Below are 251786 nucleotides of genomic sequence, written 5' to 3' on the forward strand. Positions count from 1 at the left end.
TTTCTGTTGTTAGCTCATTAGTATTCACCATACTAAATTGTCACAGTCTATAATCAACATAATAAGCTCTCTTAGACGTATTTAAGAACACCAATAGACAAAAAAAACGTTTCAGTTGATGCATAACACTTACCAGACAAGAACAAACCGATTGTTGTTTGTACTGTTTAGCTAACTCACAGCCGCAAAATTCATTCAGCCAGCTAGCTTTGGCGCCGAGTCGACCTGCGTTGTGGAAAGGAGAAGGGGGCGGGTTTCACTTGACAAGGGGCGTGTTTAACTTCGCTGAGTGGGAACTGAGTGGGCGTGCCTGACGCGACTCCTCTTCACTGCGATGCTTCAACTTTTTTGCTGCAGCCGCACTTCAAATTGGCTCCAAATTTTCCAAGATGGCGTCGCCTCGGCGGCTTCAATTCCATAGAACACTGTAGAATGCAGCCACACTGTCCAGTTCTATATATACAGTCTATGGGTTATCCTATATGGGACTCATCAGACACGCCTCTTTTTATAGCCACTGTATGCACACTGTATTTTATGTGAATATTTTGTTTAAAAAAAATATTATTTCCTATAAGGAACAGTCTCCTTTTTCAATACCTCCCAAGCCATGTGACCTAGTGACTCCAAACCAATGCAGAATAGTTATCCTATATGGGACTCATCAGACACACCTCCTCTTATAGCCACTGTATGCAAACTGTATTTTAAATGAATATTTTGTAAAGAAAATACATTATTTTCTATATGAATGGTCCTCTTTTTTCAATACCTCCCAAGTCATGTGACCTAGTGACTCCAAACCAATGCAGAATAGTTATTCTATATGGGGCTCATCCGACACACCTCCTCTTATAGCCACTGTATGCACACTGTATTTTATATATATTTTTTTTTTTTAATACATTATTTCCTATATGAGATGATGGCTAAATAACTTTCCCGGAAAAAAAAAATCCCGGAGGTCACCGGCCCACATGTTGTACACGGTTGTACAGATTACCAGTCCGAGCCTGACAAATAAATGGTAGGCCTTAACTTTTATATTATGCTACTGCGCCAGGATTGTGTAGGCTACAACACTACTGGTAGTTATACAAGCACCCCCATAAATAACAAACACACAGTATTATGCTGTAGCAACACTTCATAAACAGAACCCAAACATTTAGATTTGGACCTATAGCCTACACTGTAACAAGATTCTGTGATTTTCACAGCATCACTGCTGTTTTTGAGAAAAAATGTGTACTGTATTTGTGAATACAGTATGTTGCTGTAGTTTCGCTATGAATTATGGTCAAACTACAGTTATAAAAATTTGCTGCGAATCATAACACAGTAATAAATCTGACTCCTCCCTCACTTGTCAGCTTTTGAAAATTTTGAAAAACATGGCGGGAAAATCAGTTGGGGTTTTCTGTTTTCTTTTTTGCACATAAATACAAAGTTAAGCTCCCAGACAGCAAGGTGACATTGATATTATGTTGATTTTCCATCCAAATCATCATTTTGAAAATATATTGAAAAGTCATGGATTTATGGTTTACTGGGACATTTTGGCGTGGTGATTGAAGCGTGCACCGTAGCGACGGCGTTTGAACTGTCCGGCGGCGGAGATCATTTTTCAGCAACAGTTCAGTCAGTCAGACCAACAGTGTTCAGCACTCTGTCAAGTTCGCAGCTCCACCTTAATGGTAAGCAAGCATTTATTTATGTAACGTTAATGTTTCATTGTGAAATTGTACTACATTAAATTCGGGCATGTGTACAGTCTATATGCGTTGTACTGTCTAACTTACAAACTCATCCATGCTTGTTGGATCAACTAAGTAAGTAACGTTAGGCTAGCTATCATAGTTGCTGTTGCTGTGAAACGTTAACGTTTTGGCAGTCTCATTTATATTAGGCCTACCTTAGTTCTCAGTAAGTTACAGTTTATTATATTCATATAATTTATATAAAACATTTAAGCTAGTAGTGCTGGGTCTAGTATGTTACTGTCACAATGTTAGGCTGAAGATGATGTGCTGCTGGTTAGCGTTAACGTGGAGGTTTAGCTGCTACCAGCTAACTTATGTAGCGTTAACTCATCGTAATCAGTACATATATCTATGTGTTGCTGCAAGCAAACATCATCAATGAGCTCACCCAGCTGGCTAGCGTTAGCAGCTAAATATACCTTCTTGAAACTGAGTTATGCTAACACCATCTTCAGCCTGGCATTTTGACAGTAAACTCAAAAAACATACAGTATATATATAAATGATTGTTCTAAAGTTTCACTTGTAAGTAGCCTTCAGTTTCAGTTGAAATTGTTATCTAACACTGTTTATCTTTTTTTCTTCTATTTCTGCTAGGTGCTGCTTCACTCTGCTACTGGTGGTGGATCAGGCTGACTGCAACCGTTGGTCTAACGTTAGGATGCAGCACACGAAAATTTCTAAACGGAAAAAAGTGAATAAATGTACTTGCTTTTCAAACTGATAACAAGTTGTCAATGGTTATTTATGCAAGTTTGTGTAGCCTAAACCATACCTAGGCCTAGTCAAATTTATCCTGGCTGTAGATAAAGCAGGATATGAATTTCCCAAAATTACTGTATATAATATTACAGCACTGGTATTACTACTGTACTAAGTTACAGTATGATCCATAAGTACTGTGATTAAAAATATGGTAGACAATTCAATACTGTATACATTACTGGTAGTACTACTGTAGTTTGCATTTACAGTATCAGGCATAGGTACTGTGATTTCATATACAGTAGGTGTACTGTAGAGTGAAATACAGCAACTTGCTGGTTATTTGCTGCCAGCAAGTTGCTGTAAATTTTACGTTAAACTTTTTACAGTGTATAGGTTATTATAATCACAATAACATGGGGGTCCAAGGGTATCTCCAAGGGGGTCCAAGGGTGTCTTTTTTTTTTATTCTGGTTGCTAATTACACCATTTTAAAGTGATTTGAGAGGGACAGGATTGAACAGGATACAACACTACTGGTAGTTATACAAGCACACCCACTAAATGGCCAAAATGAGAAAAAAACAACTTCATAAATGATGTCTTTTTAAATCAATTTGTTGACCTTTACCATTTCATGGCTTCTGCTGACAAACTAGTTTGCCACACACACTGAACTTGAATCAAGCATTTTTCAGAATGCAGCTGATCAACCCGTCTACTTTCACTTTCAATGAAATTCACTAGTGAACAGACTAGGCTACTTGCGGCGTGATATTCTGAAAAATGTGAAGCACAAAACCCATCGTCATTGTCAGCGGCCTGTTATACATAGCATGGTCTGTGTTATAGGCTACAGAAATATAGCCTACCTCTGACCGACAGACCCCCCCCTTAAAAAAACCCATCAGATCAATACAAATTGTGTGGGTCTCAATTTCAGGTCGAAAAAAAACAGCATTCCGGAAAAAACGGAATTTCGAAAAAAAACGGAAAAATCAAACGGTGCTGAAGAAAATTTGAGAGGCCACTTTCAGAGAGGTCGGACACATTCTCCTCAAATGTTTCCTTCGCCATTTTGTGACATGAACTCTCTCCCTCCCTCCCTCCTTGCTTCAGTGATGATAAGGAAATGCCAGTAGAAGGCTGGCTGTCACCTCCTGGAGCTCACATTTTCCCAGACAGATCACGCTGACATTTTTGTCCCATTGAGCAGGCTGCAGCCCTCAAAGACACGTGTGTGGCATCTAACAGTAGGGGGGGCCTACTCCATTCTCTAGTCTGCGCACACACACACGCACACACACACACACACAGTCACAGTCCCCTGGTCCTCCTCTGAGCATGATGAGAATACACATATGGGTGTGGTGATTAAACTGCTCAGACCCACTGGGGCGATGGGGTCTCTTGTGCCATTTGATAATTCAGTGTTACTCATTCATGTCATGTTTATTTTAGATACTCACATCTCTATGGCCAGAGGGAAGACACAAAGGCATTGTGAAAGGATTCAGGCTACTGTCACGGGCATCAGAGACCTTTGGGTTATTCTGACTCATTAAAAACTCACTATGTAGGCCTATCCCTGTTTAGGACTCTGATATTCCCAGTGCCACAAGAAACTAGAGTTTTTGAGCTGGCCTTTGATTTTAGTTTATTTGTTATTCTGTACTCATCTATGGCAAAACAATGTGCAGATTTGAACAGACAATTTATTGAAGTGATGTTATAGTGCTTCATGCACATAGACATGCCTATACAATATTTTGATATAATTCAATGACGAGTGTTGGCAAACATGTCTTCCCTTGGCCACAGTGTAAGCAAGTGACAGATTGTCTGACTCTATAGGTGTGTCTGATATTTCCCCTTGTAATATCCCATATCACACCCAGTTTAAGTCATGTTATTGCTATTATCACAACTGCTTGCATTAAAACTGTCAATGCAAATGTACACAATGTAAATCCACTGCCTAGTCCTGCACCAGACAGAAATCCTGCTCGCCGCACTGAAACCCTGCTCACAGAGATACATAAAGGCAGATGGAAAGTGTGTGTTGAATAACAAGCTTGTATAGCACATATTCTCTCCCAGGGATTTTTTATTTTATTATCAATTTGTTACACTTGTTACAACAGGTGAATAAATCGTGCTCACTCCAATCTCCATCAGCTATGCATCTCAATCATAACATATGCAATCCTACAAACACAAAACTAAACTGCATATCTGTCATTAAACTGTGTGTGTGTGTGTGCGCATACGTGCACATGTATGAGTGCACACGGGTGCCTGTGTGTGTGTGTGTAGAACAAAGGTACTAGACCTGATAAGTTCAGTACAGTCATCCAAATCATCCCCTTGCATCGTAACACTATGCATTGTATCATTTACACTAACATCTTACAGTAGCCTAGTTATTAATGCCCATATCCGAGACATACAGAAAGCAGTCAAACATCATAATATCATTGCCTGCACGTGTAGTGCGAGTGTAAGCTACATGGCACTTATAGCACACACCACGTTGCTACCGTTGTAGCTTCAAGTAACGTTAATAGTGGGCTACTGGAATAGCATGCTTAGCTGCGAACTCACGCGAGCTTATTCACATTTTCTATACAGGACACTCATTAATCATTTATAATTGTAACAGAAATTGTTTAAATTGTAACAGAAATGGTAATACCATAAGAGAAAGAGTGAAACCTCACAATAGTAGTACATATACCTGCTTCTAGAAGATATTACATACTGGTAACAACATCTTCCTTACCGTCTAATCTCACTTAGTCATGTCAACACAGTGCATTTCCCACCCGCATTAAACTCAAAATATAGCAACAACCATGAGTATTATCTGTATCTCATCTAGTTATCTACTTACTATTGACTTCTAACATGGTTTCAAGCCCCTTACCTGTGAACATATATGAAAATGGCAACAGGTGAATAAATCGTGCTCACTCCAATCTCCATCAGCTATGCATCTGAATAGCGCAGGAGTGAAGCACAGTTGACGTTCCCACAGAGGTCATAGGTCAGAAAGTACTTTTCAAAAATAAAGATTTTCCCCTTTTTCTATTACAGGTGTAGCAGGGCAAGAATGAACCGAAGGCAGGAATGAAGTGAAAACCCGACAACGCGGGTGTGTTTAGTTTCTGTTCAACACTGTGGTAGCTTGGTGGGTGAAAGTGAAGACCCCTCGTCGTGGTCCGGTGCGTGGGGAGAAGGTTCTTGGGGAAATCAGCCAGGCAGGCAAGGTGCAGATGAGGGGCTCACCACTGTGGAGAGGAAGGGAGGCTGGAGGTCACCACTGTACGCCAGCTTCGGCCAGTCGGGGCTCCAGTCGTCCGTGGGTCGTCTTTTGTTTAGGCGCCTTCTGTGGAAAACGGATATGGGAGTGAGGGTTAGAAAATCCAGAACTCAAATCTCCTCGACGGCGCTGCTCCTTTTGTGCTTGGACAAACGAGGTCTGATGCGATGCAGGTGTGGGTGGTGATGATTGGCTGCCAGCCGTGCCTCGTTGAAGCCGTTTGCGTTGGCCATGTGCTTCTGTTGACAAACCCCGTGTTTTTAGCCGTGCATGCCCACCAGAGGGTGCTGAAGCGACTCTTGGTGGTGTGTGGCCGGCATGACACCAACTTGAGGGCCGTCTGGTCACATTCCCCCCCCCCCAGGTGTCGAGCCGGGGTGAAGAGAGGCTCTATAAGGAGAAGAGGCAGCAGGTGAGATTGAAAAGGAACACTTCCGGCAAGCAGAGGCAGCCCACCCTGACCAGCACCGAGATAATCCATCAGCATTGGCATTGGCAGTACCCGGGCGATGCTCGACAGTAAACTGAAAATCTTGAAGTGCCAAAAACCATCTGGTGACACGGGCATTGGTGTCCTTGGCACGAGCCATCCATTTAAGAGGAGCATGGTCTGTCAGCAGCATGAACTTCCGGCCCAACAGATAGTACCGGAGTTCAAGTATGGCCCACTTTACGGCCAAGGCCTCTCTTTCAACAGTAGCATACCTTCTTTCAGCTGAGTTTAGTTTGCGGGAAAGGTAAAGGACCGGATGTTCTTCTCCCTCCTGGTCTTGCGACAGGACTGCGCCCAGGCCGACATCTGAAGCATCTGTGTAAAGGCGAAAAGGTTTAGAGATGTCTGGGGCCCAGAGGACCGGCTCCCGTGTCAGGGCGTCTTTAAGTTCACCAAAAGCAGCTTCCGCAGCCGGGCTCCAGCAGATCTTCTCTGGCTGCCCCTTCTTAGTCAGGTCTGAGAGCACTGCAGCTGTAGATGAAAAAGAAGGAATGAACCGTCTGTAGTACCCTGCCAACCCTAAAAAGGCTCGTACCTGCCGTTTAGTGGTTGGGCGAGGGAAGTTCTGCACTGCTGCAATCTTTGCTTCTTGGGGTTTGATGAGTCCGCGGCCAATCTTGTAACCAAGATAGCGAGCCTCTGTGAGCCCAAGGTGGCATTTGGAAGGGTTAGCCGTCAGGCCGGCCAGGCGGAGGGCAGCTAGAACTTTCCTGAGCCGCAGGACATGATCTGGCCAGCTCTCTGCATGTATCACCACATCATCTATGTAGGCGGCGGCATACTCACGGTGTGGTGCCAGGATCTGGTCCATCATCCTCTGGAACGAGGCAGGGGCCCCATGCACCCCGAAAGGGAGGATTCTGTACTGCCAGTGCCCACTAGCTGTGCTGAAGGCTGTTTTTGGTTTGGCATCAGGGCTTAAGGGGACTTGCCAATACCCCTTAGTGAGGTCTAGGGTGGAGATGAACCTTGCTTTCCCAAGACGTTCCACTAGCTCGTCCACACGAGGAAGTGGGTAACTGTGAAACTTGGAAACTTCGTTCAGGCGGCGGAAATCATTACAGAACCTCCAGGACCCATCAGGCTTTGTTACCAACACAATGGGATTTGACCAAGGGCTGTGAGATGGCTCGATTACCCCCAGCTGCAGCATTTTCTTGACCTCTTCCTCCACCAACTGCCATCGGGCTTCAGGGATCCTGTAAGGCCGTTGTCGGACAATGACTCCAGGGGGTGTGCAGATCTCATGTTGGATGGTATTCGTCCGGCCAGGGGCGGAGGAGAAGACATCACGGTGTTGGGAAACCAGCTCCCGAAGCTCCTGAAGCTGGGCTGGGGTGAGCTCCTCACCTAGGTGGACTGGGGTTTCCTCCATACGGGCACAGGCTGACAGCAGGGGAACAGGCTCGATCCATTGCTTGAGGAGGTTGACATGGTAAGTCTTTACCGACAGTCGTCGACCTGGTTGTTGAACTTTGTAGTTGACAGGCCCCACTCGTTCAACTACTGTATATGGTCCCTGCCAGGTTGCAAGAAATTTACAGTTTGCAGAGGGTATCAGCACCAGTACTCAGTCACCAGTCTTGAACTCCCGGGGCTGGGCTGGGCGATTGTAGGTTTGCTGTTGGGCACGTTGGGCTTCCTCCATATGGGCACGCACCAGTGGCATCACCTTCTCAATACGCTCTTGCATCTGCTGGACATGTTCAATGGTGGTTCTGAACGGTGATGGTCGCTGTTCCCAGGCTTCCCGAAGCTACATCCAGGAGACCTCTAGGCTGTCTGCGTCAACAGCAACTCAAAGGGGCTGAATCCCGCCGATGCCTGGGGAACTTCACGCATGGCAAAAGAACGTATGGGATGAGAAGGTCCCAGTTGCGTCCATCTTCATCCACCACCCTTCAGAGCATTCTCTTCAACGTCTGGTTAAATCGCTCCACAAGCCCGCCTGTTTGGGGATGATAAACTGAAGTGTGGAGGTGATGAACCTTGAGTAGACCACAGAGAGCTTATGCTATCTTGGACATGAAGGGAGTACCATTGTCAGTCAGGATGTCCTTCGAATGCCCACCCTAGTGAACAACAGGAAAAAGCTCTCGTATGATGCTCTTTGCATTGGCCTTCGCAGGGGTATGGCTTCTGGGTACCGGGTGGCGTAGTCCACGATGACCAGGATGTGCTCGTGTCCTCGTCCTGACCTTGGGAGTGGGCCGACCAGATCCATGCCAATCCATTCAAAGGGCACATCAATGATGGGAAGAGGGATGAGTGGGCTTGGAGGTGGGTGGCGAGGTGAGGTGCGTTGACAGGTGGGGCAACGTTGGCAGAAATTCCTCACCCCCGCAGTCAGCCCTGGCCAGTGGAAGCGGTCCCGGATCCTGGCTTCTGTATTCTGGGCGCCAAGATGTCCAGCCATCGGATGGGTATGGGCCAGAGACAGGACGACATCGATCTTTGTCCTGGGTACGACCAGTAGATCACGGTGGACCCCTCGGTGGATGGACCTGTAGTACAGTAGGCCCTTGTGCACCTTGAAGTACTGATCTGGAATGGGACCCCTAATCCGTTTTTCCCCCTCAATCTCCAGGACCTGCTTCCAGGCATGCTTGAGTCTGTCATCCTCCTTCTGGTCCCTAGAGAACTGGTCTGTTCTTGTGATCTGATGGAACAGCTCAGAAAAAGGGTTAGCATCCCCCTGTCCCCACTCACCTTCTTCATCTGCGTCTGAAGCGGCGTCTTGTGCCAGGAGGACGTGGTGGTCAGGATGTAGGAGCCGGGCCTGTGGAGGTCGTCTTTGACATCGCCCGGCGCGCTTGTCTCGGGGTCGGTCCCAGGCACCAGGGAAACCGGGCCAGTCACGTCCGAGGAGAGCCGGCACAGGAAGCTCGGGTAGCACTCCAACGGTTAACGGCCAGGTCCCTGACGCATCTTTGACCCATACCTGAGTGGCCGACACCTCTCGCACATCCCCATGGACACAAGAGATGGGAAGCGTGGTGTTCAATTCGGGAGAGCTGGGTAGGATGTCAGGATGTACCAGAGAATTGGTCTCCTGGATCGGTGGGCATGGGCTCATCTCGAGGCCGTGGAGTTAGTGTTCCCAGGTCCCGGTTCACTGACCTTGTTGAGGTGGCTCCTCGCTCAGGGTGTCCATCTCGCATCAGGGAGTTGGTCTCAATGGCTCTCTCGGTGGCATTGGCCATCTCAGCAGGGGTTTCAGCAGTAGACTGACTCACAATGCGATGTTCGGACTTGGGGAGAGCCCTCAGGAAGCGGTCCATGGCAACTCTCTCGGTGATTTGTTGCGCAGTCAGTCGGTCAGGTTGTAGCCATCTCTGGGTGATACGGATGAGGTGGGTCATCTGCACTCGAACCGGCGTGTCTGGGGAGTAAGTCCAGGAATGGTATTGCTGGGCAGCGGCCACTGGAGAAAGACCCAGCCGAAGCAGAATCTCCTGTTTCAGGGTATCATAGTTCCTGGCATTGGGCCAGGGTAGGCTCGCTGGGCCTCCCCTGTAAGGTAGAGAGCAAGGATGTCTGCCCAGTCGGCTCGAGGCCATTGCTCACGGGTGCCGATCTGTTCAAATGTGTAGAGATATGCCTCCACGTCGTCATCAGCAGTGAGCTTGGTGAGGAGGGTCCTTGCAGCCTCACGGGCGGTCGGAGGAGCCAGGGGTCCTCCGGGGTCTCGCAAGCGCAGCAGCTGCTGGGTTAAGGTTCCAATTGCAGTTGCTATCTGCTGGGAGTCTCGTTGGCTTTGAGCAAGTGTCTGGAGCAGTGTATTCATCGGGTCTCCAGGGGAAGCAGCAGCGGTTGGTCGAGACGCCGGCCTTAGGGATTGCTGCTGTGATGGGTCCATTCTTAATTTGCCCGCATTCTCCACCAGTGTAGCAGGGCAAGAATGAACCGAAGGCAGGAATGAAGTGAAAACCCGACAACGCGGGTGTGTTTAGTTTCTGTTCAACACTGTGGTAGCTTGGTGGGTGAAAGTGAAGACCCCTCGTCGTGGTCCGGTGCGTGGGGAGAAGGTTCTTGGGGAAATCAGCCAGGCAGGCAAGGTGCAGATGAGGGGCTCACCACTGTGGAGAGGAAGGGAGGCTGGAGGTCACCACTGTACGCCAGCTTCGGCCAGTCGGGGCTCCAGTCGTCCGTGGGTCGTCTTTTGTTTAGGCGCCTTCTGTGGCAAACGGATATGGGAGTGAGGGTTAGAAAATCCAGAACTCACATCTCCTCGACGGCGCTGCTCCTTTTGTGCTTGGACAAACGAGGTCTGATGCGATGCAGGTGTGGGTGGTGATGATTGGCTGCCAGCCGCGTGCCTCGCTGAAGCCGCTTATGCTGGCTATGCGCTTCTGTTGACAAACCCCGTGTTTTTAGCCGTGCATGCCCACCAGAGGGTGCTGAAGCGACTCTTGGTGGTGTGTGGCCGGCATGACACCGACTTGAGGGCCGTCTGGTCACACAGGTTAGTAATCTTTCTTTTCCTAATCCATTCTACTATTTGTAATTTTACCATTTCTACTGTCATGAACAAACAATCAACATTTTTAACAAAAACAATATTTGCGGGTGCTACACTCGCCCCCACTAAAAGAAATGGCGCCCTCGACATTTACAATTGTGACTTAGTCATAGTCCCAAGTCAGGGCCATGGCCCAAAACCGTCTATCGTAGTCCTTTGGGCTTTCACTGCCCAGACTTTTTTTTTTTTTTTTTAAAGTCTCTAGGACTGTGGCTGCTTAACAGTCCAGCATTGTCCTTTGGGCTGCAGCTGCCCAACAGCCAAACATGGTCCCTGGGACCATGGCAGATAAACAGTCCTTGAGGGCATTGGCTGTCCGTAGATACAGTGGGTCCCCGTTAAGTTTGGACGGGTTCCTTCAGGAATCACGCACCCCATTTTCTCAGCAGAAATGGCACAAACTGCAGTTGACACAAACAACCACAAGGTGTCACTTTGGAGTTCTGCCATTACAATTTTTGATACGACTTGACTTACTGCTTCCATGATGCATTTTCCAAGTCAGTAGAACAATCAGAGAAAGCTGAGCCATTACCAAACATATATGATAATACAATAGCGTGAGTTTATATATCTTATACCCTATTTGTCACGGTTACTTATAAATAGGCCTTTATCACGGCAGCCCACGGGCAGCTGAAGCAGGGCTGTTCAATTTCCTGTTGGCAGGCAAACCACAGGTGTTCCTAAAAACATTAACGAGGCCTCTGGTTGAAGTAACTGTGGCCGAATCTGACACTTAATTAGAAACACCTGTGCTCACACAGGAACAGGGCTGTTCACTTCCTACTTCGGCTGCCGTGATAAAGGCCTATTTGATAGTGTAACGATAAGCGCATGAGACTTTCAGCGGGGGCACGGGAACTTAAATTGATCACGGTAGTTTAAGCTTACACTTGATAAAACATTCTAATATGAAAATGTAGATGCAATTGTTGTAAGATGGTGCAGCTCCTTTAAGAAAGCACCGTGTGCAGGGATGGAGAGAGAGAAAGCGAGAGGGGATATGTGTTAGAACTTAGATGCGTGTGGAAAGTGCTGTTGAGACTGGAGCGAGTCATATTCAAAATAATGCAAAAATAAACCGCAGATAAAACCAATTATCCTCATTCATTGCAACCGCAGCATGCCTGCTTGCCGACGCTCAAACGAAAAAATATATCAAAGCACCTTTTATGCTTGAATGTAGCACGAATTTAAACAGCTTGACAAATGATTTAGCTAATTGATTATAGCCTGTACAGCAATTGTTGAACATTTACCTGTACAAGTACATTGTTAGCCTACAGACCAATTTCCATAGTGCACATCTTATCAACAGTTTGAATGTCGTGTGTTTCTGCATTGACAAATACCGTTCAGCACAATGATTCATGCCCAATTAATTTCCCCTGTTAAAGTGTTCGCCTTTGTTACACTATTTGGTTTCATGATGTAGCCTATGATAAACACCATATGGCCAAATACTCAGCTAATGTTATAGGCTATACAATTTCCCCAGACAAGCTGGTGTAGCTTCTTAGACTAGGCTACTATTAAAATGCAACCGACGGTAGCCTTGGCTATGTGTAAAGTAAGCTATCGTGATGATTTCATGCACGTAAGTTCATGCATCTGTCAAGTTCAGACAGGGCCTCGTGATCCCCTTGCGACGGCCCTGCAGCCCTCCTAAGACAGCGAGGAAAAAGTTAAAATACGCCGATAAACCGGGAAAAGTTGACATGTTTGTTTCGTCCCAGTGATTATTTGTGAAATTGTGTAAACGACAGCCTTTTCAAGGCATTTCAAGGAAGGAGTCGTAGCATGCAAGCTCCCAAATTGACCCAGTAGACAGAAGGCATCAATAGCCTAAATTGTTGGGACTGGGGAGGGTCATGCGTTTTTTCTCAATCACTTTGGAGTGTCATAGAAAAATGTCTTGCTGGCGAGGGAGGGTCACGTCTTTTTTGACTAACACTCCCAAAACTCCTCCGGTAGCCCCTTAAATAAATAACGAACAGTCCCTAATTGATTATAGCCTGTAGGCCTACACCAGCAATTGTTGAACATATACCTGTACAGAACATTGACAGTAGCCCAGCCTAACAAGCAGATGTTGCAAAAAGACGAATTAATCAGAAATAAATAATGTAATCTGCATCGCTTTATTTAACAAACTGCAAGCAACAAGAGGGTTGAGTTCGCTGTGAGGCCAAACCCAAGAGCAGAGCCTATCTGCTAAGGCACTCGATAGGCTATAACGAGCTGTGTGCACCTGGAAAGACAATAAGATGCTTTCTGAATAGCACAGCGAAGACGGCTCTGGTCATCCCATACCCTCCCCCCACTTCCTGTAGCCTACCATTATGACTTTGCCGCTTTGGGACATTAAGCTTTTTCACGTTAAGCCCCCTCCCACCCCTTCTTTCACAAGCAGTGGGGGAGCTGGGCACAAAGTAACACCTTTGGTAGACAAAGGAGGGTTCTCCGCTTCTGTCGCCACAACAATCCGTGCAACCAGGCCAGGACAGATATTTTAGAGCAGGGGTGTCAAACTCATTTTCATAGAGCGCCACATCATTGAATTTATAGGTTACTGAGGGCCCCATAATCGGCGAATATGTGCATGGTGCAACCATGAAATCGGTATTGCAGTATGGCTTATTCAAAATTGGTGTGTAATGGTCCTAACCACTTTAAAACAGTGTGGCTGAAATAAAAAACAAACAGCCTACAACAGTAACATTTTCAAATGCAACTTCTAGGCCTACAGTATTAGTTAACAACTGATCAATATGCATTCATGGACTGACATTGAGGCCATCCTTAAAAATATTTTCGTTTGCCGTAACCCGACCGACCCTGTCAATTTAGAACCGACCCAAATATTTATTTTTTTCCCCTTTTAGTCCGACCGACTTGCCGGTTGTAAACTTGCGTTAATACCGACCGATTGTTTTTTTTTTCTCTAAACAACCAAAACCAATATTTCTTTTAGTAGGCCCAAGTATTGTGAATATAAATTGCCTACATGCAAACGTGGCTCACTTAAAAAAAAAAACCTGTGGCGTCATCTCTACACCATTGGTTTTACGCATGTCACACTATGGCCTACGCTTCGTTTCATTCACACAAACTGATGACGCTTTTACTTGGCACGAAGTTCTGGAAGAACTGTGGCCAGATTTTTCTCATCCCTTCTCCCCCTAGTCTAACGGTGACCGTGTCGGAGTATTGAAATTGGTTGTGGTCTATTCAGCATTTCTCAAAATATGGGTCCGCAACATGGAGACTGCTGGTCCGTCTGGAGTCGTGGAGGAAATTAGGCCCGGTGCTTCATCTGATAATTTGCTGCGCAGTTGATCAAGAAACCGCGGATCGACGAAAAAAGAAAACAAACGTTTCTGCTATCGATGTCATTAAACATGGAGCCCTACAATTAAGTGGTGGTATGAGCATTCATTCAATGCGCGTCTGCGCGAGAGAAACTGAAACTAATCGATAACGTTGGTATCAAAGCTCCGCTTAAACCTGTTGGAAGGCTATTTATTTATTTAACGAAACTTAATAGAACAACGTTGTTTTTTGGAACTTCCTTAGAAACAGAGCAGAGACTGTATAATACACTGTATAGCATTGAGTATTGTATAGTCAAATTTCAATATAACGTGGCCAAGAGCAATTGTAGCCTTCTTTCTGGGTACATGTAGATGAGCCCTATGACCCAAAAGTCTGCCATGACTGGGCCTCAGGTCAAAGAAGTTTGAGAAAGGCTGGTCTATATAACCTGCATCAGAATGAGGTTTGCAATGGTGCACCTGAAGGCACGGGTTGAAGACCCAGTCAGTTACGTCACGATATGCACATTTGTGTAAATTCATTCCTACATAATCACCATGACCAAAATTGTACTTTTTTTTTTACTTTGAATCTTGAAAAAAAAAAATATTGACCTACCTACCGACCCATTTTTAAATTTTTTTGGCTGTTACTGCAAACAAAAATATTTTTAAGGATGGCCTGATGAGAATAAACTGCAGTCAATAATGTGCATAACAATGTCCATAACACATATCACCACTAAAATTAACTGTGGCTAAGAAAGGTACTGTGTGTGTGTGTGTGTGAGTGAGTGAGTGAGTGAGTGAGAGAGAGAGAGAGAGAGAGAGAGCTATGGTACGTACACCCACCCACCCCCACCCCCGCAAAAACAAATTCACGCGTGTACAATATTTGTCCGTTTCCCGGTTTTAGGTCCGTGCATTGCAAAAAAAGTAGCCTACATAGCATAACAACATCCACATGCAATAATACAACAATGTCTACGATGACCTATTAATTTGGACAAATTGATACAGCCCTATAGCTAAAGTTACCTTTAGTTTTGTTCTAGCGTTCCGTGACGTCTGGCTTTAAACAGCTGTAATCTAACGTTCTGACAAGCATACCAATTGCCTACCTTGTTCTTGCCCAACTGGAATAACTCCTCTAGCTTTGCTGTCTCCATCCTTTCTGTTTTCGTTGTTTAAATGTGTGATATCCATAACTAGTGAATTAGCCCAACATTGTGTGCTGATAACCATATATAGATAGCCGAGTAAAAGAAAACAACAAGCAGCCTAGTTGTGCCTGTGTGCGTATTCTGTCTTTAAAGTTTAATAATGTTCTGCACCTTTTACTAAAGAATAAAGAAAATTAAGAAGACATCTGAGCTGCACCGGCGTCTCTCCTTCTCTCTAACACTTTTTGGCTTTGGCTAAATATTTCTAAAATCATTTGAGTTTCACTAGTCACATGTTTTAACAAGCAACACTTCTTATTGAACTAATAACAGACGTGTGTCGAAAATTGACTTTATTTTCCATAATGGAGAAATAACATATGCAGAGTCTACCAAGGTCAATCTTGCCAAAAAAGCCCTCAAACCTGAAAACACATGAGGCAAAAGTGCAAAAAATCACAAAACTAACTAAACTAACACGCGCATATTTTTGTATTGCAATCATTGTAGCCTACAGTTGTAATAGCGTAACAGTCGCTTTTACTCCTGTATGCGCTCATTATAAAGAACGTTTAACGTGTCCCAAAAACAGCTTATCAATTAATCACCAAACGTCTTATAAACAAGTATTGCCAGGAGCAACACCTTGCAAAAAATGATAACAATAGGCCTAGGCCTTTATATGGCTCTGCTCCTGCCTAGATTCGAACTCAGAACTGCCTGAAAGTTGCAGATCTGTTCTGGATATATGCATTAACCCACTCGACCGTCAGACAACGCTATCTGCTTCCCGAGTAGCCTATTGGGTAGGAATGTAGCCTACACTGGTTGCTGTGGCACAGTCTTGAGTGACCCGAATTCGTTTTCCTTTGTCATATGAATGCTGTCATTTTGTTAACATTACTGTTAAGGAGATGCTGTAGGCAAAGGCTATATTTCAACCTCGTTAGTGTAGTAAAAAAAAATCAGAACTATTCACAAGGTTTCTGGGCAGCATATTTATGTTCTGTTAGCAAGCGATCTTCTCATGACTACCGACAAAGTAGCCTACTGCCAGCTGACGAAGCTCTCATTTTAAAACATTACTGAGAGACAGGCACTGTACAATCAAGAAATCTTGCCACTGAATCCAAAACTATGTTAAGCATTATGTACAAAGCTTAGGCTACAGTGGACTAGCATGTTGCAGGGGCTGCTAAAAAGAGAAACGCTGAAAACTCGGCCAATCACAGCCCTTGCTGTCGAATGCGCCGTCCGGTTCGACCGTGGAACGCCACAGCAGACTATGCTGCCCCCAAGCGGCTGCAGTTGTACTTACATTTCACCCAGCTGCGTGAATCACCTTGATCGTGAATGAAGTGTCAATTTTTAACTGGGACCCACTGTAGCATATTCAATTAGTCAGTTATGCAGTTCTGTAGTCCATGGTCAACAGTCCATATTAGTCATTTAAGTTCATGACTGGTAAACAGACCAATATGGTGGCTGCTCAACAGTCCATATTAGTCTTTCAGGCAATGCCTGCTCAGCAGCTGTAAATGGTCCCTGGGACCATGACTGCTGCGTAACAGTCCATAGTGGTTCTGCGGGCCACGACTGCACAGCAGCCTCACATGGTCTCTCAAACCATGGCTGCCCCACAGTCCATGTGGTCATTGGCAGTCCAGGAACCCCGGCTTCCAGTAGCAAACAGTCTCTGGCAGACAGTTCCGGGTTGAGAACTGTTGTTGTTACTATGGGCCCGATCTCCAAAGGCCTACAGAGCCACCTCATTCCCAACTCTCCTTCCAACATCACCTGATTGATGCTGACTAGTGAAGGCTCTCCGGGATGCTCATATGTAAACCTTCTAGTTGGTCTCCTTTCTCTGCGTGGCCTCCCAATCTCATGCTCCTCTTGCTCGTCCATGCTCTGGTCTGATCCTGTGGTGTCCTCCAGACTCTCACATTCTCTTTCAGTGGACAATGCATCATCAGTCACTACATCATTTGTTGATTCAGTGTTCGGGCCTTTTGCCATTTCATCCTCTACTGGCTCTGGGTCTAGAAGCTCTGCAGTAGTCTCTTCGTGTGTTAGTGGCCACTCTTGCTCATGAGGCCTGAATCGATAGGTTACTTCGATGTCTCCCTCTACCTCCTCTGACTCACTCACAGCTGTTGTCTCTTTTTCTCTCAATCTTTTTCTGTATCGAGGCTGCCTTCTTTCTCCTACTTCCGCTCTTACAAGTGGGAGCGAGTCACATGGCAAAAGCAAGTTTCGGTGAAGTACTTTTCTTCAACCCTTCCCATCTTCCGGCCAGACCTCATATACCGGACCTTCATGTTTCCTCTCAGCCACGGCATACACTTTATCTTCCCAGTATGACCTTAATTTCCCAGGCCCCCCTCGCTCCTGGAGGTTCCTCACTAGAACTTGATCGCCTTGTTTGAGTGCTGCTCCAAACATCTTCTTGTCATAGTGTGCTTTCCCTCTTCCTGCTTCTTTAGCTGCTGTCTTTGCAGCTACTTGATAGGCTTCCTTCATCCGTTCCTTCCATTTTCGCACATATTGGTCAAGTGTCTCCTCCTCAGTGTTGGGGTTCAGTCCAAACATCAGATCAACAGGTAGTCGAGGGGAACGCCCGTACAACAGGAAAAATGGTGAGAATCCTGTGGCCTCATGCCGCATACAGTTATACGCATGAACCACTTTTGGCAGATGTCTCTTCCAATCTTGTTTTTCTTCATCAGACACCTCAGAGTTCGCAGCATTGCCAGGAGTGTCCTGTGGAACCTTTCGACCTGGCCGTTTCCCTGGGGGTGATAGGGAGTTCTGTTCTACTGTTCTACCTGACTTATTTTTTGTTGCATAGGCATGTGCAAACCTAGTAAAGTGATCCATGAACACTAGAATGTACTCGTATCCGTTTTTGCAGTGTTCAAGGTGGAGAAAGTCAATTGACACTAATTGGAAAGGGTATGTTGATGTGATTACCCCCATTGGAGCTCTGGTTGGCCGAGTCGGTTTTTTTCTTTTCAGACACACACAGGCATGCATTACGTAGTGTTCTACTTCCTGCTGCATTCCTGGCCAGAAGAACCGGTCCCTAATCAATGTCAATGTTCGTTCGATGTCCAGTTGCATTCAGTTTGGCTTTGTGGAGCACATACGTAAGCGGATTATTGTCTGTATATACAGTAAAAGATTCTGCATGAAAAAGGTAGTCTCTAAACCGCTCACAGATAGCCCATATGAGGGCTAGAAACTCTAGCTTCCCTGAGTGTAAATGGTAGTTCTTTTCGGCAGGTGTCAGCGTGCGGGAGCCATACCCAATGACCACCATCCGCCCCTCCTGCCGCTGATAGAGGACTGCACTGTCACAGTGTAGGACAAAAGGTAAGTTGAGGTCGGGGTAACCGAGGATGGGCGGGTTGGTGAGGCACTCTACTAGCTCTTCAACAGTCTGCTGGTGTACGGAGGACCATTCAATTGGTGTTCGACTTGACAACTGGCCGACCTGTTTCACTCCGGTATTGCCTCTTCTTCCCTGTGGCCTACCCTTCTGCAATGTCTCTGCTTGGTTGTCAGGAACGTTCACTACCAGGAGATCATACAGTGTCTTGGCACGTCTGGAGAAGTTGTGAATAAATGGACGATAATATGACAGGAAACCCAGCAACTGTCGTAGTTCCCCAATAGTGTTAGGTCTTTTCTTTTTTAATGCCAGTACAGGTTCTATATCTGCTGGGTCCATGGTGTAGCCTCCTTCTGACACCCACTTCCCAAGAAATCTCACACTCTTCTTGAATACCTCACATTTTTTTGCAGTTAATTTTACCCCATGCCACTGATACCTTTGAAGTACCATCTGAAGGTGGACTAGGTGGTCTTCAAATGTCCGGCTATGGACTAAATTGTCGTCAAGGTATGGTTGACAAATCTCATCCCTCAGTCCTATCAAAAATTCCTCCATGCTTCTCTGAAATTCGGCAGGTGCGGAGCTAAGCCCAAATGGAATGCGATTCCACTCATAGAGGCCCCAGGGTGTGATAAAGGCTGTGAGCGGCTTGCTGTCCTCATTCAGGAATCCTTGGTGATACGCTTTCCCTTGATCCAGCACGGAAAACCATCCACTCCCACACAAACTGTCTAAGAGGTCCTGGATTCTGGGTATTGGGTGTCTATCTGGTACAGATTTCCGGTTTAGTTCTCTGTAATCACAACATAGTCGCAGTCCCCCATCTTTCTTCCTTACCACCACCACTGGCGAAGAGTATGGTGACCTTGACTTCCTGATCCATCCTCTGTTGAGCAGGTCTTGAACATACTGTTTCACTTCCTGGTGTAGTGGCTTGGGTATTGATATATATGTTCTCTGCACTGGTGCTGGGTCTTTGAGGGTGATGCGCATTTGTAGAGAGGGTATGCAGCCAATATCATAGTCGTCTCGAGCAAACACGTTACATTCCTTTCTTAGTACCTGCTTCACTTTTTCTCTTTGCTCCTCTGTCAGGTGGTCTAGAGGTACTGGTGGGTCCCATTCCTCAACAGGCACGTGTTCCCCCACAGTAGTTTCCTGACGCTCAATTGGCAGCTTAGTGCTATGTACTTGAGGCTTGTTCCACTTTTCCTCTTCCCTGTCAGCTGGGTAGACCCCATTTAATGCTTCCAGGTATCCCAATGGAGTCCTCTTCTTCAGCACAACCTCGTGTTTGGTGTCATTCACGATAGGAATCAGTGTGCGACATGAGTTACCTTTCCTTAGGGTTATCAGCACTTCATCCACACCGATACCTTCTGGCCAGTTTAGTCTACGCTCAGGGATGAACAGCATCACTTTGTCGTTCTCTTGTGTCCCAGTGTGTATGCGGCCAGGCACCAAGGTGATCTGCCCTGGTGGAAGACGTACGCTTACCTTGCCAACCTTCACTGTCTTCGTTGACACGCTGCTACCATCATCTTCTACCACTTGTATCAATGTCTCGCCGCCTTCCCTATTCAGGGAGAAAGCCAAGCTTAACACCTGCACCAACTGGTTTGCTGAAGCTGGCTCTCCACTCTCAGCACAATGTCGGATCACTTCTGCTATGACATTGTAGCCAATGATGGGCTCCTCAGCTACTCTTGGATCAGGACAGACAAGTATGGGGACCTTTAACAGCCTTTGCGCTTTTGGTTCTCGTTCAAACTTTAACATCACTTCCGCCCACCTACTGAACGGGATTTCGGTTTGGTTTACAGCTTGCCCGCTCACCGTAGAGGACCCTAACAGCTCTGCTAATGGTCTGACGGCTGTGTTTGGTAAGAGTTTTTGTCTCCACTCCTCATTGATTATGCTCACCTGGGCACCAGTGTCCCATAGTGCCGCTGTAGGGACATTATCTAAGTAGCACTGGACCAAGCATCTCTCCCCAATGACATTCAACAGTTTCTTTTGGCTCTTTGGTCCCAGATATCCTACCTTTGATAAGGTGACATTTTGTGTTCCTGAAGGCCTGGGTTGGTGGTTGTCTGTTATTTTTGCAGTGTTTGGTCTATCCCTTGGGGGTATCTGGTAGGGGCTGCTAGTTTGAGCACTCGTCCCTGGTGCCTCTGTTCCATGTTGCTGTATCTGCCCCAGACATCCCCTGGAGAAATGACCTCCTTGGCCACATTTAAAGCAATGTTGACAGGTAACTTCCATCCCCTTTTGCTGACATATAGCATGCTCTGATTGCTGATTGTTGTGGCCGTGCAAAACCCATGTGCATGGACTCAACCATTTTTCTCAGCTCTGCCATCACTGCACGTTCTGCTCTGCGTTCCGCTCTTATCTCTTCCCTGAGTTCCAGTAGACTCTCTCGGATAGACTCCATTTTTTTCCTCTCTTTTTTTTCATTTACTTAGGTGGGGCTACTAGTGCTGTTAATGGCTGGCTCCCTTTGTTTACCTTGCCACTCTGTCTGTCCTTCAGCTTGAATTTCTGCTGCCCGTAAAGCACGTGTGTTGGATGTTTTCTTCATTTTTTGACTACATTCATCTTCTAACTGTGTAGCTTCATTTAACTTTTCAATCAGCTGCCCATCACTAGTTGACTGGTTAGCTAAAACCTCTCGTAATTGTGTTTTCAGTGATTCACTGAGTAGCCCAGTGAATACTGTGCGAAGGAACTTCTTTTTTACCAACTCAGGTTTCTTCATCCTCTGAAGCCAACAGAAGCCTGTCTTTAAGCTGAATAGCTCTGAAGAGGAAACTTTGGGCTGTTTCTCTGGTGTCCTGTGACAGATTAACAAGCTGCTGATATAAATCTGATGTGTTTTCCTCTTTATAGTGGCCCTTTAGGATCGTCTTTAGCTCAGTTAGAGTCAGATTACTCTTTGTCTCAAGCATACTCCTCAGTGGCAGCCCAGGCGTTGTGGCCCTAATTACAGCTTCAACAATGTCATTCTCTGAGTATCCCTTTCGCAATCCAGCATTAATTTGGTGCAGCAGGTTTGTGTATGACAACTTATCTTTTTGTGCACAGTCACCAATTTGTCCCCAGATCTTGTAATCTTTTTTTATCGTCACTTCAGGCATGGGACTAGGGGAGGGTTTACGCGGGTCAGTTTTATTTTTAGAAGGAGCCCGACCTGCCTCTTTGTCAATGATAGCGATCAAATCAACAATGAATTGACATGCGATTTCAGTCTCTTCGGCCTCTGATACACTTTGTTATCAAGAAGCTTCAGCAATGTAAAGTTGTTCTTGCTCTTTGCCTCATCCTCATCCACAAGGCATTTAGCATGCAAGCATACTTGAATGACGCTCTCTTTCTTCAGGGTGCGCAGCTTCATGCCCACTTCATCTTGGAGTTCAGCAAGGCCCATCTTGTCAGTTGTTTTCCCGGGTTTCGGCACCAAAATATGTTACACTTTTACCCCAAGGATGACTCACAGGAGGCGGCAACACATTTACTTCTTTTATTCTGTGAACATATATGAAAATGCCAACAGGTGAATAAATCGTGCTCACTCCAATCTCCATCAGTTATGCATCTCAATCATAACATATGCAATCCTACAAACACAAAACTAAACTGCATATCTGTCATTAAACTGTGTGTGTGTGTGTGTGTGCGTGCGTGTGTGTGTGCGCACACGTGCACATGTATGAGTGCACACGGGTGCCTGTGTGTGTGTGTGTGTGTAGAACAAAGGTACTAGACCTGATAAGTTCAGTACAGTCATCCAAATCATCCCATTGCATCGTAACGCTATGCATTGTATCATTTACACTAACATCTTACAGTAGCCTAGTTATTAATGCCCATATCCGAGACATACAGAAAGCAGTCAAACATCATAATATCATTGTGTACCGTGTCTGTGTGTGCGTGGGCCTGCACGTGTAGTGCGAGTGTAAGCTACATGGCACTTATAGCACACACCACGTTGCTACCGTTGTGGCTTCAAGTAACGTTAATAGTGGGCTACTGGAATAGCATGCTTAGCAGCGAACTCACGCGAGCTTATTCACATTTTCTATACAGGACACTGATTAATCATTTATACAAATTGTAACAGAAATGGTAATAACATAAGAGAAAGAGAGAAACCTCACAATATAGTAGTACATATACCTGCTTCTAGAAGATATTACATGCTAGCGGACACGCTGGTAACAACATCTTCCTTACCGTCTAATCTCACTTAGTCATGTCAACACAGTGCATTTCCCACCCGCATTAAACTCAAAATATAGCAACAACCAAAACAACCATGAGTATTTATCTGTGTCTCATCTAGTTATCTTCTTACTATTGACTTCTAACATGGTTTCAAGCCCCTTACCTGTGAACCTATATGAAAATGGAAACAGGTGAATAAATCGTGCTCACTCCAATTTCCATCAGCTATGCATCTGAATAGCGCAGGAGTGAAGCACAGTTGACGTTCCCACAGAGGTCATAGGTCAGAAAGTACTGTAGCGTCGGTGAATGTTCATGTCTTACGTTGAATGAGTGTCTCCCAGAATGCAGTGCGAGTGAATGCTAGAATGTGTAATGTCGGTTATAATAGTTGTAGTTACGTTTAGCATGTTGTGTATTTGTTAGCGTGTTAGTCTCTTTAGTTGTACCTCATGTGTTTATCCTCGTGTTGATGTGTGTGGTATACCCTTATAGTGTGTAACATGTGCGGCTGAGACTACCCCTGTGTTGCCCTATGTAGTTATCCGTATGTCTGATTGTGTCTGAGTCTTCCTGTTCCAATAAATGGCCGTCCTGGCCAAAGGTGATTCTTGTCTGAGGGTGAGATCGCTACATTGGTGTCAGAAGTGGGATGGGCCCCTCCCGGGGCGCGAAGATCTACGCCAGATCAAGATGGAGAAGAAGGCCGAAGACCAGACCAGCAAGATGGCGGCGAAGCTCAGCAGATGTTCCAATGGTCCTTTTAAGGACTAGCTAGCTCGCTGAGCTCGCCACTGCGGAGGATGGAGGACCTTCCGGCCCGGCGCGGGACCTGTGCAGGCGACCAGCGGGACCAGCCCTGCACAGCCGACAAGAGCTGCCAGCGCTGGAGGAAGTGGCCCCGGCTGATGTCGCGGAAGTGTCCGCGGCTGGCAAGGAGTTCCCGGCTCGATGCCGATGTCGATGTCGATGCTGTCGTCATCCGAGGATCTCATCCATAGAGAGCACGAACTCTCTGACGACCTTGGAACACGACCACAGCGGCCGGGTTTACACCGCCAGCTACTGAAGAACTTCCAGAGCGTCAGCTGCCGGTCAAGAGTGTGATGGAGTCATAGCTGCTAGTTCGGAAGCATGCGGTGCTCCAGCTATTGACCAAGAGGGTAACGTCGACCTGTAGAGCCTTGGGAGCTATCGTTTTGTGGACTGTTTGAAGTTTGAAGTGCGCACGTTCGACACAAGTCTGCACAATTTTTTTCACGTTTTGTGTGTGAGTTCCTGTGTGTCCCGAGCCTGCTGGGAGGGTCGGGGTCTCCATTTCCCGCCACAGTGGAGCATCGTTGTGGTCGAGAGACAGCCGACAAACGTTCTACAAGAGGGCAGCGCGAGGAGGGACCTCGACGTGGACTGCTGACCGCCTGGAGATCGGCACACTGTGGACAGGTGGCAACGGCCACGAGCTGTCACAGTAGCCAGAGGGGGCTACCGAACCGTCCAGGGGTTCCAGCGTATCCGGGGGTGCGGCTTGCAGTGGGACTGTTTGCTGTTGTTTGAGGTAGCGCAGCTGCACGGCGGGAAACCGAGGGCCCAAGCGACACCACGACCCACGTCTGGCCGGTTCTGGTGCTTGTTCGGGGGAGAACTGACGTGACAGAGGCAGCCGAGAGCCCTTCCAGTCGGGAGGGGTTATCGTGCAAGCCGGAGGCTTTTCGGTCACTTGGACTAAGCACTGGGACTGACACCGACGCAGCCGCGAGCGGTGAGCTGAGCTGTCATTGCCGGGGACGACAATGGCTCGGGAGGGGGTTATGTAGCGTCGGTGGATGTACATGTTTAACGTTGAATGAGTGTCTCCCAGAATGCAGTGCAAGTGAATGCTAGAATGTGTAATGTCGGTTATAATAGTTGTAGTTACGTTTAGCATGTTGTGTATTTGTTAGCGTGTTAGTCTCTTTAGTTGTACCTCATGTGTTTATCCTCGTGTTGATGTGTGTGGTAAACCCTTATTGTGTGTAACATGTGCGGCTGAGACTACCCCTGTGTTGCCCTATGTAGTTATCCGTATGTCTGTGTCTGAGTCTTCCTGTTCCAATAAATGGCCGTCCTGGCCAAAGGTGATTCTTGTCTGAGGGTGAGATCGCTACAGTACTTTTCAAAAAAGAAATATTTTCCCCTTGTTCTATTACAGGTTAGTAATCTTTCTTTTCCTAATCCATTCTACTATTTGTAATTTTACCATTTCTACTGTCATGAACAACAATCAACATTTTTACAACAGCAATATTTGCGGTTGCTACAAATTACACCCAGGAAAGGAAGTCTGCCTGTATGCCAGGCGAATCAATTCAGTCAAAACTCAATCATCATTGAATCATTGAATCAAAACTCAGGCGATTCAAAACGTGTCAGAAAAGTCAAGACAGGACCCATCATCAAAGTTTCGGTGTCCACCACTCTAGTTCATCCAAAACAAACCAGAAGAGGGACTCAAAGTGCTAAATACCAGAATTATCCTTTAACTATTATGTTTTATATTAGTGTTGCGCGGGTTAAGCTTTTTTAACATCCGCACCCACCCGACCCGTCAGGAGAGTTGATGCGCACCCACCCGACCCTCAAAAATATGCGCTGATTAACGACCTGAACCCGACCCGACAAAAAAAAAAAAAAACATTGTGCCTATAGCCTAGGCTATCCTTTGTAGTTCATATTGAGGTAGAGACCATGCTTTCTTATTAACTAAACACTGAAACAAGAAGAATTTGTACTGTAGGCTATATGCTTCAACAAAGACTTGAAGGCTCACTAGCATGTTGGATTAATTGAATCTGAATCTAGCTTCATGGATATAGGCTAGGCCTACTAAATAAATAAACAAACGGAAAGATCCTTAATTACAGTGCATGAAAATGCACTGTTCTGTTATCCGAAGTCTTCTTCTTATTATTATTATTATTATTACAGTGCATGCAAATGCACTGTATTGTTATTCCACGGGCTTCTTCTGACTTATTTTTTTTAGAGTGCATGAAAATGCACTCTACTGTTATCCGATTTATTCTTATTATTACAGTGCATGAAAATGCACTGTACTGTTATTCCAAGGCTTTTTCTTCTTCTTCTTCTTCTTATTCTTCTTCTTCTAACGCAGTTAATGCAGCTTAAACCGTTTAACGTAGAAACTTCATTCAAACTATGTTGCGTAGGTCTTACTTAGGACATGTGGGCTTTGTATTTTTCATCTTTGTAACTTTTATACTTTTTAAACTATTAATTAAAAACTAATCAAAATTTCCCCATTGACTTAACATTATGATTATGACATCACAATACGGCCGTTAAGCAATTAGAATCCTATGGCAGGTGTTCGGGCCACCTGGATCAACTGCCAGTCTCAAGCTTTAAGCATACAAACTGGCCCTATTAAGACTACACATCCTGTTCAACTGCTTCCTCTGCCAAAAACTGTTTCAAAATAAAAGTCCTCACTACAATATTTCACTGTTAAACAATTTAACCCTTTAAACTACTGAACTTTTTAACTGTTCAGCCATTGTAACTGTTACTTGTCATCAACTATGACTCCTACCCACTGTAGCTAGTTAGCTAAGTAACATGGTTAACATAGTTAAGATGCTAAAGATGCTAGTTAGCATTTTTAGCAAAACTGCTAAAAATTATTAGCTAAGTAACATGGTTAGCATAGTTAGCATGCTAGTTAGCATTTTAGCAAAACTGCTTAAAATGATTAGCTAAGTTAGCTAAGTCACATGCTTAGCATAGTTAGCATGCTAACATGTTAGTTAAGATTTTTAGCAAAACTGCTTAAAATGATTAGCTAAGTCAGCTAAGTAACATGGTTAAAGATAGTTAAGCATGTTAGTTAGCATAGTTAGCATAACTGCTAACAATAATTAGCTAAGTAACATGGTTAACATACTTTAGCATTTTAACATTGTTAAGATGCTAGTTAGCATAGTAACTTGGTTAACATTATTATCTTTGTTAACATAGTTAGCATAACTGCTAGCAAACATTAGAGCCATTCCAAGTGTCAGTTATCTACCTAAATAATTTAACCATTTAAACTATCCACTTATTTAACCGTTCAATCATTCCAACTATATTAAACCTTATCTACCAAGTAAATCATTTACCTATATAAACTATCCACCTATTTAACTGTTCAGTCATTCCAACTGGCGAGACACTACAGGTGAATAGGGTAAAATTTTTAACAAGCAGATATCACTATGAAACTTCCCCAGTTGATTACTTACATTAATATGAGAAAAAAATGTATTACAAGTTTGCTGTAATTTAATGTTTACATATGCAAATTAGGCATTATCTAATTAAATATGCTTAATTTGCATACATTTTAAGTCACTAAACCTGAGCATTGATACAGCCAAGTTCAAAATTATGTTTTCATTGTGTTCAGATATTAGATGGGAAAAACATTTACAGAGGGATTTATGAATATCTACTTTTGTTATCCTGTAGATCAGAAAAATGATGTCACTAGCCCAAAAAAAAAATCGCTTTTTTCCATGTTTTTAGGCATAAAATGTCATGTAAGTCAGGCTAGGAATAATATATCAACAAACCCCTCTGTAGAAATCTTCGACATATAGTTAGGCATAAGTCTAGAAAGTTTGGTGTATGTAATGCTTCTGAAGTGGAGTTTTGAGCTCAGAGTGTGAGCGAAACTCATTTTGAGAAAACAGCCTTGAAAGACAGCCAATGAGATTCCGCTTCAGCCTAGACTCGCCTTTGAACTTTCAAGCATTGGTTACTGATACAAAGGAAGTGTCCATATATGGATCACATAGCTGATACAGGAAAAAACAGAGCTTGCCAACGGTAGTACACATGTTATGTTTTGGACCACGGTCGCGGGAGTGCATGCAAGGTTAGAATGCTAACTTTTGCTGAATTTAGGAGAAATATACAGGCGCGAGTAGACACAATATAATGAAATAAACACCTAAATGTGTAAATCGGACATTTTTGTTGTAGTAGTGTGATAGAATACATGCTAAGGTAACATACTAGCTCAAAATCTCGAAATTGACCAGTGCATGAAAAACAATGTTTTCACCTGCCGCGGTCTCGCCTTTAAACCTCATCTACATAGCAACCAATATAGTTTGTTTTTTACTCTGTATGATATTTGACATCATATTTTTTGCATTTTCATGCACTGTATTTCCTTCAGGAAATGCTTTTCTAGTATGTTATTATTATTCCGCTGACGCTTTTTGTGCTTTTAATGCGGCTTCAACCGTTTAACATAGAAACTTCATTCAAACTGCGTTGCGTAGGTCTTACTTAGGTGACTTCAGCTATGTATTTTTCAACTTTGTAACTTTTATACTTTTTAAACTATTAATTAAAAACTACAAAAAATTCCCCATAGACTTAACATTGGCGATTATGACATCACAGTATGCCAAGTGTTCCGATCACCTCCAGCAACTGTCTGTCTCAGGCTTTAAGTATACAATATGGCTCTATTAGCATACCAATAGCAATATCTATTAGCATACCATAGCAACCAATATGATTATACTAGCAAACCACTGTAGTAACTCTACATTCTTTCTGATTATTTCTGATAGTAGCCACCATGGACACCCTAGCAACGACTTCAAGTACCCTAGCAACAGCCTAGCAACCACATTCACAGTTAAAACCTAGCAACCAGCATAGCAACCATCATACTACTCTACTACTCTAGCAACAGTCAGTTGTCATCAACTTTGACTCACAACTGTTTCCTCTGCCCACAACTGTCAAAAATAAAACTCCTCACTACAATAATTCCAACCATATTCACAGTTAAAACCTAGCAACCAACATAATTAACCTAGCAACCAGCATAGCAACCACCATAACTACTCTAGCAACAGTCAGTTGTCAACTCTGACTTCTTTCAACTGTTTCCTCTGCCCACAACTGTTTCAAAATAAAAGTCATCACTACAATATTTCTATATTAAAAAATGTAACCATTTTAACTATCCAACTATTTAACTGTTCAGCCATTCCAACTGTCAGTCGTCATCAACTACAACTCCCGCCAACTGTTTCCTCTGTCCTCAACTTCAACTTCAAAATAAGTCCTCAATACAATAATTCGCTATAAAATAATTTAACTATTTAAACTACTCAACAGCTTTTTTCTCTATCTGACCTCCATCTTTTTACTTAGATTATATTTTAGACAATATTCAACAATATTTCATTCAGCAGCCATTTTCATGCACTCGTAATTCCCTGGAATTACATTCTCTAGTTCTCTATTATTATTATTCTTCCAGGCCCTAATTTGACTCGAACCGCTTATCAAACTTTGACACGTAGCTCTTGAACCAAATTTTCGTTCTATGACTTTTCATATTTCTACGACTTTTACTTTTTGAGATATTAAATAAAAACTAAACTTAAAATTCCCATAGACTTAACATTGGCTTTATGACATCATAATAGGCTATTAAGGAATTAGAATGCAATCAACTGCACCTGTGCTCTCTCACTGACTGCCTGCAGCAACTTCAATGGAAACTCTTCTCTGTGTCCCTCTCCATTCAACTGAATAGCTCACTTCTCATCCCAACTTTCTTTCACTTCCTTTTCTTCACTTTCCCTCATTTTCTCTATCCCTCTCTCTATTTCTCCCAATTTCAATAACTTTGAACTATTCTTACTTTTTTTTACTATTTACACATTATAAAGCATAGTAACCACTATAATGACCCTAGCAACAACCTAGCAACCACTTTTATAGCATAGCAACCACTAAAATTACCCTAGCAACAGCCTGGCAACCACCTTAAGTACCCTAGCATCAACCTAGCAACCACTTTTATAGCATAGCAACCACTATAATTACCATAGCAACAGCCTAGCAACCGCCTTAAGTACCCTAGCAACAACCTAGCAACCAATTTTATAGCATAGCAAAAACTATAATTACCTTAGCAACAGCCTAGCAACCACCTTAAGTACCCTAGCAACCACCTAGCAACCACGTTTATAGCATAGCAACCACTATAATTACCCAAGCAACAATCTAGCAACCACTTTATAGCATAGCAACCACTATAATTACCCTAGCAACCAACCCAGCAACAACTTTGCATGCACTGTATTTCCTTCAGGAAATGCTTTTCTAGTTATTATTATTATTACAGTGCAGGAAAATGCACTGTTCTGTTATCCGAAGTCTTCTTCTTCTTCTTCCCACCAAATTTCTGCATCTAATTCAGCTTTAACCGTTTAACGTAGAAACTTCGTTCAAACTTTGTAACGTAGGTCTTGAAAAGGACACGGGGAATGTATTTTCACTTTTTGTAAACTTTATACTTTTTGAGATATTAATAAAAAACAAGCTTATTTTTCCCCATAGACTTAACATGGGCTGATGACATCTGAATGGGCTAATTAACTTGATTTGCACCTGTATCAACTTCCAGCTGCTCACTACTAGGACCCATCAAAGGGCCAGTTAAACTGATTGCACCTGCATCAACTGCTTTCTGCTTAACTAGGCCAACTCTCTCTGTGTCTCTCCATTCTACAAGGATATAAGGCACATTCCATCCAACTTTCTATCCATTCATCCTCTTCAAACCATTCACTCATCCACCCATTAAACTATCCACCAACATCCATTAAACAATCTGCCTATCAACATCCATTCAACTTTCTGTCTATCAACATCCATTACACTATCTAAATTCAACTTTTAAACTATATACTCTGTCTCAGGCTTTAAGCATACAATCTGGCTCTCTTAAGACTACTATTTCCTCTGCCCACAACTGTTTCAAAATAAATCTCCTCACTACAATAATTCACTATTAAATAATTTAACTATTTAAACTACTCAACTATTTAACTGTTCAGCCATTTCAACTGTCAGTTGTTATCAACTATGACTCCTGCCAACTGTTTCCAAATAAAAGTTTGTTTGGCATTTTATGTTAATATATAGTATGTTTATATTTTCATGCACTGGTAATTTCCTCGAAATTACATTTTGTAGTTCTTTGTTGATGTATTTAAATGTAAAACAAAAGTAATAGGCTACATCATGTAGCCTAACATGAACTCTCTCTCTCTCTCTCTCTCCGCGCGCACGCGTGCAAACACACACATTGACACAGATGTGTTCAATCGGTTTAAACCCTTGATATCTGTCTGTTGCCTAAACTTTACATTTTTATGAACTGAACCAGAAATCTGTCTAATGAAAGAAAGTTGAAAATTATTATTATAGCATGCATCCACGAACTTAACAAAACTGCATTTGTCTAATGAAAGAAAGTTGAAATTATCATTAGGCCTATAACATGCATCCACAAACTTAACAAAAATGCATCTGTATAGACGATCCTGTTTGATTTAGGTTAGCTTTTTGGCTGCACTGTGTAAAAAGAGAATGGGTTCCAGGATTTAATCTATTTTGAGGCGCTACCCAGTCTCCTCCAACTCTGTCCTTGTTTATCATCCCCTTCAAAGCTGGCCATTATAATCTCTGAATTCGGTAAATGTCACTGGAAATCCATGAAATATTTAAACTGCTTAAAAAAACATCCAGGTGATGTTTTGAGAGACTGATGCCTCTGTCATGAAAGGCCATACAGCAGGAGGTCAAAAAGGCAAAAGAGGATAAAGGACCATTTTTTGTACAGAGGCGATTTACTGCAGAGTGGACTGTATTTTACCAGTGTGAAAACTGTCATCGATCAGCACTGAAATCACAGTCCTGTGTGTTCAGATTTTGAGGAGAGTTCAGAATACAAGAGAATTCTGCAACTTATTGACATCCATAACATATCTACTTATCAGCTTAGAAACAGTTTGGAGGTGTATTAGTGAAAATGAGCACTACCAACCATGAGTAATCCTATTTAGGATTGATGTGTTTTGTCTGATCTCAGGGGCTAGGCTAAATGGATGTTTATTTTTCTCTAAATATTACCTACAAAATCCTCTTTGTGTGTGTCAGTGTGTGTGTGTGTGTGTGTGTGTGTGTGTGTGTGTGTGGAGAGGGGGGCTTTACATCAGTATAGAAATAAGTCCTCAATGATCTGTGCTTGGACTGTAATATCCTCGTACCAGGGCTCAGTGTTGATCTTGTTGAAATATTTCATATTTGCTCAGTAATAGAAGGTGTTGTCAGGCGCAACGTTTTTTGCACAATGATAGCCCAGTGCATATTGTGTTGTGGTCAATGTCAAATATTGTAATTCTATAAACCTGATTTCCCCATTTCTCCAGTTGTGTTCTATACATAGCACATGTATACAGCGCCCTACCTCTTTTTCCTGCAGTTCCAAATAGTTGTGTTTTTGTGGTGATAAGGAGAAATCCCTGCCAGGCAGCCTTGCAGCAGCTCTCTGATTGTGCTTTAAGCTCTGAAACCGGCTCTGAAAGATAAATGGAAATGTAGTTTTAAATCAGCACAAGAAAGAGCTGATGCAAGGCACCCTTGGATGTTCCCGACCACCCTGCGTGATGTTCTTTGTGGTCTCCCGCTGTCTACCATGGGTGACAAGTACTTCCGGGGATGGCAATGATGGTGACGGTGTGTCTATGTGTGTGTGTGTTGAGGTTGTTTGTGGGGTACAAATGCTGACTCCCCCAACACACACACACACGGACACACACACACACACCAATATCAGCAAATAAACATATCCTGCAACACTGTGAGAATACACAGAGCCACAGTGTTCACTCTGGCTCAGCACAAGTGGCCTTGTTACCGCTGACTCCAGGCACAAACTGCTGTGAAGAGTTTTAACAAGTCCCACAACACCACACTTCCTTATTCACCTACTAGCCCTCTAGTTATAACAGCAATGGCAGCATATTACTCACAGGGCAGCCAAGATTCACAACCTGCAACTCATTTGTTTTGCCAATAAAACTAGCTTGCTCATTAGCATGTGAGAGTTGTATGTTACTGTAGCTCATTGTGGTGCTGTGCCATGCCATCAGGATTTCATGCTCGACTTTGCTATACCGAAAAAAAAGAAGAAGAAAAAACCCAAATGTGTTAATACATAATGCCATTTAAAGATTCAGTCAACACCCTGACTTCAGAAGATTGTTTGTGCTCATAAGAGGTACAGCACTGAACATTGTTAGTAGGGCACCTTCAATCCCATCCTTTTTGAAATTGTCATGATATCCATGACAACCTTACCAAATTAATTGATTCACATACATTTTAATACACACTGTATGGACAAAAGTATTAGGACACCTGGCTATTACACCTACAGGAAATAGGAAGACATTACACTCTAAATCTATAGGCATAGGATAACATCTTACACTCATCTTACACAGTGTGTCTGTTGGATTTTATGCCCATCCAAAAGAGCATTTGTGAGGTCAGGCACTGATGATGGACAAGAAGGCCTGGCTTGCCATCTCCGTTCGATTGGGTTGAGGTCAGGTCTTTATGTGGGCCAGTCAAACTTTTCCACACCACACTTAGTGTCCTCAGATCAATACCATTCACAGCAATCACATAAATACCTTGAAAAAAAGGGGGGGGGGAGCATCAGCAAAATGAACAATTTCCTATGTGGCCATGACTAGTACCAAACATAGGCCTACAATCTACATTAAACAGCCTTTTCACAATTTGGTAATTTCAAAATAAAACTATAATGTGTGAGGGAGACGGAGTGACATTCTCGCTGTCACTTCAAGCCTAGTGCTTATGAATGAGCAGTGTGAGCACTACATTAAAAGAACGGACTGTCTACTTGACATTTGTTAATGGACAATGACAATGGGGGCAGGGGAGTTACTGGCTACTGTTACTGTTATCAACTGCATCCAGTTAATAGGGATTCGATCTTTTCTGGGCTTCTGAGGTGAGAGCTTACCTGAATTGCGTTGAACTACAGCCTTGACGCTTGTAATGTTTTTCTTGGTTTTAGCCAATTTGATTTAATGTTAATGAGTGTACACTGCTTTAATGAGTGTACACTGCTTTGTCTTGTCTGTCTGTCAACAACAACTTATTCTGTTGACTTCACCACTCAACGTCCCACTTCACAATATGCTCGAAAAGGATTTCCTGAAAGATTCTTCACAGTAATTTATAAGAATCTGACAACAGCGTAATGCATGCCTTTTAACAAAAGGCTGAATTATTCCTCTCAGAGTATCAGGTCATGTACAATGGAATGGACACATTTTTCCCCCCACAAACTTCATTTAGTTTATGTTTTCAAGCAGAACTGCAGGACATAAAATATCCATTAGGTCATACAGTGTCCCAGTGTTTAAATGCAGCACTGATGTCTTCTGAGAGCTCATACATAACGTATGAGGTGTTGGGCATGTAAGACACAGAATTGTGAATAAGTTTATAACCGTCATTCTGATTGACCATCATTGTAAGCATGTTGGCAAAAGTATTCACATTTATAAACATACCATGGAGCTAGGGTGGCCATCCGTCCGGATTTCGTCCGGACAGTCTGGTTTTTGAGCTCTCTGTCCGGACAGAGAGAGTGTGTCCTCCTTTTTGGACATTTGTCCGGATTTTTCTCATGAGTGGCCATCTGCCCGCATTTCATGAGCACATAGGTTACGCCTCATTTCAAGGCCTCTGTAAACTACTCATCTCTGTTACGTGTCATAATTTCTGACCCTCCGCCACCACTGTAGCACAGGACATCACAAAACTCCACTGATTTCCTTTTCGTGAAGCAGTCAATGCGACAACTCCCCTCGTGATTGAATGAATGAACACCCCCGTTGCTGAGCCTTAAAGGAGAATTCCGGTGTGATATTGACCTAAAGTGTGTTGAAACATGATACCGAGAGTGAACGTATGTCTCATAGCTCATCTTGGCTTGTCCCCTGCACTCAGAAAGCACAGGAATTCTCCTTTAAGTTGCATATGGTGAAACAAAAGACGTCTTTCAACTCTGCGTGGTATTCTGAACAACACTTTGCTACAGTACCAAAAGCAGGACAAGATGCATAGGCTCCCATGCATTTAGTAAACTGTAAAACAGATATTGATGTCAGCTCCAGGGGTAAGAGTGCCATAGAGAGGCACACTCTCACAGGCAGGCACAAAGAGAAAGCCAGATCTGCCGGGAAATCCTCTGTGGCATCGTTTTTTGCTCCAGCAACAACCACAGCTGCAGAGCTCACTAAGTTATTAAGTGACTAAAAAGTTATTGGGTTAAAAAGGTGGGTTTGTTGACTAATGTGGGGGAAAAAAACACACACACAAAAAAAAAATAATGTTAGGCTACTATGTTATTATAATAAGTATGGGAATGTTGGAAATAGCTGACTAATGTGAAAAAAAAAACAACAACAAATGTTGCTATAATAAAATAGGTGACTTTAATAGAAATGGTTTATTTTCTAATGTTATTCTCCATATTTTATTCCGATTCCGTATGTGTCCTCACTCTTGGAGCTTTGTCCAACATTTGGGCACAAGTGTCCTCATTTTCAGTGTCATGGCGGTGGTCACCCTACATGGAGCCTACACATAAAAGAGCCACTGTTTTTCTGTTGTATTAAAAGTGTTCTATAGTGCCACACAGTCGCCTCCCCAACACCAGTGAAGTACCAAGACAAGACTGTCACTCTTTAGTTGTGCATACTGGATATATGTTATCAAAATTCATACATTAAAGCATTGATCCTCACTATTTTTTTCACAAGAGCCACATTGGCAGTGCAAAATCAAAAGGAGAGCCACTTTTACGACAACATACTGTACTAAGTCACCTTTGCAAATGTGCATTTCTACACATAAATTGGACATCCCACAAAAAAAGAAATAACACAGCCAATACAGCTAAATATATACAGCCAAGGCTTAATAACTTCCTTTCACCTTCATTACTTAGGTGAAGGGAGAAGTATAATTCAGATGTTTGCGTTTTTGTAGTGCAGTATTGTATGTTTATGAAGCACATTTGGAAAAATATATTGGCTGTGTTACCACATAGGTCCCATTTAGAAATGGCCACTTCATTCGTGCTTTCCGTGATTCACGCAGCTGCGTGAAATGTATTACAACTTATCGCCACGAGGTGGCAGTTTAAGTCCGCTGTGGCATTGCCGGTAAACAGGGCAGCGGATTGCATTCAAAGGGGTTGCAAGTGGCAGTGAGATACTGTAAGCAGAACGAAACTAAAGATCACCTCGTTGATGTCATACAGTAGACTAGGCTAAATCAGAGTTTTTATCAAGCTGGGGCCAGAGATGATGGTCTTTGGCGAACAGTTTAGGCCAAAACCAAATTTGGTGAAATCTCGCCAAAGCTGCATGCGAGCCACCAATTATAGCTTGATGAGCCGCATGTGACTGAAGTAACACTGCATTAAAGGAAAGTCCATTTACGCTTCTTTTCAGGGGGTAAGGTCCTGAGCAAGCCATGAAGTGTCCTGTTGAAACGTTCACATTGACCATTCCCCTCTGGATGATAAGTGGTGGTTCTAGTCTCTGTTATGATGTAGGTGTCACAGGTGCTTCAACAGCTCCCCCTCAAAGCTGCGCCCCTGATCAGAGTGGATTATCCTTGGCACGCCATACACATAGAACCATCTCTCAGTTAGAATCTTAGCTACGGTGGAAGCTCTCTGATCAGGGGTGGGAAAGGCCTGGGTAAACTTTGAGAAAACATTTGTGACATCCTGTGCTAGCCCCATACAAGAGAGTGAAAATGTCAATGGAGATCATCTACAAAGGCTTAGTGGCTAACATATTTCCCAAGAAGGTTCTGGCTTGGGTTGTCTTGCTTTAGCAACCATACAGTGCTCACACTCAGAACACCACTTTTTCACCTCATGCCACATCTGGGGCCAGTAGCACCTCTGTCATATCAAATCTGTGGTCCTAGTGAGCACTTCGACTTGTAACACCTTTGGCAGTAAAAGCTGCAGCACTGGATCCCTGGAAGGAGGAGCCTGGATCACCCAGTACAAGGTCCCATCCACTTCCTGTATCTGGGACCACTGCTTTATCAACTGTGGACTTCCCTTGGTTCACTCCACTTGTCTTAATGGGTATGTGGTCATCCCTGTCACCAAAACCACAGGTATCTGGAAATACAGGGATCAGTCCCTTGCAGGACTTTCAGGTCCCTTTTGGTTCGACCAGGGATGGTGTCCACCATACAAGATTCTGTCATCCACGATTCTTGGATAGGTGTACTCGAGGCTTGCATGTTGGCTATGGCAAGCGGCAGGGGGACGTCCAGGCCGTGTGACACAGATCAAAGTGTTAGTGGGGCTTGTGGAAAGCCTAGAAAGGGTATCGGCATTGTGATTAGTTGTAGTAAAGAGGGCAAGCTGAGAAACCCAGCAATATTCCAGAGCGCCCAGTTTCGCTGACTGCAGTTATTGGAGGGGATTGTTGTCAGTGTACACGGTGAACGTGTTGCCCAGGAGATACTTGCCATTTTTTCCTGTGATTGCCCAATTGACTGCAAGGAGTTTGAGTTTCATGGCACTATAATTTTACATGTTCCTCTCACTTGGTCACAAGCCCCGGCTAGCAAAGGCTATTGGTCACTGTAACCCATCCTTCTCCTTCTCCTGTGACAGAACTGTCCCCAATCCTGCATGGCTTGCATCCGTCTCTAAGATAAAGGGAAGACTGAAATCGGCATAACCTAGGACTGGCGCTTGAACAAGCCATTCTTTTAAGGCTCTGAATCCATAAAAAGCTCTGAAGGCAAACCTGAACGTGACTACATTCAATGTTAACCATCCAATATTCAGATGTCTGTAATTGAAATGTATGCAAATTAGTGCATAATTAATGAGATATTGTTAAATTACATGCATAAACATATATTTTCAGAAAACTTGTAATGCAAAAAATATTGTCTCTACATAAATAATCAACTAGTAAAGTTTTATAAGAATATCAAAGAGTTACATTTTTTACCCTATTCATGTCATTTTTTACCCTATTCATTCATTTTTTACCCTATTCATGCCCACAGACTCAGGACAGGGAGGTAGAGTTCCAACAAGATAGTCTTTATTTCACAGGTAAACCAGAAGTGGGTTATCAAACCCAGGCCAGTAACAAACAGAAGCTCCAAAGAGTCCAAAACACAGAAGAACAGTAAACTTAAGTAAAAGTCCCAAAACACAGAAGATCGACTTAACTAACTCCTGGGGTGACTCGAGGGGTCCGATCAGGAGGACGCTGGAACAGTTGAGGGGAATCCAGGATGAGTACTCCTTGGGTGAGTCAGGCTGGTGGATAGCACTGTGGTGTCGTCTCAGACGAGGCCAGACAAAGACTGAGGGGAGACTGGGGTTTAAGTAGGGAGTGAGGCTGATTGGGAACAGGTGCAGGTCATTAGTAAACTGGAGAGTGTGAACGAGTGAGGGGAGCTTCAGGAGAGTGAGCAGTGGGTGTGGCTGGAACAGAACCTGGTGTGACTGTGACATTACCCCCCCTCCAGGGGCCACACTCAAGGACGAGGTCGCCCTCGGCCACGAGGGGCCGGTCGACTGGGATGTGCGCGATGGAACTCGGTGAGCATGGAGGGGTCCAGGATGTTGTCACGGTTGACCCAGGAGCGATCTTCGTAGCCGTAGCCCTCCCAGTCGACCAGATACTCCAGTCGACCTCTGCGGCGCCGGGAGTTGAGGATGTCCTTAATGGCATAGATGGGACCCTCGTCCAGGAGTAGCGGCAAGAGGGGTTCCACTGCAGCACCAGGTTCTGTGGAGGAAGGAGAGTGAGGTGAATGGTAAGGCTTTAGAAGTGACACATATAAGGTGGGGTGGATCTTGTAGTCAGGGGGGAGCTGGAGGCGGTATGTGACTGGGTTTATTTGGTGAGTGATAGTGAAGGGACCAATGTATTTGGGGCTTAGCTTTTTGCTGGGAAGTCTCATCCGAATGTCCCGGGTGGAGAGCCAGACCTTCTGTCCAACCCTGTACCCCGGAGTGGAGAACCGTCGGGCATCGGCATGGCGACTCTGGCGGTGAATGGCTCGCTGGAGGTGGCTGTGAGCTTCGCCCCAGACCTTCTCACTTTCACGGAACCAGGTGTCTACTGCTGGGACATCCGAGGGTTCCCCTGACCAGGGGAATAGTGGTGGTTGGTAACCAAGTATGCACTGAAAAGGGGTCAGGCCGGTGGAGGGCTGGCGTAGAGAGTTCTGTGCATACTCGGCCCAGGGTAGGTAACGGCTCCAAGTGTTCTGGTGACCATGGCAATAGGTCCGCAGGAAGCGGCTAATTTCCTGGATCCTTCGCTCTGTCTGACCGTTGGTTTGGGGGTGGTATCCCGAAGTAAGACTCACTGTCACCCCCATCAGCCGGAGGAAGGCCCGCCAGAATCGTGAAATGAATTTGGTCCCCTATCCGACACTTCATCTTCAGGGATTCCAAAGTTTCTGAAGACTTGCGTGAACAGTGCTTCAGCAGTCTCTGCGGCTGTCGGGAGACCCTTCAGGGGAATCAGTTTGCAGGCCTTGGAAAAACGGTCCACAATGACAAGGATGCAGGTGTGGCCCTCAGATGGGGGAAGATCGGTGGCAAAGTCGACTCCGAGATGTGACCATGGTCTCTTCGGAATGGGCAGAGGCAAAAGCTTCCCTGCAGGCAGGTGACGAGGGGTTTTGGCCATGGCGCAATCCACACAACCAGCTACGTACCTACGGACATCTCTCACCATGCCCGGCCACCAGTACCGCTCCTGAAGTAGTGAGAGGGTGGCCATGACCCCAGGGTGTCCGGTGCCGGGTGAGGAGTGTGCCATGGTGAAGAGGTGAGTTTGGAGACTACGAGGCACATAGGTGCGATTGTCTGGCTTGTTAGGTGGCACAGGCTCAGTCTCCATAGCTGCGGCGATCTGCTCATCTAAGGTCCACTGGATGGGACTCACCACCACGCCAGCTGGTAGGATAGGCTCAGGCTGTTCAGGGTTGTCCTCAGGGCAATATATGCGAGACAGGGCATCAGCTCGACAGTTACGTGAGCCTGGTTGGTAACTGATAATAAAAGGTAAAACGTGTAAAGAAAAGGGCCCACCTGGCTTGGCGAGGGTTGAGTCGTTTTGCTTCGCTCTGCAGATTCTTGGCTAAGCTTCCTCCAGCCAGTAAGCCCTCCTCCAGGGGATGATAGCAAGCAACTCTGGATGGTTACCATGGCTCAGCTTCCTGGGACAAGCACACGGATGAAGACGAGGAGGGTTACCATGGTATTGGGACGCCCGTGGTGGAAGCGTCGACCTCGACAACAAACTCCTTGCTGGGGTCAGGGTGACTGAGGACAGGAGCTGAGGTGAAGGCCTCCTTGAGTTCCCAAAATGCCTGGGAAGCCTCTGAGCTCCAGGAAAGGGTCTTAGCTTTTTCTCGGAGCAGAGTTGTTAGGGGAGCAGAGATCTGGTTATAGTTCTGTATGAATCTGCGGTAAAAATTGGCAAAGCCCAGAAAGCGCTGAAGTTCCTTTATGTGGAGTGTGGAGCTGCCCAGGAAAGTACAGCCTGGACCTTCCTGTAATCCATGCTATAACTCCCTGGGACAGATGTTGTAACCTAGGAATTGGACGGTAGGTTGGTGAAAGGTGCACTTCTCTACTTCTCTGCTTTGAGAAAGAGCAGTCGAGACAGGACCAAGGAGACGTGCTGGATGTGGTCCTTGAGATTAGGGGAATAGATCAGGATGTCATCAATGTAGATTATAACAAATTTATTAAGGTAATCTTGGAATATTTCATTCATGAACCCTTGGAACACGGATGGTGAGTTCGACAACCCATATGGCATCACGAGATACTCGTAATGACCAGTAGGGGTGACTAAGGCTGTCTTCCACTCGTCACCACGGCGAATGCACACCAAGTTGTAGGCACTTCGGAGGTCAAGTTTGGTAAACAGCGTAGCTCCACGCAGCTGTTCCAGAGCTGCAGGGACAAGAGGCAGGGAGGTAACGGAATTTGACAGTGATTTTATTGAGGGCACGGTAATCGATACACGGTCCAAGACCTCCATCCTTCTTGGCCACAAAGAAAAATGGAGAAGCAGCTGGAGACTTGGAGGGCCGGATATACCCTAGCTTGAGGGCTTCATCAACATACGCCTTCATTGCTTCCTGTTCTGGCAAGGACAAAGGGTAGACCTTCCCCCGAGGCAGAGGGTGCCCAGGTAGCAGGTCTATTGCACAGTCCCAGGGTTGATGTGGAGGTAGCTGGGCTGCTCGTTGTGGACAGAAGACATCCCTGAAAGAGGTGTAGGCTGGTGGGATGGTGACCGGACGACTCTGCTCTGGACTTTCAATGGATGTGGCATTCACCTGGAGAGTTGGGCATTGGCTGTGAGAACGTGGGAGTTGTGGGAAACAGGAAACTTGACAGTTCTTGCTCCACTGAAGGATCTCCCCAGTAGACCAGGAGATTGTAGGTGAATGTTGAATCAGCCATGGGCGCCCCAGGATTACCTCTGCAGTGGACTCTTCGAGTAAGAAGAATGTGATGGATTCCACATGAAGACTTCCCACCCGCATATCTAGGTTCTTTGTTTGATATTGGACCCGCTTGCAGGCTAGGGGCTTACCTACTATGGAGTGGACGTGGAAGGCAGGGACGCAGCGAATCCGCGGGAGTTGGAGGCGGTGGCAGAGGGAGCCCGAGATGAAATTCCCTGCAGAGCCTGAGTCAATGAGAGCAGAAGCCATGTAGGAGGACTTAGAATCAGCAAGGATGACAGGTGTGACTAAAGGCTTTAGATGGACACTGGGAGTACGGACTGCACTCACCATTGGTCGAGGCGGGCGTGTGGGGCATTGGGCGATGAGGTGGCCTGAGTTGCCACAATATAGGCACAACCCCTGAGTCAGACGTCTGCGTCTCTCTGATGGAGTGAGCCGCATGGTGTCCACCTGCATTGGTTCTGCTGTGGCCCCTGCTGCCTCTTCCCCGGAACAGGGAACGTGGACTGATAAAGAGGTGGAATGGAGTTCGCGGAGGCAATTCTCTCTGCGATGTGCAACACGAATGGCAAGCTGGATGAATCTTTCCAAGCCTATGGCATAGTCATAGGATGACAGTTGGAGCCGTAGAGTGGGTTCTAACCCCTCATTCCAGCCGCTGGCAGTGGCAAGGGTACGGAAGTGGAGGGTGTAATCTGAAATGGACCTTCGTTCCTGCCTCAGGGCATGCAGCTCCGCTTGGATGGAAGAGTCTCCCTCAGGAAGGTCAAACACCTGTTTGAAATGGGCCACAAAGGCATCTACTGATTCGGTGATGGGTCCACCTACACTCCAGACGCCTTCTGCCCATTGTAGAGCACATCCAGAGAGTAGGGAAATGATGTATGCAATGCGGGATCGCTCTGTAGGGAACCTGTGGGGTTGCATCTCCAGGGTCAGGGAGCATTGCAGGAGGAAGCCTTTGCATGCCTCAGGTGATCCAGAGTAGGCTGTAGGATTAACCACAGGACTGGATGGGTTCAACGGCGGAGGAGGTGCTGGCGCCGGAATTGCCGCTGTCGCGGTAGTCAGTGCCTGGCGAAGCTCGTTAACCAGTTCCTGGAAGTGGTCGCCAGATTGATTGGATCTAGGCTCCATTGCCTGGTCTGGCCTTCTGTCACGGCCCACAGACTCAGGACAGGGAGGTAGAGTTCCAACAAGATAGTCTTTATTTCACAGGTAAACCAAAAGTGGGTTATCAAACCCAGGCCAGTAACAATCAGAAGCTCCAAAGAGTCCAAAACACAGAAGAACAGTAAACTTAAGTAAAAGTCCCAAAACACAGAAGATCGACTTAACTAACTCGGGGGTGACTCGAGGGGTCCGATCAGGGAGGACGCTGGAACAGTTGAGGGAATCCAGGATGAGTACTCCTTGGGTGAGTCAGGCTGGTGGATAGCACTGTGGTGTCGTCTCAGACGAGGCCAGACAAAGACTGAGGGGAGACTGGGGTTTAAGTTAGCCTGGGTGTTCCCATGCTGCCTTGCGCGCAATTTGATTCACGCTGCTAAGGCAGCCTGGAGACCATGGAGCAAATTTTCGCCTGAGATAGGGAACCAATCACAGAACAGGTGGGAAAGCAAGACGATGATGAGCTATGCACAAACGCATTTGATAGACATCCGTGGCACCCAATAAACGGATCTGGGCATTTTTTTTCAAATACGAGAAAATTAACGTATGGTTCCCAGACCACGTCTCATTGAGAAGTGGTGGCGCTAGCCAGGCTAGGTTTAAGTAGGGAGTGAGGCTGATTGGGAACAGGTGCAGGTCATTAGTAAACTGGGGAGTGTGAACGAGTAAGGGGAGCTTCAGGAGAGTGAGCAGTGGGTGTGGCTGGAACAGAACCTGGTGTGACTGACAATTCACCCGTTCTATGTTTCCCATGGAGGCCAGTTCTAGGCCGTGAATGCTAATTAGCAGGTTTAAAACTAAAAAATCAGCTAAGTAAATATGATATTCAGAATCAGCACCCAAAAATTAGGCAGAACACCCTCTTAACCAGTGTTTTCTCACATTTGATCTCCAAGTGATAGTCAGGGGCGTGCAGAGACCTTTGAAGGGGCAGGGGCTCAAATTTTAAAAAAGGGCACATGGAACAAAATTTTCAGAAAACGTGTTAACTTTATTTAAAACTTAATTTTGATTGCAACCCAATAGAGAATACATAGGCTACATGCAAATTATATCAAAATAAATCTTCAATCACACTGTATCCACATTTTATACATTTTCATATTTATTTATTATGTATCAAGAAGAATGGGTGTAAATAGCAGACAGAGTTGTAACACATTTTTCTCATTTCTCTCTTTGGTTCTAAAAAAATTCAATAGGAGTGCATGTACTGTAGGCCTACTGTAGCCAGGGCACAGACAGATAGGTCTTTTCAGTTTTCATTAGGCTATTGTCTACACAGAGATCATAGGCTATAAGGCTACATCTTATTGATTAAATTCAAAGCTAATTTTAATAGCCTAGAAATCTAGACGCACCCTAGCAGCAGCAAATATGTTATTGCCTAGTCTGGCTTGTCAGGCTATAATTTTAATGTTTATCACAGTGAACTACCACCATTAGCAAGCTGGTGTCTTGCAGATTCACCTGCTGTGAGTGTGGCCACTGAGTGAAATGACGCGTAATGTAGTCTTCTGTAAACAGAGAACGACGTGTGGAGTTTGGGTTAGTTAAACAACTACAGTAGCCTATGTCGTCGGCTTATGACGATTTAGAAAAGGTTTGCCTACTCTGTTTTATGAACTAGGTCTACTAACCTAAGCTACTATAACATAGTAACCTAAACAGAATATGTTATGAACGTTCAGCCTTTGAAGCTGCCAGGTTATTGAAATGGATGGACCATGACATGGTTAAAACGGGTTTGATAGCCTACTTCATTAAACATGAAACAACTTTAAACATTTTATTCTCTATCTCTAAGCTGAATACTATTGCATGTTCAGAGAGGCTAACTGCCAAGTGACCTTACCGTGCTCCCAAACGTCTCCTGCAGCACTGTGCCTGCGTGCTAATTTGCATATTAATTACGTCAGCACGTCGTACCCCCCGCCCCCCAAAAAAACAAAAAAAAACGGTAATGGCCCTTCAATTCCCTTTTACTCCTGTTTGCTTTTCTCCTACTCATAGGCAGCTTTAAGAGCCTAGTTGAAATATATTTGATTTAATATACTTGTATATTTATTGATAGGCTACACTTTACTTTCTGTAGCCTATCATCTAGACTACACTAGCATCAGGTGGCTGAAAAGCAGTCATTTCCAACCTATTCACTGCTGCATCTGCTTTGCACTGCTTGAAGTCTGATTATAATGTGACCATAGGGTAGCCTACACGCAATGTACCCTTACGGCAATGGCTATATTTTGGATATATTTAGGACGGAGCGAAAGAATTTCCGACAGTCCTGCATCAACTTGCATTGACAACATTGAAGCTAGGCCTACATAGCCTAAACGAATGCTATAGGTTTTTCTAGCATTCACTGCTTTGCTTGTGAATGAAGTTGTAGGCTAGCCTACTTCCTTTGTTCAATTGTTGAACGATGCTGGCAAGCGTGTCCCTGTTTCCCTGTCATCATGTCATTGCTCTCGTCTCGTTGACTCTCTTGTTGTAATTTCAGCCGAAGTTGCTGCACCTTCCAATGAGCGTTGTCTGAGCTTTGATCTATAGAACATCTACTTCCTTGTAATAAATTGGGCTGATACTATATAGGCCAGTCATTCCTTTTATAATCATGGGGCAACGCTTTGGGCAAATTCGCGATGTAAGTCACTAACGAAACAGGCATGAGAGGGGAGATTTTCTGACGTTCAACAACGAAACAGAGTTTGGCATCTTTGAGAAGATTTTTCTCACGCTTTTAAGCTGCTGCTGCAGTCAGCCTGGGCAAACCCGAAAGAAGATAGCAGAGAAAACAAAAGTCGCCAGACACCGCGAAAAAGTCGATTTGTTTTCAGTCACTAGATATACTTTTCAGTCGCCAGAGACGGCCAAAAGTCGCTAAATCTAGCGACAAAGTCGCTAAATTGGCAACACTGCGTGCACCTTCTGAGAGTTTACTGAATGTATGACGTCACGGATTGGTGGCAGCAAGGCATTTTTAATTAACACAGAAAATTGTGGCACTTGGACATCAAAGGGGCAAAAGGGCAGGTGCTAGAGCGCCTGTAGCCCCCCTTCTCTGCACGTGCCTGGTGATGGTAGTCTCAGTCTTAATTATGCATTATATAAATGATGATGTCATCTAAGTGTGAAAATGGATCGTGAAAATTTGAAGACAAAAGAATCTTGTTCCTTATCACTAGCAAAATATGCAAAAAAATCCATTTTTACAAGAAAATCCAGCGGAATTACACAAGACACCGTACTAACATAAAACATACCGTCTACAGCCACAAGAGAGGTTTCTAGGCTTGTGGAATGAGATCAGGAGCTTGGCTTGCGACAAGTCAGACATTTTTTCGGTGGGTTTGGGGGTGTGGTTGCCTCCGGTCTAGACCATTGTTGATGATTTTTGTTCAGCCACAGCATATTCTGTGTTATAGCTATGAACACATACAATGGCTCATTTAAAAGGTGAGACTTTAAGCTCCCGGTGGGTGCAAACTGTGTATTTCTACACGCCTCTGTTCCTGAGAAATCCCAAGCTAAACAGTGGCTAGTTTTCATCAAAATCACTGTTTTTTTCTAGAAATGGAGATATAACGTCTTTCATGAAATATGAAGTGTTGCCTGTTACTTACTTGTGTAAACTTTATGGGAAGCGATCAGCGAGACCTGGCGAGACTGCCACCTAGTGACTGGTTTTGACCTGACGTGCATGCGTCACTGAGTCGACCCAAAGCGGCAACCGAGTTATGATAAAATGTCCAGATTGTGCGTTTTCATGAGTTTTCGATCATCATATATTTCATTTCCATTAATCACAGAGTTCCCAAAATCACATATAAGGTGTATTAGAGTGTCTAGTTTCGTAATTTAAAAAAACGTACGTTTTTGGCACTCAATGGTAGAAGTTAAATGGTAGAAGAAGACTTTTCATAATGATTAGATATGTAAATAAAAGCACTATATAAAGTAATATATATATATACGACAACAACTGCAGTGCGTTGGGAGAGAGAAAGGAAGGCACATTGGCTACTATTGGCCAATCCTCTCCAATTCTTTAGAATCGAGGCGTTTGGGAACAGCTGAGGGAGGAGGCTACTTGAAACTACGAGTTTCGGTCGGTGTGAGCGAGCAGACTTTCAGTTGACAGTAATTAACACCAGCTTACGGACAGCTGCATGCAATTCCTGTCAGCATAACAATAGAGGCTGTTGCTGAAGCGTCAGCATAAGCGTCAGCCCTCGCATCAAGCCTTCCTCGTTTTAGACGGACGCGATCAAGACGAGCAAGTTTACCTGTGCAAGTTCACCGAGCACAGGCACCGACAAAGGCAAAAATGTGCCATTCCACCATATCTGTTATCACCGGCCATTGCAGAAAACGGCATCGTGCCAAAAGGGGCAGAAATCTGCTTAACCTCCAGCAACTTAAACGGCCCTCACCTACAGAAACCTCCTTCTCCATGGGCTTGTGGAACTGTCAATCCACAGTAAAAAAAACAGACTTCATAGCTGGCTATGCCAACCACCTTTCGTTGGAACTCCTTGCTCTCACTGAGACTTGGATCAAACCGGAGAACCCTGCCATCCCGGCTGCACTCTCAACTAACTTTACCCTCTCCCACACCCCTCGCCCATCTGGACGAGGAGGTGGGACGGGCCTGCTGATCTCCAACAAATGGAAATTCACCCCACTACTGCCTTCAAACAAATGTCTCATTCAGATTCCATGCCATCACGGTGATCGCCCCAAACTCTACGTGCTGGTCATCTACCGCCCTCCAGGCCAACTAGGCGACTTTATGGACGAACTTGACACTCTGCTGTCCTCCATCCCTGAGCATGACTGTCCTTCTTCGTTCACCGGCGATATGAACATCCACTTAGATGCCCCAGGCTCAGCGGGCTTTTTGGCCCTGATCCACTCCTTTGACCTCAAACTGGTTAAAAGCCCACCTACTCACAAAGCTGGCAAAGAGCTTGACTTGATCCTAACTCGGAACTGCAGCACAGACACCCTCATTGTGACGCCTCTCCATCTTTCTGACCACTTCTTCATCCAGTTCAACGTCAGCCTGACAAAACAGCCTCCGGCTTCTCAGCCGATGGTCACGTTCCGCCGCAACATCCGGAACCGGTCTCCAACGCACTTTTCCTCTGTGGTTGCCTCCGGTCTACCTCCACTCAACACCTTCTCCACTCTGGAGGTTAATGAGGCCACAGATTCGCTCTGCTCCACACTGAGCTCGTGTCTAGACGAGCTGTGCCCTCTTACCACAAGGCCAGCTTGATCCAAACACTCTCATCCATGGCTAAATGATACCCTCCGATCCCAGCGCACCAAACTCAGAGCCGCGGAGAGGAAATGGCACAAATCCAAACTAACTGATGACCTCAAAAACGACCAGACTCTTCCGGTTCCTGCGCCGACAAGAGTGGCAGCCTTCCAGCAGTAGCCCTTGAATTTCCCCTAGGGATCAATAAAGTATATCTATCTATCTATCTATCTATCTATCTGACACTCCTGACCTCCTTCTCAGCCAGCATCACTGCTGCTAAGACAGCTTTCTACAATGACAAAATCAACAGCGCTACAGACACTCGAAAACTTTTCTCAACCTTCAAATCGCTACTCAACCCTCAGCTGCCTCCTCCTCCATCCACCCTTACTGCGGATACCCTTGCCTCATTTTTTACAAACAAAGTAGCAGCAATCAGCAGTCAATTCTCTACATGCCCACACAACGCATCTGACTCGGATATTGCACTCCTACAACCTCTAGGGGCTGTTGGAACATCTTTTTCAGCATTCGCGCCTCTCTCCGAGAGTGAAGTATCTAGACTTCTGACATGTAGCCGTCCTACCACATGCTCGCTGGACCCTATACCTACGAGCCTACTTCAGTCCATCAGCCCGACCATCACACCAGCTATCACACATGTGATCAATGCCTCGCTAACCTCCGGCACATTTCCAACAGCATTCAAAATGGCCTGGGTAACACCTTTACTTAAGAAAGCTTCTCTTAACCCTGCTTAAGTTGAGAAATACCGCCCTGTCTCACTCCTGCCTTTCCTATCCAAAGGCATTGAACGAGCAGTCTCCAAACAGGTCTCTGACTTTCTTTCACAGAACAACCTTCTGGATCCAAATCAGTCTGGATTCAAAAGCGGCCACTCTACCGAAACGGCTCTGCTGTCTGTAATAGAAGCCTTAAAAGAAGCCAGGGCAACCGCTCGGTCATCAGTACTCATTCTGCTTGACTTATCGGCTGCCTTTGACATGGTTAATCACCGCATCCTTCTCTCTATACTCGCTAACATGGGAATCTCCGGTTCTACTTTCTCCTGGTTTGAATCCTACCTCACAGGACGCTCGTTTAACATATCATGGCTTGGTCAGCTATATGCACCTCACCATCTCACCACAGGGGTCCCCCAGGGCTCAGTGCTGGGCCCCCTTCTCTTTGCTATCTACACCACCTCTTTGGGACAGATTATCCATTCGCATGACTTCTCATACCACTGCTATGCAGACGACACACAGCTCTATCTGTCCTTTCCACCTGATGACCCCTTGGTTTCAACACGGATCTCGGATTGCCTCTCAGACATAGCTAGATGAATGAAGGCACACCACCTCCAGCTGAACCTCTCAAAGACTGAACTGCTGGTCCTCCCAGCAAGAAATCTAGGAGTTGTTCTCGACAACGAACTAAACTTCTCAGATCATGTTGCCTCAGTCGCCCGGTCATGCCGTTTTGCACTCTACAACATATGGAAAATCAGGACTTACTTGACTCAAGATGCTACCCAACTCCTGGTTCAGGCGATAGTCATCTCACGACTCGACTACTGCAACGCCCTCCTGACAGGTCTCCCAGCCTGCGCAGTGAAACCCCTTCAGATGATCCAGAAGCAAGGGCGGCCTGGTCTACAACCAACCCAAAAAGGCACATGTTACCCCGCTGCTCATCCAGCTACACTGGCTACCTATGGCGGCCCGCATCAAATTTAAGGCTCTAACCCTTGCCTACAAAGTAGTCTCCAGTTCTGCTCCCACCTACTTAAATGCCCTCATACAGACATACACTACCTCCAGACAGCTGCGCTCCTCAGACGAACGACGTCTAGCTCTACCACCGGTACGCTCAGGCCAATCCAAACTTTTCTCATCTGTTGTTCCTCGTTGGTGGAACTCACTGCCAGTTCCTACAAGGGCAGGGATATCCCTCTCTATTTTCAAAAAACTCCTGAAGACCCAGCTCTTTAGAGAACATCTTCTCTCATGGCACCACTTACAACAAGTCTTGCTGATCCTAGCACTCACCAGCCGTCTTGAATTGACACGTAACTGTTAAAAACAGCACTCACTGATGCACTTATTCTTACTGTACTCTACCGTTTTTTAAATTGTCCTAAAATTGTTGAGAATTGCTTTAAAACTTAAACTGTTTACCATGTTGTTAGTCACTTTGGCTAAAAATGTGTCAGCCAAATGTAATGTAATGTAATGTAATGTAATATATATATATATATATTTTTTATGTAAATGCACAAGTTCTGCTCACTTTCAGTCAGAGATTAGTGCTTGCACTATGCCTGAAACACGCGTGCATACCTAAATCCTCAAATTATGGCCGAGATTATATTTATAGCCGGGCCACAGATTCGGACAAATAAAGGCCAATAATAATTGTCTACATTGTTTCGATTTAACTCATAAAAGAACTCTTCTTAATATTTTATATTATTGGTTGGTTTAATACTGTTACCAATGAAAAGTCGTTTTCCTACCCCATGGGTCTCCAACACGTCGCTCTCAAGCTACCAGTCGCTTGCCACTCCTTTCTGAGCTTGCTAGAGGCTGAGGCAGTAGCCTACATTTAAACACAATTAAAAAAATAACTCAATTTAGGCTACTGTATACCTATTTGGCCATAAGCAATAAGGTTTCAGCACAGTGCACGTTCAATGAATGAATGAGAGCAGATGCCTTGTCTCGCAATAAACAGCGGGTAAAAATCCCGACACTCTTTCAACTACATGAAACTTAATAGCGAACCATCAAAATACCCCCCAGATTTCAGTGGCCATCAGTCCCAACATCTTCTGCTTTTGATAGCTACAGGTATGCAGGGCCGACTTAAAGGGGTGGTTCAGGATTTTGGACATAGGACCTCATTTCCATGTTAGCAAGTGTGATATTTATCAGTGGAAACTGTTTTCAACACGTTTCCTCCAGTCCTTCTAGTTGCAGAGTTCGCAGGTGCTAGGCTAGAGCAAGTCATCAGTTATGTGTTAGCCTGCCACTAAAAATAGTCTTACCCACTCCACAGTACACCCGAGGCAAATAAATTATAACGCCAGACTATCGATGTAAATGTCTGTGTTAATAGTTTTATTTCTAACATTATTCTATCCTTGCATTTCAATGATCGCATTAAATTTTTGAGGGACTAGTTTCTTAGCAGTGGCGGAATTATACTTGCACCGGTTAGTAGTACTGCGCCGAAATGTAAACAGAGAAGCGCACTCCAATCGGGATACCTAGTAGCCTAGGTAATATCAGCCCGCCGCTGCCGTTGCTTATATGCCTACTACCAACTTCAGGGAACAAAGTATAACTATTGCAATGCGATACAAGGGTATTATTTCTAACACTATTCTATCAACACAGACATTTAAATCGATTGTCTGGAATTTGCCTTGGGTGTACTTAAGACTGTTTTTAGTGGCAGGCTAACACATACTGATGACTTGCGCTAGCCTAGCACCTGCAAACTGCAATTAGAAGGACTGGATGAAACCACTGGACTGGAGTCTCCACTGATAAATATCACACTTCTAACTTGAAAATAAGGGCCTGTGTCCAAAATCCTGAACCACCCCTTTAACAAAGGGGACTATGTGGGCTGCAGCCCCGGGCCTCGCCTCTAAGGCGCCTCATCGGTGAGTCAACACTACAGAATGCGTGCATAAAATGAGAACAAAAAATAGAATGAGCACAGAAATAACTAGCAAAAATGCCGGTCAAAGAAAGCATCCGAATGGGGCCAAAAAAAGAAAGTGAAAGGATCTAAAGCAGGGGTCTCAAACTCAAATGAGCTGGGGGCCACTTCTGCCAACGTCATCTGATTGGAGGGCCGGCTATTTCTGAAAATGCAGTGTTCTTTTTTTCAAATACCACACAAAACTGCAAACAGAAAGTGCAAGTGTTTTTATCTAGTTTTAGACACCTGTGCTAGCAACCTTAGCTTATAAATAAAATAATGATAAAATAAATATTAATACAAATTATAAAACAAACTAGTAAAACTAGGCGTCAGGGTTAAGAAAGCAACACCATTGGATTTTTATATCAAAATTTCAAAAGGCCATGGCTTGAAAGTGGTCAGAGATAAAGTCCTACTGTAAATATAAAAATCTTTGAGTATAAACAAAAGTTTATGAAGGGGGTCAATGTACCCATCACTGGATGGCAAGCACCTCAAATTATGCACCTTTCAGTAAATACTGGATGAACATATTTGAGCAGGTTTACTTTCCTTTTTTTCATATTACCCACATAACAAATGAACGGGAAAACACCTAAGTTGTATATGGTTTAGTGATGTATTACTAAACCACAAGGCCTACAATAAAGTATTCTGGTCAAATCAGTTCCTATCGCGGGGAATCTGAGTACCCAGAAGTTCGCATCATATTGCGGGTGACTTTGTAGTTCTTTAGAGCCCTGTTTTTACTAGCCCTGCTGTCTGTACCACGTCCATTACGGACACGATTACCACTGCAACCTCCAAGCTATGCTGGGCAGAGGGTCGAAATAAGCATGGTATGCTTAGTGGACACCGTCGTATACACGCAAAGACGCACCTCCATTCACAGACGCACTGTGACTATCACTGTCAATAGACGATCGATCATAATCTACAAAAGGATATTCTCCTTCAGAATCAGAATAGGTGAATAACATAGCCTATACCTAAGACTTGAACGTGAACGTTTTTCAACATTAGGTGTAGGCCTATTTCTGCTTCAATTTGTGCAAAACTATGGCCTGCATCGCTTCCGCGTCATTACAAATGCACGTCTTTGTGTTTCTGGCGTGTAATACAAGTATTTCTGGAAACTTTGGCTTAGCGATTTTGGTTTTAATCAAGCTCTGGATGTCTAGCACATAGTGGAGCAGAGTAGGCTACAATTGAGATGTCACCATACTTGGATCTATCGTCTACTTTAATCAGTATCGTTGTTTGTCGCAATTAAAAAATAGCCTCAAGGGCGGATTACATTATTATTTTGACATAATGTCAAGGGGCGAATTGGGCAGGACGCGGGCCGGATTTGGCCCGCGGGCCGGGTGTTTGAGACCCCTGGCCTAGGAGGTCCACCTTTTTTTTGTATGTTGGTCTTAAGGGGGCATGTCAACCTATCCCATTACCACTTATTTCATGTATAGCGCCACCTAGTTAAAAATTAAAAAGCAAAAAATTAGGTGTTTTCATCACAATATCTCTGGCTGACATAGTCAAAACTGCACGAAATTGAAAGTGTAGGATCATTATGTCACCCTCCGAATGCATGCCAAGTTTCGTGGACTTTCGTTCATGGGGGGCCTTACAATAAAATAATTTATGTGTTCATTTAGTGACCGTACACCAACAAGGATTCCTGGGACACTGAAAGACCGGGGTACACGAAACTTGGTGGGCATGTATCCCCACATGGATAGCATGGAACCATTGCTTTTCGTTTTGATCTGTAGCCCCTCCGCTGGACTGGACCCCCCGAAAGGAGGGTAGGGCAGACACAGTTTTCTGTGAAAATCTTGAGAACCGTAGGGCCTAGGATGACCATTTTTTTCCCGTATGTTTGCCTCCAGGGGTCATGTTAACCCATTCCATGTGCACACATGTGCATAAACAGATACACATGCACACACATACATTCACAGTAATCATATGTATGACACATACTCACACAGTAGACATATGTACGCATACATGCACAAACACACATACGCAGACAAACACACAAGCATGCATGCACACAATTCAAGAATTTCTCAGAATTATGAACAGGCAAGATGGGGGTGGGGTTGTATAAAATTAATTTTACATGTGAAATCTATGAACTAATCATGTTTTGGTACTTGTTGTCTAGCAGATACCAGTGAGAATTGAGTGTGGATAATGCAATTTAGTGAGACAGTTCGAATCATATAGGCCTTTCAGCTTGATTTATTTTTTGTGGAAAAAAATGTGCTGGACTGGCGGCGGTCATATTCTGTACCGCTTCATGGGTATTATCTATTGTTATTATTATTATTATTAAATAATAATAATAATAATAATAATAATAATAAAATGTTAATATGCTAAGTAAGAGAGATAACAAACTTAAAAACTCAAAGATAACAACAGATGGCCCTTGTAATAATACTAATGAACATAAAAATAAAATAAATAATTGGGGGAGAGGTGAAGGGGTCAGGGAGTGTTAAAAGCTAGGGAGAAGAGGTCTTTAGGTTGGATTTAAAGCTACTGATATAGTGGGCATATTTGACATCATCAGGAAGGCTATTCCAGAGCTGGGGAGCATAGACAGAGAAAGTTCTGTCACCTTTAGATTTAAGGAAAGCAGAAGGAACCCAAAGAAGACACTGGGAAGATGCTTTGGAAGATGCTTTTTAAAGCTTTGTAGACAAAAAGCAGAATTTTTAAATTAATTCTGTGTTCCACATACAGGAAGCCAGTGCAGTTTAGCCAACACTGGTGATATGTGGTCATGTTTCTTAGATCCAGTTAACAATCTGGCTGCAGCATTTTGGACCAGCTGGAGTCTATTTAGGGTAGATTTAGTTAGACCTACATACAATGAGTTGCAGTAATCAAGCCTTGAAGAGATGCAAGTATAAGGATTTCTAAATCACTGTAAGAGAGAAAAGACTTAAGCTTAGCTGGAAAAAGCTTCCCTTGACAACACTATTGACTTGCTTATTAAAAGTCAAAGAGGAGTCTAGGAAAACACCTAGGTTCTTAACAACGCTGTTAACAGATAGAAAAGCCTTGGTTACAATGTTGACAGTGTTTGGTAAACTAAGATAACATGGTGTATGGGGGCAAACACTCTGCTCACATCAGTTCCAGTACATTTTGCTTCTACATACAGTACGTACAGTATGATGTACGAGATCACATATGTTAACACTTTGTGTCTTTGAGTGCTTTCTTAAACGATTGCTTTCTGTGGTGGTAAATTATTTCCACATTTCCCCAGGTGGACAGGGCCAAAGATACTTAAAATTGAAAACCTGTGTCAGACTTGAGCCATATGAGAATGGCTGTCTGCAGGGGCGCAGGAGGCACGGGGGACGTGGGGGATGTGTCCCACGCAGTGCTGAAGAGACAGCCGTCGTCCCCCTCACTTTTGATAAGGAAAAAAAAGCCTTATATACGCTAAATAAATAATAACCTATAGGGTTTGCGCTAACTATGTAAAACTCCCCATTAACAGCATCACATCACTAACCACAGCCATCTACAGTACTGTAAGACTGTACAATCTCATATTCACTCTGTTGGATATCTGAAGCCAGTTTAACAACCATCATTAGAGATGCTTTTCGTTTGGAGCTGCATACTGGTAGGCCATCAAAAGCATAACATTTTCGGTTTGGTATCTAATTTACTTTTGGACTGTTTGATTATATTGCTAAATGTTGGGACTGATGGGCACTGAGCTCTGGGAGATATTTGATGGTTCACTGTTATGTTTCATGCAGTTGAAAAAGTGTTGGGATTTCCACCGCTGTTTATTGCGAGACAGCAGCCATTCATTGAATAGGGGTTGTGCTGTAATAGAAACTTTTTTGCGTAGCCAAGTAGCCTAAATTGAGTTATTGTTTAATTATGCATGATTTAGTAGGCCACTTTTTATTAAATTCGTAGGCTGGAATGCCTTGAGTCACACAACAATTAAATGTAGTAGGCTTCAGCCTCTGGCAATTAGCTCGAAAGGGGCGGCAAGACAATGAGCTTGAGAACGTGTGTTGGAGACCCATGGTAGGAAAACGACTTTATTAATCCAACCAACAATATAATAAAATATTAAGAAGAGGTGTTATTTCATTGACTTAAATCGAAGCAATGTCTTCTAGTGCTGGTGGACTGATGGCAATTGCTGGTATGGTATAGGCAAATATGGGAACCTGCCTTTATTTGTCCGGGCCAGTCCGGCTATAAATAGAATCAATCCCGGGCATAATTTGAGGATTTATGGTAGCCTATCTCCTGCTCAACATAAGCTTTATTTGTATAGCACCTAAACATGACATTAGCTGTTATGTTTATTGATAACAAACTCAACTAGCCTACTGATCAACTCGTTTTCACTAGCCTAGCTATAAAATACAAGTATATAGGCCTACCCAAAGTTTTTGTTCTAAGACATTTATTTCAAACATAATTTCAAGACACAAATTGGATACTTCAGTTACCTTGGTGCATAAATCCCAGAGAATAGGCGACCACACCCCAGAGTGATGGGCCTTTCTTACGCGTTCAGTGTGGGGTATAAACAAGCTGAGAATTTAGCGGTGTCACGTCTGGCTGTCACAGACATGGGGAGCTCTTTGAAGCTTGGGATAATGTGGTACAGTTACTACAGTAACAGTATTTTATTTTACTTCTTATGTAATATATTTTTTTTTTTCAATTTTATAAATGCTTTGTTTAAATGCTGTTGGAACAAATAGTTGATTATAAAGACAACTTTCTGTTGCAATTTTCTGTGTGTTCTGGACTGGTAACTTGTTAAGCCAACATGTTCTAACATTGCATAAATATTAACTGCAGATAGTGGAGAGTTGATTTGGTTTATAGGCTACCAGACAATTTAGGTACTGTAGGCCTAACTAGGCTATTTGATCATGTAGTCTATGTTTGGATCATCGGCATGATGATTCATTTATGGCTTCATAAAATATCAACATCATGTTGCTTTTAGAGTATTCTACCATTGGCCCAAGTAGTGTAAAATAAATCTAAAAAAATTAGTAGAATTGCACATAGCACATAGCAAGAAGCTGGTCTGAGGGCAGATCTGGCGTTGTGCTCATCTCACAGTTTTGACAATTTTAATCAAACAATATTTTGAAAACAATCAATGGTATTTTCTTAATATTCTGGCAAGTTTAAAATATGATGGTCGAAAGTGGGCCAGAGGTGGCGATCCGATATCTGGAAATCTGATTTCACTATGGGTTTGTGTTCACAATTTGGTCCCCCTCACTTTCAAAATCTCCTGCGCCCCTGGCTGTCTTTCAGATTTGCAATGGAATTATACTTTACTGTTACTTGTGCATTTTTGCACAGTGAAATTCATACGTTTGTACATTATACTCAAGGGACCAAGAGTAGGAATATAGTAATGTATAATAAATAAAAAGACAGAAAATACTTTGTGTTAAAACAGAATGTTAAATAGAGTCCCGAAGCCATGACGTAGCGTTGCCAAGGCAGCAATTTCACTGGATCTAAACAAATCAATCTACCATTAGAAATCACCATAGCGGTGGCTTTCTTAATATATTTCAATGATTTTACAACGTTTCTCAGACGTTAGTATATTTTTTTTTACACTGTAGGAATCACATACTACAACATATATTCATACCAACACGATCAAATTCGTGACTACAGAGTTTTATTTTAGCATGGGTTTCCTCCGTAAAAGAGACCTGCATGTAACTTCACAGCATGCGGTTAAAATCCTTAAATTCACGGACGTGTTTTGGCTTTATTTTTTTGGCAAAAAAAGTCGCTCTTAACAGCCGCCAGTCTTTGAGAAGACGTGAAATATCCACTGGAATTTTGTTTCTTTCTATTACACCTGCCAGGGAATCCGTGTTGTGGCTAAGATGCTGCCTAGCAGGTAAAACACGTTTAAATGGATATATTTATTTTTATTAGCTAGAAATGATGCCACATGTCTACATTCAATGCTATTTATGGCACTTCGAAAGTTTGTTTAGATCCAGTGATTCTGCCGTCATGGAAACTCTACGTCACACTTCGGGACTCTATAGGGAGGGAAAGTAATCTCATCGCCATCTAGTGGTTGCGTTCCTAGAATTTAGCGGAGTGGATGGGATTTTTTTTTAGAAAAAATATATCTCGGTGCACATTGGGATCTTAATTTAATGCCTTCCATATGTTAGCACTGGGGTCACCTCTATTGCTTCAAGTGGTCATACCTTATTTTTAGGATCAGTTCAATTGTTTTGAGTTTTTGTCGTAACACGGTGATAAGGAACTACAGCTGCATGTGACGCCACATGTTTGGGCTTTAATCTCTAACTGATCAATGCTAATTTGCTTAACTGGCTTAACATATTTTTGTAATAACGGGAACGGATGTAAACCGCGTGGTGATAACCTTTATGTCAGGATAACTGGTGTTGTGCTTCTACTCACATGAAGAGCTAGCTGTAAGTGTTAAGTGTCAATGCTAACCAGGCTAATAAACAAACCATGCTACTGTGAGTAACGTTGAAGGGTAAAGTCACGTGACTTCTTTTGTAGTTCGTTTATGAAACAAAAGGAGCAATTTCGATTTTCTTAAATAAGGCGAAATAGGGTCTGACATTTTCACAGTTAGAATATTATTACTGTATAGACACTGAAAAATATTTTTGGTGGATAACATCGCTGATTTGGCTTCACAATATTTTTTTTAAAATAGGTCTATGGGACTTAACATTGGAGCTGCTCTTCGATAGGAACGCAACCACTTGGGGCGCTGGTTTTCACTTTCCCTCCCTATAGTCACAGAAAAAGAGAAAAGTGCAACACTGCTTACTCCCTGCTAGTTTACACTGACGAATCTGTCAGTAAGACCTTCATCAGAGTCTGATGAAGAGAATCTGTCAAGGTGTGTAGCCGCCCCACTACCTAAAGTGTAAAAATAGTAAGTTATAAGTATAATTGAATGATAAAGTTGCTCTAGTTGTGATGGCACAGGTGGACATGGTAGTGGTTGGTGACTGTTTAGCAGTCTCATAACCTGGGAGAATAGCTGAGTCTGGATGTCTCCGCAGCCACTTTGGTACTGCTTGCCAGGACGACAAAGAATTTGTTGGTGGGATGAGTGGGGTCACTAATGACATTCTTAGCCCATTTGAGAATCCTCTTTTCACAGATGTCCTACTGTGATGGGAGATCTGCCCCGTTCTGCGTTGTGTTGATTGTTAATAACCCAAAACGAGCACGGGATACTGCTGAAGTTTTATTCTGCACACACACACAGCAAAGCATACAGTACAGGGTGAGTTTGCCAATAGCTCCTCTCTCCATAAAGATATTAGACAGCCAAAATAAAAATGCATGTAAAGTGAAGAATAATAACAAAACATACCTGCACACACACACAGCAAAGCATACAGTACAGGGTGAGTTCGCCAATAGCTCCTGAAAAGGTTCACACTATATTGCAGGTGCTAATGTGCTATCCCAGCTACCTAGCTAAACTATTGTACACTACATCGCTGTAGGGCTATTTTTGGCATGTGGCTAGACGGAGGTATACATGTAAACAATGCATTTAAAAAGTAAATTCACAAAATAACTCACAAATAATATATATAAACTGAATACAAACAATATAAAGTGAAGCAATCTTATGGATGACAATATTTAATAGAAATATTTATAAGATTGCTTATGAGGCTGCAATCAGTCAACCTACCTCTCTCCATAACGATATTAGACAGGAAAGAGGAAGAGAGACAGGGGGTCAAGACCAAGGGGGAGAGGAGGGGCTCCTAGAGACCCTCAATACCAGTTGTGATGTAGGGATCTATTTCATTATGCGCACTTATACTACAAGGGATCTATGTCTAGCGCATGGGAAGTGATCTGTATCATTACGCGGAGTCGAGCCAAGTGCAAGTGTTGTATGTATTCTGAGTTCAGTAAACCAGTAAAATAAATACCTCTTCCACGTTTTCATTAACTTCACATGGTGTCAGAAGTCAACAATGGCGAAATTCCGTCCTCCTGAAAGCTTCGACTTTAGCCACCCTGAACGTTGGCCAGAATGGAAACAACGTTTTACCCGCTACAGGATCGCGGTAAAGTTAAACAAAGAAGATGAAGACGCACAGGTCTGTACTGTGATTTATGCACTTGGGAAAGAAGCGGAGCAGATATACAAGACGTTAGTTTTCGGAGAAAATGAAGACGAGACGAATGAAAAGGTGATGGAAAAGTCTGATAACTATTTCGTGCCTAGTCAATGCAATCCACGAGCGTGCACGATTCCATCTACGCTCACAGAAGCCAGGAGAAACGGCAGAGGAATACATCCATAGTCTTCATGAGCTAGCTGATACATGTGACTTTGGACTTGCAAAAGATGGAAGTCCGCGACAGACTTGTGATTGGAATTATAGACAAGAAACTGTCAGAAAAACTGCAGTTAATGCCGAATTTGACACTCATTAGAGCAGTAGAGCTTGTGAGGCAATCTGAGCAAGTGAAGGAGCACATTAGTGAGCAAGCTAGCAGTGGCGCTCAGCTAAAGGAAGTAGCTCAAAGACGTCAACGGCAACACCACGCAGACAAAGGAAGACCCAAGAGTGGCCGAAACACACAAAACTTCAGTTACAAACAACACCAGACAGAAAATACAAGTGAGTGGAAATGTAAGAGATGTGGCAGAAGCTATGGAAAACATGATTGTCCAGCAAAGAATGCAGAATGCAGAAAATGCAATAAAAGAGGACATTTTGCTGTAGTATGCCGTACTCACGAAGTGAACGATGTAAGTGCACCACAAGAGGGCGCCGCCTCAACACACTTCCTTGAGGAAACCAGGCAGGTGACCGGGGAGAAAAATGCATGGACTGTTTCACTGCTGATACAAGGCTCAGAGGTAGAATTTAAAATTGATACAGGCGCTGATATCAGTGTAATTTCAGAAAAGACTTTTTCTAGCCTAAAATTCAAACCTAAGAAATGTGAATGCAAGAGAAATGTGAAGCTACATTGCAAAGGACAGTTCACAGCCACAACTACTGTAAAGGACAAGCAGTTCAGAATAATGTTGTTTGTTGTGGCTGGACCTACCGTGAATAACCTCCTTGGACGTGAAGCATCAGTGGCGATGGGTTTAGTCAAAAGACTGGAAGAACTCAAGTCATCAGCTCCAACAGAGGTAGGCTTACTGAAGATAAAGCCAATACAGATTCGCTTGAAGGATGATGCTGTTCCAAACAGCGTATCAACAGCCAGGCGCATTTCTGTGCCCATGCTATCAAAAGTAAAGCTTGAACTACAGAGAATGGTTCAGTGTGCCGTAATCGAAGAGATAAAAGAACCAACAGAGTGGTGTGCGCCCATGGTGGCAGTCCCTAAGAAGAATGGGCAGATTAGGATATGCGTGAACCTCAAACAGCTGAATAAAGCAGTAAAGAGAGAAAAGTATGTGCTCCCCATCATTGATGATATCCTGCCAAAATTAGCACAGGACAGAGTCTTTTCACTCCTCGATGCGGCTAGCAGGTTTTGGCAGCTGCCCTTGGATGAAGATTGTGCAAAGTTAACAACTTTCATAACGCCATTTGGCCATTCCCATTTGGCATTACTAGTGCCCCCGAAATATTTCAGAGAGAAATGTCAGACCTCTTGAGCCAGCAAGATGGAGTAGCAGTCTTCATGGACGACATTTTAATCTACGGAAACACCCCAGAGCTACACGAGCAAAGACTCCAGAGCACACTGCGCACCATTGAGGAGGCAGAATTGAAGCTGAATACTGAAAAGTGTCTACTATGACAGAGCCAGCTTTATTATCTAGGGCACGTGAATGACAGCGATGGCATATGTCCAGATAGATCTAAGATTGAGGCCATTACTCTCCTAGAAGAACCTGAGAACGTCACTGACCTGAGAAGAGTGCTGGGCATGGTCCACTACTTGGGCAGGTATGTTGCACATCTGTCCAAGGTAACAAGGCCACTGAATGAACTTCTGAGAAGGGACACTGAATGGACCTGGGGCCCAGCGCAGGAAGACGCATTTCAGAAAGTGAAGCGCCTAATCACAGAAGCACCTGTGCTGGCATTCTATGATGTTAACAGGACCACCATCGTGAGCGCGGATGCCAGCAGTTATGGCTTGGGTGGAGTCATCTTACAGGACCACGAGGGCATGCTGAAGCCGATAGCCTACTGCTCAAGAGTCTTAGCCGTTGCAGAGAAACGATATGCCCAAATAGAGAAGGAATGTCTCGCAGCCATGTGGGCATGCGAGAAGTTCTCAAGATTCCTATATGGCCTAGAAAATTTCACACTTCAAACTGACCACAAACAAACCACTGGTCCCACTGATCAATGCCAAAGACCTTGATTCAGTCCCGCTGAGGTGCCAAAGACTGCTTAATGCGAATGATGCGCTACAATCCAGTAGCAGTATACGTGCCTGGCAAAGACCTTATTGTAGCAGACGCACTCTCAAAACACCCCCGGCCAGTTGTCACTGCTGTGGTCTGTGAGCTGATCCAGGATGTGGAGGCTTACGAGGATGCAGTCAGCAGTGCGTGGCCCATCTCATCCACCAAATTGGATGTCATGAAAATGGAGACTGCGAAGGATAGGGATATGGAACAGGTGAGCCACTACATCAGGAGCGGTTGGCCCAAGTATGCCTCCAACGTTTCACATGCTGTGAGGCCTTACTACAACGCAAGACAACACCTTTCCATCTCCCACGGATTAATTCTATACGGCGACAGAATTGTCATTCCCAACAGCATGCGTGCCGACATACTGCAAAAGATTCACAGTGGTCACCAGGGCATTGTGAAATGTCGAGAAAGGGCCCAGGTGAGTGTCTGGTGGCCTGCCATAGGCCAAGAAATACAGCAGTTAGTCAGTAGCTGCAAAGACTGTCAGGAATTCAGGGTGACACAGAGAAGAGAACCACTGATGACGACTCCACTGCCTAACCGCCCATGGGAAAGAGTAGGGGCGGATATATGTGAAATTCACAAACAGCACTATCTAGTAGCTGTCGATTATTTCTCTAGATACATAGAGGTAGCACATCTGCCAGACCTGTCTGGTGAGACAACACGCTCCAGATTTAAAAATATGTTTTCAAGATGGGGCTGTCCCAACATTCTCATTACAGACAATGGCCCACAGTTTTCAGGCCGAGCCTTTCACCAGTTTGCAAAAGACTACGACTTCCAACATATAACAACCAGTCCCCACTACCCTCAAGCCAACGGCGAAGCTGAAAGGGCGGTGCAAACAGTGAAGAAAATTCTAGAACAGCCAGACCCTTTTGCTGCTCTTATGAGCTACCGTGTCACCCCTATTCAAGCTACAGGAGTGAGCCCAGCTCAACTGATGATGGGCAGACAGATAAGAACGACGATCCCCACACTAGAGTCACACCTGCAGCCATCGTGGCCAGACCTACAGCAAGTGAGGCAGGCAGATGCCAAGGCAAAAATACGCTACAAGCGTAACTTCAACAGAAGGTTCAATGTCAAAGACTTACATGAAATTAGTCCTGGAACCACTGTCTCGCTGAAGTTAGACGGTGAAAGAGGATGGCGGAAAACAGGCAAAGTTATCAAGAGATGTGCCACACCAAGGTCTTATCTCATTCAAACTGAAAAGGGAGTACTTTGTCGCAACCGACATCACATCATGCCCACTGATATGGATGACTCGTCAGCAGCACAAGAAGAAGACACATCTGCGCCAGAGCAACCAACACCTGCGCAGGAAGTTCCGGCTGATAGAGACTGTCCACCCGATCCAAGTTCCAGTGACCAGCCATCACCAGTAGAGGCCTTACCGTCCCCTGTGAAAACACACAGCGGCCGAGTTGTGAAGCCTCCTGAGCGATGTAAAGACTATGTGTAGAGACTATTAACTGAGCCTTCACAGGATTGAAATAGCCTCCAGAGCCTTGTAGTATTAGTGTGATTTACAAACAGTTACATTACAGTACGTTACATTACTGTTGAAATAGCCTTCAGAACAGCTTAGAGTTTATAAGAGGCTAGAGGTTCAAACAATTAATATGTTCAATGAAATTGAATGAGTGTAGGTGTTGTTAAACATTACATATAGAAGATGTGTTATACTTGTTAAAGGATAGCCTATTTCATATAGATAAGCAGCTTGTTTATTTAAAGATATGAGTTAGCTCAAAAGGAAGGGTGATGTGATGTAGGGATCTATTTCATTATGCGCACTTATACTACTATGTCTAGCGCATGGGAAGTGATCTGTATCATTACGCAGAGTCGAGTGCAAGTGCAAGTGTTGTATGTATTCTGAGTTCAGTAAACCAGTAAAATAAATATCTCTTCCACGTTTTCATTAACTTCACACCAGTGTGTAATAAATTTAATAGATTTAAACTGTAACTAGATAACCTAGATCTATTGTGCAATTATGTGATTTATACAGTAAGTATAAGGTCTAGCCTGTTACACCCGGTTATCTCAATTGCTGTTTGCATCAAAAGAACTTCTTTCAGATGAATAAATAGATGAATAAAAGCCTCTCATTTTTCATGGCATCATCAATGAGAAATGTAAGCCATAAAATTAATGATCCACATCATAAAGATGGGTGTCCTTCAAGGTTTTTTTTCTTCCAAATGTCACCTTTGTCTTTTTCATTATTATTTTTTTAATATATTTTTTGGGCTTTTATGCCTTTAATGCGACAGGACAGTGGAGAGTGACAGGAAGTGAGTGGGAGAGAGAGTCGGGGTGGGATCCGGAAGGGACCACGGGGCGGGAATCGAACCCGGGTCGCCAGCGTACGGTGCAGGTGCCCCAGCCAGTTGCGCCACGGCTGGGGCCGTCTTTTTCTTTTCTGTCACCAAAAGGAAGATATATGTTTGAATACTCAATAAAAACAGTAAGCCTGCATATTGTATTTCATGACTGATTGGTGTGAACCTTTGTGAACATTCTCAAAAAGGCATGAATCATTTGTGACCAAGACCAGTTATTGTCTTGCTATCCAGCGTGCACATTGTCTACATTAATCTACCTGTGCACCTATGAGTGTGTTTGTGAGAAAATGAGGTGTGGTCAGGAGCATTGTTCGCACATTGCCATTTTGACACCACTAAAAAGGATCACACCACTGTAAGGCCAGCAATTTGGATACCTAAACCAGTGGAAAGGTCTCATGTTGACAAAAGCCTTTGTAATCAGCAGCACCCCTGTTTATACATACAGTGAACTAGAAAGTCTCTGGTTTCAGCTGCCATTTGGTCTCGGATCTCGTCACCCTGTTAGATAGATAGATAGATAGATAGATAGATACTTTATTGATCCCCTAGGGGAAATTCAAGGGCTTAACTCAGTCCCAGGCCTCTCCTGAACCACAGGAAAATATCTGAACTCTAACTATATTTGTCAAAGGAGAAATTATAATCTGCTCGTGTTTGATATCATTTTTAAAGTCTCCATGTGAGAAATACAGTATTGTCTTGTAGAACAGTAAAGTTAATGCATACCTATGATGTTTCTGTAACCTGGGATATTTGATGCATTTTATGTGATGCGTCCACACCATGTGCTCTCAGATAACAGAGATGCCCTGGTGATTCGGGGGGTTCCAGATGAATGGCATCTATGTAAGTGATAATGGACGACACAGCGTTCGGTTCACAGAAATAAATGCACGTTCGAGGTTGTAAAATGGTTGTTTACACCTCGTAAATGCATTTATTGCTATGAACCGAATGCCGTGGAGTCCATTATCCCGCTTATTCCACTGTTGCCACTTGCGTTGTGTTCATTTCCTGTTATAATTTAAACGTTTTAATTGCTAAAACTGTCTTGTTTGTAGAACTATTTCTTTCCGCCACATATCAACTAACTCAACTTGCAGGACAATCTGCCATTACTAATTCTAAATGGGTGGTTGCTATGGCCAAAGGCCAATTGTTAGTTCCATCTCTCCCGTTGTCAAGCGGGCATATTCTGATGAACCTTAGCTTTGAAACATCGCCTACTGAAATGCAACTAGCTAAAAGCCACCTCCGTCATATGCTACAATGTTCCTATGTGCTGAATGTCTGTATTTTACAGCTTGGATGCAACGTGACAGTTCATTTAAACTTCACAATGAGTTCGGCGAATTGATATACAAATGTGACATGGCCAAAATATTGGATACTTCATAGGTGTGCAAATAACATACAGGTAATACACGTTGTAAAGAACGCAGGACGATGGGAAATTCAACCAAGCAGTGTAATAAAATGACTGTATGTTTAGTTGTTTTTAGATAAAAGGGGAGAACACAGATTATTCTCACCTTCTCTTTCCTTTGGCTGTCTTCTATTCTGCCTCTTGACTGGCTAGTCTCTGCCCTGCCTGCTTACTTCTTCTGGAGTGCCATGCTCTCTCTGGCCTCTCTCTCTCTCTTTCCCTCTCCTTACTTTTGGGTTTGGTCTTTCTTTTACTTTATATTGTTTTATCTGGTATATTTGACATTGTAATTTGTTAACTTGTTAAGTTTAAGTTTGTTATTTGGTTAAGCTTACTTTGTTTGTTTGTTACTTTGTTACAGTATGTTAAGTGATATTGGTCACATTTATGGTTTACTTAATAAATTGGTAATTCACCCACCATTTATATATTTCTTCTTGTATGCCATGCCACTACTCTGCTATAGGTCAATTTCTTAATTTTATGGAATCAGATTAATCATAGTTTCTCATAATATTACCATTCCTTCACCAGTCTGTCCCATGTTTAATACACTGTCAATTAACCTTTTGACGACCAACACATTTCTCATCCTGAGAGCGCATTGTGCCGTCTGTTACACCTCTGACCAAGAAATACCTGGCCTAAAGTACAAGACACAGTATTTAACTTGGTTTTTTTTTTATTATTTATTTTACACACTTAATTTGAGAGCGGTGCAAAGACTGTAGTAGTGTGTTTAGCTGAATGTCGGTATAGGATTTCTATTAACTTTCAAATGTTATTGGGGGGTGTGTTGCATGTAAGAGTAAGTAAAATGTAAGACTTTTCTTTGTTGTTGCCTATGAGCTCAATATGCCTATACTGTAAGTGAGTGCAGAACATGTGTATACTCTGCTTGTCACACATGCACCTATTTCAGCAAAGCAAGCTTTGGTAGAATCCTGTTGCATAGATGATAGCAACGCGCCAAGGTTAAGGCACACCTGGCTTTTGAAGGGAATGGGAGAAGGCACTCTCATTAGTTTATTGCAGGTGTATTCAAATATAAACCTGAGAGGTCCACTTATTAAATGTACATTTATTCCGGAACATTTAAAGGAATTATCCGGAGTAAAATGCACTTTTGATCTAAAGTGCATTTTACTCTGGATAATTCCTTTAAGATCCGGAATAAATGTAATGTCTGAAATCCGGAATTTTTTTTCAGGTAGGCTACAAAACTCCAAAAAGAGGCGATAAACCTACTTAAGTCTCAAACAATACAAAACAATGTGGTATTAAAGGAGAAGTGACACATTTGTTTCTGCCACCAGCCATTCAGACCTGTGTTGCTGTTAATATCTCCATGCCTTCAGCAGAAGCCTACTGTACTAGGAAGTGTCTGTGGCAGTCTTAAGGTTTCATCAGATCAGGATGATCAGAGGGTCAAAATAATAGCACCCAAAGAGAATCGTTGATAACAGCACAAGCAACATAAATTAAAAACTCTTTGGCAGCTCTCGATTAATGTGATAAAAAAAAACACGTTATGTATATGTATAATAATTTAAATAATGTATATTGGAATTTACTATCCTGTTGGTACTTTCATCTTATCTTTTTTAATCCTAGCCAAATGGCTTGTCAAAGAGACTCTGGTATTACTTTCACTAAAATATTGAAGAACAAACAACCGTGTGTTAAACAACCATCCTCAACCACACACACACACACACAGAGAGAGAGAGAGAGACAGAGACAGGAAAATCCATGGTTAATTAGAGGAGTTGGCTCTTAGTCCTGACAGTTTGACAAGAACATTAAAAAGTCAGCCAGCTGCATGTGAAAGATGTTTTGTAAACCACACACTTTTCATGCTCCAGCTCTGAAAATTATGATTTTCATGCATGGAAGAATGATTGGTTCTAGTGAGCCTAAGAAGACAAAAGTGCTAATAGTTTTCTGTTTTTTTTTTTTTTTCAAATGCATGATGAGGCAAGGTACAGGGACTAATGTATTGGGTATCTGCCTGGAATTATTGCTGTTTCACTGTTTGTGTGTGATTGTTTGTTTTTTGAGACCCTCCGCATCTTCCTCAGAAATGCCTTCTACCTGCATCAAGCTGTCAAAGAGCTGGAGGTAACCCACAGAAACACATAAGTACGTACAGCACATTAAAACAAACTCTGTGGCTCTGTTTGTAATTCACAGCGATTTACGTAATGGCTTGTAATGTCTCCATAATGTAGGTGCAGTGCATGGCCTCAATATGCAAGTGAATTCACAGCAAGAGATATGTTGGCAGTCTCATACTTGTACTGTATGCGCCTTGTAGGTAAGCAATTGTCAGGCACCCAGGAGTTATGCAATCATGGAACTGCTCATGACTCCTCTGGATGGGTCCATCATTATGGAGGGGGTCAGAAAATGTCATTGCTCTACTGGGGAGATGATTTCACTGGTGACAAGTGGGAAAAGTGAAGAGTGATACATTAGCATCAGAAACCAGTTGGAGTATTTTTCCCCAGTGTTAATCTGCACCCTGTTACTTTCCCCAGTGTAAACATGCACCCTGTTACTTTCCATTGTTCTTTAAAAACAAGGATGATGATGAAGTGTAGAAGCCTGAAAGAGGGTCGAAGGTGGGAGAAAATATCATTACCTTTGTGTTTTACAGATGTTTGTAGAAATTCGTAGTTTCCCAGAAAACTGCGGGATTCAAGAGTGGTAACCCACCACACCACACATGGGGGCAGGAGGAAAAATAACAGAGATGAATAATAATACTAATACTAATAATATGTTCTGTTTGTACTAAACGTGGCCAAGACAGTCACAGCAGAGACAGAAAACAACAGGGAAACTAAATGGATTTTTTGGATAAGACGCTTTCACTAATTTTAAACTGTTCACACCATGCAGGAAAAATGGCTCAGTAATGGCTCAGTAGGACTTACATTAGTTATCAGATGAATTATGCAGTGGCTCCACAGGGCTGATGGATGGACTATGGGCCAAAGGACCAGTCCATTATTGTAATAAGGCTGATAGGCGCGGCTCTTGGTAGTGCCTTTACTGATCTACCTGTCTATAGAAATGTAATGACAAGGTGAAGCTTATTCTAGTGTCCCCCCCCCCCCCAGTTTCCTCCTGCAGAGTGTATTATAATATGGCTTGTCAGTCTTTCTGTCTCTGTGTACTGTATGTGTGTCTGCTTACAAGTAACCTAAAAAGCCAACTTATTTCAGATTCTCATACAAGGGTTACCATATTTTGGTCCAGATCCAGATAGAGAAAGTTTTGTAATGTTCTTTACTGACCAAAATAGGGAAGGGTGGGTTTTCAGTTACCTGCTCTTACTGGCATATACTGTACAGTACTGTACCTGCTCTTACTTGCACAGACAACAGTAGAGCAGAAACAGAGCAACATTCAACATTCATAAACATAATAACATTCCAATTGGTCTTGACTTTGTTTCCAAAAAACCTGAAGACATTTAACAGAGTAAGGGCCATGAAAAATACACCTCACAAAGGCACTACACACAGCCTGGACTATCATTATCAGCTCCTGAACAGATAGAGCCAGTTAGTATGCTTAAAGCCTGATACTGGCATTTGGGCCAGGTGGCCAGAACACCTGGCCTAGGATTCTAATTGCTTAAGTGCTCTATTGTGATGTCATCAGCCCATGTTAAGTCTATGGGGAAATTTTGAACAGTTTTTAATTAATAGTTTAAAAAGTATAAAAGTTACAAAGATGAAAAATACATAGCACCCATGTCCTAAGTAAGATCTACGTAACATAATTTGAATGAAGTTTCTACGTTAAACGGTTGAAGCTGCATTAAATGCGTTAGAAGAAGAAGAACTAGAAAACGCAATTCCAGGGAATTACTAGTGCTTGAAAATGCAAAACATATGGTGTGAAATATATTGTTAAAACAGATGATGTGCTAATTGGCAACCAACATGATGAGGTTTAATATAGTTGAAATGACTGAACTAGGTAGATGAGGTTTAATATAGTAGAATGACTGAACAGATAGGTGGATAGTTTAAAAGGTTAAATTATTTGCTAGGTAGACGAGGTTTAATATAGTTGGAATGACTGGACAGTTAAATAGGTGGATAGTTTAAATGGTTAAATTGTTTGCTAGGTAGATGAGATTTAATATAGTTGGAATGACTGAACTACGTAGATGAGGTTTAATATAGTTGGAATGACTGAACAGTTAAATAGGTGGAGTGTAAAAGGTTAAATTATTTGCTAGGTAGATGAGGTTTAATATAGTTGGAATGACTGAACTAGGTAGATAAGGTTTAATATAGTTGGAATGACTGAACAGTTAAATAGGTGGATAGTTTAAAAGGTTAAATTATTTGCTAGGTAGATGAGGTTTAATATAGTTGGAATGACTGAACTAGGTAGATGAGGTTTAATATAGTTGGAATGACTGAACAGTTAAATAGGTGGATGGTTTAAAAGGTTAAATTATTTGCTAGGTAGATGATGTTTAATATTGTTGGAATGACTGAACTAGGTAGATGAGGTTTAATATAGTTGGAATGACTGAACAGTTAAATAGGTGGATAGTTTAAAAGGTTAAACTATTTGCTAGATAGATGAGGTTTAATATAGTTGGAATGACTGAACAGTTTCTCAGGCTTATAGCATAGAATGAGACTGTATGCTTAAAGCCTGAGAAACTGACAGTTGATGCAGGTGGCCTGACCACCTGGCACAATATTCTAATTGCTATGATGTCATAAAGCCTGAGAAACTCTCAGTTGATCCAGGTGGCCTGGCCAGAGCCATATATGCTGATCCAGGTGGCCTGAACACCTGGCATAGGATTCTAATTGCTATTGTGATGTCATAATCTAATGTTAAGTCAATGGGGAAATTTTAGTAGTTTTTAATTAATAGTTTAAAAAAGTATAAAAAGTTACAAAGTTGAAAAATACATAGCTGAAGTCACATAAGTAAGACCTACATAACGCAGTTTGAATGAAGTTTCTAACGTTAAACAGTTGAAGCTGTATTAAACATTTCCCTGAACTACAAAAGCGTTAGAAGAAGAAGAATAACTAGAAAAGCATTTCCTGAAGGAAATACAGTGCATGAAAATGCAAAATATGATGATGTAAAATATCATACAGAGTGAAAAAAACAAACTATATTGGTTGCTAAGTAGATGAGGTTTAATATAGTTGGAATGACTGAACAGTTAAATAGGTGGATAGTTTAAATGGTTAAATTATTTAGGTAGATAGTTGACGATAACTGACAGTTGGAATGGCTCTAATGTTTGCTAGCAGTTATGCTAACTATGTTAACAAAGATAATAATGTTAACAAAGTTACTATGCTAACTAGCATGCTAGCATGCTAACTATGCTAACCATGTTACTTAGCTAACTTAGCTAATTGTTTTTAGCAGTTTTGCTAAAAATGCTAACTAGCATGTTAACATGCTAGCGCTAGCATGCTAACTATGCTAACCACGTTACTTAGCTAATCATTTTTAGCAGTTTTGCTAAAAATGCTAACTAGCATGCTAACTATCCTAACCATGTTACTTAGCTAACTTAGCTAACTAGCTACAGTGGGTAGGAGTCATAGTTGATGACAAGTAACAGTTACAATGGCTGAACAGTTAAAAAGTTCAGTAGTTTAAAGGGTTAAATTGTTAAACAGTGAAATATTGTAGTGAGGACTTTTATTTTGAAACAGTTTTTGGCAGAGGAAGCAGTTGAACAGGATGTGTAGTCTTAATAGGGCCAGTTTGTATGCTTAAAGCCTGAGGCTGGCAGTTGGTCCAGGTGGCCTGAACACCTGCCATAGGATTCTAATTGCTGTGATGTCATAAAGGGCAATGTTAAGTCAATGGGGAAATTTTGATCGTTTTTAATTAATAGTTTAAAAAGTATAAAAGTTACAAAGATGAAAAATACAAAGCCCACATGTCCTAATTAAGACCCTGGCGTCAATGTTTGAATGAAGTTTCGGACGTTAAACGGTTGAAGCTGCATTAAATGCGTTTGAAGAAGAAGAATAAGAAGAAAAAGCCTTGGAAGAACAGTACAGTGCATTTTCATGCACTGTAATAAGAAGAAGCCTAGGAAAAACAGTACAGTGCATTTTCATGCACTGTAATAAGAAGCCTAGGAAGAACATTACAGTGCATTTTCATGCACTGTAACTAGAGAATGCAATTCCGGGGAATTACGAGTGCATGAAAATGAAGCTACGATAGACATAGCATAGCTTAATAAAAGTTGATAGTTTAGAAGTAGACAGTTTAAAAGTTGAATGTAGATAGTTTAAAAGTTGTTAATAGACAGATAGTTTAATGGAAGTTGATACACATAGTTTAATAAATGTTGAAAGTTTAAAAGTTAAATGTAGATAGTTTAAAACTTGTTGATAGACTGCTAGTTTAATGCGTGTTGATAGACAAATAGTTCAAAAGCTCTATATAGGTAGATAGTTGATGATAACTGACAGTTGGAATGGCTCTAATGTTTGCTCACAGTAATGCTAACCATGCTAACAATGCTAATAATGCTAACTAGCTAGTTAGGACTTTTATTTTGAAATAGTTGAAGGCAGAGGATACAGTTGATGGGAGTCATAGTTGACTGGCAGTTACAACAGTTACAACAGTAGTCAGTAGTTGACAGTAGTTGAACAGTTAAAAAGTTGGATAGTTTAAAGGGACTTTTATTTTGAAACAGTTGTGGGCACAGGAAGCAGTTGAACAGGATCTGTAGTCTTAATACAGCCATATTGTATGCTTAAAGACTGAGACAGTGGCTGCAGGTGGCCTGAACACCTGACATAGGATTCTAATTACAGTGCATGAAAATTTTCATGCACTGTACTGTTCTTCCTAGGCTTCTTCTTATTACAGTGCATGAAAATGCACTGTACTGTTCTTCCTAGGCTTCTTATTCTTCTTCTTCTTATTACAGTGCATGAAAATGCACTGTACTGTTCTTCCTAGGCTTCTTCTTATTACAGTGCATGAAAATGCACTGTACTGTTCTTCCTAGGCTTCTTCTTATTACAGTGCATGAAAATGCACTGTACTGTTCTTCCTAGGCTTCTTCTTATTACAGTGCATGAAAATGCACTGTACTGTTCTTCCTAGGCTTCTTCTTATTCTTCTTCTTCTACTGGCGTTTAATGCAGCTTCAACCGTTTAGCGTAGAAACTTCATTCAAACTATGTTACGTAGGTCTTACTTAGGACATGGGTGCTATGTATTTTTTTCAGCTTTGTAACTTTTTATACTTTTTAAACTATTAATTAAAAACTGTTCAAAATTTCCCCATAGACTTAACATGGGCTGATGACATCACAATAGAGCTGTTAAGCAATTAGAATCCTATGGCAGGTGTTCGGGCCACCTGTCCCAACTGCCATTCTCAGGCTTTAAGCATACAAACTGGCCCTTTTAAGACTACACACCCTATTCAACTGCTTCCTCTGCCAAAAACTGTTTCAGAATAAAAGTCCTCACTACAATATTTCACTGTTAAACAATTTAACCCTTTAAACTACTGAACCTTTTAACTGTTCAGCCATTGTAACTGTTACTTGTCATCAACTATGACTCCTACCCACTGGAGCTAGTTAGCTAAGTTAGCTAAGTCACATGGTTAACATAGTTAGCATGCTAGCATGCTAGTTACCATTTTTAGCAAAACTGCTTAAAATGATTAGCTAAGTTAGCTAAGTCACATGGTTAGCATAGTTAGCATGCTAACATGTTAGCATGCTAGTTAGCATTTTTAGCAAAACTGCTAAAAATGATTAGCTAAGTTAGCTAAGTCACATGGTTAGCATAGTTAGCATGCTAGTTACCATTTTTAGCAAAACTGCTTAAAATGATTAGCTAAGTTAGCTAAGTCACATGGTTAGCATAGTTAACATGCTAGTTAGCATTTTTAGCAAAACTGCTTAAAATGATTAGTTAAGTCAGCTAAGTAACATGGTTAGCATAGTTAACATGCTAGTTAGCATAACTGCTAAAAATAATTAGCTAAGTTAGCTAAGTCACATGGTTAGCATACTTAGCATTTTAATATTGTTAGCATGCTAGTTAGCATAGTAACTTGGTTAACATTATTATCTTTGTTAATATAGTTAGCATAACTGCTAGCAAACATTAGAGCCATTCCAAGTGTCAGTTATCGTCAACTATCTACCTAAATAATTTAACCATTTAAACTATCCACCTATTTAACTGTTCAGTCATTCCAACTATATTAAACCTCATCTACTTAGCAACCAATATAGTTTGTTTTTATTCTGTATGATATTTTACATCATATTTTTGCATTTTCATGCACTGTATTTCCTTCAGGAAATGCTTTTCTAGTTATTATTCTTCTTCTAACGCACTTAATGCAGCTTCAACCGTTTAACGTAGAAACTTCATTCAAACTATGTTACGTAGGTCTTACTTATGACATGTGGGCTTTGTATTTTTCACCTTTGTAACTTTTATACTTTTTAAACTATTAATTAAAAACTATCAAAATGTCCCCATTGACTTAACATTGCCCTTTATGACATCACCGCAATTAGAATCCTATGGCAGGTGTTCAGGCCACCTGGACCAACTGCCAACCTCAGGCTTTAAGCATACAAACTGGCCCTATTAAGACTACACATCCTGTTCAACTGCTTCCTCTGCCAAAAACTGTTTCAAAATAAAAGTCCTCACTATAATATTTTACTGTTAAATAATTTAACCCTTTAAACTACTGACCTTTTCAACTGTTCAGCCATTGTAACTGTTACTTGTTATCAACTATGACTCCTACCCACTGTAGCTAGTTAGCTAAGTAGCATGGTTAGCATAGTTAGCATGCTAGCGTGTTAGCATGCTAATTAGCATTTTTAGCAAAACTGCTAAAAATGATTAGCTAAGTATCATGGTTCCTAGGCTTCTTCGTATTCTTCTTCTAACACATTTAATGCAGCTTCAACCGTTTAACGTAGAAACTTCATTCAAACTATGTTACGTAGGTCTTACTTAGGACATGGGTGCTATGTATTTTTCAGCTTTGTAACTTTTATACTTTTTAAACTATTAATTAAAAACTGTTCAAAATTTCCCCATAGACTTAACATGGGCTGATGACATCACAATAGAGCCGTTAAGCAATTAGAATCCTATGGCAGGTGTTCGGGCCACCTGTCCCAACTGCCATTCTCAGGCTTTAAGCATACAAACTGGCCCTATTAAGACTACACATCCTGTTCAACTGCTTCCTCTGCCAAAAACTGTTTCAAAATAAAAGTCCTCACTACAATATTTCACTGTTAAACAATTTAACCCTTTAAACTACTGAACTTTTTAACTGTTCAGCCATTGTAACTGTTACTTGTCATCAACTATGACTCCTATCCACTGTAGCTAGTTAGCTAAGTCACATGGTTAGCATAGTTAGCATGCTAGCATGCTGGTTAGCATTTTTAGCAAAACTGCTTAAAATGATTAGCTAAGTTAGCTAAGTCACATGGTTAGCATAGCTAGCATGTTAGCATGCTAGTTAGCATAGTTAGCATAACTGCTAAAAATGATTAGCTAAGTAACATGGTTAGCATAGTTCAACTGCTTCCTCTGCCAAAAACTGTTTCAAAATAAAAGTCCTCACTACAATATTTCACTGTTAAACAATTTAACCCTTTAAACTACTGAACTTTTTAACTGTTCAGCCATTGTAACTGTTACTTGTCATCAACTATGACTCCTATCCACTGTAGCTAGTTAGCTAAGTCACATGGTTAGCATAGTTAGCATGCTAGCATGCTGGTTAGCATTTTTAGCAAAACTGCTTAAAATGATTAGCTAAGTTAGCTAAGTAACATGGTTAGCATAGTTAGCATAATTAGCATGTTAACATGCTAGTTAGCATAACTGCTAAAAATAATTAGCTAAGTTAGCTAAGTCACATGGTTAGCATACTTAACATTTTAACATTGTTAGCATGCTAGTTAGCATAGTAACTTGGTTAACATTATTATCTTTGTTAATATAGTTAGCATAACTGCTAGCAAACATTAGAGCCATTCCAAGTGTCAGTTATCGTCAACTATCTACCTAAATAATTTAACCATTTAAACTATCCACTTATTTAACCGTTCAATCATTCCAACTATATTAAACCTTATCTACCAAGTAAATTATTTACCTATATAAACTATCCACCTATTTAACTGTTGAGTCATTCCAACTATATTAAACCTCATCTACCTAGCAACCAATATAGTTTGTTTTTACTCTGTATGATATTTGACATCATATTTTTTGCATTTTCATGCACTGTATTTCCTTCAGGAAATGCTTTTCTAGTTATCTTTGTTAACCCTTTCGTGCCCATGTCGAACATTCCATTTTTGGTGCTGGATGACCTCCTTACACAAAAAACCTTATTTCTTGAGTATAATACATACCATCAATGGGATATCCATACCATTGTAATCAGAAGGGTCAGTTATATCAAATGCTGTAAAATACATATGGTAATGTTGATATAGTAATGAACAGTCTTTGAAAATCCTCTCCAAATGTATACCGAAATTCGTTAAAATTGAATTTCATTAGATAAAATGAATTTTCATCATATTTCTATACGAGATAGAGACAAATATAGAGTGTATGACATGTTCAGCAAGTTGTGGGCTATTTAACAAAAAAGACTGAATTGGAATATCACTAACCTTTCAAAAGTTATGATAAATTAAGTGATAAGTGTAAAAAAATGCAGGAAACGGGATTTAGAATGTTGACAGAATTCACATTCTCTTTCTCACCAAAAACACAAAAGTATGCATAAAAATTAATAATGAAGTCAGACACAATGGTTTAGATTTATTTGGTCCATAAGAATAAACCATTTATTTGTATATAAGCAAATGCTACAGTCAACAATAATGATATATAAAAGAAAAACATGTACCTTACCAGTAATACAGGATAAGTATACTGTATATTTATTGAAGATCAATTCTGAATAGAGACATAGAATACATTTGATTCAACAGATACAACTTCCTTATATAAATTAGTGTAATATGAAAATGATATAAATCTATAAAATGTATTATTTATGAAAAGCTAGGAATACAATCAACTTCAAACATCACTCAAAAATCAATGTGTCTAAACATTGATTGAAAATTTGAAAGTGGATTACATAGAACAAGCCTGTTGAGAATAAACACATACACACATATACACACAAACTCACACACACAGAGGAGGATAGGGAAAGGTGGGGTGGGGAACCTGAAGGTTAAACACAGAAGACCTATGACTCATAACTTAAACGCATCCCCTTCTGTAGAATGCCAAATCTGACAGCAATTTTGTTTAAAAAAAAAGCAGTCACCTACCGCTAAACTCCAGGCCATACAAGCTACTTTAGTGTTATTATGTATTGTTTTATAACAAAGCCAATAATTTTCTTTGGCTCCTGCTGTACAGGAATATGTACTTGATGAAAAGACGACAGAGTAGTAGTTGGAGCAGCTGAAGGCGAAGCTGAAATTTTGACGGAAATGCCTGCCAGCTGTTGTGATAGATTTTCGCCAAAGTCTTTCTGGCTGTAGCTACCAAACCTAGGTTCAACACCAGATTCTGCATTGCCAAACTTGAAATAATAAGAAACTACTGAAACAGCAATGTCAATGGAGAAAAAGTGTACACAATATGTATTTCTCATTTGGTCAACGCTCCCTGATCCCTTCAGAGACTTGGTTCCCCAGTAGCAATGGATATTAGGGAGGGAAGTGAAGTCCCATGTCAATGATCAATCCCAGAAAACTGTGAAACTCTTCTGGGGTCTCTTCGTCCCATGCCCCTGCACTGTGTGTTTGCATACGACGGCCTACTAAGCACAACCTTCCACCCGTTCCGGATGGTAAAACCACATATGCCTGGGACAACAACATAAAAATCAACATAAGAAGTCTATTTCACAGTGTTTTAGTGGCAGTCTACACCACCCTATGCACGCCACCTAAATCTATACCTTCTTCCTCCATCCTCACATGGTCTTCAACATTGTGAGCGCAAGCTCATCAGCAGTCAGCTACCTCTTCAGGCCTGCAAGGAGGTCTGTGTAGGTCTTGTCATCCTCCATCTGAAACAACAGTAAAATCATACAAATGTAATACATTTATTAATTTAAAAAATAAAATCACAAAACTACAGATGTGTGTGTGTGTGTGCACATACATACACAAGAAAGAGGTAGCCTAAACTATTGAAGCATTTTTGAGTAACTCAAAAATATATAGAAGTATGAAAAGTCATTTTATTACACATGGGTTTAGCTACCCTAAATCTGATTGCCTGGCTGGCATTAAGATAAAGACAGATTACATTTCACCTAGTAACTAACTGCTTAAATGCAATAATGACATTTCTGACATAATATGTGATTTCACATCATGTTTTCTATAAAACTACATATTGAGAAGAGTAGAATATCAAGTCATGCCATCTTAGAAAATGTTGAGACAAGCACGCCTGATGTTTGTCATTTAGAAGTTAGCAAGGTAAAACAGTTCACTACAAACTGCCTAGCGAGGTAACAACCCGAGGAGAGGCAATACGTTAATTAGCACTACATTTCTGACAGAATCCGTGATTTCACATCTTGTTTTCTACAACTACATATTGAGAGGAGTAAAAATATCGCTCAACTTATTTCATGTAAGAGAACATAACTTAGAAACGTGGCCCATTGATTTATTCAGCTTTGGTATGCTATACTGACTTGCCAATATAATGCTTACTTAACAAGCAAATTGGTACTAGAAAACAAACTTACTTACAGGTTATATACTAACAGGTTTTTAAATGAAATTGTCAAATGAAAATAACTGATATCAAAAGCAAACGAGAATACTGCAAGCAGTTCAGAGTAATGCAGCTAGCTAAAGTTACATGAAGATGCACTTAGCCCCCGCTATGCCATAATGTTGACGCTGATGAGAAAGCATATTACTGTCAAATAACATGATTTTATGACTACAAATTAAGATTAACCATAACTAGAAACTATGTAAAATATATATTACCTCAGTTTATCCAGCTGTGTGGTTTCCAGTCGAGGTAAACTCCAACGAAATGCAGGTGGCATCTGGCGGTCCATGTTAAAATGTACGACTGAAGGGAAAAGTTTTTTTCACGACTCATCTTCAAGTATCCAAAACATTTCGCGCCATAAATCCCTTAACCAATCATATCAAATTGAAGCTTATGTTGTCAGCATTACGGGGAAGATTTCAGAAATAAAATCAGTCATTGGACAGCTGAGATATTAGATGATTGGTCATCGTTAAAATTTTAACGAAATTAGAACGGTCGGGCTTGTAAGGGTTAACATAGTTAGCATAACTGCTAGCAAACATTAGAGCCATTCCAAGTGTCAGTTATCGTCAACTATCTACCTAAATAATTTAACCATTTAAACTATCCACTTATTTAACTGTTCAGTCATTCCAACTATATTAAACCTCATCTACCTAGTAACCAATATAGTTTGTTTTTACTCTGTATGATATTTTACATAATATTTTTTACATTTTCATGCACTGTATTTCCTTCAGGAAATGCTTTTCTAGTTCTTATTCTTCTTCTAACGCATTTAATGCAGCTTCAACCGTTTAACGTAGAAACTTCATTCAAACTATGTTACGTAGGTCTTACTTAGGACATGGGTGCTATGTATTTTTCAGCTTTGTAACTTTTATACTTTTTAAACTATTAATTAAAAACTAATCAAAATTTCCCCATTGACTTAACATTATGATTATGACATCACAATACGGCCGTTAAGCAATTAGAATCCTATGGCAGGTGTTCGGGCCACCTGGATCAACTGCCAGTCTCAGGCTTTAAGCATACAAACTGGCCCTATTAAGACTACACATCCTGTTCAACTGCTTCCTCTGCCAAAAACTGTTTCAAAATAAAAGTCCTCACTACAATATTTCACTGTTAAACAATTTAACCCTTTAAACTACTGAACTTTTTAACTGTTCAGCCATTGTAACTGTTACTTGTCATCAACTATGACTCCTACCCACTGTAGCTAGTTAGCTAAGTCACATGGTTAGCATAGTTAGCATGCTAGTTAGCATTTCTAGCAAAACTGCTAAAAATGATTAGCTAAGTTAGCTAAGTCACATGGTTAGCATAGTTAGCATGCTAGCATGTTAGCAAAACTGCTTAAAATGATTAGCTAAGTTAGCTAAGTCACATGGTTAGCATAGTTAGCATGTTAGCATGCTAGTTTACATTTTTAGCAAAACTGCTTAAAATGATTAGCTAAGTCAGCTAAGTAACATGGTTAACATGTTAGTTAGCATAACTGCTAAAAATGATTAACTAAGTTAACTAAGTAATATGGTTAGCATAGTTAGCATGGTTAGCATAACTACTAAAAATGATTAGCTAAGTCATATGGTTAGCATACTTAGCATTTTAACATTGTTAGCATGCTAGTTAGCATAGTAACTTGGTTAACATTATTATCTTTGTTAACATAGTTAGCATAACTGCTAGCAAACATTAGAGCCATTCCAAGTGTCAGTTATCGTCAACTATCTACCTAAATAATTTAACCATTTAAACTATCCACTTATTTAACTGTTCAGTCATTCCAACTATATTAAACCTCATCTACCTAGCAACCAATATAGTTTGTTTTTACTCTGTATGATATTTTACATCATATTTTTGCATTTTCATGCACTGTATTTCCTTCAGGAAATGCTTTTCTAGTTTCTCTATTGTGATGTCATAATCTAATGTTAAGTCAATGGGGAAACTTTAGTAGTTTTTAATTAATAGATTAAAAAGTATAAAAGTTACAAAGTTGAAAAATACATAGCTGAAGTCACATAAGTAAGACCTACGCAACACAGTTTGAATGAAGTTTCTAAGTTAAACGGTTGAAGCTGTATTAAACGCACAAAAAGCGTTAGAAGAAGAATAAGAAGAAGAAATCGGATAACAGTAGAGTGCATTTTCATGCACTCTAATAAGAAGAATTCGGATAACAGTAGAGTGCATTTTCATGCACTCTAATAGAAGAAGCCTAGGAAGAACAGTACAGTGCATTTTCATGCACTGTAATAAGAAGAAGAAGCCTAGGAAGAACAGTACAGTGCATTTTCATGCACTGTAATAAGAAGAAGCCTAGGAAGAACAGTACATTTTCATGCACTGTAATAAGAACTAGAAAAGCATTTCCTGAAGGAAATACAGTGCATGAAAATGCAAAAAATATGATGTAAAATATGTAGAGTAAAAACAAACTATATTGGTTGCTAGGTAGATGAGGTTTAATATAGTTGGAATGACTGAACAGTTAAATAGGTGGGTAGTTTATATGGTTAAATTATTTGCTTGGTAGATAAGGTTTAATATAGTTGGAATGACTGAACAGTTAAATAGGTGGATAATTTAAATGGTTACATTATTTAGGTAGATAGTTGACGATAACTGACAGTTAGAATGGCTCTAATGTTTGCTAGCAGTTATGCTAACTATGTTAACAAAGATATTAATGTTAGGGTCAGTGACAGATAAGGGTTGGTAAGATGAGAAAATTAAAAATATGTTTAAACCTTTAAAATAAAACATGCCTGACGTTTGCTAAAGTGTATACTTTGTATTTCTGTTGTATTCATATTATTTGATATGACGTGTATGCTATTTTTTAACAAAAGATAGAACTAACAGCCTGTTAAATTGTCAAATGGTGTAACCACAAAAATGACAAATATCTAATATTTCACACCTCCTAGAGTTCATGCAATTGTTCCCATGAAATTATTAGTTTATTTTGTAATATCCTATGAGAATATGTTTTATTATATATATTTCTAAATTTAAATGATATGGGTTTTTCATTGTACTGAGCAAGATCATATGCTGTAAACATCTTGTTTTCTGTCTATTCGTTGACCATTTGAGTAAAAATGGTTTAAACAACCATTATTACAGTAAAGTAGAGTATTAAATTAGTATCCATATTATTTGTTTTGTACATTATTAGTATTTTAGACAAAATACTGGTTACACCAATTGACATAAATCGGTTACACCAATTGACCATAAAATGTTTATAGCAATATGACGAGAAATTGACACAGAAAATAGGCATTAAGGTAAACTGAATTGGATATTTTGATATGTATTCATGTCATTCATCATATTCCATATCAAATATCATTTCATAACATCAATGAAGAAACTTGTGTTCTATTTGATTTCAATTCAGTTCTCATACAATTTCAGTCTATGCCCATTATTTTCAAATAGACTGAGATAAAGGGCCCTATTTTCGCGATGCAAAACCTGGCGCAAAGCGTATTATTATTCTGATGCAAAGTTTTTTCCTATCTTACACTTCAATTTATTAAATAATGCGCCCAGGGGTGTGGCAATTACCGACATAAGGTGTGGTCTGGCACATTATCTAAAAATCGCTATCTTATACTGACTAAAAAGCATTACGCCACTGACCAAGAAAAGCCTGGTCTATAGCGAAAGGTGCATATGAAACACAGCTGAAGACGTACTGTCATGAGATGTAAGCAGCAATTCCTCTGCAGAATAAATGTCCTTAGCTTATTTATTCAGTCATTCGAACATTATAGGGGGAAGTTTTGCTTTTTTCAGGCTATGTTTTTGCTGGTAACCCATTGTCAGTCAATATTGAAAGTAATTAACTGTGTATAACTGTTTTGTCGTTGACTATGACACCACAGTGAAGTTAGTTTCACTTTGCCTATATGTTCAATTAATAGACAAGTGCAGATGTGTGTAGCCTATACTCTACTCGGTTTTAGTAAAGAATGGCTTAGTGTTCCAAACGGTCTTGCGTACAAGCAGATTCCTTCAAATACACCGCTGACTATCAAAATACTGATGCGCTGTTTGAAGTTGCCCTGCTTGCTGTTAAAGGGAATGACAGATGTCCTCCTCATTGGTTTAAAGGATGTTAAGCCCAAAACACACCCATGACTGATTAAGAAACATAAGAGCCACCTTTTTGCGCCAGGCACCTGACGTTTGATAACAAAACCACCCCGAATGTGGACTGGACAAACCTCTAAATGTATTTACGCTATTTGCTAGTGACCATGCATTTTATATTGCTAAATTAGGGCCCAAAGTGTGTGTGAGAGAGAATAAGAGTGAGTGAAAGTGGGTATGATAATTTCTTAACAACCAGCCAACAGCAGGATCTGCGTTCACAAGCACTCTGTGGCGAGACAAGTTTTTCTTGCTTGTAAGTGGCATCCATTGGAGGACAAGAGGTACATTTTATATGTAATACATGTATTTATATTATTTATTTATAATTTGAACATACTGTTTACATACATCATAATAAAATATTAAAAAATAATTATGGAAGTTCAAAAATCGCTTAAATTGCAATCTATTTAAACCCTTTTAAAGCTATTGTTCATGCTAAACAGTTAGTCACTATTTGAATTATAAAAATAATATAATTGGCACCTAAAATTAAATACTCTTGGCCCTGAATCTGATCAAACCGGTCTCAAACAGAAAAGAGTCAAATGGTGTAACCGGTTACACCATTTGACATTTCTATTTAAAAGCAACATTTGCAGGCATTATTATGGACAACTATATACACACTTCACCTTTATGTGAATATTCAAACACAGTTTTTACATTAAATTGAATATTTTCTGATTATTATGATTTATCAACATTTTTAAAAGGTCATACCATTGGACATGTAACCTAAGCTTGCCTGGCCATGTCCTAAAAACACTATTATGTTACTTTAAGAGAGTTGCTAACCTTGACTCATAGCAGTTGGGGTCTTGAAGGGTCCTTCTCTATGACATAATTTCCTGTCACATGATTATCTGACATAATACATACAAAATTGCTCCTTAAATGGTGGTTACACCACTTGACATTTTAAGTGGTTGATGTGACAGACACGATTCCCCATATTAATTTAAACATTCAGAACAATGGGGTTTCATTACTTGTATTAAATATAGAAAAATTCTTGTGCAAGATCATGGCAGATTATTTTAGAAGGGATTTTGGAGAGAATTTCACATTTTTTTCAGCAAGTGTAATTATTTGGTTCATGTTTTTGTGGTTACACCGTGTTGACAATTTTACCCAAATTCAGTTAATACTATAATTAAATAAATCCAAAACTTTAAGATTAGGGTTTGATGAAAATTATATTTGAAAATAATTTGTCAAATTATTTTCAAATTTTAATCATTTTAAATGTATGTAACCCATATGTACACAAAAAATGAGCGTCACGTCATTGACCCGTTAACCAAGTTACTTAACTTAGTTAACTTAGCTAATGTTTTCATTTTTAGTAGTTATGCTAACTAGCATGCTAACATGTGACTTAGCTAACCTAGCTAATCATTTTTAGTAGCTATGAGTTATGCTAACTAGCATGCTAACTATGCTAACATGTGACTTAGCTAACCTAGCTAACTAGAATGCTAGCAATGCTAACATGTAAACTATGCCAACCATGTGACTTAGCTAACCTAGCTAATTATTTTTGTAGCTATGCTAACTAGCATGTTAGCAATGCTAACATGTGACTTAGCTAACCTAGCTAATCATTTTTAGTAGCTATGCTAACTAGCATGCTAACAATGTTAACTATGCTAACCATGTGACTTAGCTAACCTAGCTAATCATTTTTAGTAGCTAAGTTAACTATGCTAACTAGCATGCTAACAATGCCAACTATGCTAACCATGTGACTTAGCTAACCTAGCTAATCATTTTTAGTAGCTATGCTAACTAACATGCTAACCATGTTACTTAGCTAACTTAGCTAATCATTTTTAGCAGTTTTGTTAAAAATGCTAACAATGTTAACATGCTAACTATGCTAACCATGCTAACTAGCTACAGTGGGTAGGAGCAGAGCCCGTCTACGGAGAGCCTCCCCACTCTACAAACCGAATTTGGCTGCAGTTCACCAGAGTTCACCTAGATGGCGATCGCGGGCGAGTCCAAAATACATGGGGTCCTATGGAGCTACATGGCTACATTTATTGTTTTCACCTATTTAACAACTGAAACCCTCAGATTTTATTTTATTTTTCGCAAAATGGATATGGATTATCAATCAAAAGTGAAATAATCCGGGAGTCATGTCCTTTCATTTTCTTACAGGTTGGGTCGTTGTTGCCCATAACACGCTAGCATTGATGCTATGCTATGCTAATGCTAATGAATGAAGTCATTGACACGTTTGAAAGGCTTTTTAGAACAATTAAGTGACTCCCATCAACTGTATCCTCTGCCTTAAACTGTTTCAAAATAAAAGTCCTCACTAGCTAGTTAGCATTGTTAACATAGTTAGCATTTTAGCATAACTGCTAAAAATGATTAGCTAAGTTAGCTAAGTAATGTGGTTAGCATAGATAACATTGTTAGCATAGTTAGCATGTTAGCATTTTTTTCAAAACTGCTAGAAAACATGAGCTAAGTTAGCTAAGTAACTTGGTCAGAATAATTATCTTTGTTAGCATAACTGCTAGCAAACATTAGAGCCATTCCAACTGTCAGTTATCTTCAACTATCTACCTATATAGAGCCTTTAAACTATTTGTCTATCAACACGCAATAAACTTTCAATCTGTCAACAACTTTTAACCCTTAGAACCCTAAGCTCTTTTTAGGGCATTTTCACCACCTTTATTCATAAGGATTTATTCTGGTCATTGTAAGTGCCACACACACATATTATATATTGTTTTTTTTCAGCAGAGTCTAGGCTATCCAGATATGCAAATCATTTCATGTATTAGTACTAGCATTGATTTTATTTTGATTTTTAAAGAATTAAAAAAAATCATATTATAAAAATTCTTATATTTTGACCTGTATCTCACCACAGCAAGCTCATAGCTCTACATGCATTTCATGTGTGTGTAGGGCAGACTGTCCTGAAACGGGCAATATAATTGCCATGTTGGAGGGATACTCTGGGGCTGAGCAATTTACAGAAATATATGGTGTGTGATTTACGGAAATAAATGCCATTTTTTATTTAGCGATGAAAAATTACCATTCTGCGCTCCATATCTGTGACACGAACTGATCTGACCTGACTTGACCCAAGTTTGCCTGTTAGCATGTGTGACTATGGTGTATGCACTCATGATGATTCTCAAATTTTTACTGCATTGCCATGAACAAAGTAAAGGCAAAAAAGGTGTTTCTTTGTTGAACAAATTGGGATGCAATGTGAGCCTTGAATTGGATGCCATGCAGGAATTTGTTAGGATCTCAAAACCGGATTATGAACATGTTTTGCCATAGAGAAACACACGATAGCGTTGGATTATAAACATGCTTTGCCACAAAAACAGACAAAAACGTGAGGTAAGTCCAGCTATATGAAGTTATTATTTTGCTGTCACTTCCTCTGTTTTATAACCCAGAAGGATGCATTTGGTATCAAATGATAGCTCGGTGTCTCCTCTTTCATCTAACATACGTGGCATATATATCCGATCACGGGTCCGTGAGTAATTACTCCGACAGTAATGGGTGTGCAGCGTTGGTTTGTGTACATGACGTTAATATTTTGCAGTCACTTCGTCTGTTTTTATAAGCCAGAAAGATCGATATCCATGGTACCAATGGATAGCCCTGTTTCTCCTCTTTCATCTGATATGCTTGCCATATCTATGCGATCACAGGTTCGCGAGTAATTCAAACGAGAGTAACTGGTGCGCAGGTGAACGCAGAGAAGTATAGACTTTAAATAAGATGCAATTTTATTTAATTTCATGATTTTTTTAAATTTTCATACTTGATCGTACAGACAAGTGCGTAGTCTCTTTGGAAAGCCCCACTTCTTCTCTGTCATAAAATAAAGGTTTTATCTCGTTGTGTTAAACTATCTACATTTAACTTTTAAACTTTCAACATTCATTAAACTATTTGTCTATTAAACTATCTATCTATTAACAACTGTTAAACTATCTACATTCAACTTTTAAACTGTCTACTTCTAAACTATCAACTTTTATTAAGCTATGCTATGTCTGTCCTAGCTTCATTTTCATGCACTCATAATTCCCTGGAATTACATTCTCTAGTTCTAGTAAACGCTTTTTCCGCGTTTAATGCGGCTTCGGCCTATTAATGTAGAAACTTCATTCAAACTGCGTTACGTAGGTCTTACTTAGGACAGGTGTGGAATGTATTTTTCATATTTGTAACTTTTATACTTTTTGAACTATTAATTAAAAACTACTGAACATTTCCCCATAGACTTAACATTGCCGATTATGGCATCACAATAGTAACCTGACCCTAGCCAGATGAATGTCGTTCCGCTTAGCTCCGCCTAGCTTCACTCACATCCATCTAGGACCTCTTCCATTGAGAGTGATTTCTCCAACCAACTTTATGGTTTAGCCAATCAGGACGCAGGGCGGGAGTTTCATAGATGTGACATAGCGTAGAAGTGACTGTGAGTCTGTTATTAGCGTCACGGGTTGGCTTCGATGTGAGTGGTTGAAGTAGCACGTCAATAGATGACGGACAAGTGGCTTATTCAATCATATGCAAGCATTTTTTGATTAGGCCCAGCCTTCTGAAGCAACACTTCAATGGATCGGTTCCAGATGGATGAGTGGAGCTAGGCGGAGCGAAATTCATCTGGCTATTGCCAGGTTATCACAATAGGGCACTTGGAATCCTATGCCAAGTGTTCCGGCCAGAGCCATATGGTTCCGGCCACCTCCAGCAACTGTCTGTCTCAGGCTTTAAGCATACAATCTGGCTCTCTTAAGACTACAGATCCTGTTCAACTGTTTCCTCTGCCGACAACTGTTTCAAAATAAAAGTCTCCACTACAATAATTCCCTATTAAATTATTTAACCATTTAAACTATCCAACTATTCCAACTGTCAGTTATCATCAACTATGCCTCTAGCCTACTATATTAAACCGCCACCTACAGTACCTTACCAAATACCAACCAATTTAGCAACCATTGAAATTAAGCATCTATGTGATGATTATACTAGCAAACCACTGTAGTAACTCCTTTATTTCTATCAGAAAGACTCGGGAAGCATGACATGAGGTTTACAATATTTAATTGAAGTTTAACAATGTTATATCCTTAAAGGAATAGATAACTTAGAGATAATAAATGGAATTATTAAGAGTCTTTGGCGCAGGCCCCGTCCTCAGTCCAGGACCCGGCGTGGAGACCCTCGTGAGATCCTGCCGGTGAATATGGCAGGGCGGAGCCTACCCCCTGGACAGTAGAACAGGGACCAAACTGGTGGTGGTTGGGGAAGGAGGGATGGTATTCGAAAGCCGATACCTGGAGACAGCAAACAGATACGTGAGTGAAGAAGTTTTAAAGACGGTTGTACGCCGCTGATTGGTTAGGAGTAATGAATGAATGAGTGACGTAGCATTGAGTCTTCCTGACAGAATTTAACGCTGACGCTTCCATTTCTATTAGAAAGACTCGGGAAGCATGACATGAGGTTTACAATATTTAATTGAAGTTTAACAATGTTATATCCTTAAAGGAATAGATAACTTAGAGATAATAAATGGAATTATTAAGAGTCTTTGGCGTAGGCCCCGTCCTCAGTCCAGGACCCGAAGCGTGGAGACCCTCGCAGATCCTGCCGGGTGAATACGGCAGGGGCGGAGCCTACCCCCAAAGAGTGAGATGGGAAAGGCCTACCCGAGGGTAGACGTGAGGCTGGGACACTCCTGGAATAAAGCATAATCAAAGAGAACATTAATATGAGACAAATCCTTTGTTAATAGTAAAGTGATTCATGAAAGGAAATGAAACTGAGAACAGATGATAGAAAAGTGTACTCTCTTGCGGGTACAGGAGACATAACCAGCATGGTCTGCAGCGATTGCAGCGAGTCGGGGAGCTGCACGAGCTCAGAGCTTTCGGAAGCTCGGTTCTTGCACGGCAAGATGTAATGCAATGTGGTGCAAATCCCTGTGGAAAGTGCTTAATGATCGTTCGGTTCGATAACGATTGATGATTGCGATTTGATGATGCGATTCGAAGTCGACTGTCGAGTCGAAAGGCGTATGTATATGATGAGTGAAGTGGGGTGATGGAAGGATAAAGGAAATTAACTGTTGTGATGTAATTACCCGAGGTTTTGCTTGCAGAAGCTAGACCAAGGGCGGCGGTGCATAGTGACTAGAATGTATTAACGCTTTATTCTGTGCCTAAAGTGCCGGCTGTGCGTGAGTGACTGAAGAAGAGTGGCTCGGTCCATCGATAATTAATATAATGCTTAAAATAATGCTTTAGTTTTATTTAATAACCACCACCAGACCTTTGCAAGGAAGCTTACCTTATTTGACACTTGCGAGAGCTATTTTTGCATCTAGAAGGGCTTGATCCTGAGGTCTTATATAGGACTCGTAGTTTCGACGAAGACCATCTTCCGAAAGCAACTTGATAGAGGATGCAGGTAATCCTAGAGCGGCTGCTGACGTTGCAGCGCCGATGCGAAAGGAATGGCCGGTATATTGGGAGGTTGAGAGCCCGCAGCTACCGACCACTGTAGACAAGTGGATCCTGAACCATTGCTTAGACATAGATGACCCAGAAGGTAGAAGAAAGAGTGGTGAATTGGGAGAAGTGTGAGGGCGAAGTTTAAGATAGTAGGACATGGAAGTATAGGGACAGAAAGAGTTATTTACTTTAGAAACTCTTAAACTGACACCAGAACCTGAGGTGTCCGTTTTAGAATGTTTCAGAAATACGTTATAGAAGTGGGAGGAGAAGAGGATGGCTGAGAAAGCCAGATCCTGAGAAGGGTTAAAAACCTGGCTGTCAGAGCAAAATTCCCCGGGGCGCATGAACCCATAGAAAGCCATGAGGAACACGGCTTCGAGGAGTGAATTGATATAGGGAGTGAAAAGAGAGCCTTCCCGTAATTTAGACACCAAAAGACGTAATAAGTGAGGGGTTAAAGGCAGGCGTTTATCAGGGACTGAGAGAGTGGATTTAGCGAGACCTTTGAGAAGCCAGCGAACGGAAGGTACAGAAAATAAGCTAGAAAAGTTAGGGTCATGGCATTTGGCATAGAATTGTATCCCTGCTAACATTCTTCTAATTGTAGGAATTTTAAGACGACGTGATTCGGAACTGTAAACGATGAAAGCGCAAATAGTAGTAATAAGAACAGGAAACAAGGGTAATTGGAGTGAGCCGCAGAAAATAGTGAACCAAGACCATGCCGATTTATAAGCTTTTAGTGTATTTGGGGCTACCCCTTTTTCCATGTAAACTCTAGCTGACACTAGGAGAGAATCCAAATCGACGTTCAGTCCAGAATTAGGTCTGTGAACGCTGGGCATGGTGTCGGCTCCGGGTTGACTGTTGGGCATCGCCGCCTGAACTCCTGAAAACGAGAACGAGACAGCGCATCAGCAAGTACATTGCAATAACCAGGAATATGTTCTGCGTTAATGATGAAATTATGCATCACAGATTGCCATGTTAGACGTCTAAGTAGTGGCATGATAATGGCAGATGAAGACCTTCCTTTATTTATCATGCCGACGACTGCCGCGTTATCGCAATGAAGAGTTATGCGTTTGCGAGACCAAGAGCCACCCCATAAAACACTCGCAACCACGACGGGGTAGAGCTCATGAAGAGCAGAAGAGGCAGATCCAAGGGCAAAGGCAGAGAACTCGGCTGGCCATTTCTCTGCGAACCATTGCCCTTGGAAGACCCCCCAAAGCCGCGTCCGTAAACAATTCGAGGGAAGTGGAAGATTCAGGGATTTCATTGTAGAAAAACGAAATGCCGTTCCAATTGTTAAGGAGCTGGGACCAGAACCTGAGGTCGGACCTGCTACCTTCGTCGACCTGGACTAGATCAGACAGCTTCTCGACGGAATGAGCCAGATTTAGGAGACGAGAAATAAATGAGCGGCCCTGAGGGATTATCCTCATGGCGAAATTTAGATGGCCTAGTAGCGAAAGAAGTTCGCGTTTAACATCACTAGAAGCGGTAATGGCCCTTATTCTGAGGAGTTTCTCTTCTGGAAGAGAAGCTTGCATTTTGACGGAGTTCAGCATAACGCCTAGAAATTCGAGTGACGTAAGAGGACCCACGGTTTTCTCCTCAGAGAGCGGGACGCCTATGGTGCTGAAAGTTTGTCTAAGCATGTCTAGCACGGAAGTCTTGGCGGACGGGAAGTCGATGAGCAAAAAATCATCGAGGAGATGGAGAACGAACGGTAATTTGTAAACGTTAAGCAGGATCCAACACAATACTTCTGACAAGCAGTTGAAAATGTGTGGACTACTCCTACAGCCAAATGTCAGCCTAACCGCGAAGTAAAATTTTGACTCCCACTTAACCCCGAAAAGGGGCCATTCAGAGGGATGAATGGGCATGACTTTGAAAGCGTCTGTGATATCGGCCTTCGAAAGCCATGCACCTTGGCCTGCTATCTTGATTAAGTGGGCAGCATTGTCGACAGAAGCATAGTAGAGGGAAAAGGGGTAAAGGGGGATACACTCATTAACGCTGGCTACGCGTTCAGAGTGGGGAGATGACATGTCAAAGATGAGGCGCTTTTTCCCTGAATATTTGCGGGTCGCGACTCCTATTGAATTTACTCTAAAAGGAGAGAAAGGAGGAGAAGAGAACGGTCCAACCACGTAGCCTTTATTGACTTCTCTGGCCAGCAGGCTCGACACAGTAAGTGGTTCGGACAGAGCAGATAATAAATTCCTAGCCACATAGGAAGTCCTCAAAGGGGAGAGGACGCCGACCCGAAACCCTTGAGAAAGCCCTGTGATTAGAAAATTAACAAAAGAAGGATCGGGGTGAGAGGACAGAAAGTGAGAGAGGGCAGGCACATTAATTGGTGTGGAGGGATGCCCGCTTAGAATTGTTTTGATGTTGTTGCAGGCTTCCCTCTCGTAGGAGGCCTCATTCGCCGGGGGCAGACCGACTTTGGGTGGGGATCTTTGCAAAAGCTACAAACATGTGAAAAACGGCAATTAGGGAAAGTACAGACAGATTCATTGAAATTATTACACACAGTTACACCATTAAACACGACCAGGGGGCGCCCTCTTCTGTCGAGATTAGGGCTTACTAGATCAGCACCATGGATAGCAGCAGGCGTCGGATCCCTGTTGACGCTTTTAGGGCAAAAAAGTGGCGGGATGGCCGTGAGAGCTACAGATGGAGCACGCGAGCACTTGATGCCCGCCAAAATGCCGAACCAGAAGCTCAGTGTCGGTGACTGCCCAGTCCAACCGGGTGTTGTGGAGTGTGATAAAAGCGGCAGATTTGGCTGCAAAAGCTAAATGTATTCATAGAACAAGGTTCCGCCGTAGCGTTGGCTGAAGTCGGCCATCATTGCCATGTAGAGGTCCAGTTCTTCCCTCCGCTCAGGGTAACTTTGGCACATGATATCTCTATAGACACTGAACGCAATAACAAATTCCCCGAAGGAGAGATTGCGGAGCAGCCTAGGGTCGGATGTTTTGAGTAAAATGGATACGTCCCCACAGTCTATGAACTGACGATCGATGGCGGGCGATGGCAGTAGGAGAGAGGCAAGATTAACGTCCTTACCTTGGATGATGTGAGATCTCATAATGGGAGAGAGAGCAGCTGCGGCGGGAGAAACAAACCTCCTACCCGGATCTTGAGCTGGGAGCGCTGAAGCGAGGTTGAAGGTATGTAGACCTGCTAGGGCGGAGGCTTCTGTAAGCGGTGCGCCCGCGGAGTGAGCGGGAGGGCGAAACGCCGCTGGCAAGAAGGAGGAAGTGGAGGGGAGCGGCGCGTGGGAAAACGCTGAGATGTTGAGAGAGGCTGCCGGTGTGGAAGTTGATGGTCTCTCGAAGGCTTCCATTCTTGCTTCGAGGCCTTTCACTGTCGATGTGAGAGACAGGATAGCATCCGCGATGGATTGATCGGACGCCGGCGAAGTTTGGATTTGGGAGGCCGAAGGCTGGGGGCGCGTCGGAGCTTTGTACGCCCTTTTTCCTGGCTGAGATGGAGGAGGCTTAGCCGGGCGCTTTCGGCTTGCCTTTTTTCGGCTGAGCTGGGGCCTCCGGGGAAGCGATATCCTCCTGGTCGGATATGGAGGGAGTACCCAGAATACTCAGGGCCATAGAGAGCAGGTCTTCTCTCGGAGTCCCGCTTTTGACGGGGATCCCTTGTTTCTCCAGTAGCTCCAGAATCTGCTCAGACGGATGGTTTAACCATGGGGAGTCCCGTGCGAGGACGCGAGAGCTCCGGCGCACATTGGCAGGTGGAACAGGGTCATCATCGTCGGAGTCAGATACTTGAAAGTCAAGCAAGTTGTAGGAGGACATAGTGAGCTGTGAAGCGGAATACGACTGACTATCGAAAGCCGATACCTGGAGACAGCAAACAGATACTTGAGTGAAGAAGTTTTAAAGACGGTTGTACGCCGCTGATTGGTTAGGAGTAATGAATGAATGAGTGACGTAGCATTGAGTCTTCCTGACAGAATTTAACGCTGACGCTTCCATTTCTATCAACTTTGACTCCCCCGCCAACTGTTTCCTCTGCCCACAACTGTTAAGAAATAAAACTCCTCACTACAATAATTCTATATTAAAAAATTTAACCATTTTAACTATCCAACTATTTAACTGTTCAGCCTTTCAAACTGTCAGTTGTCATCAACTATGACTCCCACCAACTGTTTCGTCTGCCCACAACTGTTTCAAAATAAAAGTATACACTACAATAATTCCCTATTAACCCTTACAAGCCCGACCGTTCTAATTTCGTTAAAATTTTGAATTTTGAAATGAAATCTTCCCCGTAATGCTGACAACATAAGCTTCAATTTGATATGATTGGTTAAGGGGTTTATAGCGCGAAATGTTTTGGATACTTGAAGATGAGTCGTGAAAAAAACTTTTCACTTCAGTCCTACATTTTAACATGGACCGCCAGATGCCACCTGCACTTCGTTGGAGTTTACCTCGACTGGAAACCACACAGCTGGATAAACTGAGGTAATATATATTTTACATCGTTTCTAGTTATGGTTAATCTTAATTTGTAGTCATAAAATCATGTTATTTGACAGTAATATGCTTTCTCATCAGCGTCAACATTATGGCATAACGGGGCTAAGTGCATCGTCATGTAACTTTAGCTAGCTGCATTACTCTGAACTGCTTGCAGTATTCTCGCTTTGCTTTTGATATCAGTTATTTTCATTTGACAGTTTCATTTAAAAACCTGTTAGTATATAACCTGTAAGTAAGTTTGTTTTCTAGTACCAATTTGCTTTGTTAGGTAAGCATTATATTGGCAAGTCAGTATAGCATACCAAAGCTGAATAATTCAATGGGGCGTTTCTAAGTTATGTTCTCTTACATGAAATAAGTTGAGCGATATTTTTACTCCTCTCAATATGTAGTTGTAGAAAACAAGATGTGAAATCACGGATTCTGTCAGAAATGTAGTGCTAATTAACGTATTGCCTCTCCTCGGGTTGTTACCTCGCTAGGCAGTTTGTAGTGAACTGTTTTACCTTTTAACTTCTAAATGACAAACATCAGACGCTTGCTTGTCTCAACATTTTCTAAGATGGCATGACTTGATATTCTACTCTTCTCAATATGTAGTTTTATAGAAAACATGATGTGAAATCACATATTATGTCAGAAATGTCATTATTGCATTTAAGCAGTTAGTTACTAGGTGAAATGTAATCTGTCTTTATCTTAATGCCAGCCAGGCAATCAGATTTAGGTAGCTAAACCCATGTGTAATAAAATGACTTTTCATACTTCTATATATTTTTTGAGTTACTCAAAATGCTTCAATAGTTTAGGCTACCCCTCTTCTTGTGTATGTATGTGCACACACACACACACATCTGTAGTTTTGTGATTTTATTTTTAAATTAATAAATGTATTACATTTGTATGATTTTACTGTTGTTTCAGATGGAGGATGACAAGACCTACACAGACCTCCTTGCAGGCCTGAAGAGGTAGCTGACTGCTGATGAGCTTAGCGCCACAATGTTGAAGACCATGTGAGGATGGAGGAAGAAGGTATAGATTTAGGTGGCGTGCATGAGGGGTGGTGTAGACTGCCACTAAAACACTGTGAAATAGACTTGTTATGTTGATTTTTTATGTTGTTGTCCCAGGCATATGTGGTTTTACCAACCGAACGGGTGGGAGGTTGTGCTTAGTAGGCCAGTCAGATGCAAACACACAGTGCAGGGGCATGGGACTAAGAGACCCCAGAAGAGTTTCACAGTTTTCTGGGATTGATCATTGACATGGGACTTCACTTCCCTCCCTAATATCCATTGCTACTGGGGAACCAAGTCTCTGAAGGGATCAGGGAGCGTTGACCAAATGAGAAATACATATTGTGTACACTTTTTCTCCATTGACATTGCTGTTTCAGTAGTTTCTTATTATTTCAAGTTTGGCAATGCAGAATCTGGTGTTGAACCTAGGTTTGGTAGCTACAGCCAGAAAGACTTTGGTGAAAATCTATCACAACAGCTGGCAGGCATTTCCGGCCCAAATTTCAGCCTCGCCTTCAGCTGCTCCAACTACTACTCTGTCGTCTTTTCATCAAGTACATATTCCTGTGACAGCAGGAGCCAAAGAAAAATGGTTGACTTTGTTATAAAAACAATACATAATAACACTAAAGTAGCTTGTATGGCCTGGAGTTTAGCTGGTAGGTGACTTTTTTTTTGGTAAACAAAATTGCTGTCAGATTTGGCATTCTACAGAAGGGGATGTTTGTTATGAGTCATAGGTCTTCTGTGTTTAACCTTCAGGTTCCCCACCCCACCTTTCCCTATCCTCCTCTGTGTGTGTGTGAGTTTGTGTGTATATGTGTGTATGTGTTTATTCTCAACAGGCTTGTTCTATGTTATCCACTTTCAAATGTTTAGACACATTGATTTTTGAGTGATGTTGAAGTTGATTGTATTCCTAGCTTTTCATAAGTAATACATTTTATAGATGTATATCATTTTCATATTACACTAATTTATATAAGGAAGTTGTTGAATCAAATGTATTCTATGTCTCTATTCAGAATTGATCTTCAATAAATATACAGTATACTTACTCCTGTATTACTGGTAAGGTACATGTTTTTCTTTATATATCATTATTGTTGACTGTAGCATTTGCTTATATACAAATAAATGGTTTATTCTGATGGACCAAATAAATCTAAACCATTGTGTCTGACTTCATTATTAGTTTTTTATGCATACTTTTATGTTTTTGGTGAGAAAGAGAATGTGAATTCTGTCAACATTCTAAACCCGTTTGCATTTTTTTTTACACTTATCACTTAATTTATCATAACTTTGAAAGGTTAATGATATTCCAATTCAGTCTTTTTTTGTTAAATAGCCCACAACTTGCTGAACATGTCATACACTCTATATTTTTTCTATCTCGTATAGAAATATGATGAAAATTCATTTTTTTTTAATGAAATTCAATTTTAACGAATTTCGTATACATTTGGAGAGGATTTTCGAAGACTGTTCATTACTAGATCAACATTACCATATGTATTTTACATCATTTGATAGAACTGACCCTTCTGATTACAATGGTATGTATATCCCATTGATGGTATGTATTATACTCAAGAAATACGTTTTTTTGTGTAAGGAGGTCATCCAGCACCAAAAATGGAATGTTCGGCACGGGCACGAAAGGGTTAAATAACCTAACCATTTAACTGTTCAGCCATTCCAACTATCAGTCGTCATCAACTACAACTCCCGCCAACTGTTTCCTCTGTCAACTTCAAAATAAGTCCTCAATACAATAATTCGCTATAAAATAATTTAACTATTTAAACTACTCAACTATTTAACTGTTCGGCCATTCCAACTGTCAGTTGTCATCAACTATGACTCCCCGCCAGCTTTTTTCTCTATCTGACCTCCATCTTTTTACTTAGATTATATTTTAGACAACATTCAACAATATTTCATTCAGCAGCCATTTTTGCATTTTCATGCACTCGTAATTCCCTGGAATTACATTCCTTATTCTATTGTTGTTATCATTGTTCCGAACAGGGGTAATTATGTAACCATCTGTTCTCACCAGTGTTTTCCTTCTCTCACTCTGTCTCCGTCTGTCAACAGCTCAGCTTCCTGCGTCAATTTCACTGTCTGTCTAAACCGGTCTCAAAAATAACCTGAAATTGCTCACAGTAAATTAAGTTTAAGTGGAAGTTTGATATTTTTTAACCTAGTGTCTACTTCTGGAGGATAAAGAGTTAAAATTTTTGTTTGAGACCAAAATACCAATCGGTGCAGTTTTGAGTAAGAATGGAAAATGCACTTACAACAAATAGTCACCATTGGCGTGATAACACCATTGGCGTTATAACTTATTTTCCTCTGCGGAGTGGGTAAGACTGTTTTTAGTGGCAGGCTAACACATACTGATGAGCACCTGCAAACTCAGCAACTAGAAGGACTGGATGAAACATGTTTGAAAATGGTCTCCACTGATAAATATCACACTTACTTGGAAATGAGCTCCTATGTCCAAAATCCTGAACCACCCCTTTAAGCTGAATTTCTGCATAAAACGTTACACCCATCCCAGCACTCTGAATCTCTTCTTTCCTTCACGCCTTGTTAAAAGTCAAAGGCTGTGCTTCCTTGAAAGATAAGTAAAATTGCTTGCCCATCAGTCTTTGCTAAATGCCAAGTCACAGGCTGATTCACCATCGGATGAGTGAGTTTTTACCATATTGATACTGCCATCGCTCTGAGCCTTCCTAATTTAGATGATGGCGAGCAGAGCTGTGAGACCTGCGTGTACGAGATTTGCAGGTTCTAATGAGATTTCTGTCAAGATTGCAGGCACTGACAGGGCCACCAAATCAATGGTGCCTCCATCTCCCAACCTCTGGAATAATCAGACAGGATGGGCTGATCAATCCCCCCCTGATTTGCCCTGGGGTGATAACATTCTGGGCTGGGCACATCTACAAACACACATACACAAAGCAAGGGAGCAGGCAGCACATGATTTTCACACCCTTAGAGTAAAGGTGCTTTTTTGCCTCATCTCCACTGAAGGACATTAGTAAAGAGTTATTTGTAGGAACTCACTACAATACTATAAATTCATTCTCTCTGAACCAGACCCCAACTCTGGGGTGAATGTCAAAAATAGCACCCTCAATGTCAAAAGTGCCTCTCTGCAGTCATATTTATGTAGTCTGTGGTTAACATCCACTGACCTGCTAGCTAAGACCTATAAACTATGCAACAAATATAAAATAGTTTGCTGCTAAATTGTTAACACTCTTTTGAAGAAGAAAATATACATATAATGATATATCAGGTTATGACTTATTAAAATATGGAGAAAGCATAGTCCAGCCCAGTCTCAAACCCAGACCTCCAGGGTAATAGAGCTTTGCATCCATGAAGAGCCAGGCTCATTGATATGGAAGACAGGGGACACAGACAGAGATGGACTCTTATCACATTGACCTCCACATCCCTTCTTGGAAGTTCACCTACGACCATTTTACATACCTGTGAGCATCATGCTCCCCCAGAGTATTTTCCCTTAGAATATTTGTCCCATCACTGTGTTGTGTAAGCTTCCATATATTCTGAGATGTCTCATACAGCACCTTATGCAGCTGGCCTCATGCTACCAGCACTATAATACTTACCGGTATTTATGCTTTTGTCTGTTTGTACAACAACACAGTGGCACATGATTCCATCAGTACACTTTCTGCAGTTATTTCAGGTCATGTTTGTCAGTAAATAGCATGACTAGTAGCAAACTTGTATTGTCAAAATTTCATTTCATGCTCTGAAGGATTTTAGAAGGGTGTTTCCAATATTTCTAATTGACAAAAATGGCTGAAACACAAATCATATACTATGACATGCACACGTTAAAATGTAAAGGTCAAATTTAACACTAGACTTGTCATATGATGTGCAGTTAAAATATGCTCATAGAAACAATAATTACCCATTAAGAGCTGAGAGAAAAAGTGTTCACTGGAAGAAAGCCAAATGATGAGCAGTTAAAGATGACTTGCTTGATTCGGTGCTCCTCTCATTCTCAGAGAGGGCTCTGGCAAGACCTGAAACAGAATTCTACATCAAAAAGGAAAACACAGAAGAGGGGAAAAAAGACGAGGGGAGAAATCCTTTTTCTCTCCAAATAATCACTCTGTCTGTTTTGGGCCCAGAGGTAGGCCTGGGAAACCTGCAATCGGCCTTGTTTGATCAGCAGGGGAAGGCATCGAGTATCAAAGGTGCAGAGAAGGCAAGTGGAAAAAATGGAAAATGTGTGGGGATAAACCTGGCTCTGACTCGAGCTCTGCATCGATGTGATTAGCACTCCTCACATCCCATCCCATATCTCCCAGGTCTAGGTCTGATGCGTACCCCCACACTGGCCCTCTGAGTGCAGTACATTTAAACAACAGAGGGTGTCTTTTGCTAAGCGTTTATTAATTAGCAGATGCTGCTAGCAAGCACGACTAAGTCAACTTTACCCACGCGCTACCTGCTATGTCTTTGCAGTGATTCAACTGAATGGCATCCTCAACAGACAAGATGCTTCAGAGTCAATAAATATGTGTGGATGATAGGTTGGTGCGCTGCATAGTGCATACACAGCTACCTAGCACCAACCGCCTAGCACTCAAACACATAAATTCACACCCTGTGAGGCTTAGACAGAAGCGCTGAACCTTCCATTGGGGATCCGTCAGCGGATGGAATAATGTTCCCCAACTGAATAAACAGAGATGAATGTGGTCGATGCAAAAGCAATCACATGCAGACGACAGGGGAAGGACAATGGCCAGTGAACCTCCTGTGTTTACATGAGTGTTATCACTCTGGCACGGACATTATTAGCTGGTGATCCAGCCTGTCCTTCCTGTGGCTGACCTACAGAAGCGGGACTGTACAGTAGCTACAGCTGATGTCTGAAGTAATTTATCTAATGCGGTGGTGGACATCTGAATGTGCTGACCCCCTCCCCTTCAGCCAGAGACCACTCAGATACATGTGAATGAACCACAGTTAAGGGGAACGACAAAAAAGGATCGATGGAGAGAAATAGGCCTACCTTGATATAATCTGCAGTTACATACAGTAAATGATATGACCTGGAGGTGAAGGTTAGATGTTACAATGTGGACCACCTGGCTATAGAGCCTTCTTACATGCATGGCTTAAACCACTGTCCCCCCTGCTTCAAAAAATGCCATAATCAGACCACTGCTCAAAAAACCCACTCTTGATCCAGACGTGCTATCAAACTACCGGCCCATCTCAAAGCTCCCATTCTTATCCAAAGTACTGGGAAAAACAGTTGCCGCCCACCTTCAGGATCACCTCAAACAAAACAACCTGTTTGATCAATTCCAATCCAGTTTCCGCTCTCTCACACAGCACCGAAACAGCCCTCGTAAAAGTCACAAACTACCTCCTGATGACTTCCGATGCTGGCTCTCCCTCTCTCCTCATACTTCTGGACTTATCAGCTGCATTTGACTGATAAGTCTCCACTGGCTTCCCGTCTCCTCCAGGATTTAATACAAGGTTTCCTTCCTCACTCACCAATGCATATATGGAAATACCCCCCCCCCCCCCCATACCTCAAAGAACTACTCACCCCACAAAACACAACACGCTCCCTCCGCTCCACTCACACAAACCACCTCCACATACCCAGAACAAAACTAAAGACCATTGGGGATAGGGCTTTCTGCGCTGCTGCCCCTCATCTGTGGAATGCCCTCCCTGACACCTTGAGGGCATCACAGACCACAAATAGTTTTTAAAAAAGGACTAAAACAATTTCTTTTTAGCAAAACTTTTGGTGTCTCCCTTATAGATGTTTTTTTAGATGGTCCTGTTTTAAATCCACAATTTTCTTTGACTTTTTTACTTTTTAACCTGTAGCACTTTGAGATATCTTATGAAATGTAAAGTGCAATACATATAAAATGTATTATTACAGTGCATGAAAATGCACTGTACTGTTCTTCCTAGGCTTCTTATTCTTATGCTTATTACAGTGCATGAAAATGCACTGTACTGTTCTTCCTAGGCTTCTTCTTATTCTTCTTCTTCTAACGCGTTTAATGCAGCTTCAACCGCTTAACGGGAGAAACTTCATTCAAACTATGTTACGTGGGTCTTACTTAGGACATGGGTGCTATGTATTTTTCAGCTTTGTAACTTTTATACTTTTTTAAACTATTAATTAAAAACTGTTCAAAATTTCCCCATAGACTTAACATGGGCTGATGACATCACAATAGAGCCGTTAAGCAATTAGAATCCTATGGCAGGTGTTCAGGCCACCTGTCCCAACTGCCATTCTCAGGCTTTAAGCATACAAACTGGCCCTATTAAGACTACACATCCTGTTCAACTGCTTCCTCTGCCAAAAACTGTTTCAAAATAAAAGTCCTCACTACAATATTTCACTGTTAAACAATTTAACCCTTTAAACTACTGAACTTTTTAACTGTTCAGCCATTGTAACTGTTACTTATCATCAACTATGACTCCTACCCACTGTAGCTAGTTAACATGTTAGCATTGCTAACATTGTTAGCATTTTTAACAAAACTGTTAAAAATGATTAGCTAAGTAACATGGTTAGCATAGTTAGCATGCTAGCATGTTAGCATGCTAGTTAGCATAACTGCTAAAAAAGATTAGTTAAGTTAGCTAAGTAACATGCTAGCATGTTAGCATGATAGTTAGCATTTTTAGAAAAACAGCTAAAAATAATTAGCTAAGTTAACTAAGTACAATACGGCCGTTAAGCAATTAGAATCCTATGGCAGGTGTTCGGGCCACCTGGATCAACTGCCAGTCTCAGGCTTTAAGCATACAAACTGGCCCTATTAAGACTACACATCCTGTTCAACTGCTTCCTCTGCCAAAAACTGTTTCAAAATAAAAGTCCTCACTACAATATTTCACTGTTAAACAATTTAACCCTTTCAACTACTAAACTTTTTAACTGTTCAGCCATTGTAACTGTTACTTGTCATCAACTATGACTCCTACCCACTGTAGCTAGTTAGCATGGTTAGCATAGTTCACATGTTAGCATTGCTAACATTGTTAGCATTATTAGCAAAACTGCTAAAAATGATTAGCTAAGTAACATGGTTAACATAGTTAGCATGCTAGCATGCTAGTTAGCATTTTTAGCAAAACTGCTAAAAATGATTAGCTAAGTTAGCTAAGTAACATGGTTAGCATAGTTAGCATGCTAGCATGCTAGTTAGCATTTTTAGTAAAACTGCTAAAAATGATTAGCTATGTTAGCTAAGTATTATGGTTAGCATGTTAGCATGCTAGTTAGCATTTTTAACAAAACTGTTAAAAATGATTAGCTAAGTAACGTGGTTAGCATAGTTAGCGTGTTAGCATGCTAGTTAGCATAGTAACTTGGTTAACATTATTATCTTTGTTAACATAGTTAGCATAACTGCTAACAAACATTAGAGCCATTCCAACTGTTAGTTATCGTCAACTATCTACCTAAATAATTTAACAATTTAAACTATCCACCTATTTAACTGTTCAGTCATTCCAACTATATTAAACCTCATCTACTTAGCAACCAATATAGTTTGTTTTTACTCTGTATGATATTTTACATCATATTTTTGCATTTTCATGCACTGTATTTCCTTCAGGAAATGCTTTTCTAGTTCTTATTCTTCTTCTAACGCACTTAATGCAGCTTCAACCGTTTAACGTAGAAACTTCATTCAAACTATGTTACGTAGGTCTTACTTAGGACATGGGTGCTATGTATTTTTCGCTTTGTAACTTTTATACTTTTTAAACTATTAATTAAAAACTAATCAAAATTTCCCCATTGACTTAACATTATGATTATGACATCACAATACGGCCGTTAAGCAATTAGAATCCTATGGCAGGTGTTCGGGCCACCTGGATCAACTGCCAGTCTCAGGCTTTAAGCATACAAACTGGCCCTATTAAGACTACACATCCTGTTCAACTGCTTCCTCTGCCAAAAACTGTTTCAAAATAAAAGTCCTCACCACAATATTTCACTGTTAAACAATTTAACCCTTTAAACTACTGAACTTTTTAACTGTTCAGCCATTGTAACTGTTACTTGTCATCAACTATGACTCCTACCCACTGTAGCTAGTTAGCTAAGTAACATGGTTAGCATGCTAGCATGTTAGTTAGCATTTTTAGCAAAACTGCTAAAAACGATTAGCTAAGTCAGCTAAGTAACGTGGTTAGCATAGTTAGCATGTTAATTAGCATTTTTAGCAAAACTGCTAAAAACGATTAGCTAAGTCAGCTAAGTAACGTGGTTAGCATAGTTAGCATGCTAGTTAGCATTTTTAGCAAAACTGCTAAAAACGATTAGCTAAGTTAGCTAAGTAACGTGGTTAGCATAGTTAGCATGCTAGCGCTAACATGTTAGCATGCTAGTTAGCATTTTTAGCAAAACTGCTAAAAACGATTAGCTAAGTAGCATAGTTAGCATGCTAGTTAGCATAGTAACTTTGTTAACATTATTATCTTTGTTAACATGGTTAGCATAACTGCTAGCAAACATTAGAGCCATTCCAACTGTCAGTTATCGTCAACTATCTACCTAAATAATTTAACCATTTAAACTATACACCTATTTAACTGTTCAGTCATTCCAACTATATTAAACCTCATCTACCTAGCAACCAATATAGTTTGTTTTTACTCTGTATGATATTTTACATCATATTTTTTGCATTTTCATGCACTGTATTTCCTTCAGGAAATGTTTTTCTAGTTATTATTTATTATTATTAAAGGACAATTCCGGCAAAGTTTCTCGAGGTCACCAAGTACTGTCAATACAAAAAAAGGTAGGCCTACTACCTAGCTTGAATTGCTGCAGCTAACAGCTAGCGCAGCTAGGCTCTGGGGGCATGAAAATTAACATTTTTCATCAACATAGTTTTTTTTCCGTACCGACAGTACTCTCCCAGCAAACTAAAGGTTTCCTAAAGGTCACAAAAAATAAACATTTAAAAGACATTCTAGGAATGTCCTCTAAAGGTAATATGTTGTGTAGCTGTTTTTGTGCAACTGTCAGGAAACCTTTTGGGAACGTTCCCTGATGGTTATATTATGGATACATGTTTTTATCCTTTAATTGACATTCCCAGAACATTCCCTAAAGGAATAGTTTTGTGCAACTGTCATTGAACATTTTGGGAATGTTCCCTGATGGTTATATTAAAGGAGAATTCCGGTGTGATATTGACCTAAAGTGTATTGAAACTTGATACCGAGTGTGAACGTATGTCTCATAGCCCATCTCGGCTTGTCCCCTGCACTCCAAAATCTGGCGCTAGTTAGCCGATGCTACCAACAGCTTTTTCAATAGTGGTGCTTCGGCATCGGGCTAGCCATGCAAATAAATCACTGTTTTACACCCATTTACGAGGCTCAATGTATCTCCACACTTCATTGGAAGTTAACAGGTATGATAAGGGATCAGATTCCAAAAATAATTCAGTGGAAATGCATGGATTCCAGTTTTCAACTGGATTATTTTTAGTTTTCAACTGGAATCCATGCATTTCCACTGAATTATTTTTGGAATCTGATCCCTTATCATACCTGTTCATTCTTACTCGTTGCTCGACTTATCGTGACTAAATTCAAGATGGCTGCAAACGCTTAAACTTCGCGGAAGATACTGTCTGTATAAATCGTGGTGTAAGTAAACTACCAGTGTTTTTTCAAAGTTCTCAATGTCTCGCTTTTAAATGTCAGGGCCCTCGGAAGTCTACCAATGAAGTGTGGAGATACATTGAGCCTCGTAAATGGGTGTAAAACAGTGATTTATTTGCATGGCTAGCCGATGCGTCAAGCACCACTATTGAAAAAGCTGTTGGTAGCATCGCTAACTAGCCAGATTTTTGGAGTGCAGGGGACAAGCCGAGATGGGCTATGAGACATAACGCTCACACTCGTATCATGTTTCAATACACTTTAGGTCAATATAACACCGGAATTCTCCTTTAAGGATACATTTTTTAATCCTTCAACTGACATTCACAGTGTTGAACCTGCGCGATTCAGCCCTGCACACGTGGGCGTGGGAACTGTGAGACCGCCATGGGCAGACTGGCCATCTGGCATACCGGGCATTTCCCCGGTGGGCCGACGCACCTTTTGGGCCTATAGAATAGGCTATATAATTATTATTTTGGCCAACGACCGGCCCAAAGGAAGGACAATCAGCGGCCCATTGGTTACATTTCCATATTGACACTGGACTGATCCAATAACAGCTCACGTCAGGCCCCACTTCTCCCATTTTGGCTCAGAGCCAGGATTCTGTGAGCGCATCAAAAGTTAATCGAAGTTGCCTACACGAAATTGCGGCGGGTGCCGGTAGTGACAATTGTGCAAAATTAACACCAATGTAGAAGCTTCAAAAATACAATATTGCAAGTAGGCTAGGATGTCGGTAACATGTTGAAGTTCGTTCAGTTTGAACGAGGATGTAAGCAAGCATACAGAGCAGAGGGACAGTGAGCAGGTGGTGGAGAGTGCGAGCCTATTGAGGCTACATGATAAGAACTCACTCACTGGTGGAGCAGGTAGGCTATGTGTGACATGCCATGCTGATGATGATGATTATGATGACTTATTAATTCCGATAATGTAAGGATATGGTAATGATAACATAGTAAGGCCGTGCTGTGATTACAATAGCGCAACTTAAATTTTCTAAATGAATGATTTGCAAACCCGGACAGCAAAAGAGTGTCAAATCAACGTTAATTGTTGGTCAGATTGATCAGTTTCCGTCAGACACCCAAAATTCAACATCGATGGCATGAGTGGTGGTTGGTCTCTTTAAATAGAGAAGGTTTCTATCTTGGAAGGGTTATCATGGTAACCCATGGGCTAAAAGACTGTAGACTGACGGAAATGTAAGCTACAAAATGTAAAGTCATGCACAAGCCAACTAAGCTATATATAACCTATTCGATAGTCTACTGGAACTGGAACACTAAAGATAATTAGTTCATGTAGCTATACTGTTCCAAAATGTACCAGCAATGTAGGTAGGTAGTATAGCCTACAGGAATAAAATATTTCCAGCCCTGTTTATTTCTTGTTGTTTCAGTTGTCCTACAGTGACAACTGGTATAAATTACATTAATGTCTACGAAAATCTAAGTTAAAAAGTAATTTAACTCTTTACACATAGGCTTCAGTATTTTTTGGTGCTGCTGTCAATTGAGCAAAGTTAAATGTAGCCTATTGAATAATTTGAAATGATACTTTGAATTCAAGCAGAAACTCTTCTTTAATAATTGCTTGTACAGTGGGCAGTGCTTCGAGTTGGCCAGCTTCCCTCGCGGTCCGCGCGCGGGATCACGCGACTTTAATTTGTATTTTTCCAGTGATGCTGCAACGATGCTGCAACAACCGGCAGAGGTCTCAAGTGAGCAGGTGTCTCGTAAAAAGAAATGGAGCTGGAAAACCCTACACAGACTTCACTACAGACTTTAGCAGACTGGTTTAGAAATAATTTAATAGCCAGAAATATGCCTGCCCTGCCCTAATAAAGAAATATTTGGTTAACGGCGAGTGCAACGATTATAGACAGACATCATTTGGACAAAATATAGAGCATATTAACCTCCGTTGCTCAGCCAAATGCCTTCCTGTTACGTCCTGTTATCACGGAGTTACAGGCGATAAACGATTTTTGATGGTCACAAGTTTACTTCATTAGCGTTAATTTTTTTGATTATTAAAGAGTGTTTTTCATTTAAAGGCATTACTTCGTGCTTATTAGTGCTCTCCCCAATCCCAGACGTTCACATTTCATGTTTGTTTGTAATGGATGCAACCGCGAGATACGCTTGTCATAGGTGCCGATACCGTGGGTGCTCCGTCTCTCGGGCACCCACTGAAAACATCGAAAGCACCCACGCAGCCAGCTTACAGTCCCGGCTAAATTTACATTAATTTAAAATCAAACATCGCAGTTTATGTTAAATTCAGCATCTCTCATAATGTGATTGGATATGTTGCTGTCAATTCCCTACTCCATATACTAACAACCAATGAGAGTGTCTCTCGTATGAAAATTCCTGACACTTCCCATCTGAAGAATTAACGTAAGGCTTTGTCGGGTCTTCAGCCCCGAATGTTTAAAATGTATATAGCCCTGAATATCATTTTAAAAGTAGTCTGACAAAGCTTATTGTTTTGTGACACAGCTAAACACTGGTACCTCATAGAACGTCTATAACATAGCCTAGGTGGTCGCAACTCACAAAAGTAAAGCAGATAGAAATAACTCACGCAAATCTAGCCTACAACACGCAGACAGCTTCATGGGCAGGGGAGAGAGTGCGCGCGCGCACAGGTGCTTTATGATTGTTGGCTTCTGATGGTATCTTGCTAATTCACTGAACTGCATTAGGTGACACAAATGGTATTGCCTCTACCCTGACAAAGACATTCGAAAATTAAGAATGTTTATTGACTTAAAAAATACACTAATTTTTGCAAACTCCCTTTATTCAACCCTTGAAGACATCGCGGTCTGGTGCGCAATCAGTGTTGCGCGGGTTTGGTCACAAGCGGCCCGCGGTCGCCCGATATTTTAATCAACCCGGACCGCGAATATTAATTAGGACAAAATTATACCCGACCCGCGATCCGACCCGCTTATTTACAAAATGTGTGCTTTTGGTTATAGCCTGCATGCAGTGTGACAGTAGGCTATTTCTATAAAACAAACTAATTTATTTGCGAAACTTTATGCAGTAGAACTACACGGAGTAGGCATGCAGGACATAATGTTTGCGCAGGAGAGAGAATGAGAATAAGAGCGCAAGCATGCACGCAACCACCAAGGATTAGAACACTAGGATAAGATTTGAAGGACATGGACATACATCTTTCTTTCGAAAACAGAAATGGTGAGGCAAGGTAGGCAAGAGAGATACATTGCTGGTCAAAACGTTAGCGTAAGAACTGGTTTATAATGCTGAATGAAGCACAAAGCACATTTACTAAAGCACATCCACTGTTTAAAGTCACAAACACAACGAACTAACTTTTATGCATGCGCGAACCTATACATACCGGTAGATATGGCTGTGTAGTCTGTGCCATAACATTTATTCCTGCAGGCTGCCCGTTTTGGCTGTCATACTTTTAAATGGCTTCGCAAGAAGTAGGCCTACATAGACCATAACTTGTACTACTGTCATCTCCTTTAAGAACTTTTCCCAATATTTCCCATAGCCTAAATCGCTTTTCCTGAAGGGGTGTCTTTATTATTTTAACTCGCGTCTTCAGCTTCTTTACTGTTGACTTTACTGTATTGATGCTTTACTGTATTGATGCTTGCCTTCTCATGATATTTTAAGTAGGCCTATTTGTAGAAAATATATATTTAATTAATTTTACCTGACCCGCCCGCAAATGACCCTATCATTAAAATATTTTGTTTATGACTCATAACCGTGGGTGACCGCTTAATTTCGGGCAGACCGCGCAACACTGTGCGCTATGTAGATCGTTTCTCGTACCATTTAATTTCTCAGAATTTAGGTCTACTAGGCCTACAATAACGTCATCACCAAATACATCTTTTATTTTTAGTTGATCAACATAGGCCTACTGTGCACAGTGCACTGACAACTGTATAGCAGCCCAAGGTAACCAGTTGTTGTAGATGAGAGGCAACCCCTTGTTTCAGATAGCCTGGACAACATGTTACCTGGGTGTTGCCTACGTTATTAATTAATGGTAGCCTACAATAGTTAATTGATTCGCGTAACATATTAGTTGGCTCAAAGAGTAGGGAATCAGGATGGAGAGAGTCACGCGTGTGTTGCTTTGGCGGGATCAATCCAGTTTAATGCTAGTTTTCAAAACATATATTTTTACATGTCTTTTGTCCGAAAGTGGCTGTAATGTAGCAGAGCTCATGGCGTATGAAAAGCGACTTCAAACTGCCTAAAACAACTTGTTTGTGAATGTCTGACAACTGCTGCAGCGCATGCACGCACAAGGAAACCAGTAGGTGGAGAAACCAGAAGGCACACAACACGGAATGATTTTAAGGCTATTTCGCGATAGGCTACTCAATGGTGCTATTTCACACGCATTATAGCGACCCCCACTCACCGGGTTAGGTGGAAGGTATTAATAAACGATTGGCGAGCCTAAAGTGGACTAGGGCTGTCAAAATTGCTCAAAAATGACGTTCAATATCCTCTAAAATAAACACATGTATTCGAATATATTGGAATATCTAGGCTATATTATTTGGCGCATTATGTCAGTGACGCCGCATCATGTCATCTGTTTTTAACTTTTTGTATGGTTATTGCTTGACAGGGGATCCCAAGCAGCTTTCAGCCATAAGGCATTTCCTAATTCACCCGACACTGATATTCAAAATGTTGAAACTATTTCGGCATAGCCTATAAACAGTTTAATTAAATGTAATGTTAGTTGTAAACAAACGGGCTACTTGGTGAGGCTTGGCCTCACAGATAGGCCCTATTAACTGACTGCCCCGATTCACGTTGGCTGGGGGGGGGGGGGCCATCAGACATTTGTTCCCAAGGGTCTATGAATTGTTAATCCGGGCCTGCCCCCAACGAACGCAACTTTCCACCTCTGAGACAGCTTAAAAGAAGTCTAGAGGACTCCTAACTCACTGACCTACTTACTGTAGGCCGCAAAACCACAGGCTTTTTTTTTGGGCAAGCCTGCATTCAAGGCAGGCCTTCTGTTGAAGAATTTTATATAAATCCTGGGCGCTAACAGTAATCCTCCTACCCCGCTGGCCACCACAGCTGTGGATAGTGTGGCATGCTCACGCTTTTATGTCTCCTTCTTGCAAACTAGGCCTATAGCCCAACCATTTACATCTTCAAAAAATAACAACTTGCCAGATATGCCTTCATATCTTTGGGCTTCATTCAGCATTTTGTTCTTCCTCTGGAAATGACTCTTATATATTTTCTGCCTGCTGCATCCTTTCTGTTTGTATTGTTTAGAAAAGGTTTGACGTCTTGAGTTAATGCATTAAACATTGTTTGCTGGTAACCAGCCACAAATAGCCTACAGATTCTCTTGCGTCGCGTACATTCTCTATTCTCTCCAAAATGTGCCCGTTCTATAGGCTGGCCAAGTCGTAATTATTAGGGCATAAAGCAGATGTATTTGTTTATTGTACAGAAAAATAAAAAATAATCTGTCAAGCAGTCAATTGACTACATCGCAGTCAATAAGTAGGGCAAATTACGAAACCAAAACGTGGGTCATAGTTGTCTAAGCCTCTGCTGTGAGGCCAAACCCATGAACAAAGACGCATTGATATCTGCAATAGTTTTTTTTGGCGAAACAAGCTCACAGCCGAACAAGTCATAGCACTGAAGGGAGAGGCAACTGGCATGTGATCTCCCCACGGGCCAATGGATGTGTTTTGTCAAGTTGCAAAATGCTATTCGTTTTAACGAATTTTTATGAAGTACTTTTTGTATAGGGTACTATCTTAATTGCTTTATACTCAATACTTGACCAATGGCTATTGCATCTGTCTATTGAAAGTGAGAATGTGGCATGTGATCTACTGTGTGGGCTTCATAAAATAAAATAAACAGATTGCTAATGGCCTACATGGGGTGCGTTTCAACTACGGATGTTAGCTTTTTACTAACAGGATGCATCGTTCAACTAACCAACATGCAAGTTACGACTGTTTCCCAAAACTGTCGTACTTACATAGTACTGTCTGTAAGTTTGAACCATTTAAGTTTGAACCATTTCCAGTTTGAACCAGTTTCCAAACTTCAGTAGTCTGGACTAAGGTGGTTAATGACATTTAGTAGCACGTGAACGGGCACTTGCACATACTTCTGTGGTGCATTGCGTTAAGGCCGGCAGATGACAGCCGCCGTTGCACAGCAGTTACCAGTCCCCTGTCCAAGAGTTCGAATCTGGGTTAAGATTTTGACAACAATATTGACATCGTTGTTTAGCTAAGTTTATCTTTTGTGCAGATCATATTATCAAAATCAGAATCCGTCTTCTTGGCTTGGTTTGCATAAACTAACAAGGACCCCCCCTCCATGAAAATCAAAGCTGACTCGTCAAAAAGTGTGCACCACCTTATTATTATCTGCAGGTGAGTGACTTTTACTTACGTGCAAATTGACTTTTAATTTATGTATTTTCTGCCTTGGGCATTTTAAAATATGGATGTATGGTGGTTAGAAGTGTAAATATCAATTAGAAACCTAAATATATTTATAATTATTAATTTGAAAACAAATAACTGGCGTCAGTGACGTCTTTGACATGAAGATCCCTGGAACTATGCTTCTACTAGCATTCTACCACAGGTCGAGAGGTGTAGTTGTAAATATAGCTGCAAGTAGCGGGGGCCAAGCAGAATAGGCCGGAGTAGACACGGCGACAAGATAGAACTCAGACACCCGCGATCAACACTTTCAACAAGTGTCACATCAAAACATAACTGACTTTGTTGGGCTGAAACAGGGCTGAGTATTGCTTCCGCCTCCGCCAGCCAGCCCCCCCCACCTAATCACCCCTGCCTGTCCCACCCTGTCCCACCCCGCCCTGCCGTTGCATGCACGCATTAGAATGAACTGGATGGAACATGTTGTCATCAGTTTCACATCAAAAAATAAAAGATCGATAAAACACATCAGTAACTACAGATCAAAATGCAATATTGCTAATTACAGCGCCCCCTACAGGTCAAAGGTCACCAAATGTTTTGTGCGTCCTCCTAATGGGGTCATGAATCTATGTAGTAAGTTTGGTTATGATACATAGTAGGGTTGATGAGATATGAGCTTATTTCCTGTTTGGCGGCTTCGCCACCAATTTCGATTGGCTGTTACGGAAGACTACTTTTGTCAATTGTTCCAGAAAGCAATATATTGATAGGTTATGGTCTGAAGATGGTCTGTGCCAATTTTGGTGAAGATCAGATGAAATTTGTGACCTGTGAAAACTTTTTGATGTTTTTGATTAAATCCAATATGGCGGCCGAATCAATTATGATGACATCACAAGTTGGCCTGGGTTGGCCTAAGGACCTCCAACAGTATTACCTGAAACCACTAGTGCATTTTAATTCTAAGCACAACAGCAGCTACAGGCCAAAAGGCATGTTTCTTAATTACAGCGCCCCCTAGAGGTCAAAGGTCACCAGATTTCTTGAGCGTCCCCCTGATTGGGTCCTGAGTACATGTACTCAAGTTTGGTTATGACAGATGAATGGGTTGCTGAGATATGAGCTAACTTCCTGTTTGTGTTCACTCACTTCCTGTTACGTGAGTGAACACACTTCCAACTTTGGCCTGATGGTGGCGCTAGACGGTTCGAGTTGCCGACATGAAACTTGGTGACATGAATCATGGGACTGTCCCTAATCAGTGTGCCAAATTTCACAACTTTTCACCAGACGGTTCTTTGGGCTGCCATAGACTCGCATTGCGGAAGCGTAATAATAAGAAAAGGTAGAAACACAATGGGTGCCTTCGCAGCTTCGCTGCTTGGCCCTCAACTACACAACTTTACGATAGTGGTTGCGAACGTTCGTTGCTACTATGGTTTTGGAAAAAACACTAACGTAGTGTAACGATGCATTGGACTAGGCCTATGTAAGTTCCAAATATGAATGTAATTCTGCGGCATAAAGCAGATGTATTTGTTTATTGTACAGAAAAATAAAAATGACATGTCAAGCAGTCAATTGATTACATTGCAGTCAAGAAGTAGGGCAAATTAATTTACGAAACCAAAACGTGGGTCATAGTTGTCTAAGCCTCTATAGCGTAGCCTGTTAAAAACGTCGCAGAAGCCTACCCAAGGCTACAGATTAATTCTGAACAGTTATTTCTCTACTGGCTCAATTATCACACCACTGTTTTGATTTGCGTAGTTGCGTTACCCCAACACTGACAATAATGTAGACAGAAAATTTCGATTTCGATTTTCGTTACCAGTAGTCAAGCCTTAAGCCATACCCAAGTAGCCTAAATCGAGGTAAATTCAGAAGGGGCGGCAGGCAGAGCGATGTACAGTGTCAGAGCGATGCACAGTGGCTGAAAGTGGTACTAAATCTTCACGCAGCTTCACGCCTCGTAATGCGCGACTGAAGTGGCCATTTGAAAGCGATGCCCAATGTATAGCCTACTTGAATATGGAGATCATGTGCTCCATGCCTACCTCTGATCAGTCAGAGTGAGGCCTACATCACTTTCAGTGCTCCATGACAATTGAAAATACACATATTTGAGGGTAATGCAAAGATTCTGTATTTAATTAGGTGTGCCCGACCAATTTGAGGGCCGCTTGGGCCAAATATGCCAGGGCCGATTTTTGGTCCCAGTCCACCCCTGGTGACCGCTTTGATGGGAGAGGGACTGCACCGTCCTTAGTGACTCTGTGTCCCAGGAAGTCAATGGTGGAGAGACCAAACTGGCACTTGGCGGGGTTGACAATTAGCCCATGTTGGCAGTGTGGAAATTGCAGTAAATCGCAAGAGACAATTTCTCACGTTGAGCACACAAATGCGTATGTTGTTTATTTTCGTAGGAAAAACACTGAAATCAAAAATGGCACTGTCCAGCAACAAAACAGGCATGGGACTCAACGTCATTACACATTCAGAACATTTAAAGGGGCCGCAATCCCTAAACAATCATACTTACATGAAGAGACTAAGGACAGTAAAAGACATGCATAACATCTTAAGTTTATCACTGCATGAAGAACCACGTGAAGAACAAAGTGCTGTGTTCATAATGAACGGTAACAACAAGGGTGAATTATGTATGTCACATTCACTACACTAATATCAAATAAAGAGTAATTGAAAAAGAGGCTGAACTTGTATATCCGATTTAGGTATGTGTTACAGCCAGCTCAGTAAGATTAGATTAGATTAGAAAACAGAGATAAGGTTAATCAAAAATCTATTGTAAGAAAATAACAAAAATGTGTGCATACAATTGCATGTGTCAGTAGTTAGAAAGAAAAGTGGGGACTCACTAACATGGAGAGTAGAATCCCTTAAATAGTGGAAATCAAAGACCGGATGATCAATACATTCAATTACCAGAAAGATTCTTGTAAAACATGTATAGAGGTGGGTCTTAAAAAGTAGAATATCGTGGAAAAGTTACCCCTAATTTAGTTCAAAAGTTGATCGTTCATATATTCTAGATTCATTAGATATAAAGTGTATTTTGAGATACTCATTTTTTTGTTTTCATGACCTGTAAGCCGTAATCATCAAGATTACAACAAAAAATGGCTTGAAATATTTCACTTTATATTTAACGAATCTAGAATATATGAAAGATCCACTTTTGAACTAAAGTTTAGGGGAGGAAATGAACTTTTCCACAATATTCTATTTTTTTGAGACCCACCTGTAGTGTTCATGATATTCTTTTGTTTCAGGAGACTGGAAGAATTCCTGGAAGAATGAGCCAAGCAAAACCATGGTCTCTGTAATATGTCTGCGTCCTACTTTTAGCAATCATTTTACCCATGTCTCTAAACAATTAGTTTGTGCTTTCCTTCTGTACTTAAGTCTACAGTATCTTTATCCATTTGGGAAAATTACCTTAAACTGTGAATAATTTGTGGATAATGGGACACCTCTCTATCTCTCTCACACACACACATTTCTCTGATGGAAATTAGAGATTGATCCCCTGCCAGCTATATGCAAATGTTGTTTTATGATCCCATTGGGATTTCAGCCACAGTGAAGTTAACAGACGGCTACAATCCCCCCACCTTTGACAAATAGTGCAGAGAAGATAATACATCTACAGCATGTTCTGCATGTTCTAAATTTTCACTGAGCTCTACATTGATTGACAAACTTTTTAGGCAGTTTCTGGGCCCTATCCGGCCAGCCACACACTTTAATCCGGCCCGCCGGATTGGTTATCATAGGCTGCTCGCTATTTTTTAACTGTGACAGGGCACAGCCATAGGCAAAGCACCAGCCATAGGCTATATCTGAGTGAAGCTGGCAAAATTATGAGAACTAAACATGTGGACACAATGCTTAAAGTGACAGTGAGCCATTGATAAATGAGTTAAACAGCATCAAATTAGCAGTATTTGTTAAGAAATTAATATTTTATTATTTTAAAATTACTTTGACATTATTAGCATTTATATGATATCATATATATATATATATATATATATATATATATATATATATATATATATATATATATATATATATATCCATGATAAAGATTTAGTTATTATCAAAAAATAACTCTTTATGAAATCAATTTTGAACAATTATGCTAATAAAACAACCTTTCACCAATAACAATGCTTTATATTTATTTTAGAACCAATTTATCCACAAAATATAGTGCAATATAACTGTTATAATGGCGTTTACAAACGGAAGTTCGGAAGGAGCATGACGGAATTTGCCACGCCTCCCTCTTCAATTAGTCAGGCTACTTATTCACAGTCTACCTGCCGAAGTTGCAGCATCAGTGTGATTTTGCTCGCAAAGACGTGCTACTCTGCTCGCAAAAGACGTGACTAAGCTAGTTATTATGGAGCTCAACTCACATGCCTCCGGTAGTGATTTCGAGGATGACTCTTCAGTCATTCCTCCCACTCCACCCGCTCTTCCTGGTCCCGCTGCTCCCAGTCGTGGGCGGCCGCGTCAAATTGCTCACACTCAGTCAGTCAGCCACCCCTATAGTGTCTATCCCCAGGTGTCCGTTCCCCATACGGGCTCGACAGAGGCCAGCGCCTCTTTCCGTTTGCCCGCCTACACTTTGGCCTCAGCAGTACTCATGCAGATATTGATTTTTATTCCCTCCTTTCGTCTCTGTCAGATCTGTATCAAACCAGGGACATTAAGAGCGGTCCAGTTACGTTAACACTCAAGTCCGCAGGCCCCGCCACTCGCATATTGTCCTTCCCTGAGTTCGCGGTGGCTTTCACGAGATATACAGAGGTTATTTGCTCTGTGTTGCCCCAGAGGCGCCGCGAATTGAATGAATATTTTTCCAGTATAGCGGGGCTAGCCATTTCTTTTGGGGGTACTAATTTTTACACACACCACCAGCTATTTTCTGCTAAATGTGCAGCCCGGGTTGGGCTATTGAACCAATGTCCTTATTGGAGTGCGTCTGACTCCTTACACGAGACTTCTGACGCTGAAAGCACGTGTCTGTGTTGTTCTCCGACGTCTTCCAAATTAAACCCGACCTCTTACGAGCGAATTGACCTGTCGCTAAGCGCCACCCTTAGAACGCTGATGAGCCAATGACAGTCCAGCCTCAACGGAACTCGGACATCAGCTCGGACAACTCCATAGGAAACAACAGGGAGCAGGCATAAAATGACAAATTAATGGTTATTTATAGAGTTTTAACTCAAAAAACCCCAACAGATAACCATGGTCAAACGTTTTGCATGGGGGATGTGTAATACTGATAGCCGGTACCCCGCAAGGCTAGAAAACGGGGTATATTTTCATCAACAGTAGCCTACAGGACAGGCATGGACTGGCCATCGGGCGTACCGGGCAATGCCCGGTGGGCCGACGCACATTTTTGGGCCGGGGCTGTCATAATTTAGGCTAATAATAATTAAACAAAAATATCCACCGCGACGGTATTTAAGACACGAAACGCGGCCCATTGGTTGATTTTCTTGACGGACATTGGGCTAGTCCAATGACATCTCTCAGCCCTCCCCTCCCAGGGTTATCAAATTTTGCCATTTGAGCTGTCTGACCACGGAGAGAAGTGAGTTTCCGACTGTGAAATTGTGAAAATGGATAGCAGGCCTAATAAACCACAAAAGCGCAAGAGGGGCGCACAGAAGCTGCGAGACAAAAAGCTAAAAAGCCTACAAGTGGACACAGCAAAATGTGTCAAAATCACAGAAATGTTCACCCCAAGGTCGACTGTTACAGCGGGTGCAGGGCCATCGACATCGAGTGCACAGGCTGAAGTGGAACACAGCTTTGATGTGCAGTGTAGTAACACAGAGGAAGGCGAAGTACAGGTGGATTCGGAGGAGGAGGAGAGAGACGTTACGTTTGATGTGCAGTGTAGTGACAGAGGAAGGAGAAGTGGATTCGGAGGAGGTGGGGAAAGACGTTACGGAGGAGGAGGAGAGAGACTTTACCCAGCAGGGACAAATTGAGGAAGAGGTCAGAATAGCTACTGTAAATGTTAGCAGAATGAAGAGGGACGTTTCATGCAGGGAGGGCTGTTGTGTGTGTGTGTGGAGGGCTGGGTGACCACATGCTCCTCCGCTTTCGATTGACATGCATTTGAGCGTTTCTCTGCAACATGCACCAGTAGCAAAGAAGCCATCTGCATTTTACATTGCGCTATCCGATTGTCGTCGACGCGGAGAAGAGAAAAAATTAAATAAATTATCCACAACAAATCAACGACTGGTCGGCCTCAGAACGCACTCAACTTTTTGAGATCTAAAGTCAGTCATGATTGGTCGAAATTGTTGTCAATCTTGACGCAGTACAATAAGCAAACCTATCACATTTCTGTGCGCATACAGGCAGGTACACACACGTAGGCTACACACGCACGCACTCAGAAAGACAATAGAATGACACATAAATTCTGATAGCCCGTAACAATGAAAATGTTTTGGGATGTGTGTATCTTCACTTGATAGTATCTGGGGAGATTGTAGGCTAAAAGCGTGTAAATGCTCAACATAGGAAATAATTACAGGACTCATTTTATTCAGTCAGACTTAAAACATGCATAATAATAGTAGAGTTTTGTGCACAACCTCGTCAAATAATGCTATGAGTAGACTCACTGTCCAACTTACAGTGTTATTTTAGCTTGCCATAAAGTTATAGTTTGAAGGTTTTACAGCTTACAGTTATTACTATCATGTAATATCAGTGAAACATTGCTTTCCCGAAATGGATGATAAATGTGCGCATATACTGTATCCTCTGGTATGTTGTGTGCCTCAGTATATCGTATAAATAATCATGGTGGGCCGCCATGGCAAAAAAATGCCCGGCCAATTTTTTAGTCCCAGTCCAGCCCTGCTACAGGACGTCTCTCGCGTTTGCAACAGCTCGATGTAATGTAGGCTACTAAGCCAACAACATGGGCACAGGTTCCCTGTTAAATCCCAAGATGAAAAATGCTCATTAACCAACTACTATATTCTTACTACATCAAATATTAACGTAACCTAACATATCTTAGTTTCAATCTTCCACTAGCTAGCTGGCATTAACGTCAGTGGTTTTTGCACGGTGATTTGCACGTCTACTCGCCACAAGTGCTTGTCACCTTGTATGTATTCTAAAGTTTTGAATACACCACTCCATAGCATAATTAAGTCCCTTTTGATAGCATCTGGAGGAAAGTAAATCCTCTTATCGATCAAAACGTCCTCAAAGCCTGCTTTCATATATTGTCCGTTGCCATTGTCCACAATGTATTTTAATCAAGTCTGGTTTGTTTGTCCGAGTTTTCACACGGTAACAATGGGGGGCTTAGCGACAGGTCAATTGGTTCCCGAGAGACTGCGATAGATAGCCGGAAAACCCAATGATGCCTCTGCATACCATTTTGACCACCTTCACTTTGATCAACAGTTGCTTGAGCCAGTTACAATTCCATGTTACGAGACCCCGCTAACGGTTTAGCCAACAAGGAGACGATTCAAATGACATATGACATGATGGTTGTGTTAGGTTGTGGCCATGATACACACATGCACCCTACCATGTGCTCCCAGAGAAGTTGCAATGTGCTCGCGTCAGCTGCAAAGAACAAGCTTTGAATTGCGAGTTTGGGGAGTTATTTAGCATTTGTCAACTTTTATGAAGTTTTGCAAAGTTTTGTGGACATGTTTGGGGGAAAGAACCGGTTTACAGTGGAGGAGGCAGCTGCTTTTTTGCACAAACTACCAGATGAAGAGGAGTCTTTAAAAAAAAACAAGGAATTTCAGCCATCCCATAAGAGGTTAAACTTCCATTTGTTAAAATTGTCAGGGTCCTCAGAAGATGCTCAGATGACACAGGTAAATGCTCTTTAAGAAACAAAAAAACATATTTGTTGGTCTTGGAACATTTTACTTTCAACAAAACACCTATAGAAACATTAAGGTGTCTTTCTAAAAGACACATTCTATTGAATCCTTTCTGGGAATTTCGTTAATGCTTGAGCAGTTTATGTTTTTCACATCAAGTGCAAAACATGTATTGGCTGGAGTGTGATTTTACTGCTGTGATTAAAAGCTTTCTGGTAGGCCTACTCCACAGCTGAATGTAAAAGTTTAAGTATGGTACCATAAGTGTTGTGTATATCATAATTATATACACACATTCAACCTTAATACCGCATTTGGTAATGAAGACCAGACGAAGGGTTTAACATAAGCTTTCTTTTACTAACCGCAATCAGTTAACCGCAATCAATCACATCAACGCCACCAATGCGCAGCAAGAACAACAAGAACATAAACACACACAGTGCATGAAACCACATACACAACAATAAGACTGTCTGAAAATAGTTTCACACACCAAAAAGATCCACATATTCTATATTGGAAAAACGTTGCACCCCCACCCCATCCACCATGTTGGCTACAGCCCCAACACCATGCAGCAGTCATATCATGTACCAGTACATCATTTACATATAGTCATTTGGTCCAAAGTAACGTACAAGTCAGATACAGCACAAGCAAGTAGCTAATCAAGAAGAAAACAATTAACGTTTTATGCTAAAAAGGACACTAAGGCATCTGACACAGATTAAACCATGTTCTGCCCACCCCACTTCTGTTCGATTACATTAGAGCGTAGCCATCAACCCTCACATATTTTTGCTTTTTTTTCCTGCTGTCTTCCCGTTTCAATATTTTCCCGTAAATATCCCATATTTCAATATTCTCATAACATGGGCCTGCCTCCTTACTTGGGGCAGATAATGGAGAGCAGAATGTCAATTTCGTTTTGGACGATCACTTGGGCAGGATGGAGATCGTCTGCATTATAGTGACAAGCAGTCATCTGCCACACATCCAGGATGTAAACTCCCACATCACGGAATACTTCGCGGAGGATTTGATCCAGCTGCATGGCTAACCAGTCACTGCGGTTTAAATCCTGCAAAGCAGACAAATACACACACACACACACAGATACACACTTTAAGATGAGGTAACCCAAAACACATACACACCTGTATATATCTGAACCAACTCCAGCCAAACCACTACAGACACTTCCAATTATCAACACAATGCTGGTAAACTAAATTCCACTTTTATGTCATAAATATAGCATGCCTATGATTAATGTTTGTATGGCCACCCATTTGAACATTTCTGGCTACGCTACTGCTACCGAGAACAGAATCTCATAATCTCATGTCTTGACACTTGCAGTCAGATGGGCTAACGTAGCCTACTATTCCCTACGGGGGAGGGGTAACTTTTGATACATTTTTAAAAATAAACTATCAGCCAATAGGGAAACTGCCAGAAACAACAAGCAACAACGCCTTAAGCTGGTAAGCGAGACACATCATTGAATGCACTTAATGCAGAATCACCACAGAAAGCGTTTAATGATTATTTATTTTTCTGAGCCCCCTTCCTGACCGGGTCCAGTGCGGGTGCTCCCGTTGCAACCCCCCCTCCGAGAACCGGCCCTGGTTTTAAAATAGCCTTCCAGTCGGAGCAAAAGACAATAGCCTAGGCCTTCTCTTAACTTCAATCTTTGAATTAACATAATGTAGCTTACAGCTCAATTTACATGTAGCCTAATGTAGACTGTATTTGAGCCCCATCTTAAAATAAGTTGCTATTTGTCGATCCATCACTAACAAACGTAACGTAAGCGCACTTCTGAGGTCTCTTTCAGTGATTTCGCCGACAATGACACTGCAGCCTGGCCTGCATTTATGTGCGCAGCTCGTTAGTTTTGCTCTTGTTCGCCTCTTGCTGGCAAAATAAGGCACTGCAACCTAATTTCAGTGGCTGAAGCTCTCCGGAACGTTTGTGGTTCTCATACATTGATGGATTTGCGAGATCTCGCAAAACAAACTCAATATCTCGCAAAAGAAACTCGAGATCTCGCAAAAGAAAGTCAATATCTCGCAAAAGAAACTCAATATCTCGCAAAAGAAACTTGAGATCTCGCAAAACAAACTCAAGATCTCGCAAACCTAGTCAGTGTTTGTCCCAAGTACATACCTTTTCTCAGTTTTTTTTTTTTCCCTTTTTTTCATGATACCTCCCGGGCTCCTTAGTAAACAGACACATTTCAACATGAAAAAACAGTGAAAGAGGCTGTTCAAAAGACCCAGTTCTTAACAATAACATTGGCATACCCCATCAGTGGGGTATACTACAAAGCTTGATTAGTGGGTTAGCGAGGTATGTTGTGCTCAAAGCCAGAGTATGCTGTGACACAAAAGTGGCTCTGTTTTAGCGTCGCTGCCAACCAAACCTGGTCAGGAGCAGGGGGGTATTCCATCAACCTCGCTAAAGGCCAAACCTGGCTTTATACATACGTTGAGCACACAAATCGTAATACACAAATACCGTTGAGCACATAAATCATTATGTTGTTTATTTTCGTAGGAAAAACACTGAAATCAAAATGGCACTGTCCAGCAACAAAACAGGCATGGGACTCAACGTCATTACACATTCAGAACATTTAAAGGGGCGCCAATCCCTGAACAATCATACTTACATGAAGAGACTAAGGACAGTAAATGACATGCATAACATATTAAGTTTATCACTGCATGAAGAACCACGTGAAGAACAAAGTGCTGTGTTCATAATGAACGGTAACAACAAGGGTGAATTATGTATGTCACATTCACTACACTAATATCAAATAAAGAGTAATTGAAAAAGAGGCTGAACTTGTATATCCGATTTAGGTATGTGTTACAGCCAGCTCAGTAAGATTAGATTAGATTAGAAAACAGAGATAAGGTTAATCAAAAAATCTATTGTAAGAAAATAACAAAATGTGTGCATACAATTGCATGTGTCAGTAGTTAGAAAGAAAGTGGGGGACTCACTAACATGGAGAGTAGAATCCCTTAAATAGTGGAAATCAAAGACGGATGATCAATACATTCAATTACCAGAAAGATTCTTGTAAAACATGTATAGAGGTGGGTCTTAAAAAAGTAGAATATCGTGGAAAAGTTACCCCCTAATTTAGTTCAAAAAGTTGATCGTTCATATATTCTAGATTCATTAGATATAAAGTGTATTTTGAGATACTCATTTTTGGTTTTCATGACCTGTAAGCCGTAATCATCAAGATTACAACAAAAAATGGCTTGAAATATTTCACTTTATATTTAACGAATCTAGAATATATGAAAGATCCACTTTTGAACTAAAGTTTAGGGGAGGAAATGAACTTTTCCACAATATTCTATTTTTTTGAGACCCACCTGTAGTGTTCATGATATTCTTTTGTTTCAGGAGACTGGAAGAATTCCTGGAAGAATGAGCCAAGCAAAACCATGGTCTCTGTAATATGTCTGCGTCCTACTTTTAGCAATCATTTTACCCATGTCTAAACAATTAGTTGGTGCTATCCTTCTGTACTTAAGTCTACAGTATCTTTATCCATTTGGGAAAATTACCTTAAACTGTGAATAATTTGTGGATAATGGGACACCTCTATATCTCTCCTCACACACACACATTTCTCTGATGGAAATTAGAGATTGATCCCCTGCCAGCTATATGCAAATGTTGTTTTATGATCCCATTGGGATTTCAGCCACAGTGAAGTTAACAGACGGCTACAATCCCCCCACCTTTGACAAATAGTGCAGAGAAGATAATACATCTACAGCATGTTCTGCATGTTCTAAATTTTCACTGAGCTCTACATTGATTGACAAACTTTTTAGGCAGTTTTCTGGGCCTATCCCGCCAGCCACACACTTTAATCCGGCCCTTGATTTTGTTTATCATAGGCTGCTCGCTATTTTTTAACTGTGACAGGGCACAGCCATAGGCAAAGCACCAGCCATAGGCTATATCTGAGTGAAGCTGGCAAAATTATGAGAACTAAACATGTGGACACAATGCTTAAAGTGACAGTGAGCCATTGATAAATGAGTTAAACAGCATCAAATTAGCAGTATTTGTTAAGAAATTAATATTTTATTATTTTAAAATTACTTTGACATTATTAGCATTTATATGATATCATATATATATATATATATATATATATATATATATATATATATATATATATATATATATATATATATCCATGATAAAGATTTAGTTATTATCAAAAAAAATAACTCTTTATGAAATCAATTTTGAACAATTATGCTAATAAAACAACCTTTCACCAATAACAATGCTTTATATTTATTTTAGAACCAATTTATCCACAAAATATAGTGCAATATAACTGTTATAATGGCGTTTACAAACGGAAGTTCGGAAGGAGCATGACGGAATTTGCCACGCCTCCCTCTTCAATTAGTCAGGCTACTTATTCACAGTCTACCTGCCGAAGTTGCAGCATCAGTGTGATTTTGCTCGCAAAGACGTGCTACTCTGCTCGCAAAAGACGTGACTAAGCTTAGTTATTATGGAGCTCAACTCACATGCCTCCGGTAGTGATTTCGAGGATGACTCTTCAGTCATTCCTCCCACTCCACCCGCTCTTCCTGGTCCCGCTGCTCCCAGTCGTGGGCGGCCGCGTCAAATTGCTCACACTCAGTCAGTCAGCCACCCCTATAGTGTCTATCCCCAGGTGTCCGTTCCCCATACGGGCTCGACAGAGGCCAGCGCCTCTTCCGTTTGCCCGCCTACACTTTGGCCTCAGCAGTACTCATGCAGATATTGATTTTTATTCCCTCCCTTTCGTCTCTGTCAGATCTGTATCAAACCAGGGACATTAAGAGCGGTCCAGTTACGTTAACACTCAAGTCCGCAGGCCCCGCCACTCGCATATTGTCCTTCCCTGAGTTCGCGGTGGCTTTCACGAGATATACAGAGGTTATTTGCTCTGTGTTGCCCCAGAGGCGCCGCGAATTGAATGAATATTTTTCCAGTATAGCGGGGCTAGCCATTTCTTTTGGGGGTACTAATTTTTACACACACCACCAGCTATTTTCTGCTAAATGTGCAGCCCGGGTTGGGCTATTGAACCAATGTCCTTATTGGAGTGCGTCTGACTCCTTACACGAGACTTCTGACGCTGAAAGCACGTGTCTGTGTTGTTCTCCGACGTCTTCCAAATTAAACCCGACCTCTTACGAGCGAATTGACCTGTCGCTAAGCGCCACCCTTAGAACGCTGATGAGCCAATGACAGTCCAGCCTCAACGGAACTCGGACATCAGCTCGGACAACTCCATAGGAAACAACAGGGAGCAGGCATAAAATGACAAATTAATGGTTATTTATAGAGTTTTAACTCAAAACCCCAACAGATAACCATGGTCAAACGTTTTGCATGGGGATGTGTAATACTGATAGCCGGTACCCCGTAAGGCTAGAAAACGGGGTATATTTTCATCAACAGTAGCCTACAGGACAGGCATGGACTGGCCATCGGGCGTACCGGGCAATGCCCGGTGGGCCGACGCACATTTTTGGGCCGGGGCTGTCATAATTTAGGCTAATAATAATTAAACAAAAATATCCACCGCGACGGTATTTAAGACTAAACGCGGCCCATTGGTTGATTTTCTTTGACGGACATTGGGCTAGTCCAATGACATCTCTCAGCCCTCCCCTCCCAGGGTTATCAAATTTTGCCATTTGAGCTGTCTGACCACGGAGAGAAGTGAGTTTCCGACTGTGAAATTGTGAAAATGGATAGCAGGCCTAATAAACCACAAAAGCGCAAGAGGGGCGCACAGAAGCTGCGAGACAAAAAGCTAAAAAGCCTACAAGTGGACACAGCAAAATGTGTCAAAATCACAGAAATGTTCACCCCAAGGTCGACTGTTACAGCGGGTGCAGGGCCATCGACATCGAGTGCACAGGCTGAAGTGGAACACAGCTTTGATGTGCAGTGTAGTAACACAGAGGAAGGCGAAGTACAGGTGGATTCTGGAGGAGGAGGAGAGAGACGTTACGTTTGATGTGCAGTGTAGTGACAGAGGAAGGAGAAGTGGATTCGGAGGAGGTGGGGAAAGACGTTACGGAGGAGGAGGAGGAGAGACTTTACCCAGCAGGGACAAATTGAGGAAGAGGTCAGAATAGCTACTGTAAATGTTAGCAGAATGAAGAGGGACGTTTCATGCAGGGAGGGCTGTTGTGTGTGTGTGTGTGGAGGGCTGGGTGACCACATGCTCCTCCGCTTTCGATTGACATGCATTTGAGCGTTTCTCTGCAACATGCACCAGTAGCAAAGAAGCCATCTGCATTTTACATTGCGCTATCCGATTGTCGTCGACGCGGAGAAGAAAAAATTAAATAAATTATCCACAACAAATCAACGACTGGTCGGCCTCAGAACGCACTCAACTTTTTGAGATCTAAAGTCAGTCATGATTGGTCGAAATTGTTGTCAATCTTGACGCAGTACAATAAGCAAACCTATCACATTTCTGTGCGCATACAGGCAGGTACACACACGTAGGCTACACACGCACGCACTCAGAAAGACAATAGAATGACACATAAATTCTGATAGCCCGTAACAATGAAAATGTTTTGGGATGTGTGTATCTTCACTTGATAGTATCTGGGGAGATTGTAGGCTAAAAGCGTGTAAATGCTCAACATAGGAAATAATTACAGGACTCATTTTATTCAGTCAGACTTAAAACATGCATAATAATAGTAGAGTTTTGTGCACAACCTCGTCAAATAATGCTATGAGTAGACTCACTGTCCAACTTACAGTGTTATTTTAGCTTGCCATAAAGTTATAGTTTGAAGGTTTTACAGCTTACAGTTATTACTATCATGTAATATCAGTGAAACATTGCTTTCCCGAAATGGATGATAAATGTGCGCATATACTGTATCCTCTGGTATGTTGTGTGCCTCAGTATATCGTATAAATAATCATGGTGGGCCGCCATGGCCAAAAATGCCCGGGCCATTTTTTAGTCCCAGTCCAGCCCTGCTACAGGACGTCTCTCGCGTTTGCAACAGCTCGATGTAATGTAGGCTACTAAGCCAACAACATGGGCACAGGTTCCCTGTTAAATCCCAAGATGAAAATGCTCATTAACCAACTACTATATTCTTACTACATCAAATATTAACGTAACCTAACATATCTTAGTTTCAATCTTCCACTAGCTAGCTGGCATTAACGTCAGTGGTTTTTGCACGGTGATTTGCACGTCTACTCGCCACAAGTGCTTGTCACCTTGTATGTATTCTAAAGTTTTGAATACACCACTCCATAGCATAATTAAGTCCCTTTTGATAGCATCTGGAGGAAAGTAAATCCTCTTATCGATCAAAACGTCCTCAAAGCCTGCTTTCATATATTGTCCGTTGCCATTGTCCACAATGTATTTCTAATCAAGTCTGGTTTGTTTGTCCGAGTTTTCACACGGTAACAATGGGGGCTTAGCGACAGGTCAATTGGTTCCCGAGAGACTGCGATAGATAGCCGGAAACCCAATGATGCCTCTGCATACCATTTTGACCACCTTCACTTTGATCAACAGTTGCTTGAGCCAGTTACAATTCCATGTTACGAGACCCCGCTAACGGTTTAGCCAACAAGGAGACGATTCAAATGACATATGACATGATGGTTGTGTTAGGTTGTGGCCATGATACACACATGCACCCTACCATGTGCTCCCAGAGAAGTTGCAATGTGCTCGCGTCAGCTGCAAAGAACAAGCTTTGAATTGCGAGTTTGGGGAGTTATTTAGCATTTGTCAACTTTTATGAAGTTTTGCAAAGTTTTGTGGACATGTTTGGGGGAAAGAACCGGTTTACAGTGGAGGAGGCAGCTGCTTTTTTGCACAAACTACCAGATGAAGAGGAGTCTTTAAAAAAAAACAAGGAATTTCAGCCATCCCATAAGAGGTTAAACTTCCATTTGTTAAAATTGTCAGGGTCCTCAGAAGATGCTCAGATGACACAGGTAAATGCTCTTTAAGAAACAAAAAAAACATATTTGTTGGTCTTGGAACATTTTACTTTCAACAAAACACCTATAGAAACATTAAGGTGTCTTTCTAAAAGACACATTCTATTGAATCCTTTCTGGGAATTTCGTTAATGCTTGAGCAGTTTATGTTTTTCACATCAAGTGCAAAACATGTATTGGCTGGAGTGTGATTTTACTGCTGTGATTAAAAGCTTTCTGGTAGGCCTACTCCACAGCTGAATGTAAAAGTTTAAGTATGGTACCATAAGTGTTGTGTATATCATAATTATATACACACATTCAACCTTAATACCGCATTTGGTAATGAAGACCAGACGAAGGGTTTAACATAAGCTTTCTTTTACTAACCGCAATCAGTTAACCGCAATCAATCACATCAACGCCACCAATGCGCAGCAAGAACAACAAGAACATAAACACACACAGTGCATGAAACCACATACACAACAATAAGACTGTCTGAAAATAGTTTCACACACCAAAAAGATCCACATATTCTATATTGGAAAAACGTTGCACCCCCACCCCATCCACCATGTTGGCTACAGCCCCAACACCATGCAGCAGTCATATCATGTACCAGTACATCATTTACATATAGTCATTTGGTCCAAAGTAACGTACAAGTCAGATACAGCACAAGCAAGTAGCTAATCAAGAAGAAAACAATTAACGTTTTATGCAAAAAAGGACACTAAGGCATCTGACACAGATTAAACCATGTTCTGCCCACCCCACTTCTGTTCGATTACATTAGAGCGTAGCCATCAACCCTCACATATTTTTTGCTTTTTTCCCTGCTGTCTTCCCGTTTCAATATTTTCCCGTAAATATCCCATATTTCAATATTCTCATAACATGGGCCTGCCTCCTTACTTGGGGCAGATAATGGAGAGCAGAATGTCAATTTCGTTTTGGACGATCACTTGGGCAGGATGGAGATCGTCTGCATTATAGTGACAAGCAGTCATCTGCCACACATCCAGGATGTAAACTCCCACATCACGGAATACTTCGCGGAGGATTTGATCCAGCTGCATGGCTAACCAGTCACTGCGGTTTAAATCCTGCAAAGCAGACAAATACACACACACACACAGATACACACTTTAAGATGAGTAACCCAAAACACATACACACCTGTATATATCTGAACCAACTCCAGCCAAACCACTACAGACACTTCAATTATCAACACAATGCTGGTAAACTAAATTCCACTTTTATGTCATAAATATAGCATGCCTATGATTAATGTTTGTATGGCCACCCATTTGAACATTTCTGGCTACGCTACTGCTACCGAGAACAGAATCTCATAATCTCATGTCTTGACACTTGCAGTCAGATGGGCTAACGTAGCCTACTATTCCCTACGGGGGAGGGGTAACTTTTGATACATTTTTAAAAATAAACTATCAGCCAATAGGGAAACTGCCAGAAACAACAAGCAACAACGCCTTAAGCTGGTAAGCGAGACACATCATTGAATGCACTTAATGCAGAATCACCACAGAAAGCGTTTAATGATTATTTATTTTTCTGAGCCCCCCTTCCTGACCGGGTCCAGTGCGGGTGCTCCCGTTGCAACCCCCCCTCCGAGAACCGGCCCTGGTTTTAAAATAGCCTTCCAGTCGGAGCAAAAGACAATAGCCTAGGCCTTCTCTTAACTTCAATCTTTGAATTAACATAATGTAGCTTACAGCTCAATTTACATGTAGCCTAATGTAGACTGTATTTGAGCCCCATCTTAAAATAAGTTGCTATTTGTCGATCCATCACTAACAAACGTAACGTAAGCGCACTTCTGAGGTCTCTTTCAGTGATTTCGCCGACAATGACACTGCAGCCTGGCCTGCATTTATGTGCGCAGCTCGTTAGTTTTGCTCTTGTTCGCCTCTTGCTGGCAAAATAAGGCACTGCAACCTAATTTCAGTGGCTGAAGCTCTCCGGAACGTTTGTGGTTCTCATACATTGATGGATTTGCGAGATCTCGCAAAACAAACTCAATATCTCGCAAAAGAAACTCGAGATCTCGCAAAAGAAAGTCAATATCTCGCAAAAGAAACTCAATATCTCGCAAAAGAAACTTGAGATCTCGCAAAACAAACTCAAGATCTCGCAAACCTAGTCAGTGTTTGTCCCAAGTACATACCTTTTCTCAGTTTTTTTTTTTTTCCCTTTTTTTTCCATGATACCTCCCGGGCTCCTTAGTAAACAGACACATTTCAACATGAAAAAACAGTGAAAGAGGCTGTTCAAAAGACCCAGTTCTTAACAATAACATTGGCATACCCCATCAGTGGGGTATACTACAAAGCTTGATTAGTGGGTTAGCGAGGTATGTTGTGCTCAAAGCCAGAGTATGCTGTGACACAAAAGTGGCTCTGTTTTAGCGTCGCTGCCAACCAAACCTGGTCAGGAGCAGGGGGGTATTCCATCAACCTCGCTAAAGGCCAAACCTGGCTTATACCGTTGAGCACACAAATGCGTAATACACAAATACACGTTGAGCACACAAATGCGTATGTTGTTTATTTTCGTAGGAAAAACACTGAAATCAAAAATGGCACTGTCCAGCAACAAAACAGGCATGGGACTCAACGTCATTACACATTCAGAACATTTAAAGGGGCCGCAATCCCTGAACAATCATACTTACATGAAGAGACTAAGGACAGTAAATGACATGCATAACATATTAAGTTTATCACTGCATGAAGAACCACGTGAAGAACAAAGTGCTGTGTTCATAATGAACGGTAACAACAAGGGTGAATTATGTATGTCACATTCACTACACTAATATCAAATAAAGAGTGATTGAAAAAGAGGCTGAACTTGTATATCCGATTTAGGTATGTGTTACAGCCAGCTCAGTAAGATTAGATTAGATTAGAAAACAGAGATAAGGTTAATCAAAAAATCTATTGTAAGAAAATAACAAAATGTGTGCATACAATTGCATGTGTCAGTAGTTAGAAAGAAAGTGGGGGACTCACTAACATGGAGAGTAGAATCCCTTAAATAGTGGAAATCAAAGACGGATGATCAATACATTCAATTACCAGAAAGATTCTTGTAAAACATGTATAGAGGTGGGTCTTAAAAAAGTAGAATATCGTGGAAAAGTTACCCCCTAATTTAGTTCAAAAAGTTGATCGTTCATATATTCTAGATTCATTAGATATAAAGTGTATTTTGAGATACTCATTTTTGGTTTTCATGACCTGTAAGCCGTAATCATCAAGATTACAACAAAAAATGGCTTGAAATATTTCACTTTATATTTAACGAATCTAGAATATATGAAAGATCCACTTTTGAACTAAAGTTTAAATGGAAGAAATGGGGAGGAAATGAACTTTTCCACAACATTCTATTTTTTTGAGACCCACCTGTAGTGTTCATGATATTCTTTTATTTCAGGAGACTGGAAGAATTCCTGGAAGAATGAGCCAAGCAAAACCATGGTCTCTGTAATATGTCTGCGTCCTACTTTTAGCAATCATTTTACCCATGTCTAAACAATTAGTTGGTGCTATCCTTCTGTACTTAAGTCTACAGTATCTTTATCCATTTGGGAAAATTACCTTAAACTGTGAATAATTTGTGGATAATGGGACACCTCTCTATCTCCCCTGCCAGCTATATGCAAATGTTGCTTTATGATCCCATTGGGATTTCAGCCACAGTGAAGTTAACAGACGGCTACAATCCCCCCACCTTTGACAAATAGTGCAGAGAAGATAATACATCTACAGCATGTTCTGCATGTTTTAAATTTTCACTGAGCTCTACATTGATTGACAAACTTTTTAGGCAGTTTCTGGGCCCTATCCGGCCAGCCACACACTTTAATCCGGCCCGCCGAGCATTTCATTTGGTTATCATAGGCTGCTCGCTATTTTTTAACTGTGACAGGGCACAGCCATAGGCAAAGCACCAGCCATAGGCTATATCTGAGTGAAGCTGGCAAAATTATGAGAACTAAACATGTGGACACAATGCTTAAAGTGACAGTGAGCCATTGATAAATGAGTTAAACAGCATCAAATTAGCAGTATTTGTTAAGAAATTAATATTTTATTATTTTAAAATTACTTTGACATTATTAGCATTTATATGATTGGGGAATAAATGAATGAATATTTTTCCAGTATAGCGGGGCTAGCCATTTCTTTTGGGGGTACTAATTTTTACACACACCACCAGCTATTTTCTGCTAAATGTGCAGCCCGGGTTGGGCTATTGAACCAATGTCCTTATTGGAGTGCGCCTGACTCCTTACGAGACTTCTGACGCTGAAAGCACGTGTCTGTGTTGTTCTCCGACGTCTTCCAAATTAAACCCGACCTCTTACGAGCGAATTGACCTGTCGCTAAGCGCCACCCTTAGAACGCTGATGAGCCAATGACAGTCCAGCCTCAACGAAACTCGGACATCAGCTCGGACAACTCCATAGGAAACAACAGGGAGCAGGCATAAAATGACAAATTAATGGTTATTTATAGAGTTTTAACTCAAAAAACCCCAACGGATAACCATGGTCAAACGTTTTGCATGGGGGATGTGTAATACTGATAGCCGGTACCCCGCAAGGCTAGAAAACGGGGTATATTTTCATCAACAGTAGCCTACAGGACAGGCATGGACTGGCCATCGGGCGTACCGGGCAATGCCGGTGGGCGACGCATTACATTTTGGGCGGGGCTGTCATAATTTAGGCTAATAATAATTAAACAAAAATATCCACCCGCGACGGTATTTGAGACACTAAACGCGGCCCATTGGTTGATTTTCTTGACGGACATTGGGCTAGTCCAATGACATCTCTCAGCCCTCCCCTCCCAGGGTTATCAAATTTTGCCATTTGAGCTGTCTGACCACGGAGAGAAGTGAGTTTCCGACTGTGAAATTGTGAAAATGGATAGCAGGCCTAATAAACCACAAAAGCGCAAGAGGGGCGCACAGAAGCTGCGAGACAAAAAGCTAAAAAGCCTACAAGTGGACACAGCAAAATGTGTCAAAATCACAGAAATGTTCACCCCAAAGGTCGACTGTTACAGCGGGTGCAGGGCCATCGACATCGAGTGCACAGGCTGAAGTGGAACACAGCTTTGATGTGCAGTGTAGTAACACAGAGGAAGGCGAAGTACAGGTGGATGGGAGGAGGAGGAGAGAGACGTTACGTTTGATGTGCAGTGTAGTGACAGAGGAAGGAGAAGTGGATTCGGAGGAGGTGGGGAAAGACGTTACGGAGGAGGAGGAGAGAGACTTTACCCAGCAGGGACAAATTGAGGAAGAGGTCAGAATAGCTACTGTAAATGTTAGCAGAATGAAGAGGGACGTTTCATGCAGGGAGGGCTGTTGTGTGTGTGTGTGGAGGGCTGGGTGACCACATGCTCCTCCGCTTTCGATTGACATGCATTTGGCGTTTCTCTGCAACATGCACCAGTAGCAAAGAAGCCATCTGCATTTTACATTGCGCTATCCGATTGTCGCCGACGCGAGAAGAGAAAAAATTAAATAAATTATCCACAACAAATCAACGACTGGTCGGCCTCAGAACGCACTCAACTTTTTGAGATCTAAAGTCAGTCATGATTGGTCGAAATTGTTGTCAATCTTGACGCAGTACAATAAGCAAACCTATCACATTTCTCTGCGCATACAGGCAGGTACACACACGTAGGCTACACACACACGCACTCAGAAAGACAATAGAATGACACATAAATTCTGATAGCCCGTAACAATGAAAATGTTTTGGGATGTGTGTATCTTCACTTGATAGTATCTGGGGAGATTGTAGGCTAAAAGCGTGTAAATGCTCAACATAGGAAATAATTACAGGACTCATTTTATTCAGTCAGACTTAAAACATGCATAATAATAGTAGAGTTTTGTGCACAACCTCGTCAAATAATGCTATGAGTAGACTCACTGTCCAACTTACAGTGTTATTTTAGCTTGCCATAAAGTTATAGTTTGAAGGTTTTACAGCTTACAGTTATTACTATCATGTAATATCAGTGAAACATTGCTTTCCCGAAATGGATGATAAATGTGCGCATATACTGTATCCTCTGGTATGTTGTGTGCCTCAGTATATCGTATAAATAATCATGGTGGGCGCCATGGCCAAAAATGCCAGGCCATTTTTAGTCCCAGTCCAGCCCTGCTACAAGGCGTCTCGCGTTTGCAACAGCTCGATGTAATGTAGGCTACTAAGCCAACAACATGGGCACAGGTTCCCTGTTAAATCCCAAGATGAAAATGCTCATTAACCAACTACTATATTCTTACTACATCAAATATTAACGTAACCTAACATATCTTAGTTTCAATCTTCCACTAGCTCGCTAGCTGGCATTAACGTCAGTGGTTTTTGCACGGTGATTTGCACGTCTACTCGCCACAAGTGCTTGTCACCTTGTATGTATTCTAAAGTTTTGAATACACCACTCCATAGCATAATTAAGTCCCTTTTGATAGCATCTGGAGGAAAGTAAATCCTCTTATCGATCAAAACGTCCTCAAAACCTGCTTTCATATATTGTCCGTTGCCATTGTCCACAATGTATTTCTAATCAAGTCTGGTTTGTTTGTCCGAGTTTTCACACGGTAACAATGGGGGCTTAGCGACAGGTCAATTGGTTCCCGAGAGACTGCGATAGATAGCCGGAAACCCAATGATGCCTCTGCATACCATTTTGACCACCTTCACTTCACACCTTCACAACAGTTGCTTGAGCCAGTTACAATTCCATGTTACGAGACCCCGCTAACGGTTTAGCCAACAAGGAGACGATTCAAACGACATATGACATGATGGTTGTGTTAGGTTGTGGCCATGATACACACATGCACCCTACCATGTGCTCCCAGAGAAGTTGCAATGTGCTCGCGTCAGCTGCAAAGAACAAGCTTTGAATTGCGAGTTTGGGGAGTTATTTAGCATTTGTCAACTTTTATGAAGTTTTGCAAAGTTTTGTGGACATGTTTGGGGGAAAGAACCGGTTTACAGTGGAGGAGGCAGCTGCTTTTTTGCACAAACTACCAGATGAAGAGGAGTCTTTAAAAAAAAACAAGGAATTTCAGCCATCCCATAAGAGGTTAAACTTTCATTTGTTAAAATTGTCAGGGTCCTCAGAAGATGCTCAGATGACACAGGTAAATGCTCTTTAAGAAACAAAAAAAAACATATTTGTTGGTCTTGGAACATTTTACTTTCAACAAAACACCTATAGAAACATTAAGGTGTCTTTCTAAAAGACACATTCTATTGAATCCTTTCTGGGAATTTCGTTAATGCTTGAGCAGTTTATGTTTTTCACATCAAGTGCAAAACATGTATTGGCTGTAGTGTGATTTTACTGCTGTGATTAAAAGCTTTCTGGTAGGCCTACTCCACAGCTGAATGTAAAAGTTTAAGTATGGTACCATAAGTGTTGTGTATATCATAATTATATACACACATTCAACCTTAATACCGCATTTGGTAATGAAGACCAGACGAAGGGTTTAACATAAGCTTTCTTTTACTAACCGCAATCAGTTAACCGCAATCAATCACATCAACGCCACCAATGCGCCTTAAGAACAACAAGAACATAAACACACACAGTGCATGAAACCACATACACAACAATAAGACTGTCTGAAAATAGTTTCACACACCAAAAAGATCCACATATTCTATATTGGAAAAACGTTGCACCCCCACCCCATCCACCATGTTGGCTACAGCCCCAACACCATGCAGCAGTCATATCATGTACCAGTACATCATTTACATATAGTCATTTGGTCCAAAGTAACATTACAAGTCAGATACAGCACAAGCAAGTAGCTAATCAAGAAGAAAACAATTAACGTTTTATGCTAAAAGGACACTAAGGCATCTGACACAGATTAAACCATGTTCTGCCCACCCCACTTCTGTTCGATTACATTAGAGCGTAGCCATCAACCCTCACATATTTTTTGCTTTTTTTCCCTGCTGTCTTCCCGTTTCAATATTTTCCCGTAAATATCCCATATTTCAATATTCTCATAACATGGGCCTGCCTCCTTACTTGGGGCAGATAATGGAGAGCAGAATGTCAATTTCGTTTTGGACGATCACTTGGGCAGGATGGAGATCGTCTGCATTATAGTGACAAGCAGTCATCTGCCACACATCCAGGATGTAAACTCCCACATCACGGAATACTTCGCGGAGGATTTGATCCAGCTGCATGGCTAACCAGTCACTGCGGTTTAAATCCTGCAAAGCAGACAAATACACACACACACACAGATACACACTTTAAGATGAGTAACCCAAAACACATACACACCTGTATATATCTGAACCAACTCCAGCCAAACCACTACAGACACTTCAATTATCAACACAATGCTGGTAAACTAAATTCCACTTTTATGTCATAAATATAGCATGCCTATGATTAATGTTTGTATGGCCACCCATTTGAACATTTCTGGCTACGCTACTGCTACCGAGAACAGAATCTCATAATCTCATGTCTTGACACTTGCAGTCAGATGGGCTAACGTAGCCTACTATTCCCTACGGGGGAGGGGTAACTTTTGATACATTTTTAAAAATAAACTATCAGCCAATAGGGAAACTGCCAGAAACAACAAGCAACAACGCCTTAAGCTGGTAAGCGAGACACATCATTGAATGCACTTAATGCAGAATCACCACAGAAAGCGTTTAATGATTATTTATTTTTCTGAGCCCCCTTCCTGACCGGGTCCAGTGCGGGTGCTCCGTTTGCAACCCCCTCCGAGAACCGGCCCTGGTTTTAAAATAGCCTTCCAGTGAGACAAAAGACAATAGCCTAGGCCTTCTCTTAACTTCAATCTTTGAATTAACATAATGTAGCCTACAGCTCAATTTACATGTAGCCTAATGTAGACTGTATTTGAGCCCCATCTTAAAATAAGTTGCTATTTGTCGATCCATCACTAACAAACGTAACGTAAGCGCACTTCTGAGGTCTCTTTCAGTGATTTTGCCGACAATGACACTGCAGCCTGGCCTGCATTTATAATGCGCAGCTCGTTAGTTTTGCTCTTGTTCGCCTCTTGCTGGCAAAATAAGGCACTGCAACCTAATTTCAGTGGCTGAAGCTCTCCGGAACGTTTGTGGTTCTCATACATTGATGGATTTGCGAGATTTCGCAAAACAAACTCAATATCTCGCAAAAGAAAGTCAATATCTCGCAAAAGAAACTTGATCTCGCAAAACAAACTCAAGATCTCGCAAACCTAGTCAGTGTTTGTCCCAAGTACATACCTTTTCTCAGTTTTTTTTTTTTTTTACCTTTTTTTTTCATGATACCTCCCGGGCTCCTTAGTAAACAGACACATTTCAACATGAAAAAACAGTGAAAGAGGCTGTTCAAAAGACCCAGTTCTTAACAATAACATTGGCATACCCCATCAGTGGGGTATACTACAAAGCTTGATTAGTGGGTTAGCGAGGTATGTTGTGCTCAAAGCCAGAGTATGCTGTGACACAAAAGTGGCTCTGTTTTAGCGTCGCTGCCAACCAAACCTGGTCAGGAGCAGGGGGGTATTCCATCAACCTCGCTAAAGGCCAAACCTGGCTTATTTCGATAAGTCTCTCTAATTTTAGTGAGAATTCCATTCCATTAATGAGGTTAACGTGAATCCCAGCTTGGTAACCATGGGAATTTATGCCACAGAACTAACCTGCTCCGTAGCAGGTTAACTTTCAAGCTAAATTAAGCTGTGTTGCAAAAAAAACAATCAGTCGGAAAACGAGTCCAAAAAGATGGTTCCGTCAACCTGTGCTCTCGTCACCTGTAGCCTAAAACTTCAAAAATAGAAGTAGGCCTATATAAATGTTTTTTTCCGACAGTGCACAAAGCATGGATTTACACATTCACTACCTCCAAAGAATGTATGAAGATTATACGATTAAACATGTTTTAACTTCACATGCGTGTGGTTCTAGGAATCGTGCTACTCTGCGTCACTTACATTCGGTGGTGGTGTAACGTGCAGCGAGACGGTATGAAGGAATTACATTCTTGCGTGTTCGCAGGTTCGCTTCCCGTACAAAGTATTAAGGCTACATTGTTTATCACCTTGATAATGGCATTTTTAGTCAGGGCTTGAAAACGAAATTATTTTTCAAACGTTCTGTTCCGAACGGTTCAGGTAGGCCTATGTTTAACGTTTTCGTTCTTGCATGCGTTCCACCACCAACATATCGGTCCTGAACCGGTTCGGAATGCAAAATATTGTTTGTTCTTAAAGTTTCGGCAGTGTTTGGCGGGCCTATCAAGTCTATTTTTGTGGACTTTACCTTAGAATAGACGTACTCATTATTTCCCCTTGATTTAGCCTATACCGTAGCTATGCCCAAAAATAATAAATCACAGGCGGCATCCAAAAACATTCAGATGGGCTATCCATCCCATAGCCTACAGACTTACTGTAGGCCTAACCTATGCCTATAAATAATTTCTTATCAAAAATATTTCTGGATACGTGCTTAACTCCTTACCTGGTTTTATCCATATGGAGATCTTCAAAGGCTTGCGCTATAATTCCAACCCTGTTTATAAACGAACCTGTCTGTTGCTGACAAGGCCTATCTCAAATTTCCCGTTTAACTCTTCTACATAGAATAGGCTATAATTGCGCAAACATTTCAAATCCCGACTTTAAAATGACAAGGCGTGGACAGGCAAAATAGGCTTTTACGCATAGGCTACAAACAATTTCCAAATCAGTTTCAGTAGCCTACGCTACGAGCTGGCCTAAGATCCTAAGTGGCAGACGGATAGGTTACATTACAACAGCAAGACAAAATATACACATTTGGACCAAATGTCCATTTATTCGTTTTTTGTTTTTTTTCAAACTGCAGAAATCAAATTATTAGGCTGTTCGCCTACAATCAAACGAGTAGAACACTTAGGATATGCTTTTGTGAAATTTTAGCAAATATATAGAGAACGGAAAAAAAACCCCGTTATTAACCAGTTTTGTGGATTTCAGAATAACGTTTCTGTTCCGGAACAGTTGAAGACCATTTTGTTTTCGTTTCCGTTTCCGCTCCTCGTAAAATTCTGTAAAATGCCGTTCGTTTTCGGTTTTCGTTCCTTGAACCGGTTCGGAGCCCTGTTTTTAGTTATAATCTTTGATGAAAGACATATGTCTACTGCTGATAAAGGGTCATGCACATTTGGTAGGCTGTTCAGTGACAGATTTGCCAGTGGGGCTATATTATATCTGATGCAAGCCAAAGGATAATTATTCTGCAGCCTAGGCAGCTAATAATTAAATCTGCTTCATGTGTCAACGATTGTTCATGAATATCAAATCAACTGTGTGCTACACAGATTAAATACTAGTAAGTAGTATACTAATAATTGAAAGCCATTGCATTTCAGATAACTTTATTTCAAACACTTTGGGACTTATGGGAGACAATAGGCTATTATGTTAATACTAATTTATTTTATGACCACCTAAACCTAGACAATAATTTGGAGTGAACTCTTTTAATATAACAACGTAGGCTATAGATAGTTTTGAATAGCCTATATGCCAAAGTTGTTTTTGAGTTTATACCATTTATTCATTCACTCGTTTTGTTCAAGCATAGACTATAGTCTATGTGTTCAAGAGTGAAGCCAACCAAACTCGCAATTGATTTCAAACCATTAGCAAATGTATGCTTTCATTATTCTCCAATTTCTGTAGGCAATCTATTTTTTTCTCTCGATGTTAAATTTGATGACTTTCCATGAAAATCCTGTAGCTGGTGCTTGCCTATCGAACAGGAATCGTCTAGTATTGTCTTAATTTTACGACATATATAGTCTTTTCATCAATCTACTGTTTTGGTCTACTTTTCTACCTCGTGCACGAGCAGAGATAAAGCTGAACTAAACCAAAGATTGTTACTAAACCTCGCTTGAACAAACGAGGCCAAGATGCCGCTAACTTGAGTTAATGGAACAGCTTCAGCCCCAAGTGAAAGTCTACGCTAGTTCAAGCCAGGCTATTTCTGTTAAGCGCCGCCTTTGCGCGCGAGGTTGATGGAATACCCCCCTGGTTATGTGCTAAGTATAGCTCAAGTCGTGTCAAACTACCGCCTACTGACCAATCAATTATCTTGAAAAACTGATTGTCATATATCTTACAGGTGGAGCTCCGTCTCTCCAAACATTTTGGATCTCGCAGGCGCTTTAACAGTGTTGTTGGACGTGCATACAATACAACATCTGATGGCAATCAATTTATTTGATGTTATAGACTAGACCAGGGATGGGGCCCTCCTCGTCACTCAGTGTGGCCCGCGGATCAATTTGAAATGTCATTAAAAAGTCCCTTCAGGATTTTGCGAGGATTTTTTGAGATTGTTGCGACCTAAAATGCCTGAATTTTGAGCCAACTTTTCTAAAAAATTGCGATGGAAGTTGCTGTGTTTGTTGCGAAGAAATTGCGGGAGGTAGTGAAAATTGCAAAAATAGTTACAATTTTTTTTTTTAATTGAAGGCAATTAACATTTGTAAGACCAAAATCACACTGATCATCTTGATGCTTATTAAGAAGGATAAGTAAAGGTAAATAGTAAGGATTACAGAAAATTAAAGTAGGCCTACTTTATTTGTGTAAATGCTTTGCTATTTCACAAAGCAGTATAACCTTTTGTAGAACTGTTCAAAAAAAGACAGCCACCTCTAAAGGTCATATGTTTCAATACATTCATATATTTTGTAATTCATATTAAGTTCATATATTTTTAATAATTCATATTCTGTGACCTGCATTACTAATAACTAAGTATCTAGTCATTTCATATTGTCACTGTCACTTTACGGACGTGAGAGTAGCCTAATTACATTTCTGAGTGGATTGGAGGGCTTGCATCTCTTACGATATGTGGATGCAATTCGACATGTTTTCTATTTCATTAGTTAAAATAAATGTTAAAAAATAACTTGAATGAAATCATTCTTGGATAATAGGAGACGTAAATGTCTTGCAATGTTATTGCAATAATTTCTATGATTTTGATTGCACTACACATGACGAGCTAAAAGGACATCTCCAGAACGTTTGCCAATGGGTTGCATAGCCTACAAATGTCAGCCTAAGGCTTAAACCAAGTAGGCCTTAACTTACTTTCATAGCCAAGGTAGGTTAGCAACACCAGGTTGAGAGATGCAAATAAGCAGATCATAACGTTGGCCTTCTATTTCATCTATTCTATTCGCGATTCTAGTCATCAAAACTGAAGAATGATAACGTTATAGGGCAGTCTCAATATTCTGCAGGAGGGACTGTTGTGGCAGGTGAAATTTCACAGGGAAACTCCGATGATTGGTCAAAGTTGCAATGTTTGGACAAAAGGATTTGCTGAATTTGCGTTAATTGTTGCGATCGCAACATCGCAAATTCCTGGAGGGACTGATTAAAATGTTTGTTTCACATGGTTTTTACCACATCTGAACCGGATCCTTATTGTAATGATACAGTCCACCGATAGGGGCGCTTCCTATATAAAAAAAATCCAGCGGAATCAAGCTTTCTTCACTACAGCCAGCGAGGAAGAGATACAGAGAGTGGTTTATAAAGAAAACTCAGAATCATACATTTCAGACAAGGTGGGAAACAGCTGATCTTATCACAGAATTCAAAGTCAACTTATGTGTAGTAGGCTATGCTTAGAAACGAAATCAGCCGTGAAAGATTTCAACTTAAGTCACCACTACAACACCATGCACGAAGATAACTAAAAGTAGGCAACATTGGAGCTGCTAGAGCTACTGTCATAGCCGACCTCAAAGTAAAGCAGGGTTCCCACGGGTCATGGAATTTCATCAGCATTTTAATGAAGTCTATTCCAGACATGGAACGTCAGGGAATTATTTATTTAAGGGGCAAAGTCATGGAATATCAGGGAATTTTGTTGTAGGAGTTTAACATTGGCTTGCCAAAATACAATAATACAATTATATTTACACGCAGCATTGGTGTTTATTAAGTTATTAGCTTTTTCTGTTACTACTTGCTTGAGTGGTTGTAGTTAGCCCTACCTGTTTTTTCAATGCCCTGATTGGTCATGGAAATTCAGGATTTTTGTCAGGGAAAAGTCATGGAATTTTACATTTGACTTGGGAACCCTGGTAAAGTTACACTAACAACAGAGCCTTTTTACAAGTCACAATTACCCATTACAGTGGAAAAAAGGTTTATTGTGAATGTGTAATATTTTTTGTTTATTTCAAGTTAATTGGTGAATAGAAGCAATATTAAAAGTGCATTTGAGTATAGAAAATATTAAATTAATGCATGTTGGTTTAATAAACTGTACAGACATACTGTATATATATTGAATATTCCTGATATCTCAGTGGTGGACGTGTTGTGCGCGGTCACTGACCCTCTGACAGCGACAAGAACATTTTGTGGCCCTCTCCATCATCAAAGTTGCCCATCCCTGTGCTAGACACTAAAAATGACCGCAGTCAAGATTACGCTATCGCTCAGGCCATCCTTAAAAATATTTTCGTTTGCCGTAACCCGTCCGACCCTGTCAATTTAGAACCGACCCAAATATTTATTTTTTTCCCCCTTTTAGTCCGACCGACTTGCCGGTTGTAAACTTGCGTTAATCCCGACCGATTGTTTTTTTTACTCTAAACAACCAATACAAATGCAATAAAATAATATTTCTTTTAGTAGGCCCAAGTATTGTGAATATAAATTGCCTATATGCAAACGTGGCTCACTTTGCGTGGCTCACTTGGCGTCATCTCTACACCATTGGTTTTACGAATGTCACACTATGGCTTACGCTTCGTTTCATTCACACAAACTGATAACGCTTTTACTTGGCACGAAGTTCTGGAAGAACTGTGGCCAGATCTTTCTCATCCCTTCTCCCCTAGTCTAGCGGTAGTATTGAAATTGGTTGTGGTCTATTCAGCATTTTCGAAATATGGGTCCGCAACATGGAGACTGCTGGTTCATGGAGTCGTGGAGTGAAATTAGGCCCGATGCTTCATCTGATAATTTGCTGCGCGCAGTTGATCAAGAAACCGCGGATCGGCGAAAAAAAAGAAAACAAACGTTTCTGCTATCGATGTCATTAAACATGGAGCCCTACAATTAAGTGGTGGTATGAGCATTCATTCAATGCGCATCTGCGCGAGAGAAACTGAAACTAATCGATAGCGTTGGTATCAAAGCTCCGCTTCAACCTGTTGGAAGGCTATTTATTTATTTATTTACTTGAAACTTAATAGAACGACATTGTTTTTGGAACTTCCTTAGAAACAGAGCAGAGACTGTATAATATACTGTATAGCATTGAGTATTGTATAGTCAAATTTCAATATAACGTGGCCAAGAGCTATTGTAGCCTTCTTTCTGGGTACATGTAGATGAGCCCTATGACCCAAAAAGTCTGCCATGACCGGGCCTCAGGTCAAAGAAGTTTGAGAAAGGCTGGTCTATATAACCTGCATCAGAATGATGTTTGCAATGGTGCGCCCTGAAGGCACGGGTTGAAGACCCAGTCAGTTACGCCACGATATGCACATTTGTGTAAATTCATTCCTCACGTAATCACCATGACCAAAATTGAACTTTTTTTTTACTTTGAATCTTGAAAAAAAAAAATATTGACCTACCTACCGACCCATTTTTATTTTTTTTTTGGCTGTTACTGCAAACAAAAATATTTTTAAGGATGGCCTCATAAATGCGGAAGTAATCGTTTTTTTAATATACCGTAAAACTCCAAATAATAACCTGGGCTTTTATTTCCCAAATCGCCAAACTGCCCCGGGTAGTATTAGAGACAGGCGTCTATATGAGACAGGCCTTTAATTCCCTTTACACAAAACTTTCCCTCTGCAAAGATGGAAAATATTATCAAATTAATTATTTCAAACACACTGAATGTCTACCCATATGACTAGCTGGCTATCCGATGACAATTACGGATCATCATTCATTTAGTGTTGAGATGTTGTTCATTCAGTGAGATAAGATCCAAATAGCGGGGATAGCCAGAACAGATGAAACAAGTTTTAATCAAACATAATTTACAAAGAGATCGTATCACACTGAAAGCTCATATTTTGTCACTAGAAACCTATATCTGTCCTTTGTCAAATACAGTTGCATTTTCAGCCCTGACCAAAACCGTTCAGGAATTATTTATGCAAAAAGTGGAACGTGAGTAATGTTTCATTCTCCCTCCTTTTCAGCACAAATGAAACAGCATGAGAGAGCATGAACCATATCGTTTCTCCTGTATTTTAGTTGGCAAATTTGACAACAGTCAGCTAGCCTACTTCTTTCTCTTATCGCCATGGCGGTACGCATTTCGAATAGGCTAAAGAATAACGTTTGTGAACCCTTTTGTTTTGTTGCAAGCATAAAAACAAGCTTACCATTGGCCTATCCGCAAAACTGAAACAAAAGGGATGAATTGAACAATGTCCAAGTCAGACATATAGGCATAGTTCATATTGAAAAAAGTTATACAATTTGGAACTCTACCTTTTCCCCGCCGCAGTCCTTTAATGCTATCTAATCATAACGTTAGCGTGCGCAGTCTGCACCATACTGGCTTAAACAGACGATCTGACATGTTTTAGAAGATTAAATACAACCCAAAACTAAAAAACAGACCAGGCCTCTATTTGAGACCAGCCTTTAACTCAAACCTGTAGCCACACCAGGCGTTTAAAAGAGACAGGCGTCTATTTGGGACTCGGCCATTATTTGAAGTTTTATGGTAGGCGGTCTTGTGTGTCTCCACATTTCATGATTGGCCAACATCATCCCAACACCTAGCCTAGAAATCTAGACGCACCCTAGCGGCAGCAAATGTAGTTTGCAGCCAGGGTAGCCTATCAACTCTCTGTTGGCTTGCGAGCTTGAAAAATGAAACTTCTATCAGGCCAATCACACCGTGTATAGAGTCGGCGACGGTGAATTTCCGCCTGAATTTCCTGCTACTTGAAAACAAAGAAGATGGATGCTGCTGCTGGAAGAACAGCGGTCTTTGACTCGCGACTCGAGTTAAGCTTTTTTTAAATTGCCAAAAGTTTGATAAACTAGCCAACTAGCTCCGCTGGTGGGAAAATGCATGGGACTCATTATAGCCGGTTGTAGCGCTATCTTAATGCGTGCAGAAAAAATTTGAAAGACAACCGTTTATCCTGCCCTCGCATTGAGCAGTGCCTATGGTAAGTTCCCAGACCCTACATCTTGATGTGGGTTTGGCTTGTCAGGCTACCCAACACCGAGAACACGCACAGATCTGAGCTGAAAGCCTACTGTAGTTTTACAAATATCACATAACTGCTATCGTGGCATCACTTAACTTATACCCTGAGTTAAGGCTTTGTGTAGCTTCGATATGTCTAGATAATAATAAATAATAACTAGATGTACCGCAGAGCGGTACAAAATATGACCGCCGCCCAGTCCGGCACATTTTTCCACAAAAATAAGTCACGCTTGTCAAACTGTGTTCATTTCCTACTTTGTTCCTGCTTAGCTTCAGTAATTCAGCAAAGTCAGGGTATCTGCTGGTCTGGCTGCTGGCTAAAAACAAAAGGTGAAAGGCATATATGATTCTAACTGTCTCACTGAATTGCATTATGCACACTCAATTCTCACTTATATCTGCTAGACAACAAGTACCAAAACATAATTAGTTCATAGATTTCACATGTAAAATACATTTTATACAACCCTACCCCCATCTTGCCTGTTCATAATTCTGAGAAATTGTTGAATTGTGTGCAAGTGTGCGTGTATGTGTTTATGTGTGTGTGTGTGTGTATGCATGCGTACATATATCTACTGTGTGTGTATGTGTCATACGTATGATTACTGTATAAGTATAAGTATATATACTTTTTTGATCCCGTGAGGGAAATTTGGTCTCTGCATTTAACCCAATCGTGAATTAGTGAAACACAGCACACAGTGAACACACAGTGAGGTGAAGCACACACTAATCCCGGCGCAGTGAGCTGCCTGCTACAATGGCGCATTTCGAGGGAGCAGTGAGGGGTTAGGTGCCTTGCTCAAGGGCACTTCAGCCGCGGCCCACTAGTCGGGGCTCGAACCGGCAACCCTCTGGTTACAAGTCCAGAGTGCTAACCAGTGGGCCACGGCTGCCCCACTGTGAATGTATGTGCGTGTGTGAATTTCTGTTTATGCACATGTGTGCATATGGAATTGGTTAACATGACCCCTGAAGGCAAACATATGCAAAAAATTGGTCATCCTAGGCCCTACAGTTCTCAAGATATTCACAGAAAACTCTGTTGGTGTACGGTCACTAAATGTACACATAAATTTATTTATTGTATGGCCCCCCATGAACGAAAGTCCACGAAACTTGTGCACCATGTCAGCCAGAGATATTGTGATTACAACACCTAATTTTTTGCTTTTTAATTTTTAACTAGGTGGCGCTATACATGAAATAAGTGGTAATGGGATGGGTTGACATGGCCCCTTAAGATCAACATACAAAAAAAAAGGTGGTCCTCCTAGGCCCTACGGTTCTCGAGATATTCACAGAAAACTGTGTCTGTTCTACCCTCCTTTCAGGGGGTCCAGTCGAGTGGGGGGGCTACAGATCAAAACGAAAAACGATGGTTCCATGCTATCCATGTGGGGCTACATGCCCACAAAGTTTCGTGTACCTCGGTCTTTCAGTGTCATGGGAATCCTTGACGGAAAATTGGCCATGCGAAAAAGAAAAAGTACAAGGATGCACATACTCTCATATAAACTTAGATAAGGAGCACACATAAACAAACACACAGACACAGAAGGAAACTATTCAAACTATTCATGCAAGTCTGCATTCCAGTTAATGTGGTGAGAGGAAAGAGTTTGAAATGTTCACCTTGTACCCTGTGTTGGCTGTCTTGATGATGACCTTGGTCTGTGGTGCACGTTTCAACAGTGCCACTACTGCACGACGGATCTGGTACACCCGGTGAGCGTAGAAGGAGACTGGGAATTGGGTGAAGTGAGCCAACACATTCAAGACAATAACAGTGTGTGGCCCACCAGCCAGGTCATCAATCTGGTTACTGATGTAGTGCATTGCCGCAATCGGGCCGTCAGGGCAGCATCGGGGGGCACCATGTGAGCGGTGGTGCAGGAGGATGTTGTTCGCTACGTCCACTGCCATAAAGGGCCCCACTTGGCGATCAGAGTAGAGGTTCATACGTTTTAGAGCTGTGTGGAAACAAAAGTGTGTTGCTTAGCATGCTTTGACGTGATGGACATGGAATACTTACCCTGACGAGCCAGACCCACATTAAAATGTAGGGTCTGGGCACTCACCGTTCGCAGTGCTCAGTCCGAGGGGCGGGATAATCGGTTTTCTTTCAGATTCCCTCTGCACGCAATAGGAGTCATGCGTTTCCCACCAGCGGAGCTAGTTGGCTAGTTCAAACTTTTGCCAACTTAATAAAAGCTTAACTCGTGTCACACTGTTCGCCAACAGCAACATCCATCTTCTTTGTTTTCAAGTACTGTAGCAGGGAATTCAAGCCAAACCGTTGCAACTCTGCCATCAATCATTATGTTAAGCCCGCCTAACGACTCTATACACGATTTGATTGGCCTGATAGAAGTTTCATTTTTCGAGCTCACAAGCCAACGGAGAGTTGCTAGACTAGCCCTGGAAGCAAATGTGATTTGCTGCCTCTAGGATGCGTCTAGATTTCTAGGCTACAAAATACTAGCAATACGCTTGAGTTCTATGAGATGAAAGAACAGTGTAATGACCATTTAGCACGATGGACAAACAACAGTGACATAAACCAACAGTGTGAGGACCATGCGTTTGTTGGACATTGATTGTGATAGCAGTGAACAAGTTGATTGAGAAAACATTTACCATGCCTTTCCAGATTTAAGTTATAAGATTTCAAGATTTTTTGTAACGTGTATGTGTGTTTGCTTATATTTGTATGTGTGAATACTATATTTGTATGGTGTAGCCTATGTGTGTTAGCCTTTTCACACATGACCGGAATGGAGTGGAGTTTTCATAAAATACAAGTTTGCTTGGGTGGAATATCTTCTCACTTACAGTAACAGTAAATACAATGGGTGGTTTACAGGAAAAGTTTGGTCTAAGAACAACTTAGGGTCTATTTTTAGATGATAACAACTGTAAACTGTCGTTGGGGATGTTAATTACGTTAATCGGACTATGTAAGTGTACAGCAAGGGTATAAAAAAGGACTGTTTTGCAGTCAGTGCATTTATTATTCTGGTCACCACCATATTGTGAGAAAAGAGTCCTTACAAGTTGATTAACTTGAGTCTCCTCCTTTTGCGTCCATTGACGGTAGCTTGTGCTGCATTCAATAATCAACTTGTAAGGACTTCTATAGCAAGAGCCTTACAAAATTAAAAATACTTCAGTTTGTCTGCAGGGACCCTCTCCATAGTATCACAGAAGTGTAATGACATTTTGAGCCTTGTCTATGACGATTTCCTTTGATGTAGCAAATATACCACCAAGGCTATTATATTGCTATATGGGTAGTTTCACAATCAGGGTATGGGCTTTGTTTCATGAGGCCTTTAAATTAAAGGTTGTATCAGTGATAGTGGGGATACGTCACTTCTGTTGATGTTCAAACAAAACAGAGAGCTAGTTCGCTACTCCCTCCCCCTCCCTCCTGTGCAATTAAAACTCTCCTAAATGCGCATCGTCGGTTATTGGTTGAAACACTTTATTTTGTAAACCCTTGTTGGTAGCAATTGTTTTGTGTACATATCTCGGAGCCTAGGGTGCCTACAGAGACACGTTTTTTTGACGGCCTGCTTATGGGGCAGACAGCTAGGGGATCGTTAGGAAAGATTCAATGAATGTGATCTTTTATGTTTGGGCCTTTTTTGGGTCTGAAATCGCTGATATAACCTTTGAACCTGCTTAAAAGAGCATCATTTTTTTGTTATTGTTGTTTTATTTAATGTACAGTAATTAAAGGATAAAAGAAATGTTTCATGGCAAGTTGGCAACTAGTCACTGACAATTCTTGGATTTTTTCAATATTTTCAATATGTCCAATATTTTCATACCATATTTATGGAAAAAGTGTCTTTTTATAGCATATTTATGGAAAAGGTGTACAAAAAACGGTTAACTTTAGTGGTTACGTTTCACAAATATATCAGTTATTACAATGTTCAAATTATATGTGCATTAACATACATTAACACTTTGAATGCCTCGCTGTTTTCAGAAGCTTTTGCCCAGAGGGGCAGCAATCTAGATGATTGTTGACAATTTTTGTAGAGCCACAGCGTATTCCATTTTATAGCTATGGACACATAGTATGGCTCGTTTGAAAGGTGAGACTTTAAGCTCTCAGTGGGTACAAATAGTTTATTTCTAGATGCCTCTGTTCCTGAGAAATCCCAAGCTAAACAGTGGCTAGTTTTCATCAAAATCCCTGTTTTTTTTTCTAGAAATGGAGATATACCGTGTGTTGGCTGTAAAGTTTCCGGGAAGTGACCTAGCGAGACCTGGCGAGACTGCCACATAGTGATAAAACCCACGAAAATAAATGGCCTGGTTTTGACCTGACGTGCACGCGTCACTGATTCGACCCAAAGCGGCAACCCTCAAAAGCCGAGTTATGATAAAATATCCAGATAAAATGTCCAGATTGTACGTTTTCATGAGTTTTTGATCGTCATCTATTTCAGTTCTATTCATCATAGACCCTGTTCACACCATAAGTCTTAATGCTCAATTCAGATTTTTTGCTCAGATCCAATTTTTTTGTTTAGCTGTTCACATTACCTTTTAAAATGTGGCCTACATCAAATTTTTAGTGTGAACTGTTTGTGGTTCCGAACTGACCCATATGCGCAAAAGAACAACAATGACATCATGCTACCTCCCGCCGAGTAGCCTACCGAAGGTGGCTTTCTTCTAAGCTATTTAAATAATTTTTCCAAGACGTTCGTATATTTTATTATGACCGCCGCGCAGCGAAGCAGCGTTCATATAGGTTTAGTCAGATTTTTTTTTTACTTCTTTTTCGCATGGCCAAATTTCCGCCAAGGATTCCCGGGACACTGAAAGACGAAACTTGGTGGGCATGTAGCCCCACATGGATAGCATGGAACCATCGCTTTTCGTTTTCATCTGTAGACCCCCCCGCTGGACTGGACCCCCGAAAGGAGGGTAGGGCAGACACAGTTTTCTGTGAATATCTCGAGAACCGTAGGGTTTAGGAGGACCACCTTTTTTTTGTATGTTGATCTTAAGGGGTCATGTCAACTTATTCCATAACCACTCATTTCATGTATAGCGCCACCTAGTTATAAACGAAAAGCGAAAAAATAGGTGCTGACATGGTCAAAACTGCACGAAAAGTGTAGGATTATTATGACACCCTCCAAATGCATGCCAGTTTTCTGTGAATATCTTGAGAACCGTAGGGCCTAGGATAACCAATTTTTTGCATATGTTTGCCTCCATGTTAACCCATTCCATATGCACACATGTGGTGTGCTGGTAAGTTATGAGGGATGTCTGCCAGTACCCCAGGAAAGGATAAAACTTCAGACTGGTATTCCCCTTGGCCTTCAGTTTGCATATTTTTGCAACCTTTTTTGAGCTTTGCAGATAAGCTATGTCACCAAAAAAGAAAATATATCCCAAGCTTTTTCAGCACACAGATCATAAGTTACCAAAAAAAACAAAACTAGCAACTAGCAAGGCAGTGCTAAATATAAAAATGTGAGAATAGCCTATTAATTTGGTCAGCAAAAAGTAAAAACTAAAGTGCTAAATAAGTAGATGTACCGCAGAGCGGTACAAAATATGACCGCCGCCCAGTCCAGCACATTTTTTCCACAAAAATAAATCACGCTGAAAGGCATATATGATTCTGTCTCACTAAATTGCATTATGCACACTCAATTCTCACTGGTACAATATCTGCTAGACAACAAGTACCAAAACATGATTAGTTCATAGATTTCACATGTAAAATTAATTTTATACAACCCCACCCCCATCTTGCCTGTTCATAATTCTGAGAAATTCTTGAATTGTGTGCATGTCTGCATGTTCAATTTTTCTGTTTATGTGTGTGTGTGTGTGCCTGTGTATGTGCCTGTGTGTGTGCATGCATGCGTACATATGTCTACTGTGTGAGTATGTGTCATACATATGATTACTGTGAATGTATGTGTGTGCGTGTGTATCTGTTTATGCACATGTGTGCATATGGAATGGGTTAACATGACCCCTGGAGGCAAACATACGAAAAAATTGGTCATCCTAGGCCCTACGGTTCGAAACGAAAGTTCACAAAACTTGGCATGCATTCGGAGGGTGTCATAATGATCCTACACTTTCAATTTCGTGCAGTTTTGACCATGTCAGCCAGAGATATTGTGATGAAAACACCTAATTTTTTGCTTTTTAATTTTTAACTAGGTGGCACTATACATGAAAAAAGTGGTAATGGGATGGGTTGATATGGCCCCTTAAGACCAACATACAAAAAAAGGTGGTCCTCCTAGGCCCTACGGTTCTCGAGATATTCACAGAAAACTGTCTCCGGCCACCTACAGGCCAGTTGGTGTATAGTAACATAAATTAATTTATTGTGTGGCCCCCCATGAACGGAATTCCACAAAACTTGGCGTGCATTCAGAGGGTGTCATAATGATCCTACACTTCCAATTTTGTGCAGTTTTGACTTTGTTAGGTCACAGATACCTGCGATTACAACACCTCATTTTTACTTTTTTGTGTTTAACTAGGTGGCGCTATACATGGAATGGGTTGACATGGCCCCTTGAGATCAACATACAAAAAAAAGGTGGTCCTCCTAAACCCCCACGGTTCTCGAGATATTCACAAAAAACTGTGTCTGCCCTACCCTCCTTTCGGGGGGTCCAGTCCAGTGGGAGGGCTACAGATCAAAACGAAAAACGATGGTTCCATGCTATCCATGTGGGGTTACATGCCCACCAGGTTTCGTGTACCCCGGTCTTTCAGTGTCCCTGGAATCCTTGACGGAAATTTGGCCATGTGAAAAATTAAAAAAAATTAAAAATCTGACTAAACCTATATGACCGCTTCGCTGCGCGGCGGTCATAATAATGCACTGATATAGTAATGCATCAGTATGTACATTAAGGGGGATTGTGCCTGTGCCCTTGCTCCCTTCACATTCTGTGGTTGCAATATTTTAGGACATCTACAGTATTTAAACACAAATTTACCACTCATTTGATGAAACCCTATGATGCAAATGTAGGTGTAAAATAGTTCTACAGTACTTTGCTTTATCTGATCCAACACTTCACAGAAACATCATCAACACCTCCACTCTCTTGCTTTAATTCCCCTGGTTGTTCACAAATAGACTCACTTGGTTAACACCCAAGCTTAGTAGCACCAAGGGGCTGGTAGTGTCAGGTGCAGGTGATGCCCTGGGAAAATAATTCTGACATTGTGTTCACACATACAGTCCACACCTTTGATGTCTACTAACATGTCAGTTCAGTGCCTGTGTGAACGCAGTTTGTGTGCTTGTTTGACTTACTAGGCACAGCCCCACAGAGGAACTCAAACCACTGTCTCAAGGTCGAGTCTCCCATTGTGTAGATTTGCTTGTCCTTCAGACACTGAGTTCTGTCATTCACATCCCCAAAATGACGGGTGGCACACACAAATGACGTCCAAATATCATTCATGTAGAATCCTGCTGGTGTTGGTGTTGGCATTCCAGGTTTACATGACTTGATCGTTCCTAAAGGTGAGACAGTATGAGGAAGAATAATGATCTGGGTCATCTGCAGGTAGTCCAGACAATGATGTAAGTTTTTAACTAAAGTAATTTGTTAATCACCCTAGCAGACACAGATTTTATGTATTTTACGTCATATTTTGTTGGGCAACACTGCTCTGCTGAAATTGGCCTTAATAGTTAAATAGCAGCCCAGCTGTGGCCTGCAGCCTCTCATATGAGTGCATAATGTGTGTGTTGCTTCGGGGTGGCATTGATGCAGACAGATCCAAAGAAAGAAAAAAAACATACCAATAGTTGAATTAGAGGCAATGACTCTAATTTGCCGTGAATCACCCTTCAGCCAGTGGTCTACATGTTGTCTGAGGAAACAAAGCACATGGTATCTGAGAAACTTTGTAAAAATGCCAAAACAGTAGCATCTTGAGGTCACCAAGTCTAGAAAAAAGTATGGCTGTCAAATTATATAAAAAAAAAACTAGAATTGCGGTGCCGAGGAACTGCAAGAGTGGGTTTGATCAGGGGTATGGAACTCGGCCTTATCCAAGGATTCCAACGGTACCTCATTTATGAAAATCGGACATACGGGTCAAAAGTTACATGCACACACCTTCATACACAGACAGCCCAGCCCAGCCAATTAGACATTGCCAGAAGAACCATACTAACAAGCTGCCTACACCGGTTCGGGCCTGAATTTTTGGAGTTGGAACGGCGTCGATAGCTCAAACGCTCTAGGAGCAGTAGTTCGTACAAAAAGTGGGTGAATAGGAAGCTATAACTAGAATTGCGGTTTCGAGGAACTGCAAGAGTGGGTTTGATCAGGGGCATGGAACTCGGCCTCATCCAAGGATTCCAACGGTATCTCATTTATGAAAATCGGGCACACGGATCAAAAGTTATCTGCATTAACGCATCATCCAATAAGCTAAAACGCCTAAATAACGTGGTTGCTATGCTGGTTGCTAGGGCAATCATGCTGGTTGCTATGGTGGTCGCTAGGTTGACATTACAGGGCAACGCATTCATTTTCAAGGCTTAGCATGTTAGATAACATTAATAGGTTTGTATATGTGCTAACGCTTACTTGAACGTTCCCTATTGTGGCTTGTGGGGTAGAATCTAACTTGTTGACACGTTTAACATTACTGTTGTTTACTACTTTATGTAAATCACATGACTATAATAAACTGTAACTTACTGAGAGCTACTGTAAGGTAATTCTGATTCAGACTGCCAAGTAAGTAACATCCAAACAGTGTGATGAATGGCCATCACGTAAAGCATACGACAACAGCAAATAGCTAACGTTTACGTGGCTTACTTATCGTTGACGTTGACCCGACACGTTCATAAGTTAGACCATAGACTGATAAGGACGTCCATCAAACTAAAAGGGTTCGTTCTTTGATGTCTTCAAATTCGTTCGAATTCCGTGTAGTTCTTAATGCTTCGGTTTACATGTAGATACCCTCATTATGCTACGGTGTAAGTGTGTTGCTATTTTGGAGCCTTGGTAGCGATTTATTTTTTCTCTCGTGAACGGTACTGTTTTTCTTTTTAATAAACTTCCTGTAGACTTTTTTACACAGTTCTCAATGCTTTGGTTTACATGTAGATACCCTCATTATGCTACGGTGTAAGTGTGTTGCTATTTGGAGCCTTGGTAGCGATTCATTTTTACTCTACGTTCAGTTCAAGCATCGTTGTTTGGTGGGTCAGGTGACAAGCCGTCGAATCACAGCACAGCACCCAGAATGCATTGCAACACACCGTCATGAAGGGACTCATCGTTAGGTCGGCTTTAAATAGCATACAGAACCTTTAGTAATCTAACGTTGTCCGTAAGCTCCACAGATCGTGGCAAGACAATTGAATCGATTGTGGACTTCTTGCCGGGCAATGATAAGTAACTTAAAGGTGCGATTTGTAGGATTGTTACCGAACGTTCTGTAGGCCAAAATCAAAACACTGGTGAATGTTCTCAAGAATACCAGACGCGAGCCTCTTCTGGGTTGCCAGATGTAATGAAGACTTAAGTGCGCCACATACTCGACGCACCCGGCCTGTAGCGCGACAATGTGATGTCACAGAAGCGCCGTAACCATTTATACTCGCGCGTCGTGGTCGCGACACTAGTTGCAATATTCTCCTGAACAGAGGTGTCGCTGTTGTGAAAAGATTAACGCTAACTATGTTACACAGCAGAAGAAGCTGCATTAAGAAACAGCATAGACAGTAAAAGAAATGGACCAACAGACTCCGTCGTTTTCGATGGGAGGGCACAAATAGAATGATTTTTCAGTTGGTCCCCCCAGTACTGCGCAGACTCACACTTAACTTCGAGACGTTAGCCATCGAACTGAATCTTGTAACTCATATGATAGATACACAGAAATTCTTCTCACACTTCCTTCGCCTTCAAAGTCATCAAAGTTAAACATTTATTTATGTATTATTATTAATATCATTCTCACCAAGTCGTGTTAATGTTGAAGCTACCATACATGATCATCTTCAAAAACAGTCATGCTAAAACAAAACAAAAAGTTATAGCCTTGAAGCTAATCTTCTTTCCACTTTTCCGACCTACGGTCAATCCATCGAAAACCTCTGAAATGATTAGTGCCGTTTCTTAAAAAAAAAATTAGGTTTACTTTTTTTATTATTATTAGGTTGCCTCTGTGTAATGCTTTACCTTAACATACGGTCGTGTATACTAGGTTTTGCTTATGAGTTACCGTCATAGACAGTAAGGTGGACTGAGCTTCTTATCCAAACAATACGGTTATCTCCCTCACGGGCTAAAAGAGAGATTACGTCAAAGCTAGCTTCCCTCCAACCGAACAAGCTAACCATTCTTCTTACGGGTAACCAACGTTACGGACGAGGTAATGGAGTCTATTTTGCCTTTGTAGTGTTTATGTAGATTACACAGAAGCTACAATATCGGCACAGGATATATGTTATATGAAGTTATGGTATTTCAAAAAAATCCTAGAATGAATGGACCTATGAGAGTTAGCAGAGAGGTGGTCCCTCCAGCCTACGTCGATTCTTCTACTTCCGGGAATTCGCCTGCCCCCTTGAGAAACACTAGTAGCAGAGAATGTAAACGGGCTCTGCTATTAGCTAGCCTCTGTGATGGTACTTCAGACTTTGGTTGCTACTATTCACAACTACCACCATCATTATCATCTAGTTTCCAAGGTGTGCGCACAGGTAGATAGATAGATAGATAGATACTTTAGTCATCCCGAGGGAAATTTTAATAATTTAAACAGTTTAGTTAGCTGGCTAGCTAGCTAGCAGCTGGCTGAGTTTGTGTAATTTCCTGAAGTGGAAAGAGATTTTGTTCAGGCCTTAATAGATACTGTATCCTTTGTTTGAAAATAAATCGTTTCTATTCTTTCCTCTTAATTCCATGTGTTGCAACTCTCGCTGGTAACTTTATTAACTAATCCAGCAAACTATTACAAATTCACGACTGTAACAAAACACTGCAACTCTCGCTTGCCCTCGAACTAGTCCATCTTCCTGTTTCCGCTTTGTCGCGCTCGTCTGAAAAAAAATGAGTGGTGCGCTACCTCGCGCTACCTGGCTAAAATCCTGGCGCGCCAGCAAGATCTACGTAATTTTGACGTCACAGTGTCGCGCTACCGGTCGGGTGCGTCGAGTATGTAGAACGTCTTAGCTACCGTTAGTTGATCTGCAGCTGCTTTAACGTTTCTCCAACCATGACCCAGCTACACATTACGGAAACAGTGAAAACAAACCTCTCTAACCAACGTAACATATTTAGCTGAAGTTAGCGATGCAGATGAAGTTTAGCCTAGGCTACCTGTTGTGGAGAAATATTTTTTTAAACGTTTGACTAGACGTCACCATCTCAGGAAGCTCCTCCGATGTCCACTTAATTTGTTTCTTGTTTTAATTTTGGAAATTTGCCTGCCTCTCATAGGCGTTCATGACTACAACTGACAGTTGGCTAATTTGGCAACCCAAATAGGAGGATGCGCTAGCCTGCTATTCTAGAATTAATCGTTCAAAACATAAACGAAAATTCCAAGAGATTCCGTAACTCATTTTTTTTCATGGGTTTTACGGGGTTTTACAGGTTAGAGTAATGTTGCCAAATAAGCCATTACTTTAATTCATTGTGTTTCCTTACTCTCTGACAACATATGGTGATCATTTTTGGAATGGTTACAGTTTATTTTCCATTATTTCCTACATACTGAACCTTTAACTTGAATAGTAGTGTTGCGTGGATGTGTACAATATCTGAATGATTGTGTGTTTCTCAATGGTATAATCTATACAACTGTATATATGACTAAGTTTGAATGGAGCTAGCTGGGCATTGAACTGGGCTGAATGGATTTGGAAAATATATATATATATCTATATTTTTTTTTAATGACCTGTATGAACATAGATTGGCTTCAAAAAAAGATAGCGCTCTGCCATCTTTTTTTACATGACCTTTACAACTGGTGCTGGCAAGGCATTGAACTGGGCTTCATTCGAGGATTCCAACGGTACCTCATACCTCATTCATGAAAATCGGACATACAGGTCAAAGGTTACATGCAAACACCTTCATATACACAGACAGCCCAGCCCAGCCCATTAGACCATAGACTGTATATATAGAACTGGACAGTGTGGCTGCATTCTGCAGTGTTCTATGGAATTGAAGCCACCGAGGCGACGCCATCTTGGAAAATTTGGAGCCAATTTGAAGTGCGGCTGCGCAGCAAAAGTTGAAGCATGCGCAGTGAAGAGGAGTCGCAGTCAGGCACGCCCACTCAGTTGCCACTCAGCGAGTTAAACACGCCCCTTGTCAAGTGAAACCCGCCCCCTTCTCCTTTCCACAACGCAGGTCGACTCGGCGCCGAAGGCTAGCTGGCTGGATGAATTTTGCGGCTGTGAGTTAGCTAAACAGTACGAACAACAATCGGTTTGTTCTTGTATGGTAAGTGTTCCGTATCAACTGAAAAGTTTTTTTTTGTCTATTGGTGTTCTTAAACACGTCTAAGAGAGCTTATTATGTTGATTACAGACTGTGACAATTTAGTATGGTGAATACTAATGAGCTAACAACAGAAATACGGACAGCGAATTACATGCTAACGTTAGCAGCTACATTAACGTTACCGTTAAGTTAGTCGTTGAAGTGAAGATTAGCACAGCTCCCGTAAGAGTCGATGCATGATATACTTTTATTAGTTGTTGCCATTTTCAAATATCTCAATGTACGCCATCTCTACATGGAGTAACCATTGACTGTACATGGGGATTTAAAACACTAGACAGTCAGTGCAGTATATGTGATAAAGCAACGGTATGATGTGATAAAGCAACGCAAGTTAACGTTAACGTAATGTGAAGCATGGACCTCATCAACCTGTCATGTTAATGTAACTACTAGCCAGTTTGCCAGCGTTGCATTTTTTCTAACGTTAGAAAGAGCTACTTCTGTGATGGTAGGTCGGTAGCATAGACTATAAAAAATAGATCGGTAGGTCAGTAGTTGTAGACCGCATAAGTGAATGATCGATAAATGAAATGCCTGCATTAAACACTACGCCACCAGTCACTTCCCAGGGATATCGGTGAACATTTGAAAAAAGACCTTAGTTTGTCATCTAACGTCCATGATAAGTCATACTGATAACGTTATTTTTAAAGCTGACCCAAGTTAATAACATTCACACCGCATATTTAAATATGTAGTTAACATTAGGTAGGCTGCGAAGTTTATTGCACACATATATTTAATTAGTATTACTAGTGGTGTTGAGTGCCTGATAAGATGCTTTGTAATGTTGTAAAATGGTCTGACTAACTTTATTGTTACTTTCCTTTTTGCAGGTAAGATATGGGTGATGGCTAGATTTACTGGAGGTTAAATAAAAAAAAAAAAAAGAAAAACGTTTTACTTTCTAAATCCCCTTGAACTCACACAAATTGTAAATTGCAATGCACCATTTAACCAGTGGTGTAGTCTAGTTAGTTAGTTGTAGTGGTGGGTATACTGTGAGCAACCCCAAATGTTATTAAATACGTATCCTTGCCTATTTTAAATGGGTATACTGAGATGATGATGCTTTTTAAATGGGTTTACTGTGTAGTCCTGTGTATCACGTAGACTATACCATACCACGGTAATTTAACTGCCTTGGTATTTAAGTCAGAGGCCATTACTTAGTATTTAACTGTAGCCTACACAAAGATGTAGATGTTACAAGAATATTAATATCAGAATAATTATTGGTTGATACTAAATCAATATTGAATGTTTTTTTATTTTTATTTATTTTGTGTGATATATCATTCAGAATGCTGCAACATGACTGGTCTTCAATCAGCCAAAGAGGACACATCGTAACTCCTCTCCTAGTTACTCTCCATTGGCTCCCTACAGTAGCCAGAATTAAATTTAAATCTCTCACTTTGGCCTATTGGACACTGACTGGATCTGCTCCTTGTTATTTTAATTCAATGATCAAGATATACATCCCCAACCGCCCACTGCGGTCTTCTGATGAGCGTCTGTTGTGTCGACCAGTCTTAAACGCTAGGTCAAATTCAAGACTTTTCCTCAGTGGTTCCATGTTGGTGGAATGAGTTGCCCAGTGCTCTTCGTTCTTGTGATAGTTTTTGGTCTTTTAAGCACTTCTTACACATTATGGTTTGTATGCAGTAGTACTTTTTTATTTTCATTATAGGCTGTTGATTAATTTGACATTGTTTATCATTGATATTCTCCTTAATGTAGTCTTACCATGTTATTGTTATTATATTATTGATTGAATGGGCATTATTATTTATTATTGCTTTCCCCCCTCATTTTCATTGTTTATTTCATTAGGCTATTGATTGACTGTTTTAAGTATTATATTGTTTTGTATTTGTTAAGGGTAACCATAACCATCATCATCATAATGTGGTATTTTCTTATGCACTTGAAACAAAGAATAAAAATGTTTCTTTAAACGTAGTACCACTTTAAACACATCACACACTGAACAGCAAAGTAGCTTCCTGATTATGTGTAAAATGTTTACAGAGTATCCTGATGTAGTAGGTCCATGTTCTCATATTTTTACAGCTGACATGAAGGCTGCAATATTACATTTTTGATTTATAATGGAGCACCCTCTCGGGTGAAAGACTAGCAAGCCTGTGGTAGAGGCATATGATTACAGACATAATGAGAGAGCCTATCAATGAGTTGTCACAGTTGTCAATTTAGACGTATTATTTTGAAATTATGTACGTCTACGGGAGGATTTACACATCAAGACCTGATCAAATCATACCAATGCAAAATGCTTCTCCAGCAGTGCAATCGCAGGTAACAACGATACCTTAACGCATTTTCAGATACCGCTGTTCTGAGCATACTAAGCAAATTGGCCATTTGTAACTTTGAATCCCTCCTCACGTTAAGCTATGGTCCAATAATGTGTTCACTAAAACACAAGTAACGTTATTTGTCGGGCTGATTCATAAATGGGCATACCGAGGTTGACGACCTAGCAGGCTAGGTGGCGTTTATTGCCATTCGCATAACTAAGCAAGAGTTAACGTTAATGGAACTTAACATCGCCTTCTCCAGTGTCAAAGTGTATTCAAATGAAGTTGCAACGATGATGCCGGAAATCACTGGTTAGGTTAAACCATTTGAAACAAGTAGGACTGTAAATGATGGTGACTATGGCTAACGTCACTTCGGATCAATATAGCAGAGCCCTTTTACTTTACCTATCAACTAGCTAATGCTAGCATGATGTAGCATGCTATGAGCTAATATACTTAGCATCTACGAAAGAACAGCACATATCTTTTTTCACATCTGTCACATCTGTTATCTGTCACAACTAACAACGATGTCTCTTACAAACAACTACACAATGTATGACTATCAATATGGGCGGAGTTACACATTGTACTGCAGCCAGCCACCAGGGGGCTCTGGACTAACGCTCGCATCACTCTTAACAGACGGCACACTGTCCAGTTCTATATATACAGTCTATGCATTAGACAGTGCCAGATGGCTCAGAACTCTGCCAGGTGCAAGCTTAAACAATTAAAGCTGTGATGTCACAATCAGAATTAGAATCCTGAACATTCCACCATTCATTTCAATGGGGCCGAAAAACGGGAATAACACGAAAACGACAAGGGCCAGCTACACGAAAGTAACAAGCAAGCTAAACCGGTTCGGGCCTGAATTTTTGAAGTTCGAAGTAATATATAAGAAAACTTAGGAAGAACAATAGCAGGCTTGCTGGATCAAACCCACTAATAATAAGAAAACTTAAGAAGAACAATAGTGGGCTTGCTCCGCAAGGCCATGCTGTGGTCTTGCTGGATCAAACCCACTAACTAGCCTACTCATTGTTTACATGTACATTACATGTAACGTTTTATTGTGAATCAAATTAAAAGATTCTCCTCTTTGCAAACGTTGGCATAGGCATATGGTGACAGATTCATTTAATAATGTTGCTGCGTGAATCACGGTAAGCGCGAATGAAGTGGCCACTTCTTAATGGGACTCACTGTATGGAAGTAGGCTAAGTAAAATAGAGATGTTTACAATAAGATAAAGTTAGGATATGCCCGCTTGACAACGGCAGAGATAACTGGCCTTTGGCCATAGCAACCATCCATTTAGAACGACTGGCCTTCATAGCAACCAAGGATCTTAGCTGTGATTCATGTAGCTACAGTATGCATGCAGTGTGATGCAAAGTATAGAAAGGTGATGAAATATACAGAGACAGGTCAAGAAATATAGTGCAATGTAGACAGTAGTATACAGTTGATTTACAGAAGGTGGTTTAGAGTAATATGAATTAAATATAAATATGTGCAGTGTATTAGCAGTCATCTCATACAATAAGTAGAATAATTTATGTAGATGTAGTAGTAACATTATAATAGTAGAAATAATAATATAAATATATGCAGTGTATTAACAGATTATAATAAAACAGAATAAATGTGGATATTCAATATGACAAATATATAACAGATATGTACATAACATACAGCTATGTGCAGTGTGGAAACAGTGTCATTGCAGTGCAGAAACAACATTATAAGAGTAGTAAGAATAAGTCTATGTGCAGGATGAATAGTATAAAGATCAGTAGAATAATTATGTATAAATGTAATTACAGTAGGCCTATGTACATTTGTAAATAAATAGAAAACTATGGGTGAGAGGGATAAATTAATTTCATTTCATTGTAAAAGTAAATTGCATTCAATTAAATTGATATTAAAAATCTTTCCAGTAGGCTTTAATAATGCATAAAAGTACAACCAAAGCTGAGCTTGATCAACTAGAACGCCTAAAGAACCAGAACTTGAGTGTAGTTTTTTTTTGCTGGGTCCCAGGCCATGTTGGTCTGAGGGGAAATGAGAAAGCGGACAGTGCTGCTAAGCAAGCCCTCAATGAAGAAGTCACAGAATGTCAAATCCCTGCCCCAGACCTTAAACCTATACTGAACCCTTACATCTCAGATAAGTGGCAATCTGGGATTAATGTACCAACAACAAGCAAGGAATGTGAATTTTGGCACATTTTCATGATCCACTGGGTCGTTATGGACCACACAAAATACGGTGTTGCTAAAATTACTCCTATTGTGGCTATTAGAGACATGCGTTCATGAGTATCCAGCTACATTCAATGAGTTAAGTAAAAATACATTCACACACACAAAAAAACATCACTAATGTTGTGGACATTCCTTTATTCTGAGATACATCAATAGGCTCTCAAAACAATCCCAAAAAGACATAAGGTCTTTATAGAGCAAATCCATATAGATTATTTGTCAAATAAACCAGTAAAACAGAATTAGGGGATGGAATATATAACATTCACACTCATAGCTCATATTTTTAAAGTAAATCAGTGAAAAAGTATCCTGACAAACAAGCAGCATTTTAATGCCTTAGTCATATTTCATAATTTCAAATTTTTTCACGTTACCTGATAGCCCAGTTTGAGAGGTGCAAGACGTGACATTATTTATTTTTGCAGCCAATCACTGCTGTTGTTTTATTTTATTGATTTGATTTTAGTCATAGAAGCTAAATTCGAAGGCAGGCCACAGGTAAAATCCAATTAACCGCATTCACCCCGCAAGGCAATAGTTGAATAGAGCTTTTGAGGTATTGCCACTGCTCCAACACTGAAAGGCACTGTTAGAATGCTTGGATCAAGCCAGGTTCAGCATAGCGTATGCCACTGTCTGCTCACGTTGGTGACCGGACCAGGGCAAGCACACTTTCGCAGTTCCTGCCGGAAATGCAGTCTAGTTATAAGATAGTATCTCATAATTACGAGATAATTATCTCGTAATTACGAGAAAATTCTCATAATTACGAGAGAACCTGATTTTTATTTTTTTATTTTGTAAATGCAATGCGCCACCGTATTATCACATGTATTCATGCACAATATAAACCCTTGGTATACTTTACTTACTGCCCTTTATGCCTCCTGGCATGTAGTAGGGCAGCAACAAAAGTTTTCCACTCTAGTCTATCCTGGGCGAGTCGTTGAATGGTGCCCCATGAGTGGTTTAGTATGCATCTCCTTCTCCACAGTTCTTCTCCATGTGTTCATCGGTCTTCCTCTCTTTCTTTTCCCCTCTGGCGTCCAATGTAGAGCTATTCTTGTAATATCAGTAGGATCCTTTCTCAAAACATGTCCTATCCATCTCCACCTTCTTTTCATGAGCATGGTCTCGATGCATTCTTGTTGACATTTCTGATACAGTTCTTCATTTGAGATTGTGTTTGGCCAAAAAATGTATTAAACTTTTGGTGTGGAAGGTTGACAGACTGTTGAGGTCCCTTTTTACCATTCTCCAGCATTCAGAGCCATACAAAAGGGTGGATAAAACACAGCTCTGATACAATTTGAGTTTGGTCTTTGTAGAGTATTGTTGTGAGCGCCATATATTATTCAGTATGTAAAATGCATTTCTTGCCTTATTGAGACAGTTCTTAATGTCTTGGTCTATGCCCCCCATAATGGCTAATGGTGCTGCCCAAATACGTGAATTCATTAGTTTTGGGGATCTATTCTCCATTGACTTCAGTTGGTGAGGGGTTACAGTTAATACTTCAGTCTTCTTATGGTTGATCTTTAAGCCAATCTTCTGACCAAAGTCACTAAGGTGGGATGTTTTTTTCCTGCATGTGTCGATGAGTATGTCAGAGAAGAGCCAGATCATCTGCATAGTCTAGATCTTCAAGTGATGAGAAGAGTGTCCATCGAATGCCTGTATTTTGGTCTTTGGTTGTTTGCCTCATCACCCAGTCAATGGCAATGTTGAAGAGCAGTGCTGACATTACACATCCTTGTCTCACACCTGTTTTAACTAGGAATTGTTAAGGAGTATTTCCAACCCTACAGGTGAAGTTGTAGAAGCTTTTAATCACAAGAACTATTTCCTCAGGGATCCCGTATTGACGTAACATCTGTCAAAGGCTGTCAAGATGAATCGAATCAAAAGGTATATTTGCATGAATTTTTATTGAATATTACTTATTTTAACATATTTTAACAGAAAAATGGATATAATATTGTTCTATAGAAGCCGAGCGGAGGATCGATATGTTAGGCAAATTGTGATAGGTTTATGCAGTGGAAAGAATACAAAATAGGGGTCAAATGTCATACTGTTATTCTTGCTGTGTTTTCATTGGCATTAAAAACGTACTTTTTCTATATTTATTATTTTATAGACACTCAAGATGCCACAGAGGATGAAGGTGAAACTCTTGAAGATGACAGTGGTTCTTCCTAAACCCCTCGGTGTAAAGGCCCATTCACACCAGCCAACGATATCGTCCTATGACGCCTATAGAATATAGGCTCGCGATGTGCACGATCCCTTGAGACTGCAGCTAATAAAAATGGATCTCGATGTTTTGTTAGCACTGTATGTTGCTCAAAGAAAAAGGAGCATATGGGTTCACGAAATCCTTCAAAGCCGGGCAGATTTAGGGGAAGCCAACACCCTTTTACGAGAGTTATCATCTTATGAGGATAAATTCTATGAATATTTCCGTATGAGTGAAGAACAATTTGATGGCATCCTGGCGATGATCAAAGAGGACATCAGTAAAGAGAAAACCCACTACAGAGACCCAATCAGTGCCAAAGACCGCTTGGCAATATGTCTCAGGTAGGTCCTATTTGTTGTGTTTTTGTGGTCTCTACTGTGATGAAACCATGTAGCCATATCGAGTAGTAGTAGTAGGCCTTTATTGTCACATAGTCACAAAGTAACCAGCGAAATGAACCATCAACCTGTCCATACATTACACAAACATACATATAATATGACAAGGGGGGTAGACAGGACAGGGAGACAGGGCGTTGAGGAAGAATACAGCATAACATGAGGAGAGGGGAGGAGAAAAAAAAGGCAACCCCCAGACTATGCTCCTGTGGGGAGTACAGTGGGCAACCCCCAGACTATGCTCCTGTGGGGAGTACAGTGGGCAACCCCCAGACTATGCTCCTGTGGGGAGTACAGTGTGGGAACAGGAAAAAAACACCTCAGCAACATTAGCACATACACTTTACACAACATGAGAGACACACGGCTTGCAACAAGGGGGGGGGGGGGGGGGGGGGGGGGACACCAGTGCAGGCAGGCAGCCATCCGGTCCTGCAGCCATTTCGGCGCTGGTCACAGACCCGCTTGACAGACTGGGGGTACAAGGCGGTGGGATGGGATGGGGGTAGTGGGGGTGTGAATGCATGTCTGTATATATGTTAGATGTATGTGTAGGCCTGGTGAAGGCCCGCCTGGTGCCCAAAGTCTTAGTGCCTCAGTCCCGCAGGATTGTCAAAGCGATAACACAGCAAGTTGCTATGGAGACAGCCTTGGTCATGTCCCAGTCAGAGTCCACAATCAGCAGGTGTCTGTGGGGGGTGGGGAAAGGGATGCAAGAGCGTCTCGCTGCAGTGCTCTTCCGGGGGAGTTGTTTTCCAGCAGCGGCCTTGGCCGAGGCCAGTGCTGGTTAAGGGGCGCCAAAAGCAGATAAGATCTGGTTTTGGTCTTGGGGCGGGTAGCCGCATTCCAATTTGCACGTCTACCCTCTTAGTCCATTCTGGTCCAATTGCCTTTGTAAAGCAGTGAGTTTCTCCATGATGTTATCCAACTTAGTATCCAACCTTAGCATCCATCTGATCCATCCTGGTATCCATCAAATGCTTGATAGTCCTAGTCTGGGTGACGACGGCTCTGCCTACTGCTTCAATCATAACGGGCAGCCTTACGGGGCTTTGAACAGCTGTCACCGTTTTTAGATTTCCTCGATAAACCAGGGCAATGCCTAATCCAATCAGCAAAAGACCTGTTATCATGGTTCCGAATAGGTAGATATCTTCAATGTCCTCCACAGAAAGAGCCGCCAGGCACACGACCCGCCACTTCTCCCACGCGTCCATCGAGTAGCCAGCTGCGAACGTTCTGGCAGGGCAGTCGGGTTCCCCTGAACCCAAGCTTCTCGTCGAGAAGATGGTGTCAATTGCGTTGAGAGACCAGTTGATCAAATCCATGATTTTTTAGTTTGGAGAACAGTGCAGAGAGAGTCTCTCAAAGTATAAGACAGTAGACTACACGAGACAAAGAAGCACAGCAGGGAAGATAAGGGGAGGGAGAGAAAAATGCGACCGCCTTCGTTGAGAGCAAAAAGAGAGTTGTCACTACACCATCACAAGTCGACTAACTTTAGCCAGTGACACCACACCATAACGTCTATGTGCAAGCTAGGCTATGCTTAATGAATTAACCAACATAGTCAATAAGGTGTGAAATAAGTTAACACTTACTTATTCGCCGTATCCATTTACATTTCGCCGATTGTTTACATTGCAAGTGCTGTGCGATCGCTAAACTTTTCCCTTCGGCAGAGGTAGTGAAGAAGAGTAAGGTTTAATTAATTTGGCATGATTTCAATTGTAGTTAGCACCCTCTTTTTGGATTGAAGTATAGCAAGAAACATTAAGGCATCACTCTTGTAGGCTTACAGTTGCACTTGTTGTGTCTGAGCATGCTGTAGCCTACTGTAGAATGAATACGAGTACTACAAATAATATTTAATTGATGGTTAATTAACTAAAATAAATCTGAGTGCATGATAACAGTAACTTATACTAATAGATTGCCATTACTTTTTTTGCTGTTCAGGTATTTGGCCACAGGGGACTCATACAAGACAATTTACATGAATTACAGAATTGGAAAATCTACTGTTGCGTCAATACTACCAGAGGTGTGTGGTGCCATATGAGATAAATTACAACCTCTGTACATGCCATGCCCGACAGAGAGTCATTGGCTCGAAATTGCTGGGTTTGAGAAAAATGGTCCGTTCCCCAATTGCATAGGTGCCTTGGATGGCAAGCATGTGGTCATCCAGGCACCACCAAATTCAGGCTCTGTCTTTTTTAACTACAGAGGTAGTTTTTCTATTGTTTTGATGGCCCTGGTGGATTCCAAATACTGTTTTACCATCATTGATGTCGGTGGTCACGGTTCCAGCAGTGATGGAGGCATTTTTGCACAAAGTGCCTTAGGCAAAGCCATGAGAAATGGCACACTGGCTATCCCTCCACCAAGACCACTTCCTGGTACCTCACAGCCAGTTCCCTGTGTTGTTATAGCTGATGAAGCCTTTCCCCTGTCAAAGAACATAATGCGCCCCTTCCCAGGTAGGGAGCTAGATGAAGCCAGGCGACTGTACAACTACAGGTTGTCAAGTGCTAGGAGAGTGGTAGAAAATACATTCGGCATCCTTTCAACTAAATGGGAAATGTACCAACGGCGGATCAGGTTGCAACCTCGGAATGTTGATAAAGTCATTAAGGCCACTTGTGTCCTTCACAATTACATAATCAAGACATCAAACCCAGCAACCCAGCATCGTCCAACCAATACTGCAACAGTTCCACATGCAGTGGTGAACCTACCCCAGTGTGGAAACCATCCATCAAGGGAAGCGTTTGAAATCAGGGAGGCCTACAAAGACTATTTTGTGTCCACTTCTGGAACAGTCAGCTGGCAACGTACATCTTGCTTTGGAGTAGCTCAGTAGAGTGACGTCACAACATATGTTTTATGCATGTATTTATGTTTGTTTTGTAGTTCATATACTGTTTGTTGATTAGAAATGTAATGGAACTTGGACTGTTGGAACTCATCATAATAAATACTTGTAGTTACATTAAGTAAGCTTTATTGGCATAATTAACAAAGAACATGTTACCAAAGCATTCTCATTAGAGACAGTTGTTCCATGCTACCGTTCCAGACAGTTGCCTGAGAAGAGGTGAACATAGTTTCCATTTCAGCTCTGTGTACCATCTCATGTATTCTGAATTTAAGTTTACACCTGATGTGCAATGGCATCTTTCGCATTCTGGTTGCCATTGACTTAAAAAACAAATCAAGGTCATCCTCCTCCTTTTTCCTACCCTCCAAGTAATCCACTATAGCTTTATCAAAAGCAGATTGTCCACTGCTGGATCTTTTTCTGGAGTATGGGGCAGGAGTGGACATTTCTGGCACTGCCCTTTCTTTCCCCTGTAGCATCTGTTCTGACACTCCCTCATCTGCCTCCTCACCTTCCTCTGGCAGGTTACCTGTTGTTCTATAAACATAATTGAGTTTTAGTCATTAGTGTAGCTAGGTTTAGCTTGGGCTAAAAGTTTAATCTGTAGACTACAAAATGTTGATCATAAACTCACTCTCTGTACTGGAGGTGTGGGATCATAAACTCCAGTATCCCAGCATACTTATATGGTTTTATGTTTTTTGCTGGGTCACCACTCTTGCTGATGTTTTTCTTCCTGCTGAGCTGATAGGCGTCTCTCACATTCATCCATTTTTTTTCTGCCATTTTCACCTAAGGTTACAAAATAATAAAGAAAACATGTAATGTCAAGGATAGCAAACTTCTAAAGCACTGTTTTTTGGGGGATTTTGAAAAAACCTAAATTGAACTACTTGAGGTAAGATAAGAATCAGATCCTTTTAATACGCATGTAACTTACTACATGACCATGGCTAGCTTGACAGATCCAGTCTATGAAGTCACATTGTGAGGTACCGTTAGTAGGCTAGCTTATATTAAGACTGTTTTTATGTTGTACTGTAGCCTCGTTCATACTGACATACTGAGAAGTAGGCCTGTTGTCTAACCATTTAACCTACTGCCATTTAGCATGAATGTTAACGTTAGCTAACATTATTCATGACTGTCATTCATCTCCGATAGACTATATCAATTATAATACATTTCGGAGCACTTACCAGAGATTCCGAAGCGGCTCCCAATGGTGTTCCAGATGTCCCTCTTCTTTAATGCGTCTTTATAAAGACTATTGTCGAATAATGGTGCGTTTTTCTTAACCTCCTCGATTAATTTCTCCACAAGATCTGCTGCATCTGCCATGTTGAAAGGCTAACTTTAACTCTCGTGAGCAGAGTAAACACAGCATGACGTTTGTATCTATGACGTCCTTTAAATTCTATAGGATTACGATTGGCTGTCAGTGTTTTTATCGTTGTCAAAATCGCTCTGAAAGTGATCCCCAACGATATCGTTCTTATTGTTATAGTTTATGTGTGAACGCCGTGATTCATATTAACGAGAACGATATTTATTTATAGTTATCATTCTTGGTGTGAATGGGCCTTTAAACATGTCACCCATCAGCTGGTGAAATTATTTATGGTCCAAGGGCTCAGTGCTGGGGCCACTTCTCTGATATTCACACCATCTCACTGGGTATAATTATCCACAAGCACTGCTTCTCATACCACTGCTATGGAGATGACACACAGCTCTATCTGTCATTCCTACCTGACGACCAATTGGTCGCATTAAATTCAAATTCCTAATGCTTGCCTACAAAGAAGTCACTGAATGGCACCCTTGAATGCCCGCATTTCAGGCATATGCGAGTCGCAACCTCTCGACCACTGCGCTCCTTTAATGAACGCCGCCTGGCTCTGCCTCCTGAGGACCCAACTACCCCCTTTCCCCAACAGCTGGTCATGCTTTGTCTAGCACTTAACACCTGACTATCCCTCTTCTCCCTCCATTGACTTCGCTTGAACTGTTATTCTATTCTACATATATGAGTATGACTTATTGCTGCACTAACAATATCTTAGTGCCACTGTACCTTTATTGTAACTTAATTTGCTTTGGATAAAAGTGTCGGCTAAATTACTAAATGTAAATGTAAATCCCTGACTAAGACGTCCGCTTGGACAATACCTTATATTGGCCAATGATGGAAAGAGTTCCTGGGTGCACAGCAACACCCAAAGTGATGTGTAGAAAGTGGGTCACAACAGAGAACTGCTTTTTGAAATTTCACACAGGGTGAAGAGCATGCAGTATGTGACATGACACAATACATGATATAAACTTAGGCCTGGATCAAATCTAACATGTAAATATGTTTGAAGTGATTTTAGCTTTTTTTCTGATTGATTAATGAACATTTGTGGGATTTTTGGATGTGTATTCTGTACCATTGTTGTACAATGTTGCCCTTAGGCAACAAAAGACTATACTGGACTAACTGGACTAACTTACTTAGGTCAAACAGAACTACCCAAGCCTTTTATTGGCCTGACTTTGCACTAGTATTTTATTGACTGTCTATGCACAATTTCAACCAAATTTTGCTGCTCTTATTTTTTCATTATTATATGTGCCCTCTTATTTACTTAATTACTTACTTTTTTGTTTACTTGAATGTTATGTTTGTCTGTGGACTTAAATTGGTAAAATATGTCTTGTCTTCACCGTGGGATAGTGAGAAACGTAATTCCGATCTCTTTGTATGTCTGGAACATGTGAAGAAATTGACAATAAAGCTGACTTTGACTTTGACTTGACTTTGATGAGTAAGGGATAATGTATAGAACGCCGGTCATTATCGGAAAATAAGTGCTGACAGGGCGAACAAGACCCCGATAAGGGACTTATTTTCTGATAATGACCAGTGTCTACATTATCCCGCTTATTACACGGCCACTTTGTCACGAATCATCCAGGACCTTCCAGATCCTAAGCCAGGTTTTCCTGTACCTATCTGGCTGGCGGCACTTTTAGGTGCTCCATTCCCAGGTGGTCAACTCCATGCCATGTTTTGCTGCTGACCTACTGCATCTCCTGTCTCCCTGCTCTGCTGCTCAGCACACCTGTGTCTGATTACTTAATCAGGCACAGTATTTAGGCTGGGCTCTTGGAATCCTTCAGTGAGGAGTTATCTTGCTATGTCATCTGGATGTTACTGCTGCTCTGCCTCTGTGGAAATACGTTTTGACCTTTTTGGACTGAACTTTGGACTGATCTCTGACCACGATTTTGGATTACTGTTTTTGGATTGTTTGCCCTGGACCTTGTGTGTTGTGCTCACTCATTGACTTTCCATTGTGCTCTGCCATTGCCTGCTGTTGCTTGAAGCGGTTCTTGTTTTTCACTGAACATTAAATTACAGTTTAACCCGTTACCATTTTTGCTTGTGTCCTACTTCGGGGTCCAACCAGTACCTCTGGCCTACTGGCCGTAACACACTTGCCAAAAATAAATAAATAAACATCACATGATATGACTCTTTACATTTAATTGTTACTGTTTCATCGTGGCTTTTGCTGAGAGACAAATTGTACACAATAGACGCTGAACTTGAATCAAACATTATTTAGAACACAGCTGATCAACCATCTGCTTTCACTTTTCAATGAAGTTCCAATGCAAGAAGTGACCGGACTACTTCCAGAGTGATATGAAAGATGTGAATACGAAGGACAAAACCCATTTTCCTTGACGGCGGTCTGTTATACTTATCAACGGTCTATTATCGAGAAATATCAGACCTTCACGGACATGCTCCCAAAGTGTAGCTCTGTAGCTGCCTGGCTGAGTTAGTTGTTGTCTGTAGCAAGTCGATCTAGGTCAGGGGTCTCAAACTCAAATGAGCTGGGGGCCACTTCTGCCAACGTCATCTGATTGGAGGGCCGGCTATTTCTGAAAATGCAATGGATTTTTTTCAAATACCACACAAAACTGCAAACGGAAAGTGTTTTTTGTCTCGTTTTAGACACCTGTGATAGCTAGGCTGGTCCTTACCGCCTGTGACTACGTTTCTCTTCATCATACAGTCTGGAACAAAGTAATAATAATCTGTCTCCGTAATGGGCGGATGCTTATTTCGAGGTTTAAAATCATTGGAGTTCCCTTAACCAATCAGCAACGTTTGGTAATGACGTATGCTGTGCGTCGGAGTTCAGGCTCTTACGCTTCCCACTTCCGGCTTCAGGCTTTGCTTCCCACTTCTGCTCTCAGTAGTAAACAGACCGCTGGCTAGTATGTAGGCTACCTGACCGTCAGGGCAGTCTCTTTGTAGTGGATATATCCCTAACTTGCTGTTTTTATCAGAGATTATATCAGCTCTTGTCACACGCCAGTTTTCCTCTTATCTCTTCTCGCCGCTTATCAGACGATTGTTGTTCTCACGCGAGCCGGTGACCGCCGGAACTCACGGAGCTTACTTCGTCCTACACGGGCTGTTCAGACTTCACTCTTGGATAAGTTGGATTGTACTGACGACCTACGTGTTATTTAAACTGGAGCTTGCTCAGTTAAACTAACAGTTGTTCGGCATAAAACAACGCAGCCTCACCTTGAGCCATGCTCGGTGACTGGCTAACGTTACTGTCCACAAGCACAGTAGCCTCGCCTGGAGCCCAGCTCGGTAACCGCTAGTCCCAGTCAAGCATAATCACAGCAGCCTCGCCTTGAGCCCCGCTCGGTAGGCTAGCTAGTAGCTAACATTCCATTCCTTAAGTAGGCCTATGCCGCATTGATTTTGTAAAGGTAATTTGAGAGTAGGGGAGAGAATAACGAGCAGCAAACATTTATTTGAAAACATGAAAAGTAGTGATGCATGTAGTACACTTGTGCGTTTAGGTTTAGTTATCACCATCTGATAAATCAAACTTTTCCCAAAGCCAGTTGGAAGGAGAGCTACAACGTCCTTGCCATTTATAAAATTGACAAGACAAGCCCCTTGCTCCTGCTTTAATTGCGTGATTCCCTCGAGAGTTGCGACAACTTTGCGGATAGCTTCTAGCGTCTCTTCCTCCGTCGCCATTGTTGCTGTGCTGTTGAACTACAAGCTTCACTGGAGTACAAGCAACTCGGCAGGCAAGTTCTGCGTCATCATTCAACTGTTCGCTGATTGGCGCGGCCGCATACTGTGGGTTGGGCCAGACTACGTGCGAGGCTGAAATCAAATTTTGGCCGGAAGTACGTAGGATGGTAACACCAGGCTACTGTGATAGCAACCTTAGCTTATAAATAAAATAATGATAAAATAAATATTAATACAAATTATAAAAACAAACAAAAAGCATAACTTATTTAAACCTGCATGGCAAACTTTAGGCGCCAGGGTTAAGAAAACAACACCATTGGATTTTGACATCAAGATTTCAAAAGGTGTGAAAGTGGTCAGAGATAAAGTCCTACTGTAAATATAAAAATATTTGAGTATAAACAAAAGTTTATGAAGGGGGTAAATTTACCTATCTAATTTGCCACTGGATAGCAAGCACCTCAAATGATGCACCTTTCAGACTATACTGGATGTTGAACATATTTGAGCAGGTTTACTTTCTTTTTTGTCAAAATGAATAAAGGCTTGCCCAAAATAAAAAATAAATAAAAAATTGTTCCCTCGCGATTCGCTACGCATTTCAAAACATCGCAACGTAAAATGCCACAAAAAAGCTGTTTATGAATAGGTCTTAGTGAGTTAGGAGTCCTCTCGACTTCAGCTGTCCCAGACTTAGGTGCTACTTTTAGGTCTAAAATGCTTCTTGAGTCCTAAAGTTAGGAGTGACACGCCCATTATTTTTAGGAGTTGCTCCTAAATTCGCCAGTTAGGAGCTACTTTTAGCCTTAAAATTCTTTGTGAATACGGCCCCTGAATAAAAAGGCCTAGCCTAAATGAATCAAGGCAAAACAAATAGCCTAGTAGCCTATGAAACATACGGATTTATGTAGTATCTTTGTAACATTATTAAATTATTCTGTTACTATGCCTACGTTTGCAAAAGAGAACATTTTAATTTGACTTACAATAATGTTACATTTAATTTACATGTTGACAATGATTAGCCTAGTTTTGTTGTTGGCGACGTTATTGCATGTTAGTTATGCCTACAATGCAAAATTGCTTCCTCACGATTGGAAGCTCATGTAGCTGCATAGGATTTCAAAACACGGCAAAATGCCGCAGGTTTGTGAATAGGTCTGTGAGTAAGGAGTCCTCTTGACTTCTTTTAAGCTGTCAGAGGTGGGAAGGTGTGATTTGTTGGGGGCAGGGACGGATTAACTGGGCACAAATGTCTGATGCCCCCCCTTCCCCCCAGCCAACGTGAATCGGGTGGTTAGTTAATAGGCCTATCGTGAAGATTTTTTCTCCCATCTAAGGCACGAGCGCATCTGTGAGGCCAAGCCTCACCAAGTAGTTTGTTTGTTTACAACTAACATTCCATTTAATTAAACTGCTTTATAGGCTATGCCGAAATAGTTTTCAACATTTTGAATATTAGTGTCGGGTGAATTGAAATGTTCTCAAAGTAGCCGTATGGCTGAAAGCTGCTTGGGATCCCCCCCGTCAAGCAATATAACCATACAAACGCGCTTCCTGCACTCATTGTTTCAAAAGGAGTAATTTTGGCTTTGTCAGAACTGAAGAGCTGTGGACGGCACGGCATGCCCAATGAAAATAAATTAACGCAACACAACACAGACCCAACACAGACGTCACTGACATGAACGAAACACAGAACCCGCTTCTCTCACGGCAGTCACTGACAGTAACCTAGAATAAATGCATGGGGAAAAACACTTCCCCATGACAAAAGACATCGTGAAAAACACTGAAAGTTAATATTTTGTCACTAGCAACATACATCTGTCCTTTGTCAAATGTATTATGTTCCAAGTAGCCTATGCGTAATTCTGCTTCATAAAGTTGAACAAATACATTTGCTTATTTCACAGAAAAATATAAATAGCCAGTTAGGGTCTACAGTGCAGAGTTGGTAAGTTATGGTAGGCCAACTTGCAGTGAACATACAAACAGGGAAATTCTTTCTCTTGTAGCTAAGTAGCCTCAGGTGTGCGTAGACATAAGGCCGAACATGCAAGCGCCAATGCGTGCACTCCACAACAATCTGCCGTTAAACTTAAATAGGTTAACATCACTCTAAGTTCGCCTTCAAGCAAAGGAAAACGATGATTTGAAGACATCTGTTTTAGTTGGAAGGGCAAGGGTTAGCAACAGGGCAACACAGAGACAGGCCCGATGGCAGGGCTGTTATGAGAGTATTAAAATATGGGATATTCTACGGAAAACATTAAAACGGCAAGACAGCGGGGAAAGTTAAAATACATTGATAAACACGGAAAAAGTTGGCATGCATTGTTTGGTCCCCATGCACAGGGATTATTTGTCATATTATTAATCACATATGATTATTTGTGAAATTGTGCAAACAGGCGCAACACATTTGAAAAGGAAGGACTGGTAGCATGCAAGCTCACGGGAAAGATTGATTTAAGAACGTTATCACAGTGTGTGGCTGTGGCACAATTGAACAATTTCTAGAGGGTCATGCAACTTGCAACTGAAGCACTCAAAATTCCTCCGGTGGCCCCTTCAATAAATAACGAACAGTCCCTAGATTGCTGCTGGGCTATATGTCTTGGTTCATGTCTGTTAACCACTCATTGCTGTCAAACGCATAGCCTATCTCGCGGTTGCATCCATTACAAACAAACATGCAATGTGAACCTCTGGGATTGGGGAGAGCACTAAATGCTCTACTGAATAAGCACGAAGTCAAACCTTTAAATGAAGAACACTCTTTAATAATAATAAAAAAATAAAATAAACCGCTAATGAAGTAAACTTGTGACCATCAAAAATCGTTTATCGCCTGTAACTCCGTGATAACCGGACGTAACAGGAAGGCATTTGGCTGAGCAACGGAGGTTAATATGCTCTATATTTTGTCCAAATGATGTCTGTCTATCATCGTTGCACTCGGAGAAAACCAGAATGTTTAATTTGTCCTCGCGTTTCTTCTCTGCTGCAAACGGATTCACTCGCAGTTAACCAAATATTTCTTTATTAGGGCAGGGCAGGCATATTTCTGGCTATTAAATTATTTCTAAACCAGTCTGCTAAAGTCTGTAGTGAAGTCTGTGTAGGGTTTTCCAGGCTCCATTTCTTTTTACGAGACACCCTTCTCACTTGAGCCATCTACCGGTTGTTTGGGTTGTTGCAGCGTCTCACTGGAAAAATACAAATTAAAGTCGCTGATGGATACCGCTGGCGGATCCCACGCGGACCGCGAGTGAAGCTGGCCAAGTCGAAGCACTGCCCACTGTATATGACAAATTAACAGGAAAACAGTAGGCCTAAGATGTAAACAAACAATAGTAAACTATTACTAGCCTATAACCACAAACCGTTATTATAGGCCTACAATAATGTAGCCTGGTCAAATCAGTTCCTATCGTGGGTGACTTTGTAGTTCTTCAGAGCCCTATTTTTACTACCCCTGCTGTCTGTACCACGTCCATTACGGACACTATCATCACGATTACCACTGCCACCTCCAGCTATGTTGGGCAGAGGGTCGAAATAAGCATGGTATGCTTAGTGGACACCGTCGTATACACGCAAAGACACACCTCCATTCACAGACGCACCGTGACTATCACTGTCAATAATCGATCATAATCTCCAAAAGGCAGATATTCTCCTTCAGAATCAGAATAGTTGAATAACATAGCCTACCCAAGACATCACATGTGAAAGTTTTTTCAACATTTGGTGACGGCATATTTCTGCTTCAATTTGTGCAAAATTATGGCCTGCATCGCTTCCGCGTCATTACAAACAAATGCACGTCTTCGTGTTTCTCGCGTGTAATACAACATGTCCTGAAAACTGTGTGCCGAATTTGGCCTTGAATCGAAGCTCTGGATGTCTAGCAACTAGTGGAGAGTAGCCTACAAATGGGATTTGTCACCGTCTTGGATCTATCGTCTATTTTAACCAGTGTTGTTGTTTGTTGCAATTAAAAAATACCCTACAGCGCCCGTACCATATACGGGTCCGAGTGCCCACGGGGACCCAGGTTCGAATCCGACCTGCGGTCATTTCCCGATCCCACCCCATCTCTCTCTCCCACTTGCTTCTTGTCACTCTCCACTGTCCTTTCCAAATAAATGCAAAAAAGCCCAAAAAATATACTTAAAAAAAAAAAAATACCCTCAAGGGCCGAATTACATATTATTTTGATATTAGGTCGCGGGCCGGAATTGGACTGGGTGCGTGCCGGAATTGGAGTTTGAGACCCCTGATCTAGGTAAAACCAATTGTTTTCATTTTTTTTCATACCGACAGTACTCGGTGACCTCAATAAACGGAGATCTATGTGAAAACTCACCGGATTTCTCCTTTAAGCAGTAAACACTATTCCAATAAATACTAACCCTCTCTTGCTCACCTGCTCATGAGAACCCTGTCAAGGGCCGTTGTGATGTCCCTCATGAGTTCATCTGTATTGTGGTACAACAGGGCATCACATGGCAGAGTTCGGGGTTTACGGCAGTGCCATGTTGTCCCCGTGCGGGCATCCTTGTACTCACAGCGCTCTCCCTTACCTGGCAGCACCACCCCTTCCCATTTCAAGTTGCACATTGCCTTTTCCTCCACTCGAGCACCCTGGGGGTTCTTGCCTACAAAGAAGCCAAGATAGTAGATGTAGCTGGAGTCCCGAATCCTCTTAAGGACCTGTACGCCCTCACTGGAGTGAATCAGACGGATTGCCACCAATGCCGTGCCCACCCATGGCAGGGTGAACCGGGCTGAGTAGGTACCATTCTGGTGGTCGAGTACGTCTCCAAACACACTAGCCTGCCATCCAGGGAGAAGAGGAAACATTTAACAAAGTTTAATTCAACAGACCTTTATTCATCTTGAGCTATTGAGCTAGTACAGTCAGACATGGGCAGTATTTTAATTATATGTATTTTAAATACATATTTAATTTCTTTAGTGTATTTTGTAATTTGTATTTTGCAGGATTGGAACAAGTCTAATGTAGTTTGTAACAAAATACTTTGAGGGATTGTATTTAGAGTATTTAAAATATGTCATCACTCAGTTAAATATACTACCTATAACCATGACAATAAGCTATCCTGATCATAGTCCGGAAGCCAAAGGCCACAATCTTGGCAAGCCTGGTTTTGTCGGTTAACGTTTTTTTTCTTCTTAGCTGTTTCTTGTTGCCTAGGGCAGTGGTTTTCAAAGTGGGTGCCAGGGGGGCCTCAGCAAGTTGGATGGAAAAATAAAAGCAACAAATAAATACATTTGAAAAATACAATGCCATTATATTAATTTGTCGCATATCTGAACATTATATTTTGCATGATAATAATTGGGAATAATAGTAGAGTGATAGCTCTCATATAGCAGAAAGCCCCAAATGCAATTTTTACACACGGTATGCTCCATCGCGAAGTGCTTGTGGCTAAAATAATCATTAGTACTTAATGTATTTTTACATTTGCCGTAGTATTGTTGATGGTTTAGTAACACATCAAGGGGGTCCTTGGCCAGAACCTAGTGGTATTTGGGGGCCTTGTCGTGGAAAAGTTTGGGAACCCCTGGCCTAGGGGTTACTCCATAAGAATAGGGTGGGTGCCCGATAATATCCCTTGGGCAAGTCCCTATATTCAGCTCTAAAGTTAACCTAAGTAGCGATTTGTCCATAAAAATACTAATTTCATTACCCTTTTGGAAGGACAGCAAAACATGTAAACCCATTTTTCCTATTTCTTGCAGTAATATGCCACATTGTGACCAACTTAAAAGATCCAACTTTTCTCTTTTACAATCCCCTCTGGACATGTCTTGAAGTTGGAAAAAATAAAAAGAAAAGTCAACTGAGGGAGCCAAAATGGTCATCATGGGTTGTTAACCCAATTTTTTATTGTTTGTGCCGCCAATTTTATGTCACCCTGTAGACAACTTAAAACAGAAAAGACAGATATAATGCTTTTATCATCCCCTTAGAACATTGAAAGTTGCAAAAAATAAAAAGTAACTAACTTCAGGAGCTTGAATTGTCAGGTGTGTCAAGTGCTACAAGACTACATTTTGAAAATGATACAGGTAAAATACTGAGAGAGAACATTAGGACATGGACCCCATATGATGACCTTTGACCCCATGACCCTGCGTACCTAATAGCTTATGTTCATTCTCACTACAGGACAATATTAAAATCACTTAATGGATTTGACATGAGGATTTATGTAAGGGATTACATCCACCGAGGTATGCAGAAACTAGATGTACCGCAGAGTGGTACAAAATATGACCGCTGCCCAGTCCAGCACATTTTTCCCAAAAAAATGAATCACGCTGAAATGCATATATGATTCTAATTGTCTCAAATTGCATTATGCACACTCAATTCTCACTGGTATCTGCTAGACAACAAGTACCAAAACATGATTAGTTCATAGATTTCACATGTAAAATTAATTTTATACAACCCCACCCCCATCTTGCCATGTTCATAAATCTGAGAAAATCTTGAATTGTGTGCATGTGTGCGGGTACATGTTTATGTTTATGTGTGTGTGTGTGTGCTTGTGTGTGTGCCTGCGTATGTGCCTGTGTTTGTGCATGTGCATGCATGCGTACATATGTCTACTGTGTGAGTATGTGTCATACGTATGATTACTGGATGACCCCTGAAGGCAAACATACGCATAAAATTGGTCATCCTAGGCCCTACGGTTCTCAAGATATTCACAGAAAACTCTGTTGGTGTACAGTCACTAAATGTACACATACAATAAAATAATTTAAGGTCCCACATGAACGAAAGTTCACGAAACTTGACATGCATTTGGAGGGTGTCATAATGATCCTACACTTTCAATTTCGTGCAGTTTTGACCATGTCAGCCAGAGATATTGTGATGAAAACACCTAATGTTTTGCTTTTTAATTTTTAACTAGGTGGCGCTATACATGAAATACGTGGTAATGGGATGGTTTGACATCATGGCGGTATTATATATAACTGGAGAGAGTGACTAACTCCCGCCCTCCATACAAATGAATGGAGGAGGCTAGGCTAGTAAATCCGGCGAATTCATAGTCAACGCCATCTTGAACACTGGGGTTCGGATCCAGCGCCAGTCGGCTCTGACCATGCGCCAAATTACAAAGCTGGAAATGACGTATGGACCAACGTCGATTTTTATTGGATATTCTGTAAAAAGAGAGTCGTCCTCCAGTAAGAGGGTGGCAATAATGCACATACATTGCTTGCCACGTAACAAGAAGAAGAATAAGTTGCTCGGGAACGCGCATGGAGTTCTGAGTGGAGCGTGAACCTGAAGCGCAACTTAATTTAATTGGATAACAACGGCTCTAACGAAGTCTGCCCGCCGTCCTGCTGCTGCAAACGCATTTGAACATGACGTGAAATATCCGTAGTCAAACTATAAATAAACTATTCGGTTCTTAGTGCCATGTGTAGCGCATTTTTACAGTCTATGATTAGTTTGTTTTTTATTTTATTGTTTGCCATCTCATAGCGGGGGCTCTAAACGTATTCTAGCGTTGGCCCATGACCAAATCAAGCCAGTAGCCACAATAATGACTGGAGCCAGAGCCCTCAATAGCCACCCTGTTTCGAAAATGGAAGATAACGCACAGAACGGCCAGCCTGAGCGGACAATTGCGTCCCCAACTCATTTAAAATGTGGTGTCTGGAAATACTTTGGGTTGTACACCACAGATGGTAAAGTAACCATTAAAGAGAACGTAGTCTGCGGACTCTGCAAAAAACAGTTTACTTAGGCATCCACGACATCCAATCTTCGCGCTCACCTGTGGAGTTACCATCCAAATGAGGCAGCGGAGTCAGAGGCACAGTAGACGGCCAGAGCATCGCTAGGTGTCCAACTTCGTATGATTGCATACTTTCCGTAAATTATGTCCAGGGTCTGCTATTACTGCAAAGCATAGGTATTTATTTGGGGCAGGCTTATTCGAGGCAGACCTTTATTTCTTACATTGTGGGTTTTATTGTGAGACATGCGATTTGTTTGGAGCAGCATACCAGGCTATCAAAAGCAGACGATTTTCGGTTTTGGTATGGGATTTAATTTACTTTTGGACTTTTATTAGATAGTTAAATGTTGAGACTGATGGGCACTTAAATCTAGGGGGTATTTGATGATCAAGTTTTGTGTAGTTGAAAAAGTGTTGGAATTTCCAGCTGTTTTGCGAGACAAGGCAGTCCCTTTCACTCATTCATTGAACATGTGCTGTGCTCTAATGGAAACCTTATTGCGTAGCCAGGTAGCCTAAATTGAGTTATTTTTTAATTATGCATGGTTACAATTTTCTTTATTTGTCATATGATGCATAAATAACCATAATATACACGTCTTCTCATAGGCTCCTCAAGAAATACGCACTGAATAACGTTTGGCTGTAGCTGCCGGATAGGTACCCGCCCACCAACATGTACGCGCATGAGAGCTCATGCCCAACACACTTTCGTGCACGGAGCTGGTTCCAAATGCTCCATGCGGCGCCATACTTGAAAATGGCGTATGCTAACATGCCAAAGCTAATCTGCACGCTCTTGACCCCCTGTGAGCTACGTACAGACGCATGTGATAGACATTTGTAGCGCCCAATAAACGGCTCTTGCCATTCGTAAACCACGTTTCAAATACGAGAAAATGAATGTGTAGTTCCCAGACCCCATCCCAATGAGATGAGGTTTGCCGTTAGCCAGGCTACTAGTTTGGCTAACTCGCTTTCTGATGATCTGTGCGGCTCAAAGGTAAGCTCCTACATCCTGATTATGGAGGTAAATCTGTGTCAAAAGTCTTGTGCACTTGTACATAGAATTTGTGTACTTGTACACAAAAGTCACAAATGTGTATCATGAAATCTGAAGCTGCAGAATTTTTTTTTCTGCCCTGTAAATACAACATAGAGGTTACAAGTTCATAAATTCCTTATTACAGGTACACAAATCCCATGCTACACTTCTCAAATGAAAACTTTCCTACACTCCAGGTTTTGCTACTGTCACAGCAGTAAATCAGTATCAAAAGTCCTGCGTACTTGTGGAAATAATTTGTGTACCTGTACACAAAAGTCACAACTGTGTGTCATGAATTTTAAAGTTGTAGAATTATTTTTTCTACCACGTAAATACAACATAGAGGTTACAAGTTCACAAATTCCTTATTACAGGTACACAAATCCTATGTTACACCTCTCAAATGAAAGTTTCCTACGCTCAAGGTTTTGCTACTATCACAGCAGTAAATCAGTAGCAAAAGTCCTGCGTACTTGTGCAAATAATTTGTATACTTGTACATAAAAGTCACAAATGTGCAGTGTTGGGAACGTTACTTTAAAAAAGTAATTAGTTATAGTTACTCACTACTTGTTCCAAAAAGTATCTGAGTTAGTAACTGAATTACTCTATGATAAGAGTAACTCGTTACCAGGGAAAGTAACTATTTGCGTAACCACTGTGTTTGTAATCAGTTAAACAGTATGACTCCGGCTAGCCAACTATATGATAAGACACATGAAAGGGGCTTCAAACATCACACACAGTGACATGCCCGGGCCCAACACCTCCTCCAGGCATAGACCCATTTGGTCACACACACACACACACACACACACACACAACCCCATGATTCTAGTTATAAAAATTACAGTACATGGGATTTGGCTGACACCTTTTTAACCAAAAGCCTAGCTTAAATGGTAACCAATTTAAACTTTTTTTTAAATTATTTTTAATCCATATCTCTCAACATCTCTAGGACTTATCAAAAAATAAAAGTAAACTTCATACTACTGCCATTAATATAGTTGCTAGGAGTGGGGGTCGAACCCACGAGGACACAAACATCCATTTGATCTTAAGTCCAACGCCTTAACCACTCGGCCATCCTAGCAGCACACTTTGTATTTACACCCATTTACCACTAAACATATACAACTCTTACAAAGTTTATCTGATCCCCCATTATCCACAAAACACACATGTGGGTTTGGGGGCCAATATGGCCGCCCAGGGGTTTGACATCAGTCACATGACTGTCACATGACACTACATCCAATATGGATGCCAAGGGGGGGCGTGGCATTGTTTGACAACAGACACATGACTGTCACATGACTTTACATCCGATATGGCTGCCCAGGGGTTTGACACCTGTCACATGACTCACAAAACAATAACAAACAACACGTGGTGACAACCACATGGCTAATTTGCATAAAAAGGGGGCGTGGTTATGATGTGTTTATGACGTTTCAGGGGGGCGGGGTTTATTTTTGACAGTTTGTTCATGATAATAACTACTGATGCCGTTGTAAAATCCAACACAAACATACACCTTGACCGCATTGCGTTCTATATACTGCGCTACCACAACTTGATACAAAAGTTAAAGTAGCTGCGTCTCAATGTTGTTTGGCAACCATTCAGAAAAAGGAAATATATTTCTGACGGAAGAATGATTATCTAGGAATAACTCGTTATATTTCTAGTTGCTGTGCCTTTACTTTATGAAACTTTGCCAGGTATTTATACAGTTTTAGAAAAGCAATAAGCCACTCGAGTCCGTAGGTTACACTGATTCTACAACAGCTAAGGGGTTTCTAGGTACTCCGCTAGCGCGTCGTGCCTAACAACGCCCCTTAACTGTTGTAGAATCAGTGTAACCTAAGGCCTCTCAGGGCTTATTGCTTAAATAACTGCCAAAACTGACTGCAACAGTCTTGTTGAGTTGTTGCCTAGACTATGACAAGATGATGAACATGACTGTTAGGAACACCATAAAGCATATTTCACTAAATAAGAATTAGGCCTAAGTGAAAACTTAAAAATGTAGGCCTATTTATGTGTTTTAACACATTTATAACAAATAAATACTAATCATTATACCATAATATTAGACTATTATTTATTATTATTTAAATATGTTTTTCATCTTTTTATCCTACACATCAAATGAATCAATATTGACACACTCTCTTGCTTCCTACATAGGCCTAACCTAGGCCTATTCTCTCTGATATTATGGTTTGCCCATCTTGAGCAATCAACTGTCAAAGATTCTTTAGAACACCATCTTTGCAACCTGACATTCTAATCATAGATACAGGCAGTCTTGCATGCATTCTAATCATAGAAACAGGCATGACCGGACGATTGCTGATTTAAAAATCTAACTGACAGTTACAGTTAGGATTTCTTAAGTTAAGATAAGATAGGACACAGCCATGAGTTTAGGAACTGCTTCTGTAATAGGAAGATAGGAAATCCTATCTTTGAAACTTAAGTTAAGATAGGACAAGCAGTTAGGATATTTTTCTGTAATGAGGCCCCAGCATGTCATTCCTTGATCTTAGCATTTAGGCTATGTTTCAAAGCCATCAATAATCTAACAAAAAGCAAGCACTGCAAAACATGTAGGCTACTGCATACACTTAATTTAAGTTAGTGTGTGTCTGAGGTGATTTAATTGAAAAATGCATAGCCTAGACATAACTCAAGCGTGGCAATAGCCTACAACTTCACGTTGATGGTCGGTCAGAAGGCAGCTTGCCGTAACTTCGCACCGTAACTTCATTCGAGTGTTCAGTAGCAGCGTGTAAGGAAGGCATAAAGCGGTATCTGACCCAAGCGGCAACATTCTAATCTGAACAATGAAGCCTACCCGGAAGTTCGAAAAACTGCAATACATCGAAAATCCGCTAGGCGAGCAAATGTCCATAGACTCCCATGTTAAAATGTCCGTTTTCACAGCGTAAATACATGTTTTTAAAGCCTGGTCCCATGGACTTTTATTGTACTTTTCGGTAGTTTCCCAGTGCCTGACAACTGTGAGGGGGGTGAATTTTTTTCTAACTCACTAGTTTAGATCACATTTAGATATAAAATATATGAATAATTAAGGGCGTGGTCGGTTTGATTGACGGCTGACGTCGAGGCATACAGCAGCAGACGTTGCCAGCTGAGTGGAAAGTGGAAACCCTGAAACTTTGACGTCTCAGCCATGATTATACACAAAGTTACCACATCCTTTCTGAACATCTTTATTCAAAAAGCTGACATAAAATGGTTTTATGTCATACCCCCCATAACGGCTTCAAAAAGTATCTGAGTTAGTAACTGAATTACTCTATGATAAGAGTAACTCGTTACCAGGGAAAGTAACTATTTGCGTAACCACTGTGTTTGTAATCAGTTAAACAGTATGACTCCGGCTAGCCAACTATATGATAAGACACATGAAAGGGGCTTCAAACATCACACACAGTGACATGCCCGGGCCCAACACCTCCTCCAGGCATAGACCCATTTGGTCACACACACACACACACACACACACACAACCCCATGATTCTAGTTATAAAAATTACAGTACATGGGATTTGGCTGACACCTTTTTAACCAAAGCGCCTAGCGAAATGGTAACCAATTTAAACTTTTTTTTTTTTAAATTATTTTTTAATCCATATCTCTCAACATCTCTAGGACTTATCAAAAAATAAAAGTAAACTTCATACTACTGCCATTAATATAGTTGCTAGGAGTGGGGTCGAACCCACGAGGACACAAACATCCATTTGATCTTAAGTCCAACGCCTTAACCACTCGCCATCCTAGCAGCACACTTTGTATTTACACCCATTTACCACTAAACATATACAACTCTTACAAAGTTTATCTGATCCCCATTATCCACAAAACACACATGTGGGTTTGGGGGCCAATATAACCAGGGTTTGACATCAGTCACATGACTGTCACATGACACTACATCCAATATGGATGCCAAGGGGGGGGCGTGGCATTGTTTGACAACAGACACATGACTGTCACATGACTTTACATCCGATATGGCTGCCCAGGGGTTTGACACCTGTCACATGACTCACAAAACAATAACAAACAACACGTGGTGACAACCACATGGCTAATTTGCATAAAAGGGGGCGTGGTTATGATGTGTTTTATGACGTTTCAGGGGGCGGGTTTATTTTTGACAGTTTGTTCATGATAATAACTACTGATGCCGTTGTAAAATCCAACACAAACATACACCTTGACCGCATTGCGTTCTATATACTGCGCTACCACAACTTGATACAAAAGTTAAAGTAGCTGCGTCTCAATGTTGTTTGGCAACCATTCAGAAAAAGGAAATATATTTCTGACGGAAGAATGATTATCTAGGAATAACTCGTTATATTTCTAGTTGCTGTGCCTTTACTTTATGAAACTTTGCCAGGTATTTATACAGTTTTAGAAAAGCAATAAGCCACTTTCGAGTTCAGGTTACACTGATTCTACAACAGCTAAGGGGTTTCTAGGTACTCAGCTAAGCGTCGTGCCTAACAAGCCCCTTAACTGTTGTAGAATCAGTGTAACCTAAGGCCTCTCAGGCTTATTGCTTAAATAACTGCCAAAACTGACTGCAACAGTCTTGTTGAGTTGTTGCCTAGACTATGACAAGATGATGAACATGACTGTTAGGAACACCATAAAGCATATTTCACTAAATAAGAATTAGGCCTAAGTGAAAACTTAAAAATGTAGGCCTATTTATGTGTTTTAACACATTTATAACAAATAAATACTAATCATTATACCATAATATTAGACTATTATTTATTATTATTTAAATATGTTTTTCATCTTTTTATCCTACACATCAAATGAATCAATATTGACACACTCTCTTGCTTCCTACATAGGCCTAACCTAGGCCTATTCTCTCTGATATTATGGTTTGCCCATCTTGAGCAATCAACTGTCAAAGATTCTTTAGAACACCATCTTTGCAACCTGACATTCTAATCATAGATACAGGCAGTCTTGCATGCATTCTAATCATAGAAACAGGCATGACCGGACGATTGCTGATTTAAAAATCTAACTGACAGTTACAGTTAGGATTTCTTAAGTTAAGATAAGATAGGACACAGCCATGAGTTTAGGAACTGCTTCTGTAATAGGAAGATAGGAAATCCTATCTTTGAAACTTAAGTTAAGATAGGACAAGCAGTTAGGATATTTTTCTGTAATGAGGCCCCAGCATGTCATTCCTTGATCTTAGCATTTAGGCTATGTTTCAAAGCCATCAATAATCTAACAAAAAGCAAGCACTGCAAAACATGTAGGCTACTGCATACACTTAATTTAAGTTAGTGTGTGTCTGAGGTGATTTAATTGAAAAATGCATAGCCTAGACATAACTCAAGCGTGGCAATAGCCTACAACTTCACGCGTTGATGGTCGGTCAGAAGGCAGCTTGCCGTAACTTCGCACCGTAACTTCATTCGAGTGTTCAGTAGCAGCGTGTAAGGAAGGCATAAAGCGGTATCTGACCCAAGCGGCAACATTCTAATCTGAACAATGAAGCCTACCCGAAGTTGAAAAACTGCAATACATCGTAAAATCCGCTAGGCGAGCAAATGTCCATAGACTCCCATGTTAAAATGTCCGTTTTCACAGCCGTAAATACATGTTTTAAAGCCTGGTCCCATGGACTTTATTGTACTTTTCGGTAGTTTCCCAGTGCCTGACAACTGTGAGGGGGTGAATTTTTTCTAACTCACTAGTTTAGATCACATTTAGATATAAAATATATGAATAATTAAGGGCGTGGTCGGTTTGATTGACGGCTGACGTCGAGGCATACAGCAGCAGACGTTGCCAGCTGAGTGGAAAGTGGAAACCCTGAAACTTTGACGTCTCAGCCATGATTATACACAAAGTTACCACATCCTTTCTGAACATCTTTATTCAAAAAGCTGACATAAAATGGTTTGCTAAGCTATTAATTGAAGCCTACTAACCGACACTTTAAGAAGACTTCGTTCCAGTTTTTTCAGGTAAGTGACACTACTATTTCACGTAGCACTAGATGTTAGCATTATTTAGCATCGAGTGGGCACTAACGTTTGGCTACGTTAGCGTCAAATCGCCTCAAATAAGTTAATGTCGAAAATGATGACCGAATGGCAGAAGCACACACGTAACGTTAGTTAAAACCATTGTGCTCCCGTTATGAGTTAGCTTAACGTTGGTCATACTAGCCAGGTGTGAGTCAATGAACAGACAGCTCTAAAGTTAACGTTAGTTCACAAACATACTGGGGCAACAAAGCATGTTCTCGTCAAAAAACCTTTTGTAACGCTCTGTGGGAATGCGTTGCGTATAAATGCGTTGCGTATAAATAAATTATACAGTCTTTGGGTTGTCACGTTTAAGATAAAAATTTTTTTTTTAAAAGCATTAAAAGGCTTGTTGTCGGCTAGCTGAGGCAAAATTGTGAACCGCTATGAACCATTGACCGTATACTTTGAACATGGAGCTGTGATAACAAGCGATAGTTATAACTGACGTTTGAAACTCTTATTGATGCCATTTATTTGTTAAACACAAATTTGAACGAACACTTCTTGTCTATGCAAAGTTTCCCTGTAGGTAATCCAGACAGGCTGGGTGCTGGAGAGGGCTTTGGACTCCTAACTTTAATTCTCGTCTGTGCAGTCGACACTCAGAAGCATCACTTCAGCACTGATTCCATGGTACTTTGACATTTTTCATACATTTAATTGGAGCAACCTACTGGTTGTATATTCCAGACATCGTTACCATATACTGAACAAACATGAATGCATTTCAGACATTTAGAGTGGCCTTTTATTTTGAGCAGTCCAGGGCACATCTGCAATAACTATCAAAATAATTTATCATTAGCATCTTTTGATAAGTCACACACGGAAAGTAGTTGTATTATGCCTTCAAATTAGCAGGTTTTGGTTGGATACAGATTGCATAATTAAACAATATGGCACCAGTGGCTGGCTACTGTTTGACTGGACCTTGGCCTAACTGTTAATAACTACCTCAATAGGGTGTAGATATGAGCTTACACTGTTTCACTGAAAACACAAAAATACAAGAAATATTTATTCTACATTACTTTAAATACACCACATTTGTTTTTGCTTATTGCCCGCATAAACAGGGCATGTGCAATAGTTGAATACGCGTGTCCTGTCCCCATTCAGCTAAGTGTTCTGTGAGTTTGTTGTTCATTATAAATATTGGGAGTGAGTCTGCAAATCTTACTTCGTTGTTGTCATATATTGCCTCCACAGTCTATGATTGCCACATAAAAAATATATTTTTTAGCTTAATTTGTGAGCACTTGTTCATAGTTTACAGTAAGTTCAAGGATGTGACATATACCAATATTTCTGTTTTCAGATCTGGAACATTTTGAAATCCTACCAGATGGGGCAGAAGTCATTGAGCAGTGGCAGCTTCTGATTTCAAGGACTTTGTTCACCTTTATTTACAGCATTTGCATCTGTGTCTTTAAAGTGATCTAATATGTATTGACTATGTACTAGCTTAGTACATATTAGTTTTTGTTATTTTTGTTTCACAAATTCAGTGGTTACCTGTAATGCTCAAGATATACAAGTAAAAAATCACCTTTACTTCTGCATCTGGGTCTTCAATTCAACCTACTGACTGAAGCTGACGGATTTGTATAAATGTTTTTGAAAGCACAGGCAAATTGGTTTGGCATGAGTTTTAATGTAATTTACAGTTCAGAAAAGTTCCATAAACATTTCCAAGTGCAAGTTCAGTGTCATCAACAGTAAGTTTGCTTTCTGATATTTACAGAACAGAAATGGGTTTGGCATAAGTAAAGGGTAGGTGTAACAGTCCATCAATAGACATAAAGTGAAATGTACTGTATAGTCTCAATGGGTTCAGTATCACCACACCCCAGCCAAACCACTTCACCTGGACCCCTAGTCCCAGGTTAGAGCCCATGGACCTCCTTGCCGCCTCCTCCCCATGGCGAACTGCCAAAATAGAAAGGTAAACTTTTCATTAGTACCTATATATCTTACAAGATAATACAATAATGCAAACCAACACTACTTGTTGTAATCAACAAAAGTACAGTTATTGTACAATGCTGTAGTACTATTGTGCGATTTGAAATGGGTCTTCAGTGACAAACTACACTAATATTGGCATTATTATGCCAAACACCGGACACTGTAACTGGATTTAACGTTTTGATAATAGCCTGACAAGAAGGGGAAATAAGGCAAGCTAACAGAACATGAACGCTGGATCGTGAAATGGCCACTGATGAGAAATTTCAATGTCATCTTAGACCAAGCTACCACTGACAACTTTAGAGCAATATAGTGATTTCAAAACGTGATATTAAGAGTTTATCAAAATGAATTCATGATGTACAAGTTAACTAATACCCTACTACGATTTTGTTATCAATTCACACCACACGTTGACAGAATACAGCGAGCTGGCTGATGTTATCGTAAATTAATTAACGTTACAATGATGGCTGCCACTGAGGATATGAGATGCTAACGTTAATCACAAAACAATAAAGGCAAAGATACATTTTTGTCAGTATGAGTTGCTGAACCTGTAACGCTAAACTGCTAAATTACTCTACGTTATTTTACCGTAACTTCAGCAAGGGAGGGATGGCTAACGTTAGTTTATTTTAGCTACCTAGAAGCTAACGTTAGAATCTGCAAACTCAACTCTTCATTCTCAACTTTTCAACCGTTCACCCGAATACCTTTCAGCATAAAAAATTAAAAAGTGTCTGAACATGGCATTAAGAAACATACATGAACTTCACGTTAGCAGATCAAACTTACCAGCAAATTATGTTACAGCAACGTCTGTGCCAGTCCATCTTGCAGGCCTAACGTTAACGTTACAGATAGCTTAGCTGAGGCTGCTCGGCTGACGACGAGGCGGGTTCACCGGCTTGCTCAGGAGGTGGGCGGGGTTAGGATTTCCCAAGGTTTTCCAAGATGGCGCCGCCCATACCCCCCATAAACGGCTTCATAACCGTTCTTCAGAAAATCTATGGGTGACGTCAAAGACGCTTTGTCCATATTTTTTACAGTCTATGTATCTGACGTTACGGGATTCTACCACAGTTTCCCCTTGGCTTTTTGAAGTTACGTCAAAAACGTCATCTTATTTTCCCCCCAAAACATCCGAATTGACACTTGATGTTTGTCTACATGATAAAACATGTTTATTGTCCTAATAATGACAAAAACAAATTTTTGCCAAAATCGAAGTTACAACCTTTTGCCTTAGTGCGGCAAGCCTCAACGTGATTGCAGGTAGTTGATAGGCTACATGTATATTGTAATGTTTCTTACTTTTCTGACACGACTTAATGACTAAATTGGCAGACTAAAGCTGCCTGGCACCCCAGCAAAAATTAGGAAAAGTAAGCAAACCGTTACAAGGTGCACTCTCCAAGTGCACTTCTAGTGTAGGCCTATAAAGTTACTTTCAAAATAACAAAAATGTAACAATAAATGCAATATTAATGCATTACATGTCATGTTTCCCATTGTTTTTTGCAGGAAGAGGAGTATAGCTTATGTCATGGACAAAATGAGTGGTTAAGAGATTCTTGGAAATAAACCTAGTTTTCCGGAACTGTGGAAATTAAATAAAACAAAATAATAATAAAAAATAACTGAAAGAATAGAAATACCTTTAATGTGTCTGAATAAACTTTTGCTTGGAAGAGATCCCCTCCATAATGTTTTGGCATACCAGTAAAGTCCCTGGCAACAATGGTGGCATGGAGTTCCTCCCCCACATAGTAACTGTCCTTGAAGTTGTTTATTAAAAAGGTGGAGTGGTCTGGACTGGTGCTCATGGTTGCAGTGGTAATCTGGTGGTCTGGTTCACCCCAGTGGAGTGCCCTCTGTATCCGGTCCCACTCATACTCACTGAAGCCCAGGTCTTCTGGGATTTTGAGCATTTGTGTTTCATTATTGAATACAGATCTATGCCTCAGGGGAAGCATGGACAAAGGCCATTGACAATAGCCTGATAACATCACCTGCACAGAAATAAATAAAATAAGCACACATGGTTGGTTAATAAACCCCTGAATTGGCTTCATGATTCTTACCATTTCTTTTGAAAAACACAATGCAGAAGATCAGAATGAGGCCTCCAGGGCCTTGGACACATACCCAAGACTAGCCTGGAGTCGAGACTAATCTTAGAGCACATTTGAATTTGCTCTGGCAGATCCGTCTGGTCTCCCTCATTCAAAATGATTGTCAAAATCATTGAAATGCCAGAGAAAATATTGGGTTACACTTTACTTGACAGTATCGACATAAGAGTGTCATGACATGGTCATGAACGTGTCATAAACATGTCATATTATGACATAACGCTTCTGTTATGAAAGGAAAATTCCGTTTTTTAGCACTTTAAGGCCCTTTTCTGGTTTGTTTTGGATGAACTAGAGTGGTGGACACCGAAATTTTGACGATTGGTCCTGTCTCGACTTTTCTGACTCGTTTTGAATCGCCTTTTCACCTCTCAGGGTGGCTGGCAATGGGCATACTGTAGTAGGCTACTCAAACATGTCCTAAAACAACCCTTAACGTTCGTTTTCAAAACTGTGCAACCCACCGAGTGGTTCACACAAAGTACATAATTCCTTTATTTAAGTCAGTAGACCTTGTCAAATATTAATCCAATACAGGTGAAAGTTGCTATGTCAAAATTGTACTTGAGTTGAAGTAAAGAAGTAGGCTACTTGATTTTAAAAATACTTAAATATTCAAAAGTGTTGTAATGTTGTTTTGAAGTTCAATAGCTATTGCATTATTGCATTTAAAGAAACAGTTAAAATGTGTCCTTTTTTATTTGTCCTTTTTAATGTTTTGTAATGTTTATTTTGTCAACAATAGGATGTAGGTTGGTCACAAGGGGCCCTATCTTGGCGATCTAAAAACACTTGGTCAGAGGCGCAAAGCTTAAAGACATTTAGGGCATGTCCAGTCCACATTCAGCGTGATTTTGTAATCAGACGTTGGATGCATTGTTCAAAAGGGATTTTTTGCTGTTTCTTAATCAGTCATAGGTGTGTTTTAGGTGTAACACCCTTTAAATCAATATTAGGATAGGTTAGGTTGACATGGTAGGGAAAGCACTGACTTGCGATATTGCGAGGCTTTATGATGTCACTACCTGTGGCTAATTGGTAAAGGGAACACCTGTCCTCGCCTTCGGGAAGCTCATCCAGCTACACTGGCTACCTATGGGGGCCCGCATCTAATTCAAGGCTCTAACGCTTGCCTACAAAGTAGTCTCCGGTTCTGCTCCCACCTACTTGAATGGCCTCATACACACATACGCTACCTCCAGACCGTTGCGCTCCTCAGACGAATGACGTCTAGTTCTACCACTGGTACGCTCAGGCCAATCCAAACTTTTCTCATCTGTTGTTCCTCGTTGGTGGAACACACTAGCCTGGCTAGCGCCACCACTTCTCAATGAGACGTGGTCTAGGAACCAAACGTTCATTTTCTCGTATTTGAAAAAAATGCCCAGATCCGTTTATTGGGTGCCACGGATGTCTATCAAATGCGTCTGTGCATAGCTCATCATCACCTTGCTTTCCCACCTGTTCTGTGATTGGTTCCCTATCTCAGGCGAAAATTTGCTCCATGGTCTCCAGGCTGCCTTAGCAGCGTGAATCAAATCGCGCGCAAGGCAGCATGGGAACACCCAGGCTAGGAACACACTGCCAGTTCCTACAAGGGCAGGGACATCCCTCTCTTTTTTCAAAAAACTCCTGAAGACCCAGCTCTTTAGAGAACATCTCCTCTCATAGCACCAATTACAACAAGTCTTGCTGATCCTAGCACTTACCACCCGTCTTGAAATGACACTCAACTGTTTAAAAACAGCACTCACTGGTGCACTTATTCTTACTGTACACTACCGTTTTTAAATTGTCCTAAAATTGTTGAGAGAATTGCTTTAAAACTTAAACTGTTTACCATGTTGTTAGTCGCTTTGGTTAAAAATGCGTCAGCCAAATGTAATGTTTTGGCAGCAATTCGTTTGCAAGGCTCTGTGGACTATGTTTTGACTTTGGAATAACCACCATCAAATTAAAACTAGAACGATGTACAAGAACCATTGTTTGGGCTTGCCATACAGCTATAGGAATCGGAGTACCATCAAATTCAAGGCTCTAAAGGCCCATTCACACCAAGAACTATAACGATAACTATAAATAAATATCGTTCTCGTTAATATGAATGACGACGTTCACACTAGTGTTAATTTTATCACCTATTTTTAATTTAGTCTTAGTCTTAGTCTTGTGACGAAATGTCCTTTTTAGTCTTTGTCGTATTTAGTCATTCAAATATAATTTTTGTCAGTCAAGTTTTAGTCGACTAAAAGTCTTGTCATTTTAGTGTAGTTTTAGTCAAAAGAAAACTAAAGGTATCTTAGTCTTAGTCAGTTTTAGTCAACACATTTTAGTCTTTTTTTATAACAAATTATTTCTGATTACCATTTGAGTCAAATAGTGTTTCACACATCTCAATTTTCCAACAACATTGTGTGTCCACAGGGCTACTCGTCTGTTATAATTACTCATTCTGATTTTTTGTCAGTCAGTATGTTTACATGCACAGGTAAGTCGAGCTACAGTTATAGCTCAGCTGGGATTTGACCATAGACAGTAAAAGATTTGACTGGACCACTGTCATATTAAGTAGACCAGTGTTTCTCAAAGTGTGGTCCGGGGATCACTGGTGGTCTGCAAGCTATCCCAAGTGGTCCATGAGCAGGCGCGTGGTAAAATATAATATAGATGAGTTGTTTGCAATATAACTTGTATGTAAATCCAAACAGTTCTGCAACACTGTCTATGTAAGATATGCCAATTTAAATCATACAGTATGAATCCTCTGACACAATAAGCAAAGTGCAAAGACAATAAGCAAGGTGGTTCAGTGAGTAGGTCTATTGTGTAGACTAATTATAGGCTACTGTTGAAGTAGGTCTAATCTTTTTTTTTTTTTTAGCTAGGGTTAGTTAAGTGGTCCTGAAACTGAAAAAGTTTGAGAAACACTGTTGTAGGCCAAACTATTAATGTTTTACTCCGCCTCGCTAGATGGCGATATGCGCCCAAACACAACACATTCCCCAAACAGACTCTCCATCTTAGCCATAGCTAACCTGCTAGCGAACTTTCCATATTAGTTTACTTGCTAGCAAACTTTGCATCATCAGTCTAACTAAATGAATAGTTGACATTACATGCTGAACATTTTCGTATGGACATTCTGGGGGATGTTAATTTGTATGAGAGAAGCTTCAACTTTTGGGTATGTAGCATTGTGGCATAAAGCTTATAGTTAGCTTGCTAACTCTGGCAGAAATCTCCAGTGTTCTTGTTCCATGTAGTTTCGTGTTGCAGCCACAGGGTTGCAGCAGCAGCACGTAGACTAGCCTACAGGAAAGCTGTTGCGTATTAACTCATTCGGAATATTTTGAAAACATAACAGCTAGATATTCTGTCTTCTCATTTTGTAGACGAACATGAAGGGAGATTTTATCTTAGTTTTTATTTCATGCAAAACATTTTAGTCTCGTCTTTTTTCGTCAACAATAATGCATCTTAAGATAGTCTTAGTCAGTGTTTCAGGACATTACTGCCGTCTCGTCATCGTCTTGTCTTAGTCATGAAAAAAAAGGTCGTTGACGAACATATTTCCTCTCGTCTCGTCTGACGAAATTAACACTAGTTCACACATAAACTATAACGATATCGTTGGGGATCACTTTCAGAACGATAAAAAGATAATAGCCAATCAGAACCCATCAAATTTTAACCGTCACATTCATTAACATAAGGAGAGACTTCAGTTGACTTATCGTTGTTCAGTGTGAACGCTTTTATCGTTATGGTTATAGTTATCGTTATCATTTTTGGTGTGAATAGGCCTTAAAGCTTGCCTACAAAGTAGTCTCCGGTTCTGCTCCCACCTACTTGAATGCCCTCATACAGACATGCGCTACCTCCAGACCGTTGCGCTCCTCAATCGAACGACGTCTAGCTCTACCATTGGTACGCTCAGACCAATCCAAACTTTTCTCATCTGTTGTTCCTCGTTGGTGGAACACACTGCCAGTTCCTACAAGGGCAGGCTCTTTAGATCTCCTCTCATAGCACCACTTACAACAAGTCTTGCTGATCCTAGCACTTACCACCTGACACTCAACTGTTGTGAAAACTAATTGATAAATTGGCTTAAAATATATTACATGCATTGAAAGCATAATACGGTCTATAAAAACCTACACAGGTTGTTATATTCAACTCATTTTAAGCAAGTCTATTGGGAGTTTAATCTCATCACATAGGCTACTACATCAAGGTAAAGGTCACACCTGTTAAACTCACCTTAAGATGACATTTACTGAGTAGGGAAATATCTTACAGCCTAAACAAAGCAACACTGTTTTAACAATGTTTTACCTCTAGTCTGTAGGAAAGACCGGGGTAGCTCACTGAAAATAACCCCTTATAACATGTACATGTTGGACTATATTCTTACTTTTCATTTGAAAAGGGCTATTATGAGACGTATGTAGGCCTAGTGCAGCGGTTTTCAAACTTTTTTTCCTGCGGACCACCTTATACATCCTGACTCGGCTCACCATCCGAAAAGTAACACATTCTATTGACGCATTCCAGGCATCATGCCCTACATGATAACAAATAACAAAATCAAAATGTGCAACTGGTCTATGAGCTGTCACGCTAAAAAACTGTGTGGAGAACAACATTAGACTGGTTAGATAGCACCTCACTACAAACCACGCACTGTGGCTTTGGGCAGTCTGTCTCCCAATCCATGTGAAGCCTAGGCCTATATGCCTCATCATAGGCTATTTTCGTTTTCTTTGCACAGTCTTTTCTGTCTTGTCTTTCTTTTATCCCCCTGCACTCCACCTCCACCTTCATCATTCTGCACCCCATCCTATTGGCCATCGTTACCTGTATCCTGCTCAACTTTTCTCTCTTCTCTTCTCCGATCGCTTTAATTAGTCCTTTTGGACAGTGTCCCTGTTTTTAGCCAGTTTTCCATGTTTGCGTAGCCTTCTACATAGCCTATACTTCCACAAAAATTAACGCACCAGATATTCTGGCTGCCCGCAGGAAATCCCATGCATTGTGGGTAGATTTTTTTTTTTTATGAAAACATAGCCTGCTATAGTATAGTGTTTACAAATGATCTCCTTTAATTTCACGTTTCCATATCATTATAACCCAATTCGAAATTATTTATTATTTATGAATGAATTAGATTATGAATTAATTCATAATTTTTTAACACCTTTTCAACATTGCCCTTTTCATCTCGCGTAACCCCCAATGACAGCTCGCGAACAGTACAGTTTGGGAATCCCTGGCCTAGTGTAAGTCTACTAATGCTTGATAGCAAAATCCAGAAAGGCTACAGCTCTCTTTAAGAAAGTTCATGCAACTTTTATTTACTAAGCAGTTAAGGACCCGTATTGAGACCCAAGCTCTTACAGTTGTGTTTTGCCAATGTTTTATGAATACGTAGACTACCACTTTGTTGAATAGAAGAAAAAAAAACGGTTATGCCCACAGTAGATGTGCAGCACGCCTATTCGTAGTTTTTAAAAAAAAAAAAAAAAATCATATGCTAGCATCATGTGTTCTGGATAAGGGGTAAGGTTTTAAGTCACACCAAACGCAAGATAGGCTAGCTACGATAAATAATTTGAGGGGTAGTTTGTCAATAGTCTAAATATTGGGACAGGACTATAGCCTACCTTTGGTGGAGAACTGGTTTAATGTCGCTGTTCTCCCACTCCGTTTTATGTTACTTTTTTTTTTCGTTTTTGATAGGCATATCCCATTAAGTTCTTCCATGGCGACTGGCTCTGACATTCACCACCTGTTCTGCATGTACTCAATACTAGCGCGTTTTTGAAGCGCAAGGATGAGCAAGACTGAACCACAGAGAGGGGCGAAATCAAAGTCCTTTTAGGCAAGTCCCTCCATTCGGCGGCCATATTGCAACGCTTTTTGGGCACTCATCGAGCATCATATTCGGCAGAAATGCGCGTGCGCAAGGCTTCACGACACCAATCTTGCTCCAGCGGCGAGTTCACACCATATGATTGGCTCAATGTATTCACATGTCGACGTTTTGCCGAGGAAGGGTGGGATATGTGTAGACAACAGTTACAAACCATACCATGCATTTCTATGGAGGATTTTTTGAGTGCTGTGTCTCCTCATTAGAAAGTCTCTGGCGAAATATTAAGGCTGCATCAACTTGCCTAGTATCATTCATTGAAAACGTGGTGGCACAACTGTTTACTTTTTTGGATGACAATGACAACTGGTAGCGTAGACATACTGATAGCTTTGATTAAGCCTGAGTGACGTATATTTATGTGGAGAGCTAGACAGTCGTAGCCTAGAAATGTAGACGCACCCTAGCGGCAGCAAATGAAATTTTGGGGCAGCCGTGGCCTACTGGTTAGCGCTTCGGACTTGTAACCGGAGGATTGCCGGTTCGAACCCCGACCAGTAGGCATGGCTGAAGTGCCCTTGAGCAAGGCACCTAACCCCTCACTGCTCCCCGAGCGCCGCTGTTGTTGCAGGCAGCTCACTGCGCCGGGATGGTGTGTGCTTCACCTCACTGTGTGTTTCACTAATTCACAGATTGGGATAAATGAAAAGACCAAATTTCCCTCACGGGATCAAAAGAGTATATATAGTTATACTTATGAGGCACTGAGCCAGTCGATGGCCGTCCATCGTTCTGGGGATTGTTTCTAGAAAAGTTAGCAACGACGTTGCTCAACCACCATGGCAACTTGCGACCAAACAACGACATTGTTACACCTGTTTCCAGAAAGCATCGTACCTGTGTCGCAATTCGCTACCGCCGGCGTTCTAACACCATATAGTTTCAACAACGATGTTGATGATGCAGCGATACATATCATTGGTGGAAACAGTGGCAACGTGTAATAATACTCCACCACTAGAAATTCTCTGGCATAGCAAGGCCTACAGTGGGCATTACTTTGAAATGGCCACTTCAGTCACGCATTACGTGGCATGAAGCTACGTGAAACTTTAGTATTTAGGCTACTTGGGTATGGCTTAAGGCTTGGCTGCACAGTGGTAATGAAAATCGAAATCTGCTTTTGATAGCCTACCGGTGCCGCTCCACAAAACGAAAAAATATCTTAATTTCCTGTCTACGTTATTGTCAGTGTTGGGGGTAACACAACTACGCAAATCAAAACAGTGTCTTGTGCAAGAACTGTTCATGCAGACTACAACTGGCGGAGGACGAAGAGAAAGCACCTTTTTGATAATTGAGCCAGTAGAGAAATAACTGTTCAGAATTCATCTGTAGCCTAGGGTAGGCTTCTGCAGAAAACAATGTTGTTGGCGATTTAATACTATCTAGTACTATCAAGCCTCTATTGCGTAGCGTTTTTAACAGGCTACGCAATAGAGGCTTAGACAACTATGACCCACGTTTTGGTTTCGTAAATTAATTTGCCCTACTTCTTGACTGCAATGAACTGTAGTCAATTGACTGCTTGACAGGTCATTTTTATTTTTCTGTACAATAAACAAATACATCTGCTTTATGCCGCAGAATTACGCACTTGGCCAGCCTATAGAACAGGCACATTTTGGAGAGAATAGAGAATGTACGCATGCAAGAATCTGTAGGCTATTTGTGGCGGGTTACCAACAAACAATGTTTAATGCATTAACTGAAGACGTCAAACGTTTTCTAAACAATAAAAGCAGAAAGGATGCAGCAGGCAGCAAATGTAGAAGTCATTTCCAGTGGAAGAACAAAATGCTGAATGAAGCCCAAAGATATGAAGGCATATCTGGCAAATTGTTATTTTATGAAGATGTAAATGGTTGCGCTATAGGCCTAGTCAAGTTTGCAAGAAGGAGACATAACGCGTGAGCATGCCACACTATCCACAGCTGTGGTAGCGGGGGGTAGGAGGATTACTGTTAGCGCAGGCTTTATATAAAATTCTTCAACAGAAGGCCTGCCTCGAATGCAGGCTTGCCCAAAATAAAGGCCTGTGGTTTGCACAGCCTACAGTAAGTAGGTCTTAGTGAGTTAGAAGTCCTCTCGACTTCTTTTAAGCTGTCCCAGAGGTGGAAAGTTGCGTTTGTTGGGGGCAGGGCCGGATTAACAATTCATAGACCCCTGGGCACAAATGTCTGATGGCCCCCCCTGCCCCCCAGCCAACGTGAATCAGGCGGTCAGTTAATAGGCTTATATCGAGAAGATTTTTCTTGCCGTCTAAGGCACGAGCGCATCTGTGAGGCCAAGCTTCCAAAAAGTTAAAAACAGATCACATGATGCGCGTCACTGACATAATGCGCAAGTAATATATCCTAGATATTCCAATATATTCGAATACATGTGTTTATTTTAGAGGGAATATTCGAACGTCATTTTTGAGCAATTTTGACAGCCCTAGTCCACTGTAGGCTACGCTAATCGTCTATTAACACCTTCCACCTAACCCCGGTGAGTGGGGGTTGCTATAATGCATGTGAAATAGCACCATTGAGTAGCCTATGCGAAATAGCCTTAGGGCTAGTCCACACGTACCAAACCAATCTTTTTTTCCTCCGTCTTCACTGGAACCGTATCAAGAATATTTGCGTCCAAACGGATCCATCTCAACACGTTACTTCATATCCTAGGCCTATAGGTGGCACTGTTTCTCTTACAGAAATTGTACAGAATAAACTTAATTTTTACGGTTTGTGAAGGGTGCAGTCCCGTCCTTTATTTGGCTAACGCAGGTACAAATAATCTCCTTTACTTTCTTTGGTTGTAGGATAGTCGACAATTCACATTAGTTTTGGCTATCACCGCAAGTGCATAGGCTACTAAACGCTAGGTCTACCCAAGTTCTAGGCTATTCTGTCGCCACATTTATAATTGCTTCGTTAGTAACAGTTGATACTTTTGCCTGCATCAAATCGCGCATTCGCATTTAGTACGCATCTACCATAGGCTTAACATGAGTTAAGCGTCTTTGTATGCTCATATCTGACTTCACTAGACTATGAATGCATTTATTTATGTAGTAAGATAAATGAATGACACCGGCACTACGCACAAATTCATTTAAACTTACACAGCACTTCCCTAATAACTTCTGACTAGTTCTCTCGCGTCACTGAGAGTAGTCTGAAATGCATCAAGAAAACACAGGGAAAACATTGTTCAGTCCACCAAGTCATGATAAGCTATTGGCGCTGCGCAGCACCAGTGGTGATATTTATCCTACTGAGTGTAATCGTCAAATATGAAAACTATTATTGTTAGGCAATACTATAAGTGTCAAGTCCAGGGCAGCTGAGGTGTGGCGATGACCTCTAATACGCAAGTATGCGGTTTCGCCGTCCAAACGAACTTGCAAGGGCTACGGTTTCAGATTTTTCCACCCTGGGACCAGGTTTCAAAAAAGTGCAGTTTCGGGCAGTGCTTTGACAGGATTTGTTTGGACGATCGGCCAAGACGATGCAAAACCTGTGCGTTTAACCCAAAAAGCGTCTCCGTGTGGACGGGGCCTTAAAATCGTTCCGGCGCCACTCTCTTGAAAGGCTATGGACAACAGGCTGGTTGAATGCATATTTTGCATACTTTTTGTGCACTTTCAGTCACCTACACTACGCCTAAATCACGCATGATCCGTCGTTTGACTCCTGAACAGTTTACGTAACTCAGAAGGTTAAGAAGGAAAAACACTTTGCTTTGTTTTTTTAAACAGAAATTATATTTCGTGTTAGCCTATCCGTCCAGAAGCGCGCATTAGCCGACGGTAAGTGGAGGCAGTGGTTCTCAAACTTACAAATATCCTACACTGGTCTAAAAGCCGTGTATGGTATGATATTTTTTTGTGCCAGGTCTGCCAGGGATATTCTTAGGCCTATGAATGGTGTGCCTTCTCACAAAAGCATAGTCACTGGGCTCAGCTAGATGTAGCTTTCTCCTTCACCAACCTGTGAGCCTATACAGCAACATGAGTATTCCACTATAGCATTGCTCCTCATTGCCTTACTCCTTTCCTTTTCAGAATGTTCTTTCTATCCATAATCATAAGTCTTTCTTCAGTGAATTAGCAGGATACCATCAGAAGCCAACAATCATAAAACACCTGTGTGCGCGCTCTCTCTCCCCTGTGCATGAAGCTGTCTGCGTGTTTGTAGGCTAGATTTGCGTGAGTTCTTTCTATCTGCTTTACTTTTGCGAGTTGCGACCACCTAGGCTATGTTATAGACGTTCTATGAGGTACCAGTGTTTAGCTGTGTCACAAAACAATAAGCTTTGTCAGACTAAAAGTTGAAAAAGTTTGTCAGACTAAAGTTGACGCCAACGCCGATTCAAACAACCGCTCTTCGTTCGCCATAGCCACCTTCCTTGTTGTTCACAGTCGCAGGACTGTCGTTATCCTGTTAAGCCCGTCTTAAGACTCTCTAACAAAATAGAGCGCTGTGATTGGAGAACATCCACGGTGCTAAGCCAATAGAAATCCCTATGGTTCGATACTAGACGTACAGGCTGAGCAAATTAATTTGCCGCCGCTAGGGTGCGTCTAGATTTCTAGGCTAGCACACTTATTGTTCTTCTTAAGTTTTCTTATTATTATTAGGGGTCCGAGCAGCGTAGCTTAGCGTAGCGTAGCAGTTTCTGTACCGTTCATTTTTTGCCAAAATTCTGTAAAAGTCATCCTGCAGCCTAAACCGTAACTCCAAAACTCTTGAAATGTTCAGTTATGGTTACCAGTACCCCCCTCTACCCATAACCCAAAATTTGGGGTACTGCACCCAAAGGTGGCGCTATTGGAAAAAAAGTTAATTATGCTTATTTCTCCTTACCAGATTGACCTAGACTCAAAATTCTTTCATAATATTAATCTTTAAACTCAGATGCATCTTTTTGGCCCTGGTGTTATGGTCTACAAATTTTTACTTTTGCCACAATTTCATGGAAAAGCCAAACATTATAAAAAGTTTCACACTCTTCAAAAATAATCAAATCTTCACCAAAATTCTCACAGACAATGTTTAGACCAAGCCTCACAAAAGTTATCGCTCAGAATTTTTATATTTTGTTCCATTTCAGAGATATAGGCCAATAAAGTTAGACCACTGAGGCCTTTTTTCCTAGATCACCTATATTCCTATAAACCGTAAGTCCTAGAAACTTGACATTTTCAAGTATTGTTACCAGTACCCCCCACTACCCATAACCCAAAATTTGGGGTACTGCACCCAAAGGTGGCGCTCTTGTCAAAAACGCTTATTTCTCCTTACCAGATTGACCTAGACTCAAAATTCTTTCATCATATTAATCTCTAAATTCAGATGCATCTTTTTCACCCTGGTCTTATGCTCTAAAAATGTTTACTTTTGCCACAATTTCAGAGAAAAGCCAAACATCATAAAAAGTTTCACAGGCTTCAAAAATTATCAAATCTTCACCAAAATTCTCACAGACAATGTTTAGACAAAGCCTCACAAAAGTTATCAAAATAATTTGGATATGTTGTTCCATTTCAGAGATATAGGCCAATAAAGTTCGACCACTCAGCCCATTTATCCTATATCACCTATATTCCTATATGAGTATTTTTTTCTTGGATAACAACCATACAACCATCATTAGGTGGATACCATTAACAGTGCACATTTTCATATCTGTACTCTTTTTTTATAAAGCCCTTAATTCTATTGTCAAATGTATGCTAGGAATTTTCTTGATGTTGTGTGTTTGCCGACACACATTTTCACCATGTGAATGTGACTACCCAATATGTAGGATTGTCAGCGGCTCAGTGGGATAATGCCTAGTGCTGGTGTTTGTTAGGTTGAGAGTTTGAATCCTGGTAGAGCTTTAGGCTCAACCTGCATATGCTATTGGTTCTTGAAGATTCATACCATTGAACAGCACCTGAATGACATCAGGCAATCAACATACACAGTCATTAGTTGCCAAGAATCAGAATGCCGAGACACTCTGACATTTAGGGGAACTTCTTTGTTTACTATTTTTCCTTCATCATTAAGTCTATCATATTTATATTTCATCCATTAGTGTTCTTCTCTACAAATGTCTAATTGCCCCAGAATTTCAAAAAGTTTTCAGGTGTACTCTTTTAGGAAAGCCCTTCATTTTATTGTCAAATATATGCTTGGAGTTTTTCTTGTGTGTTTATCAACACACATTTTCACCATGTGAAAGTGACTGCCCAATGTGTATCATTGTCAGTGGCTCAGTGGGATAATGCCTTGTACTGGTGTTTCTTAGGTTGAGAGTTCAAATCCCTATTACAGCTTTAGGAGCAATGTGCACATGCTATTGGTCATTTAAGATTCACACCATTGAACAGCACCTGAATGACATCAGCCAATCAACATTCACACTCATCAGTTGCCAAGAATCAGAATGCCGGGACTCTCTATTACATTTAGGGGAACTTCTTTGTTTACTATTTTTCCTTCATCATTACGTCTATCATATTTATATTTCATCCATTAGTGTTCATCTCTACAAATGTCTAATTGCCCCAGAATTTCAAAAAGTTTTCAGGTGTACTCTTTTAGGAAAGCCCTTCATTTTATTGTCAAATGTATGCTTGGAGTTTTTCTTGTGTGTTTACCAAAACACATTTTCACCATGTGAATGTGACTGCCCATTATTTAAGATTGTCAGTGGTCCAGTGGGATAATGCCTAGTGCTGGTGTTTGTTAGGTTGAGAGTTCAAAACTCCGCTAGTGCTTTAGGCTCTAGCTCAAATACTATTGGTTATTGAAGATTCACACCATTGAACAGCACCTGAATGACATCAGGCAATCAACATACACAGTCATTAGTTGCCAAGAATCAGAATGCTGAGACACTCTGACATTTAGGGGAACTTCTTTGTTTACTATTTTTCCTTCATCATTAAGTCTATCATATTTATATTTCATCCATTAGTGTTCTTCTCTACAAGTGTCTAATTGCCCCAGAATTTCAACAAGTTTTCAGGTGTACTCTTTTAGGAAAGCCCTTCATTTTATTGTAAAAATGTATGCTTGGAGTTTTTCTTGTTGTGTGTTTACCAATACACATTTTCACCATGTGAATGTGACTGGCTAACATGTAGTATTGACAGTGGCTCAGTGAGTTAATGCCTTGTACTGTTGATCCTTAGGTTGAGAGTTCAAATCCCACTTGAAGCATTAGTGTTCGAATGCTTTTGGGTTGTGGAGGTTAGCATACTAGAATAGAATGCTGTTAGGTTCTGGAGGTTAGCACACTATAACATTACAGCTACTTGTCAATATGAACTTGTAGTGCAAGGCAAGTATAACTGTATAATTATAGGCTGTTTATCTTATTTACTCCGACACAGCTGTAGCCTATAATTATTTGTTATTCTTATAATATTTGTCATTTCTTATACATATTTAGTCGGCTCTTCCACTTGACAGAACAACTCTATATCGGTTAAGGATGTCACGCATGAAACAATGCTGCAGAAACACGAAAATACAACTTTGAGTTTAGTAGGCTATCATTTTCAGTTCCTGTTTATCTATTGCACAATGGGTAATAATTTAAAGGAATCGTGTTGCAGTCTTGTAAATAGTGACCCTGCAAGATCCCTAGTCATTGCAAATCATAGTCTGTGACTTAAAACTCTACTACTTGTCTTTAGATGTGAGAGGGTCTGAGACTGTAGTCTTTCAAAAATCTTTTCCAAATCTTTGCTGTGGAAGAAATTGCAGGATTGTTTGGCTCTGACCTAACCACACCCAGTTTACCTGCTGGGAAACCCTGTAGCTCCGGAGCAGGGGCTCAGACCAGGATAAATTGTTTGCTCGCCCTCAGTTCACTCTTTTGTTCATCTCAACCCAGCACTCCAGTGTGTCCTGCTCTGTGTGCGTCTTTGAGTTAACGTAAGTCATCACTTTAATGACCCTCACTATGACTTTTGTGATGTGTATCAGTTTGTAGAGTAGCTCTGCCATCATGTGTAAAGTTAAGGTCTTTGTTTGTTGGTTTGGTGTGTTGGAGTCCCATGTGAGAGATGATTAGGTGATGTTGGTTGACTTGGGATGTCAAGTGTTGTTTAGTTGTACCTTATGTAGCCATATGATTTCAGTTTATTGTTCAAATGTCAATTCGTTTGTTTGCGAGTTGGGATCTGTACTGATTTACCCCATTTCACTGATTACTCCATTTTCTGTTTGTTTCCTCTTTGATGCAGCACACATACAAGTAAAGAACAAAAGAACAGATGAATTGAAACTCAAATAAAGTTCACTTGTGTTGCACCAAAACCTGCCATCTCCGTGTCATCACTCCATACCATTGAGCCTTCTGACCGAGGCTCTGCCTGCTCGCCACACACTCACTCTACCTCGACCCACATCGCCCCCTATAGTTCCTTCAGTTGGGTTGTGGAGGTTAGCATACTAGAATAGAATACTGTTGGGTTGTGGAGGTTAGCACACTATAACGTTACAGCTACTTGTCAGGACTTGTCGTGGCAAGTATAACTGCATAATTATAGGCTATTCATCTTATTGACTCCAACACAGAACCCACCCCCACCCCCCTTCACCTACCACCACAAATACAATTCCATTCTGTGGGAAACACTGCCTTCCATTATCAGACCCTTCATCTTATCCATGACAAATGCATAGTCCTGTAGAATAGAGTATTGTTAGAATACTATTGAGTTGTGGAGATTAGCGCACTAGAATACTACTGTTAGAATACTGTTGGGTTGTGGAGGTTAGCACACTAGAATAGGGTATTGTTAGAATACTATTAGGTTGTGGAGGTTAGCACACTATAATGTTACAGCACAGGGTAATCCAATTGCATCAAATTTATTCCAATCCAACTCAAAAGTTTTGAACAACACAAAGTGAAGGTTTTATCCAGATCAAAACCAAGAATAGATGTGATCTAATCCAATTTCAGGATCCTTGTTTCCCTTTGAACAACCCATTTTCAAGATTTGATCCAATCCGGTAACTGAAATCCGATAACCGAAATCCAATCACGTTTCTTTTGAACAATTGGGCCCAAACAATCAAAGCATATGTAAAACTAAAAAGCTATGCTACCTCATGTTCGTTTTGCTCGGACCCCGTAAATCACCGCTTGCGGTTATATTTAATATTATTATTATTCCCGTCTCCCTAATTGTTTTCCACCTCCTGTGCCTAGGCCCTTTGAGACAGAGACACCGTTCCAACTTTAAAACGTCCGGGCAGTACTGGTGTAACTTGCTCGAGAAGATGACGTCAAGTGGGCGTGTCGTTCGTCCGCCATATTGGATTGAATAGAAAGCGAAACGAATTTTCACAGGTCACAAATTTGGTCCGAACGCCACGAAACTTGACGTACATTATCATTGGACCAAGCCTCACAAAAGTTACTAGAAGAATTTTTGATTTTCGAAAGCGTTTGCCCGTCATAGCCAAACGAAATCGGCGGCGAAGCTCCGAAACAGGAAGTCGTCCATATCTCAGGAACACTGTCACATATTGATAATATGTTCAAATTTTGTATTTGAACTCGGGACTCTAATGTGAGGGTGCATAAGCAAAAAAAAAAAAGCATTTGGCACACCACCCACCCGTATTTGGTAACTATCACCTTCTACATTTGCAGTTGTACTGGTACATCTATAACAATGCCTTCCGAGTATGCACAATGTCTCCGGGCAACCTTGCCCAATCATGAAATCCTTACTCTGCCATGGGATAGTATGGACTTACAAACTGAAATGGTAAGGAGAACATTAGCTATTTATTGCTGACGTAGTACAGTTGTTTTCACATTGATGGTATTCAAATTAAAATTTTCATTATTGTTAAATATCATGATGGGAGAGTATTATTAAAAATGTTACAAGTATGCAAATGCATATGTTTACAGGCATTTAGGTTTTACTGTGTTGTTTTGTTGTAAAGACATGCAAGGCATTCTGGGCCGTAATGAACAGTGGTCGGCAGCACTCCATAGGCTACGTATATGAATAGGTGTTTCTGTAAACCTAGGGACAATAAACAGCTATCTCTGTTACAAAAACGAGCTGGTAATCGCTCATTGAAGAGGGAACTATGACAAAAAGATTGTTTTCCTAAAAGCATGGAGTAAACGAAAGAATAAGCAAGCAATGTCACGTTAATGTTAAATACATCTGAACGCTAGGTGGCAATGTTGTATTACATTTTACTAAATACGGTGGCATTAATGAGCTTCATAAGTAAGGAAGGTGCAAATATGTAATTTATCATGGGAAATTATTGGTTATTTCTTGTTTATTCTAATTGCAAACCACACACATCCATTAAGTAATCCCTTTCATTACACTTTTGATACCATTGGTAGCAAAGACTGTCATTTCGTTTATTTGTTGTTGCCTAGCAACTCTGGGAACAACAGAGCAAAGATTCTAGAACAGAGCTTCAGAGAGACACGTTTTGAGTTTGTGGCCAAGTGCCTAAAATATCAGTTTCCATGTGTACAGTATGTGCTGGATGGTGTGCGTCCTTTATGAAAGTAAGTGTTTTATACAGTTACAGATATAATGAGTCATATGGTAGTGGTCAACATAAATGTGCCCCTGCTGTTATTAGAATGCTAAGCGGAGAAGCATGCTAAGCAGAGATTTAACATTATTCATTTCTTGTGTGGAGATGTTGCTGTATGGGATTTATGTTGCTTAGCGTGATGCCATGGTCATTTGATATGAGATGTTTGTACTCGTAACTTTAGGACTCCTATTTTTTTTTTACTAAGAGTAATTCAGGAAGCATTTTAGCCCTAAAAGTAGCGCCTGAGTCTGTGACAGCTTAAAAGAAGTCGCGAAGACTCCTAACTCACTAAGACCGAACAATTTTTTGTGGTGGCATTTCACGTCCGATGTTTTGAAATGCGTCTGCAGGAGCTAACAATCGCGAGGGAACAATTTTGCATTGTAGGCATAACTAAGGGATGCAGTAACCCCACCAACAACAACCAAAACTAGCCTACTCATTGTCAACATGTACATTAAATGTAACGTTTAATTGTGAATCAAATTAAAATATATTCTCCTCCTCGCAAACGTTGGCATAGGCATATGGTGACAGATTCATTTAATAATGTTGCTGCGTGGATCACGGTAAGTGTGAATGAAGTGGCCACTTCTTAATGGGACCCCGCTGTATGGAAGTAGGCTAAGTAAAATAGAGATGCTTCAAATAAGATAAGGTTAGGATATGTCCGCTTGACAATGGCAGAGATAGAACTGGCCTTTGGCCATAGCAACCATCCATTTAGAACGACTGGCCTTCATAGCAACCAAAGATCTTAGCTGTGATTCATGTACAGTATGCATTCAATGTGATGCAAAGTATAGAAAGGTGATGAAATATACAGAGACAGGTCAAGAAATATAAGAAATATAGTGCAATGTAGACAGTAGTATACAGTTGATTTACAGAAGGTGGTTTAGAGTAATATGAATTAAATATAAATATGTGCAGTGTATTAGCAGTCATCTCATACAATAAGTAGAATAATTTATGTAGATGTAGTAGTAACATTATAATAGTAGAAATAATAATATAAATATATGCAGTGTATTAACAGATTATAATAAAACAGAATAAATGTGGATATTCAATATGACAAATATATAACAGATATGTACATAACATACAGCTATGTGCAGTGTGGAAACAGTGTCATTGCAGTGCAGAAACAACATTATAAGAGTAGTAAGAATAAGTCTATGTGCAGGATGAATAGTATAAAGATCAGTAGAATAATTATGTATAAATGTAATTACAGTAGGCCTATGTACATTTGTAAATAAATAGAAAACTATGGGTGAGAGGGATAAATTAATTTCATTTCATTGTAAAAGTAAATTGCATTCAATTAAATTGATATTAAAAATCTTTCCAGTAGGCTTTAATGTCACGCAAAAAGTACAACCAAAGCTGAGCTTGATCAACTAGAACGTCTAAAGAACCAGAACTTGAGTGTAGTTTTTTGCTGGGTCCCAGGCCATGTTGGTCTGAGGGGAAATGAGAAAGCGGACAGTGCTGCTAAGCAAGCCCTCAATGAAGAAGTCACAGAATGTCAAATCCCTGCCCCAGACCTTAAACCTATACTGAACCCTTACATCTCAGATAAGTGGCAATCTGGGATTAATGTACCAACAACAAGCAAGGAATGTGAATTTTGGCACATTTTCATGATCCACTGGGTCGTTATGGACCACACAAAATACGGTGTTGCTAAAATTACTCCTATTGTGGCTATTAGAGACATGCGTTCATGAGTATCCAGCTACATTCAATGAGTTAAGTAAAATACATTCACACACACAAAAAAAACATCACTAATGTTGTGGACATTCCTTTATTCTGAGATACATCAATAGGCTCTCAAAACAATCCCAAAAAGACATAAGGTCTTTATAGAGCAAATCCATATAGATTATTTGTCAAATAAACCAGTAAAACAGAATTAGGGGATGGAATATATAACATTCACACTCATAGCTCATATTTTTAAAGTAAATCAGTGAAAAAGTATCCTGACAAACAAGCAGCATTTTAATGCCTTAGTCATATTTCATAATTTCAAATTTTTCTCTACGTTACCTGATAGCCCAGTTTGAGAGGTGCAAGACGCGTGACATTATTTATTTTTGCAGCCAATCACTGCTGTTGTTTTATTTTATTGATTTGATTTTAGTCATAGAAGCTAAATTCGAAGGCAGGCCACAGGTAAAATCCAATTAACCGCATTCACCCCATAAAGGCAATAGTTGAATAGAGCTTTTGAGGTATTGCCACTGCTCCAACACTGAAAGGCACTGTTAGAATGCCTGGATCAAGCCAGGTTCAGCATAGCGTATGCCACTGTCTGCTCATGTTGGTGACCGAACCAGGGCAAGCACACTTTCGCAGTTCCCGCCGGAAATGCAGTCTAGTTCAGGTTGATATCTCTGCAGCACTATACCTCGTCATGTTTTTAATGACATCATCGCCCTTATTTCTTCTCATTCTTTTGATGACAGCAACATAGCCAATCACATTATGAGAGATGCTAAATTTAACATCAACTGCGATGTTTGATTTTAAATTAATGTATATTTAGCCGGGACTGTAAGCTGGCACACGTGGGTGCTCGATATTGTCCGTGGGTGCGCTCGAGCACCCACGGTATCGGCGCCTATGAGCCAGAGCATAGGGGAGAACCGGGACGAATGAAACACTTTTTAATTAAACGTAATTTACAAAGACATCGTACAACACTGAAAGTTAATATTTTGTCACTAGCAACATACATCTGTCCTTTGTCAAATACAGTTGCTTGTATAGCTCTGAACAAAACTGTTCAAGAGTTATTTTAGGAGAAGTCGAACGTGTGTTTTGTTTCATTCGTCCCTCCTGGCTGGGACAAATGAAACAGCATGGGGGACGAATTAAACATCCTACAGCTTAAATTATGTAAACTTCCCACAACTTTAATATTTGACAACATATCATGAATGGTACTTCAAGTATGTGTTATTTTAGATAGAGTGCTGCTGGGCTACATGTCTTGGTTCATGTCTGTTAACATCTCATTGCCATTATGGTGAAGCGCGTAGCCTATCTTGCGGTTGCATCCATTACAAACAAACATGCAATGTGAACGTCTGGGATTGGGGAGAGCACTAAATGCTCTACTGAATAAGCATGAAGTCAAACCTTTAAATGAAAAACACTTTTTAATAATCAAAAAAAATAAACCGCTAATGAAGTAAACTTGTGACCATCAAAAATCGTTTATCGCCTGTAACAGGACGTAACAGGAAGGCATTTGGCTGAGCAATGGAGGTTAATATGCTCTATATTTTGTCCAAATGATGTCTGTCTATCATCGTTGCACTCAGAGAAAACCGGAATGTTTCTTCTACAGCTGCAAACGGGATTCAGTCGCAGTTAACCAAATATTTCTTTATTAGGGCAGGGCAGGCATATTTCTGCTATTAAATTATTTCTAAACCAGTCTGCTAAAGTCTGAAGTCTGTGTAGGGTTTTCTAGGCTCCATTTCTTTTTACGAGACACCCTGCTCACAAGAGCCTTCTGCCGGTTGTTTGGGTTGTTGCAGCGTCACTGGAAAAATACAAATTAAAGTCGTGTGAGGGAAGCTGGCCAATTTGAAGTAATGCCCACTGTATGTCGTCATTTTTCTAGTTTAAACCGAATGATTAATGCTGGCATTGTCATTGCCATCAGCAAAAACCTAAACCTATTGCAAGCATATAAAACAGTTAACTTAAGCCGACCAATATGAGTCATTATTTTTGTTAAAGTATATAGCTTGGACGAATTTCTGGGTAATTTTTTTCAACTCTGTGGCTTAACGGCAGCGCACTGCACGCTCGGCCGGAGTTCGCATCCTATCTCTTCTTTTCACCTCTGAGTAAGAGTAGGCCTACGAGACACAGCAATAGGTTTTGACCATACATATTTATGTACACCGGGCATCGCTTTCAAATGACCACTTCAGTCGCGCATTACGAGGCGTGAAGCTGCGTGAAGCTTTAGTACCACTTTCAGCCACTGTGCGTCGCTCTGCCACTGTACATCGCTCTGCCTGCCGCCCCTACTGAAAAAGCAGGAGACTTGCCGAGAGTAATCCCAGCCCTCTTAATTCAATAACAAAATAAATCATGCATAATTAAACATTACCTCGATTTAGGCTACTTGGATATGTCTTAAGGCTTGACTACACGGTGGTAACGAAAATCGAAATTTGCTGTCTACATTATTGTCAGTGTTGGGGGTAACGCAGCTACGCAAATCAAAACAGTGGCGTGATAATTGAGCCAGTAGAGAAATGACTGTTCAGAATTCATCTGTAGCCTTGGGTAGGCTTCTGCAGAAAACAATGTTGCCGATTTAATACTATCTGGCGACGTTTTTTAACAGGCTACTTAATAGAGGCTTAGACCACGTTTTGGTTTAGTAGAATTAATTTGCCCTACTTCTTGACTGCAATGTAGTCAATTGACTGCTTGACATGTCATTTTTATTTTTCTGTACAATAAACAAATACATCTGCTTTATGCTGCAGAATTACATTCATATTTGGCTGACTTCTGCAGACGCGCAAAAAAACACCAGGCCATCCTTAAAAATATTTTCGTTTGCCGTAACCCGACTGACCCTGTCAATTTAGAACCGACCCAAATATTTATTTTTTTGCCGGTTGAAAATTTGCATTAAGACCGACCGATTTTTTTTTACTCTAAACAACCAATACAAATAAAATACCGTTTATAGGCCTAAGGATTGTGAATATAAATTGCCTACATACAAACGTAGGCTCTCTTAAATAAAACCCTGTGGCGTCATCTCTACACCATTGGTTTACGCATGTCACACTATGGCCTATACGCTTCGTTTCATTCACACAAACATCTCGACTCAACGCTTATTACTTGGCACGAAGCTCTGGAAGAACTGTGCCCAGAGTACACAACTGTTTCACCAGCACATTTAAATGACTTGACTAAAACCGTGCATAACTGGAGGTACACCTGTCGGGTGGATGACAAATAAGCCTGAAAAAAGGAATTTAAAAAAACTTCAAATATCATCCCTAAAAAGTGTTTATATGTGTTGCTGTATCTCTAAACTTGACTAATATAAAAAAAAAATTCAAAAAAAAAAGTGAAATATATATTTATATGTCAATTTGTCATGTTAGTGCCTAAAATTGTCATATGGTGTGACGTGAAAATAATTTGAAATAAAATGAAAATTAGATACTTTTTTCTACTTTAAATTATGTCACTGTACATTTTAATCACGTTTGCTTTGATATGCAACATTTCCTTGTGAATATTTAGAAGAAAAACCTAAAATTTAACAAGTTATTTTGTCAAGGTGGAGAATGCTCCTAAGTGTAACCAGATATTTTAGCTTAATTCTAATATTTCTTGTAAGAACTCACTCAAAATTCTTGAGGTTCTTGCAGATACCATTTCCTTTGTGTGCTATTGATGTTTTAATGATTTTTCAATTATAAAGTCTTTTTTGTGACATTATTTAATGTCACACCAAATGACATGGTGTCACGCCATATGATGAACTGCACCACTCCACCATGTGTCAGAACAAAACAGGGTTTTTAATGACAATAAAATCATTAACAATGAATTTTGAAGTCACTGTATGAATGGTGTATGCGTGTAACAGCAAAATAGATGAAAGTTTAGTATTTATTTTTTAAACTTACATGGCATGGTAACATAAAAGAAAAAAGTATGAGAAATATGAATTGTACAGATACATTTTTTTACCCAATTATCACAGATTTAACAAAAAACATATAATATCTGAATTTAAAACATGTTTTTACAAGAACTTTTATGTAAAAATGCAATTTGGTCATAGGGTGTGACAGAAATGTCATATAGTGTGACTTGAAAAAAGCTGTCACACCATATGATGCAGCGTCACACTATATGACATTTTGACAGTTAAGCTAATTTTCTAGACAGTTAAATACAGCTAACTATTATTTTATTTAGCATGCAACTGACCACATGGCAGCAGTGCTTTTTAAGAATTCATGAAGAATATTTGTGGAAAATAGCTACTTTTTAGGCAAATGATGTCACACCATAAGACACTAAAATTTGGCCACAGTAGTAATTATCATGAACTATCTGTCAAAATAAGCCCCGCCCCCTGAAATGTCATAAATCATGTCATAACCACGCCTCCTTTTTATGCAAATTAGCCATGTGGTTGTCACCACGTGTTGTTTGTTATTGTTATTGTTTTGTGAGTCATGTGACAGTCATGTGACTGGTGTCAAACCCCTGGGCAGCCATATTGGATGTAAAGTCATGTGACAGTCATGTGTCTGTTGTCAAACAATGCCACGCCCCCCTTGGCATCCATATTGGATGTAGTGTCATGTGACAGACATGTGACTGATGTCAAACCCCTGGGCGGCCATATTGGCCCCAAACCCATATGTGTGTTTTGTGGATAATGGGGGATCAGATAAACTTTGTATGAAATGTATAGGAGTGTTAATAGCTGGAAATAAACTTATAGTATGCTACTAGCATAGCCAATAACCCGTTTAGCATGTTGTTAGTGGTTTTGGTTGAAAAATGTGTTAGCTAGACGCTACGCATTGTGATGTAACCTTTATAACTGAAATCATGGAGGTCTTAGGTGACGAAAATGATAGTCTATGATCCCCCTACTTTGTAGGGGTGGTGTTTTGTCCGGGCATGTCTCTGAGTGTATTGTTTGAGACCCCTGTCATGTGGGGGGTCTGCCTACTACTTACGTACACTAGTGCTGATAACATTGTAAAAGAACTGTATGGTTTGTCAGAGTTTCTGGTTGGTTTTATGTTCGAATCTAAAAATGTATTTCTTTCGCATATTTATTCTTCTATTTTTATTTTGTAGCGCCATCCCATGATCTAGTTGGTCACTGTGTTATCAGCCTCGAAACATCTGGTCTTTTGTGCTGATCTAAAACGATTTGGGGAGCGACGCTCGGGGGATCTGAATTAGATGCTGCGACAAGCAGTAAATCTACATCTGGTACAGAACCAGGCCCGAGTGGGTAATCGGGAGAATCGGGAGAATTCCGGTGGGCGCTTCACTTTTGGGCGGTCGAGGGAAAAATATTGGCATTTGTCACGTTAATCTATCTTCTCTTAAAGTTGGCTACACACGTTCACATTCTATGCCTAACACCGCAGCCTCTGCATGCGCTGTTCTCCCCTCCCAAGAAGAGTTAATTGGTTGGGTCCATATAGCCCGTCTTTCCTAAAAAGTTTTCTCAGATACCAGCCGGGCCGGACCTACCGTAGTGATAAGCGTCAGGGAGGATGGATGGTAGAAAGAGGCCATGAGGGACTGGAAAGGCCAGGTAAAAAAGACGAAAAGTATTGGAGGGAAATGCTGCCAAAAGTGCCATGCTTCCAATTTTTTTGAAGAGGACAGACATAAGTGGCAACTGGTAAAGAGAGATAGCCATGATTATAACATCGTAATTGGGCTAATAACCTACTGAACGTTGTAGCGTTGTCAACCTATTCGCAAGTAATATAATGAATTAAAATATTAGCATTTTGGTATCATCCAATATGGCTATTCATAGACTTTGCAAATATTATGCAAATATTGATAACAAAACTCAAGCTTGATCTGTGTATGCAGTAGGCTATAGGCCTAAAAACAAAAGTAGCCTGAGCAGCAGATCAGCCAGTCCCCCCGCAATGATGAGCCCGAAATGAACTATGACTATAGGGACAAGTAGAAAGGATAATTAACCATATGAATTAGAGTTATTTTATGGAAGAAAGAACTGTATATGACAGCAGTAGGCTACATGATCAACCTATATGGCTTGTTTGCTCAGAAGTGGGTGTAGTAAAGGAGCAAATCACCAAACAACAACATGATAGCTGACCCATGCAGAAAAAACATGTAAACAATACAGTAGTTCAATATGCCTCTTAGTGGAATTGTGGGATACATTTCAAATGCTTTATTTCTTCCTTCCTGTTTTTGTTAACTTATCAACCTATCCTTGTGGAATAGTGGAATATTAGCCTATAATAAAAACTACAGGATAGTAAGAGCTGAAATTATGCCTTTTTTTTATCCAATTTCCACCACCACTAAAAAAAGGGGGCCGGTCTTGGGCCTGAAACTTCTGGGCTGAAAAGTGCCCCCACTCCGGCCCTGTACAGAACCCTTACCATCTTACGACCATGTCTATTGGAAGGATACTAAGAAGAGACGCGTTATAGCGATTCTGAAGATCTAGCCATAACTGCGAGGCCTGCTAAAGCGTTTTACTGGGTAACGCTGCAGCGTGTACGGGGTAAGTTGATATTTCCCAATAGTTCATTCTTTCCCCTTTTGATAAAACAGCTGTTGTTACGGGTATGTGTATAACTGTGACACCCACTTTGGGGTAGAGTGTTGGTCTAAATCATTACAGGCGACCATTTGGAGATCTCTGTAATTTAATGTCTAGTTGTTTTATTCTCCATACATGTATGCCTTCTAAGTGTAGCATGGTAGCATAATGTGTTTCGCGGTCATTTAATTTGCAGAAAGAAAACGACGCAAGCACAATGACTTGATAGGTCTTGGAGACGATCTATCAACAGGGGTATACACATTCAAAGGACTATCAAACTAATGTTAATACTCAATCAAAGGACATTAACCGTGTGGATTTATGGAGTGATACTATATAAAAAAAACTGGATGTCAAACAATTTCCTCCAGTTGAATTCTGACAAAACAGAAGTCCTCATCATTGGAACCCAGCACATAGTGAAACAAATGATACCATCCTTAGGTCCCTTTCAATTTTTAGACTGTGTAAAACCTGTTGCAAAGAATCTTGGTGTTTGATTTATTTATTTATTATTTATTTAATTTAAGCTTTGAACGTCACATCACAAAGCTCATACAGTCTTGTTTCTATCACCTCAGAAATATTTCCAAGATTAGTTCCATCTTAACTTTTAAAGACACTGAGACCATTATACATGCTTTTATTTCTTCACGCCTGGATTACTGCAATAGTCTTTTTTCTTGTCTGAACCAAAAATCTATAAAGAGACTTAAAACTGTTCAGAATTCAGCTCCCCGGCTTCTTACTAAGACAAAGTACTAAGACATTACTCCTGTTTTAGCCTCACTGCACTGGCTCCCAGTAAGCTTTAGAATTGATTTTAAGATTCTTCTGATTACTTTTAAAGCTCTACATGGCCTGTCTCCCAACTACATATCTGATCTCCTAGTACCTTATACACCTGAGCGTACTTTAAGATCATCCGGTAGTGGTTTCCTAACTATTCCTAAAGTCAATCTCAAAACTAAAGGGGAGAGAGCATTTAGTGTCAGGGCACCTAGGCTCTGGAATGACCTGCCTGATGAAATCAGGTCAGCCAAGTCAGTATGCTCTTTTAAATCCCTCCTTAAAACTCATCTTTACAAGCAAGCCTTCCTTAGTTTTATTCAGTAAGTTTTATTTCAGTGTCAAGTTTTATTTCAGTAAGTTTTATTTCAGTGTCAAGTTTTATTTCAGTAAGTTTTATTTCAATGCAAGTTTATTTTCCTTTTTCAAATTTATGTTAAGTTCTAATTGAAATAGTATATATTATTTGATTGTTATATTATTATGTCTCATTTGCATTTTCATTTATGTTGATATTGTACAGCACTTTGTAACTTTGTTTTGAAAAGTGCTATATAAATAAAGATTATTATTATTATTATTATTATACAGAACTCGATTTTGACGACCTTTCTGACACGACTTTACTGGAGGCTGAGGAGGCTGTCGACCCGTGTGAACTACATGAAAGGTCAGATTCGTTGAATGTTTCTGAACCGGGGGGGCGGGGTGGCTGGGCCCTCTGCAGATTTAGCAGTGTGTGATGTAAACTCAGTTCGCTATAATTACACAGATGTAGAATCAGCATTGGATAGTGTTGCGCTGAGACTAAATTATGCCAAATCTGAGGCTCGTAGAGCTACGGATGTAATAGGTCACACAGTGGCAGATCTGCTTATTGGGGCTGTGGAAACTCTGCAGAAGATTAGCCGGGATCATATAAAAAAATTTGAGGCTGTTATCGATGGCATACTGAAATGAAATGAAATGTTACTGATGATCTGAATGGTGTTTAACCTCGGTGAGATAGATTGTTTATAAGGTTCATGTTTATTTTTTCTTTGTTGTTGTTGTTTTTACGGCTATAATTGCGGAAGAGTAGTATACATGTGTAATATAGTTTAAATTTGTTGAGTAATCAGTGAGTAGCCATGCCCCGCCAAATAAAGCGTAATAGAAATGACAGTGGGTGCAATGATGTTGAACTGCCTGATAAACGTACCAGAGATGATCAGACAGATTGTGTTAATACTATACATACATTGGCCGGTCAGCTTGGAAGGAAAATCGCTAGAGTTTTACAGAATCCTAACCCTGACAACCCTATTATCAAGAGCATGAAACAGAATTTGGATGCATATAACAGGAGCCTCTTAGTCTCCAATAATCCACAGTCAACCGCTAGTCAGACTTCAACACATGACTCTATTGACAATGACAATTCCGACATGCATTCAGCTGATGTTGTACATACACCAACCCTTTCAGATAATGCACAAGATGAGACCTTACTGCAGACAATCACTAGACAGAGTTCAGTAGATGATGACTACATTGACAATCCTGACATGCATGTAGCTTATGTTGTGGATGTAGCAAACTCCACAGACATCTCTCACATTCCAGATCCTGTAGACATCTCGCACGTTCCAGCTCCTACAGCTATTTCACATATACCAGTTCGTACAATCGTTTTACAAGATGACCCCCAGTATGTGTGGATCACGATACCTGGTAGTTCGGATTGCAAGCGGGGAGTGGTGTTGATGTTGTTCATGACAGGGTTCCTACAGCTATTTCAGGTATGATGAGCCCCAGTAAGTGTAGAGGTGATGCCTAACAGATCTGATGAGCACCCCCATGGTGGCGGTAATGTTGATCATGACAGCTACCATGATTATGATTTAGATAGTGCTACCGTAGAACGTTTAGTGAGAGATGGAGGTGTTGTTGGTGATTACACGGTTGTACCACGTCGTCACCATAACTCTTTAATGCTAAACAGAACAATGAATTTCAGGGGCTTGCGTGATACTGACACGCCACATCATTAGAACACGGTAATGCGGTACATTGAATGATATTGTGATTTTGTCAAGGATATTAGGTGGTGCGAATGCTGTGATAGACATTGTGTTAAGGGGTGATGGTCTTACTGCCGATGTACATGCTAAATTGAGCCATGAAGATGGCTATGCTCTGGATCGGTTGATTGAGGCTATTGAAAAGGTGTTACAGAGTAACACGATGCTCTTTTGACCGATCAGAGTCAGGATCTCACAGTGTCTATAGCCAGCGATAGAAGCGGTGGTGGATACAAAAAGCTAAAGGAATTGACTCATGATGAGGTTATCAAGAAGAAGAAAAAAATGTATCTGTTCACACCAGTTAATGACTCAAACAATGCATGTTTAGCCATTTGTCTGGCTGATTATTTGTACCCTGACGCTACAGCCGATAGAAAACTCGAAATAAATCATTCTTGGATCATAGAAGAGGTAAATGTCTTGCAATGTTATTAATTTTTATGATTTTGGTAGCACTACACAAACTAAGCCCACAAGCTAGCAAACATGACACGAGCTAAAAGGACATCATCTCCAGGTGTAAATGTTTGCCAATGGGTTGCATAGCCTACTCAAATGTCGGTAAACCAGATAGGCCTTAATTAACTTACTTTCATAGCCTAGGTAGGTTAGCAACACCAGGTTGAGAGATGCAAGTAAAGCAGATCATTAACGTTAGCCTTCTATTTATGGTCATCAAAACTGCAGAGGAGTGAACGAGTTATAGGGCAGTCTCTGGTGTCTTTAAGGCGGCAGGCAGTCAATTAGAGTTAATGTGTATACCCCCTGTTGATAGATGCGTCTCCAAGACCTATCAAGTCATTGTGCGCGTCGTTTTCTGCAAATTAAATGACCGCAAACACATTATGCTACCATGCTACACTTAGAAGGCATACATGTATGGAGAATAAAACAACTAGACATTAAATTACAGAGATCTCCAAATGGTCGCCTGTAATGATTTAGACCAACACTCTACCCCAAAGTGGGTGTCACAGTTATACACATACCCGTAACAACAGCTGTTTTATCAAAAGGGGAAAGAATGAACTATTGGGAAATATCAACTTACCCCGTATCACACGCGTTACCCCAGTAAAACGCTTAGCAGGCCTCGCAGTTATGGCTAGATCTTCAGAATCGCTATAACGTCTCTTCTTAGTATCCTTCCAATAGACATGGTCGTAAGATGGTAAGGGTTCTGTACAGGGCCGGAGTGGGGGCACTTTTCAGCCCAGAAGTTTCAGGCCCAAGACCGGCCCCCTTTTTTTAGTGGTGGTGGAAATTGGATAAAAAAAGGCATAATTTCAGCTCTTACTATCCTGTAGTTTTTATTATAGGCTAATATTCCACTATTCCACAAGGATAGGTTGATAAGTTAACAAAAAACAGGAAGGAAGAAATAAAGCATTTGAAATGTATCCCACAATTCCACTAAGAGGCATATTGAACTACTGTATTGTTTACATGTTTTTTTCTGCATGGGTCAGCTATCATGTTGTTGTTTGGTGATTTGCTCCTTTACTACACCCACTTCTGAGCAAACAAGCCATATAGGTTGATCATGTAGCCTACTGCTGTCATATACAGTTCTTTCTTCCATAAAATAACTCTAATTCATATGGTTAATTATCCTTTCTACTTGTCCCTATAGTCATAGTTCATTTGGGCTCATCATTATGGGGACTGGCTGATCTGCTGCTCAGGCTACTTTTGTTTTTAGGCCTATAGCCTACTGCATACACAGATCAAGCTTGAGTTTTGTTATCAATATTTGCATAATATTTGCAAAGTCTATGAATAGCCATATTGGATGATACCAAAATGCTAATATTTTAATTCATTATATTACTTGCGAATAGGTTGACAACGCTACAACGTTCAGTAGGTTATTAGCCCAATTACGATGTTATAATCATGGCTATCTCTCTTTACCAGTTGCCACTTATGTCTGTCCTCTTCAAAAAAATTGGAAGCATGGCACTTTTGGCAGCATTTCCCTCCAATACTTTTCGTCTTTTTTACCTGGCCTTTCCAGTCCCTCATGGCCTCTTTCTACCATCCATCCTCCCTGACGCTTATCACTACGGTAGGTCCGGCCCGGTTGGTATCTGAGAAAAACTTTTTAGGAAAGACGGGCTATATGGACCCAACCAATTAACTCTTCTTGGGAGGGAGAACAAGCATGCAGAGGCTGCGGTGTTAGGCATAGAATGTGAACGTGTGTAGCCAACTTTAAGAGAAGATAGATTAACGTGACAAATGCCAATATTTTTCCCTCGACCGGCCCAAAAGTGAAGCGGCCCACCGGGAATTCTCCCGATTCTCCCGATTACCCACTCCGGGCCTGGTTCTGTACCAGATGTAGATTTACTGCTTGTCGCAGCATCTAATTCAGATCCCCGAAAAGCTCCCAAATCGTTTTCGTCAGCGCACAAAGAGACCAGATGTTTGAGGCTGATAACACAGTGACCAACTAGATCATGGGATGGCGCTACAAAATAAAAATAGAAGAATAAATATGCGAGTGAAATACATTTTAGATTCGAACATAAAACCAACCAGAAACTCTGACAAACCATACAGTTCTTTTACAATGTTATCAGCACTAGTGTACGTAAGTAGTAGGCAGACCCCCCACATGACAGGGGTCTCAAACAATACACTCAGAGACATGCCCGGACAAAACACCACCCCTACAAAGTAGGGGGATCATAGACTATCATTTTCGTCACCTAAGACCTCCATGATTTCAGTTATAAAGGTTACATCACAATGCGTAGCGTCTAGCTAACACATTTTTCAACCAAAACCACTAACAACATGCTAAACGGGTTATTGGCTATGCTAGTAGCATACTATAAGTTTATTTCCAGCTATTAACACTCCTATACATTTCATACAAAGTTTATCTGATCCCCCATTATCCACAAAACACACATATGGGTTTGGGGCCAATATGGCCGCCCAGGGGTTTGACATCAGTCACATGTCTGTCACATGACACTACATCCAATATGGATGCCAAGGGGGGCGTGGCATTGTTTGACAACAGACACATGACTGTCACATGACTTTACATCCAATATGGCTGCCCAGGGGTTTGACACCAGTCACATGACTGTCACATGACTCACAAAACAATAACAATAACAAACAACACGTGGTGACAACCACATGGCTAATTTGCATAAAAAGGAGGCGTGGTTATGACGTGATTTATGACATTTCAGGGGGCGGGGCTTATTTTGACAGATAGTTCATGATAATTACTACTGGCCACGATTGATGATGTCCAATTCAAAGCTTTTTATATAAAAATCCAAAAAGCAGAACTCACCTCTTGACCATGCCAATTACTCCTGACATTCTATTGTTACTTCCTGATTAAGCAGGGTCCTCTTCCCAATAATAATGTCCAAATGAATGCCCGGTCAAAATATACAATATAGTGTCACGCCATATGACAACCATTTTATGGACAAAATATATTTGATTATAACTTAGTTGGACAGCATGCATAAACATCAAAACTTTCTGTGGTTGTAAAAAACATCCAATTATTTTATATGCATGGTAAAACTTTAAAGTAATTATACTTTTTATGGATATACACTCTTTTTAGGAAGTTCGCACACATGGTGGACAGTCACACCATATGACATTTTTTATGTTTGGATGATTATTTTAAGTCAAAAGTGAAATACAAATCCAATAAATTTAATATGACAGAACTTGAACCTACCAGACCTACAACATTTCCATATCAATTCTTAACAATTGCCATTTTTTATAAGTGTGTGACATATGGACAGTCTGAATTCTGCTATTTGTCATCTACCCATGTCCTCATTTTGCGAATGCGAGGACGATATGAGTCTGTTGCATAGATGTCCGAGTCATGCATAATGTTTGAAAACCACTGGCTCGTAATCACAATAATTTAACACACGGCAGTTGGATACTTCATCATGTTCCCATGCCTACATTTTGGTGAGTAGCATAGAGATCGTTAAAACAATAAAGTATGGCTCTCCGTTTGGGACATCGAAAACTTTTTTAATAGGGTAGACTACCGTCGGAGATGCTGACTTGCAAAGGCCTCGGGATAACACGTTTTCTCCACTATCATCAGTCAATGCCTCCTTGATCAAAGTGGGGAATGAAAGAAAAAGTTTGAGAACCACTGGCTTAACAAGTTACCTGCAGTCCAGAACACACAGAATATTGCAACGGAAAGTTGCCTATATAATCAACTACTATTTGTTCCAACAGCATTCAAACAAAGCCTTTATAAAAGTGAAAAAAAATATTCCATAAGAAGTAAAATAAAATACTGTTACTGTAGTAACTGTATCCCAAGCTTCAGCTCCTCACGTCTCTGACAGGCAGACGTGACACCGCTAAATTCTCAGCTTGTTTATACCCCACACTGAACGCGTAAGACCGCTAGGCCCATCACTGTGGGGTGCGGTAGCCTAGCCTACTCTCTGGGATTTAAGTCAAGCAATATAACCATACAAATATTTCAAAATGAGTCATTTCGGCTTTGTCTGAACTGGCCATTGTAGGCTACGTAAAAAATAAACAAGTAGGCATAGTCCCTATCCAATGATATCGGCAAATGTTTGTCGATATCATTGGATTTTCACTTCACTTCACCATGCACCTTCGACAATGAATAGCTCATTACACTTAGGCCTATGTTACTGTTGAACGTAGGCCTAACTGGTATCATTACAAACATTATTCGGTGTCCTAAACACTGGCATTTTATGGCATTGTGTCATGTAAGGTCGTTGCAAAATCTAGAGAAATGTGTGAGGTGGTCAGCGGGGGACAATTGAGACACACATTGGATTTTGTTATTACTTGCATTCCACACTATCCACAGCTGTGGTCTCGGGGGCAGGAGGATTACTGTTAGCGCAGGCTTTATATAAAATTCTTTAACAGAAGGCCTGCCCTACAGTAAGTAGGTTAAATAACAGACCCGCCACAATGTGCGGTATGATCTCTTGAACCGCATAGGATTTCAAAACAGGCGAAATGTTTGTGAATAGGTCTGTGAGTTAGGAGTCCTCTTGACTTCTTTAAGCTGTCACAGCTGGTGGGAAGGTGTGATTTGTTGGGGGCAGGGCCGGATTAAATGATTCGGCTTTGTCAGAACTGAGCTGTGGACGACACGGCACGCCCAATTGAAAATAAATTAACGCAACGCAACACAGACCCCGCTTCTCTCGCGTCAGTCACTGACATGAACGAAACACAGAACCCGCTTCTCTCACGGCAGTCACTGACAGTAGCCTAGAATAAATGCATAGGGAAAAAAACTTCCCCATGACAGACATCATAAAACACTGAAAGTATATTTTGTCACTATAACATATATCTGTCCTTTGTCAAATGTGTTATGCTCCAAGTAGCCTAGTGCGTAATTCTGCTTCATAAAGTTGAACAAATACATTTGCTTATTTCACAGAAAAATATAAATAGCCAGTTAGGGTCTACAGTGCAGAGTTGGTAAGTTATGGTAGGCCAACTTGGAGTGAACATACAAACAGGGGAAATTCTTTCTCTAGTAGCTGAGTAGCCTCAAGTGCGTAGACATAAGGCCGATCATGCAAGCACCAATGAATCGTGCTCTCACGACAATCACGCCGTTAAACTTAAATAGGTTAACATCACTCTAAGTTCGCCTTCAAGCAAGGAAAACGATGATTTGAAGACATCTGTTTCGTTGGAAGGGCAAGGGGTAGCAACAGGGCAACACAGAGACAGGCCCGATGGCAGGGCTGTTATGAGAGTATTAAAATATGGGATACAATTTCACTCATAGGACATTTATTTTAAAAGATAATGCAACACAGATAGTTCAACAACGACCACGCTTGGCAATAACGTAAGTACACATAAGCTTAAAACTAAAGGGATCAGTGTGATTAATTGCTTAGAGAATACAGGCTTAGCATCCAAGTTTTACTATTTTTATTACTATTTTATTTACTACTAATACCTACTTGATATGAAGCATATTCAATTTGCTCACGTTTGTCTTTGCTCACACTCATGTTTCCGCAAAATGTGTCTTCTTAAATTCCAAAATGAATCTTTACTCACTGGGTCACCACATGGTTGTTCTTGCTCTACATTGTTAGTATCTAGTTGTTTTGTAGGAATAGTACGCTTGTTGGCCCTATGACTTTCAGTTTCCTTTCTACAATATTTATGTAAGGGATGATGTATAGAACACTGGTCATTATTGGGAAAAGAAGTCCCTTCAGGGCGAAGCAAGACCATTCCGCTGGCGCGTCGGGGTCCGGTTCGCCTTGTCGGGACTTATTTTCCCATTAATGACATAGGCCTATTATCCCTTATACGTAAAGATCTAGCTATGTGGTGAGTGTCAAGTGATTGTCTAATTTCATTCCAAATTCACCATGATCATGGAAGATATTCTGATGAAGAATCTGCTGTCACTAGCATTACCACAGCCAAGTTGAAATTGAACGAGGCCCTACTGAAAAAATGAAGTTCAATATTGCATTATTGCATTTAAAGAAACAGTTAAAATGTGCTTAAAGGTAATGAGTAGGCCTACTTTATTATGTAGTAGACAGTGTACGGTAGTGGAGTCAAACGTACAGTATTTGCCTTTTAAATGTAATTGAGTAAAAATCACAAGTTTCCAAAAATATTAATACTCAAGTAAAGTAGGCTACTAATCAGCATATAATAAGTACAGTAATCAAGTAAATGTAGCCTACTTAGTTACTGTCCACCACTGTTTACTACAAATAAGCCATAGCTTGTAATGACATGGTGGTCAACATCTTGACATCAAATTGATATCAAGGTGCCATAATAGGCTATTACACAATATTGTAAGAACAAATATATATAAACATCACTCCATCTGTTCATCAATTCATAATAGCCTAAACATAGATTCAGGAAGCGTCCAGGTGCATGGCTCAATTATTGGCTTCAGATAGCCATGACCTAGGGCCAGTGGCGTCGTTAGACCTGGGCATTCGGGGCTATAGCCCCGGATCCTCTGGGGATAGCCCCGGATCTATGGGCCGTCAACAACAACAAAAACTCTAATCGTGAATGAAATAAATAGCCCCGTAGAAGAGACTTTTGTGTTTTGTGTCCATTGTGTGCATTAACAGCAGCGCAAGACAATCTGACGTGATCTGGGCAGGTTTAGAATCATTTGTTGCAAAATGTTGCAATTTCAATTCTCCTCTACGCTATTACGCATTGCTGTTTCGTGCTTCTACTAACTAGCCTTAGCGAAATACGTGTCTAAGGACAAATGGATATTAGAAGTTTATTTAGAGAAAAAAAAAGGGCAGAGCAGGGACAAGAAGTGGAAACTCTTCAGTGTGTCATCATCTCCCGCAACCCAGGAGGACATTTCGATCAGCTCAGTTTCAATATATCGTGATTTACTATTGAATCACATGCGCAGTAAATAAACCTGACCTCGTTTGAGGGGCTTCCAAGCAATGCATGTTGGGCTTGATTTTCACAGAATGGAACTTTTCTTTGGGCAAAAGTTCGTGATATACAACCCAAATGCATTGCTTTCAAGGCACCCATAGCCCATTAATTGAAGGGATGACGTCGAAATGTTTATCCCGAGACGAACGCTCACACCTGTCAAGTGCGCGACAGAGGTGCATGGCGATGTTTATTCTACAGGCTATTTTAATGTGATATTTGGGGTGTTGTATGTGGTGCACTTTGGCAGAAGAGACGTTCTCCTCAGGGGCGCCTGCAGGAATTAATGCTATGGTACGCACACCCATCCCCCCGCAAAAAAAATAATTCACTCGTGAACAATATTTGTCCGTTTTAGGTCCGTGCATTGGTCAGTCAGCAAAAAAGTAGCCTACATAGCATAACAACATCCACATGCAATAATACAACGACAACGTCTACAATGACCAATTCATTTGGACAACTTGATACAGCCCTATACAGGCTAAAGTTACCTTTAGTTTTGTTCTAGCGTAACGTGACGTCTGGCTTTAGTGCAGTCTAACGTTCTGACAAGCACACCAATTGCCTACCTTGTTCTTGTCCATCTGGAATAACCATAGACAGTAAAAGGGAATAACTCCTAGCGTTGCTGCCTCCATCCTTTCTGTTTTCGTTGTTTAAAACTTGTGATATCCATGATGAGTATTGAGTTCGTGAATTAGCTCAACATTGTGTGCTGATAACCATATAGATAGCCGAGTAAAAGAAAACAAGTAGCCGATTGCGTGGCTGCATGCGTATTCTCTCTCCTGCTCAAACATAATGTTTACACTAACTTTACGTAATAGAAAATGGTAAACTGGGATACTGTACATAGTTGGGACGGTATGGTAGGCCAATTTGGTGTGAATACACACACACACAAGGGACATTTTCTCTCGCTGTTGAGTAGCCTGATGGTACGCACAGTGTGTACGGACGTACACCTGCAGGCGCGCCTGGTTCTCCTTACACGGTCTTTAAACGTCTAAATATTCAGAATGCCTTGACGTGAGTCATTACGATTGGCCTTCCTTTTCATTCTCAAAGTAGGTTAAAATTGCATGTTCATCAGCACGATTTTCAAAATCTCTCGGGGGAGAAACCCCCGAACAAAAAAGAACTCTAACTTCTGGGCTCTAGCCCCGAATGTTTTAAATAGCTAGCGACGCCCCTGCCTAGGGCTATGTGTAGGCTACTAAATATGCATTTTAAGAATAAAATAGAATAAAAATAATTTCAACTTACCGTGAAAAAAAGTCCAAATGTTAAAATTATAATCCAGTACCATATTATCTGACGATAAGCGGGAACTAAAAGAACGAAGGTATCAGTTCATCATCATGCAAAATAGAAATTAGGAATAGGAGGCTGATAGCCTACAACTTTTAGACTAGACTATCGCAGGATGAACAAACCACACTCACCCCTGCAAATCCGTGATTTGCAGATTCTTGAGTCCATTTGATCACTTTCATTGATTTAAACTGTGGTACAAACTCTTTGTTTTCTTCGCAGTTTCTGGTTTAATGACTTATGTCTGTGGGACTTCTAAAACTGTGACAGACATGAAAAAGCCAGGAGGAACGTGAAGGAGGAAGTGAGGCCATCGGAACGTGAAGGAGGAGGATATCCAAAAACCTCCCCAACCGGTGGATCCACCAAGGTCATGTCAACCCAGCTAACAAAAACGTAGTTTTTGAGTAAGTTTTGATTCCCATGGAAAGTTTGCTGAATGTTCCGGGAACGTTCGTTTTATTTAACCCTTACAAGGCCGACCGTTCTAATTTCGTTAAAATTTTAACGATGACCAATCATCTATTATCTCAGCTGTCCAATGACTGATTTTATTTCTGAAATCTTCCCCGTAATGCTGACAACATAAGCTTCAATTTGATATGATTGGTTAAGGGGTTTATGGCGCGAAATGTTTTGGATCCTTGAAGATGAGTCGTGAAAAAAACTTTTCACTTCAGTCGTACATTTTAACATGGACTGCCAGATGCCACCTGCACTTCGTTGGAGTTTACCTCGACTGGAAACCACACAGCTGGATAAACTGAGGTAATATATATTTTACATCGTTTCTAGTTATGGTTAATCTTAATTTGTAGTCATAAAATCATCTTATTTGACAGTAATATGCTTTCTCATCAGCGTCAACATTATGGCATAACGGGGGCTAAGTGCATCGTCATGTAACTTTAGCTAGCTGCATTACTCTGAACTGCTTGCAGTATTCTCGTTTGCTTTTGATATCAGTTATTTTCATTTGACAGTTTCATTTAAAACCTGTTAGTATATAACCTGTAAGTAAGTTTGTTTTCTAGTACCAATTTGCTTGTTAGGTAAGCATTATATTGGCAAGTCAGTATAGCATACCAAAGCTGAATAAATCAATGGGCAGCGTTTCTAAGTTGCGTTCTCTTACATGAAATAAGTTGAGCGATATTTTTACTCCTCTCAATATGTAGTTGTAAAAAAACAAGATGTGAAATCACGGATTCTGTCAGAAATGTAGTGCTAATTAGCATTATTGCCTCTCCTCGGGTTGTTACCTCGCTAGGCAGTTTGTAGTGAACTGTTTTACCTGGCTAACTTCTAAATGACAAACATCAGACGTGCTTGTCTCAACATTTTCTAAGATGGCATGACTTGATATTCTACTCTTCTCAATATGTAGTTTTATAGAAAACATGATGTGAAATCACATATTATGTCAGAAATGTCATTATTGCATTTAAGCAGTTAGTTACTAGGTGAAATGTAATCTGTCTTTATCTTAATGCCAGCCAGGCAATCAGATTTAGGGTAGCTAAACCCATGTGTAATAAAATTACTTTTCATACTTCTATATATTTTTTGAGTTACTCAAAATGCTTCAATAGTTTAGGCTACCTCTTCTTGTGTATGTATGTGCACACACACACACACATCTGTAGTTTCGTGATTTTATTTTTTAAATTAATAAATGTATTACATTTGTATGATTTTACTGTTGTTTCAGATGGAGGATGACAAGACCTACACAGACCTCCTTGCAGGCCTGAAGAGGTAGCTGACTGCTGATGAGCTTTGCGCCACAATGTTGAAGACCATGTGAGGATGGAGGAAGAAGGTATAGATTTAGGTGGCGTGCGTGGGGTGGTGTAGACTGCCACTAAAACACTGTGAAATAGACTTGTTATGTTGATTTTTATGTTGTTGTCCCAGGCATATGTGGTTTTACCAACCGAACGGGTGGGAGGTTGTGCTTAGTAGGCCGTCAGATGCAAAACACACAGTGCAGGGGCATGGGACGAAGAGACCCCAGAAGAGTTTCACAGTTTTCTGGGATTGATCATTGACATGGGACTTCACTTCCCTCCCTAATATCCATTGCTACTGGGGAACCAAGTCTTTGAAGGGATCAGGGAGCGTTGACCAAATGAGAAATACATATTGTGTACACTTTTTCTCCATTGACATTGCTGTTTCAGTAGTTTCTTATTATTTCAAGTTTGGCAATGCAGAATCTGGTGTTGAACCTAGGTTTGGTAGCTACAGCCAGAAAGACTTTGGTGAAAATCTATCACAACAGCTGGCAGGCATTTCCGTCAAAATTTCAGCCTCGCCTTCAGCTGCTCCAACTACTACTCTGTCGTCTTTTCATCAAGTACATATTCCTGTACAGCAGGAGCCAAAGAAAAATGGTTGACTTTGTTATAAAAACAATACATAATAACACTAAAGTAGCTTGTATGGCCTGGAGTTTAGCGGTAGGTGACTGCTTTTTTGGTAAACAAAATTGCTGTCAGATTTGGCATTCTACAGAAGGGGATGCGTTTCGTTATGAGTCATAGGTCTTCTGTGTTTAACCTTCAGGTTCCCCACCCCACCTTTCCCTATCCTCCTCTGTGTGTGTGTGTGTGTGAGTTTGTGTGTATGTGTTTATTCTCAACAGGCTTGTTCTATGTTATCCACTTTCAAATGTTTAGACACATTGATTTTTGAGTGATGTTGAAGTTGATTGTATTCCTAGCTTTTCATAAGTAATACATTTTATAGATGTATATCATTTTCATATTACACTAATTTATATAAGGAAGTTGTTGAATCAAATGTATTCTATGTCTCTATTCAGAATTGATCTTCAATAAATATACAGTATACTTACTTCCTGTATTACTGGTAAGGTACATGTTTTTCTTTTATATATCATTATTGTTGACTGTAGCATTTGCTTATATACAAATAAATGGTTTATTCTGATGGACCAAATAAATCTAAACCATTGTGTCTTGACTTCATTATTAGTTTTTATGCATACTTTTATGTTTTTGGTGAGAAAGAGAATGTGAATTCTGTCAACATTCTAAATCCCGTTTACTGCATTTTTTTACACTTATCACTTAATTTATCATAACTTTTGAAAGGTTAATGATATTCCAATTCAGTCTTTTTTGTTAAATAGCCCACAACTTGCTGAACATGTCATACACTCTATATTTTTCTCTATCTCGTATAGAAATATGATGAAAATTCATTTTATGCTTAATGAAATTCAATTTTAACGAATTTCGGTATACATTTGGAGAGGATTTTCGAAGACTGTTCATTACTAGATCAACATTACCATATGTATTTTACATCATTTGATAGAACTGACCCTTCTGATTACAATGGTATGTATATCCCATTGATGGTATGTATTATACTCAAGAAATACGTTTTTTTGTGTAAGGAGGTCATCCAGCACCAAAAATGGAATGTTCGGCACGGGCACGAAAGGGATAACCAAGAATTTCCCTGAACGTTCCCCTAACGTTATCTAAAGGTTGCAACCTTTAGAGAACCTTCCCCTAACGTTCCCTAACCGTTGCAACCTTCATAGACCTTCCCCTAACGTTGCCTAACCATTGCAACCTTTAGGGAACATTCCCATAACGTTCCCTAAACGTTGCAACCTTTAGGGATCCTTCCCCTAACATTGCAATTTGCATACCAATTTTATTATTACTTTAAACTGCATGAGCAGGAATGCATTATTATATTTTTGCAGGAATTAATGAACAGGCAAAATTGATGAGATTTTAACTTTAATATACAATCATCAAAATACAAAAGGTCTAAAAACATATATAAACATCAGACTCCATGTTACCCAAGTATACTAACACAAGGAATTTGACTTTGTTAGGTGCTCTATACATTCAACAAATAGACAGACATACTGTACAATAGAGACAACAATATACATTGTGGCAGATACCAACACAATATACAAAACAACTATAGAAATAAGACATAATACCAATATAAGTACACATGGAGTGTGATGTAGAGTGCAAAGTAATAGTGCAAATGTAGTGTGCAAGACACATATTGGAATGATAAAGTATGTAATGTGCAGGTGAATGGTCAAAGTGGGGATGACCCCACTTATCTGCAGTTCCGGAGAGTGATGGCAGTGGGAAAAGAGTTGTTTTTGTGTGCAGGGATCTGTAGCGCCTGCCAGAGGGGAGGAAGTTAAAGAGTGTGTGTGCAGGATATGTGGAGTCTTTGGTGATGGTCTCTGCCCGCTTAGGTCCCAGAGTACAAGTCCTGGAGGGAGGGCATTTTGTTCCTCCTCTCCTGCAGCTCAGTGACTGTCGAGCAGGACGACGGCAATATGTCATCGACTGGAGCAAAGGGAGATGACTGGGAGCTCCTTAAGAGCATGAGCAGCTCATCCATCTTCTCCTCAAATGCATCCATTCGCTGTGCCATGCGGTAATGGTTGTCCTTATTGCTATGGAAAAATGGATGGTGTTAGTTTTAGTTGTTAAATGCATTATATACTTGCATATGTGAACAAATTAAGTGAGTCTTCTTAAATCTTATTTCCGTCTCCATGGCCAAGCCACCTCCCTCTGTGTGATGAGTCACTTGTGCTGTTTACAACAAAAAAAAAAAAAAGTTAGTTACTCAAGTTACTCAAGTTCCTTGTCATGAAATTGTATTCAGGAAGAGACAAATACATCAGAACAGCCACATGATATGCACCAGGTTAATAAACATGAATGTCAGAAGTTCCATGGTAGGAAATATGACTCAACTGGTTTCTTAAATACATGTATAAATGTTAACTTACAGACAGGGCTTCCAGGCACACGCACCATCCTGGAATGCTTTCTTGCTTGCGGAACGGAGTCATCTGAAATAAAAGACCATACAATCTGCACTGATTGCAAAAAGAATATTTGAATTGTGTAAATAATGTAGTCTGTATTTAAGAGGTCTTACCATCACATGACCCTGCACTGCCTTTTGCGGACGCTCGCATCTTCTTCCGCCTCAATGCAAGAAGTGTCCATCAGCCGCTGACATTTTTCCATAGCTTTGGTGTATGAATCTATGTTAAGAAAACAAAGTTTTTGTGAGCCAGTAGTAGAACAAAGCAGTATTTCCATTCAGAGAAAACTATTATTGATAGTATTGCAGCAATCAGTCACCTGTACACAACCAGATTTTCTTGACTGGATATTTGGCCCAGCTTTTGACTTGGTTTTTGTATTGTAGCCCAGAGAATTTCTAATGGGGAGACACAGCATCCATAGAAATGCATGGGCTTAGTTTGTAAAGCCAGTATGGCAGCTGTGTATAGCCTACTACACACATTCCGCCCCTTTCTGTATGCTTCCCAACAGACCTCTGAAGTTCGACTACAAAAAGGAACCAAAACTGCCATCTTTGCCTATAAGGAGATCAGGGTGTTAATTTAACCTAACTACCTATGACAAGTTACATTGCAAGTTAGGTCTGGGGTAGCAAAAATCTAAGTTGCTGTCTTAACGTAGGCCTACCGAAAGATCACAGTTAGCCTACCACTCGAAGGCAGAGGACAAAGGTGTTGAGCAAAATGTCTGCATTTCAGACTTCTTCGTCCCCAGGAGAGTGCAATAATTCTCTCCCCATGTTATTTTCCCATAGCAAAAATTGCAAGATAGGCTACCGGATCTCAGCTTTCTCTGAAGGCAAAATTCAGAGGTCTATTCACTTGAATCGTCTATCCGATAAACTGTGTTACAAGATGGCCGCCGACAGTGTATACATTATCTCTATAGCAATCTCTATGGCTCTAGTGTAGCCTACATATGCAGGACTGCATAGCTGCCAACTCTCACGTATTGGCCGTGAGACACACGCATTTGATTAGTTTCACACACTCACACGCCACCCCCCCGATTTCTCACGCTGAAGTGTCAACCCGGTCGGTCAGATGCCTGAAAAATGAGTTTAGCCTATCTATAGATTTACCTGTTGAGCCACGGTTATGCTTTCAGAGACGGTGAGAGGGTTCAAGAACACCCTCTGTCTGTGGAATTTTCTAAATTTTCTCTCATTTGCGATGCTACTTCAGAAGCCATCCCAGGCGCATTCCCCCCGCATTCAGGTATGGGGTAATAGGAGTATTATTGAGTATTTTTCACGCTGAAGTGTTAACCTGGTAGGTCAAATACCTGGTAGATGAGGTTAAACTAAACTAAACCTATACAAATGAGATCACACATCATGTGAACGAGCGGAGTCTAAGCTTTCCAATGATATTAGCGCCAAGTTGCTGTGATAAATGGTTCGCGAGAAAATAATTATTGAACTGACGTGCAATTTAGGCTAATCATATTTGCATTTTGCACAGTGCACACCCATTACTCTCGGTTTAATATCTCACTAACCCTTCACATAACACGTGGCAAACCCAATATCACAATAAACAGCAAACCGTACCGAATACGAGGATATAAAGCATGCCTCTGTATAATAAGTGGTTCCTGAGTAGCCTAATCCGTTTTTGAAATGGCAACACATTTCTACATAGCCTCATTGGGGCGAAATTATAATGTATTCTAATGTAAACTATTTGTCAGTAGGCCTACATACATTTTTGTAAATTGCTCAGCCATAGATTATCCCACTATCATGGTTCTTATATTGTCAGGTTCCAGCCAATCCCACTTACACAGATAAATGAATATATTTATATTGGCATGCTTCCTAGTGACATTAATGCAAAAATATGAAGAAAATCAAATAACGCAAATACACAAATATATAAAGCCTGACATAAGCCATATGCAAACATTCACATCATGCAGATATGGGTACATCCTGAAAAAGGAATAGCATGTAGGCTATAGGCTATTACAATGACCAATATATTATCTTAAATGAACTAGCTGAATCACACAGGCGACCACTTCTGCATAATTTCATGGAGTGCTGAAATGTACACACATTTTTGAACTGTGAAATGTAGCATATGTTTTTGTGGTTGTGAACTTATTGCAATATCACCATAACTATTCCACCTGTGTATGCATGGTTATAATTCTTCAGTGCAAAATAGCTTAGGCTACAGCACAAATATTTCCATGAAAATACGCAAGTCTGACCTCTGGATTTATTTTTAAAGTGCACCTGGTTGATGCATTTAAAAGTTAAAATATACAAAAATTTCTTAAATTCTTACAAAACACTTTAAAATTGTTAGTTTGGACTGTTCAGTAGGTTATACCCACTTAAAAAGCATCACCATCTCAGTATATCCACTTAAAATAGACTAGGATACATTTGGGGTTGATCACAGTATAGCCTACCCACTACAGCTAACTACTAGCCTACAACACAGTAGCCTAGATCCAGCTACATACAGTATATCCACTAGCCTACTAGACTACACCACTGCTGCCGAGTGACTTGCCTAAAAGGACTGACTGTACACTAAAACTAATTAAAAGAAACGGTAGCCTAGTGCTATTATTTGTAACATCAACGCGAGCAGGTTAACACGATGCCACAAAACATAACACGTTGAGAACAGCAGCGACGAACGAGCAATGTGCTCTGGTAAATTACAAACTTGGCAGAATCGGAATATAACAAAGCCCTACAAGTGAAAGTGCTAGAGCACAGCTTCTAATCATCCACTTTGAGACAGAGCAGGGGGGTTACAACCAAGAAAAAGGACTCAACAACCAAACAAAAGATCAAATACACTCAGGGCCTCAACAGGTGCCAAACAAAGGATTCAAACTCAAGTAAACGTGCCACAAACATAAACCCCGCTCCACCTCCCAACAGCCACATACATGCAATAGACGCTGGGTTACACAAAGACACTTAGGGAATGGTTTGACAAACAAACAAACAAACAAACAAAAACAAACAAACAATATAAGCCTGCTAACCAGCGTAGTGGTCCACGTAACTCACACAAGCTGATCCATCTATCAGCAATTACCTCCACTGCTGGCTAGCAGAAAGAAAAACACAAGCATACACAATCACATATAACCAAAAGAAAAGATAAAAGAACACAAGAGGAACAGCGATTGCCACAACAAAGCCTCTATGCCGCAATCCTCCCAGAAGCAATGGCCAAAGATCCCCCGTAGTCTCTGCAGACGCTGAAATTACTCACTTACAAACCACCGGACAAAGTACATCTGCTTACATCTCCCGGCAAGGAGAAAACCAGCAACCTCCATTGGCTGGTTGCACGTCTGAGGAGCAGCGGCACACAGGTGCTGACAATCAGTGGCACTCATCATCCCCTCCCTCCCCCCTTATATAGGGAAGAGCCATCTTAAGGAGGGCATACACCCTTCTAGTGGCCATCATTAGTGACCCAAGTGCCACATTTATTAGTGTCAACATTTACAGTATTTAGGCTATGTTAACCTCAAGCCACTCTAATTAACAATTAACAATTAACAATTTCATTAATTAACCGGCCCATTCTAATTTCGGTAACAGTTACCCTAGTACCGATGACGTTCAGTCCGCCATACCCCAACCAATTTTATCAATGAAAACTTCCTCAAAAACGTCACATCATAGGCTATCTTTCGATATGATTGGTTAAGGGATTTGTGGCGCGAATATCTTTTACTACGTGAAGGAAAAATCAAGAGTTGACGTCTCCCTCCACTAGAGGAAAAACAGCAGGAAGCACTATGCATCGTTGATCTTGACGTCGTCTAAAGGAGAAACTACTGGATCATCTGAGGTAAAAACAAGTCCTTTTATGATATTACTTGTTATCCATGTTATTATTTCAAAATCGTTTTTAAAAGTTATTTTTGCTGGTAATTACACCTTGTATGCATGGCCGTAACATAATGCGTGGTTACTATATGTCAACCAAGATTACAGACCTACTACGACTGACACTTTAACGATTTGTTCTATTTTGAACGATGTTGCTTGCTTGTCATCTGATAGAAAACTAGCTAAGTTAGGTAACGTTAGCATCAGGAGAGGCTGCAACATGTCCTTGACGCGTAGTCGCGATAAAGTTCACTCCCGTGCTTCATGACTGTCAACTTTATGTCAAGTACACCTAATCGGTATTTTATTGTCAAATAAACCTTTCATTCCTTCTTAAACTCTATAGCACAATTTACAGTTGTTTGTAGCCAAGTTGCTTAGCTTACTTAGATAGAAACATCTGACATGAATGACAACGTTAATGTTACATTAGCGACGTGAAGACTGTGTTGATCACCGATGGTGTAACGTAAGGATTTTATTCATTGACTGCTGTTTTCATGAGTGCATGACTGAAGATTTGTTATAAATGTGTCTTAGTATTGTTTAGCTTTTAGGCTGCAAGGTTGGCTGCTACTATTATGAGGTTTTTGGGTGGCTAACTATGATGGGAGCTCATACACCCAAGCCTACTCGTCGACACATTATTTTCTAAGGGGGTGCCCAGCTAGCACCGTTACATTGCCAGTACGTTGCTGCAATGTAACTGAATGACCCAAAATACATTGCCACAACGTCGTATCCAATGTTGCCACAACATGCAAAGTGAAAGGTGAGAATTCGTAACCGCAACGCCACTCCCCAACGTTGCCAATCCGTAACTGCAACATTAAGTTACATTGCAGCAACGTGGAATTGAAAGGTGCCGTTTCGTAACCGTAACGTAAGTTACCGACGTCACCAGTCCTGTTTAGCAACGTTGTCACAACATGCAAAGTGAAAGGTGACAATTCGTAACCGCAACGTAACTCCCCAACGTCGCCACTCCGTAACCACATCAGGTGACGTTGCAGCAACGTGGAGTTGAAAGGTGCCGTTTCGTAACCGCAACGTAAGTTACCGACGCCACCAGTCCTGTTTAGCAATGTTGCCACAACATGCAAAGTGAAAGGTGACAATTCGTAACTGCAACGTAACTCCCCAACGTTGCCAATCCGTATCTGCAACGTCAGGTTACGTTGTAGCAACGTGGAATTGAAAGGTGCCATTTCGTAACCGTAACGTAAGTGATATTCAACCACTCAGGCTTATGTCCTCCAACAAGATACACAATGGATTTGTCAGCTGGACTTTTATACTGGGTCAGAACTAGTAGTTTCACGTCCACGGTTTCTTTAAAAAAAAAAATAAACTATTAAATTTATTGTTCAAAACATCAGTAAGAGTTGAGCCTAAGCTAAACTGTTTCAACCATATTGTTTCAAAATAACAATAATAGCCTATAAACGAGGCAACTGACTTGCAATGCATGCTGGGAAGCAAACCTCAACATGAAATAATAGACACCTTCGGCTACATTAGTTCCCCCCTCATTATGAAATACTTTTTAAAGTTTTTCACTGTTTTTCTCAGTTGCTAAAACACTAAAACTCATTGGCTGAAGAAGGTTCTCAGTTGCCTGAACTCATTTAGCTAATTGTTCAGTCTGTTGTCAATACCTTAAACCATTTCACATGGTAAAACACAATTTGCAGATCCCACTTACACTTTTCAGCAAAACTCTAAACACATTCTGAACTCTGCACATGCACATGTCATCCATACTGGTAAACACAAGTGACGACAATTACAGTTTTTTTCAATTGCTAAAACACAATTTCTGAAACTTTGCTCCATTTTCTTAAAGCATTAAACATAAAACCCTATTTACAAGCACTATTTACAAAACCTCTGACTCCTCTTGCAAAATCAAACTTTCGCCTCAAAACAGGAAACATCAAGTCCTTTGCTTTGCTCTTTGCATTTTTTTGTTCTTCCTCCTCCTTGTACCTCTATTTTTACAGTATCCTGCATCTCACAAACTTGTCCTTTGATTCTTGTTCTTTGTTGATATGAACTTGCACCAGTCAAAATCTATTGAGCAGTCAGTACTGTAAACAAATGGCAGGGCCATACGATTTGTTTACAGTATTGTACAGTATACAGCCTACAATGCACTGTACTACAGTGTCCAATAAAAATCCTCTTTCTTGCCATCCTCCCCTTCCTCCTCATCCCCCACCTTGCATATGCACTCGTCCTCTTACATAGTTTCTTCTATCCATTTTCATTCCCACCTTCAACAACCTGTTTGCTTTCTGAACTGGCGTATATTGATTTTGTCACATCATTTGAAAAAAGTGAAATCAATTTTGAGTGGTTGTGCTTAATCGATGACATGTGTATGTCTATTTCTATTTCATTTTTGCCACTTGTGTTTACCAGTATGGATACAGTATATGAGCATTAGTGCAGAATGTGTTTTGAGAATGAGTGTTTCTTAAGTTTTTCTAAAAATTGTGTTTTACCATGTGAAATGGTTTAAGGTATTGACAACAGACTGAATAATTAGCTTAATGAGTTCAAGCAACTGAGAACTTTCTTCAGCCAATGGATTTTAGTGTTTTAGCAACTGAGAAAAACTGTAAGTACTCATATATTTTAGATGTTACATGTAATGTACATATACTGTATATATCATCAGTTTTAAGTTTTAAGCCCCATATCAGTAAAGTTACTCAGACAGCCTATTTCCACTTGAGAAACATTGCCAAAGTGCGGCCCTTTTTAACTCAACAAGATGCAGAAAAACTAATTCACGCCTTTATCACTAGCAGGTTAGACTACTGCAATGCACTTTTCACTGGTCTTCCCAAAAAACATCTAAAGAAATTGGCACTCATACAGAACTCTGCGGCTAGACTTTTAACTAAGACTAAGAAGAGAGAACACATCACCCCTGTATTGGCTGAACTGCACTGGCTCCCTATTTCCTATAGAATTGATTTTAAGGTTATGTTAATTACTTACAAAGCTCTGAATGGCATAGCACCTTCATATATCTCTGAGCTTTTAATATCTTATCAACCACAAAGGAAACTTAGATCATCCAATTCTAATCTTTTAATCGCATCCAAAGTGCTCCACAAACAAAGTGGAGAAGCTATGTTTATCCATTATGCCCCCAAACTATGGAACACCCTGCCTCTGTACATCAAGCAGGCGAAGTTCAGTAAATATTTTTTAAAAAAGATCTGAAAACATACCTGTACAGGAAAGCTTTTAGTTAACTCATCTTATCCTGTAGACTACATTTTCAGATTATTCTACATCTGCTACTATTGAGGGCGCAGCCAGCCAGAAGCAGATGGGCTCCCCTATTAAGTCAGGTTCTGCTCAAGGTTTCTTCCTGGAATATGGGAGTTTTTCCTTGCCACAGTTGCCATATGGCATGCTTGTGGGGGGTAAGAGGGTTAAGGCTGCCAGTCTTATGACGTCATTTTCTATATTTTTGATATGTTGCTGAGTAGATCATAAACAGCAAAGAAAAGTGATTGATAATGACTGACTGACTATTATTGTGTTACATGCTTCAAATGTAAAGCACTTTGAGCTGCATTCTGTGTATGAAAGGTGCTATACAAATAAAGCTTATATATCACCACATATGTATTGTGCATACATTGTATGTGCATGGTCTCATATATACATATATATTGTAACATATATTGTGCATATATGTTACAATATATATGTACATATGAAGGGTTCAGATGCAAAAGCCTCTAAATGCCACCTAGGTCAAAAATGAGATAAAGATGGAGAGTGGATGCTCTCCACACATAGTATACGTTAATCAAATAATTTTACTTCAAAACCCACTAAATACCACTATCTTCCTGGTCTGAAATATCGATTTATAGGCAAAAACCTATAGGAGCCTGAATTTAAATGCTCATTTAAAAGAAAAGTGGTCAGACGGATTTAGAGGGTTTTGCATCTGAACTCTTCATATATCTTTACAAATATTACCAATACATTTCCCCATATACATCTGAATACATTATGGTGGATATTTCTAACTAATTTGGGGCAGTCATGGCCTACTGGTCAGGACTTGAAACCGAAGGGTTGCTGGTTCGATCCCCTACCAATAGGTAAAATGCTGACCTGATCACGATGTTGTGGCACCATTCTTCATGGCATCAAATGGTAACGTCATCAGCTGACCAGTTCACAACGTTGGGTCAACATCACTCACGGTACTACATGGCAACGTCATCGGCTGATGTCGTGGTGACGTTTCCCACGGCATCAAATGGCAACATCATCAGCAGACCCGTTTACAACGTTGTGGCAACTTCACTCCAAATACTACATGGCAACGTCATCGGCTGACATCGCCGGTACATTTCCCACAGCATCAAATGGCAACGTCATCGGCTGACCTAATCACGATGTTGTGGCAACATCACTCCAAATACTACATGGCAACATCATCGGCTGACGTCGCCGGTACATTTCCCACAGCACCAAATGGCAACGTCATCGGCTGACCTAATCACGATGTTGTGGCAACATCACTCCAAATACTACATGGCAACATCATCGGCTGACGTCGCCGGTACATTTCCCACAGCACCAAATGGCAACTTCATCGGCTGACCTAATCACGATGTTGTGGCAACATCACTCCAAATACTACATGGCAACATCATCGGCTGACGTCGCGGGGACGTTTCCCACGGAACCAAATGTCAACGTCATCAGCTGACCCGTTTACAACGTTGTGGCAACATCACTCCAAATACTACATGCCAACGTCATTGGCTGACGTCGCGGGGACATTTCCTGATACTAAATGGCAACATCATCAACTGACCTGATCATGATGTTGTGGCAACATCACTCACAATACTACATGGCAACGTCATAGGCAGATGTCGCGGCAACGTTTCCCACAGCACCAAATGGCAATGTCACCAGCTGACCTAATCACAATGTCGTGGCACCTTTCTTAACGGTACCAAATTGCAACAATCTGGTGTGAATGTGGCGTTAGTGTATCACCTTATATGTAGGGCAAATGAGATCGATAATTATATATTGTATCGAATTATATGCTGTATGGTTGTTAAATGTATTGAATTTCTTCTAATGTTTTAATTGTTTATATATATGTGTGAATGTTAGTATGAATTGATGTTTTGTTCACCATGTAAGATTTGTTGATCTTTGTTATACTGTTGTCTTGTCATTCTTGTAGTTCTATTAGTTACTGCATGTTTGTAAACATATGTTTATGTTATTTACCTGAAGTTGTTGTTCCTGGTTATTTAATCACATTGTTTAGACTTTTATAAATAAAATGATTTATTTCCCCTTTCGTAAACCTAACACATGTGCCAGTGTCTCTATATTCTTGTTTTCATAGTAGAATGAAGCACACGGAGAAGCAGTTACAATCAGCTAGTCTGTCTTTCAGCCTTTGGCTGTCCTCCCCACAATTGATTTAGCCTCCTCAGAGTACAGTAAGACATCCCATATTGAGCTTGTTTTGATGGTAAAACATCTTATTTTTTTACATGACCATTATATCTGTATTTTTAGGTCAGATGCCAAACCGGGAAATGAAAACATTCTACTCTTTAAAAATTCTACTTGTTACTGTTATGAGTAAATTAATCATAACTTCTGAACCAAAGGTGATAAATTGATTCTGTTTTTTTCAATGAGGAGAACACAACACTGGCTATCCTTTGCACACTATATCTACAACAGACATTAGGTGAAAAGAAAGATTCATCTTGACAAATTGATATTTTCACGTTTTTGATTTTGAATTTTGAAGGTTTTGTTTAAAAACAATGTGTGTTACACTCAAATGTATTAACTATGTGTACCATTTTAAAGGGCTAGTTTTCCTGATTACAATGGTGGGTATATCTTATCTCTGTCATGTAGCATGGCCACACAATAAGCCTTTTTGTCTCACAAGGGCATCAAGTATGAAAAAACGGAATGTCTCGTGCCGTCTGCAAAGGTCTAATAAATGTATCATAACTTTTGAACAAAAGGTGACACATTGATTCTGTTTTTATCACTGAGTAGAGGACAAAATTGTGAATCTCCCATACACTCTATGTTTTTCTCTATCTACAATAGAAATTGGGAGAAAAATTAGATTAATCTTGACAAACTGATATTTTCGTGTTTTTTGGGGTTGAATTTTAAAGATATTTTTAAATAATTATGTATGTTCTCCTCAAACTTATTAATTATATTTTATACCATTTGAAAGGGCTATTTCTCCTGATTACAGTGGTGGGTATATTGTATCTCTGTCATGTAGCATAATCATACAATAAGCCTTTTTGTGCCATAAGGCCATCGAGTATGAAAAAATGGAATGTTCAGCACAGTCTGCAAAGGGTTAACTACAATTGCAGTCCGAGGGATATTGTCTATAAAACGTTGTTAAACGGACTGACTATAGGCTAGGATACATAATCACATATTTGGAGATGATTTGAAGTGGGCTCATATGTATGAGGGGCCCTTTAGGACATTATTCAGAATTACCTCTCACACACTATACTGAAACCTCTCACTACATGCCGAGGGAGTTCTCGCACGCAATTGCTGTCTGTGTTTACGTTCCACCTCGAGCTCTTCCGGATACAGCGTGTGACGTCATCCACTCCACAATCGCAAGGCTTCAAACTCAACACACTGACGCCTTTTTTGTGATCTCTGGTGACTTCAATCACATAACACTGGATTCCACACTCACAAATTTTTACCAGTATGTTGACTGCCCTACAAGGAAAAACAGGACAATAGACCTCATGAATGCAAACGTGAGGGATGCATACAGTGCAAACCCCCTCCCCCCACTGGAAAAGTCAGACCACAACCTCATTCATCTCCAGCCAATGTACAAGCCCAAAGTACAGAGGCTACCAGTTCCCACACGCACCTTCAGGAAGTGGACACCCGAAGTGGATGAGGCTCTGAGAGACTGCTTCGAGTGTACTGACTGGAGTGTGTTACAGAATGGAGAGGACTTGGAGGAGGTCACACAGTGCACAACTGACCAACTGAACTTCTGCATGGACATTGTTGTTCCCACCAGAACTGTACGCTGCTTTCCCAACAACAAGCCTTGGATAACCAGCAATGTCAAGACCCTTCAACAACAGGAAAAAGATGGCGTTCAGAGAGGGGGACATGGCAGGGCTGAGGCGCGTGCAAGGGGAACTCAAATTCAAGCTGAAGGAAGCTAAGGAGGATTACAGAAAGAAGGTGGAACAGAAGCTGCAGGAAAACAACTTGAAGGAGACATGGGACTGCATGAAGGTTATCACTGGCCTGAAGAAGAACAGCAGCTCTGTGGAGGGGGACCTGGACAGGGCGAACCAGTTGAACCACTTCTACAACAGGTTTGACTGCCCTGCTCCAGCTCCAATGGCGGTGGTCTGTCCACCAGCCCTCACCCTCACACCCCCTCAATACCAGCGCAACACTCACCTCCATCATCACAGGCTATCGTACCCCCACCATCACTGGATTTTGCACCCCTCCCCCACATGGCGATCATGAACAATGAGGTGACAACGACCTCAGTCAACAGCCATCAGACACACAGATCCCAGATGCACCCCTCCCCTCCCCTTACACCCCTCACCATTACAAAAGATCAAGTGACAGTCCAACTTAAGAAATTGCGCAGCAATAAAGCAGCTGGGCCTGACAGACTGTGCCCAAGGCTACTCAAGGCCTGTGCTGCTGAACCAGTTGCGCCACGGCTGGGGCCGTCTTTTTCTTTTCTGTCACCAAAAGGAAGATATATGTTTGAATACTCAATAAAAACAGTACGCCTGCATATTGTATTTCATGACTGATTGGTGTGAACCTTTGTGAACATTCTCAAAAAGGCATGAATCATTTGTGACCAAGACCAGTTATTGTCTTGCTATCCAGCGTGCACATTGTCTACATTAATCTACCTGTGCACCTATGAGTGTGTTTGTGAGAAAATGAGGTGTGGTCAGGAGCATTGTTCGCACATTGCCATTTTGACACCACTAAAAAGGATCACACCACTGTAAGGCAAGCAATTTGGATACCTAAACCAGTGGAAAGGTCTCATGTTGACAAAAGCCTTTGTAATCAGCAGCACCCCTGTTTATACATACAGTGAACTAGAAAGTCTCTGGTTTCAGCTGCCATTTGGTCTCGGATCCCGTCACCCTGTTAGATAGATAGATAGATAGATACTTTATTGATCCCCAAGGGGAAATTCAAGGGCTTAACTCAGTCCCAGGCCTCTCCTGAACCACAGGAAAATATCTGAACTCTAACTATATTTGTCAAAGGAGAAATTATAATCTGCTCGTGTTTGATATAATTTTTTAAGTCTCCATGTGAGAAATACAGTATTGTCTTGTAGAACAGTAAAGTTAATGCATACCTATGATGTTTCTGTAACCTGGGATATTTGATGCATTTTATGTGATGCGTCCACACCATGTGCTCTCAGATAACACAGATGCCCTGGTGATTCGGGGGGTTCCAGATGAATGGCATCTATGTAAGGGATAATGGACGACACAGCCTTCGGTTCACAGAAATAAATGCACGTTCGAGGTTGTAAAATGGTTGTTTACACCTCGTAAATGCATTTATTGCTATGAACCGAATGCCGTGGAGTCCATTATCCCGCTTATTCCACTGTTGCCACTTGCGTTGTGTTCATTTTCTGTTATAATTTAAACGTTTTAATTGCTAAAACTGTCTTGTTTGTAGAACTATTTCTTTCCGCCACATATCAACTAACTCAACTTGCAGGACAATCTGCCATTACTAATTCTAAATGGGTGGTTGCTATGGCCAAAGGCCAATTGTTAGTTCCATCTCTCCCGTTGTCAAGCGGGCATATTCTGATGAACCTTAGCTTTGAAACATCGCCTACTGTAATGCAACTAGCTAAAAGCCACCTCCGTCATATGCTACAATGTTCCTATGTGCTGAATGTCTGTATTTTACAGCTTGGATGCAACGTGACAGTTCATTTAAACTTCACAATGAGTTCGGCGAATTGATATACAAATGTGACATGGCCAAAATATTGGATACTTCATAGGTGTGCAAATAACATACAGGTAATACACGTTGTAAAGAACGCAGGACGATGGGAAATTCAACCAAGCAGTGTAATAAAATGACTGTATGTTTAGTTGTTTTTAGATAAAAGGGGAGAACACAGATTATTCTCACCTTCCCTTTCCTTTGGCTGTCTTCTATTCTGCCTCTTGACTGGCTAGTCTCTGCCCTGCCCGCTTACTTCTTCTGGAGTGCCATGCTCTCTCTGGCCTCTCTCTCTCTCTTTCCCTCTCCTTACTTTTGGGTTTGGTCTTTCTTTTACTTTATATTGTTTTATCTGGTATATTTGACATTGTAATTTGTTAACTTGTTAAGTTTAAGTTTGTTATTTGTTGCTTACTTTGTTTGTTTGTTACTTTGTTACAGTATGTTAAGTGATATTGGTCACATTTATGGTTTACTTAATAAATTGTTAATTCACCCACCATTTATATATTTCTTCTTGTATGCCATGCCACTACTCTGCTATAGGTCAATTTCTTAATGTTATGGAATCAGATTAATCATAGTTTCTCATAATATTACCATTCCTTCACCAGTCTGTCCCATGTTTAATACACTGTCAATTAACCTTTTGACGACCAACACATTTCTCATCCTGAGAGCGCATTGTGCCGTCTGTTACACCTCTGACCAAGAAATACCTGGCCTAAAGTACAAGACACAGTATTTAACTTGGTTTTTTTTTTATTATTTATTTTACACACTTAATTTGAGAGCGGTGCAAAGACTGTAGTAGTGTGTTTAGCTGAATGTCGGTATAGGATTTCTATTAACTTTCAAATGTTATTGGGGGGTGTGTTGCATGTAAGAGTAAGTAAAATGTAAGACTTTTCTTTGTTGTTGCCTATGAGCTCAATATGCCTATACTGTAAGTGAGTGCAGAACATGTGTATACTCTGCTTGTCACACATGCACCTATTTCAGCAAAGCAAGCTTTGGTAGAATCCTGTTGCATAGATGATAGCAACGCGCCAAGGTTAAGGCACACCTGGCTTTTGAAGGGAATGGGAGAAGGCACTCTCATTAGTTTATTGCAGGTGTATTCAAATATAAACCTGAGTGGTCCACTTATTAAATGTACATTTATTCCGGAACATTTAAAGGAATTATCCGGAGTAAAATGCACTTTTGATCTTTTGATCTGAAATCCGGAATTTTTTTTTAGGTAGGCTACAAAACTCCAAAAAGAGGCGATAAACCTACTTAAGTCTCAAACAACACAAAACAATGTGGTATTAAAGGAGAAGTGACACATTTGTTTCTGCCACCAGCCATTCAGACCTGTGTTGCTGTTAATATCTCCATGCCTTCAGCAGAAGCCTACTGTACTAGGAAGTGTCTGTGGCAGTCTTAAGGTTTCATCAGATCAGGATGATCAGAGGGTCAAAATAATAGCACCCAAAGAGAATCGTTGATAACAGCACAAGCAACATAAATTAAAAACTCCTTGGCAGCTCTTGATTAATGTGATAAAAAAAAACACGTTATGTATATGTATAATAATTTAAATAATGTATATTGGAATTTACTATCCTGTTGGTACTTTCATCTTATCTTTTTTAATCCTAGCCAAATGGCTTGTCAAAGAGACTCTGGTATTACTTTCACTAAAATATTGAAGAACAAACAACCTTGTGTTAAACAACCATCCTCAACCACACACACACACACAGAGAGAGAGAGAGAGAGAGACAGAGACAGGAAAATCCATGGTTAATTAGAGGAGTTGGCTCTTAGTCCTGACAGTTTGACAAGAACATTAAAAAGTCAGCCAGCTGCATGTGAATTAGCTGCAAAGATGTTTTGTAAACCACACACTTTTCATGCTCCCGCTCTGAAAATTATGATTTTCATGCATGGAAGAATGATTGGTTCTAGTGAGCCTAAGAAGACAAAAGTGCTAATAGTTTTCTGTTTTTTTTTTTTTTACAAATGCATGATGAGGCAAGGTACAGGGACTAATGTATTGGGTATCTGCCTGGAATTATTGCTGTTTCACTGTTTGTGTGTGATTGTTTGTTTGTTTTTTGAGACCCTCCGCATTTTCCTCAGAAATGCCTTCTACCTGCATCAAGCTGTCAAAGAGCTGGAGGTAACTCACAGAAACACATAAGTACGTACAGCACATTAAAACAAACTCTGTGGCTCTGTTTGTAATTCACAGCGATTTACGTAATGGCTTGTAATGTCTCCATAATGTAGGTGCAGTGCATGGCCTCAATATGCAAGTGAATTCACAGCAAGAGATAAGTTGGCAGTCTCATACTTGTACTGTGTGTGCCTTGTAGGTAAGCAATTGTCAGGCACCCAGGAGTTATGCAATCATGTAACTGCTCATGACTCCTCTGGATGGGTCCATCATTATGGAGGGGGTCAGAAAATGTCATTGCTCTACTGGGGAGATGATTTCACTGGTGACAAGTGGGAAAAGTGAAGAGTGATACATTAGCATCAGAAACCAGTTGGAGTATTTTTTCCCCAGTGTTAATCTGCACCCTGTTACTTTCCCCAGTGTAAACATGCACCCTGTTACTTTCCATTGTTCTTTAAAAACAAGGATGATGATGAAGTGTAGAAGCCTGAAAGAGGGTCGAAGGTGGGAGAAAATATCATTACCTTTGTGTTTTATAGATGTTTGTAGAAATTCGTAGTTTCCCAGAAAACTGCGGGATTCAAGAGTGGTAACCCACCACACCACACATGGGGGCAGGAGGAAAAATAACAGAGATGAATAATAATACTAATACTAATAATATGTTCTGTTTGTACTAAACGTGGCCAAGACAGTCACAGCAGAGACAGAAAACAACAGGGAAACTAAATGGATTTTTTGGATAAGACGCTTTCACTAATTTTAAACTGTTCACACCATGCAGGTATAATGGCTCAGTAGGACTTACATTAGTTATCAGATGAATTATGCAGTGGCTCCATAGGGCTGATGGATGGACTATGGGCCAAAGGACCAGTCCATTATTGTAATAAGGCTGATAGGCGCGGCTCTTGGTAGTGCCTTTACTGATCTACCTGTCTATAGAAATGTAATGACAAGGTGAAGCTTATTCTAGTGTCCCCCTTATGGAAGTTTCCTCCTGCAGAGTGTATTATAATATGGCTTGTCAGTCTTTCTGTCTCTGTGTACTGTATGTGTGTCTGCTTACAAGTAACCTAAAAAGCCAACTTATTTCAGATTCTCATACAAGGGTTACCATATTTTGGTCCAGATCCAGATAGAGAAAGTTTTTTAATGTTCTTTACTGATCAAAATAGGGAAGGGTGGGTTTTCAGTTACCTGCTCTTACTGGCATATACTGTACAGTACTGTACCTGCTCTTACTTGCACAGACAACAGTAGAGCAGAAACAGAGCAACATTCAACATTCATAAACATAATAACATTCCAATTGGTCTTGACTTTGTTTCCAAAAAACCTGAAGACATTTAACAGAGTAAGGGCCATGAAAAATACACCACACAAAGGCACTACACACAGCCTGGACTATCATTATCAGCTCCTGAACAGATAGAGCCAGTTAGTATGCTTAAAGCCTGAGACTGGCATTTGGGCCAGGTGGCCAGAACACCTGGCCTAGGATTCTAATTGCTTAAGTGCTCTATTGTGATGTCATCAGCCCATGTTAAGTCTATGGGGAAATTTTGAACAGTTTTTAATTAATAGTTTAAAAAGTATAAAAGTTACAAAGATGAAAAATACATAGCACCCATGTCCTAAGTAAGATCTACGTAACATAATTTGAATGAAGATTCTACGTTAAACGGTTGAAGCTGCATTAAATGCGTTAGAAGAAGAAGAACTAGAAAACGCAATTCCAGGGAATTACTAGTGCTTGAAAATGCAAAACATATGGTGTGAAATATATTGTTAAAACAGATGATGTGCTAATTGGCAACCAACATGATGAGGTTTAATATAGTTGAAATGACTGAACTAGGTAGATGAGGTTTAATATAGTTAGAATGACTGAACAGATAGGTGGATAGTTTAAAAGGTTAAATTATTTGCTAGGTAGACGAGGTTTAATATAGTTGGAATGACTGGACAGTTAAATAGGTGGATAGTTTAAATGGTTAAATTATTTGCTAGGTAGATGAGATTTAATACAGTTGGAATGACTGAACTACGTAGATGAGGTTTAATATAGTTGGAATGACTGAACTAGGTAGATGAGGTTTAATATAGTTAGAATAACTGAACAGATAGGTGGATAGTTTAAAAGGTTAAATTATTTGCTAGGTAGACGAGGTTTAATATAGTTGGAATGACTGGACAGTTAAATAGGTGGATAGTTTAAATGGTTAAATTATTTGCTAGGTAGATGAGGTTTAATATAGTTGGAATGACTGAACTAGGTAGATAAGGTTTAATATAGTTGGAATGACTGAACAGTTAAATAGGTGGATGGTTTAAAAGGTTAAATTATTTGCTAGGTAGATGATGTTTAATATAGTTGGAATGACTGAACTAGGTAGATGAGGTTTAATATAGTTGGAATGACTGAACAGTTAAATAGGTGGATAGTTTAAAAGGTTAAACTATTTGCTAGATAGATGAGGTTTAATATAGTTGGAATGACTGAACAGTTTCTCAGGCTTATAGCATAGAATGAGACTGTATGCTTAAAGCCTGAGAAACTGACAGTTGATGCAGGTGGCCTGACCACCTGGCACAATATTCTAATTGCTATGATGTCATAAAGCCTGAGAAACTCTCAGTTGATCCAGGTGGCCTGGCCAGAGCCATATATGCTGATCCAGGTGGCCTGAACACCTGGCATAGGATTCTAATTGCTATTTTGATGTCATAATCTAATGTTAAGTCAATGGGGAAATTTTAGTAGTTTTTTAATTAATAGTTTTAAAAAGTATAAAAGTTACAAAGTTGAAAAAATACATAGCTGAAGTCACATAAGTAAGACCTACGCAACGCAGTTTGAATGAAGTTTCTACGTTAAACAGTTGAAGCTGTATTAGACGCACAAAAAGCATTTCCTGAACTAGAAAAGCATTTCCTGAAGGAAATACAGTGCAAATACAGTGAAATACAGTGCATGAAAATGCAAAAAGTATGATGTAAAATATCATACAGAGTAAAAACAAACTATATTGGTTGCTAGGTAGATGAGGTTTAATATAGTTGGCATGACTGAACAGTTAAATAGGTGGATAGTTTATATAGGTAAATGATTTATTTGGTAGATAAGGTTTAATATAGTTGGAATGATTGAACGGTTAAATAAAGTGGATACTTTAAATGGTTAAATTATTTAGGTAGATAGTTGACTGGACAGTTAAATAGGTGGATAGTTTAAAAGGTTAAATTATTTGCTAGGTAGATGATGTTTAATATAGTTGGAATGACTGAACAGTTAAATAGGTGGATAGTTTAAAAGGTTAAATTATTTGCTAGGTAGATGAGATTTAATACAGTTGGAATGACTGAACAGTTAAATAGGTGGATAGTTTATATAGGTAAATGATTTACTTGGTAGATAAGGTTTAATATAGTTGGAATGACTGGACAGTTAAATAGGTGGATAGTTTAAATGGTTAAATTATTTGCTAGGTAGATGAGGTTTAATATAGTTAGAATGACTGAACAGATAGGTGGATAGTTTAAATGGTTAAATTATTTGCTAGGTAGATGATGTTTAATATAGTTGGAATGACTGGACAGTTAAATAGGTGGATAGTTTAAATGGTTAAATTATTTGCTAGGTAGATGAGATTTAATACAGTTGGAATGACTGAACAGTTAAATAGGTGGATAGTTTAAAAGGTTAAATTATTTGCTAGGTAGATGAGGTTTAATATAGTTGGAATGACTGAACAGTTAAATAGGTGGATAGTTTAAATGGTTAAATTATTTGCTAGGTAGATGAGATTTAATACAGTTGGAATGACTGAACAGTTAAATAGGTGGATAGTTTAAAAGGTTAAATTATTTGCTAGGTAGACGAGGTTT

The 251786-nt window shown here is 40.9% G+C and overlaps 1 protein-coding gene, 2 long non-coding RNA genes and 1 other non-coding gene across 7 annotated transcripts; 1 reads left to right on the forward strand and 3 right to left on the reverse strand.

The window, feature by feature from the left end:
• Positions 1 to 119914: 119914 nt before the first annotated feature.
• LOC125303828 (NXPE family member 3-like) lies at positions 119915 to 228321 on the reverse strand. Of its 3 annotated transcripts, XR_007195120.1 has the most exons (10): positions 228013 to 228321; positions 227834 to 227898; positions 190862 to 191215; positions 176693 to 177102; positions 152313 to 152383; positions 151818 to 152024; positions 146123 to 146460; positions 135255 to 135445; positions 128050 to 128240; positions 119915 to 120178 (listed from the first exon to the last, which is right to left on the reverse strand). XR_007195120.1 is itself a non-coding variant. In XM_048257764.1 (9 exons), exons 1-9 carry the CDS (start codon positions 228047 to 228049, stop codon positions 128234 to 128236), a joined length of 1680 nt encoding a protein of 559 aa, XP_048113721.1. In that variant the 5' UTR covers positions 228050 to 228321; the 3' UTR covers positions 127486 to 128233. The 3 variants fall into 3 exon arrangements, 2 of the variants coding, with proteins under 2 accessions (XP_048113721.1, XP_048113735.1); XM_048257764.1 differs by lacking the exon at positions 119915 to 120178 and having other exon boundaries at positions 127486 to 128240; XM_048257778.1 differs by lacking the exons at positions 119915 to 120178; positions 227834 to 227898; positions 228013 to 228321 and adding an exon at positions 191352 to 191411 and having other exon boundaries at positions 127486 to 128240.
• On the reverse strand, positions 182125 to 182209 carry trnal-uaa. The gene has a single exon. It is a non-coding gene; the product is annotated as a tRNA-Leu (tRNA).
• LOC125303842 lies at positions 186954 to 188731 on the forward strand. The gene is made up of 3 exons (XR_007195121.1): positions 186954 to 187163; positions 187748 to 187862; positions 188548 to 188731. It is a non-coding gene; the product is annotated as an uncharacterized LOC125303842 (long non-coding RNA).
• Positions 228322 to 231704: 3383 nt separating the features above from the next.
• LOC125303398 lies at positions 231705 to 236165 on the reverse strand. 2 transcript variants are annotated; one of them, XR_007195054.1, is made up of 4 exons: positions 236028 to 236165; positions 232850 to 232958; positions 232698 to 232760; positions 231705 to 232497 (listed from the first exon to the last, which is right to left on the reverse strand). It is a non-coding gene; the product is annotated as an uncharacterized LOC125303398 (long non-coding RNA). The 2 variants fall into 2 exon arrangements; XR_007195053.1 differs by lacking the exon at positions 236028 to 236165 and adding an exon at positions 233059 to 233710.
• Positions 236166 to 251786: the final 15621 nt, after the last annotated feature.

The sequence above is a fragment of the Alosa alosa genome, chromosome 1 (assembly GCF_017589495.1).
Source record: "Alosa alosa isolate M-15738 ecotype Scorff River chromosome 1, AALO_Geno_1.1, whole genome shotgun sequence".
NCBI lineage: Eukaryota > Metazoa > Chordata > Actinopteri > Clupeiformes > Clupeidae > Alosa > Alosa alosa.

Bases quoted from the DNA above. Each gene is read 5' to 3' on its own strand.
- LOC125303828 (XM_048257764.1), bottom strand. From the start codon at position 228,049: ATGGACTCAAGAATCTGCAAATCACGGATTTGCAGGG. The intron at 152,384-176,692 runs GTGAGCAAGAGA...TTGTTTCCTCAG, and splicing joins GACAGGGTTCTCATGAGCAG to ACAACATGTAGACCACTGGC. The intron at 135,446-146,122 runs GTGAACATTTCA...TCTGCTTTGCAG, and splicing joins CAGCCAACACAGGGTACAAG to GATTTAAACCGCAGTGACTG.